Source organism: Schistocerca serialis, chromosome 1 (genome assembly GCF_023864345.2).
Source record: "Schistocerca serialis cubense isolate TAMUIC-IGC-003099 chromosome 1, iqSchSeri2.2, whole genome shotgun sequence".
In the NCBI taxonomy this organism is placed as follows: Eukaryota; Metazoa; Arthropoda; class Insecta; order Orthoptera; family Acrididae; genus Schistocerca; species Schistocerca serialis.
Window position 1 is genome coordinate 750,809,523 of NC_064638.1, and position 288,358 is coordinate 751,097,880.

Genomic DNA, 288,358 nt, shown 5'->3' on the forward strand with positions numbered 1-288,358 from the left:
AATACTGCCAACTAAATAAAAGATTCTAACTACTGAAGGCACTAACTACTGATAAGCATAGTCAGTAAATGAATGATTTTGATAGAGAACCTCAATAGTGTTCAAAAGTCATTATATATATATATATATATATATATATATATATATATATATATATATATATATCAGTTCATGACATCCAGTCTTACAAATTTACTGTCTCTGATGGACACACGTCCAGATCATCCGCTCTCAAAACTCCGCCATCTCTCTCCCCACATCCACCACTGCTGGCGGCTCTCACCTCTAACTGCGCAACGCTACGCGCTGTTCACATCCAACTGCCCACCACTACAATAGCGAATATTCTAACAATGCTAACCAGCCACAGACTGCACACAGCACAGCCAGTGATCTTCATACAGAGCGCCACGTGGCGTTACCAACATAAACAACCTAAACAGCTTACTTACAGTATCCCCACTTGAAAGTGGAGATGAAACATCTTTGGCTGTGACACTGAAATCAGCACCAGACATGTGGCATGCCAGCGAGGGGTAAGTCAGAATACCGCATGGAAAATTCTCCACAACTGCCACTATCCAAACATCTGATTTGATTCATTAGAAATGGTTCTCAAATATCCATCTCACTGACAGCGAGTGCAAGAAATACTATTATTATTATCTACGCACTTGCTACTGTTTAGCGGCCTTGCCGCAGTGGGTACACCGGTTCCCGTCAGCTCACCGAGGTTAAGCGCTGTCGGGCGTGGCCGGCACTTGGATGGGTGGCCATCCGGGTCGCTATGCGCTGTTGCCATTTTTCGGGGTGCACTCAGCCTCGTGATGCCAATTGGGGAGCTACTCGACCGACTAGTAGCGGCTCCGGTCAATGAAAACCATCGTAACGACCGGGAGTGCAGTGTGCTGACCACACGCCCCTCCTATCCGCATCCTTAGCTGAGGATGACAGCGGTCGAATGGTCCCGACGAGCCACTTATGGCCTGAAGAGTGAGTGCTTTTACTTGCTACCGCTGCGATGGTTTCGTCACTGGTTTGTTGCACAGGCCGTCACGATGCTGAGACTTTTGTCATCCATCCTGTTCACATTTGTGGCTACCTGTATGATGGGTGGTATCATCAACCTTCACAACACCCACCTGTGGGCTACAGAGACTCCCCATCGTACAGTGGCAGGGAACCACATCACACTGGTTCAACCTCAGTGTGGGCGTGGATTACTGGGCACCAGCTCGTGAGTCCAGTCACCTTTTCACAACGCGTCATACGCGGGACATATCTGCACTTACTGCGGGTGATCCAATCCCTTCTGTTGGAATAGCGAGCCTTTGGTGGTACGAGCATCAGCTTGGCTACCACTTGATAGCGCGCTTGCTCACTGCTCTCATCAGTGTGGATAATACACTAGTACAGACTTGTCTGCTGTGTTCAATCATTGAAGCAAGCTCCGCCAAAGATCTTTTATGTCTGCCTTTAGTGTGTGTCCCGCTCTCAGAACACATTTCCAGCCGCATGTCTATACGCACATCTTTACTCCTTAAACCCTGAGATCGTTGTCTCTAGTTTTTCCACATTTCGCGAAATCACCCTTAATGTTCAATAGAAAGGTAGAAAGCTAATGAAACATGTTTCATATCTTTTTGACGCAAAACGTAAGCGTTCCCTGCAAAATAGCCATTTAATTAATTCTAAATAATACTCATATTCATAAGAGTTATCTGTGTATCGTGTCACCTTGTGTCTAATTCTTACATTTCTGTGAGGGCAACGCGTATCGGAGAGTGCGAGTAGCGCCAGAAGCCGAATTAAGTACGACGTAATTTAATTATGCTCGCATATTCACGTTCTTTTGTACATGCGTGCTTACTACATATGTGCACTCAACAGTGCAACTGAGACGAGGCTCGAAGTCGTCAGTGTTGCTAAATGTAATATTTTTAAATCCCAAACATTACAAAACATAAATGTGTCGTCCTTAAGACAATAAAACAGTGGCTAAAACGTTTGTGATGACAGACTTGCCCAATCTCAATTAGAAGCTACCCTTTACTTACAATGGAGCAAGCTCTCTTCTAACATACACAATGGACAAAGTGAAAAGACGTTCTGGCGAAACTCTTACAGGAAGGAGAGGTACACCCGAAACGGCAGTCACAGGGTATATGGTGATGAAAGAAATGTTTATTTCACTCCGCTATTTGACGAATAATTTCCGGTTTGAAACTACCTAATAAGGAAAAAAACTGGTTCCTTCCACCTATTCACCTGTCAGCTAACTGACGTGCCGAAATAGATTTTTTTTCTTTTTCTTTCTTAGCAGCGATTTCGCAGGGGCAACAAAATCGTGAAGTGGTTTTAACATGTTATTTACAGCCTTCATTTTTCTGAAGTGACAGTTGTCGTAAATTATCATGTGTGCCTGAGGAACAGTGCAAAAACAGTCTTGCGTAAGAGATAGCAGGAAATGTTTTAGTCCAGCTTCACTTCAGTCGACTGCCGACATTAATCGAACGTGTGTGATATGCCGTTACCACATCTCATATGACTTGAACTGCAGGAAATTTAAATAAGAGATATCATCCAAAAGCGGTTATGATTTCTGTCTTTGTAAATGAATAGGTTAGTAGTGGGTTTCCGATACATAAAAGAAAGCAAACGAAACCATAAGAAACGTATGCGCTACATGTGACTGCCAGGGCACCATAAACAGAGTAGGTACGATTTCAAATTATACTACGGTGTTAGCATTATTACTTATACCCAGTGTTTGGTTTGTTAATTTCGAGTTTTACTCAATGTAGAACGTACTGAAAACACAGTTTCCCGTCAAACTTTGGAGTGAATATCACACTACTAACAAAACCGAACGTGCAGAAAATATTGGATATAATTTTACATGTAGTTTGATTGCCAATAAAATGCCAAGTTTTTAACAATATATTTGAAAAGATAAAAGACTGCGAGCATTTGAAGAAATTATAGAAACATAGTGAGAGAACAGAAACATCTACGTTGTCGGAGGACGTTTCTTTTCGGGTGTAAAATAGACAAGACACAGAACTGTCAAATTAATTGGACTAGACACGAAAAAGAAAATAACAGTAACTTCGGCAAAAGTAATCAGCCTACAACATAATAAGAAATATATTATTTTAGCTATATTTTTTGTAAACCGTACTATATGAGACCTACGTGATCAATCTGTAGGCCGGAGAATGTGAATTTCTAAGTAAGATTCTAGAGATTCAAAAACGCTGAACAACCGGATAAATGAACTGACATATGACGTAGAGTTGGAAGCTCAAAGTGCAGGAAGAAATATTGATGAGCACGTCTGAAAACGTCTTCACACCTACCCGCTGCACCGTACTCTGACATGCACCAACACACCTCTGCGTATGTGGACTGCTGCCAGCGCCACCGTGCAACAATCGCAGGTGAAATGCACCGCACGGTCATACCGCTAGGTGATTTAAACACGCAAGCCGCCCACTAGAGTGTTGTTTCAACGTGTATCAGCATTATTCTTTATTTATGAGCATGTGTGTAATTCTCATCTGTTTGTGATACGATACAATAATTATGTCTGAAATGTTACCAAAAATAATATTGTAGTTTTCTTAAAAAATTTCCCGCGGGAAGGTTCTTTGCAGGCCTACAGAACGAAAATTCATCAGCAACTGCATTTTTCGCTACGCAGTCGGCACAGTTTCACATCTCTTATAATATTTTATTATTTATCTCAGAATACTTTTATGTTTCCGAAATAAAAGACGCAGCATATCCATCTGCAAACTTTTAGGATGTTCATGACTTTTTTTCAGTCCAGTTACATTAGTGATTATGTTAATAACATAGTTTGAAGTAAAAAATTATTTTCCTCCAAAATTTCTTGTAACCTTAGTTTTAATTTTTTACTAGCTGCTAGAGAGAATGGTTCAAATGGCTCTGAGCACTATGGGACTTAACATCTCAGGTCATCAGTCCCCTAGAACTTAGAACTACTTAAACCTAACTAACCTAAAAACGTCACACACATCCATGCCCGACGCAGGATTCGAACCTGCGACCGTAGCGGTCGCGCGGTTCCAGACTGAAGCGCCTAGAACCGCTCGGCCACCAGCGGCCGGCGCTAGAGAGAATTTTCTTTTGGAAAGCACCCCATCATATTCTATACTAAAAATATTTTTTTGAATTTTTACGAATATTTCAAATTACCGCTATACAGAAACAGAATTCACAATTATATTTCAGAATACATAATCTAATGTCAAAATTTCATAAATTCAATCCTTTCGGCAAATGTAAGTCAATTAATCACGTTCTCTCCGATAAATTTCAACGCGTTAAATTCACATCCTCTTGTGGGCAGAAAAACCAAATTTCCCGTTATATCGTGCACAGACACTCAGTTACGACGTTTGAGAACTGAATGATGTAAAAATATTCTAAGTATTTCTTTTAATTCACCAGAAATGGCCGAGGATAGACGAGGTGATTGAAGGAATTAATAATTAGGAACTTAGTTATTTTCAAAATAAGAAGGCAGAGAAAAATCAAGTAACTGCAATATAGTAGGAAATATCTTGATAAGTGCATTATAACGCCTGTAATGTACGCAACAAACGTGAAACTTCACTGCAATAAAGTGTGAACTTCACTGGTTGGTTTGAATTTTATTTTCAGATAGTCTGCAACCCAAAATTATTTACCACACACTGTTGCTGTATGAAAAAGAAGTGAGAAGTTCATAATAATAGACCCGTATTTGAGTAGTTTTATTTGAAGCTCGTCGTCTTTCTAACCTGTGTTAAAGGTCTTCTCTCTAATACATACTGTGTTTTTAAACGTACTCATCAGATATTCATAGCATGGAAAACAAGGTAATTCAGGCTTAAGTATTTCAAGCCAGTGTCGAACTCACATGGGACTCCCAACAAATATGACACCTGGAATTCCCTTCGTGTTTTTTGGTGCTAATAGGGTTCGCGATTGCGACATTCAGTTCTGCAGTGACTTTTACAGCTGTGGCCCTCCTTATTTTTCGTCACAGTTCTCTTCAATGATCGTCCGTCACAATTGCTCAGCACATATTTTCCCACGCGTAGTGACTTAGCGGATGATGTTCTTCCGCTCTCCCTGTAGGGCGTATAAATCTTCGAGACGGTGCCTCTTGAAATATCAACCACTTCGGCCACCCCGGTTACAGAAGCATCCACCATAATAGTACTAAAAATTTGCACACGTTCGAATTCACTTGGTTCCAACATAATACAATCACAACTACATGGAACACAGTTCTGACCTTGCTTGAAATTTGGAAGGTATTGCCGTTTGTATGTTACGAGTTACATTCTTTGCTTGTAGGTACCCTGTGGCAGTGCTTGTTGCTGATCCAAGAAGTCAACCTGCCATCACTGAAAGTTTATCTTTCTGCTCGGGAATTGCAGAGTGACCTGTAAATCCCTTCTTCTCTCTCTGTTATGTTAGCACCTGACATTCTGTGTAATTTTAAAGTGTTAAAAGAAACAATATCTGAATACGCTAAGACGTGTGTGCATCGAGCGCGCTGCAACAGACACGTTCTGCCTATTAGCGGTACATGGAAGGAAGAGTTACCCTGTGCAGATCTGTGGATCCAATGAGTTCATTCACCACTAGATGGCAGTGACATCGTTATCAGAGCAGCGATAGACTACTACTTCATAGTTACACTAATCTGCCACAAAATATTTATAATTTACATACACAAATATTCCTCATAAATCATTCTACCTATTAATAAAAATTGTATCAAAATCTCTACAGTAGTTCCTGAGATCCACCCGAACATACGAAAACATGCAATCAAAGCACTTCAATTTATATACGCAGAGAAGAGCGTTAGCATTTTACGTTTGGGAGGCTGGCTGAGTGGACCAAGCCCGTAGGCACCAAACAAAATAAAAAGGAAAAAAAAAAACACGTCGCAGATGTGACGTAGTGCTGTTGTAAGGCTTTGTATGCAGAGATTCATTGTTGAGACTCATTGCCACAATTTTGTGTCGCGGTTTCACGGACCCTCTGAGGTAGACTTTTCCGCCCACTGCGCAAAAAATCGTGTTTCATTCAAGGAAAGCATAAAGCTGAAAGGCGAGTCACATCATTGATAGTTGGCTGCGAGGTTTAAAGAAAGAGTTACAACAGGAGGCCCAGCTGGATTCCAACCAACAAACTTACGGTTTCCATCCACACACTACCATTCATCCTTTTTTAGCTATACAAGAGACAGATTTTTAATTCATTACATCAGCAACTTAATACAAAGTTCATCAATGGGGAATATTTGTAAAAAAATTTTATCAAAAATACCTGATTATACTTTATAAAAGAGCTTATAAATGACAAAAAGATTTTAAAAGTTGTGTAGTTACTACCGATAGATAACACATTAATTTATTTCAGGTTAGAAACTAGAGGTTTCAAAAAAATAACTTTGAGACAAGAGGAGGGAGGAGGATACCACGGAAGTCATATAATTCCTTAAAAAGTGCGGAATGAAGTAAGTATGGGATATTTGTATGAAATGTGTCTTAGTGCATTATGAATGTGCAGCTAACGACTGCACAGTTGTAAGAAAATATAAATAATACTCTTCAACTGATATTTCATGTACTGAAAATTGTAACTGATGTAGTAATACATTTACACACACAAAAATTTTTTGAATTATGAAAAGCCAACTGTGTATCAGATTACATAGAATTCTGAATTGCCTTCAAGATGGTTAATTACACATTCCTTAGAAGATCAGAATGAGCCGTTTCCATGCAAACTACACAAACTATTTCACTGCAAATATATCGTAATTACCGGTGCAGTGATAGCCTTAACACAGTATGGTAGTACCGTATTCAATCAGTGACTTGCATATGAAGCACAACCGATTTTTTGTGTAGAATGAGTAACACTTCCATCAAGGATTATTATTAGCAGTAATTTCAGTGTTCTTCGCAAGGTCAAATGTTACATTCATCTGTCAAAGAATCCCTGCTACGACCCGTCTTTCAACATACTGCATTTGTGACCTCCTTTGGTACCATATGGTCACATGCGTGCAAGAGCATTGGCCAAACGGAAGGGACAAGTGAATCATGTATCTGTATAGAGCTAGAAGCATCATATGACTAGAATTCGCACTTTGTTACACGCGAAAACAAATAAATGATTGAGTCAACACATTTCTTTGGAGATTTCTGAGAATGCCACCACATGAAAGCCATAGTTGAAGAGCTCTCCATCGAAGAAGTGATTTATTGGGCATAATGGGCCAATTATACAAGTATTTACCAGCCACAAGGTTCCACAAACCCAGTATTTCATTGCGTACATGTCGTGTCTCTTGATACTCAGTTCTTCTTCATCATCGTTCTTCTTCATACTTTTGGTCTTGGCATAGTCCACGATTTAAACCCATGATCACTGTTCTTAACAGTTCTCCTTCGATGCTGTACCATATTCACTTCGACGTATAGCATAACATAGCTTGAAAGAAAAATACGAAACACATCTATTTTAGTTAGTGTAATCTTCTTTGCATCTCCGTCGCTGAAGTCATTTGCGACTTCTGGATGTGCCACTTTACTGTCTACTTCTCTCAGGAAAGCATGAGGGATCGTAAAAGATTATGTAATCCAACGATACATGTTTACTGGTAATCCAGTTACAGTGCTGTTTATAGGGTTGTCAACATAATACGTGGTCGTATTGATGAGAGAACATGTCCGTAACGAAACTATAGTGAACAGGTATTGAAGCCTAAAAATGGCATTCTCAGTTACTATGTCATGCCACTTCAGGTTTTCTTTCAGTCCTCCCAATAATTAAACATGTTAACAGCACACGATCAAGATAGCGTAAGAAAACAACCACTGACTTAATTTCCTCGCAGCAGTTCCTGATAATGCACAAAATTTTTAGCATTTCCGATGGTCTGCAGAACGGTAACAAGCTCTTTTTCCCGAGCGGGCGATATTTACATCCGTAAATGCTGTTCACCACAAGCGATAATGCACATACTGCCACCACACTTTGAAATCACTAGACCACCAAGCAGTTCATATTTAGTTCCGCTTGTTGCTCTCTCGATATATGGCGTCTATTTGCTAGGTGGCAGAGGCATTGGCATCGTTTTCATACTGGTGGGGAACTTGAATTTATCATGATTCAGATAATTTCTATGAAAAATTCATATGGACAAAAACCTTGGTCCTAAATCTAATAAGACAAAACAACATCTGAATCCCTGCAGCAGTTCCTGAGATTAGCCTGTCCATAAGACAGATGCGAGCAGGCGACTTAAATTCACGTACAGTTGGGTCAGAAGCAATTGGAAAAGCTTGTATGTGTGTTGCATGGCAGGTTGTCCCTTCTGCACACGTAGCTTAAATTTATCACATCCGAAAAATACACAGTTTAACTGACATTGGTCATCTGAACATGTGGTAACTCACGGACTTACAAATGTCAGAGCATTACCGCATTTTAGCTCTTGCAGCTTCTTGAATTTGTGCCCGCAGCCACTTTGTTTGGCTAACTTCAATGCTAAGTAACTGGGAAACGGCACAACGTATCGAATTTTTTTCTTAACTATTATTTTTGAGCACAACATTCCCTGGAATACTCTTACTAGCTTCTCAGACTTTTTCTGACCGCCCCGAATATAGAGATCCTGCATCGTTGGTGTGTTTAAGGATTTTTTATGAGATTATTCCAGCTCGCAAAGCTAAACGGTACCACCGACTGATTTGATACTAAAATATATAACAGCCCTCATTAAGATCCTCGGTTCAAGATATCGCATGATTCTGTAGCTTCATGCCATTAACAGCTGTTGCTCTTAGTAGCTAATTGGCTCTTGTCTTTCTAATTAGATACGCCGCAGCTTTTATATTTTTTATGCTAAAACAAATGGCTTGTATCTCTAAATTTGTCTGTCAGAGGCGTATCTTTTGGCTTCAAGGAGATTGAATGTAGGGTAAAACGTAGCAGAGGCCGCGATTTTAAAACGTGACTACTGAACGCGTGTCTTGTGCGATCACGAGGCAGCCAGAAGCTCGCGCTAACCGTCTTCGACCTGTTGCTATGGAGAGGACACCAACGAACAACTCAGTTCCTCGCCGCCTTCCGATATTTCACAACATCTGACGTCACTCGAACACATATACGTGTGCAGCCATTTAAAACATGTAGCCCCACCAAACTCTCATTTTGTACCGGCATTTTCGACCCCGTAGCTCAGCCCCATTTGTGTAACAGATGTGTACGAAATTTGTTTCTATTAACAAAGCAAAATTTTTCATGCATTGGATTAAAGTAATGTATTCGCAGTTGCGAATATGGACTACCGTCAACCGTTTAATGGAATGACGACAGTGAAAATTTGTGCCGAAGCGGGGCTCGAAGCCGGATTTCCTGCTACTCGCGAGCGGTCAACTTACCATTACTATCTGATTTTTTAAGGTGGAGACTCGAGTTTAAGCATTAATTGCAATCAAATCAATAGGCCTGTCACAAAAAGAGTTATACCAATGTTTTTCTTGCTTTATTCTACTTTGGCTACATGGAGCAATTTGGTTTTAAAGTTCAATGTATATATTTGTATTTCAGATTGTAGTAAACACTATCTGGTTTTAGGCGTCGTTGCTAAAACCTACTCACTTCAAAACTACATAGATTGAAATGTTTTTGTCCGATGATGTATCGTAGTGGAATACTCAAGTTACAGAATATGTCGATCACCAGCAAAAAAAGATCTTTTGATTTTTTTCTGAAGTAACATTTTCTCAGCACGGTCAAAATATATAACAGAAGGCATTGGTTTGTTTCTAAGGTCTCTTTTGTGATTGTAAAATGCTTCCACCGCTGTAACCGTGCACTGTGCTACGGATTTTATGTAGACTGATACTTCCGAATCCGGTCCCGAGAACTGACAACGGCCAGGAGAGAGGTGCACTGACTACATGCTGCTCCGTATTCGCACCCATTGACGACTGCGGTCTAAGGATGATACGGCGCCATTCGATACCGCTGGGCCTTCAAGGCCTGTTCGGACTTAGCTAGGTATTTAATACTCGTGATTTCGGCTATGAAAATGAATTTGTCGTTGCTCTGAACTCCCCAGCTGTTGGAAAACGGTTTGTCTGCTACTGGCAACGTAGCATGTGATTCACCCAGTGCACCTATTGTTATTCCCACGATCCAGTATGCACAGTCTAAGTAGGCTGTTTAAGTTTTTATGTTAGTAACGTCACGTAGCGTTCTGTATGAAAATCACTGACTGTACTGTGTGCAGTCTGTGGCTGGTTGGCATTGTTGGAATATTCGCTATTGTAGTGTTGGGCAGTTGGATGTGAACAGCGCGTAGCTTTGCGCAGTTGGAGGTGAGCCGCCAGCAGTGGTGGATGTGGGAAGAGAGATGGCGGAGTTTTGAGAGAAAGTAAATTTGTAAGACTGGATGTCATGACTTTTGAACACTATTAAGGTAAATACATTGTTTGTTCTCTATCAAAATCTTTCATTTGCTAACTGTGCCTATCAGTAGCTAGTGCCTTCAGTAGTTTGAATCTATTATTTAGCTGGCAGTATTGGCGCTCGCTGTATTGCAGTAGTTCGAGTAACGAAGATTTTTGTGAGGTAAGTGATTCATGAAAGGTATACGTTGTCGTTAGTCACGGCCATTCTTTTGTAGGGATTTTTGAAAGTCAGATTGCGCGCAGTCCGGAACCGCGCGACTGCTACGGTCGCAGGTTCGAATTCTGCCTCGGGCATGGTGTGTGTGATGTCCTTAGGTTAGTTAGGTTTAAGTAGTTCTAAGTTCTAGGGGACTGATGACCACAGCTGTTAAGTCCCATAGTGCTCAGAGCCATTTGAACCAGCCAAAGTCAGATTGCGTTGCGCTAAAAATAGTGTTTGTCAGTTTAGTGATGATCAGAATAAGTAAAGAGAGAAATGTCTTAGTACATTCAGTTTTGCTCAGCTGTTTGAAAATCAAATAACGTAAGAGGTTTATCAGCACAGTAATTCCTAGATTTTTCTAAGGGGACGTTTCAACAGAATCAGTTTTAAATATCACAATTTACAAAATTCGTATCACATTGTACGTATGGGGGTTGTATCTTCTTACATCTACAAAAGAGACATTCAAAGCAAACCACCTCTTTCTGTTATTTGTTTATCCTGATCTGAGGAAACGTTATTTCAGAAAAATCGTATTACGTTTCTGGGAGGGTGATCCATAGCTCAGAGACGTTATGAATAACAAGAACAACCTTCAACACTCGATATGCATGCAAATTGTCTTAAAAATTACAACAGTTAAAAAGTCAAGAATGATGAGATGTTTCGAAGAGCTGCATAGATGTATGAAAGTGCTTTATTCGCAACCGGCGGTTTCACGTTAGTACAGTCGCATGCTCAGATTTATCCGTCAAGAACACAAATCACCGTGTGGAATTTTTGAAATGGTAGAAATACAGAATCGTAATGTTTGCATTAAACGAAAAACAATGACGAATACTCAGAATGAGTGTATATCCGTGATATATAAGTATACGGACAGTTATGGAGTCCCAGCTTTCGGTAAGTTATCCACGTTAAGAGTGAAACCACTATTGTGGGTTGTCATAAAGAAATTGAGTACGCCGAACAGGTGCTTGTCAGAATGTACAAACCATGACTTCTGAGTGAGCCAGGCTTAGAAAAAAGCGATGGGAAAAACTAGTAGTGAAAGGAACTCTATTGCGAACAGGGATAAAAAGCCTAAAAGTTAACTAACGTATAGGGAAAGTACTATAGGTAAACGTGAAACATCATCGAAAAAATAATACGGTGGAATACGCACATTACAGGGGATTGTAAGTTTTACTTCTTTACTTTTATACTGCTGGTATTTACTGGATCTTATGCTATATCCTACAGAGTGCTATCTGGTAACCTATTTTTCAGGTTTCACCCATTCTCGACGTTTTGTTCCCATACTAGAGTATTGTTTTTTTTATGATATTTCCCTTCTACTTACAGTAATTTCCCTAGACGTTAATTTCTAGGCTTTTTATTACCATTCATTATTCAATATTCTTTTTGTTGACAGTTATGCTTTGTACGTTTTGACAAATATCTCTTTGGTACAGTAAATTTTATTATGACAGTCCATTGCTGCGATTTGACTTTTAACATGGATAACTTCTAGAAATGTGCGACTCCTTAACCGTCCATCTACGTTATGGAAATATAACCACGGTGAGTACTTGTTGCTTTTTGTTGAATGCCAACATTATGGTGCTGTATCCACTCCATTTAAAAATTTCACACAATGATTTGTATTCTTGACAGATAAACCTGAAATGCGTCTATACCGACATGAAGCCAGTAGTTGTGATTTCTTACAACTATGAGGTTTTTGAAAACACCTCATCATTCTCGACTTTTTAATTCTTATAATTTTTATGATAATTAAATGGTTATCGAGCGTTGAGTGTTGTTACTGTTATTCATAAATTACAGCTACGTCAAACATTTGGTTCTGATTTCATCAGCTTCTGGAGAATGGTGTTCGATGGGTCTGTTTTCTGAAAGGCTCACAGAGTCGCAGAGCGAGACTGGACGTGCGCCAGCTCGCGGCCTTAATTGCGCTGGTTGCTGCCTTACACGCCTGGTCGTCGCTCTGCACTGGGCCCCGCCTACCGACACGCATCGTGGCTGGTGGAGCTGCCGGCCCCCCGGGGCTGACTGTAGAGGCACAAATAACCTCCCCTCCCCCTCCACCCTCCCCCACTCGCTACCACACAACGTGGGCCGCCACGCGTTTCGTGTACCTCGCATCACAGGCTGCCTGGTGACCGCACAGGCACTCCGATATGAGCGGCGACGTGCTGTTTCCAATTATTGTATACCTATAGTAAATAGGGGAGAAATTAACGTTTTAATCTGTGCTGTGGCGAACAATGTTAAAATTTACCGATGAGGCTGTGATAGTGAACGTTGAATTCTAAGCGACAATTTGCTGCCTCTCCCATCGAATCCATTAAATCCTCAGAGCTTATTGTACCGTTCACTGGTCATTTTGTAACCTTGCATTGCCGCCCCCTCCTGGGGATCATGATTGTTGCTGTCTTCGCTCCTTCTCCTATGCACCCTCCTCCCCTTCTCTTCGGGTTCTTACTTATGTCGGCCTGACTATCCACCTGATTTCTTGTATTGGTCTTCCTTTGGAGTTTGACTTTGACTTACAAACTTTCTCTCTGTAGCGTGAACCATTTGGGAAAGAACACTCTACTACTCTCCTCCCTTCTTCCCCTCTTCCATCCCCTCTTTGCGCCCCCCCCCCCCCTCCCGCTTCACTAGGTCACCAGATGTGTAGATGTGTAGCCAGTCCACGTGGTGGGGCTGTCATGCACCCATCTGGCTGATCGCCTTGACAACACAGGTATCACACTTCTGATGAGCTGTTGCCTCCCCATGTATGTCTAGGAGTGGTTGCTTGTCATTATGGAGCATCAGAACTCAGAGCAATGGCCTCTGTGCGAGACAGTCCTTGCTCTGGCTGGGTGGCGCCCAAGGGAAGAGCCCCTGATCAAAATGGGTGGTATCAGGGTGGATGCTTTGCACATGGAACGTATCAAGAACTGCTGATTCTTCTATGGACATCTTTTCGTTTGTAATGGAGCACTTAATGCTGCTTCTTATGACCCTGTGGCCCTCCCTTCCCTGGCTACATCGTGGGTGGAAGGTGGGGGTCTCCAGCTTGTTGTTACATACTTTCCCGGCTACCTGATGTGCACTAGGACTGACAAGGACACTTCCATCACTACCAAGCAGTTACTTTTTGTGCAAAATATCGGAGACAAGTTTGGCAAAGTGGGGTCTCTCAGTAAGATGCAGTTTGGTTTGTTGTTGATGAAACTTCTCCCTCCACCAAATGTGTAGCACTTCATGCTTGTGGCCATGTTGGCGAGGTCGTGATGTCCATTACTCCTCACCAGCCCTTGAATATGGTTCAAGGAATAATTTTTCGTAGGGATGTCATCCCTCAAATTGATGATCAACTCTGGGCCATCTTGAACAACAGGTCGCTCAATGAACTTGGCATGTTCAGAAATGTCGTAAGGGCAATTGTACTGATACTGGTGCCTTTTTTCTGACATTTGAGGGAGGTACCCTCCTGTAGAAGGTCAAAGTTATGTGTTATTAGCATGACGTGAAGCCACACACATTGCCACCCATGAGGCTTTTTCTTTGTTTGCGTTTTTGGTGCATTTCTTCCCGCTTTATAATGCAGTATCTAGGTGGTGAATGTGGACACCCACTCTATGATGGAAGTCCCTGTGCTCCCCCACCTACATGTTTTAACAACCATCACTCTACATGCTCGCCAGATTGCCTGGCTTATAAGAAGTAAAAGAAGATGCAGGAGTATAAGTCCCTTGATATAGTATTTTACACTGATGCTCATCAGAAACGTGACTGACTTCACACCATGTTAGTGAAATCTAACTTTACTTCTGAAACTTCCTGGCAGATTAAAACTGTGTCCCCGGCCGAGACTCGAACTCGGGACCTTTGCCTTTCGCGGGCAAGTGCTCTACCATCTGAGCTACCGAAGCACGACTCACGCCCGGCAGAAGTAAAGCTGTGAGTACCGTGCGTGAGTCGTGCTTCGGTAGCTCAGATGGTAGAGCACTTGCCCGCAAAAGGCAAAGGTCCCGAGTTCGAGTCTCGGTCGGGCACACAGGTTTAATCTGCCAGGAAGTTTCATATCAGCGCACACTTCGCTGCAGAGTGAAAATCTCATTCTGGTAACTTTACTTCTGTTACATCCTTTCCCCTTCCTCCCTCCTCCTTGCTCCAGTTACACCCCCTCCACTATGGTTCCCATGTCCTCCCATCTGGGTGCCATCCCCCTCTCCAGCTGGATAACTGTTCCTCTTCTTGAGCACCAACCAGTGATAGGATCTCTCTCCCAGGGCCCCTTCCCCAGTATCTCTTATGCTGGAGGCCTGCTGCTACATCTCAGCCACAGGACCCACTGTCCCACTGTCCACATGCCACAAGATCTTGCAGCAGCCTGCTCTCCCTCCTCCCTTCATCCTACGAAATAAAACAAGAAACGTAAGTCCCAGGACAAGACCTCCTTGTGAGCCAAGATGTGCCATCTCCCCCCTCGCAACATCATTCTAATAATGGATGGTGACCTGGTGGTTCCAGCCTATTGCCCTCCCATTTCGATTATTCAGTGGAACTATAGTGCATACTACTGTCCCAGAAATGTTATTTTGCTGAAGCTCACTTCATGGGTTTCAAGATTTCTGCCAGAACCTGACCAGCCCTCGAGGGCTTCTGGTGGCATTTGCATGTTGGTCCACACAGATGTTGTTAGTATATGAATCTATATTTGTACAACATTGCAAGCAGTTGCTATCGGGGTCCACTTGGACTCTGCAGTCATATCTCTCTCCTGACAAGCCACCTACACCCATGTTCCAACAGCCTTCCTTCAGCAACTCCCCCCTTCCTTACACCTCCTTGGGAATTCTTATGTCCATCACCCTTTATGGGACAGCACTTTTTCATTTCTTCAGGGGCTCCTCATTGATCAACCTCTTGAAGTCCACGACCTGTGCCTTATTAATGATGGTTGATCTCCTCATTTTAGTGCCGCATTTCGCACTTTCTCTGCCACTGACCTGTAGCTCACGTCCCCACCACTTCTTCCTTCCTTGCACTGGTCGCCATACGGGACCTCTGTGATAGTGATCACTTTCCATTGGATATCTTGCTCCTTTCCCACCTGCTGATGGCTACATAACTCTGCTGGTCCTTTGTGACGAGTGCTTCTTTATACCTTCCAGGTCATGTTTACATGTTCTTTGTCAGATTCTACTGATGAAGTCATTCATGACTTGTCTGATAAGATAATTCACATTGCCAGTATTGCCTGCATTTCCTTTCCCCATTTGATGGGCTCCATTTGCTGCCAGCCGGTCCCATGGTAGTGTATGTCCATTGCCACCATCATCTGTGATCGTCGTAATGTCTTGCAACATTTTAAGTGGCACCTGTACTTTGCCAGTCTTACTACCTTTAAACATCTCCACGCCATAACCCATTATTTGACCAAACGGAGCAAGTGGGGAACACTTCATCTTCTCACTAGTTTCTTGTGCCCCTTTGTCATAAGCATGGGCCACATTTTGCACATTCTAGGTTTGTCAGCGATAGACTTCTGTTCTGGGCCTTGCCCTTCTAGGTGACCTTTGCATGGATCCATCACTTCTAGCAGAATACCTTGTGACACATTTTGCGATGGCATCAGTGTCAACCACCTATTCAGTTACCTTCCTCATCTGAAAACAGGCTTACCCCTTGTTAGGTGGAATCCTACAAAGAACTTTTGCTAAATGGGATCTTATTCTGGCTCTCTCTGCTTCCCACAATCCAGCCCTTGGTTCTTATTCCATCCATTACCAAATGCTTCAAGACTTCAGTCCTCCACAATGCCAATATCTCCTCCAAGTGGTTAACATATTTGGCTCTAAGGCATTTTCTCCTCTCAGTGGAGAGACAGTACTGTGATTCCTGTCCTTAAGCCTGGCAATGATCTGTCGTCAATTGATAGTTACTGACCCATTAGTCCAACCAATCTCCACTGCAGTTTATTTGAGTGGATGGTGGCTCATTGGCTGAGTGGGATTCTTGACTTCAAACACCTTTTACCTCCTCATCAGTGTGACTTTCAGGAGGGATGGTATCTGATCAGTCATCTGCTTTGACAGGAAACTGCAGTTCACCAGGTCTTTTCTCAGCACCACTACCTTGTCACAGTTTTCTTTGATCTTTGTAAGGTCTACTGCACGGCTTGGCACCATCATATCCCACTTACACTCCATGGATGAGGTTTCCAGAGGCCCCTCCCGAATTTTATCCAGCAGTTCCTAACCAACTAGTCGTTCAGGTTGACACCGTTCTCAGCTCTTCACATACAAGGGTTCTGTATTATGTGTCTACCTTTTTCTCATTTCTCCACCTGACCACTGGTAACCCCTGCTCTGTATATGGATGATTTCTGGGTTTGAGTTTGCGCCCATTCAGAAGTCACTGTGGGGCAAAATCTTCAGGGTGCCAACTGGAGCACTTCTGCATGGGCACACTGGAACAGTCTTCAGTTCTCTCCCATTAAGTCGTTGCACTATTGTCCATGCAGATCTGGAGCTCTATCTCAACGTCCAACACCTGACCATCGTCTCCCAGTTTCTTTTCTTGGGTCTTCATTTTGAGAACAAGCTTACTTCATTTCCCCATATCCACCACTTGAAGATTGGCTGGTTTTCTGGCCTATGCTTCCTTGCACACACCCCTTGGGGTGCAGATCGTTCAACCATTCTCCTCCTCTATCTATTCTTGACTAGAGTTGTCAAGTTTATGGATCAGCTGGTCCTTATGCACTACTCCTTTTGGAAATAGTTCAGGGTTTAAATTTACACACAGTGCTTTCATACTAGTGCCCATAGTCTGGTGAGTGATGCTTTCAGTTCCAGTTTAGCAGTCCTAGTTCTTGGTATCCAATTCCATCTTTATTTGCTCCTCCCCTGCTCACCCCTCCTGTTCGACTCTTTTCGCTCACCCACTGTCCACCCTTTAGTGGGTTTAGTGGTTGGACTCTCCTTCACTTCTCTCGGAACTGAGTTCCATATCCCCTCCTTGTCCTCTTCCTCATGTTCCCTTCTGACCATTCTCCTTCATTAGTTCCTTGGCCCCAGATTCAGAAGGATCTCTTGTGGCCTCTGAAAGCCTCCATCACTCCAATAGTGATCCAATGTTCGTTCCACCTGCTCTTATGGGACTTCCAGGATGCCACTGTTCTTTCGCTGACAGCTCTAAATCTGCTGATCATGTGGGAGATGACTTCATGTGTTCTGTTGCCATGGAACACCATCTCTCGCCTGCTATGTGTGTGGTGTTTACTGTGGAATTCATAGCCATGTATTGGGCACTCTGCTTTATTAAATGGTCTACCCCCACCTGAGTTGTGTTATGTATGGATTCAATGAGGGGTCTTCAGGCTATCACTCAGTGCTTTGTCTCTGTCATCCACCACTATCTCCCTGATGTTCGTGATGCTATTAGTTTGGTTAATTTCCTTTGGGTTCCTGGCCATGCTGGTATCCTAGTAATGAGCTTGCTGATTGTTGGCTGGGGGGACAGGGGGCCGGCGGCCACATACGAACAGTTCTCCATGATCACTCGAGCGGTAGATTTGTGGCTTTATGTCAAATCCCTTTCTGCACTGAGTGGGTTAACTTTTTGGAGCTACCCCATAACAAATAAACTTTGTACAAGTACAATCAAGGAGACTCCCACCACGTGAATTTCTTCCTTGTGGGAATCTGTTATACTGTCATCTTTGTATCAGCCACACTAGGTTGACCCATTGTTTTCAGTCCCCCCCCATGAAACAGGGACTTTGGCGTTGGTGGGGAGGCTTGGGTGGATCAGCGATACAGATTGCCATACTGTAGGTGCACAATGGAGGGGTATCTGTTGAGAGGCCACACAAACCTGTGGTTCCTGAAGAGGGGCAGCAGACTTTTCAGTAATTGCAGGGGCAACAGTCTGGATGATTGACTGATCTGGCCTTGTAACAATAACCAAAACGGACTTGCTGTGCTGGTACTGCAAATGGCTGAAAGCAAGCGAAAACTACAGCCATAATTTTTCCCAAGGGCATGCAGATTTACTGTATGGTCAAATGATGATGGCATCCTCTTGGGTAAAATATTCCGGTGGTAAAATAGTCCCCCATTCGGATACCTAGGCGGGGAGTAATCACGAGGACATCATTATCAGGAGAAAGAAAACTGGCGTTCTACGGATCGGAGCATGGAAAGTCAGATCCCTTAATCAGGCAGGTAGGTTAGAAAATTTAAAAACGGAAATGGATAGGCTAAAGTTAGATATAGTGGGAATTAGTGAAGTACAGTGGCAGGAGGAACAAGACTTCTGGTCAGGTGAATACAGGGTTACAAATACAAAATCAAATAGGGGTAATGCCGGAGTAGGTTTCATAATGAAGAAAAAAATAGGAACGCGGGTAAGCTACTACAAACAGCATAGCGAACACACCATTGTGGCCAAAATAGGCACGAAGCCCACGCCTACCACATTAGTACAAGTTTATATGCCAACTAGCTCCGCAGATGACGAAGAGATTGATGGAATGTATAATGAGATAAAAGAAATTATTCAGACAGCGAAGGGAGACGAAAATTTAATAGTCATGGGTGACTGGAATTCGATAGTAGGAAAAGGAAGAGAAGGAAACATAGTAGGTGAATATGGAATGGGGGTAAGGAATGAAAGAAGAATTTTGCACAGAGCATAACTTCATCATAGTTAACACTTGGTTCAAGAATCATGAAAGAAGGTTGTATACTTGGAAGACGCCTGGAGATACTGGAAGGTTTCAGATTGATTACATAATGGTAAGACAGAGATTTAGGAACCAGGTTTTAAATTTTAAGACATTTCCAGGGGCAGATGTGGACTCTGACCACAATCTAGTGATTATGAGCTGTAGATTAAAACTGAAGACACTGCAAAAAGGTGGGAATTTAAGGAGGTGGGATCTGGATAAACTGACAGAACCAGAGGTTGTAGAGAGTTTCAGGGAGAGCATAAGGGAACGATTAACAGGAATGCGGGAAAGAAATACAGTAGAAGAAGAATGGATAGCTTTGAGGGATGAAATAAAGAAGGCAGCAGACGATCAAATAGGTAAAAAGACAAGGGCTAGTAGAAGTCCTTGTGTAACATAAGATCTATTGAATTTAATTGATGAAAGGAGAAAATATAAAAATGCAGTAAATGAAGAAGGCAAAAAGGAATCAAACGTCTCAAAAATGAGATCGACAGGAAGTACAAAATGGCTAAGCAGGGATGGCTAGAGGACAAATGTAAGGATGTAGAGGCATATCTCACTAGGGGTAAGATAGATACTGCCTACAGGAGAATTAAAGAGACCTTTGGAGTAAAGGAACCACTTGTATGAATATCAAGAGATCAGATGGTAACGCAGTTCGAAGCAAAGAAGGGAAAGCAGAAAGGTGGAAGAAGGGAGATGTACTTTAGGACAATATTATGGAAACGGAAGAGAATGTAGATGAAGCTGAAATGGGAAATATGATACTGCGTGAAGATTTTAACAGAGCACTGAAAGACCTAAGTCGAAACAAGGCCCTCGGAGTAAACAACATGGCATTAGAATTACTGACAGCCATGACAAAACTCTACCATCTGGTGAGCAAGATGTATGAGACAGGCGAAATACCCTCAGACTTCAAGAAGAATATAACAATTCCAATCCCAAAGAAACCAGGTGTTGACAGACGTGAAAATTTCCGAATTATCGGTTTAATAAGCCACGGCTGCAAAATACTAACGCGAATTCCTTACAGACGAATGGAAAAACTGTAGAAGCTGACCTCAGTGAAGATCATTTTGGATTCCGTAGAAATATTGGAACACATGAGGCAATGCTGACCCTACGATTTAACTTAAAAGATAGATTAAGGAAAGGCAAACCTACGTTTCTACCATTTGTAGACTTAGAGAAAGCTTTTGACAATATTGACTCGAATTGTCTCTTTCAAATTCTGAAGGTGGCAGTGATAAATTAATGGGACCTAAAGGCTATTTACAATTTGTACAGAAACCAGATGGCAGTCATAAGAGTCGAGGCTCATGAAAGGGCAGCAGTGGTTGGGAAGGTAGTGAGACAGGGTTGTAGCCTATCCCAAATGTTATTCAATCTGTATGTTGAGCAAGGAGTAAAGTAAACAAAAGAAAAATTTGAAGTAGGAATTAAAATCCATGGAGAAGAAATAAACTTTGATGTTCGCCAATGAAACTGTAATTCTGTCAGAGACATAAAAGGACCTGGAAGAGTAGTTGGACGGAATGGACAGTGTCTTGAAAGGAGGATATAAGATGAACATCAACAAAAGCAAAACGAGAGTAATGGAATATAGTTGAATCAAGTCGGGTGTTGGTGCGAGGATTAGATTCGGAACTCAGACACTTAAAGTAGTAAATGAGTTTTGCTATTTGGGGAGCAAAATAACTGATGATGGTCGAAGTAGAGAGGATATAAAATGTAGTCTGGCAATGGCAAGGAAAGCGTTTCTGAAGAAGAGAAATTTGTTAACGTCGAGTATAGATTTAAGTGTCAGGAAGTCGTTTCTGAAAGTATTTGTATGGAGTGTAGTCATGTATTGTAGTGAAACATGGACGATAAATAGTTTCGACAGGAAGAGAATAGAAGCTTTCGAAATGCGGTGCTACAGAAGAATGCTGAAGATTAAAGGGGTAGATCACATAACTAATGAGGGGGTATTGAATAGAATTGGGGAGAAGAGGAGTTTGTGAACAACTTGACTAGAAGAAGGTATCAGTTGGTAGGACATGTTCTGAAGCATCAAGTGATCGCGAATTTAGTATTGGAGTGCAGCGTGAAGGGTAAAAATCGTAGAGGGAGACCAAGAGATGAATACACTAAACAGATTCAGAAGGATGTAGGTCGCAGTACGTACTGGGAGATGAAGCAGCTTGCACAGGATAGAGTAGCATGGACAGCTGCATCAAACCAGTCTCAGGACTAAAGACCACAACAACAAGAACAACAAGAACAGCATGAGCTGTCCCCCCACCCCCCATCCAGTTTGTAGTTGTGATCCATCATTTGCTGAACTGCTCTCACCTTTTGGCCTTTTGTACTAAAATAAGCTCTCCCCCCTCTCCTTGTAATGGCTGTTAGCGTATGACCTTCACATGGTTAGATGTGTCCTCAGTTTTATTTGTGAAAATGATCTACCGGCCAGATTTAAGTACCTGAACTTCTTGCCGGAATTTTGAGTCCCTTGGTTTAGCATTGACGGTAGCTATATGAGCGTTCGTCTTGCTACCATACTAGCTGGTTTCCCCCTTCTTTTTCATACATTGTGTCTGGTCAAAAATGGTTCAAATGGATCTGAGCACTATTGGACTTAACATCTTAGGTCATCAGTCCCCTAGAACTTAGAACTACTTAAACCTAACTAACCTAAGGACGTCAGACACACCCATGCCCGAGGCAGGATTCGAATCTGCGACCGTAGAAGTTCGCGCGGTTCCGGACTGAAGCGCCTAGAACCGCACGGCCACACCGGCCGGCGTGTCTGGTCATTTGTGCCGTTTTCTTTCCTCTATTTTAGTGTCTTCTTCCCATGCTCTGTCCCCATTGTGTCATTATCATAGTATGGTGGGGGATCAGGTGGATTGGGGAGGTTCAGTGGCTGAGCTGTTGCGCCCGCCCACCCTTCATTTTCACTCTTCCTGTTGCCCAGCTGTTCCTTTCACTTCTTTGTTTGCCAGTTTTCCCTTCCATTGACCGGGCTGTGCTGTTTGTATTGTTCTCCTCTTGGTTTATGCCACCTTAGATCATGACTGACCACCTCACTATTTGATCTCCTCCCCCAATAGCACCGCATGAAATGCTGTAGTTCAAAACAGTTACTGTTAACACTAGACATACTGTTCGTTCTGTAGACCCTTAATGGGGAGATATTTAAGAATGTAGAAGTAAAAATATTGTAACATGTATTTACACAAGGAAGGTATGTTAATGGTCTTTTACAGATCCTAAGTGAAATGGTCCTCATGAACTCGGAATGCACGAAAACTATTTTCATTTATGAGATAATAACAAAGTTGTGACAACGCACATAAATGTAATACTCAGAGGTGTATGCGATAACAGAGAACCACTTTACAACACACATTTACACTGATGGCATTATTGCAGTGAAGAGGCGCTGAAAGATCTTATGTAACACTACTCACATTGTTTGATGTTATTAAGAACATACACATCAGTTGATTCTATTAAGAAATTCGTCACTGGAGTTAGAGGATTTAACCATGCTTAAATCATCAAGGATCTGCGATGAGAAACGTAAATGATAGTTAAACTTTTTTATAACCATTGAAAAGACAAAAATTGATGTTCGTGTATATGGGACACCGTTTGGACCAAAGTAAGTGACTTATGATTTTTGTATATTATTCAAATTCCTAGTAGTGGTTACATGAGTAGAGCAGTTAGTGTGTTTGTCCAGAAAAATAATTACGATTTTTCATCAACTAATTACCTATAATATTCTTAAAGACAGAACTGCATCAAAATGCAATGTATCCATTCAGTATAAAACGTTTCCATCTTTTGAGGTAGTACATTGCACTGAGTAAGTACCAAGTTCTAGTAGCATAGAATTGATATAATCTGATAACGAGTTTGTCCTCTGAAACGTGGGATGCAAAAAGTTATTGTTGGAATCTTCAAAATGTTGCAACAGATCTGAGAGATTTGGGGCAAATAATGCTGTATGCGTGTTGTCCAACAAGAGTATAGAGGAAACAGTCGTAAAATACCCAGAATAACAAGTAATTTGAGAAAAAAAAAGTTCAAGTTACTACGAACATGAACCACAAGGTTTATCTCAATATTCTCGGTACCAAAATTTGCCCTTCCTTCTAGATTTTCGTAATGAATATTTATTTATGTTTTTGAAATGGGAACAATAACAATAATAATGAGTACACTGTTCACACATCCAGATTTCGAGACCATAACACTTACGTTGACACGGATGTGCACACATGTTCCTGTAGCTTTGTAGACTGAAAAGATGCACAAAACTTCTGGGAATGAATACTCTCAAATGAACTTGTGTTAACAGACGAAAAGATACTTACAAACAGAATGTCATCACCTGAGTGTGCCACGGATTAACAGGGTTCTCTTTGCTTTACACTTGGATGTTGGTCTTAAAGACCAGTATTGACAGCAAGCAGTAGCAGTTTCTCCATTCATTTGGTTGTGGGAACGCTCCTGGATTAAGAAATCTGTCAATTTTCACCAATGTCTGCACAAAATTCTCGACTTGGGATCAGAAGTTTACAACCGATTTGATACTCGAATGTCTCTAAAGTGGAATATAAAATGACTGCGTGTTACTGAAAAAAGAGATTTCACCAGTTTCATATAGTGATCGACGAACAACGTAATGTTAGGCAACAATAAATAGAAATGGTACCTTTTATTTTCTGCTCGCTTCTTTGCATTACCTTTTAATAACGACTGGTGTGCTTATTGTATGTATAATTTACAAGCAATAACACGGAACCACTGATAAATTGCACCAGTGCACAGTGGTTAGCCTGCCATTACCTGTGACACTCTGGTCTGAACACTTTTTTTTACCCTTTCGGGGTCAAAACTCATTTCATGTATGTTTCAAAAATAAAAGGATCAAAATCTGTTTTCCATTTTGACCAACATTACACTTTTACCAGAAAAAGATTTTTCGGTTGACGATTTTGAAAATCAGTATGGTGGGATACTTGTGGCCCACAAAGCGAAATAGGTCGATGTTTACAAATGAACCTAAAATTTTCGATGTTAAATTTTTGTTTGCAGACAAATTTTACCAGGCTGATAAATATGGAAAAGGTATAACAAATCATTACGAATACTCATTTATTCCCATGAGAAAGAAAAATATAAAATATTGCATTTTCAAACCATTGTCTATTATACATAAGGAAACAGTGTTACTGGCTTCACACATTCTTGGAACGGAGAAGATGGTGATTTCACCGAAGTCACGCGAAAGAGATGTATTCTGCTTGCTACAAACGGTTGATGCCTGCACTTTATCGCTCCCAGCCTTTGAAAGTTGTCGGCTGTATTTGCATACTTGCGAATTTCCATATATTCTGTTTATTACGGGTTGGTCATTCGTAAGTAACTTTTGCTGTTAACTTTGAACCCACACTCGCTGCAGCGTCTGCTATAGTAGATTCTTTGCTGAAGTTCTTTGAGACTTCCCCAGCCACTGAGGGGCGGGGCCCGCAGGTGTTAGGCACGCTTTTGCAAGTTTCGGAAGAGAACAAAACGGATGTCTCCTTTCCATTCTGTTCGAAGCTTTACAGAGAAAATGTGTTCTTTCTTACAGTGTGAAATGGTATGCTATTGAAAATGGCTGCATGTGTACATGATGAGAAAGAGAGAGAGCAGTATGTGAAAACAGAAATGGGTCTGTATGTGTTAAGTGGTTGAGTGAAATAGAAAGCACCTCTCATACGACTATTGTGGATCAAAAGTTAATGTTTTCTGTTAATAAGTGTTTGTTGAACCATTTTATCTTATCGAAATTTATCCGGGTCAGACATTGAATGCTTGGCAGAGTTGCTTCCAAGATTACGATTCGGTGTGACAGGTTCAGTTCTCTTTACGAACAGTATATAATTTCCAGTCGGGATTAGCTAGTCGGTATTTGAATTCACCAGAGAGGTTATGCAACTTCCATGCTTTTCAATCATAAGTTAAAGAACTGGTCTTTCTACAACTGCGCTGATGGCAGCATGTGTTGTAAGTAACCATGTAGGCCTATATGAAACTTCTGTATTCTTGAGGTACAATAATAACTAAAAATCCATTTCAAATCTCACATCTTTACGTCAAACTCTAGCCCTACATAAATTCAGTTAAATGAAGTACGAATTTTGTAAGACAGCACAAATGCCTAATTCAGTTGGTTTGTCCAATGGAAACCACTTCTGCTCGTAGTAGATTTTCATACACGAACTGCTCTTCTTATTAGTGAATTATTGTCAGATAGCAGATTGCCTCGGGATTGTCGAGAGGACAGCTACTCGACATTCTGTTTACATATTTTTGTCACCCTGTGGTATTAACAGGTCGCCACAACGAAATACCACAACATGAGACATAAATGTACAAATTTGGGTTTATGTTTTCCTAATAATGCAAAAAATAAATGTTATTAGGAGGATTAAATTTGGTTTCAGCAAAAGAAAAGTTATTCAGTGGATAGTGCTATAATATTTCAGATATTAAACAAAATGTTCTGTTAAGCTTGTAAGTTGAAAAGAACCACAACTGAAAATAGTCATATTGCATTGTATTATATTAATTGGACCTTATCCAATTTTGAAGGAATCGGCAACCTTAATGTGGAACTTAGTGAGCGCCAAGTTTTGCAAATTAGAACATGAGTAACCCTGATTCATATACAGACATCACACACCTTCTACGTATGTATTCAGCCCATGGTTGGTCGTACATATTTGTCCCTGTTCCGAAATATTCTCGCTAGATGCTAGCACTAGATAGGTTCGAGAAGCAGGCATCCCAACGCTCAAACCTGTGTAGGTATATGGCCCATCAACCATCAAAGTACTGGGTCTACAAGACAGTACGTTTCTTTCTGCCTCCCCCCCCCCTTCCCCCTCAACCCCATCAAAATTAAACTTTCTGTAGTGTACCCCTACGTTTTACGACGTTGTAAGAGAGTAACAGCCGGGATGATAATACCATGAAGTAATACAAATAATACAGATATCAGCTCTCTTAACGTTTCGGAGATCTAATCTCAATCCGAGAAAATATGTGGCAAACTGGAAATCAGCTCCTGAGAATTCAACAAGTAGCGTGTGAAAGACCCATGTCAAGCACATGTTATGGTTGTTAATGAGCTTTACATGGTCCTGGCAGGCAAAGTCTACCTAATTTAATTCCATATTGACAGTATAATTAGAGTTATTGACGATTAACTAAACAAAATTGACCACCTGTGGCAAAAATTGAGTACTCTAGAGCTTTAATTACTTTGTACTTTATTATTCCATTTAGTTTATTATACTTATTTCAGCTCTGTTCTGTCTGCTTGGCTTCTGAGCACACTGAAGTGACACAACTCATGGGATATCTCCTAATATCATGCCAGACCTGCTTTTGCTCGGCGTCGTGTACAAGCTCGACGTGGTATGGACTCAACAAGTCGCTGGAAGTCCCCTGAAGAAATACTGACCCACGCAGTCTCTATAGCCTCCCATAATTGCGGAAATGTTAATGAAGCAGGATTTTGTGCAGGAATTAAGCTTCGATTATGCCCCATAAATGTTTGATGGGATTCATGTCAGGCAATCTGGGTGGCGAGACCATGTGGGGCGGCAGATGAGTTTGCAAAAATAATTTGCTGCATAAATGCTTGCATGTTGGATTATTTCTGGCTTTTAGAATGTTGTTAATGCTGTCTTTCGCCGTTCTCAACACTGGCTCTCTATTTACTTTTTGGCACCCAGAAAGTGATTTAATAAAACATGGAACCAGTAATTAGAGATCCTAGTGCCCACTTTATCTGAGAATGTTATTATAGCTGCAGCTTATAGCTCTGAGGAATTAGGAGATTGTCCGGGATTTATAATCAAAAACGGTTTTCCAAAATAGTTGAGTATATTCTGAAATTCACTGATAAAAAACACAAGTATCCCTACAACCTAACTAACAGAGCAGTTCAGAGTCTAATGCGCTGATGCAACTATAAATGTCCGAATTAAATGTTAAAAAGAATGCTCGCCATAATTTGATGAAAATATTTCATCAAACGCCACGCTAAATATTTGGTAGAATGTCTGTCCCGCGACGGCGCGTGAAAATACGACAATACGCAAACTGAAACTAGATAATGAAAATCATCCCAGAATTAACACTTCACATGAAATGTTTTCATGGTTCCGCGTATCTCTAGTAACTTAATACGGCACCCGAGGCTGTTTGTAGCAGTGACACTGATGCGACGCGGCTCCCGACACAGATGGCGTGTCATTCAGCGTCTGGAGAGAACTGGGGCCTTTCTTCCTCGCGCAGCGTTCTTATATATAAAGCCGCGGTGCGGATGGCTAAGGGAACGCCCGATCTTTTCGGCTCTCCCGACTAGCCGCTGGGCTAGTAACGCACCACTTCAGGTTACATAATAATTTATAGCTTCTTTTGCTGATGGCCGAAGAAGCTCTTAATTTAAACGTGCATTCAGCACGCAGGTAAGTATTGATAATAAAATTTTGACGTGGCTAAGTTAAATATTTTGGGCGAGAGAATTAATTTAATTACACTGCACGCAGTAGATGAGCTCTGAACTGGCCCTTTTGAGATCCGCTATCGCTATAATTTTATAGGTATTCAAAAGAAACTTTACACATCTTCATAGTCATAGCGGACCTCCAACCTGTTTAAATCTAAACATCCTAGCCTTATTTATTAGCCTACTTAATCTATCTTGCTTCCTTCAGTTTTGAGACGAAAACCAGAAAATCATGAATTTCCACTAAAATCTTAATTTGTGAAATCCAAAGTACTATTTTTATTAAATCATTATGAAAGATAAATCTAAATATAAATTTTGAAGTCTCTAGCTCTTTTCTGTTGCGCCAATGATTTTTTCGGAAAAACGTCCAAATTTCGAAAATGGCTGAAGTTATCGAACTGATATTTAACACACATTAATTTAGTATTATTCCTGACATGCTAGAAAAGTTTTAGGTCATTTGCTTGATTTTTAAGGTATTGCGCAACATTTACGACGTCAGAGCTAGTTACAGCAGACTGGCTGGCACACAATGGAAACTGATGTGAATTTACTACATCGTGAGTAGGCTGCTGCCCTACATCACCCTCTACTTAAATTTTTTTGTTTATGAATGTTAATGAATGAAAAAAAATTTAATTACAAAGAGGGAAGCAAGAGTATAGTTTAACTCCCTATGAAAATCAAAATTGAAATATAAACCTGTAGAAACATTAAAGAAAACTGATTACCTACATTAATTATTTAAATTGTAGGCATGTTCACTGCCTTTTTAAACAATGTCATTACTCTAAATTTTAAGCAAAGTCAATGAAATATTTTGGCATACATATTGCCTTAGACAAACAAACACATACAAATTGAAAAAATTATGAAAATCTTAGATCCATTAAATACATTAAATACATTTTTACATACACAAATTCAAAGAAAATAACATGATACATAAACAGATGAATATCTCTTAGCAGTCTTTTCTAAACCTGAAAGAAAAGTTCACAAATAATTTTTACACACGTGGTTGTAGCCGCTTTGGCTGGCATCCTACACTTCCATTCACAAGGGTAGAGGAGGGGAAGTTGCTATGGTGTGCGTCCTTCACGTTCTCTCTAAATTACATGGGGGAAAGGGGAGCGGTCACTGTGAGTTGTGTCCAAGTCACTCCACGCTTTCACGCAGCTACCAGGCTGCCATTATCTGGTTTGTCCTGTAGAACAAACAAAAAGAGTGCCTCAGACTCTGTTCACTTAATATCTATGGGTGGGTCACAATGAAATGGGGATATATACATTTTCTCTTCCAATATGTTACTGGAACAAAGTTAACAGAACTTTTTCAGTATTACTCTCGCGGTTACTTAACTGTCATAAAATCGTTAAACAAATGGCTCAAAACGCTGTTACTCACGTACTAGAGAAAATCTATGCTCAAGGCATACAATCATAAATCATATTTAATCTGAATTTATTATTTCTGGGCCGGAACACTGAACCAATGCTCGGTACATTCCTGATACGTTTGCATTTTAAGCACTTAACTGACTCATCTTTGATTACTTTATTCTTAGAGATAGTATGAGTATGATTAGTGGTTGTTTTCTCAGCTTCTTTGAACATGTGAGTAACTTTTGGTAATAGTACAGTTGTGAGTGTTCAAAACACACTACGTTTAGTTCACTACTAAATCCACTTATTGGTCCTCTGCTGTTGTCAGTTCCACATCTCCAATTAGGTACTTACTTACTTTGAAGTGTATTTATGCTGAGCTAAAATAATGTTTCACGTCTGTCAGTATGTTATTTATTTATTTTGCTAATGTATGTACTTATTTAAAACTCACTCTATTAATATTTAAAGCATAGGATAGCACATTTATTTCATATTCATAGTGTATTGCAGCTGATTAGTTTGCTCACGTGGCAATCCATTTCCACTCGATCGGACGCTGAAACCTCAGGCAGTCTCTCTCAGACCTACCACTAAACTGCATCAAGTAATTATGGACGAACGTAATGCTAAATTCCTTAAACCTAAAGGACACCATGAGCTGCTCTGTCTCATCTAACATAAGGGTACCTATGGTCGCATTCACGCCTCCAACTCATAACCTCAATACGTGTAGGTGTATCCTGTCACACACTACACTAACATAATGGCCAGCTCCAACCTTATAAATACTTCAGGGACGTGTCCCTCACGTGTCAACCACAAACACTGCTCAATTCTATTACACTGCCATTCCTTGCTACACAAGGTGATTTTATTCTTACAACTTGTCTGCATATTTTTTTTTCATAACACTAAGCAAACTCTTTTATTATTAATTAGTTAGCTCTACAGCATACACTAGGTTTCACTACCACTTCAGATCCTGCTTGCACATGAATTCATATATCTTTTTAAATTACTGTTGGTGGACCATTTCCAATAAAACAACACTTTGTACTTACTATATTACCAGGGTACTATACATAATTGTTACTCAAATACATTTGTATCTTAATTACGTCATACTTCTCTATTGTTTGTCACTATTAGGTTTGTCACATTAGGTTTTTTTTGTCACTAATCGGTAGATAGAATGGTTACATAACTCATGGCTTGATAGCCATGACAGAAAATTTTCATGTCTGGAAAGAAGAGGTCGAAATTTTTGAGGACAGGAAAGAGGAAGAGTGAGTGAGACCTGAAAGGGAAAGAAGATCTCACACAGCTGGGACTGCACAGCTGCCACACTGTGTAGAGGTTACAGAACAACCTCCTCCCTACAGCATTCATTAGCTTAATGCTGTTTTGATAGTCATAACGGAAAATTTTATGTGTTGGAAGAAGATGTCGAAATTCTTGAGGATAGGAAAGATGAAGAGTGAGTGAGACCTGAAATGGAAAGAAGATCTCACACAGCTGGGACTGCACAGCTGCCACACTGTGTAGAGGTTACAGAACAACCTCCTCCCTACAGCATTCATCGGTTTAATGCTGTAAAGAAGAGTTAGAAATTTTAGGTGGATAGAAAAGATGAAGAGTGAGTGAGACCTGAAAAGGAAAGAAGATCTCACACAGCTGGGACTGCACAGCTGCCACACTGTGTAGAGGTTACAGAACAACCTCCTCCCTACAGCATTCATTCATAACCTTAGACCACGCCACATCGATCTGAAAATACTTTATGATGCCTTTTTAAAACCTGTCTCAGTTCTTCCTTTTGATTTTCTGAAATCTTATTGATGTCCTGCAATTTAGCTTCTATTTTATCTAAAATAATTGCTTCTTCTACCTCTTCTTCTGTGTTTAGCTTACTTGCACTAAGATTAACACCTTCGTCCCAATACCTCCTATTTTTCAGAACTCGTATAGGCAGCTCCCAAGTTCCATCATCAGTTACTACATGTTTACCACTAAAAGGGACTGTAATTACTCCGGTTATTGGCAAAAGCATTTTTAACTGGCTTCTTTCAAAGTCAACAACACTCTGATGTTTTGACAAGAAATCTATGCCAATTAAAACCTCAATACTGAGATTGTTTACAATTAAACATGGATGATCAATTAAATTACCATTAATGTTAAAGGGCAGCAAAGCTTCTTGCTTTACCGTTTTTAACACCTTGCCAGTAGCACCAATTATTCTTAGTCCTGATACCCTCATTACTGTAAGCTTGTCTTTACCAGGTAATGCATCAAAGAAGGACTGAGATATTGCACTCACCTCACTTCCACTGTCTAAGAGACAACGTACATTGATACCCAACATATTCACTATTATTATAGGGTGGCTTATTCTAGGTTGTACAGGTGGTTCCTCAAATTCATCTAATAGTTCCTTTTGGATTTGTCTCCAACTAAAGTGATCAACATCTGTCTTCATTACATTTAGGTCACAGTGTGTAGGGGTTTCCTGAATTACATTTTCAGCTGTCTTTTCCAGTCGGTCTATTAATTTTAAATCGAAACACCGCACGACTTCATTACATTTAGTTTGCTGAACATAACCCAAATTACTATAGTCTGAGCGATTCTGCGCCTCCAGACCGGGCATAACACTAGTTACAGCTAAACAACTTCCACCATTATCGTCTGTTTCCTTCTCAAGTGACAACTGGTCACAGCTACTGGGTTCATCGACCCTCAACAGCCTACCCTCTACATTCTCACTTATCTCCTGTCCTAAATCTATTAGTACATTATCCACATTCTGCACAGGCACTTTAGATAAGAGCACATCATCCTCATCGCAAATATAAGCATGAATTTCTTCTGCTTCTTCACCTGTCAATTCAGTATTTTGTAGCTCGTCCCTATCGTTACACTGCTGCGCCTTCTCTTTCTCTTCCCACTTAGAAAGCGTCTCTAACACGGTATCTATCAAATACTGTGAGTGATCTAATATTTCTGCTGTATTCTTAGGTGCTACGGACTCTTCATCCACCTGTTCAGTTTGAGTATTCTGATCTGTCTTACCAGTTCCCTTAACTACTGGCTTAGGAAAAGTAACCGCCTGGTGAGCGCCAGTGTCCTCATAGACGGGAACTAGTTTTCCTGCCTCGGCCTACTGCTGTTTCCTTTAGTTTCATTATAGTTGACTCGCACAGCATTACTTTCCGTACTGTTGTTTACATGCATATTTCTGTTCGGAACAAAATTATTATCATTTGAATGCCATTGTTGGTTCTGATAATTATTTCCCCAATTCCTACCTCTCTTAGGACGGCGAACACCTACTGTTCTGATGTTTACATTGCCACTTTGCTCGTTCCTAAAATTACTATTATTGTTATTGGCATTTCGGTTATTACGTGCTTGCTCCTCATTGGCAGCAACACGCTCTACACGTTCCAAATACTCAATGAAACGATCCAGATTGTCTCTAGGGGCAGATATAATTCTAGTTTGCCAGTACCATGGCAGTTTGGCTTCAAGGCCTAGTATAATCATTTCTGGTTTTAGCTTTTCCGCCAAATGTGACAAACGTGAGATCCATGACCTAGCAAACTCTTTAATTGATTCCTTGCCTGCATTGAAGCGTTTTCAACTCCAAAATTCTCTCAACACTTCATTTTGCTTATTGCTAGACCAATACTCATTAATGAAAGCTGTTTTAAACTCCGCTAATGTTTTACACTTCAACATAACATCAGCTGACCAACGCATGGCGTCACCTGCTAAATGGCTTCTAATAAATGAGATTTTCTCTCGTTCAGACCAAGTCGGTGGAATCACATCTTCAAAATCGTTCCAGAAATCTAGCGGGTGGATATTTTTATCTGGATCAAACCGCAAGAACTGCCGACACCCGATAAAAGCGGCGTTTGCAGCTACAACTTGTTGTATACTACCATTACCAGAAGTTACTGAAGCTACTTTACTCTCAATGTTAGCAATGTTAGTACTGATATTTTCTACTTTCATTTCAACATTATCTACTCTTTGCACAATATGAGTAGTATCACTTTTGATTGCATCTACGTCTGCTTGACATATGTTTACTTTTATATTAACATCTTTAAATCTATCTGAGCACAGTTCAGATTCCGCCTCGATCTTTTCTGTTAACTTGTGCTCCAGCTTCGCATCTTCCATTTGGAAGTCCTTGCGAACCTCAGCAACTTCGGATTTTACTGTTTTATACATTTCAGAAAATTGTTGAGCAACCTTTTTCTTAATATCCTCATGGTTGTAATCAATTTTATAATTCAAACTGTCTAGATCCTCTTTCAACTTATTGCAACCAGCCTTGAAGGTATCGTCCATTACCTCCAATCGCTTATTAAAATTTGTTTGGCTGGCCACAATCTCAGACTTTAATTCAGCTGTCATTCTAGCATTACTGGCTGACATTTTTGCATTACTGGCAGCTATTGCTTGTAATATAACATTTAGATCAACAGCCCCAGCATCTTTGGTTTGCTCACTAGCTGGCTTTTTATCACACTCAGGTGACGAAAAACTAGCTCCAACACCAGAATCATCAAAACTAAATGAAACTTCTGATTGATTAGTCATATCTAACTGCTCCTTCTTAAACTCTACCATCTCTGATGACTGTTTCATTTTTAATTCATCAGAGAAACTATCATCCAATAAATTTACAACTTCTATTTTCTGCTTTACTACAGGGGTCTCTATTATTGAATCATTGCCCCTTCCCACACTACTGTCAGGAGACAATACTTCATTTTTCACTTTAACATTACTACTTTCATGCATATTTACACTTGAACCGTTGTCTGGATTTACAGTTCCCTCAACAGACATAGGTTCTGATTTAAGTTTAACCTCAGCTTCTTTTGACGGTTCCATCGCCGACAGTTTTTTAGTGCAGGTTAGTAAAATTTTTAACAGCTTTTCACTTAACTTAGTTCCTTCTGCACGACGTAAGGCGTTGCCGGCGCGGCGTACCAGGATTCCTGATGCGACGTGGCACGTTGAACTGCAGACGGCTCTCCGACGGCTGTTGTGTGTTTGCGTGGCCCGCAATTGCAGGCGCTGCGCCGGCTGCTCCAGCGGACGACTGCGGTGCGGCGAGACTGGCTTCTTTCAATGCCGGCAGCACAACTAGACTCAGTGCCAGATCCGTCAATCCAGATGCGTTGTTAATCCAATTGCGTCGTCCACATGCACACGTAACACATTCACTGTTCTATACTCAGTTGCGTGTCGCATTTCACTCGCGAATCCGAATAGTTAAAAATCACTTTCACTTAGTTGATTTCCCGGCCGATGCACCATATGTGGGGCGGCGGATGAGTTTGTAAAAATGAACTAATTTCCTGGATAAATGCTTGCATGTTGGATTAGTTTCTGGCTTTTAGAATGTTGTTAATGCTGTCTTTCGCCGTTCTCAACACTGGCTCTCTATTTACTTTTTGGCACCCAGAAAGTGATTTAATAAAACATGGAACCAGTAATTAGAGATCCTAGTGCCCACTTTATCTGAGAATGTTATTATAGCTGCAGCTTATAGCTATGAGGAATTAGGAGATTGTCCGGGATTTCTAATCAAAAACGGTTTTCCAAAATAGTTGAGTATATTCTGAAATTCACTGATAAAAAACACAAGTATCCCTACAACCTAACTAACAGAGCAGTTCAGAGTCTAATGCGCTGATGCAACTATAAATGTCCGAATTAAATGTTAAAAAGAATGCTCGCCATAATTTGATGAAAATATTTCATCAAACGCCACGCTAAATATTTGGTAGAATGTCTGTCCCGCGACGGCGCGTGAAAATACGACAATACGCAAACTGAAACTAGATAATGAAAATCATCCCAGAATTAACACTTCACATGAAATGTTTTCATGGTTCTGCGTATCTCTAGTAACTTAATACGGCACCCGAGGCTGTTTGTAGCAGTGACACTGATGCGACGCGGCTCCCGACACAGATGGCGTGTCATTCAGCGTCTGGAGAGAACTGGGGCCTTTCTTCCTCGCGCAGCGTTCTTATATATAAAGCCGCGGTGCGGACGGCTAAGGGAACGCCTGATCTTTTCGGCTCTCCCGACTAGCCGCTGGGCTAGCAACACACCACTTCAAGTTACATAATAATTTATAGCTTCTTTTGCTGATGGCCGAAGAAGCTCTTAATTTAAACGTGCATTCAGCACGCAGGTAAGTATTGATAATAAAATTTTGACGTGGCTAAGTTAAATATTTTGGGCGAGAGAATTAATTTAATTACACTGCACGCAGTAGATGAGCTCTGAACTGGCCCTTTTGAGATCCGCTATCGCTATAATTTTATAGGTATTCAAAAGAAACTTTACACATCTTCATAGTCATAGCGGACCTCCAACCTATTTAAATCTAAACATCCTAGCCTTATTTATTAGCCTACTCAATCTATCTTGCTTCCTTCAGTTTTGAGACGAAAACCAGAAAATCATGAATTTCCACTAAAATCTTAATTTGTGAAATCCAAAGTACTATTTTTATTAAATCATTATGAAAGATAAATCTAAATATAAATTTTGAAGTCTCTAGCTCTTTTCTGTTGCGCCAATGATTTTTTCGGAAAAACGTCCAAATTTCGAAAATGGCTGAAGTTATCGAACTGATATTTAACACACATTAATTTAGTATTATTCCTGACATGCTAGAAAAGTTTTAGGTCATTTGCTTGATTTTTAAGGTATTGCGCAACATTTACGACGTCAGAGCTAGTTACAGCAGACTGGCTGGCACACAATGGAAACTGATGTGAATTTACTACATCGTGAGTAGGCTGCTTCCCTACAACCAGTCACTCGAATTTTCCAGAATGTTCTTCAAACCCATCGCGTACACTTGCAGCCTGTTGACATGGCGTATTGTCATCCACAAAAATTCCATCTTTGTTTGAGAACATGAAGTCCATGAATGACGGTCTCCGAGTATTCGAACATAACCATTTCCAGTCAATGATAGGTTCAGCTGGACCAAAGGACCCATTCCATTCCATATAAACACAGCCCAAACGACTTTAGAGCTACCAAAAGCTTGCAGAGTGATTTCGTGGGATCTGCGGCATACTCGAACCCTACTACCAGTTCTTGCCAATTGAAATCGGGACTCATCTGATAAGGCCATATTTTTTTACAGTCGCCTAGGGTCCAGCCAATACGGCCGCGAGCCCAGCAGAGGCGTTGCATGCTATGTCCTGCTTTTGGCGAAGGCACTCGCATCAGTCATCTGCTGCCATAGCCCGTTAACACTTAGCCGCACTGTCCTAACGGAGAGGTTCGTCGTACGTTCCTCATTGATTACTGCGGTTATTTCACGCAGTGCTGCTTGTCTGTTAGCACTGACAATTCTACGCAAACGTCGCTGCTGCCGGTAGTTACTTGGAGGCCGTCGGCCACTGCGATGTCCGTGGTGAGAGGAAAAGCCTGAAATGTGATATTCTCTTACACTCTTGATAATGTGGATCTATGAATCCTGAATTCCCTATCGGTTTCCGAAATGGAATGTCCCATGCGCCTAGCACCAGCTACCATTCCGCGTTCAAAAAACGTCTCCCGTCGTGCGGCCATAATCACGGCAGAAACCTTTCACCTGAATCGTCCGAGTAAAAATGACAGCTCTGCCGATGCACTGCCCTTTTATACGAGGGTGAGTCAAATGAAAACCTTAAAGATTTCTTTAAATATTATTCATTGTGCAGAGGTGGTACAAAGCTTATCACTTTTCAACATAATCTCCCCCAAGTTCAATGCAAGTCCTCCAGCGCTTACAAAGTGCATAATTTCCTTTAGAAAAAAAAATCTTTTGGTAGTCCGCGCAACCACTCATGCACCGCGTGGCGTACCTCTTTATCAGAAAGGAAATTCTTTCCTCCCAATGCGTCTTTGACTAGTCCAAACATATGGAAATCAATTGGGGCAAGGTCAGGTGAGTATGGTGGATGAGGAAGACACTCAAAATGCAGGTCTATGATTGTTGCAACTGCTGGTACAGGCAGTGTGGGGCCTTGCATTGTCATGCTGCAAAAGGACACTTGGTGACAGAAATCCACGTCGCTTTAATTTGATTGCAGGCCGCAGATGAGTTTTTAGGAGATCTGTGTATGATGCACTGGTGACAGTGGTCCCTCTAGGCACGTAATGCTCCAAAATGATGCCTTTTTCGTCCCAAAAGAGAGTCAGCATAACCTTCCCTGCTGATGGTCCTGTTCGCAACTTCCTTGGTTTTGGTAATAATGAATCGCGCCATTCCTTGCTCGCTCTCTTCGTTTCCGGTTGGTGCAAGTGAACCCAGGTTTCGTCCCCAGTAACGATTTTTGCAAGGAAGCCATCACCTTCTCGTTCAAAGCCGAAGAAGTTCTTCAGAAACATCAACACGTCGTTCTCTCATTTGAGGAGTCAGCTGCGGTCTCACCCATCTTTGTGAAACTGGAGCACATCATGCACAATGTGGTGTGCTGACCCATGACTAATCTGTAAACATGCTGCAATGTCATTCGGTGTCAGTCGGCGGTTTTCGCTCACTATGGCTTCAACTGCTGCAATGTTCTGTGGAGTCACAACTCGTTGTGCCTGACCTGGACGAGGAGCATCTTCCACTGAAGTCACACCATTTGCGAACTTCCTACTCTATTCGTAGACTTGCTGCTGTGCCAGACATGCATCACCGTACTGAACCTTCATTCGTCCATGAATTTCAATAGGTTTTACACCTTCACTACGCGAAAACGGAATAACAGAACGCTGTTCTTCCTTGGTTTAAGTCGCAAGTGGGGCAGCCATCTTTATACTGATACTGCGACGGTAAGTGTGCATCTGCACTATGCTGCCACCTACAGGCCATTCTGCACGCTGTTTGTAGTACGCTTACCAACTTACAGGATAACGGCGCAAAATTTCGATTTGTTATTGCAAATTTAAGGTTTCATTTTACTCACCCTCGTACTTTGTGTGTGCGATACTACAGCAATCGGTACATGTGCATATCGCTATCCAGTGACTTGTCGCCTCATTACGAACTGGGAAGTATTTTACGCTTAAAACGAAAAGCATAATTTGACTCTACTCGCAGCATATACGTGTTACACATTTGATGTCTTATCTGCAATTACATCTGAAACGCATCTCATGTTCTACCCATGATTAGTCGTTGGTTCTAATAAGTGAAAGAATGTAAAAGAGGAAAGCGATTACCAGCAGTTTATTAAAAGAGCCTTTATGGCTAACACTTGTTTGCCAACGTGGGGAACTTGCGGAGCTACAAGTCGTAAAATTTTTATTGGGCGGCGAACTCCGTGCGCGATAGGATAAACATGGGCGCTCTGGTCGTAGCAGTCACTATAAATGTCATGAAAGCTTCACGCTGCGTGAATACTGGGAAGTTACAGCTCGTACACCGTGGCACGACGTACACTGCGGCGATGTGTGTAGCGAAGAGGAACAGCGCCTTGCCATGCAATCTCACGCGTGCCTAGTGACCCATACTGTCCTAAATAGGAGTTATCGACTCACAAAGATGTACTCTGTTGCCTAGTATGTTTGAGAATGGCTTTTTCCTGTAATGAAATATAAGACATTGTGACTTACAAATAAAATCTAATGTCCATACAATGGATCGGATTTTACGATTCACGATTACGTCATACGTACTTCTCATGCTAATGCAAAACGTTGTACAAGAACCATAGACACTAAATGAATTAAGTTTGTTAGGAACTTGAAAGAAAGGGATTGAATCCTTCCATCATCTTATACATCATGCAAATACTGATCTTATTCGTCCAGTCGCAAGCAAATGTGGTCTGGACTTCCAATCCCTCTACATTTTTTCACCTTCTTCAACTCCATGAGATCCTTCCACACTGTCTACCCTCCTCTACAAGAAACATCCAGCAGACTTTTCATCTCCCTGTCCACGCTCAACAGCTACGTGTATCTTACACACATCCCAAACTCATCTACAACGACCGTATTGTACCACGCCTGTCTTTAAAAAAATTGCTCTGAGTACTATGGGACTTAACATCTGAGGTCATCAGTCCCGTAGAACTTAGAACTACTTAAACCTAACAAACCTAAGGACATCACACACATCCATGCCCGGGGCAGGATTCGAACCACGCCTGTCTTAGTTTAACTACAACAAACCATTCCATATTATATCACCCCTATACTCTAACTTAACAGCTTCGTTGCTGTCTCACGCCGCATATCCGCTCTACCTACCCCGTTCCTAATTATCCATCCCTGCCATGGTCCTTTCGATTCAGTGGAATGTGTTGTTTAATATCAGCTTGTATTTAAGATACCAGTGTTTAACCACATCTTAAAAATTTCAAAAATATTTCTTTGTGTCATTTTCCTCGCAGTTTTGCCCAGCAATCTGCGCTGGTTCCAAACCGTCATCACTCATCAGAAATGAGGAAAGTAAATAATAAGAAAGAAAAGGAAAAAAATTATGAGGAGAAAACAATACTGGAAAACTATTCTACTGAGATGCTGATGTAGTCCTGTTTTTATCTTAGCAGCCCCTTACAAGTCTTTAATCTCATTATTCCTTAATTGCATAAGACTTTAAACCCAACTTCCAAACCAAATACAGCCTCTCTTCAAGCACTGGTTTTAAGGTGATTCCGCTGTTCTTGCGAACATTCGTCATCATAAAACAATGAGCCACGAAAGATGGCCGCTGTGGCACAATTATCTTTCATAAATCGCGCAACAGAATGTCACGCATAATTCATTTGTTAAATCCATCACTAGCTGACGCTGTATCTGTGCAACAGGAACGGGCAGGTGTCTCTTGCAGAGACGCTAAGTGTTTGTCTGGTGTCGGCCAGTCAGCGCGATGGGGGCGTATTATTCAGATGGACGACTTGTAATCACAAAGCATTCTCTTCCTGCACGGCACATCGAGCAGAAGTGATTTAGACACTTGCATATTGTGTACTGGCGCCTTCGACCAGCAATCTGCGAACATTCAGGTTGTATTCACGTAACTGGAAATGAGAAGTACGTCGTGGTTTCGTAAACTCGTGTCCATTTCCCTTTACATATTCCATTCGGATTTTCCGGGGAATAGAAGACTTGGTGATCGTTATCTGTTTCTTGGTTAACGATCCATAAATTTTAGTCATTTACAAACAGAATCACTCGCCAAGTCATTTTACAGTAAATTGTTAATTTGTTTTTGAGGAATGTTGTGCTACGATGTTCTGAAGGGATGCTGAACGGTTTAATCCGATGTTTCTGCTTATTCATGATGATTAATTGTGTATACTTAGTTTGCTCAGACATTTCATCAAGTGTATGTATTATCACGGACGGTTTATCTCTGTTCACAAATTCCACCACGCGTACCTTACATCTACATCTACACTTCGTAAGCCACCTTACGAAGTGTGGAGGAGGCTACATTGTGTACCAGTGTTACTTCCGCCTTTTCCCATTCCAGTCGCGTGTGGTTCACAGGAATAACAATTGCTGGTAGGCCTCCGTGTGAACTCGTATCTCTCTAGTATTACCTTCAGGATCTTTTCGCGATACTTACGTAGGAGGAAGCAATACAGTAGTTTACTCTTTTAGGGACGCACGCCCACGGTACTTTTGACAGTAGATCATACTGTTACGCAGTGTCTATTACTGGAGCTAGCTGAGCACCTCGCTGACGCTACCGCGCTTACTAAATGAACCAATAACGAAACGTGCTGCTCTGCTTTCTGTCTTCTCTACTTCCTCTATCTGTTCTATCCGGTACGGATCTCACAAGACGCGCAATATTCAACAATTACTCTAACGATTGTTCTATAAGTTACTTTTATGCCGTCTCATTGTCTCTATAGGTTTGTATCAAGGGAGTAAGAAGAGGACCTTGTTTGGTGGCCGCTATCCTCTTTCAATAACATAAACTGCAAATATATATTAACTGGGTTCTTTATTCATAAGAACAAAGAATTACTTAATCTAGATAGTCGTTTCGGTACAAACTCTTCCATTTTAGTCCACGTTAGCCTCACTGTCGCTGAAGTATACAGTCTGCTATATATACACTACTGGCCGTTAAAATTGCTACACATCGAAGATGACGTGCTACAGACGCGAAATTTAACCGACAGGAAGAAGATGCTGTGATATGCAAATGATTTACTTTTCAGAACATTCACACAAGTTTGTCGCCGGTGGCAACAACTACAACGTGCTGACATGAAGAAAGTTTCCAACCGATTTCTCATACACTAATAGCAGTTGACCGGCGTTGCCTGGTCAAACGTTGTTGTTGTTGTTGTTGTGATGCTACGTGTGAGGAGGAGAAATACGTACCATCACGTTTCCGACTTTGATAAACGTCGGATTGTAGCCTATCGCGATTGCGTTTTATCGTATCGCGACATGGCTGCTCCCTTTGGTCGAGATCCAATAATTGTTAGCAGAATATGGAATTGGTAGGTTCAGGAGGGTAATACGGAACGCCGTGCTGGATCCAAATGGCCTCGTGCCACTAGCAGTCGAGATGACAGGCATCTTATCCGCATGGCTGTAACGGATCGTGCAGCTACGTCTGGATCCCTGAGTCAACAGATGGGGACGTTTGCAAGACTACAACCATCTGCACGACGACGTTTGCGGCAGCATGGACTATCAGCACGGAGACCTTGACGCTGCATCACCTACAGGAGCGCCTGCGATGGTGTACTCAACGACGAACCTGTGTGCACGAATGGCAAAAAGTCATTCGGATGAACGCAGGTTCTGTTTACAGCATCATGATGGTCGCGTCCGTGTTTGGAGACATCGCTGTAAACGCACATTGGAAGCGTGTATTCGTCATCGCCATACTGACGTGTCACCCGGCGTGATGGTATGAGGTGCAATTGGTTATACGTCTCTGTCACCTCCTGTTCGCATTGACGGCACTTTGAACAGTGGACGTTACATTTCAGATGTGTTACGACTCGTGGCTCTACCCTTCGTTCGGTCCCAGTGAAACCCTACATTTCAGCAGGATAATGCACGACCGCATGTTGCAGGTCCTGTACAGGCCTTTATGGATACAGAAAATTTTCGACTGCTGCCCTGGCCAGCACATTCTCCAGATCTCTCACCGATTGAAAACGTCAGTTCAATGGTGGCCATGCAACTGGCTCGCCACAATACGCCAGTCACTACTCTTTATGAACTGTGGTATCATGTTGAAGCTGCATGGGCAGCTGTAACTGTGCACGCCATCCAAGCACTGATTGACTCAATGCCCAGGTGTATCAAGGCCGTTATTACGACCAGAGGTGGTTGTTCTGGGTACTGATTTCTCAGGATCTATGCACCGAAATTACGTGAAAATGTAATCACATGTCAGTTCTAGTATAATATATTTGTCCAATGAATACCCTTGCTATGTGCTGCCTGATTCTGAGCTACTGGCGAACTACTACTCCAAATCCCACTGGGCTGTGACTGATGGCAGACTGGAACACTCGGTGTGACAGTCTGGTCCTCTGGTCCGTGGCGGCGATTTAAGTACTGGCGGATAAGAGGGCGTTGCGGTGCGTTTCCTGCGAGTCTGTCGTTGGCCTCTGTCGATCTTCTCGCAACCTCTTTGCATCTTGTCACGGTCCGTGCGGCTCTGTCGGAGGTTTGAGTCCTCACTCGGGCATGCGTGTGAATGTTGTCCATAGCGTAAGTCAGTTTAAGTTGGATTAAGTAGCGTGTAAGCTTAGGTACCGATGACCTAAGCAGCTTGATGCCATAATATCTTACCACAAATTTACAATTTTTTACACCAGCGCATTTCTCCTCCCCCAAAATGCCGCACTGTTGTTGTGTAGTGAGGTTGCAAACGACAAGGGGGCGGGAGGCAGGATGCTGGGCATAGAGATGGGCTGAAAGCCGTGACTGTGAAAGATCTTCTGACTGTAGCCCGCCCTCCAGTTTGCAAGTCAACAGGAACATTCTTCAGAAAACTGTTGCCAGGACACACATCCAGGCCTGAGGGTGTGTGCTGGTGCGAAAAAGGATTGTAGGTGGAGGGTTTTATCCTTAATGGCACTGGAATTCTAATTTAAAATTCGAAAGGGTCTTCATCTATTAAGGTCCATCGGCGAATACTATTATCATTAACTTGGTATATCTATCTCGTTCCTCTCGGACGTTTTCCATTGTTTCTTTGGCTTTTTGCACAAGTGTGCACGTCATCGGGACAGTTTTTGTGATGCCGCAATGGGACACCGCTTGATGCTTAGTTCCCACCTCCATAATTAAATGGCAGGTATCCACATCAGAGCCACCCCTATATCTCAGTAAACTCGGGTCACCGTACTGTGCAGTGGGTCCTGGCTTGCCAATTCCTTAAAGCCTGAGAGGAGCGAGGAGGGTGCCTCACGGCGGCAAGAAAAGAAACACGCGCGGCAAAAACAGCGCCAACCGAACACCTCTGTACCGAAATACCCTCCCGCAGCCTCCGTCCCCGCCAGTAAACCAGCGGACGGTAATCGAGTAAGCGGTAAAATAACACCCCTAGTCACCCCTAGTTCACGCCCGCAGCCTCCGCGTTCGCCAGAACACCGGCGAACGGTAACACTACTTTCGCGAAGTGCTGTCCTGTTAGACCTCATCACAACTTCGCTCCAGAGCAGCACGATGACACGAAAATTTTGTTAGAATCCTCCCTCCAGAGGAGAGAGGTCCCCAAGGCCGCAAGTACGATAGTCAGCGAGCTCCGTAGCGTGTCTGCTCAGCTTGACGGTCGTTCTGCGCCTGGCGGTTCGGGCCCTCCGTTCCGCCACAGCTATTTAAATGCTGGCGGCCGAGAGGGTGTTGACGGTGAATTAATTGCGAGTCTGTCGTTGGCCTCTATAGGTGTTTTTGCAACTTCTTTGCCGCCTGGTGTGCTGGCGCCAGCTTACGTCATCACAGTTACTCCCTTTGTTGATGGACTACATTTCCTGAGGAACCTTTACTGAATCTGTCTAACATCTGCCTTAACAGCGATTAATTTTACGCGGTCGTTCAACTTCAGATCACTCCATACACCTACCTCTAGATATTTTATGCAACTAACTGCTTCCAGTGACTCTTCTGTAACTGTGTAATTTTGCAGTAGAATACGTTGCTTTCTATGTATTCACAGTATCTTACATTTGGTTTATGATGAATACCAGTGGGCGCTCCCTGCGCAAGCATCGACACGATGCAGGTCTTCTTGCATTTCGCTACAATTTTCTAGTGTTGCGACTTTTGTGTATACAACAGAGCCATCTGTGAAAAACCTCAGGGAACTTCCAATGTTATCTACTAGGTCATTTATACATATTGTCAAATGTAATAGCCCTCTAACACTTCCTTAGGGTACAGCACAAGTTACTTTTACGTGTGAGACCACTGTCCATTCAGAACGCCATACTGTGTTCTGTTTGCTAAAAACTCTCCAATTCAATCTCACAGTTTGATCCAATCTTCCAGTTCGTTTGATATTCCGTATGCTCGGGTTTTGTTCATTAGGCGGCACTGTGGAACTTTTAGAGCTCTTTTTGGAAGTCGATAACTTTCTGGGCGCTTGTGCTTCCAGCTTTCTGGATCTGTTGGACAAATAAAGAAGTTGAGTTTCACATGATCATTGTTACCAGAATGATCACTGTTGCTGGAACACATGTTGATTTCTACAGAGGAGATTTTTGGTTACCAGAAATGTCACAATGAGCAAGTATGTTCCAAACATCTACAACAGACCGTTCGAAGAGAAACAGGTTATAGTACTGTGTGTCTTTTCGAGACCCTTCTTGCCTTCTTGAAAACGGAATGATCTGTGCTTTTTTGGGATGCTTCCCTGCTATACAGGGTGAAAAGTATTTAAACCAACAAACTCTGGGAGGTTGTAGGGGACATCAAAACAAATATTTTTCCCTAAAGTCATTTTTTCCTGTGAGGAGTATTTAAAAGGGTAGAGTAAGATTTCTCTGGTGACAAATTAATTAAACCAACAAACACTTTTCCATTTTTTATGACCAAGAGACAACAACTAGCTCGCAGGTACGGCCCAATTAAACAGTCCCCAACAACACCGACCCATGCATTAACGAAGAACCGCACTTGATGAGCACTAGTAACTATGGCATGTGGGTTATCCTCACCCCCAAAGTTGCTTCATCGGTAAACAACACAGAGGATGGAAATGTAGAATGCATTTCACACTGTTCCAGGTACCACTGCGAAAACTGTGCTCTGGGTGGATAATCAACTGGTTCCAGGTTGTGGACACGCTGTAAGTGAAATGGACGAAACAATAGCTCTCGAAGGACTGTTCTTACATTCGTCTGTTTCGCCCCCATGTTACGCGCAATTTCACGAGTACTGATTGAAGGATCCAGCTCCACACGGTGCAAGACAGCTTCCTCAACTTGCAGCTTTCTTACCGTGCGACGCCGTCCCTGTCCAGATAATCTGCTAAATGGCCCGGTCTCATGCAGATGTTGGTACACAGCAGCAAAGGTCGTATGATGTGGGATACGCCGATTAGGATATTGTTGTTGATAAACCCGATGTGCAGCTCGTCCGTTGTGGTGCGCTACTTAGTACGATCCAACCATATCAGTGTACTCACCCCAGGCGTATCGCTACATTAGTAAACAGAGACAATGCACTGCTCCACTGCTGGACAGCACTTGCCTACAACTGAAGAGCGTAATACGCCCTCTAACAACTGAAGATCATAGTACGGCCTCTAACAACTGAAGAGCGTAATACGGCCCCCACCGTTTTAAATAACCCTCATAGGAATAAATGGCATTAGGGAAAAATATTTGTTTTAATGTACCCTACAACCTCCCAGAGTTTGTCGGTTAAATACTTTTAACCCTGTAGAGACCAACGGTATGCCGTTGCTAGAATAGTATCACGTTCGTTCACATATTCTGTGTAGAATCGAGCTGGTATCCTACAAGGTTCAGTGGCCTTTCCTGTGTTGAGCGATTTCAGTTGAATTTGTATGCCTTGGTCATTTATTTCGATATCTCTAATTTTTTCGTTCGGGCGACCATTTTAAGGAGGAAATACAGTGGGATATTTCCCTGTGAATCAATTTTGAAAAAAGATGCTTAGTATTATGGCCTTTTCTCTGTCTGATACCCGCCCATCACCACCTGTCTCTCAAGTAAACTACCTTGAGTCAAATCAGTAAACTTTTGAATTCACATTCAATTTCGGCAGTTTTATGGACCTTTAGTTTCCGTTCAGTCCATTTACACAAGTCACTGTACTACGCAGGGTAGCTCTTGTACAGTCCTTCCTCTTAGGCCGCTGCAATTAACAATCCGGAACTTTCCAAATTACTGTAACTGCTCCCTTCCCTACTACCTTAATAACTACGTCAAGATGACCAGCACAATCATCAATATGTCTTTCAGGAACGACCAGACAGCTAAGTGAGTCCACCTTCAGAGGTGTCTGGTTCTCTCGCCAACCCATTTCCGGCAACTACAAAAGGGACGACGTTAGCCTCATCCGAACAATCTCCAAGTCATTATGCTAACCCTTAATTTTAACAAATCAACGCACTTCCTGTCATCCTCAAATAATCACACCTGCCGTTCTTCTCAGCATCACCAAATGAACAGAATAAAAAGATCAAGTTAATGAAATATACATAAATGAGAGACCAAACCACATACCCACTCTTGTTTCCTACACTTGCTCTAAGTGGTGCCCCTGGAAATCCTAGATATTTAGCCGACAGTCTAAGGGAAGCCGGCACGGTAGCTCAGCGTGTTCGGTCAGAGAGCCGGTTGGCCTCTGTAATAAAAAACTGAGTGGAACGATCAACCACCGAACTTGAACAAGCTGTCTTGCGACGTCCGCAACGACCAAACACAACGATCAATGACGAACAAAATGAAAAAAAAGGGGTAGCGTCTTTGATTCATAATCAAAACGTCTTTGGTCTCGGGTTCGATCCCCGCCACTGCCTAAATTTTGATAAATAATCAGCATTGGCGGCTGAAGACTTCCGGCATAAGAAGTCAGCCTCATTCTGCCAACGGCCTCGTCAAAGAGGGCGGAGGAGCGGATAGAGGTTCAGGGCACTCTCTTGTCCTAGGGGTGGAAAATTGCCCCTAAAGGCGGAAGAATCAGCAATGATCAACGACATGAGGATGCAGAAGGCAATGGAAACCACTGCATTAAAGACACGTAACGTGTATCCACAGGACATGTGGCCTGTAATTGAAGAAGTGTCATGATGATCTCTCCATTGGCAAAAGATTCCGGAATAGTCCCCCATTCGGATCTCCGGAAGGGGACTGCCAAGGGGGAGGTTACCATGAGAAAAAGATTGAATAATCTACGAAAGAATAACGTTCTACGAGTCGGGGCGTGGAATGTAAGAAGCTTGAACGTGGTAGGGAAACTAGAAAATCTGAGAAGGGAAATGCAAATGCTCAATCTAGATATAGTAGGGGTCAGTGAAGTGGAAGGAAGACAAGGATTTCTGGTCAGATGAGTATCGGGTAATATCAACAGCAGCAGAAAATGGTATAACAGGTGTAGGATTCGTTATGAATAGGAAGGTAGGGCAGAGGGTGTGTTACTGTGAACAGTTCAGTGACCAGGTTGTTCTAATCAGAATCGACAGCAGACCAACACCGACAACGATAGTTCACGTATACATGCCGACGTCGCAAGCTGAAGATGAACATATAGAGAAAGTGTATGAGGATATTGAAAGGGTAATGCAGTATGTAAAGGGGGACGAAAATCTAATAGTCATAGGCGACTGGAATGCAATTGTAGGGGAAGAAGTAGATGAAAAGATTACAGGAGAATATGGGCTTGGGACAAGGAATGAAAGAGGAGAAAGACTAATTGAGTTCTGTAACAAGTTTCAGCTAGTAATAGCGAATACCCTGTTCAAGAATCACAAGAAGAGGAGGTATACTTCGAAAAGGCCGGGAGATACAGGAAGATTTCAATTAGATTACATCATGGTCAGACAGAGATTCCGAAATCAGAGACTGGATTGTAAGGCGTACCCAGGAGCAGATATAGACTCAGATCACAATATGGTAGTGATGAAGAGTAGGCTGAAGTTCAAGACATTAGTCAGGAAGAATCAATACGCAAAGAAGTGGAATACGGAAGTACTAAGGAATGACGAGATACGTTTGAAGTTCTCTAACGCTATAGATACAGCAATAAGGAATAGCGCAGTAGGCAGTACAGTTGAAGAGGAATGGACATCTCTAAAAAAGGCCATCACAGAAGTTGGGAAGGAAAACATAGGTACAAAGAAGGTAGCTGCGAAGAAACCATGGGTAACAGAAGAAATACTTCTGTTGATTGATGAAAGGAGGAAGTACAAATATATTCCGGGAAAATCAGGAATACAGAAATACAAGTCGCTGAGGAATGAAATAAATAGGAAGTCAGGGAAGCTAAGACGAAATGGCTGCAGGAAAAATGTGAAGACATCGAGAAAGATATGATTGTCGGAAGGACAGACTCAGCAACAGGAAAGTCAAAACAACCTTTGGTGACATTAAAAGCAACGGTGGTAACATTAAGAGCGCAACGGGAATTCCGCTGTTAAATGCAGAGGAGAGAGCAGATAGGTGGAAAAAATACATTGAAAGCCTCTATGAGGGTGAAGATTTGTCTGATGTGATAGAATAAGAAACAGGAGTCGATTTAGAAGAGATAGGGGATCCAGTATTAGAATCGGAATTTAAAAGAGCTTTGGAGGACTTACGGTCAAATAAGGCAGAAGGGATAGATAACATTCCATCAGAATTTCTGAAATCATTGGGGGAAGTGGCAACAAAACGACTATTCACGTTGGTGTGTGGCGACATACCATCTGACTTTCGGAAAAGCATCATCCACACAATTCCGCAGACGGCAAGAGCTGACAAGTGCGAGAACTATCGCACGATCAGCTTAACAGCTCATGCATCGAAGCTGCTTACAAGAATAATACACAGAAGAATGGAAAAGAAAATTGGAGAATGCGCTAAGTGACGATCAGTTTGGCTTTAGGAAAAGTAAAGGGACGAGAGAGGCAATTCTGACGTTACGGCTAATAATGGAAGCAAGGCTAAAGAAAAATCAAGACACTCTCATAGGATTTGTCGACCTGGAAAAAGCGTTCGACAACATAAATTGGTGCAAGCTGTTCGAGATTCTGAAAAAAGTAGGGGTAAGCTATAGGGAGAGACGGGTCTTATACAATATGTACAACAACCAAGAGGGAATAATAAGTGTGGACGATCAAGAACGGTGCTCGTATTAAGAAGGGTGTAAGACAAGGCTGTAGCCTTTCGCCCCTACTCTTCAATCTGTACATCGCGGAAGCAATGATGGAAATAAAAGAAAGGTTCAGGAGTGGAATTAAAATACAAGGTGAAAGGATATAAATGATACGATTCGCTGATGACATTGCTATCCTGAGTGAAAGTGAAGAAGAATTAAATGATCTGCTGAACGGAATGAACAGTCTAATGAGTACACAGTATGGTTTGAGAGTAAATCGGAGAAAGACGAAGGTAATGAGAAGTAGTAAAAAATGAGAACAGCGAGAAACTTAACATCAGGGTTGATGGTCACGAAGTCAATGAAGTTAAGGAATTCTGCTACCTAGGCAGTAAAATAACCTATGACGGACGGAGCAAGGAGGACATCAAAAGCAGACTGGCTATGGCAAAAAAGGCATTTCTGGCCAAGAGAAGTCTACTAATATCAAATACCGGCCTTAATTTGAGGAAGAAATTTCTGAGGATATACGTCTGGAGTACAGCATTGTATGGTAGTGAAACATGGACTGTGGAAAAAGCGGAACAGAAGAGAATCGAAGCATTTGAGATGTGGTGCTACAGACGAATGTTGAAAAGTAGGTGGACTGATAAGGTAAGGAATGAGGAGGTTCTACGCAGAATCGGAGAGGAAAGGAATATGTGGAAAACACTGATAAGGAGAAGGGACAGGATGATTGGACATCTGCTAAGACATGAGGGAATGACTACCATGGTACTAGAGGGAGCTGCAGAGGGCAAAAACCGTAGAGGAAGACAGAGATTGGAATACGTCAAGCAAATAATTGAGGACGTAGGTTGCAAGTGCTACTTTGAGATGAAGAGGTTAGCACAGGAAAGGAATTCGTGGCGGGCCGTATCAAACCAGTCAGTAGACTGATGACAAAAAAAAGAGTTACTTATTCGTAATTGCTCTTAGGAAGAAATTAAAATTTAAAAAAAATCTTCACATCATGATTTCCGGTTACATCTATCTTCAGCCCACGCACTTTTCTTGAACTCGTCATAACTGACGAGTGTGACGGATTATGGGCGTAATTAGCTTTACGCCCTTTTTCTGCCAAAGTGGTAAATCGGTATCTCCACATTTGAATTACCCGATCTAAAAATTTCAGCTCGATATCTTTCGTGTAGTCTAAGCAGTTATCTTAAGAAAGTTGTGGACGACAGGCAGTTGTCACCTTGTTTACCTCATATCTGCTGTGTGTCGACTGTGAATTGCGTTGTGTGTTTTGTGATATAATCAGTGAAGTGAGTGGTAATGAATTTGAAAATGACTTTACAGACAAAATTAAGAGGAGACACAGTTAGGAAAGTTATAGAAACAAGGAAGGAATAGTTGTGGGCGCAAAGAAATTTAGCCTGTAGATCGACGTTGTCCAAAAGACTTAGTGCAATAGTCAGATGAAATCCAAGAAATAATATTCAATCTCTTTTATCATTGTGGTGATAAATCTCAACAGAATGCATTTCTCTCAGAGTGTGTGGAGAGAAAGGATGTTAAAAAAATAAAGAAGATGCCCAAAACAAAGAATATAGGAAATGTTTGGGTGTATTCATTTTCTGACCAAGGTTGTAAAGTGCCTGTCAGCAGAAATTTGCTCCTTCGTGTGCTGAACTTTTCTGAAAAACGCTTAAGAACTGTGCAGAAGAAGGTTCTGCAATGTGACACTCTGGAAAAGACAAGGGGTAAGTATGAAAATAGACCCCATAAAATAGGTAAGGAGATCTGGGAGTATATTAAGGAGCATTTAGTAACTATTCCTCACGCAGGTTCACATTATGCAGTATCAGAATCAAGCAAGTTGTATTTTGAGAACCAAAATTTAAATATCAGGATGTCATTCACTCTCTTTAAAGAGTACTATCTGGGAAAATATGATAGCCAAGTTAGTAGGAAGTATCATGCGTATCGTAAGTTCTTCAAAATGTTGAACTTTGCATTCAGACAACCTAGGTGAGATATTCTGAAACTGCCAGCCGTTGCGACCGAGCGGTTCTAGGCGCTACAGTCTGGAGCCGCGCGACCGCTACGGTCGCAGGTTCGAATCCTGCCTCGGGCATGGATGTGTGTGATGTCTTTCGGTTAGTTAGGTTTAAGTAGTTCTAAGTCCTAGGGGACTGATGACCTCAGAAGTTAAGTCCCATAGTGTTCAGAGCCATATTCTGAAACTACTAAAAGGCTTAAATGTGAAGGAAACAAGGAGCTCGAATGTTGATTAGAGTTCCACAAATAGTCTGTTGATGCCTATTATGCAGAAAAAAGCAGGATATTGCACATTGTAAATCACAGTATGCTGTGCTTGGAATCCAATTATACACATAACCATCCATTACCAAAACTGGTAATGTATCCACAATTTTACAAACGACTCCTCTGGATGCATGTTTTTAATGTAAACTGACATAATGATGGTTCAAGTGCTGTTTATTACTTTCTGGAGTCCTGACGTATGAAGAATTCAAACTCTTTTTGCTCATTCCTCCATGGCTTTATATTAGACTAGCATGAAGACTTCAAGAATATTAGAAAAATATTTTTTTCTGATGCTGCAGGAGGGCAAAACAAAAACTTTGGTATGATTACTTTTTGCACATGGTTAGCAAAAACACTTGGAAAATGAGTACCACAGATTTTCCCAGAACACGCCCATTCAAATAGTTAATGTGACTGGAATTTTGGTATTTATGGAAAAAAAGTTGGAGAGGGAAACTGTACAGTCAAAGGAAGAGTCTGCCCGAGTCCTTAAACTATGCAGGGAGAAACCAAACTCATTTCAATTCACTGACGGACGTGAGCTTATTAAAGATTGGAAAGAAAGATTAATGGACTTCTTCTCGTCAAAGCCACAGGGGAAATTTCCTTTCCAGTTGTAATTATTAGTGAGGATGCACTTTGGCAGTGATGGCACAGTCGAAGCTTCGAAAACATATTTTAAGGTTCATTAAGAAATTAACAACGCTCCTTGAAGATATTTCGTTTTTGTCACTAATAGAGAAACCAACTGCAGCAGCAGAAAAGTTGTGGGACGTTCAAGACCTGTTGCGTTTCCTACCTGATAAAATAAAAGTCTGGTATGGAGAACTTCTAGAGAGAGTAAACAGTGAAGAAGCTACTCATCCTAAACAGGAACATAAACTATAATAGTCATGAACATATATTTTTTGTTAATGTACAATTTAACAGGATAATAAAATAATAAAAGCAATATCTCAACTCAATTTTCGTGATATGTTGTAGAGGTATCATGGTTTGATGGAAAAAGGGCGTAAGCCGCTCGTTATATTTTGGATAATTATTACAAATAGAAGATACATCTTAAGTTGTAAGGAATGATTCTGTATATTAAAAGTGTGGGCTAGGACAGAATTATTACATCTTAGAAATTCGAAGATCTGTGACCGACGCCCGAGCAACAGGGACGTACATGCATTGAGAATAGAAAACAGTGCATTGAGAATGGCTAGCCACTAGCCGAAATCTGGATGTGCGTAATAAAATCTAAAAAAGGACAACTGATTGCTGCACTCTATTATTTATAAGTCACATAACACTCGCTGAGTGCACCCACTTTCCGAGTGGAAGGTAACCTGACATCATTGAAATATCATTGTTTTCAATAAGATATAAATACACAAATCTTCAACTCACTTTTACCGGAAATATATTTTTCCGACTTACGCCCACAGTCCACCAGACTCCTCAATTATGACTATATGTAACAAATTAGCTTATAACTACGCAAGCTACTTGCGAAAATTGCTACTGTAAAAGACCACTAGGTAGAAACCACAACTCTTATCTTCCAGCGATGCACCGAAAGCATATTTCTGCCATTTAATGAATATATTTATGACTGCCAAAAAGAAAAGAAATTCTTGAAGTGAACTCTTTGGGCAGGTAATATTTCCAGCCTTTCGGCCATACATTCTACCACGAGTGCAGATATATATTAGCTCTCACCATGCGTGAACATTCTGAAACAATGCTCCTAGGAGATAGTAAAGTGCGGCCCAAATGTTCCCTGTCTCCGTAAAGAATAATGGAAGATATCGAGCACTGAACAATTATCACTGTTAAAACATCTCTTCGTTGCACGGAATCCATTCTCAGATAGCCCTTGCCGCCGCTGTCTCATGGATTTCAGTCAAGCATGTTTAGTCTTCAAACGAGTCAACTGTGTTACCACTCAGTTCCTCTCCATGTCCTTCCTAAGCTCTTTATTAAGTCTGATAGCACACTGCTGACTACCCAACTACACACCACCACTCATATTTCTTACGCAGCTGTAGAAACCATCTGCCATGTACGAGGGCGTGCTGAAAGGATTGAAGGCGGAAGAAAATGTTCGCTCGCTCAATCACTTTGCTTACGCTGTTGCTTCGTTATCATACTGTTATTTTCCTTTAACCACTGCAGTTCAATTTATGAGCTATTCTGTTTCTTGTTAACATTTGGAGTATTGCTTACAAGTGTGTAGGGCACAAACAACTTTCATACTGTGGCAAACAATACCATAAAACACACTGATAATTCTGTTATCCATCAATTTTGTCGTCTTTGAAAATCGCTAACTTTCAGGATTCCTTCATACATTACCAAATTATGGAAATATTATTTTATGGTTTCTCCAATTCGTAATGTGTTCATTCTGTAATTTGATTGGTCATATGATTGGAAAGAGGAAAAAAAAGACTCCCTATAAAATAAACGAAAGGTTTCTTCAGAATTTGCATGTAAAAAGGATGAGTGAGTAATGGAAAAATGGGGTATCAGATTCACCAGCGTTAAGTCTAGTTTTGCAAAAAATATTTAATAAATTTAAAATAATCACGATAATAGAAAAAACTAAATTACTAAGAACACAATGAATTTCAGACTAATTTTCATAGCCAAAAAAAGAGTGGGAAATGGGAAAATTGGGTATCAAATTGGACAGCGAGAGGTCTAGTTTATGTATAGTGAGGTCTACTTTACAAAAAAAATATGTGTCTACTTGCAAATAATCAGTGTAATTAAGAAAAAATTAGTGACATGAAGGAAAATTGAACAGTTGATGTACATGAAGTGGTCAAAACCCTATTTTCAAGGTCTATTTTACGTATAAAAAGTTACTTTGATGTTGTATTTGACTGTCAAAAAGGCTTCTTTCGAATCAAGTACTAACTTTAGAACTTTTCGAGAACGGAAGACGCCAGGAAGGCAACTTAAGGGTCACAGAGTTCATATCGTTGTGTTGTAGCTATTTTCTCACAAAATCTTCAACTGTCTGATATTTGATTTTTAAAATAGCTTCCTTCGAATGAAGTACTAAATTTAGGACATTTTGAGAACATCAGACAGCGGGAAGACAAATGGGGTACCAAAAAGCTATATTTTCAAGCCAAGTAATTTTGGACTTAAAAATTACATTGGTGTGGTATTTAACTCTCAAAATGGTTTCTTTAAATTAAGTACCAGTACTAAATTGAGGACATTTTGGAAAACGGAAGAGGCTAGGAAAGCAAAAGAGTTGTCAATAAGATGATGCTTTCTGAAGAACTTGCAAAAAAAAAAAAACTGAAAAAAGCCAGTAAAATATTTTGTGAAATGACTTGTCTAAAAGTAAGAAATAAAATAGATTTGAGAATCATTTCAAGCACCTTTGAATAGTGCTCGAAATCACGTGCATTATTTTTTACTTTTCGACAATTTATTTCAGATAACATTTCACCGACTCTTTTTTTTCTATTTCACTTCTGAACAAAGCAGTGAAAATTCGCTAACTGCGAACATAGTGACCTAATTACACAGTGCAAGGAAAACACGCACATTTAAATACGAGACAAATAGCGGCCCGTCAGTTATATTTAAATAATGCCGTTTTCTGTGATGATGTAACGTCCTCCGCAACAGTCATTGCTTTTGATGCGATTAACGCCTCGTGTTGTGGCTTATGTAAGTCTTTTTCAGTATTCGTTAAATAAATGTAGGGTTACGCAACGCGGAGTCGCGGCGCCATGACGGCTGTCAGGATATCCTTGGCTGAGAATTCGATAGGCCGCTCGCACGGGGCGCCGTTGTGTAACTAACTCGTTCCGTGAGGGTGGCCGGGTGGCCGCGACCACGGCCGCGGCGTAACGTCCACCGAGGCCCTCCTCAGCCACCTCCGTGATCGTAACGAGCTCCGCAGCTGCACCGATCTCACTTCCTCGGCCGGCTAACTTATATTTATCCCGGAATCGGAAAAAATTCACATACGAGCGCTCTCTCAATAGCCCTGAGAGTAAATTATTTCCCGATCTACAGCTTATTACTGCAGCAGTCGTTTTAACTCCTCTCACCAACAGCTTTGGTCCTACTTGGAACGTGTAAAACGTGCAGGGAATCCGAGGACATTTTTTGTCTATTAGAGGCTACTGAAACCGCAAGACAACCTTCTGCCCTTCTGTAACTACCAGCGTTCTCTACCAGTACACGTGTTCCATAGGGATCTATACTGGGTCTGCAGTTGTTCCAGTTATTTGCAGATGATGTGACGGTCGGTGGCAATGGGGATGGGGCTGCAAATGCTTCTGCTCGTTGGCTTCCGTCGTCTAACTCGAGGATGATCTGCTATCCTTTCCGCAGGCAGAAACTTGCGCTTTGGATAAATAAAATACTCTCGATGCTGCTGACCGACAAGCACAAATGTTACCCAAGGTGCAGCCTAGGAGACTGAGGTCGAGTGACGAATCGAACTCATGTGTTAAGTTCCTTAAAATACTGGTGGTATCTTCCAAACAGCTACGTGGCATATTAATTATTGCTAGGGCCCCCAGCAGCAGTATTGTAATCGCTATAAATTTTAATAAAAGTTGCTGAATGCTGAAGAACATCGATTGAAATTTAGAAAATCAACCAGTTCGCTAAAACAGGGTCTAATTACGATGTTAGAAAGTCCACTCGACGCAAGTGCGAATTCCTAACTGTTAGTTGCTACAAAATATTCGATGTGCCTACCGGTTTAAACACAGTTAAAGTCCAGTGGCACTGTTTCAGAATGAATTACCTAAACCTGGTGAAAAGAATTAGTCATACTTAGAAACTAAGTCCCATTGGTGTCCCAAAATACAGTTCGGAATGCTGAAAAATAAGTACGCTTCAGCAGCTGCATGAAAAACACATGTCCCTACTGTGCTCCATTCCGAAAGTATCCTAAGTCCGGATTCTTCGCTAAAAATTGTTCCGTTTGCGCGTACACGCGAAATTCGGCTAAGTTCAACACTTCTGGAAACGAAAAAACTAGCACCAAAGTGTCGCATCGAGCGATACAGGTCTGGCGTCGGCAACGGCGCGCTGAACTCTGACCCCCAGTTTTGTGTCAGCTCTGCTTAAATGCCCTCCATGCCAAATTCTCCAAGTTACGTCACGTATCTGCTTTCCATTGATCACCACTTCTTTGCGTAATCTTTTACATAGAAGAGCAATCTTAATTCTCTTTGCACTATTATTTTAGCACTCAAATTCTCATCAAGAAACATACATTACACACATATGTAGCTGCAACAGTTTGCTCAGATTTAATGTTTTGCAATTATCTTTACAGAGTGTGAAAATATTTTCTGTACGTTTGCGCCACTAAATAACATTACAGATTTTTATAGGGCACCACTTTCCACACGGATTTGAAGCGCTCTTTCTTGTGTACTGATCAGAATATACGTGTATATAAAGGATAACTAATATGGGCAAAACCATACAAAAATTATTAATAAATAAAGACAATATATCATAATAATTGCAGATATCACAGAGTAATCATACTGAAATGTGTATAACGACAAACGCTCTCACACACGGCCTTGCTTGTATTTCCGTCTAGTATTATTTGTTTTTATTAATTTTTAGCGAGTAATTAATAAAATTGCTGTTTTACCTGTGAAATATTAATGCTGCAAATTATATAAGTATGTCAGTCGTTGCATTTCGAAGAGACCTTTAAAATGAGCAGTCGCTCTACTCTGTACCTACATTGATTCAAAAGTAATAAATTATCCACTAAATTGCAGATGTTGCAGATTTGTTTATTTAATATCTTTTGATGTAAAATTCGTATAAATCCTATCAGCGTCTCGGCTGATTCGTCTCAAACTCCTCTTTCATTTGCCATATCGTACTTCGTTGTAGCAATTTGCTTATGCGCGTAGTCAGCGCAAATGTGGTTAAGCATTGTCTTAAAAGCCATGCGCTGGAACGGTGTAAGACCGCGTGACGTCATGTAACCGCCAGCCGTTTGAAACTGGCAGGTCGACGTGGAGCGATCTGCCGCTGACCACTCGCTCGCCTCCGACTTCCATTCCACTCTGGCCCGCCGCCTGGTTGAGCCAGCCTCACCGGTCGCCGTGCGCGCACCCTTTATGCGCGACCCGCGATCAAACTTCTCTCTCCAACATGACTGTCCTGACACTATGAACTATCACATATGTTCAAGATGCACAAATAGTTTGCTTTGCTGGTGATGCAAGTGTAATAATACTCGTATAATGCTTTAAAACTTGAAACTGTGACTAATTTTTTTTAAAATGTTGGTGACTGCTTCCCTGAACTATAATAAAACACAATACATGAAAGTCTATACTACAAATGGCACGACCACACCATCGGAAATAACGCTTGAGGTTAAATCAATAAACGAATTACAATATTCTAAATTATTGCATGTTTATATCGATAAGAACCTGAACTGAAAGTGATATGTTACAAATATTCTTAATCATCTACACTCTCTAACTTTAGTGTTTCCGATACGAGACTTATGAGACGAAAAGTAAAACAGTTTTTTGTTTTTATTCACTAATGTCTTATGACATAATTTTCTGGTGTAGCTCAACATCCAGGAAAAAAGGTTTCTTTCACAGAAACGTGTAACAAGAAAAACATATTGTGCCCAAAGTAAAACCTATTGTAGACAGATCTACTCACAAAAACTTCACAGCATACGACCCTCTTATGGAGGTTGTTGTCAACAGTAACAGTTTGATAACAGTACCAATCAGAAATATAATAATAATAATAGGAGAAATGACCTGACGTGTCAAGCACCCAACCTTAAATGTGGCTCAGAATTGAGTGAGGTATTATGCCATAAGTATTTTTGGTCACAACTCACTACATGCGAATTTAATTCTCAGTTAACAACCTATACAGATCGAAATCATATGTGCTTGTCGACTCATGATACTCTATTGAAAAATTTCTCATTTTGTAATTAAATGGTGTGTGTGTGTTTGTTTATTTGTGTGTCTCAAACAAACACACACACACACACACACACACACACACACACACACACACAGAGAGAGAGAGAGAGAGAGAGAGAGAGAGAGAGGAAATAGTTAAATATAAACCACTGCATGCAAAAAAGTAACAGGTAAAGTACCTTTGGAGAATTATATAAATTGTCAGCATACTCTTCACCTAATTTTCAACGTACTTTTGCAGTCCCACATGTGAAACTCGTCCATTCTCTTGTTCCTAGGTTTCCCGCAGTCTACGATTCACTTCAGTACGACACCGTGGTCCCGACTTACATTCTCAGAAATTTCTTCCTGAAATTAAGACCGATATTTGGTAGACCTCTTTCGAGAACGAATACTCTGTCTGTGCTAGTCTGTTCTTTATGTTCTCCTTGTTTCGTCTGACATTCGTTAATTTGCTCCTATGCTGGCAAAATATCCTTATGTCATGTACTTCGTGGCACCCATTTTGATATTACTGCTACAGTTCCTCAGTACTTTCATCGTTCTTCGCCGGCCGCGGTGGTCTAGCGGTTCTGGCGCTGCAGTCCGGAACCGCGGGACTGCTACGGTCGCAGGTTCGAATCCTGCCTCGGACATGGGTGTGTGTGCTGTCCTTAGGTTAGTTAGGTTTAAGTAGTTCTAAGTTCTAGGGGACTTATGATCTAAGATGTTGAGTCCCATAGTGCTCAGAGCCATTTTTCATCGTTCTTCGCTGTACCCTCAAGCCATTTTATGTGTTCAGCAGTGTTCATTCCATTCAGTGCGTCCTGTAATTCATCCTCAATTACACTCAGAGTAGCAATGTTATCGGCGAAGATTATCATCGATATTCTTTTACCCTGAATTTTAATACCAATCCTGAACACATTTTTATTTCCGCCGTTGTTTCTTCCATTTTCAGATCCAACAGTAGGGAAGAAAGGTTGCATCCCTGGCTCATACCCTTTTTAAACACAGGACTTACTCCTCTCCTTACATTCCTGTTGTTCCCCCTTATCATATGTTACCCTTCGCATGTGGCTTACAAATCCGTCTTGCTTCCATCATCAAGGGCAACGTCAGAACTCTCCTTCCAGTGCTTACTGATCGTTACGTAAGAGCTTCTCAACTCCCATTCCGATTCCGCTATACTGGTGCCCAATATTAAAGCAACAAATCGCTATTTCCCCGCCCTGTCTCTAATTCACGTCATAATCATACAAAATGTCAACAGACGTCCGTACCAACGTGTTTTGCAGGGAGATTGCATTCCCATGATCGGACAACCACACCAACGATGATGTTATTTGCTGGCGAGATGAGTGGATGTTGCTGTGTCGCCTTCGTGATCATCACTCATCACCGTTACGGTCGGAGGAAGGCAATAGCAAACCACCTCCGCTAGGACCTTGCCTAGTCGGCGATGCGGGTCTCCCGCATCGTACCCTACGCTCCTCGGAGTATGGAACCTCATCATCATCATTAAGGAACAGAGAAGACGCCTGCCGGACCTTCTGCGGTGGAAGGCCACAGGGAGAACAGAAGCAGGACAGTCGCAAACTGATGTGATCCGATGGCTTAATGAGAATCGTTCAAGGCGCTTCAGTCTGGAGCCGCGCGACCGCTACGGTCGAAGGTTCGAATCCTGCCTCGGGCATGGATGTGTGTGATGTCCCTAGGTTAGTTAGGTTTAAGTAGTTCTAAGTTCTAGGGGACTGATGACCTCAGAAGTTAAGTCCCATATTGCTCAGAGCCATTTGAACCATTTGAGAATCGTTCTATTGTTTCTCGGATTTGGCTACAGTTTATAGAGACCGAAACTGTATCCCGAAGACCAGGACAGGACCGACCACGTGTGACGTCAGAAAGAGTGGACCGTTATTCGGTTATAAGGGCACGACGGTACCGCCTTAGTACTGCACGGAATCTGGCATTTGGCCTCGCAGCATCCACTGGACGTGTCGTATCGAGGCAAACGGCATGCAGAAGGCTTCGGCAGAGTGGCCTTTATTATTGGAGGTCAGCTGTGCGTGTACCTGCGACACGTATTCGCAGAAGGGAGCGTCTAGAGTGGGCTCGTCAACATACCACTTGGACGGTCGAACAGTGGGCCAATGTTCTTTTCACAGATGAGTCAGGATTTGTTCTGGAGTGTGAATCTCGGCGGATTCGCATCTGGCTGGAACGTGGAACACGATTTCGGTACCCAAACATTATAAAGAGACAGATATCGAGAAGGATCCCTAATGGTGTAAGTGGGTATCATGTTGAGCACTCGAACACCTCTTCATGAAATTTTAAGTGTGAATCGGAAAAAGCAGGTATCTTGGGACCTCATGTGCAGTTGTTGCAAGATACTGTGTGCCCAGATTTCGAATTATGGACGATAATGCTCATAGAGTACGGGCGGTTGACGTTTTCTTGGAAACGGAAGGTATTGCTAGCTCTCCCATTTTGAATCACACAGAGCATGTCTGGAATGCACTGGGGAGACGGTTTGCACCACGTCAGCATCCACCAAGATGAAATTGTTGACATCATTAACAGCATTCCCAGTCGTTGTCAGGCCTGTATTGATGCCATAGGTGGTCACATCCCATACTTAGCACATTAACTAGCTGTCGGAAAGTGTGTGCAAATCCATTTATTTGGAAAAAATGAAAAAAAATGTTTGTTTACCGTTACCCATTTTTCAGTTGTTTACGTCTGTATTCATTAGTTTGTTTCTACTTTACTATGACCTGTTTATACGTTTTTGTGCCAAAATAAACGCAACTTTACAAAATTTTCGTTTGTTGCTTTAATTTTGGACACCAGTGTGTTATTATTCTTTTCAGCAACTTAGATACATGAACTGTTGAACTGAGTGTACGATGGTTCTTGCACTTATCTGCTCTTGCTTTCTTCAGAATTGAGCGGATGATATTTTTCAGAAAGTTTGATGGTAGGCACCAAGTTGAATAGCCATTTGATCGCCATCCCCCCACCTCCAGGGATTTTAGAAATTCTCAAGTAATGTTATGTATGTCTTCTGCCTTAATGACTGAATGTATTTCATCTCCATGTATCCATGAATACACAATTTAAACTATTGAACAGTCGCACAAACAAATATCAGTATGTACAGATGTATAAGCACAGCTGATTCGCGCGTTAACAACGCGATTTTGAAAACGTTCCAATGACAACGCCTGTTCAAAGCTCTATAGGCGGCTATTGTTTTCGCCAACAGCCATTTGCGCCTCCCAGGTGGAAACTGTCAAAAGGGCTGCTAGGCGTCAGGGATTTGCTTCTGTTGCCTCGAATGTAGAAGTGTCTTAGTAGTAAATAAGAAATGTATTAACACTTGATGCATGACAAAGCATTTTTACGCATCTCATTGTTTATGGCGTCATCTATCTTGAACTATACGTCGTATAATGACATATTTATGCAGGTACGTTCAGCGGAATGTGTGAATATTGTCTACGAAATACGTTGCGAATATAGTTAGTACCAAAGAAGTAAGAAATTTGAACGTCATTCACGATGCGGCAATTTTTCAAGCATCTTAGTGTTTATGACATCTTATTTTCTGAACTATGACGGGTAGGTGTTTATGGCCTCCACATCGATTGTTGCCTGACAATAAGGAAAACAATGAGGTGACGAAAGTCGTGGGATAGCGATATATAAATATAGATATGGCGTTAGTATTGCGTACACAAGGTATAAACGGGCAGTGCATTGGTGGAGCTATCATTTGCACCCAGGTGATTCTGGTGGAATGGTTTCTGACGTGATTATGGTCGCACGATGGGAATTAACAGGCTTTGAACGTCGCATGATATTTGGAGGTTGACGTATGGGACACTCCATTTCGGAAATCGTTAGTAAATTCAATAATCAGAGATCCACATTGTCAAGAGTGTGCTGAGAATATCAGATTTCAGACATAACCTGTTACCGCGAACAACGTTTCACTTAACGACGGAGAGTAGCTGCGTTTGCGTGTCAGCGCTATCATACGAGCAACACTGCTTGAAATAACCGTGGATACTAATGTGGGCAGCACGACGAACGTAACCAGTGCAGTGAAATCTGGCGTTAATGGGCAATGGTAACCGTCGACCGACGCGAGTGTGATTTCACTTGCTAAGAGCTGGTGGCAGTGTTCGAATATGGATCAGACCCCACGAAGTCATGGATCCAAGTTGTCAACAAGGCATTGTGCAAGCTGTTGGTGGCTCCATAGTGGTGTGGGCGGGCTGTGTTTACATGGAACAGAATGAACTAATCATTGACTGGAAAAGGCTACTTGGAGACAGTTGGCAACCATTCATGGATTTCACGTTCCCAGACACGGAAGGAATTTTTACGGATGACAGTGTTCCATGTCACCGGCCCGCTATTGTTCGTGATTAGTTTAAGGAACATTCTGGACAGTTTGAGCGAATGATTTGTTTACTCATCTGACATCTATCGAATACAATCGAGGGGGCAGTTCTTGCACAAAATCCTGTACCTTCAACGCTTTCGCATTTACGGACGGCTATAGAGGCGCATCAGTCAATACTTCTCTGGGGGCCAACCACTGTTAAAATCAAAAATGTTTTATTTGCAGCAGTTAGCTAGACCTTCCAGCCACTTCTCTATGTAGTCACCGATCGGACTTAGACATCAGTCATAGCGTTGTATGAACTTTTCATACCCTTATCATAACAAGTAGCCGCATTTGCTTTTCGAAAATTCTCTACACTGATCTACAACTCGTTGTCTGTGCCAAAACGTTGTCCTCATAGCCAGAAGTTCATGTGAGTAGAGATGAAACTCAGTGGGAGTCAATTACGGGCTGTATTGTGGGTGATCAAATACTTCCATGGAAAACGCTGCAGGGGCATTTTCATTGCCCCTATTGAGAATTGTCACGAAGAAGGAACCGTATGACAGTTACGTTACGTGGGCTGATAACATCAGGCGAAATCTCTCACCAGGTCCTTATACTTGGCAGGAGACACTATTTTCTAACCTTCTTTATGTGCTCACCATGCGCCCAGAACTGAAAAGAGTGACGTGATGCGATCGACGGGCATAATAGGGACATTTTCCATAATGTATGTGCAGAGCTTCATCGGATTTTTGGACTGGTTTACATTTCGTGACCGATTGGAACTTAATTCCCGAATAGCGCTCTTATAAATGTACATACACATACATTTTTATAATATGTGTGGATTTCTTCTATTACCCAATTTTACATTTCAAGTTTCCCCAAAACGGTCATGCAACAAATTTCATTATCTTATGTGCTCACACCCTTGATCAAGGTAGTCGGTCTTTTACTCTGATTCATAACTGCAGACAATATACAGTAGTACCAGTGACTGGCCAGCTAACTGCTTCTTCTCTTTCCTTCTTTTATGATGGTGAGTGCCTTCCTATTTTTATGCAGAGTTTAAAGCTTCCAAGCTGGCTGGGGCCGACTTAGGGTTTACATAAAAGGGACAGAAGAAGCCATAAATGTGTTCAGTGCTGAGCGTTTCCGTCAGAGCACGTAACTGAAAGCAGAATTCACCTCGCCCATCCCCTTTTTGCTGGTGGTACAGAGGATCCACTATCTGCCAGAAATCTGTATTGTTTGAGACACGAGGAAAAAGCCTCTTAGAAAAGATAAAATTATGTCAGGTGCCGGCATTCAGAGGAACTGCAGGCAGCATGACAACCCTCGTTTGCCTCGGCAGCCACTCCGTGGAAGAGGGCCTTTCAGGTTTTTGTAATGGGCTTTCTCATTGGTTTAAAGTGTTTATTTCTGTAAACCGTGTGCTTTCTTGTGCGTGTCTGTGTGTAAGCCTTCCTATTTTTGTCAGCCTCAGAATCGTGGTATGGAGTGGGAGAGGTTTTCTGTTGACCTCCCCAGACCAGCAACAAAATCCGCAGGAGTAGGAGTTTTTTAATCTCTTTACAGTATTATTACTGGACGGAACTTACATTCTCTGCTGCTGTTGCCTGATAAGATTCCTGGTCGGCCAGCGGCCGAAACAGCCAAGTGTCAGACTGTTAATATGGAGAGCACTTCCTGCTAGGCGATCAGAGAGAACTCATGAGGGCCGACGAATGAAGAGTAAAGACTTGCTGCCGTACAAGACTTGGTGTGGAGTAAAATTATGTCTCAATTTTAGTACTGAGTACAGAGAACAAGCTACCGAGCCAATATTTCCCGTATCACCTTGAATTTCTTCCGCTACAACAACGTTCAGATAACTCCTGATCATTATCATCTCCCTTTACATACGGAGCTACTCGTTCTGTGCGTTATATAGTCTACCTCTTCATATACTGTTTGTGATGTCGGGATGTATACTATAACTTTGGTTGTTAGCATTCATTTGATGTCGATTCTGATGAGAATAATCTCATTGCCTCAACCGTTCAAAGTAATGCTCTTTGTGACCTACATTCCTATTCACAATGACTCCTTCTGTTATGCCACTTCCTGGTGCTCTTCTTACCATCCTATATTCGTCTGACTAGTACTTTCGCACCTTACCAAGTGTCCTTACCACATTCAGGCTTCTCATACTCCACGTTCTGAATTGCGAAATGTTATCCTTTAGTTGGTTATTCAGTCTTTCTCTCTTGATTACCTTTTTTGCCAATGAAGAAACCGTCATGATACTTTCTCTTACAGGTTACATGTCATGTGTATGCAAATTGTGTGTCTTTAAAGGGGTTGTTTCCATTGCCTTCGGCATTCTTGTGCCGTTGAGCATTGCTGACTTTTCCACCTTGAAATTTCCCACCACTGTGGGCCAGATGATGTCTTGAACCTCGTTCTCTTCCTCCGCTCTCTTTGGCAAAGTCGTCGGTAAAAGGAGATTGGCTTCTAATGCCATCATCGCAGGTTATTTTTATTCAACATTTGGGTAATGCTGGAAGCCAACACGGGACCAAGGCCGTTTTGATTACTGAAAGAAGCTATCATTAAACCACAATGACTGTCACTGCGCTACAGCTGTAAAATTGACTCATTGCACATCATAGTGAATGGTAGTAATCATAATCGATCGACTTGCAAATAAACGAAACTTAACTGAAACCTGGCTTTGAAACTCAGGTCTTAGAGAACAAAGCTTACTTGCACCTCAGGATTCCTGCCGTCTGCATCTTCTACCATGTTGTAGGTGGACAAAAGGTTTCGATCTCTCTGTATGCGATAAAGCAATATTTATTTCCAGTTACGAACCTTATGTCATTGACCGTAAGAGTGGGTTGAAGGGGCGGAACTATCAGGTTAGCACAAGGCTGCAATGCTACATTGCAATAATTTCATCCTTTACATAATTTACGAATTTTACGGTTGTCCAACAGATTTTTACCAACAAACGATAACAGAAATTGTAGTGTTCGATGAAATGCTTCGTGTAATTTGTATCTTTAATTTATTTATTCAGCAGAAAAGGTGGCTATCATGTGCAGCAGTAATTTCTAAATGAACGATCTGTCATCAATTACTTGGAACTCACCCTTTATCCAACAGCCTACGATAATCTGCCGTCAGAAAGGACACAAGTTCTCTTGTGTAATCTATGGACACTGGCGGAAGTGCAAAATACTATACCATGAACACCTTTATCGAACGGTACCAAACTAATACTCCATGCTTGGAGGATGTACTGACCAAAATTTTATCTTTTTGCTATCTTTTTTCAGTGCGAAAAACAGCTACTCGTACAGGTGAAGAACGGTATGTGTACATAACGGCTGTTAGGAATATCTAACGTTATTGGACGTTTCAGGTGGAGATTGCAACACACCTTGTAACGTGCAGCTTATTGCCATTTTTCAGATTTCGTGGAAGGTAGAATAATTACCATGAGGGACATGGGCTCAGAAAACGTCAGATCGCACCGACTGTTGGCTGTTGTGAAAGGACCTTAGATCAAGTGGTGACGAGATGGACGCAGGGCAACAGTTTGGCAAGAAGAGATACCATACCACACAGAGCAGAGTGTTGCATGATGCATGGGTAGATCCGCTGTGACACTGTTCTGTAGTGTTCACTGAAGAGTCCCGCTTCTGTTTGTGGCGGTTTGATTGATATCAACGTGTTTATAGATGACCTGATTTGGTAATTGCTAAAGAGAGACTGAACGGACACTAATACGTGGCTTGTGTGGTAAACGCTTTTGAACTATTCTTCATGAGCCAAGTACCAGATGACATATTCCAGCAGAATAATGCAAGACCCCGAACTGCTGATCGCTCGACAAACAAAACGAGGAATGTGCAGATCCTTGAATGAAGTGTCCAGTCCCCACATTTGTCACCCATAGGACATATCTGTGGTATCATAGGAAGAGGTTGTAACATAACACATATGCTCGACAAATCAGCCAGAGATAATTTTTAAAATGCACCATACGAGTGCGGTCTGGCTGCAGAGACGTTCCGGATGGTCCCTGTGCGTCTACGAAAGACTGGCCAGCAATCGACTATAGTAGCGAGTTTCCCCATTAGTGGGTAACAAGAGGTGAACCTCCAACGTGGGCTACAGTTCGCTTCTGGTACAATGGCGGCTTTCGTTACAGTATAAAAGACGACCATGTTGAAATACTTAGTAATTCTATAATAATTCGATATTTCACAGTACGACAAAGTCAAACACAAAAGCGTAATTGTGGCACTGAAGCGCATTTATTAAGACTTTCATATTACAAATATCATAAAAGCTGTAAAAGTTTTTTGAATACAGTTAACAAATGTACTTCAAATAGTCACTACAAATTTAGAACTGCTGACTGCATAATGCGATGTTTATAAACGAAGTGTTGGCTGATATCTCAGGACTCACGCTGTCATCCTTGAAAATCACACATGGATACATATTTTAGTTATTGAATTATTGCGTTTTATGTCTTTTATCATATAACGTGTCAGTTCATAGTATCCTCCACATATACACAGCGACGGAAAGCAGTATGGAAATTCTCAGGTGTAGGCATACGTGACCATGTGAAGTTTATCTCAATCATTAACTGTTTCGGAATGATTACTCAGAATTATGTTGGCAAGTATTAAAACCATTGTAACTTAAGAACCGGTAAGTTATCCGTAATACTTAATACCATATATAGATTAGGCGTGAAAAGACGCATCAGTTTAGCAGGCCAAACTTACATTTCGTGTATTTTAATGTCTATTCCTTATTACGTGTCATGTTTATGCTTTTACAATAGTCTCTACAAAGGTGTGAGAAAATGTTCTTCAATTTAACTCATATATTTAATCTATAACATTATTAGCATGAAAACCGTGGTCCATTTTATAGATTTTAGTAAATCATACTATTTGGTGAAGGAGCGGATGTTTCTTATTATCGCGAGAGGTGGGGCCCTCGGACAGTCTGATTCGTGGAATATCTCTTGGGAGCAAGGTGGGATTTCTGGGAGAGGTGGAGAGTTAAAGTCTTGATGAAGAGTGGAAGATTTGGTGTGAACATGTGAGACAGCGAATTTCGCGTCGAGACGAGACAGGGGTACAGCTGGATGCGGCAAAGTTGTCAGTGACGTAAAATGATGGATTAGGAGCGACTGTAGGTCGCGAATTCATTAAAATTTTCTAATACTTAGTGAAATTGTGGAATTTCGTGACAAGTGGGACTTCGACTCTGTCAACTAGTATGGACTTTAATTGTGAACGATCATCATATGATGCGCTTCAAGAAACTTCGACGTGATTACTTGCGCTCTGGGATTATTTGTACCTAGTTCAACGCATGGAACATCGTTGTTTTAGCGAACTAGTGATTTACTGATTATGTGGAGGGTCTACTACCCCTCTGATTATTCACATTTAGCTGCGATTGAATATCAACGTTTTAAACTGATTTATTCTAAGATTGTCATTTCTAGAGATTCTTTCAGATCATTAACTGAATAAATTATCGCTATATTCAACACAGAGTTGTTGTGTCGTCTACATCAGTTTATTATCAGGAAAAATAACCTTTTATTGCCATTTATTATTATTCATTTTATTGCAGTTTGTGTTTATTTAAAATGTTGCTTAACTTGCCAGTGCATTAGCTATTTGACCGGTGGGAAATAATCTGTAGCTGTTACTTCAACTATCTTAGCTGGCATGAAAACAGACGTAAAATGCTCGATCTTATGACAACATCGAGGCACATTTTTGAACAGACATGCGTATAGCCCAAATACCAACCGACCACAAATGCCTAAATTTTGGTACGTCATTAACATGGTTTCTCGTCAGGGAATCTGATTAAAAACATCTGTCCAAATTCCTTAAAAGTCGGCATGTCTCCATGTGTACTTTCACAGCAGAATTCGGCTAGTAATCTTCATGAACTGATACGTCATGTGTTCCTGGGATGGCAACCAAGTCCTCAGTACGACTTTCGGCATCTGCTTGCTTCTGTGTCAAAAGGAATACAATAGCGTATTAGTTTCTTTGTGCTCCTATCTTATACCGAGGTCGATGATAGATCTCAGTTGTGGGTGGATGAAAGTTTGATGTTTCAATAGCCAATATGTGTTGAACGTCTCCATGAAGTTTAACAGATTTCAGGAAAATAGGGGTAATGCAGGAATAGGTTTAATAATGAAGAAAAAAATTAGGAGTGCGGGTAAGATACTATAAAGAGCATAGTGAAGGTATTATTGTAGCCAAGATAGACACGAAGCCCACTCCTACCACCGTAGTACAAGTTTATATGCCAACTAGCTCCGCAGATGACGATGACATTGTTGGAATGTATAATGAGATAAAAGAAATTATTCAGATAGTGAAGGGAGACGAAAATTTAATATTCATGGGTGACTGGAATTCGATAGTAGAAAAAGGAAGAGAAGGAAACGTAGCAGGTAAATATGGAATGGTATTAAGGAATGAAAGAGGAAGCCGCCTGATAGAATTTTGCACAGAGCATAACTTAATCATAGCTAACACTTGGTTCAAGAATCATGAAAGAAGGTTGTATACATCGAAGAACCCTGGAGATACAAGAAGGTTTCAGATAGATTATATAATGGTAAGACATTTAGGAACCAGGTTTCAAATTTTAAGGCATTGCCAGGGGGAGATGTAGCTCTGATCACAATTTAGTGGTTATGAACTGTAAATTAAAACTGAAGAAACTGCAAAAAGTTGGGAATTTAAGAGATGGGACCTGGATAAACTGACAGAACCAGACGTTGTAGAGAGTTTCAGGGAGAGAATTAGGGAACGAATGACAAGAATGGGGGAAAGAAATACGGTAGAAGAAGAATGGGTAGCTTTGAGAGATGAAATAGTGAAGGCAGCAGAAGATCAAGTAGGTAAAACGACGAGGGCAATTAGAAATCCTTGGGTAACAGAAGATATATTGAATCTAATTGATGAAAGGAGAAAACATAAAAATCCAGTAAATGAAACAAGCAAAAAGGATACAAACGTCTCAAAAATGAAATCGAAAGGAAGTACGAAATTGCGAAACTGCGAATCAGGGATGGCTAGAGCACAAATGTAAGGTTGCAGAAGCATATATCACTAGGGGTAAGATAGATACTGCCTACAGGAAAATTAAAGAGATCTTTGGAGAAAAGAGAACACTTGTATGAGTATCAAGAGCTCATAATGAAAGCCAGTTCCAAGCAGAAAGGTGGAAGGAGTATATAGAGGATCTATACAAGGGCGATGCACTTGAGGACAAATTTATGGAAATGGAAGAGGATGTAGATGAATATGAAATGGGAGATATGATACTGCATGAAGAGCACTGAAAGACCTGAGTCGAAGCAAGGCCTCAGGAGTAGACAACATTCCATTAGAACTACTGATAGCCTTGGAAGAGTCAACCCTGGCAGAACTCTACCATCTGGTGAGCAAGATGTATGAAACATGCGAAATACCCTCAGGCTTCAAGAAAAATATAATAATTCCAATCCCAAAGAAAGCACGTGTTGAGAGATTTGAAAATTGGCGAACTATCAATTTAATAATCACGGCTGCAAAATACTAACACAAATTCTTTACAAACAAGTGGAAAAACTGGTAGAAGCCGACCTCGGGGAAGATCAGTTTGGATTCTGTAGAAATATTGGAACACGTGAGACAATACTGACCTTACGACTTATCTTAGAAAATAGATTAAGGAAAGGCAAACCTACATATCTGGCTTTTGCAGACTTAGAGAAAGCTTTTGACAATGTTAACTGGAATACTCTCTTTCAAATTCTGAAAGTGGCAGGGGCAAATTTAGGGAGCGAAAGGTTGTTTACAATTTGTACAGAAACCAGATGGCAGTTATAAGAGTCGAGGGGCATGAAAGGGAAGTAATGGTTGAGAAGGGAGTGAGACAGGGTTGTAGCCTATCCCTGATGTTATTCAATCTGTATTTTGAGCAATCAGTACAGGAAACAAAAGAAAAATTCGGAGTAGGAATTACAATTTATGGAGAAGAAATAAAAACTTTGAGGTTCGCTGATGACATTGTAATTCTGTCAGAGACAGCCAAGGACCTGGAAGAGCAGTTGAACGGAATGGACAGTGTCTTGAAAGGAGGGTATAAGATGAACATCAACAAAATCAAAACGAGGATAATGAAATGTAGTCGAATCAAATCAGGTGATGCAGGGGGAATTAGATTAGGAAATGAGACACTTAAAGTAGTAAATGAGTTTTGCTATTTGGGGAGCAAAATAACTGATGATTGTCGAAGTAGAGAGGATATAAAATGTAGACTGGCAATGGCAAGGATAGCGTTTCTGAAGAAGAGAAATTTGTTAACATGGAGTAGAGATTTAAACGTCAGGAAGTCGTTTCTGAAAGTATTTCTGTGGAGTGTAGCCATGTACGGAAGTGAAACGTGGACGATAAATATTATATACAAGAAGAGAACAGAAGCTTTCGAAATGTGATGCTACAGAAGAATGCTGATGATGAGATGGGTAGATCACATAACTGATAAGGAGGTACTGAATGGAATTGGGGAGAAGAGAAATTTGTGGCACAACTTCACTAGAAGGAGGGATCGCCTGGCAGGACATGTTCTATGTCATCAAGGGATCACCAATTTAGTATTGGAGGGCAGCGTGGAGAGTAAAAATCGTAGAGGGAGAACAAGAGATGATTACACTAAGCAGATTCAGAAGGATATAGGTTTCAGTAGGTACTGGGAAATGAAGAAGCTTGCACAGGATAGAGTAGCATGGAGAGCTGCATCAAATCAGTCTTTGGACTGAAGATCACAACAACAACAACAGTTACAAGAAGATCTAAGGCTCTTTCTGACATGTAGGTGTTCTGCATGCTCTAAACAGTTCTCAGAAAACTCAGAACATTTTCACAGGAATCTGTCTGTGTCAAAAGTTTCCATACAAATTCTTTTACCTTCCACAATGTGTTTTTCCGTTTTTGAGTCCTCTCTACCGAAGTCGCTGTTTCTCAAGTAATATGGGAGTTATTCCGAGTTGCCGGTTCTAGGAGCTACAGTCTGGAACCGCGCGACCGCTACGATCGCAGGTTCGAATCCTGCCTCGGGCATGGATGTTTGTGGTGTCCTTAGGTTAGTTAGGTTTAAGTAGTTCTAAGTTCTAAGGGGCTGATGATCTCAGACGTTAAGTCCCATAGTGCTCAGAGCCATTTGAACCATTTATTATTCCGAGTTTTTCGACTGTATGTGTTAATTCGACCAGAGGCGTTGCAGTTTATTTAAAGCAATTTCAGTACTTTGTTTCTTGGCTCCTGTATTATTTCCATCGGTTCGTCTATACACACACGATAGATTTTTTGCACATTGTACTGCACTGAAATATAATATTTTCTCGTTTATATGTTGTTAAACATCCACATTAACCTCGAACACCTTGTGTGCTTAAATTTTGATGCCGCAGGATGCGTTCGACTTTCCAACTCGTAGTATGGTACCCTTTCGATGGTTATCTAATCTTTTTTTCTTGTTTACCTCTGTTGCCAGTAAAGAGACCATCATGATACCATTTCGCTTACAGGAAGCTCGTTCTATGGACACAATAGTTCTTGCTTTTTGGGTCATCAGCCTTCTGACACGAATTCCTCTCCTGTGCTAACCTTTTTATCTCAGAGTAGTAATTGCTACATACATCCACAACTATCTGTGGGGTGCACTACAATCTCTGTGTACAGATTTAACCCTCTGTGTCTTAACAGATGTCCTATCATCATGTCTCTTTTTCTTGTCAATTTTCCATATACTCCTTTCCTCGCCGATTCTGCAGAAAACCTCATTCCTTATCTTATGAGTTCACCTAATTTTTAACGTTCTTCTGTAGCATCACATTTCAGATGTTTCTGTTCTATTCCGCTCCGGTTTTCCCATAGTCATTTTTGAGTTCAAATGGTTCAAAAGGCTCCGAGCACTATGGGACTTAACATCTGAGGTCATCAGTCCCCTAGAACTTAGAACTACTTAAACCTAACTAACCTAAGGACATCACAGACGTCCATGCCCGAGGCAGGATTCGAACCTGCTACCGTAGCAGTCGCGCGGTTCCAGACTCGAGCGCCTAGAACCGCTCCGCCACCGCGGCCGGCAATTTTTGAGTCTGTAATGCAGTGGTTTCCATTGTCTTCTGCATTCCTCATGCCATTGATCACTGTTGATTCTTCCTTCCTGTAGGATGAGTTTCCCACCCCGGAAGCGCTGTTCAGTTCTCCACCCTCTTTGACAAAGCCATGAAGAGCGTTGTAGTATTGTATTCATGGCTTGTGTTACTTGCAAGTTAGCTTAGGCTTCGCAATATACGTGATGGTATAATCCAGAAGTTCAGCCGGAAATGCGTATCCGCTGGACAGCTGTATCGCATGATATAACAGCAATGCTGTCATGTGACACTATCGTCATACTTTGGGTAAACTGGTGCTACAGTTGGTTTCAATATCATCGTAATGCGTCAAGACAGTTTTCATCTTAGAGACGCAGAATACACGCGTTCCGTTGAGTCCTTGCCTTTAGGTTTCTGCGTCCGGAGTCCTCTTGCTGTAAATGCCGAGTCCTTCTTCCAGATACAAGAACCTGCTGCGAAGCCGGTGCTTGCACTGCACGGCGTATCCTCTGCCCACAGCTCGTGCACGGCACGGCGATGCATAGTGGCCGTCTGATCGCCAAGGCCTCTTGTCGTCTGATACATGCAGCCGTTACTAAATGGTGTACTGCTACACGGCTATGCTCAAATATCAGCCAGGGAGAAAGCTATTATTAAATGAAGATGGTATCTGTTCTTTCGGACAAGGCCCACCGGCCATTTGACCATCTTCTCCTGTGCGGACCCACAACCAGTGCCCGAACTCTTACGGGAATCGGCAAAAAGCCGCAAGTAATGAGTATAATGGGCAGGGCACTATGAATATAGCGCGGTACAATATGATGGGAATGTGGGTCTCACGGGAGGTGTGCCAGAGATAAGTCCCTGCAGTCGCACTATCCTCTGTGTCCTAGGGGGCTCAGATGGAAGCCGGCACGGTAGCTCAGTGTGTTCGGTCAGTGTGTTGGGAGCCGTCTGTAATTAAAAAAAATAACTGAGTTAACCGATCAACGACGAACTTAAACGAGTGTCTCACGACGTCCGCACGAGCAGATGCAACGAACGAAAGCGAACAAAATGAGATAAATGATATGGATAGAGCGTCTGCCATGTAAGCAGGAGATACTGGATTCGGGTCCCGGTCGGGGAACACATTTTCAACTATCCCCGTTGACGTATATACGTATATCAACGCCTGAATGCAGCTAGGGATATTCATTTCACTGTAATTTCAGAAAACTATTAGCTGACGCGTATCTGCAGTTTTTTAAGCGGTTGCTTACAGGCTAGCTCATTTGCATCTTAACCACTGTACTTGCTTGACGCACAACACTTCTAAAAGTTATGGAAATGGTTAACCTACGCGTTTCCAAGACTGGGAGAAGCGGTTTGTTTAAAGGAGAAAAAGATCCTTCAAACGTGCAAAACGCTCTTACTTCTCGGCTTATCGACCTTGAAGATCATACACCGACCTTACATGCGCCTCCTGTTACCGCAATTCTGAACTTTTTATTTCGATCTTCAGCGGTCGCAAATTTTTCCCGACGTCGTCGACTGATAACTTTCAGAGTTTGCAAGTAGATGTACTATTTGGAGTCTTTTTGTCTTCATTTTAAGGAAAATGTTAAGTATCCGCATAATTTCGCATAGTTCTTGGTCCTATCTTCTTCTGAGGCCATCGTAAAGATTCTTATCAACGGCGAAATAACACAGCTACCTGGATGCAAATAATTCTTTAAGATATTTACCTAGGACATCTTCATCATAATGAAAATTTAAAAGCCCTATAAAATGATACACAGAAAAAAAATTTGACAGAAACATTAACCAAGATAAGAACAAAACATGGAAAGGTTTCTTACGTAAAGCTAAATTCTGAGGAAGCAATAGTCAAAGTTTAGAGCATACATGCTCAAGTCAAACATTGAAAATTAAAAACGTGCCAGCCATTGGTACCTATACCTTGCAAGGAACATCAGACTGATCGACCTAATGGCTTACTTTGCTGCTACGAAAACAATTCACAAGTTGCGTTGCTTAACGAGCGCGAACAGTGACATTGGCCATTCGAGACATTGTAACAGAAATAATCGAATTAAACATTTTATTGTAAAAAAATAAAAATAAAACGAAATTCAAGGGATCAGAGCTTAATGTATTTTTGAAATTACAAAGTAGTCAGGTAAATGAAGTACCAACTAAGAGCTATCTATTAGGCTTTACGGAAATGCTCATTGCGTAAAGTACAGAGTACTGCAGAATATTTACACAAACTGCTGCACAGTCCAAAAAATGTCTGCATGAAGGAAACTGTAGTAATACACATCTATACGAGATTTAAAGAACAAGACGTTTCAGAAGTAGAGACAGGAAAACACAGTAGAAAATAAACGAATCAAAAATCCGCAAGTAGTGGATTAAAACCATTGAAAAAAATTTTGTTACGTGATTTCAACTGTTCGTTAAGGATGAGGCCATCGTTTTTGGAAATATGTTTGAAACTCTCCAGCCGTTCAAGCACGTCGAGCCTATGACCTTTCTTTTCCCTACGTAAAATGGAAATTTCTTAACACTTCTCGGTTTGTGACCGGATATTAACAAACGATCAAGTACAGTGGAATTACGTACTTTAGTGCCTGTTATCCCTATTAAATGTTCCTTGTACCTTACACTGAAAAATCTTCCAGCTTATCCTGAATAATAAACAGGACACGTATGACGAGTGATTTTATAAACTCCTGAAATAAATTTTATAAACTCCTGAAGGATTTTTGATTCCTTTATTTTTTACTATGTTTTCTTGCCTGTAGTTTCAAAACATGTTTTTCTTCAAATCCCATACAGATACAACAAAAAAGGTTTTGCCTCACCCCGGTTCCCAGAATTCCTGAAGATAAACGTTGACTGTGGATACTGTATCACAGACGCAGTCCCTTTGACTGTTCAGAGATGTCACGAAACCCGCCTGAAGATATAAACAATCAAACATGAGCAGCGCCTATTAGACGGAGGGGGTCCGACAGCCGATCAGTTCCATTCAATCCGTCAGCAAAGAGGTACACGACTTGTGTTGTCTGTAGTTCAACCATGCCTAGACGGTCAACACCGTGGTTCGACCGCTTGCGCATTATTACTTTGTGCCAGGAAGGGCTCTCAGCAAGGGAAATGGCAGGGGTCTCGGAGTGAACCAAAGCGATGTTGTTCGGACATGGAGGAGATACAGACAAACAGAAACTGTCGATGCCGTGCCTCGCTCAGGCCGCCCAAGGGCTACTACTGCAGTGGATGATCGCTACCTACGGATTATGGCCCGGAGGAACCCTGACAGCAACGCCACCATGTTGAATAAGGCTTTTCGTGCAGCCACAGGACGTCGTGTTATGACTCAAACTGTGCGCAATGGGTGCATAATGCGCAACTTCACTCCCGACGTCCAGGGCGAGGTCCATCTTTGCAACCACGACACCATGCAGCGCGGTACAGGTGGGTCCAACAACATGCCAAATGGACCACTCAGGATTGACATCACGTTCTCTTCAGCGGTGAGTGTCGTATATGCCTCCAACCACACAATCGTCGGAGACGTGTCTGGAGGCAACCCAGTCAGGCTGAGCGACTTAGACACACTGTCCAGTGAGTGCAGCAAGGTGGAGGTTAGCTGCGGGGTGGCATTATGGGGGGCCGACGCACTCCGCTGATGGTTATGGAAGGCGCTGTAACGGCTGTAAGCGAATGCCATCCTCCGACCGATAGTCCAACCATATCGGCAGCATACTGGCACGGAAATCATCTTCATGGACGGCAATTCACGCTCCCATCGTGCACATTTTTGTGAATGACTTCCTTCAGGATAATGACATCGCTCGACTAAATTGGTCAGCATGTTCTCCAGACATGATCCGTATCGAACATGCCCGGGATAGATTGAAAAGGAATGTTTATGGGCGACGTGACCGACCAACCTGCCGTTGTGGCCGTGCGGTTCTAGGCGCTTCAGTCTGGAACCGCGTGACCGCTACGGTCGCAAGTTCGAATCCTGCCTCGGGCATGGATGTGTGTGATGTCCTTAGATTAGTTAGGTTTAAGTAGTTCTAAGTTCTAGGGGACTGATGACCACAAATGTTAAGTCCCATAGTGCTCAGAGCCATTTGAACGATTTTTGAACCGACTACCACTCTGAGGGATCTTCGCCGAATCGCCGTTGAGGGATGGGACAATCTGGACCAACAGTGCCTTGATGAACTTGTGAATAGTATGCCACGACGAGTACAGGCATAGATCAATGCAAGAGGAGGTGCTATTGGGTATTAGACGTACCGGTGTAGCCGCGCAGGATTAGCCGAGCAGTCTAGGGCGCTGCAGTCATGGACTGTGCGGCTGGTCCCGGCGGAGGTTCGAGTCCTCCCTCGGGCATGGGTGTGTTTGTCCTTAGGATACTTAAGGTTAAGTAGTGTGTAAGCTTAGGGACTGATGACTTTAGCAGTTAAGTCCCATAAGATGTCACACACATTTGAACGTACCGGTGTACAGCAATCTCGATCACCACCTTTGATGGTTTCGCTGTATGATGGTACAACATGCAATGTGTGATTTTCATGAGCAATAAAAAGGGATGAAATGATGTTTATGTTGATTCCTATTCCAATTTTCTGTACAGGTTCCGGAACTTTCCGAACCGACGTGATGCAAACCTTTTTTTGGTGTGTGTAGATGTGTAGTAATGTACTAAAGTTTCCTTCATGCAGATGTTTTCTTGATTATGCAGCTGTTAGTGTAAATATTCCACAGTACTCTGTACTTTACGTAATGGACATTTCAGTAAAGCCTAATAGATGGCTCTTAGTTGGTACTTCATTTACTTGACTACTTTGTATTTTCAAAAATACGAGTACATTAAGCTCTCATCCTTTGAATTTAATTTATTTTACAATTAACTGTTGTTTAATTCAATTATTTCTTTTGTAATGTCTCAAATGGGCATATGTCATTTCCGTGCCCGATAGGTGGCCCAACTTTTGACTTGTTTTCGTAGCAGCAAAGTAAGCCACTGAGCTGTTCAGTCTGTTTCTTGCAAGGTGTCGAAACCTAGGTTAATGTATTAAACAATTACTTGCAACCGATTGGTTGTGTTATTTCTCCACTGAAACTGATAAACGGTTGCTGAAAGACAGCCATGTTCAAAACTGTGCCATCTTAAAGCTTTTATTATTCACATATCAGTAATGTCTTGTAACCTGGCTTTGTGGTTCGCGCAGTCTGTTTCTCATACAAGCACTGCAGCTTCGTCAATGGATTCTTGATCTCCACGTCTGCCCCAAAAACAGTGCTAGAAACATTGTGACCCACTGGCGCAGACGCGAAGAATACCGTGAAAGCAACAATGATTACGAGGGGCACTTACCTTTTCTAGCGTCCCTCTGATAGTTTGAAACCATTAGATGGCAATATTGGCTGTACAGCAGCTTCGCATTATGAGGATCTGACTGTCTCTCGTGGCATACTGTAGCATGTCCACCATTGCTAAACATGTGCTCTCCGGGTATTAGAAATGGCCCGTTTGGCAAGGTATGGCTACTGTTTTATTTGTATTCCTTTTATATTTGGTACATATTATTCGGGTGACATACACTGGGCAAAATTTGCAATGTTTCCGGTCTATCCCAGGATGCTGCTTTTGTAAAATGCATACATTTCGGCAGACTGTTGAAGTATTTGGTCCGGACACAGCTTCGTAATACTTGGGAATGATACGCAGTGCCTTTACTGTGTCTGGTATTCTGCGTTTGTAGTACTGAATAAGGTTTCGGAGGTGCTTCAGGCTCGTAATTCGCAGCCTACTCTTACTGAATTCATTAATAAATGTTACTCGTTAACTTTTACCTCAAAATATTGTGAATTTGGACTACGTAAAATTAACAATTTAAATCAATTTGTTTGACTCGCTTTGTAATTACGAAACTAACTGTGCTTGGAAGGGTTTACATCGAATTGTAAACGCAATTAGTTTTTTCATAAAGTTTACGAAAGTCTTTTTTGTTTCTCTGCCTTCACGGTAAAGTTTAAGTAAATAATGTTAACGTAACAGCCGACCGAACCGGCGGTGTAAGAGAGCCAGAGAATATTGAAGAATCTCGCACGGGGCTTTCGCAGGACAGTTTGACATTGCTTCCCGGCTTGATAGGCAGCAGGTGTCCTGTATCAGACCGTTCCTCTCCACTTCGTCAACACCACTGCGGTACGTTCTAAACACCGTTCACGCTCTGCATACACTTTAAATCGAGACATAAATCACGTTTTCTGCACAAATTTTCATCTGTAGTTGAAAAAGTTTTATACTGAAAATTTAAATGCAACTGAACAGCATCAGCTACAACTGAACATCATGGCCGGGGCCACTTCAAGGGAATCCAAACGGAAACTGTACATGAATAGAAATAAACGATTTCCATTAACTTTTCAGTTGTTTTAACTAAATAACGTCCAACGTTGTCGCAGTCGGTCAGGGCCGATGTCTTGTGACCGCAAACTCGTACAACGGCGACCTCCGCGGACTGCCTTTGATTTACTCAGGATGGAATCCGCTCGACTTCAGTCTCAGTCTCAAATGAAACATGAGAAAACAAAGCACGAAAGCAGTTGTTACCGTATTTTACGGACTATAAGACGCTACAGACTATAAGACGCACATTAATTTCTAGGCAATTTTGTGAAATTACATTTTTAGCATTTTTATTATTAGACTGCAAATCCAGCCTAAACAATAATTCTTAATTTACAAAACCGAACTGACGTTTAAAAATTCCGGAAAATCGTCATCTGAACTTTCTTCTTCTTCTTCTTCTTCCTCTTTGTCGCGATCGTCGTCCTCTTCACGTATAAGATGGTCTTCACTGTCCTCGAGAGCGTCACTTATGCCTCATATCTTGAAAGACCAGTCACTCAGGACGTATGCTCGAGAGACTTCCAAGCAAAAATAGTTAAAGTTTTCGTAGAATATAGGATATGCATAGAAGTGCTGCTGCTCAAAATGGGTGAATTCGATACTTAGGTATGTATACTTGCACAGTGCACATTTTTATATTACTTTCGAGTATGAGGCGCCGCAGAGTGTTGGGGGTAATTTTTCGAAGAAAAAAGTGCGTATTATAGTCCGTCAAATACGTTACGTTTTACAGAGATTAATAAAAACGTGAAATACATATCATTTGTTCGTATTACGGTGTGCTGCCAATGGCGAAGAAACACGAGTGTCGTAGTCCACATTTTGTGACACTACAAAATTTACATCGTGCCGCTGCAGCTCAGAAGACGTCGCGGCTAGAAAGAATCATTTCGCATGGATACGGAACACTTATTACGCCATGGCTGAGCTCATAATTTATCGCAAGCGGCATAGAAACGCACTATAATCACACGATACTGGTGTATTACTTGTATATTAAAAGTAGCATAGCAGTGTTAAAGAGATGCCGTTTAACAAAACGTGGGGTTTAAGCTTTGAAAACAAATCCTCCGCAAATGTCGGAAGAGGGCTTCCAGTAAACGCAGTCATTCTATGTGTCTATGCCAAGGCTCTAAGCCAGATTTCTACTACTGCTGTGATGCTTGAGTTATAAAAATTTTGCTTATAAAGAAGCCCTGCCATATAATTTGAATGCCATCAAGGTAATACAGACAGATTTCAACGTCTGTCACGTTCGATGTGTCTTATATTCGCAGACACTCGTCAACACACGTGTGCGAACAAGAGTGGACATTCACATAGGTACTTTATTGCTTGTTTCGAGGATATTTTGTTTTGTATCTGCTTAGGATTCTCATTGATCCATATTGTGACAACGACGTGTATTTTGTTCCAAAATGATTTCACTTTTCACGTATCGTCACTTTTCGATTAAATATGCATTTAATCCGAAACACGATCTAAAACACCAAGAAACCTTCACTGCTTGTTAATTAGCCACTAACGAACATAAATGCAAGTTGCGATTTGTTCTAAGTCGTTGCATGATAATTGCAAATATAATATCAACCAATAAATAAACGAGTCTGCTTTCATTACCAACGTACTGTCCGTTGTATGTGCACCAATGCACGATTAACGTTTAGATTCGCAATCTAGCCATGCGCAGTCAAAGGTTTCTATCTGATCTTTCAGTAAAGTGACAGTGAGAGACAAACTTGCAAAAGTTGTGTCTTATGATCAGCTGGAGAGAGATAAACGGACACCTGAGCAGCCTTTCAGGAAGTGGTTGTAACGAATGCGGAAGTGTATGGAGTTCAATGGGCACTACTTTGAAAGCTATCACTACGAACAGAGTATTTTTATAAGTAGAAATACTTGCTTAATAGGTTTACTTTGTGGCAGTCATCGTACCCCGAATTTTCTGATGAAACTAAACATGTCTATAGTAAACCACTACTCCACTGGTACTGACATGAACGATTTTGATGAAATTCTTAAGAGCAGAATGACGCGTTAAACGTCGAGAAAAATCACGCAATAATACGCCACGACGAATGGTTCCTTAGTAACGCAACCGGGGTCGTTTCCTTGTTAACATATCTCGTACACGAGACGAATACCCAAATATAAGAACAGGCCTTTTTACCTTCCAGCCAAAGGAATAAGAACACATTAGCTTATTTCCGGATACAGACACAGAGTTTAGAAACCATTACACTACTGCGATTATAAATTTTGCAGCCGATATTCGAAGTGGTCCAAATTCGATGCGGTGCAATAGATTGCTTCATTAAATTAGTCACGCCGTATAACGCTGTGGGCTGCATATCAGCAACTAGCTCCCCACACTCGTATATTTCCAGCCAGCTGTTATGTAAGTCTCATGAGGGGGCGGTCTATGTAACAGGTGCTTCTCATCTCATCCGTCTTCTCGGCGGGGTGTTGCAGAGATTCTACAGAACGACAGTGGTCTGGCAGTCCAAAATGCTTCAGCCTCATCGTCTGTGGTACTCTGTAGGAGCAGCGCATCTCAAACCACAAATAATGGTGTGTCTGCAGTGATTCCAGAAAAAGTTGTCCGTTATAGCGTTCTGCAAAACAGCTGCATCGTCGTCAGCAAATTCTTTCTCTGCACTAGAACGCTAAACAGTCTTTCATGGCTTTCGAATCAGAAATTCGTACTTGGTTCCTGGATGCTCAGTATTCACTGCCGGTCCTTAAAATTGCAGCATTGTGAAGAATACTAAATAAATTGTGCTTATACTTTATAGCAGGAAGAGTCCATTACTGTGTCTGCAAATAATATGGCAAGTACAGTGTCCGGTGGCTTTAACATCGAGTCGAACTGAGCTTGCATGAGAGAATGGGTACGTTATCCTATGCTGCTTCAAATATAGATGTACATCTACATGTATACTCCTCACGCCACCTTAACTCTGGAGTAATAAAGGGAGGAAAATGTTACGTTACGACAAAACCATTGTAAATTTTACAACTCCAAATTTTATTGAAAGGAAGTCATCATTTATAGTTTATGCAGTCGTTAATTACAATTATTTGATCAAAATAAGTGTGACAGTTTAAATGGTCAAAATGTTAGTGAAAGGCAGTAATAATTTATGCTATGCACTTGTTACAAATTATTATAGTAGTATTAAAAAGGAAAACACTTCCTAATGTTCTGCAAAATTACTTGAAATATAATTTTGAAAAACACTTGGAAGTGTTTTCCTATTTAATATTATTATCACGTTCTCCCAAGCAACAATGGAAAATGCAAATAAAATTATTGTAATTATTATGGCTCCAAGAGCATTTTACGAACATAAGGAGTAGAGAGTCTTCTGTTGATACTCTTCACGATTATGCAGCCAAATGTCATCGTCCTGATGATACGACGTTTCGACGGTCCAACTGGTCACCATCTTCAGGTGAAATTACAGGTGACAAATCACGCCGTAACTCCTTTATACGCCGGGTATAGTCCTCCGAGCATACGCGAGAAGCGGAGAGACGGCCGTCTGCGAAGGGAAGAAATGCAGCGCCGCCCTCGGTAGGAACTAACGAAAGCGATGAATCGCAAATTAATATGCAGCCGCTCGAAAACAAGACTGTTGTTTTAAACATGATCTGGGACTGAGAAAACCTGCTGTATATAAAATTCCTTATCATTGGCGATAGGCTTATAATCGATAATTCCTACGGTTCAGGACCTATGTGTGGAACTTCAACGACACACACAATGTTACTACAGCCTGGAAAATCTGTCATAGCTGAACATTATGTGAATGAAGGGCGTAATATGTTGTTGAAAGAGACGCAAATTATTGCTTCGGCTTTCGGTTACTGGGATTTTGTACTTAAGGTTCAAATGGTTCAAATGGCATGGATGTGTATGATGTCCTTAGGCTAGTTAGGTTTAAGTAGTTCTAAATTCTAGGGGACTGATGACCTTAGATGTTAAGTCCCACAGTGCTCAGAGCCATTTGAACCATTTTTACACACAACATTATCTTCTCGAAGAAAATCTGCCACTTCATTAAATTCTCCATTGACTGTGTTTCTATCAGCTTCTTGAAGCAAATCACCCAGCATGTTAACGCCAAAATCAAGCTCAGCACCACCGGTACCGTGCTAATTTTACTCAGCGGAAGATGACATCAGCACCCAAGACGGCCCGTGTGATATAAGCTAACACTCTTCTAATTGTGATCGCTTGATATTTCACCTATGACACCACGATGAGATGAACTGTAAGCGAAGAAACAAGTATGTCGACTATTAGAAAACAGGCACACCATTACCAAGCATACATAATATTTACGGCAAATGCACCAGTGCGACCAAATCGCTGGTGGCAGGCAATAAATAATTCATCCGTTTTTAACAACTATGTTTTCCATGAAGGAATTCAAGAGCACGTGTCAATAACCGTCCGGAAAGGCGGGAACCACGAAGAAACACCAACTGCAATCGCAAATTTTACAAGGGTTTAGTAATCTAGGGTTAATATCGGTGATAACTAAGCAGCCTGACAACATTAATAGAGAGGTTGGCTACAAACTTTCGACACCCTATCCGACGGGCCACGAGTGGTCCCGGTGTAGGAGTCTCAGTGTATTTCCGCGCACAGCAAGAAATGTCCACCAGAAGTCAAGGGCTGAACTGCAGACAGGCGCCAATTATCGACAAGCTACCAGTAGCCTCCTCCCTATCTCTCCTTCTTGTTATGGCTAGCATGTTATATTCTACGGCTAGTAAAATTCCAGAAATATGACGTGCTGACACCGATATTTTGCAATAAATAGGGGCACCTTTCCTCCAGTAAGACTAGCCTCACCTTGAGAAGGCCTGTTGTAATCAGGTCGAAATGTTGGTTTTATAGTTTCTGTACTTTAAAGTGACGCGGTACAACAGCCAGAAGAATGTTAATCCTCTTGACACCGATCTCAGACGCCTAGGTCGTTAAGACAAAAACAGCTGCGATAGAAGATATCCGTTTACGGAACCCATATTTGTTGCTATGGCGGTGAGTTCCATTCTCTACAAAGGTCATAATGCGTGAGAATAGAATATCGTCCATAATTGTGCTGCAAGTCCGTCCCGATTGGTGAGTGGTCAGCAGAGTGACGGATTGCGTCCCACGCGCCAGGGTTTGATTTCCGGGTGGTCGGGGATTTTCTCCTCTCAGGGACTGGGTGTTGTGTTGTCTTCATCATCAATCCATCTCCATCCGGCGCGCAGGTCGCCCAGTGTGGCGTCGAATGTAGTAAGACCTGCACCAAGGCGGCCTGACCTGACCTCCCGGCCGATGACGTCAAAATCTCATTTCCATTGTACTGCAAATTAGCCCCAGCAATAAATGCCTATAATTACGAGCGTCATTTCGATGCTTCTCCTTTAAGACAGGAATGACCTGTACTTTTTTTTTTAATCCGTTGGAATTCTTCGTCGTTGCAGCGACCTACGACGTAAAACTGCTAGAAGGGAAGTGAGTTGTTTCGCATAATCTCTGTACAATCCTACAGATATCTCATCTGGTCAAGATTTCATCCACTATTCAGCGTTATTGTATCCTTTTCTTTCCGCGGTCACATTTATCAATATGTGCAATGTCGGCGTTCGTGCTATGATTGAAAGAAGGTACAGCATTACAATACTTCGCTGTGAGAGTACACTGAAAAGCCAAAGAAACTGGTACACCTGCCTAATATCGTGTAGAGCCCCCGCAAGCACGCAGAACTGCCGCAGCAGAACGTGCCATGGACTCGACTAATGTCCGGAGTAGTGCTGGAGGGAACTGACACCTTGAATCCTGCAGGACTGTCCATAAATCCCAAAGAGTACGTGGGGGTAGAGGTCTCTTCAGAACAGCACGTTGCCAGGCGTCCCACGTTCATGTCTGCGAAGCAGGGTGATCAGCGGAAGCATTTAATCTCAGAAGTGTGTTCCTGGAGCCACTCTGCAGCAATTCTGAACGTCTGGGATGTCGCCTTGTCACGCTGGAAGTGTCCAAGTCCGTCGGAATGCACAATGGACGTGAATGGGTGCAGGAGATCAGACAGGATGCTTGCGTACGCATCATCTGTCAGAGTCGTATTTAGACATCCCATATCACTCCAAATGCACATGGATTCATGAGGCTGTCTCCATAGCCGTACCCCTTCATCCACTAGATACAATTTGTAACGAGACTCGTCCGACCAGGCAATATGTTTCTAGTCATCAACAGTCCAATGTCGGTGTTGACGGGCCTAGGCGAGGTGTAAAGTTTTGTGTCGTGCAGTCATCAAGGGTACACGAGTGCGCCTTCAGGTCAGAATCCCATATCGATGATGTTTCGTTGAATGGTTCGAACGCTGACACTTGTTGATGGCTCAGCACTGAAATCTGCAGCAATTTGCGGAAGTGTTGCACTTCTGTCACGTTGAACGATTGTCTTCAGTTGTCGTTGGTGCCGCTCTTGGAGACTGTTTTTCCGGCCCGCAGCGATGTCAGAGACTTGATGTTTTACCGGATTCCTGATATTCACGGTTCACCCGTGAAATGGTCGTACGGGAAAATCCCCACTTCATCGCTACGTTGGGGATACTGTGTGCTATCACTCGTGTGCCGACTATAACACCAAGTTCAAACTTACTTAAATCTCGAGAATCTGCTATTGTAGTAGCTGTAACCGACCTAAGAACTGCGCCAGACACTTGTCTTATGTATGAGTTGCGGACCACAGTGCCGCATTCTGCCTGTAACTATCTCTGTATTCAATAAGTATGCCTATACCAGTTTATTTGGCGCTTCAGTTCGGCCTTCTCTGTCTCATGTTCGGTTTCGGTGCCATTATGGTCACTGAGCGACAGAGTACATGAGTTTGATACGCTACTTGACTTTACTTAGGACCAGAACTTCCTAGTATCTTTGGTCAGATCTGAAAGTTCAATGAACTGTGGATGAAGCCCGACCAACAGACATTACATGCATTGATCAAAAATGATAGTGCATTGAGAATAGTTAATTTCTAGCTGAAATCTAGATCTGTCAATAAAATTTAAAAAGGACGACTGATAGCTGAAATCTATTATTTATAAGGCGAAATGCTTGCGTGCAAAACGTGAGGAAATCTAAAAGGAAATTATTGTTGGAAGGACTGACTCAGCACACAACTAGGACAAATGAAACGTTGTGTGAAATTAAAAGCAAGGGTGGTAAGAGTGCCATGGGAATTCCAATACTAAATGCAGAGGAAGGAGAGGATAGGTGGAAAGGGTACATTTGAAGGACAGAGTACACGTTGGGGAAGACTTGTCTGATTTCGTGGTAGAAGAAGAAACAGGAGTCGATATGAAAGAGATAGGGGAACCAATATTAGAACTAGAATTTAAAAGGGCTTTGGAACATTTAATATTGGATACCCCTGAAAGGATAGACAGCATTCCATCAGAATTCCGAAAACCATTGGGGAAAGTGGCAGCAAAACGACTATTCACGTTGGTGTGTAGGACATATGAGTCTGGCGACATAGCGTCTGACTTTCGTAAAAATACCATCGACACTATTCCTAAGATAGCAAGAGGTGACAAGTGTGAGAGTTATTGCAGAACCAGCTTAACAGCTCATCCATTCAAGTTTCTGACAAGAATAATGTACGAAGAATGGAAAAGAAAATGAGAATGTGCTAGATGACGATAAGTTTGGCCTTAGGAAAGGTAAAGAGACAGTTCTGACGTTGCGGTTGATAATGAAAGCAAGACTAAAAGGAAAACAAGATACTTCATTGGATTTATCGACCTGAAATAAGCGTTAGACAATGTCAAATGGTGCAATATGTTCGAAATTCTGACGAAAACAGGGATAAACTATATGTAGAGATGGGTAGTATATAACATATACAAGAGCCAAGAAGGAATAATAAGAGTGAAAGACCAAGAACGAAGTGCTCAGGCCGCGCGGCATAAACCGAGCGGTCTAGGGCGCTGTAGTCATGAACTGTGCGGCTGGTCCCGGCGGAGATTCGAGTCCTCCCTCGGGCATGTGTGTGTATGTTTGTCCTTAGGATAATTTAGGTTAAGTAGTGTGTAAGCTTAGGGACTGATGACCTTAGCAGTTAAGTCCCATAAGATTTCACACACATTGGACCATTTTTTTGAAGTGCTCAAGTTAAAAAGTGTGTAACAGAGGGATGGAGTCTTTCACTCCTATTTTTCAGTCTGCCCATCGAAGAAGCAATGATGGAAATAAAAGGAAGGTTCAAGAGTTGAAATAAAATCCAAGGTGAAAGGATATCAGTGATAATATTCGCAAATGATATTGGTATCCTCAGTGAAAGCGAAGAAGAATTACAGGATCTGCTGGATGGAATGAACAGTCTAATGAGTACAGAATATGGACCGAGAGTAAATCTTAGAAAGACAAAAGTAATGAGCAGTACAAGAAATGAGAACAGCGAGAAACTTAACATCAGGATTGATGGGCACGAAGTATATGAAGTTAAGGAATTCTGATACCAAGGCGGCAAAATGACCGATGAGGCATGCAGAAGGAGCACATCAAAAGGCATACCTGCCCAAGAGAAGGCTACTTGTATCAGATATAGGTCTTAATTTGAGGCAGAAATTTCTGAGAATGTACGTTTGGAGCATAGCATTTTATGGTAGGGGAACATGGACAGTGGGAAAACCAGAACAGAAGAAAATCGAAGCATTTGAGATGTGGTGCTGCAGACGAATGTTGAAAATTAATTGGAGTGATAAGGTAAAGAACGAGAACGTTCTTTGTGGAAACCGAGAGGAAAGGAATATATGGAAAACACTTACTGAAATAAGGGGCAGGATGTTAGTACATCTGCTTGGACATCAGAGAATAACTTCCAATGATGCTAAAGGCATCTGCAGAGAGTAAAAACCATAGAGGAAGGCGAAGACTCGAATACATCGAGCAAATAATTCAGGATGAAGTTTGCAAGTGCTACTCTGAGATGAAGAGGCTGGCATGAGAGGAATTCGTGGCGGGCCGCATCGAACCAATCAGGAGACTGACGGGGAAATAAAGAAAACAAAAGTCACACAAAAATGATCAAAGGTCGAAATTTGCTATAGTGGTACAGTCCATAGCGAGTATGAAGTCATTTATAAAATTCCACGAGACTGTCACCTCACAACACATGCATTTGTTTCAAGATTAGTTCTGTGCTCCACATATGGGTTTTAAGCTGTCGGTGCACGATGCCCCCTTCTGAGAAAATCGACTCAAGCCAATAAATAATTAGGCCGTGGAATGCCCAACTGATAGGGGCGCTCGTAACACGCCATACGTACCCTGCTACCCGTGTAACCGCGCTCCTGATCCACTGAGCGAGGCCCTAAAAAACCCCACTCATTTTACCCGAAGATACTCATCTAAATTCTGTAAGTACACACTTGGGTACATGCTTTGCGATAGACCTGCCCTGGGCAGTGTTACGTCCACATCGTGCAACGGAAGCGCAGCATTCAATCCGTTTGGCATAGCTTGCTTCACAGGAACACTTGCTTGCCACACTGCACATAGCTCCTGCTCGAAAGCAGACGCTCTTCTTTGTGTATTGGATAACTGCTAGTTTCCTGCTGAGCATACATGCTCCATACCTATTCATTTTCCATGCGTGCGGCTGATCCCGCCGGAGGTTCGAGTCCTCCCTCGGGCATGGGTGTGTATGTTTGTCCTTAGGATTATTTAGGTCAAATAGTGTCTAAGCTTAGGGACTGATGACCTTAGCAGTTAATTCCCATAAGATTTCACACACACACACACACACACACACACACACACACACACACACACACACACACAAATGCGTGTGGCGGTCCTCGTCATTGTGAACTTGCTTCTTCAATAATTTTGTTGAGTGAGTTATTTAGTCTCTCGTAGTTTCTACATCGTAGGACGAGATGTCCTTTTTTTGGTGAAAAGTGAAAAGCTAGATAATTTTCTGCGGTCCACTAACATCTAGTAAATGCATCTCAATATTTGAGAAAAATTGAGCATCAATGATAAAGTGATTGATGGATATTTATAACGGAACAAAAATATTAAAGTGACTGGCCTGCGACGACTGATAACAGTCGCCAGCTGAAACCTGCCTAGTGGCTCGATCGACAGTATAACTAAGACTCCTGTAACCCTTTGCTTGGCTGTTTAGAAGCGAAGGAATGCACTGCGTCTACATGTCGTTACAAGAGTCTTTCAGCACCTGGACGTATCATGGGGGCGTTTCGCAGTGCGACTGTACCGTCAGCCGAGTCCCCTCGAGATAATATTTGGATTATATTAATACCTTCAGCTCCTAACTGGGGTTGATATATACCAACGGGGATAGGTGAAAATATGTGCCCCCTCCGGGATTCTAACCCGGGATCTCCTGCTTACATGGCAGACGCTCCATGCATCTGAGCCACCCAGGGCAAAGAGGATACCGTGACTGCAGGGACTATCTCGCGCACGCCTCCCGCGAGACTCACATTCTCACCTTCTACGTCGACACACTACATTCGTAGTGTCCCACCCCTCTGTGTGGTTGCACACATGTTCTACGAACTCTTACGGGACATGGTAAGAATGTCTTCCACGAGTAATGAGTGTGTTGGGGTGGGACACTACGAATGTAGGACGTACAAGGTGAGAATGTGGGTCTGGCGGGAGGCGTGCGCCAGATAGACCCTGCAGTCGCGCTATCCTCTGTGCCCTCAGTGGCTCAGATGGACGTGTGCTCCGTGGCTCAGCTGGATAGCGCATGTGCCATGTAAGCAGGAGATAGCAGGTTGGAGCCCCGGTCGGAGCACACATTTATAACTGTCCCCATCGAGGTATATCAACAACACCTGTCAGCGGATGACGGTTTCAAGTAATTGTCATTTAAATATCATTTGTGTCATGCACATACTTTTTACCGGCACAGTAGCTCAGCGTGTTCTGTCAGAGTTCCGGTTGGCCTCTGTAACAAAAAAACTGAGTGGAAGGATCAACAAACGAACTTGAACGGATGTCATGTGACGCCCGCAACGACCAAACACAACGATTAATAACGAACAAACTGGAAAAAAAGATTTATAGAGCGCCTGCCATGTAAGCACGAGATCCCGAGTTCGAGTCCCGGTCGGGACAGACACCATATCCATCTAAGTATATAATATTTGGATTGTTGTGTCCTGCATTTCATTGGCGTCGCGGTATTCCGTCAGTACTGCAAGAAAATGTAAAATGTCACGAAACAGTTTGTAGACAGGAAACGATATACGCCAACAGATAGAAATCGCAGCTTCAACAAGGAGCCGTGTGTCACAAGCGGGAGTCGGTAGGTATTTTTCTACATCTGAAAGATAATGTCTGTTCAGATTTTGAGCCACTCGCATGAGAGGCTGTGCTAGTACCGCCACTATGAGGATGCAAATCAGGTATGATTTAAATACACGCTCCAACGGTCGTGAACGTTAGTTATCTTAGACATTAAATGTCGTGAGTTGATGTTGATCAACGATGCCTTTAAAGTGACAAAAATGCCTTATCAGTATCTCACTGAGTTTGAACGAGGTCGTGTAATAGGGCTATGAGAGGCTGGATATTCCTTCTACGATACTGCAGAAAGACTTGGCAGGAATATAGCCACTGTACATGACTAGTGACAGCGGTGGTCACGAGAATATATGGTAGCAAGAAGAGCGGTCTCCGGACGGCTACGTGGCACTACCAACAGGGAAGATCATCGTGTTCAAGATGTGTCTCTGGTGCATCGTACAGCACTTGTAACAGCAATGTGAACCATAGTTGGCACCACAGTGACATAAAGAACTGTTACAAAGCCGATTCTGCCTTGGTGCGAGTAATGGGGGTGTGTTGATTGGAAGATAGTCAATTGAGCGCCTGCAACCAACCTGTCCGAGACAGTGAACCTTCACCTGGCGTTACGTTCTGGGGTCCGATTTCGTATGACAGAATGAGCACTGTCGTGGTTATCTCACGCACCATGCCTGCAAATTTGAGTGTCAGTGTAGTGATTCCATCTGTTATCCTGCCATTCATGAATAGCATAGCAGTAGAGTGGTTTCCAACAAAATAACATTCATCCACATGCCACTATTGTAACCCAGAATGCTCTACAGATTGTCAACATGTTGCCTTGGCCTGATCAATCACCATATCTGTCTCCAACCGAGTACGTATGAGGCATCATCGAACGACAGCTCCAGCGTCATCCACAACCAGCATTAACCGCCCCTGTATTGACCGACCAAGTTCAACAGCCGTGGAACTCCATCCCACAAACTGGCATCCGGCACTTACAAAATACACTCCTGGAAATGGAAAACAGAACACATTGACACCGGTGTGTCAGACTCACCATACTTGCTCCGGACACTGCGAGAGGGCTGTACAAGCAATGATCACACGCACGGCACAGCGGACACACCAGGAACCGCGGTGTTGGCCGTCGAATGGCGCTAGCTGCGCAGCATTTGTGCACCGCCGCCGTCAGTGTCAGCCAGTTTGCCGTGGCATACGGAGCTCCATCGCAGTCTTTAACACTGGTAGCATGCCGCGACAGCGTGGACGTGAACCGTATGTGCAGTTGACGGACTTTGAGCGAGGGCGTATAGTGGGCATGCGGGAGGCCGGGTGGACGTACCGCCGAATTGCTCAACACGTGGGGCGTGAGGTCTCCACAGTACATCGATGTTGTCGCCAGTGGTCGGCGGAAGGTGCACGTGCCCGTCGACCTGGGACCGGACCGCAGCGACGCACGGATGCACGCCAAGACCGTAGGATCCTACGCAGTGCCGTAGGGGACCGCACCGCCACTTCCCAGCAAATTAGGGACACTGTTGCTCCTGGGGTATCGGCGAGGACCATTCGCAACCGTCTCCATGAAGCTGGGCTACGGTCCCGCACACCGTTAGGCCGTCTTCCGCTCACGCCCCAACATCGTGCAGCCCGCCTCCAGTGGTGTCGCGACAGGCGTGAATGGAGGGACGAATGGAGACGTGTCGTCTTCAGCGATGAGAGTCGCTTCTGCCTTGGTGCCAATGATGGTCGTATGCGTGTTTGGCACCGTGCAGGCGAGCGCCACAATCAGGACTGCATACGACCGAGGCACACAGGGCCAACACCGGGCATCATGGTGTGGGGAGCGATCTCCTACACTGGCCGTACACCACTGGTGATCGTCGAGGGGACACTGAATAGTGCACGGTACATCCAAACCGTCATCGAACCCATCGTTCTACCATTCCTAGACCGGCAAGGGAACTTGCTGTTCCAACAGGACAATGCACGTCCGCATGTATCCCGTGCCACCCAACGTGCTCTAGAAGGTGTAAGTCAACTACCCTGGCCAGCAAGGTCTCCGGATCTGTCCCCCATTGAGCATGTTTGGGACTGGATGAAGCGTCGTCTCACGCGGTCTGCACGTCCTGCACGAACGCTGGTCCAACTGAGGCGCCAGGTGGAAATGGCATGGCAAGCCGTTCCACAGGACTACATCCAGCATCTCTACGATCGTCTCCATGGGAGAATAGCAGCCTGCATTGCTGCGAAAGGTGGATATACACTGTACTAGTGCCGACATTGTGCATGCTCTGTTGCCTGTGTCTATGTGCCTGTGGTTCTGTCAGTGTGATCATGTGATGTATCTGACCCCAGGAATGTGTCAATAAAGTTTCCCCTTCCTGGGACAATGAATTCACGGTGTTCTTATTTCAATTTCCAGGAGTGTACAATGCATGCACGTGTGCATGGTTGCATTAAACATTCTGTCGGTTACAACAGTTACTAGTGCACCAGTATCTCACTTTGGCAATGGCTTATCTCACGCTTACAATAACCTGTGTATTTGTAATGTTAATCACTTAAATATGTTACCTAAACAAATGTATCCCGAAAATTTCACTACTCTACATCAATTATTTATTTGTATAGCGATTTTCTGCTGTCAGTGTATATATCCTGTTGCAAAACGAATTTTCAGTGCTTGTTTATGGACTCTCATGCCTTAAAGCGCATTGTTGTAAAAATTGAATAAAAAATTCAGAACACACATACAACGTAAATAGTAGCTATATCTATGATACTCGATATATGCAACTGGCAGCAGAATGATTCTTAGTTATACTCCGCACAGAGAAACATATGATAAGGCGATGCTGACGACAAATCTGATCAGCTACATAAGAAAGTACCACCATTTTATGTTTAGATCGTTGTTTACTTCTCAAATAAAACATGAATTTTGAGATTTATTTTTTGGGCTTAATTCTGTTTCCCTCAGAATTGTTATTAATACGAGCGTATGTTCGTTAATTATTTGTGTTTTCATGTCTGACTGATAATTTACATAACAACAACAAGAAGCAAATATATGAGGATTTGGATGTCGCGACGAAGTACATGCGCTGTATTACGTTTCTGATAACGGTCTAATCGACTAAAAACGGTTCGTTTGATTGAAGTGTAGCACGGAAGATCGCTGGTGGAAATGCCCCTAAAATATTAAAAGGATTAGATATTTTTTTTCATTTGCTAAATATTAAGACATCACGAACATGAGATAATTTCTATTATTTGCTACAAATGTGTCAGGCTTAATTACTTCATACTCCATATGAGTCACATTACTAAATACATTTCAGACTTTACTGAGGAGTGATATAAAATGTGCAATCATTTTTAAGTAATTATCCTTCAGTTTCATCGATGTCTCTCCTATGAACTGTGATACACAACGCAACTGTGTCACGCTGTTTTTAAGATTGCTATTGGCCACCTAATCGTTATAGGCATCTCGCTATTTTAACCTCATTTTTCTTAATGTTCGGAGTTATTTATTTTTCTCGAAAATTACACCAGTGTGTGCAGAAGTTTTTGGTTTCTCTTACTTCTTTATTTGAAACACATATCCTTCCCGTGTATCTTTATAAGAAGCCGAGATGATCATTGTCCACTAGTTTTTCCTTGACTTCTTTCATGTGCAATTCAGATCATCAGCAGCAGGAATAAGTCACATATAAATTTAAAATAAAAGTCTATGAAGTCAGATGAATGAATTCTACGTAGGTCGGTCGAAAAATTTGTGGTGTAGTTACAAAAATTACAGCAGAAATGAATGGCTAATAGATGTGAGGGGGGCATTGAAGTACCAAAGGTGAACTACAGGGCTATATATTTAACTCATCTATGAAAACAAGAATTTAAAAAGACATTAAATACTACGCATAAGATTTTCAGGCATTAGCATAATGTTAACAAATTCCCCGTGCGAACTGAATAGTATGTAGAAGATTTTCTTTCCATTCGTCGAAGAATGGATACCTTAAATGAAGGTTAAATCTGTAACAGTATACAAATTCAGAGTAAATGTAATCTTAAATACGTAAAGAATAGAACAAGCGAAGCACTTGTGTTAAATGGTAACGTCAGCAACGGAAATAACAGACGCAATCCAGAAATTAAGAGAACATCTTATCTTGCAAATAAAGTATATAGATAAGAAAAATCTATTTAAAAACATCAATTGGAGGGTGGAATTTAAAAAGTCTTACGTAAAACAAACGTAAGGAGCAAAAGGGAGGTAGGATGGAAGATTAGGGATTAACATCCCGTCGATAACAAGAGAATTAGAGATGGAGCACACGCTCTGTCTGAGGAAGGATTGGGAAGGAAACTGACAGTGTCGCTTAAGAGGAGCCATCCAGGAACTAACCATAAGAGATTTAGCAAAACCTCGGAAAACCTAAATCCGGACGGCAGGATCCGGAAGGAGGGATATGGACCGTCTCACTTTTTGCGTGTCTGGAGAACACTGTTTGCACCATGAATCTTGTTAAACGTTAGATATCACGAAATCACCGTTTGTGGTAGTGGTTGTGGGGGAAGGGATGAAGGGAAATGTGAACACATGATGGCAACAATAACACTTCGTAACCAACCACTGATTTATTTTTCAGTCACGAAGCCTTAGCTTAATTTTGAGATGATAACTTAGATTTTTGACTCGTCCATATAGCTTTTACGTACGCAAGACTGTTAGATACACTAAAATGGTTGAGTTTGCGGACCGTTAACATGGAGGAACAGTAAATCATCAACGAAATATGCTGCTCTTGGAATTGTGTGGCAGAAACTGCTGCAGACTCACTCTGTACCTGTCATGTCTTATCTTCAGAATATTTAATGCAGTTGGAACGAGGGAGAAGCGACAAGATAAAGTCTATTACTGATATTAAGATGTATGCAAAACTGTGGAACACATTGTGACTAATATAGAAAGGGTGTCCTAGGAGTAATCATCAATATTCAAGGATATGTCACGAGCGATCATTCGAAGAAAAAAGTCTAGTAAACAAATGGGAAGAGGTAGTGTGGACCAAAACAAGTAAAAATTGACCAGAATCAAGGGCTCTACAATAATGCCTTAAGAGCTACGAGCACTTGTTTAGTAGAAGAGAAGTGTTTTACAATAGCGAAGTTGAACATGTACTCAGAGCTCTTAAGGTATGCATTACAGACCCCTTGTTTACAAGACTTTTACCAGGCAACTATCAGAGGTCGCAGTATGGACCACAACAAGAAAATAATATCTAGAAAACCGACAGCAAACCAACACCAACAACGATAGTTCAGATACACATGCCGATGTCGCAGGCTGAAGATAAAGAGATAGAGAAAGTACATAAGGATATTGAAAGGATAATACAGTACATAAAGGAAGATAAAAATCTAATAGGCATGGGGGGCTGGAATGCAATTGTAGGTGATGGAGTAAAAGAAAAGGTTACGGGAGGATATGGGCGTGGGACAAGGAATGAGAGAGAAGAAAGCCTAATTGAGATCTGTAATAAATTTCAGCAAGTAATAGCGAAGAGGAGGAGGAAAGGGCTGGGTGATAGGGGAAGATTACAGTTAGATTACATCATGGTTAGATCGAGATTCTGAAATCAGATGCTAGATTGTAAGCGTACCAAGGAGCAGATATAGACACAGACCACAATTTAGTAATGATGAAGACTACGCTGACGTTTAAGACATTAGTCATGAAGAATCAGTATGCAAAGAAGTGGGACACGGAAGTACTACGGAATGACGAGATACGCTAGATTTTCTCTAAGGCTATAGACACAGCAATAAGGAATAGCCCTGTAGGCATTACAGTTGAAGAGAAAAATACGTCTAAAAAGGGCAGTCACAGAAGTGGGAAACAAAAACATAGGCACAGAGAAGATGACTGCGAATAAAACGTGAGTGACATAAGAAGTACTTCAGTCATTGATGAATGAAGGAAGTACATAAATGTTCAGGAAAAGTCAGGGATACAGAAATACAAGTTGCTGAGGAATGAAATAAATAGGAATGGAGGGAGGCTATGACGAAATGGCTGCATGAAAAATGTGAAGAAATCGAAAAAGGATTGTCGGAAGGGCTGACTCAACATGTAGGAAGCAAGGATGGTAAAATTAAGAGTGCAACGGGACTTCCACTGCTAAATGCAGAGAAGAGAGCGGATAGGTGGAAAGAGTTCATTAAAGGCCTCTATGGGGGGAAGATTTATCTAATGTGATAAAAGAAGAAACAGGAGTCGATTTAGAAGAGTTAGAATTTAAATGAGTTTTAAGCACTTTAGATCAAATAAGGGAAAAGGGATAGATAACACTTCATCAGAATTTCTAAAATCATTGGGGGAAGTGGCAACATAATGACTATTCACATTGGTGTGCAGAAAGTATGAGTCTGGCGATACACCATCTGACTTTCGGAAAAATATCATTCACACTATTCTGAAGGCTGCAAGAACTGACAAGTGCGGGAATCATCTCACAATCAGCTTAACATCTCATGCATCCAGGTTGCTGACAAGAATAATATACAGAAGAATGGAAAAGAAAATGAGGATATGCTTGATGATGATAAGTTTGGCCTTAGGAACGCTAAAGGGACAAGAGAGACTTCTGACGTTGCGGTTGATAATGAAAGCAAGACTAAAGAAAAATCAAGACACGTTCATTGGATTTCTCGACCTGGAAATAGCGTTCGACATTGTAAAATGACCGTGCAAGATGAGCGAAACTCTGAGAAAAAATAGGTATAAGCTGCAGGTAATATACAATATGTGTAAGAGCCAAGGTGGACGACTCAGAACGAAGCGCTCGGATTAAAAAGGGTCTAAGACAGGGATGTAATATTTCCCCCCTTACTGTTCAATCTGTGCATCGAGGAAGCAATAACGAAAATAAAAGAAAGATTCAGGAGTCGGATTAAATTTCAAGGTGAAAGGATATCAGCGATAGTATTCGCTGCCAGCATTGTTATCCTGAGTGAAAGTGAAGAAGAATTACATGTTATTCTGAATGGAATGAACAGTCTAGTGAGGACAGGATATGGATTGAGAGTAAATCGAAGAAAGCCGAAAGTAATGAGAAGTAGTAGAAATGAGAGCAGAGAAAAACGTAACAGCAAGATTGATGGTCACGAAGTAGATTAAGTTATGGAATTCTGCTACTTAGGCAGCAAAACGACTAAGGACGGAACAACAAGGCCATCAAAGGCCTGGCCAAGAGAAGTTTACTAGTATCAAACATAGATCTTAATTTGAGGAAGAAATTTCTGAGAAAGTAGGTTTGGAGCACATCAAATGGTTCAAATGGCTATGAGCACTATGGGACTCAACATCTCAGGTCATAAGTCCCCTAGAACTTAGAACTACTTAAACCTAACTAACCTAAGGACATCACACACACCTATGCCCGAGGCAGGATTCGAACCTGCGACCGTAGCAGTCCCGCGGTTCCGGACGGCAGCGCCAGAACCGCACGGCCACCGCGGCTGGCTGGAGCACATCATTGTATGGTAGTGAAACGTGGCCTGTGGGAAAACCGGAACATAAGAGAATCGTAGCATTTGATATGTGGCGCTATAGACGTATGTTGAAAATGAGGTAGACTGATTAGGTAATAAATGAGAAGGTTCTGCAGGGAATTGGAGAGGAAAGGAATATGTGGAAAACACTGACAAGGAGAAGAGACAGGATCACATGGACACCTGTTAAGACATCAGAAAACGACTTCCATGGTTCTAGAGCGAGCTGTAGAGGGGGGAAAACTATAGAGGAAGACAGAGATCGGAATAGATACAGCAAATTGAGTACGTGGGTTGCAAGTGTTACTCTGAAATGAAGAGGTTGGCACAAGAAAAGAATTCGTGGCGGTCTGCATCAAACCATTCAGAAGACTGATGAAAAAAAATTTGTGGGCCATAAAATGCATACCTTCGGAGGTAAGTGCACTCGCTCAGTAGAGGAGATTTGTTTCACAGTAGCGAAGATTAACAAGTGCTCATGACTTCACAGGTATGTATTTTAGAGCCCAAGTTTATTAGACATTATTTTCTTCTTTTGGTCCAGACTACCACCCCTGAAAGTTGCCTACCCTACAACAAGAGTACCGTTACGTGTATCCACTGTCAGAGTAACACAACGATTCGCTCGTTTCCGGACCAGGTCCCGTACCCCTGAAAGTCATCCCTGAAAGTTTGAATCAGCCTGTATGCACGCATATATTCAGGCACCGGTGTCTATAACTTTGATGTCCTGTTGGGTCGTTGGATGATATTTTCGGACACTGGTACCTATCCTCATTTCCTTCCTCTAGTCACCTTCGACATGCCCTCGAAGTTTGTGTGCGTAATTCTGAAACACGCTTAGTTGTGATCTATTATTAAATCGGTTTGCTTGTAAAAATTCAGGACCTAAGAAATATAGATTAAAATGATTAGGAGGTTTTGTCATTATAGCCTTGAATCCATATACTTTCTTTTTAAATTATCGAGACATTTTTAGATTTGGAGTTCATTTTGAAGTAATAAATCTATTTGGCTATAGTTCAGTTTCTCTACTGAATGGCGCGTTGTGAGCTACAGTCTTTTGCAATTTACCCCACTACCGTCACAGGAAAAAAGTTGGTCGCTCCCAGGAACACTGCAGTAATTCCGTATAACATCGCTTTCAACACCACGTTGACAATTCACTGCTCTATGTTGACTTGAAAACTATTAGTGACTGATTTCATGCAGCCGACTAGCACACATTACTTTCAGTTACGTCGTCAATCCAGGGTCACATACCTGCCTGGTACCAGTTGTTCACCACCTTTAAATGCCCTAAAGTAACCCCTCGGCTCTTTTAAGCGGGTGACTAGTATTTTGCCTGCCGCGAAACTGGGTAGACTAATAGGATTGACAACAGGATATCTCTTTAAAATATGTGGTGATAAGTATAACCCAAAGGAAATACACTGCTTCACTTAATTTGATGTTTCACAAAATCCCAATGATTACTCGAAAAATAGGTGAAATTAAAAATTTTCAGACAATTTGAACAATCTTTCATGAACTTTGATGTTACGATTTATACAGTGCTTTCGGACACGCGCTGCGCACTGGAATACGGACTGCGGATATAGATTATGTTGGAAGCTCGAAACAAAGTTGGCAGAACACAATTTGACTGCTTCTTTTCATAGATGGACATTCTATTAAATTCTTTCTACTGTTGCGTGACATATAATTGTTTGGTTCAGTTGATCAAAGCTACTGATTGCGGTGTGTAGTCTCTAGATTTCAGCTTTTTTTTTTTAAATTACGGTGGTTGCAACTGAGAAACGTAATTCTCTTTTGCACATGTGCTTAACAAGGCGATTAATTCACAGATTTAATGCAGGAGGCATTTGCTGAAAATTTACCGGAAAGAGTTGTACCTCACCATAAGGTGGCTCGTCGAATTTTTTTGGAAATTTGTGATAAGTTCCTATGAGGCCAAATTACTGAGGTCATCGGTCCCTATGCTTACGCACTACTTAACCTAAACTTACTGACGCTAAGGACAACACACACATCCATGCCCGAGGGAGGACTCGAACCTCAGGCAGGAGGGACCACGCAATCCGTGACATCGCCACCCCGCGAAGACTTTTTTTTCCATAAACGTAATGATACACGGATTCATTGGACAGCTAAGTGAAGACAAAGTCAGTTACTCATGGTTTCAACATGATGGTGCTACTGCGCTCACAACTAATAGTACCATGCATCTTCTGGAAGAGTGTTTTGAGAAACATGTCACCTCAAAAAACCCCATGGCCCTCTCACTCACCGTACCTCACCACCAGACTTTTTCGTTTGGGGAGCAGAAAATCTGAAGTTGATCTCAGTCGCCCACGCATGCTTTGTGACTTAAAAACTAGAATAACACCGTTCGTGAGAAGCATATAACAATCAGACGAAAAGAAAGAGTTTTCCAATAAAATTAAACGGGTTCAGAATTGTATAGCTGCCCGTGGATATCATTACCAACTTATGTTGTTACTGAGCAGTAACTTACCGAACGCCCTGCATAACAAATTCCACCCGATTCCGAACGATATGAACGTTATCGCAAATAGCCGAAGTTACATATAACTTGCCGTATATAACGACGACACGGTGAGGACCATAAGAGTTGCAGGTCCTTATGGCTCTCCGTTTATTTGTACGGGATCCCCCAATAGACTTACACAAGCGTCGCGGCGCCGCAGTGGAACTCCCGGGTTTCGTAAGCGGGTCACATCGACGTAAGGCATCCCTTCATTGTACTCGGTATGATGCGATTGTGCTTACGGCAAATATCCAAGTGAGAAAAAATAATTAGGCTCAGAGTATTACTGTACATATGGGACAGGTATCCCGTCATTCTGTTAACAACTCAATTAATCCGTCTAAAAATGAACAACTGCTTCCTGATGCGAAGTATTGTAATGTCTCCATTGCATAAAACAATACACACTACACCGTAAATTAAAAGTAGGCTTCGGAATGTGATTCACTATTATTTAGGAAGTCCTTGCGATGTCACAACGAAATTACTTAATTAAATCAATGTCTAGGGGTTGAAATTTGTAAGACAGAGTAGAGTATTACTTCACACGGTACTAAATTTCACTTTGTCCGACCCTAAACTCGCTATGGGTCTTACATGCTACCTCAGCGTCTTTCTCGTCTACACCTTATGACACTGTCACTGCACGCGTTTTGATTATAGAAATTCTTCCAATCCATATGTGGCATACACCAAACCAGTGCTTAAAAGTATTGGTTAAAAACAGTCTTGGTTGCAATTTTAGCTTTTTAGTTTCCAACTACGCGTTTCGCCTTATTCAGGCATCTTCAGGTTATCTTAATTTTGTATTTCTTAGAAGGATCCTTTAGTCAGTGTAGTCAAAGGGCATCGTCAAATGTATCAGGCCAACATCGCCTTCGTTAAATTCAGTAACTCTAGAAAAGTTTTTACTGAGTTTAACGAAGGCGATGTTGGCCTGATATATTTGACCATGCCCTTTGGCTACACTGACTAAAGGATCCTTCTAAGAAATACAAAATTAAGATAACCTGAAGATGCCTGAATAAGGCGAAACGCGTAATTGAAAAATAAAAAACGAAAATGGCAACCAAGACTGTTTTTAACCAATACCGTTTTGATTATGTTAACATATAGATAAAACCCAATTTTGGTATTTGAATACAGTATAATGTTACTATCTGGGAGGATTTAAATAAAATTGACCGTGAGTTACCTAATGGGTTTGGCTTATCAGACCTGAATATCAATGTTACTTAAGGACATAGAAAGAGACAGGTCCAATTTAGAAAATGTTTTAGCTGATCACGTTTACTCAAATGAAATAGAATACGGTCGCCAGCCAAATTAGGCATAGAAACATGAAACATTTCTGTTAAATAAACATTAAATAGTTTTGATAGAAAAACACAGCCTGTCTTCTTTCTCACAGAAGTGCAACGAACCCTTTTACAAGTAGGCAACTAGTATAGTGGATATAACCAGTTTCAATAGGAAATGCAAGTTCTCACAAACACATTTGACACTTTAGCGCTCAACAACAGTAAATACTTTACCTGGCATAAGTTATTTCATCAACAATAAAAGTGGAAATCAATATTAAACAAAAATGGACACGGACCTAGTTCTATTACATCAGATACATTCTAAATAGCACAAATTCAACTAAAAAAAAAAAGATTCAAATGGCTCTGAGCGCTATGGGTCTTAACATCTGAGGTCATCAGTCCCCTAGAACTTAGAACTACTTAAACCTAACTAAGGACAACACACACACCCATGCCCGAGGCAGGATTCGAACCGGCGACCGTAGCGGTCGCACGGTTCCAGACTGAAGCGCCTAGAACCGCTTGGCCACACTGGCCGGCCACAAATTCAACTAAAATTCACCTGCAGTAAGATTTACACATTCCTTAATAAGTACTGTTGTAACTGTTTTCATGAATAAGGGCACTCACAGTAACTTTATCTCCAGTAAGAAAAAAACAGTAAGTGGGGGCTCACAAGCTGACATTACACTTTTCCTCACACAACGTACACAAAACTCAACATTAACTTCAAATGCACTTAGTATATTCATTAATCAAGTAAATTTATGCATTTTGAGCAACTTAAAATGGGGGACCCTTTATCTTGACCGTCTCCATAAAACAATCTAAGCACACTTTTATGAACAAACTACAGAAAACAAACTTTGGAAACACTCTTTCACAGTTTCATGCACCTTGTATGAATTTTATGACAGTTAATGCAGAAGATCTTTTTAACAGGATTTTCAGCTATGACTTTAAGATCATTTACTTCTAGCTAACCTCAAAATTGTGTTGCCTATTTGTCATCAGCACAAACATTAATATTTTCAGACAGAATTAACTCAGTTATTTCTCATAATATGATCTAAAGCAATTCAATTGCTGGAGAGGCTTTCATAAAAGTAACATTTACTTCCTCCCTCAACTTCAATAAAATCCTCAGTAATTTTAGGAAACTTTTTAGCACTCAGGTTTAAGCAAAAGTAATTAAACACTTGGTTTTTCACCAGTTCTCATAATCAGAGTATTCGGAAGTCACTGTTTAAGAGAAGTGGACCCTAAGAGGTCTCATGATAGGAAACAAATCAAGGTTGATACACAAATTTAACATGAGTTACCTTATATTTACACATACTTTAGTAAATGTGCTGATCCATACACTTTACAGAGATCTGACTTCTGCTGAAGTGATTGCGCAATGTTGGTGGCGAGTACATAACAACAAGTGGACTTTCCGTTGTAAGTAATTTGCTCTGTTATTATCTTCTTGGCGATGATCATCAACTTTTTTCCAGAAACAGGGCAGTATTTTAGAGCCATTTGTCCACCCGAGGCTTTTCCATAATAGCTCCAAGTACTGAAAGCTCTCGGCACCTGCGCTGTGCACCTTCCAACTACTAGTTGCCGACTGTGTGGTTGCTAGTCTCCGACTGACTATTGTTACACCTTTTCCCTTGCACCAACCACATTTTGCGCGCGCTAACTCACTTTCGTTTCAGAGGGGAAGCACACCAAGTTTTCATTTATACAGTTCAAAAGTGTGAATCAGAATATACATAGTTGTATATTCATACCTTTCACAAAATATTTTCATTTACACACATTAGTAAATCCACAAAAAAAGCAACATATAATTGAAGTCATCCTCCTCCAAATGATGGAAAGTGTTCTAATGGTGAAGAGAAAACATAGTGCATATCTTTCTTCATATTTACAGCATATCAAAGATTACATACCGAAGAAAACATACTTTATATAGAGCATAATCAATCATTAAAAAGATTTATGATCTTAGCTACGGTGTTACAAACTTTCTCGAAAGTATTGCAGTTTTTCTATAGTATAACTGTTTATCCGAGAGTGGAACTATAAACAGCTTATTACATAAAACAAAACCCTTTTCACAGAACTGAGGAGACAAAGTCGTAGGATACCTCGTAATATCATGTTGGACATCCGTTTGCTCGGTGGAGAGCAGCAACTCAACGTTTCATGGACTCAGCAAGTCCACGCTGCCTCTATAGCCTTCCATAACTGCGGAAATGTTGCCAGTGCAGGACATTGTGCACGTACCAATCTCTCGATTACATCCCATAAATGTTCAGTGGAATTCATGTTGGGTGGTCTCGGTGGCCAAATCGTTCATTCGAATAATCCAGAACGTTCTCCACAAAAAACGCGAAGAACTGTGGCCCAATTACATGAAGTCGTCGTTTGCGAACATGAAGTCCGTGAAAGGCAGCAGATGGTCTACAAGTATCCGAATACAGCCATTTGTAGTCAATAATCGGCTCAGTTGGACCAAAGGACCCACTCCATTGTATATAAATACAGCCCACGCCATTACAGAGCCACCACCAGCTTGCACAGTGCCTTGTTGACAACTTGGGTCCATGGCTCCGTGGAGTCTTGGCCACACTTGAACTCTACTATCAGCTCTTACCAATTGAAATAGGGACTCATCTGACCAATCAATTATTCAAAATTACAGTCACAATCGCATCATTTATTTTGCCACCAACCGGTTTTTCAACCTGCGATGGGGTCATCTTCAGGGTAATTTACACCATTTGGTCGCTCGCTGGAGTCGTTACCCTGCCTGTGCACGGTTGGTAACTATAGAGTAAAAAATAAATAATGTGATTGTGACTGTCATTTTGAATAATTGATTATAAGTAAATTAATCGCTGTCTATCTCTATACAAAGCCGCGCGGGATTAGCCGAGCGGTCTAAGGCGCTGTAGTCATGCACTGTGCGGCTGGTCCCGGCGGAGGTTCGAGTTCTCCCTCGGGCATGGGTGTGTGTGTTTGTCCTTAGGATAATTTAGGTTAAGTAGTGTGTAAGCTTATTGACTGATGACCTTAGCAGTTAAGTCCCATAAGATTTCACACACATTCTCTATACAACTACGTTGTCTAAAAATTCATCTTACCAAGCCATGGGTTTTTAGTCGTCTGGCGTCCAAGCGATATGGTCACGAGCACAGGAGAGGCGTTCAGGCTGATATCGTGCTCTTAGCAATCGCACTGGCGTCGGTCGTCTGCTTCCATAACCAATTAAAGCCTAACGGATACGCTCGTAGTACGTGCCACATTGATTTCAGTGGTTATCTCACGTAGTGCTGCTTGTCTGGTAGCACTGACAACTCTAGCTGCTCGCGGTAATTAAGTGAAGGCAGTAGGCCATTCCGTTGTCCGTGGTGAAGCCGGCTGGTGTGGCCATGCGGTTCTAGGCGCTTCAGTCTGGAACCGCGTGACCGCTACGGTCGCAGGTTCGAATCCTGCCTCGGGCATGGATGTGTGTGATGTCCCCAGGTTAGTTAGGTTTAAGTTGTTCTAAGTTCTGGGGGACTGATGACAACAGATGTTAAGTCCCATAGTGCTCAGAGCCATTTGAAACATTTGTCCGTGGTGAGAGGTAATGCCTGATACTTTCTGTTCTCGGCACACTCTTGACACTGTGGACCTCGTAATACTGAATTTCCTAATGATTTCCGAAACAGAATGTCCCACGTGGCTCGCTCCAACTACCACTCCGCGTTCAAAGTCGTGCGACCATAATCACTTCGAAAACGTTTTTTACATGAATCACATGAATATACATGATAGTTCCGCCAATGTACTGCTCTTTTATACCTTGTATACGCGATACTACCGCCATGTTTATATCACTTTCCCATGACTTCTGTCACCTCAATGTAATGTTATTAGGACGACAACAGCCTAGTTCAGCTCCATCTTACTCCTTCCCAGCCCCGCCACACCATCCCCTTAATGGGGTGTGGTAGTTTACCTATGATTAGGTCGGACCTAGTGGAAAATAAAGTGCCTGAAAACCGAGAGATGGTGGGTCAAATCCCGGACCACGGAAATTTTCTGTTCGCCTTCAATATAACCTTCACCTCGAAACGCTGTGAGGAGTCGTCAGGAACAAACGTGGTTCTGTGTCCATTTTAAACTGTAGGTCCCTTTTTCCCCAGTTGGATAACGGGGGTAGGTTAGGGACATGTAAGTCACCGAAGCAGCGTCCAACTGGAATACTTGAACTCAGTCGTTGAACCACACACAGATTATTATTTCCGTAGCGGGAATCAGTAAACAGGTACAGAACGGTTCACTACGTATTTAGGCGTAAATGATCTCCGTACATTACTTTACTCATGCCAGAAATCTGCGACCTAGCTTCACGTAATACACTGAAGAGCCGAAAAAACTGGTACACCTGCCTAATATCCTATAGGGCCCCGCGAGCATGCACAGAAGCCGCAACGCGACGTGGCATGGACTCGACTAATGTCTGTAGTAGTGCTGGAGGGAACTGACACCATGAATAATGCAGAGCTATCCATAAATCCGTAAGAGTACGAAAGAGGGGATGCGGGGTGGGGATCTCTTCTGATCAGCACGTTGCAAGAATTTCCATATATGCTCAATAATATTCATGTCTGGGGAGTTTGGTGGGCAGCGGAAGTGTTTTAACTCAGAAGAGTGTTCCTGGAGCCACTCTGAAGCAATTATGGACGCATGAGGTGTCGCATTGTCCTCCTGCACTTGCCCAAGTCCGTCGGAATGTACAACGGACATGAATGGATGCAGGTGCTCGGATAGGATGCTTACGTACGTGTCACCTGTCAGGGATCGCATCTACGCGTGTCAGGGGTCCCGTATCACTCCAACTGCACACGCCCCACACCACTACAGAGCCTCCACCAGCTTGAACAGTCCCCTGCTCACATGCAGGTTCCACGGATTCATGAGGTTGTCTCCATACCAGTACACGTCTATACAATTTTAAACGAGACTCGTCCGATCAGGCAACATGTGTCCAGTCGTCAAGAGTCCAGTGTCGGTTTTGACGGACCCAGGCGAGGCGTAAAGCTTTGCGCCGTGCAGTCATCAAGGGTACGCGAGTGTACCCTCGGCTCCGAAAGCCCATATCGATGACGTTTCGTTGAATGGTTCGCACGCTGACACTTGTTGATTGCCCAGCATTGAAATCTGCAGCAATTTTCGGAAGAGGTGCTCTTCTGTCACGTTGAACCATTATCTTCAGTCGTCGTTGGTCCCGCTCTTGCACGATGTTCTTCCGGCCGCAGCGATGTTGAAGATTTGATGTTTTACTGGAGTCCTGATATTCACGGTACACTCGTGAAATGGTCGTCCGGGAAAATACCCACTTCATCGCTATCTCGGAGATGCTGCACCCCGTCGCTTGTGCGCCGACTGTAGTTCCACGTTGACTCACTTAAATCGTCATTGTAGCAGCAGTAACCGATCTAACAACTGCGCCAGACGCTTGTGTTGTATAGGCGTTGCCGACGGCAGCGCCGTAATCTGCCTGTTTACATATCTAAAAAAGATATCAAATAAGCGTAAAACCTGCTGTTACCCCACTTGGATTGATTACACACAGAAAGATGCCATTTATCTTCCAGTCATTTTCAAAACTCTCATTCCCTGCTTGTTAAATTATTGGAATTGCGTGGTCATGTCTCAATACATTGGAGGTTGCCATCGGAAACTTTACTTTCATGAACCTGTTCCTTACGTTTCTCATTTTTTTTATGTGTTGTGATAACATTTAGGCAATAAAAGATAAGAGGAAGAATCATACTGCACCACATGTTAACTGTGTTTAATGTTTTATGAAATTTTAATGTGGTCGAATGTGTAGTACCACCTCTTTTCTTGGGCAACAGAATATATACCAAAATGTTTTGGAAAGGTACAAGTACGAATTACTAATAACAAATGCATGTAAAAAAGTCTTCATGTTGTGAGTACAGAAGAAATACTGAATAACGAAACAAAAAATCAGTAGAAAGGTTTACTTCTTTCCCTGATAAGCTATATCTGGAAAGCAGGTTCTTTCCCCTTCCCGCTGAAGGGAACTATATTAATCCTTCTTTTAAAACGGAGAAACGCTACACTTGCCCAAATTGTCGTAATGACGCCATTAAGACGAGTGCAGGAAAGTCTTTGCAGTATTTGGCACATCAGCATAAAGACTGGGGTATCTATACAGACTTTATTAATCGCCTACAGTGGCCGAGCTTCAGTCTTGAACCGCGAGACTGCTACGGTCTCAGGTTCGAATCCTGCCTGGGTATGGATGTGTGTGATGTCCTTAGGTTAGTTAGGTTTAAGTAGTTCTAAGTTCTAGGGGACTGATGACCTCAGATGCTAACCCCCATAGTGCTCGGAGCCATTTGAACCATTTTAAATCGCCTACAGTGCAGGTTCAGGAGATATCACTAGTATTGGTAACTGCGACCTACTGATGACATTCGGACGTAGAAGCAACTGTTACTGTCGTTTTCGAAGCATAGTCAGACAGGTGTGCCGATGGAAAATATGAGTTTTTGTCTCCATCCGCATTAGGTCTTTCCAATATCGGCGCATTTAGTCATGGAGTCGGGGAAGTGCTACGAGACAGATCTGAATAATAAAATTATCTGCCACAAGCAAGCTTTCTAATATTGGAAACGTTTGTTCTGACGATTCAGGACATAGTTTTTAAGCAAAAGGTAACAATGTTTCCTGGGCCTCGTATTTGATAGCGAAATAATGTGATTAACCGTACATAAGGTACAAAGAAATAATATGTCTTAAGGCAAATGAGGCAAGGAATTGCGTTAGTCGTAAGGTCTTTGTAACGTTTCTGTGGCCGATGGAGTAAGATGGAAGACAAAGGCAATTTGCGATAGTCCTGTTTCACCAGTCGCATGAAACTTCGCTGGCCGCGGTGGCCGAGCGGTTCTAGGCGCTTCAGTGAGGAAACACGCGGCTGGAACCGCGTGACCGCTACGGCCGCAGGTTCGAGTCCTGCCTCGGGCATGGATGTGTGTGATGTCCTTAGTTAGATTTAAGTAGTTCCAAGTCTAGGGGACTGATGACCAGAGATGTTAAGTCCCAGGCCGGCCGGAGTGGCCGTGCGGTTCTACGCGCTACAGTCTGGAACCGAGCGACGCTACGTCGCAGGTTCGAATCCTGCCTCTGGCATGGATGTGTGTGATGTCCTTAGGTTAGTTAGGTTTAATTAGTTCAGTTCTAGGCGACTGATGACCTCAGAAGTTAAGTCACATAGTGCTCAAAGCCATTTTTTTTATTAAGTCCCATAGTGCTTAGAGCCATTTGAACCATTTGAACCATGAAACTTCGACGTCGTTTCATAACCACAAACGTCACAGAGACGCCTGTTACATGCTAGGGAAAGTGTACGAACGTCAGCGACTGACGCGTTCCATGCCCAAGCACTGTGGCTCGAAATTTTGTTGTGTGTGGTATAAATCTAACTAGAAAAAGATGCTGGGGTTTTCCTTCAATTAAGAAAAGATAATCGAAATGTGTTAGCGCATTACGGCCCAAAAGAAAGAAAGTCTTTAATTAAAAGATACACGAAGCTGGCTAAGGGTAGGGAGCCAAAAGAGAAGTTCTATGGCGTCAAAGGCAGGGAACTGCGTAGAAGGAAGGCAGCCAGGAGGGAGTAAAGTAAACGTAGTGACGCCAACAGTCGGTGGTATAGGCCTGAAGAGAGACTATGTTGCTCAGGCGCCACCATTATTACTAAAAGCGCGATCGCGCGATCGCATTCGGTAAGTAATGCGACACATTTTCTTTCTCGACCTCTTTCGGTTGTGGAACATAGTGGAAAATTCCCGCTTCAATAAGTTTCGACAGATGGCGATGCTACAAATAGGCTTGGCCTCTTTAACAAAGGTGTTTCCGAGCAGTGAGTTATCATTGGGTTTCTTTTGGGGGAAAACCAGAGCGTCGCCGATATTCGAAGGCGCTATAAGAATGTCTACGGAGACCTGAAAGTGAACAAAAGCACGGCGAGACGTAGAGCGAGACGCCTGTCATCATCGCAGCAGGATCGCGCAAATCTGTCCGATCTCCCGCCTGCAGGTTGGTCGCACACACCAGTGACTTCTGCAGTGTTCGAACGTGCGTACACTCTCATTCTAGGTGAACGTTAGATCACAAACATCTCATTGCTCAACCGGACGTCTCTGTTGGTAGTGCTGACATACACGTGCACCAGTTGGCTCACTCAAAGCTGTGTGGCCACTCGTTTCCTCGCCACCTATCATGCCATGAAAAGCAACGAAAGACCATTTGTGCGGAATTACTTGAGCGTTACGCGGTCGATCGTGACAATTTTTGTCCAAATTCGTCACAGGCGGTGAAACAAGGGTTCATCGCTTCGAACCGGAAACAGAAACGACATTCCATGGACTGACACCACGTAATCTCTCCTCCGAGAAAAAGTTGGAAGCCGCATTTTCAGTTGGTAAAGTCATGGCGAGGGTCTTTTCGAACTCTGAAGGGCTGTTTTGTTTGATGTCCTCTCTCATGGTGCAACGATCAACTGTGAAGCGTGTTGTACTACTCTCAGGAAATCGAAGAAACAGCGGATCGTTGCCACAAAAATGGAAACGAACTTCTCCTCCTCCACGACAACACAAGGCCTCACGCAACTCTGCGGACCCGAGAGGAGCTAACGGAACTTCATTGGGCTGTTCTTCCTCATCCAACCTACAGCCGGATCTCGCACCTTCCGACTTCCATCTGTTTGGACCAGTGAAGGATGCTCTCTGCGGGAAGCATTACGTGGGTTATAGGGAGGTTAGTAACGCAGCCAGACGTTGGCTCAGACGTCGACCTGTAGAGTCGCACCATGCGGCATACAAGCCCTCAAAGTAAGGTGGTGCAGGGCTGTTGCATTGAACGGACATTACTTTGAAAAATAGAGTTATGTAGCCAAAGGAGTGGGGAATAATACGACGTATTGTAATCCTGAATAAAACCAGTCTGCTTTCAGAAAACTTCTTGAACACCCTTCGTGTAGTTTTGTCTGTGTACGTGTGCTGCAGAACGACTTACTGTAAAGTATGGAAGTCACTCTACCACTTTCGTTATATACTGCTGTGCTGTGCTTCAAGAACGAGTGCGTCTGTATTGTGTTAATTGCCCGTCAGTAGCTTCTAAGCACTGGTTAACGATAAACGCAGCTGGGATTCCCTACATGACAACATATCAGTTGCTAGCTGCCTGCAAAGCAGATACAAATATTAGTACCAGTGGTATTTAAATAAGCAGTTGGGAGCACAGAGGTTATGGAAATTGAAGTGTCCGAATATCTTGAATAGTCAGTCAGACCTCACATAGGCTGCAAAATATCCAAAGCTCTTAATTAGTGTGGGCAGTAATTTAGTAAAATTTTTGAGAAAATGGGAATCATTCTAAAGGATAACGTTTGGTTACAGTTGCCCACGTGATTCCGTAGAATACTTATGCAAAAAGCGTATTGGAATAAGTTCTACGAATGCTAAGAGTCAAGAAAACAACTAAGAAAGCTGTATATTTCGAAAACAGTGTCAGTGTTATGAAAGTAAAGTCACTGCTTTTGCCAACCAGTTATGGTTTTGAGTGAAACCGCGCGTACTTTGATTTTCAAACAGTTAGATCGTTGACTTATCGTACCATTAAACATAAAGGCAATAACAGTGCAAATGTTGCAATTTCAAAACGACCAGTAGAAGTTTTTACTCCACGTATAATTTAAATATTTTGCCCTGGGCATTTCATGTAGAGTTACGAAGCGTTGAGTGCTAATGACTAATTTCAGATCGATTCCGTATTTCTGGATTTCCGGAAGGCTTTTGACACGGTACCACAAAAGCGGCTCGAAATTGCGTGCTTCTGGAATATCGTCTCAGTTATGTGACTGGATTTGTGACTTCCTGTCAGAGAGGTCACAGTTCGTAGTAATTGACGGAAAGTCATCGAGTAAAAATAAGTGAATTCTGGCGTTCTCCAAGGTAGTGTTATAGGATGGATGGATATTAGTGTTTAACGTCCCGTCGACAACGAGGTCATTAGAGACGGAGCGCAAGCTCGGGTGAGGGAAGGATGGGGAAGGAAATCGGCCGTGCCCTTTCAAAGGAACCATCCCGGCATTAGCCTGAAGCGGGTGTTATAGGCCCTTTGCTGTTCCTTATCTATATAAACGATTTGGGAGACAATCTGAGCATCCGCCTTCGGTTGTTTGCAGATGACGCAGTCGTTTACCGACTAATTAAGTCATCAGAAGTTCAAAACAAACTGCAAAACGACTTAGAAAAGATATCTGAATGGTGCGAAAAGTGGCAGTTGACCCTAAATAACGAAAAGTGTGAGATCATCCACATGAGTGCTAAAAGGAACTCGTTAAACTTCGGTTACACGATAAATCAGTCTAATCTAAAAGCCGTAAATTTAACTAAATACCTTGGTATTACAATTACAAACAACTAAAATTGGAAGGAACACATGAAAATGTTGTGGAGAAGGCTAACCAAAGACTCCATTTTATAGGCAGGACACTTAGAAAATGCAACACACCTTCTAAGGAGACTGCGTACACTACGCTTGTCCATCCTCTTTTGAGTACTGCTGCGCGGTATGGTATCTTTACCAGATATAACAGACGGAGTACATCGAAAAAGTTCAAAGAAAGGCAGCACGTTCTGTATTATCGCGAAATATTGGAGAGAGTCTCACAGAAATGATACAGGATTTGGGCTGGACATCATTAAAGGAAAGGCGTTTTTCGTTGTGATGGAATTCGAATCACCAACTTTCTCCTCCGAATGCGAAAATATTTTGTTGACACCGACCTACACTGGGAGGAACGATCACTGCGATAAATAATGGAAATCAGAGGTCGTTTGGAGAGATATAGATGTTCATTCTTTCCGCTCGCTATACGAGATTGGAATAATAGAGAATTGTGAATGTGGTTCGATGAATCCTCTGCCAGGCACTTAAATGTGATTTGCAGAGTATCCATGTAGATGTAGATGAGTAATAGGTATCTTTCTGTAATGCACAGGAGATAGACAAAGATGTGGACATGTAAAAACACACTATCATACATAATACTACCGAGGAAACACGCTGGCATTCAAAACAGCTTCCATTCGTCTCGAAACTGGTAAATACTGGTCCTGCATGATTTTGGAGGGAGTCTTATATCCTGCTTCCTGCATAATATTGGAAGTTGTGGCGATGATGGCAGTGTATAGCAATCACGCACCCATCTCTCCAAAGCAGACCATTAGCGCTCGATAATATTCAGATGTGGTGTGTGTGGGGGCCAGGGGAAAGGCGACAATTCATCCCCGTGTTCACAAAACGAGACCTGGACTGTGCGAGCTGCGTGGACAGTGGCTCTGTCGTCTTGGAATACAGTGTCACGATTGTGGAACACAGTTGTTCCATGGGATGGTCCAGACCAGCCAAAACGGTCACGTAGTCATTGACAATAATGTGATCTTGCCCACGGAAAGCAATGATATGACCGTCTAAATCATCACCGAGCCCTACCATGTTTTATTCATGGGACATAAACTCGGCCAGAAGTTGAAAACAGTGTGAAACAAACTGTTTCGGCCAAAGAATATTCTTCCATTGCTCCATAGTCCAGTTTTAATCTTCGCCACCGCATTATCCTGTTAGGGACAACTGTATCTCTGTTAAGGGAATTCCATTTCGCCTTTCAATTCCCAGCTTATGGGATTCCCTTAGTGTTGTTTTGGTGCTGACAAGGTTCACGAGTGGTATATTTAGTACTGTAATGACTTTTCCAGTTGTAATCCCCTTATCTTTTGTTGCAACACAAATGGCCGCCCGTCACGATCACTCAGCACACAATTTCGTCAGCGTTGTGAGTTAGTGCGTGATGTTTTCAGGCTTTCTCAGTGTGCGGTATTAATCTTCAGTACGCTGCTTCATGAAACACTAAATGTTTTGACTATCTCGTTCAGGCCTACGGAAGCACCCATCTTACGAACACCAACAGTCTGCCCACTCTCGAACACACCTGGCACCGACATTATACACTCAAAACTACACAGAACATAGTTCTGACTATGACTGCCACTTGCTACGTATTGAAAACACTGCAAATGTGCCGTTCTTGATCAGATGCAACAGCGCTTTTATGTTGAAGCATTCATTTCTCGTGGTGTTTCCGTATTTTTGTCCAGCAAGAGCATGAGTGGGGTGATGATTATGACCAGACAGGCACTGGTACAAAGACATGGCATTTCAAGGAACCATTAAATCGTGAAGACAGCCAAGAGGTTCAAATCGCTCTGAGCACTATGGGATTTAGCTTCTGAGGTCATCAGTCCCCTAGAACTTAGAACTACTTAAACCTAACTAAGCTAAGGACATCACACACATCAATGCCTGAGGCAGGATTCGAACCTGCGACCGCAGCGGTCGCGCAGGTCCAGACTGTAGCGCCTAGAACCGCTCGACCAATCCGGTCGGCCAGCCAAGAGGGAAAGGTGAGATCTGTTCCAGAGAAAATCGAAGCTGACCAAGATATAAATCTGCAGTGTCCCTGAATGGATGAAAATGGGATTACATTGAGAAGCCTAAAAACTTTAGAGGCTCCATTGTGTCCGATAAAGCAGCCCAGCACTCTCCACGAAGGGTGATGTGCTGCCAGAAGCGTGTCTATAGAATCCATTATCGGTAGAAAACCACTCGCTGAAGATCATTAGGTCGAGCGGGCCAATCTAAGCAGTCGGGTGATGGAGGGGAATGAGCAGTTCGCAGAACTCGGACAACGACCCGGCCCATCGCTATAGAAAGCCAGAAGCACGCCTGGAATAATGTACGACATGGCTGCCGCACAGCCCCCAGAAGGTAAATGAACGCGACGTTCTTTCTTTTCAAGGTGACTTCAAAGCTTCGGATGCCGCTGCAACGTCTTGACATTGTCGGAGGGTCAATCGCTCTAAAAATTTAGTTCAGCCAATTGTATTGCATCGCTCTGGACATAGTTCTAGCGGCATAAGGTTGACGAATCATAAAGACACTACTTCAGTCGGGTATCAACTTCGCAGTAAACAATGTATCTCGTGTGATTCTTGAAATTCTCCCGAACTAAAGAGTGTTCCACGAATTTCGGGATGACAGCCGGATTACGTCGGCTTCTTGCCACGATATTTCGGCTGACAACCATTCAGCTATCGTCAGCGAGGGGGGAGGGGGGGGGGCTGGCAGCAGCACAATACGCTGCTATGCAGCCTTCAGAAAAGTTAAAAAACAGAATCAGGAGATAAGAGAACAATAAAAGTAGGCGATGAAACGGTGGCTGTTAAACACTGAAACATGAAGAGAAAGATGGGAAGAAAATATAAAAACAAACGGTCGGTGATGCTGATTAAAACACATAGTAAATAGACAGGCACAATTAAAAAAACACGGCAAAGTCTGGTTTCTGTTCAAACGAGATAAGAAACACATCTAGCGACAATATGGTTGCTGTTCGCAACACTGACAGGGGACGTACAACTCTGAACACTCACTTAAAACAGCATCATAGAGGTGACACGGTGGCAGTTGGGGGGGGGGGGGCAGAGCTAATTTTAGACCAAAAATTTGCACAGGGACGCACGCGCAAAGGCAGCCGCTACATGAGCGACCTGTCGAGTTTCGCGCCCTCTTTAAATACTGCTGTACGTCGCGCATGCGTGAGCATGATACCACATGCGCACACTCTGTCGCAATGCGCACTCGCGAAGTTAAAATTTAGATACCCCAATTAATAAAATTAGCTGACGCTAGACGTGTCATTAGTCACAAAACATTTTCTCTCTGAAGAAATGAAAGAAATCGCCGGGTCCCAGGATCCTCCCGTACGTCGGCAATATTTAGTCTAAATTAGGCAGACTCTTGAGGAAATATTTTGGCAAAGCAATTTTCGGCCCACACACAAAGACTCGTGCTATTCTCGGTTCGGTAAATGACAGTCTGGGATTGCATCTACAGAGTATCTTGCCAGTGTGGCAGACCCTATAGTGATCAGACAACGATCACAGTGTGTGAAAGATGCGTTGAACATGATTGCCACGCTCACCTTTCGCAGCCTAGTAAGTCGACCGAAGCCGAGCTTCGTATCTCCACAGGACATTCCACGATTTATCAGCTACGGAAGTCTTGACCTCGACGAGGTACTTCTGGGATTCAGTTATTAATGAATCAGTGTAAATATGTTGAATCTAAATAGCAGCTTTTAACTGCATATGCCTGTGGCCCGGAGGTTTCTTTAATTTCTTCAGAAAGAAAATAATTTGTGAGTGATGACGTGACTAGTGGCAGTTAATTTTATCAATTGGTTTATCTGAATTTTAACTCCCTGAGTGTGCATGTAGTGTCATCATTACGCATGCGCCTGCGCGCCACAGGTGGACCAATATTCGACGAGTGTGGGGGACCCGATAGCGGTCGTTCACGTGGCGGCTGCCTTTGTGCATGCTTCTCTCCGTCAATGTTTGGTGTAAAGTTAGCGATGTTAACTTACAATCTCCATCCGCAGGAACCACAGCATTACCCTACTTCTAGGTCGCCATAAGCCAACTTACAAGTCAGGTCCCGCCATCTCCCACCCATACAAGATTCTACAGGAATAGCATTCGCTTCCCTGTCCTACACCTCCGCCAAAACACTCACCTGAAGGTGGATGAAAGCTTCTTTGTCAGTTGAAATACAGAGGAAAGAAGTCGACGTAATCTGGCTGCAATCCTGATACTTCACGGAAGACGCGAGTGGAGGGAAGTTACGTTCACTTGCACCTGCTTTTTCATGATCTTATCAACAATTCTCACCCGTCCCACTGGCAACAGCATCCTGCCCATGTAGAGGTAGTCTTAGAGAGTAGAGAGCTGAGGGCCTTGAACTGGGATGCTGGACACTCTGTTCCGGAGAGAGCGTTCTGCCCCAGGCTGACAGAGAGAGCGTCATCCCAGTCCGTCGCTTAATGCTGGTCAGCAAATGCTAGCCCTTTCAGCTAATGGATGTAGTGCTGCTGCTGTATCGTAATCCACACTGTGTGCAGCTCCTTACTTGCTTACTTTTCCATGCTATTTGTGTTGCTTATTTTGGCTATAATTGTTGCTTCTTGCTGTAATGCTGACTTTGATTAAGCAAGTTGCCCAGATAAGCAGATTTAGTTGCGCTAGTTCCATGCAATCTTCCACAGATTTTTTGATACCCCACCCCCTGTCTTAGCGTCATTTCGTAATTTATTTCGAAGTATACAGAACTTTGCTCACTTAATTTCGTCGTCATTCATGTCAGTCGCGAGAGAAAATAAATAACTCTTAATTGGATTTCAAGACCCTCGAACTTGTTCTACAGCTGGTCCTGGGTAGGCGACTCATTAAAAACAAATATAACCGGTCGTACTTCCAATTTGTTCGCTTCATCTGTGTTGACGATGTCCCGGGGGACAGTGGCCCATATCGGGGGTAACTTACTTATTACTTTCTGAAACCAGAGAGCATTGCATCCGCTCGTCTTATTTTGTATGACTTGGTTCCTCCTGATATTGCGTGTCAAAGCAAGGAGCATCGCACTCGTTCGTCCTGCATCACTACTCCGTACTCCTCAGTGTTCGAACATAGTACGAGCTCGGCATGCAACGCTCAACACGTCTAACGACGGTTCAGTCCCTATTATGAAAGTAACTGCGAAGAAACCATGGGTAATAGACTAAATACTCCGATTGATCGACGAAAGAACGAAGTATAAAAATAGTCAGGGAAAGACAGGAATACAGCAACACAAATCGCTCACGATGAAATAAATATGAAGTGTAGGAAAAATGTGTAGAAATACAAAATGAAATGAATGTCGGAAGAACTGATCTCCATACAGAGAAATCAATCCAATCTTACCTCAAATAAAAGCAAGGGCGGCAACATTAAGAGCGCAATGGGAATTCCACTGTAAAACGCACAGGACAGAGCGGATAGGGGGAAAAATACACTGAAGGCTTCTATGAGGGGGAAGAATTGTCTGATGACGTGATGCAAGAAGAAATATGAGTCATTATGGAAGAAATAGGGTATTCGTTACAGAATTTAAAGGCGCTTAGGAAAATTTAAGATCAAATAGGCAGAAGAGGAGCATAACTTTCCATCGAATTTTCTAAGATCATTGAAAAAAGTGGCAACCAAACGACTGTTCAAGCTGGCGCCTAGATTCTACGAGACTGGAGACATACCATGTCATCCATTCAGTTGCGAAGATAGCAAGAGCAGGTACATACCAGAATCATCGCACAGTCTGATTAACAGCCTCCAAATTGGAGACAAGCATAGTATACAGAGGAAATGAAAATAAAATTGAGGATGTGTTAGATGACGATCAGTTTGGCTTTAGGAAAGCTGACAGCACCAGAGAGACGGTCTTGACGTTGCGCTTGATAATGAAAGCAAGACTGAAGAAAAATCAAGATACTTTCACAGGATCTTTTGATCTGGAAAAAGCGCTCGACACTGTAAAACTGCGCAAGATGATCGAAATTCTGAGGAAAATAGAGGGAAGGTAAATGAAAAGACGGGTAATATACAATTATGTACAAGAATCAAGTGGGAACGTTAAGACTGACGTGCTAAGAACGAAGTGCTCGGATTAACAAGAACGTAGGACAGTGATACAGTCTTTCGGCACTACCGTTCAATTTATACATCGAAGAAGCAGCTATGGGAAGGTTCAAGAGTCGGATTGGAATTCAGGGTGAAAGGACATCAATAATAGTATTCGCTGATGGCATTGCTATCGCCAATAAGGGTGAAGAAGAACTGCAGGTTCTGCTGAATGGAATGAATAGTCTATTGAGTACAGAACATGGATTGAGAGTAAATCGAAAAAAGACGAAAGCAAAGAGAATTAGTACATATGGGGACAGTGAGAAATTTAACATAAAAAATGATGATCACGAATAGGCAACGTTAAGGAATTCATCCCATGACGGACGGATTAAGGACATACGAGACAGACTAGTACGAGTACAGGCGATAAGCGCATTCCTGCCGAGAGAGGTCTACTAGTATCAAACATAGGCCACAATTTGAGGAATAAATTTCTAAGGATGTATATCTGGAGCATAGCATTGGGTGGTAGTGAATCATGGAGTATGGCGAAAACGGAACACAAAACAATCGAAGCACTTCAAATGTGGTGCTACAAAAGATTGTTGAAAATTAGGTGGACTGTTAAGGTAAGGAGTGAGGAGGATTTTCGCATAATAGTCGGAGAAAGAAGCTTATAGAAGCTACTGACAAAAGTGAGGGACGGGATAACTGGATATGTTTTAAGACATCAGGGAATAACTTCCATGGTAATAGAGGGAGCTGTAGAGGGCAGAAACTGCGTGGGAATACAGAGATTGGAATAAAGCCAACAAATAATTGATGACGCAAGTTGTAAGTGCAAGTCAATAGGACGAAAAACCAGTCGCTAATATTGTATTTTCCATTCGACGAGTAGTTTCGGGCCGAGACTCATTTTCAAATCGACCTACAGGGCAGAAAACCAAATTTACACTCATGCATGATACAGTTATTACCAAATTCTTAAGCATATGCCAGACATACGGAACGTATCGTTTTAAACTTACATAACAAAGTCGAAAATGGCATTTCCGAAAATATCAAAATAAAAAATGTGTTTCGTACATTTAGACTGCATACAGATAACTGGCAGATTACGCCTTCCTCTGTCGTAAGGAAACGTCATCAAGGGGGGCGCCTACCAGGATATAGGAAGCCTTTTCATTCATTAAAATGTTCTCCAGCCATCAAGAATACAACAGTTCGTACATTAACCGTACAATTCCACAATAAAATTAATACTTTTTAACATATTTAACAAAAAGAGACAGATACTTAATATCACGGACTAGTAGCACATAGCAGCGCCACATACGGCGCGTACTACAAAACAGTATGCCATATTGGCACATAAAGATCATTAAGTGTGAAACCGTGAAAGTTGACAATAAAATTATTACCTTTTTAAGTCGTCTACCAAAAAGAGTCAACTATTTAAAACCACGAACAGTAAAACACAACACTACCACATACGACGTGTATTACATAGTTGCCACGTAGGCAATCAATGAAAGTGAACACCAACAACAGTATTTAAATACAACACAATATGAGAACTTTTTAAATATTTACCTACAAATAATTGAGGATGTAGGTTTCAAGTGCAAGTATTTCACTTTGTACCATCCATGTACCCTAAAACGCTTTCCGTTGTTTTAAACACTGCTTGGTTTTACCGTTTATAAACATGGGATAGTAAATATCACAAGGTACACTACTGGCCATTAAAATTGCTACACCAAGAAGACATGCAGATGATAAATGAGTATTCATTGGACAAATGTATTATACTAGAACTGACATGTGATTACATTTTCACGCAATTTGGGTGCATATATCTTGAGAAATCAGTACCCAGAACAACCACCTCTGGCCATAATAACGGCCTTGATACGCCTGGGCATTGAGTCAAACAGAGCTTGGATGGCTTGTACAGGTACAACTGCCCATGCAGCTTCAACACGATACTACAGTTCATCAAGAGTAGTGGCTGGCGTATTGTGACGAGCGAGTTGCTCGGCCGCCATTTACCACACGTTTTCGATTGGTGAAAGATCTGGCGAATGTGCTGGCCAGGGCAGCAGTCGAACATTTTCTCTATCCAGAAAAGCCCGTACAGGACCTGCAACATGCGGTCGTGCATTATCCTGCTGAAATGTAGGGTTTTGCAGGGATCGAACTAATGGTAGAGCCACGGGTCGTAACACATCTGAAATGTATCGTCCACTATTCAAAGTGCCGTCAATGCGAAAAAGAGGTGACCGAGACGTGTAATCAATACACGCTTCCAATGTGCGTTCACCGCGATGTCGCCAAACATGGACGCGACCATTAAGATGCTGTAAACAGAACCTGGATTCATCCAAAAAAATGACATTTTGCCATTCGTGCACCCAGGTTCGTCGCTGAGTACACCATTGCAGGCGCTCCTGTCTGTGATGCAGCGTGAAGGGTAACCGCAGCCATAGTCTCCGAGCTGATAGTCGATGCTGGTGCAAACGTCGTCGAACTGTTCGTGCACATGGTTGTTGTCTTGCAAACGTCCCCATCTGTTGACTCAGGGATCGAGACGTGGCTGCACTATCCCTTACAGCCATGCGGGTAAGATGCCTGTCATCTCGACTGATAGTGATACGAGGCCGTTGGGATCCAGCACGGCGTTCCGTATTACCCTCCTGAACCCACCGGTTCCATATTTTGCTAACAGTCATTGGATATAGACCAACGCTAGCAGCATTGTCGCGATACGATAAACCGCAATCGCGATAGGCTACAATCCGACGTTTATCAATGTCAGAGACGTGATGGTAGGCATTTCTCCTCCTTACACGAGTCATCAGAACAACGTTTCACCAGGCAACGCAGGTCAGCTAGTGTTTGTGTATGAGAAATCGGTTGGAATCTTTCCTCATGTCAGCACGTCGTAGGTGTCGCCACCGGCGCCAACCTTGTGTGAATGCTCTGGAAAGCTAATCATTTGCATATCACAGTATCTTCTTCCTGTCGGTTAAATTTCGCGTCTGTAGCACGTCATCTTCGTGGTGTAGCAATTTTAATGGCCAGTAGTGTAATTGTTTCCACATTCTGGACTGCTCGTATACTTACCAATTACATGAAAATGGGAAAATAAATGTCATGGCTTCATGGAGTTAGTGTTACAATTGAGCTGCTGGTACATGTACAAGACTTGAACGCCAGCGTTTTGTAATTCCACCGTTATATGTTTACTACAATGAATGTGTTAAGACTTTGCACCGTACAATCAGCAGTTCACCATGCATACAGGACGTAATTAAAATGCACGGCACAAGCTGCAGGAGACATTCCTCAACCGTAAACGAAGAAATTATGTTATATGAACATGGGTCTGGATACACCTTTTCTCCATGTTACAACTCATTTTTTCCAACTCACGAGCAGAACACACCAGCATAGCACATGCAACTGTTTCTCACAGGACATTTTCAATATGCCCTCCGTGGGGGTGCATTAACCCACCGTCATGGTGAATCTCAGATGCTCTGATGAATACATGGTGTATTGCGTATGGTTTCGCAGCCCTCCATAATACGGTCACTGAGACTCTAAACATCTTTTACTGGGGTTCCACTCACAAGAGCTTGATATGGATACAGCTGGTCCTCATGTAACACTCGCCAGTCATGTGGTCCACATTCAGTGTTGCAGCTACACGTCTAGTACTGACACTAGGTTCCTCGTATAGCGCGTGAAGAATTGCCGCCTTCCGTTGCGTTATTCTTGCCCTTCTTGGCCCCCCTCTGGCTTAAATGCCCCATGTTCCCTAAGACGACGATCAATGGCCTCAAACGTTTCCTGTCAGAGTACCTTCGTTCTGGAAATGTCTTCCGGTACAAAAGCTGAGCTTGAACGCCATTGCCGTTAGCTAATCCAGACATCAAATGGGCATCTACTATCTCTGCATTTGTCTACACAGCCATCGCAAGACCCAAGTCTGTGATCAACTCCAAGTAGCAACCAGTGTGCTTGCAACGGTCGTACTGATCGCTGGAACAGGTGATGTTACATGAAAACAAGCAATGACGTACGTGGCAAAGCAACTAGGACATGTAAATAAAACACTGGCTGTGCGCAGCGTAACTAGAGTGCATGTCCTCCATGATCCTAACGTTCTGTTCTTGTGTGTTTCCCGTGATTAATTAGTTGTAGAAAATGAGTTGTAACAAGGAAACCCAGACCCATGTTCATATAGCACAATCTCTGCGCCTACGTGTGAGCAAAGTGTCCTGCAATTTGTGACTCACATTTTTGTTACATCCTGTACACAGCAACACAAATCAGCACACAGAGGTTGTTAAGAGCGAAACTCGATGGAAGAGAGTGACCTGTTAACTAACTGATTTAATGCGTGTGGTTAATTACTCTACCATCGAGTGCTAATTTGCGTTTTCACGATGGTTTGCGCATCCCATCTGCTGGAAATTCACAGTTACGTCGTTTAATACCGCGTGCGTCACACAGACTTCTTTATTTTCCTTGGTTATACTGTCATACGCTGCTGTACACCAGGGACCGAGGAAATCACTTTGCGAAAATTACATCTGCAGTACACTTTACAGAAATTTACCCATAGGTGATATAGCTAAATACACACTAGCACGTAGGAAGCTCCGGTGGTTAAGACTGGAAAATAATCCTTAATGAACAACCTCTTAAGATATACTACTGCAGATTCATTTAGACTGGTAGCTGAGTGGTCAATGCGACGGAATGTCATACCTAATTGCCTGGGTTCGATTCCCGGCTGGGTCAGAGATTTTCTCCGCTCAGGCACTGGGTGTTGTGTTTTCCTTATATCACCTTTCACACCCATCGACACGCAAGTCACCGAAGTGGCGTCAACTCGAAAGACTTCTACCAGGCGAACCGTCTACCCGACGGGAGACCCTAGCCACACGGCATTTCATTTAGACTTAACAATAAAAGCTGGTAGTTTGATAGACACTGACAGAGCCAAATATGCAAAACAAATATAACTTTTGCTTGTGCATTGAAAATTAAGTTAGCATTTATAATTTTGTTTTACAGTTGGCTGCATAAATTCCTTGTTTGTACACATTAAAAATACTAAATTTTAGTATATGTCGTATTCATCAGTTTTTCTGTTAGACAGTTAGTAGTTTGTGGAGATATCAGTGGAGATTTCTTAAATGATACGGCCAAGACAAATGGACTAGAATCATTACTTAGTGTTTCAATCTAATTTCAGTAGTCAGTTTGCCAACCAGTGTGCGGCAAGGTAGTAGAACACTGACTGATAAAATTTTTTTATAGATAGTGTTCAGGCTGAAGCAATTAATATATACCCCACTGTTAATATATTATCTGATCATTATGCACAATCAACTGAAATAAACAATGCGGCAACTAAAAGCTCTGCCGCGCGTTAATATAAAACATTGAGGCTCTTTAATTAGAGCGGGATACATCGTTTTAAGAGTGAATTCAAAGAGGTGGTAGGGGTTGAGGCAATATAGAAAGAGATGCTATGGTCAAACTCAGTATATTTCATAGTAAATTCTTGTCTACATTTAAAAGGTACTGTCCTAAAAAGTTGTCAGAAGATCCATTAAAAAAAGAGAGAATGCTGTGGGTAACTAAGAGAATTAAAATCTCATGTAAGAGAAAGAGGGAAACTTATATAATGGCCGGCGTAAGTTAACATCCGACAGCACTTACATACTATTAAAACCGCTGTAACATTTTAAGAGTATTCAGTAAATTACCCACAAGCATGCATGTCCTGACAGAACTAATTAAGATTAAAACTATATTGGATGTTGTCAAATAGATGACAGGACAGCCAGTCAGTGTAAAAGCTACAATAACAATTAAAACAAATAAAAATGTTATGTCTGACAATTCACAAGTTGCCAGTGCTTTTAACAATCCCTTTATAAATGCATCAGCAAAAATAGGATTAAACGCTTCATTTGAGGAATCAAGAGAATATATCGAAATGTCATTCTACTAAATTATAATCAAAGAGAAGTATCACCAACATTCTTCACTGAAATTAATATAATTATAAAAATTATAAAACCCAAAACTCTCTGTGGTGATGATGGAGTTTGAAACAGAAGTCCAGAAAGCCTTTTCTTCATTGAAATACGTAATGCGTTACTGGCACGGGTTATTTTTCCAAACAGGTTAAGTATGCAGCTGTTAAACCTCTTCATAAGGAGGTAAAAAGACTCTAACGGTTATCGACCAGTTTCCGTACTGAACATGTTTTTCCAAAATATTCGGAAAAGTAATATACTCAAGAGTAATCTCACACTCAACTGGAAATAATTTACTTAGCTTATCCCAGTTTGAATCCCAGGAGGGTTGCTCGACTGAGAAAACCATTTATACATTCACTCGTCAAATAGCGCAAGCCTTAAACAATAAAATATCGCCGGATCGTATTTTTTGCTGTCTTTCCAAGACGTTTGATTGTGTGGATCATATTACTCTTTCAGAATCACTGACGTTTTGTGGAAGTGATGGTTTTACACACAGCTTATTTGAATCATACTTGGCAAACAGAACGTAAAAAGTTGTGACGAATAATTCAAACAATTGTTGGTAAGGTGGAAAATTTTAGTGACTGGGGAGAAATCACAAACGGAGTCTCACAGAGTTCTGTTTTGGGTCCATTCTTATTCCTTATAAATGTGAAGGACGTTCCACTTAATAGCCAACAAGCAGAATTAGTATTTTTTACGAAGAGCAAGGGATTCTTAAATAACCATCATACATACATTCGCTAATGAAATTCATCATAAATAATCCATCTCAATGTTAGCAGAACAGCGATGTCCATGCCTACAACACCAAAGGGAAAAATGACCTCTAGTAACCATTATTAAGGCTGTAAGTGGCTCAGAATGAAATTTAATGTACAGCAACAATACCATAAAATGAGAAGTAGCAAGTAAGTTTTAGATCTAACTTAAAATCATTTCTCCTGGCCAACTCCTATTTCATTGACGAATTTCTGTTTAAACGTTGGTAGCTAATGAAAAGAAAACTTTTTTTTAAGATGCATGAGTAAAACTATTAAAATAACTTCTTTGTTAACATTATCAACACTAATCACGTATACACATCCTGTAAACTAAATAGTTCCACATCGTTTCGATAAAAGAATCGTTCACATGATCTGGGGATCATGTAACTAACTAACTGAATTTATTTTCTGTACAATTTTATACATCTTGGGTTTTGTGTGGTTTTCTCTGTTGCCATTCTTGATAATGAGAGAATGACTGGCCGAATTTTAAAATCGTGGGGGCTTACTGAAAAGTAATGCCTCCAGATTTTTTTTTCTGATCCTAACATCGATGTAGGTATTTTACTTGCTCGGCTTTCCTGCTTCGCTGACGCAAGTTGCAACCCTCTACTGCTATAGGGCTCGGAATTGCAGCATGTAAGATGGCTGTGTGTAACGTAACTACGTCGATGAGTAGGAACAGTGTGATAAATCGAGTTTCGAAATCGATGAGCTCTACCACTCCTGGAGCACCACCTCCTTCAATTCCGGACCACAAACTAGCGCTGCGACGTCTGCAACAATCCGACACCTTTGGTTCCCTGTCATCGATCATCCTCCACACCACAGATGGCCACAGCACGCTAGATTTCACACGGGCTGTGCGTGTGGGCCGCGTATGGGACAAGACTCGGTCTACTTCGGCTTTACTCCTCTCTTTCCGTAAGTACGATATACAGTGAGACATTTCATTTGGTATTGCTGTGTAGCAATTTTTTGTTGGCGCAACTCTCTTCAGTTTGGCAGAATAGTAGTGTCAGCGCTATTTAGCCTTCGCTATCTCTTCGTGGCATGAAGGACGTTCACAGGTTCATAGGCTACTTACACAAAAAGGGACAGTCTATAGAGCTACCATCACAAGTCATTAAAAAGAAATGGGAATGACATAATACAGAAATGCGAAATCTCAGTATATATTATGCAGTCGCGTAAGCGACTTGTGCTGCAAATATATTGTTGTTGTTGTTGTGGTCTTCAGTCCTGAGACTGGTTTGATGCAGTTCTCCATGCTACTCTATCCTGTGCAAGTTTCTTCATCTCCCAGTACCTACTGCAGCCTACATCCTTCTGAATCTGCTTAGTGTATTCATCTCTTGGTCTCCCTCTACGATTTTTACCCTCCACGCTGCCCTCCAGTACCAAATTGGTGATCCCTTGATGCCTCAGAACATGTCCTACCAACCGATCCCTTCTTCTAGTCAAATTGTGCCACAAACTCCTCTTCTCCCCAATTCTATTCAATACCCCCTCATTAGTTATGTGATCTACCCATCTAATCTTCAGGATTCTTCTGTAGCACCATCTTTCGAAAGCTTCTATTCTCTTCTTGTCCAAACTATTTATCGTCCATGTTTCACTTCCATACATGGCTACACTCCATACAAATACTTTCAGAAAAATCAATACTCGATGTTAACAAATTTCTCTTCTTTAGAAACGCTTTCCTTGCCATTGCCAGTCTACATTTTATATCCTCTCTACTTCGACCATCGTCAGTTATTTTGCTCCCCAAATAGCAAAACTCCTTTACTACTTTAAGTGTCTCATTTCCTAATCTAATTCCTTCAGCATCACCCGATTTAATTCGACTACGAGGTGCATTCAAGTTCTAAGGCCTCCGATTTTTTTTTCTAATTAACTACTCACCCGAAATCGATAAAACTGGCGTTACTTCTCGACGTAATCGCCCTGCAGACGTACACATTTTTCACAACGCTGATGCCATGATTCCATGGCAGCGGCGAAGGCTTCTTTAGGAGTCTGTTTTGACCACTGGAAAATCGCTGAGGCAATAGCAGCACGGCTGCTGAATGAGCGGCCACGGAGAGTGTCTTTCATTGTTGGAAAAAGCCAAAAGTCACTAGGAGCCAGGTCAGGTGAGTAGGGAGCATGAGGAATCACTTCAAAGTTGTTATCACGAAGAAACCGCTGCGTAACGTAAGCTCGATGTGAGAGTGCGTTGTCTTGGTGAAACAGCACACGCGCAGCCCTTCCCGGACGTTTTTGTTGCAGTGCAGGTAGGAATTTGTTCTTCAAAACATTTTCGTAGGATGCACCTGTTTCCGTAGTGCCCTTTGGAACGCAATGGGTAAGGATTACGCCCTCGCTGTCCCAGAACATGGACACCATCATTTTTTTAGCACTGGCAGTTACCCGAAATATTTTTGGTGGCGGTGAATCTGTGTGCTTCCATTGAGCTGACTGGCGCTTTGTTTCTGGATTGAAAAATGGCATCCACGTCTTATCCATTGTCACAACTGACGAAAAGAAAGTCGCATTCATGCTGTCGTTGCGTGTCACCATTGCTTGGCAACATGCCACACGGGCAGCCATGTGGTCGTCTGTCAGCATTCGTGGCACCCACCTGGATGACACTTTTCGCATTTTCAGGTCGTCATGCAGGATTGTGTGCACAGAACCCACAGAAATGCCAACTCTGGAGGTGATCTGTTCAACAGTCATTCGGCGATCCCCCAAAACAGTTCTCTCCACTTTCTCAATCATGTCGTCAGACCGGCTTGTGCGAGCCCGAGGTTGTTTCGGTTTGTTGTCACACGATGTTCTGCCATCATTAAACTGTCGCACCCACGGACGCACTTTCGACACATCCATAACTCCATCACCACATGTCTCCTTCAACTGTCGATGAATTTCAATTAGTTTCGCACCACGCAAATTCAGAAAACGAATGATTGCACGCTGTTCAAGTAAGGAAAACGTCGCCATTTTAAGTATTTAAAACAGTTCTCATTCTCGCCGATGGCGGTATAATTCCATCTGCCGTACGGTGCTGCCATCTCTGGGACGTATTGACAATGAACGCGGCCGCATTTTAAAACAATGCGCATGTTTCTATCTCTTTCCAGTCCCAAGAAAAAAAATTAGAGGCCTTAGAACTTGAATGCACCACGTACATTCCATTATCCTCGTTTTGCTTTTGTTGATGTTCATCTTATACCCTCCTTTCAAGACACTGTCCATTCCGTTCAATTGCTCTTCCAAGTCCTTTGCTGTCACTGACATAATTGCAATGTCATCGGTGAACCTCGAAGTTTTTATTTCTTCTCCATGGATTTTAATACCTACTCCGAACTTTTCTTTTGTTTCCTTTACTGCTTGCTCAATATACAGATTGAATAGCATTGGGGAGAGGCTACAACCCTGTGCACTCCCTTCCCAACCACTGCTTCCCGTTCATGTCCCTCGACTCTTATAACTACCATCTGGTTTCTGAACAAACTGTAAATAGCCTTTCGCTCCCTGTATTTTACCCCTGCCACCTTCAGAATTTGAAATAGACTATTCCAGTCAACATTGTCAAAAGCTTTCTCTAAGTCTATAAATGATAGAAACGTAGGTTTGCCTTTCCTTAATCTTTCTTCTAAGGTAAGTCGTAGGGTCAGTATTGCCTCACGTGTTCCAACATTTCTATGGAATCCAAACTGATCTTCCCGAGGTCATCTTCTACCAGTTTTTCCATTTGTCTGTAAAGAAGTCGCGTTAGTATTTCGCAGCTGTGACTTATTAAACTGATAGTTCGGTAATTTTCACATCTGTCAACGCCTGCTTTCTTTAGGATTGGAATTATTATATTCTGCTTGAAGTCTGAGGGAATTTCTCCCGTCTCATACATCTTGCTCACCAGATGGTAGAGTTTTGTTAGGCCTGGCTTTCCCAAGGCTGTCAGTAGTTTTAATGGAATGTTGTCTACTCCCGGGGCCTTGTTTCGACTTAGGTCTTTCAGTGCTCTGTCAAACTCTTAAAGCAGTATCATATCTCCCATTTCATCTTCATCTACTTCCTCTTCCATTTCCATAACATTGTCCTCAAGAAAATCGCCCCTGTATAGACCCTCTATATACTCCTTCCACCTTTCTGCTTTCCCTTCTTTGCTTAGAACTGGGTTTCCATCTGAGCTCTTGATATTCATGCAAGTGGTTCTCTTTTCTCCAAAGGTCTCTTTAATTTTCCTGTAGGCAATGTCTATCTTACCCCTCGTGAGATAAGCCTCTACTTCCTTACATTTTGTCCTCTAGCCATCCCTGCTTAGCCATTTTGCACTTCCTGTCGATCTCATTTTTGAGACATTTGTATTCCTTTTTGCATGCTTCACTTACTGCATTTATGTATTTTCTCCTTTCATCAATTAAATTCAGTATCTCTTCTGTTAACCAAGGATTTCTACTAGCGCTCGTCTTTTTACCTACTTGATCCTCTGCTGTCTTCCTCAAAGCTACCCATTCTACTGTATTTCTTTCCCCCATTCCTGTCAATTGTTCTCTTATGCTCTCCTTGATACTCTGTACAACCTCTGGTTCTTTCAGTTTTTCCAGATCCCATCTCCTTAAATTCCCACCTTTTTGCAGTTTATTCGGTTTTAATCTACAGTTCATAACCAATAGATTGTGGTCAGAGTCCACATCTGCCCCTGGAAATGTCTTACAATTTAAAATCTGGTTCCTGAATCTCTGTCTTACCATTGTATAATCTATCTGATACCTTAAGAAATGATATTATAGTACCATGCAGAAGCCCTCCCGGCTAGCTGCGCGGTCAAACGTGCTGCTTCCCGAGCGAGAAGGCGTGCCAGTCCCTCGCACCAATCCGCCTGGCGGATTAGTATCGAGGTCGGTGTGCCAGCCACCCTGTGGATGGTTTTTAAGGCGGTTTTCCATCTGCCTCGGCAAAGCAGGCTGGTTCCCCTTATTCCGGCTCAGTTACACTATGACGGCGACTGCTGCGCAAACACTGTCTCCACGTACGCGTGCACCATCATTACTTTACCACGCAAACATCTGGGGTTACGTTCCTCTGGTATGAGACGTTCCTGGTGGTGGTGGCGGGGGCGAATCGCACAATAACCCTGGGTTCGGAGTGGAGGGGAGGAGGCGGGGGAGTGGATGAACTGCTGTGGTCTGTTGTGGGGTTGTGAACTACTGAGAGTTACGGCGGGACGAAGCCCCTTCGTCATTTATAGGTCCCTGGTTCAATAAACACACAATACACCATGCAGAAAGCATTTAAAGATTTGGTTGACGATGAAAGAGCAAAAAATTACAGCGATCGACAACCTGGATTCATTGTGCTGTACTTCAAGAAGAACATTCGGCATGGACTGCAGACCTCACATTTTAAGTGGACTTCACTGCACAGTGTCAGTTGACAAATAACTTCTTTCTGATTTTATGGAGTGTATTTAAAAAGAAAACCGTTTTTTGGAAGGGACGCATTTTGACAAACATAGTCTTGTTCCCTAAAGTCACTGCCGTTTAAGAAAACTCAGGTCTTAAGAGTTCAGTATGACCTCCAATGAATTACAAGGATCATTTCCTAAAAGCTGTCAATTTTACTCCGCTTTCTAGACTGTTTGATGTTTCATTTTAAAGCGCCCCTATGAATGTCCAGATGAAACTGATTAACCTGCATGGTAATTCCCATTTTAATGACAAATACTTTTACGTTAAAACTGTCCAGGACGTCTACATTGCTTCCCTCGGGTAGAGTTTCTATGTCTCCATGATGGCGTAGCGAAAGTGCCAAAATATTTTCATTGATGTATTTATGTGAAATACCTTTTCTTTGTGTAGCAAACTAAAGAAGTCTCGATTATAAAGCAACCTGAGTGAAACTGTCTGGCCCGCCGCTGTGACCGAGCGGTTTTAGGTGCTTCAGCGTGGAACCGCACTGCTGCTACGGTCGCAGGTTCGAATCCTGCCTAGGGCATGGACGTGTGTGATGTCCTTAGGTTAGTTACGTTTAAGTGGTTCTAAGTCTAGGGGACTGATGAACTCAGATGTTAGGTACCATGGTGCTTAGAACAATTTGAACCATTTCTGAAACTGTCTGCATCTGTCCGTACGCCGACAATTTGTACCAGATAAACAAATTATGTGTTCGGTGCGCCAAAAATAATTAAATAATGCTGAAGTTTTGTTTAATTTGTTATCAATGTTGTTCAGAAATGTGAAATATAAAACTAAGTCCCACGCAGTACGATTGCACTGCTATCTAAATGTGGCACATTCGCAGCTTGCCCCGCTCTCCCTTCTAATGCTCGAACAGTGCGACCAGGCTGCGGGGAAGTGTGCATCGAGGCTGAGCACTAGGCTGTCGTGCCAGGGCATGGCTCACGAGCTAAATTCTTTTCTGTCCCTGAGCCACACAGTCTTGACTTGACGCTAAGAGATTTTCATCTGTTTTTAAAACTTAAACCCTTCGAGTATTTCAGTTTGACAACGGTGATGCAGTGAGGTGGAGATGAAGTTGTGGCTCCATCAATTAAGCCAAACATTTTAATATCAGCAAACTAGTCTCTCGTTGGGAAAAAATGTGTTCACTGCCTGGATGAGTATGTTGAGAAATACATACGTAGACATGAAGAATAACGATGCAGAATGTTAATAAAATTTGTTATATTTAAAAAATTCAGGAAAATTATTTTTCAGCACGCCCTCGTAATAATTACAGAGTTCGATTTTCAATATTCTGATGGCATTTTATTGTCCTACAAATATTTTAGTGTACGTTTGTTAAGTAATATTTTTATGAATTTTGAAATTTCAATAATTCATTATCATGCCTTATGATTTTATAGCGTATAAAAGCCGCTTTGTAGTGTATAATGGAGCACAATTACTTCCAATGTTAATATACTAATATCAAATTTACAGTTACACAGTTGCATTTTCTAGAAAGAACCAGATGGGAATCTTGATGGTAATGAATAAAACAGGAACGATTTATGCAACATCACCACCACTATATCTTGAAGCCTTCTGATTTATGTCACTTTGGGTCTAGTTTATGTCATTCCCAGTTACCGATAGCGAGATAAAGGATTCGATAGCATGCAACAACTCTCCTACTCCTGAATGGGAAACGTCTGGAATGAGGTCTACTCATCGAATTTGATGTTACACTATGTGATCAAAAGTACCCGGACACCCCCAAAAACATACGTTTTTCATATAAGGTGCATTGTGCTGCCACCAACTGCCAGGTACTCCGTATCAGCGACCTCAGTAGTCCTTAGACATCGTGAGAGAGCAGAATAGGGTGTTCCGCGGAACTCACGGTAAGGTGATTGTGTTTCATGCGTCTCCACGTGAGATTTCCACACACCTAAACATCCCTAGGTCCATTCTTTCTGAAGTGGAAACGCGAAGGGACACGTACAGCACAAAAGCGTACAGGCTGATCTCGTCTGTTGACTGACAGAGACCGCCGCAGTTGAAGACGGTCGTAATGTGTAATAGGCAGACATCTGTACAGACCATCAAAAAGAAATTCCAAACTGCATCAGGAACCACTGAACGAACTGTGACAATTAGGTAGGAGATGAGAAAACTTGGATTTCGTGGTCGAGCGACTTCTCATAACCCACACATCACGCCGGTAAATGCAAACAACGCCTTGCTTGGTGTAATGAGCGTAAACATTGGACGATTGAACAGTCGAGAAAAATTAGCAGGCGATGGTGTTACGGCGTGGTCGTGTTTTCATTGAGGGGGCTTGCACCCCTTGTAGTTTTGCGTGGACTATCACAGTACCTTCTTGCTTCCCACTGTTGAAGAGCAATTCGGGGATGGCGATTGCATCTTTCAACACGATCGAGCACCTGTTCATAGTGTACGGCCTGTGGCGGAGTGGTTACACGAAAATAACGTCCCTGTAATAGAATGGCCTGCACAGAGTCCTGACCTGAATCCTATAGAACACCTTTGGGATGTTTTGGAACGCCGACTTCGTGGCTGGCCTCATGGACTGACATCGATACCTCTCCTCAGTGCAGCACTCCGTGAAGAATCGCCGGCCATTCTCCCAAGAAACTTTCCAGCACCTGATTGAACGTATGCCTGGGAGAGTGGAAGCTTTTCTCAAGGCCAAGGGTGGGCCAAAACCGTATTGAATTCCAGCATTACCGATGGAGGGCGCCACGAACTTATAAGTCATTTTCAGCCAGGTGTCCGGATATTTTTGATCACATAGTGTACCTGGTCTGAGTGATTGAACTTATTAGCGATAACAATACTTAAAAACTTTTGTGGCGTCATACTGAGCCGCTTGGCACCTATAATGCTTAAAAATGACTTAAAACTGCCAGAAATGTTGGTTGACAGTTTCTTTCAGATTATCCGTCATGGTAATAAATGAGCGACGCTACTGCTTCTTGTACTCCTATTGACAACGTTCCTTCACCATCTTACATGTCACCCCAGCTAATGCTTTGCAATTTACTAACACAAATTATGTGTAGAATGGAAAAATTAGTAGACACCGACCTCGGGGAATAGACTAGGAGATTTGACACTGAAATTAGTAGATCAGTTTTACTATACAGGAAATTAAATAACACACGCCTAAAGAAGACAGGCAGTAAAATGAAAATTGGCTACACACAAAAAAGCATTTTTGAGAAACAGCAATGCTGAAGGTATTTCTCTAGATTGTTGCCTTGTACGGAAGTGAAACTTGGACAATAAGCAGTGCTGTAGAAGAATGTTGATTATTAGATGGGTAGATCGAATAACCAATGAAAAAGTACTGAATCGAGTATGCGAAAGAGAAAGTTATGTTCCAACTATACTAAAAGAAGAGATCGTTTATTAGAACGTATCCGGAGGCGTGAGGTAATCGCTGATTTGGTAATGGGGGGAAGTATGGGAGTGGGGTAAAAGTAGCCAGGTTCAGATGGATGCAAGTTGCATTAGCTACTCGGAGATGAAGAGGGTTTCGTTGGATAACTCGGAGAGGTGCATCTGGCCAGTCTTCAGGGGGAAGACAACAATAACAGTAAGACATTAGCACAGTGGCTGTGACACCAGTACTCATATGAGGACGAAATTAAATGCAGACCCAAGTCGTGATGCGCTAATGCAGCATGTCCAGATGTCCATGATATATTCAACATCTATGACACATTCATCAGTATGGCTGTAAGCGATTCCTTCTTCTGCGCTAACCCACAGCTTCATCTGCTATTACGTCTGTGTTAAAAATCAAATTCACTATGAAGTTTCCTTACATACACGACACAGGACTGTAAATTATGCAACCTCCTCTGCTCTGCCATAGGGGACAAACGTACAGCTTCCATAGTCTAAGAAGCGATTGCAAGAGAGCAAAGTAAAACTATGGTACTTCCCTCGTGGCCGCCACGAGGTAGGCTTGCATTGGTCTAACATATTCGTTATATATTACGGAAGTAAGAACAGTGAATGAATGAGTTTCGTAGGTTAAACAGAATTTATTTTTATACATCCTCCATCTTAGGTTTACTCACTTTGCCCCGGGTTTTACTTTTCTCCCAGTAAATACTCGTAGATTCCTTGAAGCTTGATTCCGGAAGTTCTACAAACTATTTGTCTATGCAGATATCTATATTTTCATTAAACACAGAACATTTTCAAGTCTCTAATGTCTTCAGATGTTGGAATAGCGGAAATCAGAGGGCGACATATACGGCAAATACGGTCAATGACTCCACAGTTTTACCTCAAATCAATCAATTTCACGGGGTAAAATGTACAGATGTGGACATAGGAGAAGTATTAGGTTTCTTTTTGCAATTTTATGCCTCATCACAAATTTCACAACCTTGCAAGCAGATGAAACTTTTTTCACCTTCACCTTCGCCTTCGACTGCGATCTGGCTTCGACCCACAGCTTTGACTGTTGTATACGCCCTGGCATGAACTGAAGGGCCCACACCGCATCTACAGAAAAATTTCGGTTCACAGAATCAGTTAAATTCTTTTTAAATCGGTGCAGACATGGTCGAAATATTCATTTTATGCACTCAAAAAAAGTGGCTCACACCACCTTTCACCTTACCCTCCTGCCAGACATACATCTCTTTGATTATTTTGAATGCTCCCATATTAATTGAAACCCTTGGGACAGGTTTTGATACTTACCGATCGTGTAATTAAAATCTGTGAAGTGCCTAGTGTTATTAACGGATCTCCGGGATTAAACCATCATTTAAGCCGTTCCAAATGAAAGTATTAGCAGTTTTAACTCATTTGTTCGCGCAATATTCAAAATGAAATTTTCGTTGTTGTTGCTGATACCATAGCGTAAGGTGGAGCTAAATGGTGAACAGATAATGGTTATACGTTTTGTATGATAAAAGCACATTTCTTGAAGATCTATACTTCTTCATTGTCGATAGCAAAATTTAAAATGTTGAAACAACAGAAAAATCAAAAATTTGTAGGGCTCTCTAAATCGTAAATGGGGCTACGTGAATAATTTTAAAGTGTCATAAGATTTTACGCATTATGAAAGATTACACTTTTTAACTGTTCCAATACTTGCAACAGGCATTTTCCACAGCGGAAATGGTACGACCAGGAGCCCCCTCACAAATTTCGTGGAACCAAAATTGCACTTATCACGCCAGATCCATTCCTCTTTCTTCACGTATCTACTTATACTTAACATTGCAGAAACTACAAGCTATGTTTCATTCTTCTGACTCATCTCAAGATGCTGATAAAGATGAATCATCTTCTGGATTTGAAGGTTCTCTTGTATATCCATTGCTTTTCTGTAATCCTTGACCTTCTTTCCTTGGAGTTTTCACAGTGTCTTCTCTTGCGTTTTATAAGACTAAGATAAACTGGTGAAACATGGTAAGCTGAATTTTCCTCTCTCCTCGCACATGGTTTTGGTTGGGGATGACAAAAATAAAGGAAATGAAGACGATGATGTTGCAGATCTCTGACTTTCCGAATTTGTTGGAGGATTAGAAGGAGCTGCAGGCCCTTGGTTTACTTCTGATTCTGTGCTAAGGAAGCAGTACTCACCATTCAGGAATGTCAACGAAGGATGGAATTTGTGTGATACTATTTCGTTGGGACTGAAGGGGAAAACTGCGACGCACTCAAATCTCTTGCAGGGTTTTCTACATTAGCTACACGTCTTCAGGTGACGTCGAAAATTTTACCAAAAAGAAAAAAAATTGTAATGTCGACTGAATGATCCTTCTGTATACTGAGGCTTCATAAATACTTTTACGAAAGAGAAATAATACATATTAACTCTGATTTCGAAAACCTCGCAAAGACTGACTCACATATCCACACTCTCTTATTAATTTATATGTAAGAAGTTCCTCAGATTTATAACCGATATCGCTAGTTGCTGTGTTGACTACCTAGGGGATGTTATACAACTGGAAGCAGAAAGATTTGTAACTATCATTCATCTACACTCCTGGAAATTGAAATAAGAGCACCGTGAATTCATTGTCCCAGGAAGGGGAAACTTTATTGACACATTCCTGGGGTCAGATACATCACATGATCACACTGACAGAACCACAGGCACATAGACACAGGCAGCAGAGCATGCACAATGTCGGCACTAGTACAGTGTATATCCACCTTTCGCAGCAATGCAGGCTGCTATTCTCCCATGGAGACGATCGTAGAGATGCTGGATGTAGTCCTGTGGAACGGCTTGCCATGCCATTTCCACCTGGCGCCTCAGTTGGACCAGCGTTCGTGCTGGACGTGCAGACCGCGTGAGACGACGCTTCATCCAGTCCCAAACATGCTCAATGGGGGACAGATCCGGAGATCTTGCTGGCCAGGGTAGTTGACTTACACCTTCTAGAGCACGTTGGGTGGCACGGGATACATGCGGACGTGCATTGTCCTGTTGGAACAGTAAGTTCCCTTGCCGGTCTAGGAATGGTAGAACGATGGGTTCGATGACGGTTTGGATGTACCGTGCACTATTCAGTGTCCCCTCAACGATCACCAGTGGTGTACGGCCAGTGTAGGAGATCGCTCCCCACACGATGATGCCGGGTGTTGGCCCTGTGTGCCTCGGTCGTATGCAGTCCTGATTGTGGCGCTCCCCTGCACGGCGCCAAACACGCATACGACCATCATTGGCACCAAGGCAGAAGCGACTCTCATCGCTGAAGACGACACGTCTCCATTCGTCCCTCCATTCACGCCTGTCGCGACACCACTGGAGGCGGGCTGCGCGATGTTGGGGCGCGAGCGGAAGACGGCCTAACGGTGTGCGGGATCGTAGCCCAGCTTCATGGAGACGGTTGCGAATGGTCCTCGCCGATACCCCAGGAGCAACAGTGTCCCTAATTTGCTGGGAAGTGGCGGTGCGGTCCCCTACGGCACTGCGTAGGATCCTACGGTCTTGGCGTGCATCCGTGCGTCGCTGCGGTCCGGTCCCAGGTCGACGGGCACGTGCACCTTCCGCCGACCACTGGCGACAACATCGATGTACTGTGGAGACCTCACGCCCCACGTGTTGAGCAATTCGGCGGTACGTCCACCCGGCCTCCCGCATGCCCACTCTACGCCCTCGCTCAAAGTCCGTCAATTGCACATACGGTTCACGTCCACGCTGTCGCGGCATGCTACCAGTGTTAAAGACTGCGATGGAGCTCCGTATGCCAAGGCAAACTGGCTGACACTGACGGCGGCGGTGCACAAATGCTGCGCAGCTAGCGCCATTCGACGGCCAACACCGCGGTTCCTGGTGTGTCCGCTGTGCCGTGCGTGTGACCATTGCTTGTACAGCCCTCTCGCAGTGTCCGGAGCAAGTATGGTGGGTCTGACACACCAGTGTCAATGTGTTCTTTTTTCCATTTCCAGGAGTGTATTTCAAAAACAGACATTATTTTAAACAGATTTAATATTACATGGCGATTGTTATAAGAAATACTGTCTTCCCTTCTTCTATTTCCTTTTGGGTGAAAACTCTCTTCATTAAATATATTTTGAGAAAGCTGAGGGAGACTGTCAAGAGGAAGGTGACAGGTGGCCATGAGAAAAAGTTTGAATAACTAACGAGAAGGTAACGTTCTACGAGTCGGGCGCGGATTATCAGAAGCTTGAACGTGGTGGGGAAGCTAGAAAATCTGAAAAGGCAAATGCAAAGGTTCAGTCTAGATACAGCAGGTGTCAGTGAAGTGAAATGGAAAGAAGACAAGGATTTCTCGTCAGTTGAGTAAAGGGTAATATCAAGAACAGTAGAAAATAGAATAACGTGAGTAGGATTCGTTATAAGTAGGAAGGTAGGTCAGAGAGTGTGTTACTGTTAACAGTTGAGTGATAGGGTTGTTCTTACCAGAATCGACAGGCTACCATCATCATCATCATCATTTAAGACTGATTATGCCTTTCAGCGTTCAGTCTGGAGCATAACCCCCTTATTAAATTCCTCCACGATCCCCTATTCAGTGCTAACATTGGTGCCCCCTATGATGTTAAACCTGTTACTTCAAAATCATTCTTAACCGAATCCAGGTACCTTCTCCTTGGTCTGCCCCGACTCCTCCTACCCTCTACTGCGGAACCCATGAGTCTCTTGGGTAACCTTGCTTCTCCCATGCGTGTAGCATGACCCCACCATCTAAGCCTGTTCGCCCTGACTGCTACATCTATAGAGTTCATTCCCAGTTTTTCTTTGATTTCCTCATTGTGGACACCCTCCCGCCATTGTTCCCATCTACTAGTACCTGCAATCATCCTAGCTCCTTTCATATCCGCAACCTCAACATTGTTGATAAGGTAACCTAAATCCACCCAGATTTCGCTCCCATACAACAAAGTTGGTCGAAAGATTGAACGGTGCACAGATAACTTAGTCTTGGTACTGACTTCCTTCTTGCAGTAGAGAGTAGATCGTAGCTGAGCGCTCACTGCATTAGCTTTGCTACACCTCGCTTTCAGTTCTTTCACTATGTTGCCATCCTGTGAAAATATGCATCCTAAGTACTTGAAACCGTCCGCCTGTTCTAACTTTGTTCCTCCTATTTGGCACTCAATCCGTTTATATTTCTTTCCTACTGACGTTATTTTCGTTTTGGAGATCCTAATCTTCATACCATAATCCTTACATTTCTGATCTAACTCTGAAATATTACTTTGCAAACTTTCAATCGAATCTGCCATTACAACTAAGTCATCCGCATATGCAAGACTGCTTATTTTGTGTTCACATATCTTAATCTCACCCAGCCAGTCTATTGTTTTCGACATATGATCCATAAATAATATGAACAACAGTGGAGACAGGTTGCAGCCTTGTCTTACCCCAGAAACTACTCTGAACCATGAACTCAATTTACTGTCAACTCCAACTGCTGCCTGACTATCCATGTAAAGACCTTTAATTGCTTTCAAAAGTTTGCCTCCTATTCCATAATCTCGTAGAACAGACAATAACTTCCTCCTAGGAACCCGGTCATATGCCTTTTCTAGATCTATAAAGAATAGATAAAATTCCCTGTTCCACTCATAACACTTCTCCATTATTTGCCGTAAGCTAAAGATCTGGTCCTGACAACCTCTAAGAGGCCTAAACCCACACTGATTTTCATCCAATTGGTCCTCAACTAATACTCGCACTTTCCTTTCAACAATACCTGAGAAGATTTTACCCACAACGCTGATTAAAGAGATACCTCTGTAGTTGTTACAATCTTTTCTGTTTCCATGTTTAAAGATTGGTGTGATTACTGCATTTGTCCAGTCTGATGGAACCTGTCCCGACTCCCAGGCCATTTCAATTATCCTGTGTAGCCATTTAAGACCTGACATTCCACTGTATTTGATGAGTTCCGACTTAATTTCATCCACCCCAGCTGCTTTACTGCACTGCAATCTATTGACCATTTTCTCCACTTCCTCAAATGTGATCCTATTTCCATCATCATTCCTATCCCATTCTACCTCGAAATCTCAAACATTACTGATCGTATTTTCACCTACATTGAGCAACTCTTCAAAATATTCCCTCCATCTGCCCAAGGCATCCACAGGATTCACCAGCAGTTTTCCTGACCTGTCCAAAATACTTGTCATTTCCTTCTTACCACCCTTTCGGAGACTGCTAATTACACTCCAGAATGGTTTTCCAACAGCTTGACCCATAGTCTCCAACCTGTTTCCAAAGCCTTCCCAAGATTTCTTCTTGGATGCTGCAATTATCTGTTTGGCTTTGATTCTTTCTTCAACAGAACTTTCTCTGTCTACCTGAGTTCTAGTATGTAGCCATTTTTGATACGCCTTCTTTTTCCTTTTACAGGCTGCCTTGACTGTGCCATTCCACCAAGCTGGTTGCTTCATCCTACTTTTACGCACTACTGTTCCTAGACATTCTTTAGCCACTTCTAGTACTGTGTCCCTGTACCTTGTCCATTCCTTTTCCAATGACTGTAATTGACTACATTCACATAACTGGTACCTTTCTGAGATCGCTGCTATGTATTTGTGCCTGATTCCCTTATCCTGAAGTTTCTCCACTCTTATCCTCCTACATATGGACCTGACCTCCGGCACTTTCGGCCTCACAATCTCAATTTCACTGCAGATTAAATAATGATCAGTGTCATCAAAGAATCCCCTGAATACACGTGTGTCCCTCACAGCCTTCCTGAATTCCTGATCTGTTATTATATAGTCAATGACAGATCTGGTTCCCCTGCCTTCCCAAGTATACCGGTGAATGTTCTTATGTTTAAAAAAGGAGTTTGTGATTACTAAGCCCATACTCGCACAGAAATCCAAGAGTTGTTTCCCGTTCCTGTTGGCCTCCACATCCTCTCCAAATTTACCCATAACCTTTTCATACCCTTCTGGTCGATTTCCAATCCTGGTGTTAAAATCACCCATGAGCAGAACACTGTCCTTGTCCTTTACTCTAACAACTGCATCACTGAGTGCCTCATAAAAACTATCCATCTTATCTTGATCTGTCCCTTCACAATGCGAATATACTGACACAATCCTAATTTTCTTGCTAGACACTGTCAAATCTAACCACATCAGTCGTTCGTTTACATACCTTATTGCAACTACGCTGGGTTCCATTTCTTTCCTGATGTAAAGCCCTACACCCCATTGTGCTGTTCCTGCTTTGACTTCTGACAGGTAGACCTTGTATTCTGCCACTTCCTCTCCTTTCTCACCCCTTACCCGAATGACACTAACAGCTAAAACGTCCAGCCCCATCTTACTTGCAGCCTCTGCCAATTCTACCTTCTTCCCAGAGTAGCCCCCACTGATATTAATAGCTCCCCATCTCATTACCATTTGTTTGCCAAGTCGTATCTTAGGAGTCCCTGGTTTGTCAGTTAGAGGTATAACTCCGTCACCTCCAAAGGTCCGAGGCATTTTGCTCTGATTGTTGCCAGCAACATATTTAAAGTACCAGGGAAGCAGGTTGCTAGCCTTACTTGCCCCGAGTCCCATTGGGTATTACCCCTAACGGTTGAGGGACTAACTGGTGGATTTGGTAGTCTTTGCCGTTTGAGCACAAAGGTGACCAAGACTCAGAATATGTCCGAGATGCCCTGCCTTATTCCAAAGTAACTGGTATCCCGACTGTCGGGACCACTTACTTGGCCACTCATACATTGCCCGTGGTTCATGAACTAGGACATGTCTACAGGAACCCACACCATGAACCAGTTCTCTGTGACAAGTAAAATGATCACCATTGTTGTTCATATTTACTGTTGTTACAAAGCTGGGAGAATATAAAAGGGGCACAAAGAGTGTCAGATTTTGAGTTATTGCTGAAGGACACACAGGTGCCACATACTCTTTTGAGACAGCATTATCAGCATCTGACAGAGTTTGAATGAGGCCTCATTTCTGGGTCTTCATTTCGCTAGCAGATTGAACTGTGGAGTATTCCAGTATGTGGGGCATTCGGATGTGAAAGTGGCTCATTGTTGGATTTCATGGGAATGTGAGGACAGATTTGTTCACTGTCATTGTCAAGGTTTCAGTTGACCATACTTGATCACCAGAAGGAAGGGTCACGTTATTGCACAGGAGGACGTTGTAACTCTTTTATATTTGTGCCTGCCACACGATAACAATTAATGGACTCTCTGCCATATTCTGTGTTACCCCACACCAGTGATCAGAGACTAGCAGCAGCTGGAATAGGTAATTTCCATGCCCTGGATAGGTAGCTGTTAACACCACAACACAAATGGGTGTGTTTAGTGTGGTGCCACTACCAGGAAACAGAGACTGCTGATGATTGGTATCATATTGTGTTTAGCAATGAATTATGGTTCTGCACTACCTTGGATGACCATCATTAGTGAGTGTGGTGTTGATCTGGAGAGTGGTCCCATTCTTCCAAAGTTTTGGAGAGGCATAGTGGTGTCATTCCTGGCATCATGTTGTGAGGAGTCATGGGGTACGACTTCAGTTCAAGCCTGGTGGTGACAGACAGAACTCTGATGGCACAATTGCATGTCACAGACATCCCGCATCCTCATGTTACCTATTATGCCGATACTTTTAAACAGGACAATGTTCACCCACTCATAGAATTTGGCACTACGTATTGCCTGTGTGATATTGAGCTACTCTCATGGCCAGCGCAATGCCAGATCTGTCCCCAATAGGACATGTGGGGGATAAGCTCAGATGTTAACTGCATTTCAGTGTCAATGCCCAGTACATAAGGCCTCTATTACACTAGGTTGCCAGGTGGCACAGTCTGCCATGCCAACAGTTTCGCTGCTTGTCATTGGTAATTAATTGTTAAGGATACTATTAGATTAGGGCAGCCCGTGGTGCTGCCACAAGCTGGCTGTTGACTGACTGCAGCGCTCTGCCACCATGTAGGCAGCAACTGACGGGGAGAGATGTTGCAGGGCCTACTACTCTGGGCTGCCATGTGGGGCAGGTGTCCAGCCACCACTAATCAGTTAAGCCACCATGTGGTCACCCTGCTGTCCACTATAAAAAAACTGTTGTATTCACTTTAGTGTCCAACAACCTCTGGTACTCTTTCAGAGCTTCTTTCAGCTTCGTGTTCTTCGCTTTTGTCATATCTGTGATTTCACACTGAACTGGTCCTCTGAGGATGAGTAACATTTGTTTTTGGTTGACATGAAATGTATACATAATAAAACTGTTATTCTGTGTACCGGATAATATTTATAAATATTAATTAACTCACTCTGGCGTATATGAAAAGCAGTATCAAAATTTCATTATAGTCTATATTTTGTAGTAAAGATACAAAGAACAATGAAAATAACAGAAACAGATTTTCATAATCTTTTTACTCTGGTGTGGATCTTCCTACGAGAAAGAATTGAATGGAGACGTACGTATCTTGTAATGTATCTCTGGTAAATATATGTTGTTACTGATAACAAAATCACTTATTTCAGTAGCATCAACATCCCTAAACTGTACAATTTTCCAGAGATTAATAATATGTGGTACAGCACAAATCGTAATTAGTACTGTTGCCTGCCATTTTACAACACAGCAGATTCTTTTTTTAATTACTTCAATATTATATGGTATAAACCCAAAAGGAGATGGGTTACAATCAATTTCTTGAACAAGCAGATCAAAGTCAAGTTAATTTCAGTCACTTTTGCAGAGAGTGATATAGATATTAAAAAAATTCTTGTCACTGCTGCTTCAAAGCTGTCTTCAGTTCAAGTGATGAGATTTTTCATAGTTAAGAAAATGTTCAGCTTTGAATTAATAATAAATGTACCATGAAAAAGGTGTTTCCACGCATGAACCTACAAAAGTATTATTATTCTTGTGAAAAGATATTTCTAAAATTAAAAGACTAAGGTGCTCCACATTGAGCTGTTCCTAATTTATTTTACATTTATGCAGACATTCCAAAGTGATTTATGTCGCAGGCACTTTAGAAAGCCTTAACAACATCAAAAATAAGAATACTTGCCTCTGGAATGAAGCTGTAGTAAATATGTTGTATGTAGCCTCATGTGATCTTACGATGTGTTATTAACAGCACAAGTACACTCACACTTATTGTTCAGTGACTCATATACACACACGATACACACCCATATATACACAAAAAATACAACACCTTTGCACAGTGAAAATCTACAGATCACTAGATATACTGAAGTACACGAAGCCCACGCCTACAATGGTAGTACAAGTTTGTATGCCAACTAGCTCCGCAGATGACGAAGAGATTGATGAAATGTATGATGAGATGAAAGAAATTAGTCAGATAGTGAAGGGAGATGAAAATTTGATAGTCGTTGGTGACTGGAATTTGATAGTAGGAAAAGGAAGAGAAGGAAACGTAGTAGGTGAACATGGAATGGGGGTAAGAAATGAAAGAGAAAGCTACCTGGTAGAATTTTGTGCACATCATTAACTTAATCATAGCTAACACTTGGTTCAAGAATCATAAAAGAAGGTTGTATACATGGAAGAGGCCTGGAGATACTAGAAGGTTTCAGATAGATTATATAATGGTAAGACAAGAGATTTAAGAACCAAGTTTTAAATTGTAAGACATTTCCAGAGGCTGATGTGGACTCTGACCACAACTGTAGATTAAAACTGAATAAACTGCAAAAAGGAGGGAATTTAAGGAGATGGGATCTGGATAAACTGACAGAACCAGAGGTTGTAGAGAGTTTCAGGGAGAAAATTAGGGATAGATTGACAGTAATGGGGGAAAGAAATACAGTAGAAGAAGAATGGGTTGCTTTGAGAGATCAAATAGTGAAGGCAACAGAGGATCAAGTAGGTAAAAAGACGAGGGCTAATAGAAATCCTTGGGTAACATAAGATATATTGAATTTAATTGATGAAAGGAGAAAATATAAAAATTCAGTAAATGAAGCAAGCAAAAAGGAATACAAACGCCTCAAAAATGAGATCCACAGGAAGTGCAAAATGGCTAAGCAGGGATGGTTAGAGCACAAATGTAAGGATGTAGAGGCATATCTCACTAGGGGTAAGATAGATACTGCCTATAGGAAAAAGATATTTCAGGTATACATGCCGACGTCACAAGCTGATGATGAGGAGATGAAAAACAATGTGACGACATTGAACGGGTAATTCAGTACGTAAAGGGAGACGAAAACCTAATAGTCATGGGGGAACGGAATGCCTTTGTAGGAGAAGAAGTTGAAGAAAGAATAACAAGGAAACGTGGGTTTAGTACTGAGAATGAGAGAGGACAATGACTATTTGAGTTCTCAAATATATTGGCCGAGAGACAGGAAAAATTTCAGTCAGATTACATCATGCTCAGGCAGAGATTCCGAAATCAGACACAGGATTGTGAGACGTACCCAGGAGCAGATATAGACTCAGATCGCAATGTAGTAGTTATGAAGAGTAGGCTGAAATTTATGATATTAGTCAGGAAGAATCAATACGCCACAAATAGGGGTACGGAAGCACTAAGAAATGATGATATACGCTTGAAGTTCTCTAAGGGTACAGATACAGCAGCAAGGAACAGTCCAGCAGGTATTACAGTTGAAGAGGAAAACACCTCTGAAAAGGGCAATCACAGAAGCGGGAAACAAGAACATAGGCACAAAGAAGGTAACTGCGAAAAAACCATGGGTAACAGAAAAAGTACTTCAGTTGATCGATGAAAGAAGGAAGTACAAAAACGTTCAAGGAAATTCAGGAATACAGGAATACAAATCGCTGAGGAATGAAATAAATAGAAAGTGCAGGAAGCTAAGATGAAATGGCTACATGTTACGTGTGAAGAAATCGAAAAAGAAATGATTGTCGGAAGGACTAATTCAGCATATAGGAAAGTTAAAATAACCTTCGATGAAGTCAAAAACTAAGGTGGAAAACTAAGAGTACAGTGGGAATTCCACTCCTAAATGCAGGGGAGACAGCAGATAGGTAGGAAGAGTTCATTTAAGGCTTCTATGAGGGGGAATAACTGCCTGATATCGTAGAAGAAGAAACAGGAAGTGATTTAGAAAAGATAGTGGATCTAATGCTAGAATCAGAATATAAGAGAGTTCTGGAGGACTTAGGTTCAAATAAGGCAAAAGGGATGGATAACATTCAATCCGAATTTCTAACATCGTTGGGGGAGATGACAACAGAACGATTATTCATACTGGTGTGTAAAATGTTTGAGTCTGGCGACATACCATCTGACATAGGGAAAAATATCATTCACGAAATTTCGAAGACTGCAAGAGCTGACAAGTGCGAGAATTATCGCACCATCAGCTTAGCAGTTCATGCATCAAAGTCGTTGATAAGTCTAATATACAGAAGAACGGAAAAGAAAATTGAGAATGTGTTAGATGACTATCAGTTTGGGTTTAGGAAAGGTAAAGGCACGAGAGGGGCAATTCTGACGTTGCGGGTGATAATGGAAGGAACCTCAGTGAAAGTGATGAAGAATCACATTACCTGCTGAATGGAATGAACAAAGTACATATAGACTGATAGTAAATCGAAGAAAGAGGAAAGTAATAAGGATTAGCAGAAATGAGAACATCGAGAAATTAACATAAGGATTGATGGTCTCAAAGTAGATGAAGCTAAGGAATTGTACTGCCTAGGCAGCAAGATAACCAGTGACAGATGGAGCATGGAGTACATCAAAAGCAGACTAGCACTGGCAAGAAGGGAACTGCTGGCCAAAATAAGTCTACTTGTATCTTACATAGGCCTCAAACTGAGGGAGAAATTTCTGAGAACGTGCGTTTGGAGCATTGCATTGCATGGTAGTGAACCTCTCTGAGGGACACCATTGAAGTACTGTTTGTGTAGGTGGACAGGCTTGCGTATCTGCATGAAGTTAAGTGCTATGCCGAAGGTAGAGGACCTACTGCCAGAAAAGTCTTAGCTGATGGATCAGACAAAGAGTGTCCCAAAACGTCTTCTCTTCCTTATCCATTCCTAGTCCTTACCCATTTCCCTTCCCCAACCTAAGGTGGGATGTTATCCATGCCAAGGGGTGCATGGCACGTGGGAAGATGTCACAAATGGAGCCCCAGGGATAATGGCCGACCTCCCTGAGTAAGTAGCCTTACACCACCTGTGGCTTCCATGGTGTGGACCGTGTAGATTCCCAAATCTCATGGAACCAAGATGGACACGACTAACGAAAAGGAATAAAAACAAACAGAGGGTCAAACTGAGACCTCAGACACTCAAACATCAGGGTCAGGACCGATGGAACACATTCCCACTATTGAATCAGGACCTAGACCTGAGCAAGTAGTGGGTACTGCAACTGAGAAGCTGGACCAGATCAAGATTAAAGCCTTGTCTGGGGCCCTGAGGAGGAAACTTCTCGGGAACAGAAACAAAAGGAAAGAAAAGAATGGCTTCCCAAACAAATCTGAAGGGAATTAAAAAGGCTTCAGCCCAAGACTCCCAAGAAGAATCCCACTCAGTTTGAAGGGGATAACAGACCGCCACAACGTTGAAGACAGGTAACAAGAGGAAAAGGGAGGAATCTAAGACTCCCTCATCTCAGGATAAGGAAGCCCAGAAAAAGCCAAGGCAAGAAATAAGGAAACAGACCTATAGTACTGCAGTCTCGATTTTTAAGATGGCAGTTACCCAAGAACGCTATTCACTGGTAGGCATCATCACCTCTCAGCAGGAGGAGCTTGTACAGGTGGCCCTCTTTGGACAGATTTTGGGGGGGGGGGGGGGCAAGCTGGTCGAGGACCCACTTTCAGGAGGGTCTATCTAAATCGTGGTGCCCTCACTTTTGCCTGTGAGGGGCTGCATACAGTGGAATGGCTCAAGGACAATGTGCCCATGATATCCTCATGGGAGGATGCGAAATTGCTGGGCAAGACAGCAGCTGAGCTTCTTAAGACCGCAAAGGTATCAATATGGGTACCAAAGATTCTTAAGGATGTATCTCCAAAGACTCCTTTCGAGAAAAAAGGGGTCCAGAAGCCAAAAGTCTCTATAGACGATTGGAAAGTAATCAACCAGAAGGCTGTACCAGAAGGACGAACCATGGTGGTGGAGGTCAGAGAAAGTCCCTGAAGGTGATGTGAGAGCAAGACCTGAAATTGTCTTTAGGATTTGCGCGGGTTGCTGTCAGGGTAATCAAAGACCTCAAAGGCAATGGTGGCACCAAGATGGATACTTGAGGTGCTGCAGATTAATCTGCAGCACAGTGAAGGGGTCACTGCTGCCCTGACCCGTCGCCTGGGGAGACAGGAAGTGGACGGGGCCCTGATAGAAGAACTGTATTTGCATGAAGGGGGCGCATTGGGCCTCGGTGACACTGGAGGTAAACTGATTTATACCAGAAATCTAAGAAACTCCAGAACAAGCATCTATGTGAGAAATGGAATTTCTTTCATGACAATGATGGATTTCTGTTCCAGGGACCTGGTGACCATCAGGATGCAGCAACGTGAGGAAGGTATCATGAGGGAAATTGTTTTGGCCTCAGCATACCTTCCTTACGAAGACAGCTATCCTCCTTCTTTGGACGTGAGGAGACTGACAGAAGCTTGCCATAAGCAAGGCGACCAATCTAGTGTGGGGCAGCAAGGACACCAACAGCAGAGGTGAATACCTTCTTGAATTTCTCTGTCTAACAACTTGGAGGTCCTGAATAGGGGTGACGAAGTTACATTAAGGAACAGCAGAAGGGAAGAAGCAATTGACATAACCTTTGGTTCCATGATGATGGACAGCTATGTCAAACAATGGCATGCGGCATTCGAGCCATCCTCATCACACCACATGTATATTAAATTCAAGGTTGAAATGGGAATCAGACAGACCACAGACAGGAAATCAAACTGGGACACATATAGGAGGGACCTTGACTTAAGCTTATCGGAAATTAAAACCTCGATAAGGAATCCAGTAGATTTTGAGGAAGTATCATAGGCTGTAACTTCTGCCATAGTGACCGTATACGAGGAAAACTGCTCAGTCACCAAGAAGTGCACAAATAGGAGTGTGCCCTGGTGGAACAATAACTTGGAAAGGCAAAGAAAACAGCTATGAAGACTGTCTAACCTTGTGAGATGTAAAGGAAAATAGGCAAAATATCGTGTGGCCCTTGTCAACTACAACCCTGCAATTAGACAAGCAAGGGAGGCATCCTAGATGGCATTCTGTGAGGAAGTGGAGGACATGGCTGCTCAAGCCAGACTTCACGAAATCCTCACTGGAGTACCAACTAACCCAGGAGGTACGTTGAGGAAGGAGGATGGGGAATATACAAAGACAGCACATGCGATGATGGAACTGCTCCTCAAAACTCACTTTCCTCAATATTCTCTGGCGGATAACATAGACCAGAACATTGACAATGGTTCTCAGGCACTCGAAGAGAGGACTGGCAATCAGCCAAGGAGTGTGTCGACTCCAGTAAAATCCAATAGGTGGTGGGATCATTCCAACTGTTCAAGTCACCTGGCCCAGATGGAACTTTCCAGCTCTCCTGCAACAGGCAGGAGAGATTCTTATAAGAGTCCTATGCACGTTATTCAGGGTTAGCCTAGCAGTAGGAATCATTCCAAATGCCTAGAGGGCAGTGAAGGTTGTCTTTATTCCAAAGCCAGGGAGAATTGATCATACCAAGGCCAAGAATACTGTCGAACGCTTTTTTCAGGTCAACAAGTCCTATGAACGTGTTTTGATTTTTTCTACATCTACATCCATACTGCGCAAGCCACCTGACGGTGTGTGACGGAGGATACCTTGAGTACCTCTCTCCGTTCTCCCTTCTATTCCAGTCTCGTATTGTTCGTGGAAAGAAAGATTGTCGGTATTCATCTGTGTGGGCTCTAATCTCTCTGATTTTATCCTCATGGTCTCTTCGCGAGATATACGTAGGAGGGAGTAATATACTGATTGACTCCTCGGCGAAGGTATGTTATCTAAACTTCAACAGAAGCCCGTACTTAGCTACTGAGCGTCTCTCTTGCAGAGTGTGCCACTGGAGTTTATATATCATCTCCGTAACGCTTTCGCATTTACTAAATGATCCTGTAACGAAGCGCGCTGCTCTCGGTTGGATCTTCTTTATCTTTTCTATCAACCCTACCTGGTACGGATCCCACACCGGTGAGCAGTATTCAAGCAGTGGACGAACAAGTGTACTGTAACCTAATTCATTTGTTTTCGGACTGTATTTCCTTAGGATTCTTCCAATGAATCTCAGTCTGGCATCTACTTTACCGACGATTAATTTTATATGGTCATTCCATTCTAAATCACCCCTAATGCCTACTCCCAGATAATTTATGGAATTAACTGCTTCCGTTGCTGACCTGTCGTAACTCCCGTCTGCTTCTAATCTACTGTGCAGCAAGCTACGCAAATTTAAGCATTAACTGTGTTTTTCTTGCTTGTCACTTCTTTCGCCGTGTGTTTTTGCTTTTAGGAAGCTTTAATTTTTGAGTACTAGTAATAGCCTTCCATAGATTTCATGTTTGTTTTGAATACAGTCCAGAGACAGTTAGTGCTTATTTTCATTGTTTCCATCAAGAAGTGTCTAGTAACATCAGTTCAGTCAGCTATCAGCCGCCGTTAGTGAATTAGCAGTCTAGTTAAAAGGTGATTGCTTAACTCTCTACAGTAAATTGCTGATTTCTTAGTATGGATAGGATGTGTGACTGCTGTGTACGGACGCAGGAGGAACTCGCCGCTGTCGGTCGTCCTCAGGCTATTGCCTCGGAGTGTGGCGGCAATGGGGAGTCTGGTGCGTCGCATGGTACACCCTAGGTGTTACATGCTTCACCCACGGCCCCTACTGTCGAGACATCTTCACGGGTACCGGGCGCGGATGGGCCACCCTCTCCCAAAGGGGAGTGGCGGGTTCAATGGCGTTCGCGTCGCACGAGGCGGAGGGTCAATGTGGAGGCTGGCCGTGTGGCATTGACCGCTCTGCCTGTGAGTGGACATGTGGCTGCTCCTTCAGCGAGGTCCGAGCAGGCACACGGGGTGAAGGGTTTATTAGTGATTGGGAACTCTAGTGTTAGGCGGGTGATGGAGCGCCTTAGGGAAGTATCGGAAAGGTCAGGGAAGAAGGTCAGTGTTTGTCTGCTTGCCGGGGGGTCTCATCCGAGATGTGGAGGAAGACCTGCGGCGGCGATAGAGAGCACTGGGTGCACCCGACTGGAAATTGTTGCTCATATCGGCACCAATGACTCCTGCCGTCTGGGTTCAGATGTAATCCTCAGTTCATACAGGCGGTTGGCGGAGTTGGTGAAGGCAGAAAACCCCGTTCGCGGGGTGGAATCTGAACTAACTACCTGCAGTGTCGTCCCCGGTTTGGAGCCGAGTGGAAGGCTTAAACCAGAGGCTCAGACGATTCTGCGGAGATCTGGGGCGCAAATTTCTCGACCTCCGCTATCGGGAGGAGAAATGTAGGATGCCCCTCCGCCCTCTTTGACAAGGCCGTTGGCAGAATGAGGGTCAAATGAGGATCACTTCTTATTCAAGAAGTCTTTGGCCGCCAATCCTGATTATTTATCAAAATTTAAGCAGCGGCGGGATTCGAACCCGGAACCGAAGACGTTTAGCCTATGAATCGGAGACGCAACCCCCCCCCCCTCTCCTTTTTTACATTTTTTTTCCGTATTGATCGTTTCGTTTGGTCTGGGCGGAAGTCACATGACATCAGTTCAAGTCGACCGTTGATTCCTTGACTCAGTTTTTTTAATTTTTTTTTAAGTAGACATAGTCCGCAGCCCGTGGTCTTGCGGTAGCGTTCTCGCTTCCTACGCACGGGGTCCCGGGTTCGATTCCCGGCGGGGTCAGGGATTTTCTCTACCTCGTGATGACTGGGTGTTGTGTGTTATTCATCATCATTGACTCGCAAGACGCCGAAGTGGCGTCAACTAAAAAGTACTTGCAATACGGCGGCCGAACTTCCCCGCATGGGGCCTCCCGGCCAACAACGCCATACGATCATTTCATTTCATTTTATTACAGAAGACAATCGGTCCTCTGACCGAACACGCTGAGCTACCATACCGGCAGCCCTAAACCACGGGTGTATCTACATTGACATAAATAAATTGCATGAACTTTAAGGTGTAATCTGTACATTCTGCCACACACAGTGCTGTCACGCCACGACTCTCTGAGAAGGATTTATGGAGCAGCGTAACTGAGGAGATACTCGGAATACCAGTATCAGCAAATCTCATTGATGAGAATAGGGAACTGACTCTTAGGGTATTTCGGTGCACCTGGTTAGTAGCAATAAGGATGGCGCAGCATCGTGTTGCGCCTTCTATGACAGGCCCGGGCAGCAAGCGCAGGCTGGTAGCCGCCTAAACACGGAAGCGGTGTGGCCACCAGGTTGTAGGCCTCTCAAAACGGCGCTCGCACTCTATAGATGGGCGTGGTTTACTGCAGCTGCGTTCTGCAAAACCTTCACATTCCCAGGATACAACCTGTTATGAAACCATTGGGTAAGGGCAGGCATGATGACGGAATGGTTAAGACAGTGTGATCAACTCCAGTGCTGCGAATCAGTCATTCTAAGGTCTCCCATATATCTCTAAACTAATGCTGGAACGATTTTTGTCAGTTTCTCATTTTCCTCAATTTCTAACAATCTTGACGTGTAGGATGTTCACATGCAGACTGCAGCGAAGAATGAAAATTTTAACCGAGGCCACGAGTCGAACCTGGGATCTCTGATCAGTTGGCAGATGCGCTAACCACTACACCATCATGGCACAGTGGCTTCGTACAGCTGCATCGACTAGCACGCCTCCCTCCTCAATTGAAATTCTTATTCACGACCCAGCCCACTTGGTATCACATCCAAACTAGAAAGCATAGAATTGTCATTTGTAGCTTCAGTCTGCGTATATACATGTGCATGTTTGACACTGGAAAGCCGGCCGCGGTGGTCTAGCGGTTCTAGGCGCTCAGTCAGGAACCGCGCGACTGCTACGGCCGCAGGTTCGAATCCTGCCTCGGGCATGGATGTGTGTGATGTCCTTAGGTTAGCTAGGTTTAAGTAGTTCTAAGTTCTAGGGGACTTATGACCACAGATGTTGAGTCCCATAGTGCTCAGAGCCATTTTTGACACTGGAAAGGGTCTCTGGAACAATGTAGTTTCATCTGAATCTTGACATCGACAACACATTAACATATATCCTTCCTCCACACGACACAGACCTTTGAGCAAGTTATAACTACTATTTGCGGATTGTTCCCCACAAAAAGTAAATAAATAAATAAATAAAAAATTTAAAAAAATGGTTCAAATGGCTCTAAGCACTACGAGACTTATCATCTGAGGTCATCAGTTCCCTAGACTTAGAACTACTTAAACCTAACTACCCTAAGTACATCATATACGTCCATGCCCGACGCAGGATTCGAACCTGCGACCGCTGCAGCAGTGCGGTTCCGGACCGAAGCGCCTAGAACAGCTCGCCACAGCGGCCAGCACAAAAAGTAATATTAAAATAATGGATGATATGACAGTATTTCCTAATGGCATTACTGCTGTCTCTGATGCTTTTGTGAATGTATGAACGGTTTACTGATTAGAGGATGTGGTTATTTTAGAATAAATCAAAGAAACATGAATATGTTTAAAAGTAGCAAAAATAAGATAATCGATAAATTTTGCAACAAAATTGAGGGTCAGATGGCAGACAAAGTGAAGATTACTCCTACCCTGACAGTGCGTTTCGTTATAGGTTCCTTTAGGGAGCACGAAATGTCACGAAGGTGCTGGCTGAACTCTAGTGGCAGACGCTGCATGAGAGTCTTTCCGCATCACGGTGTGGTTTCCTGTTAAAGTTCCGTTCAGAGAGATGCCAAGAAGTTCCTAGAAGAATCTACCACCGTACACTATCTTCAGGCCTTAAATGACGCTGAGCGGGTTAACATCTATGAACTGGTTGTCGCAGACTATGTGTAACAACGATGTAACCGTCTTAGATTGCTCGCAGATGATGCTGTCGTTTACCGTCTTGTAAAGACATCAGATGACGAAAAGGAATTGCAAAATGATTTACACTTCTGGAAATTGAAATAAGAACACCGTGAATTCATTGTCCCAGGAAGGGGAAACTTTATTGACACATTCCTGGGGTCAGATACATCACATGATCACACTGACAGAACCACAGGCACATAGACACAGGCAACAGAGCATGCACAATGTCGGCACTAGTACAGTGTATATCCACCTTTCGCAGCAATGCAGGCTGCTATTCTCCCATGGAGACGATCGTAGAGATGCTGGATGTAGTCCTGTGGAACGGCTTGCCATGCCATTTCCACCTGGCGCCTCAGTTGGACCGGCGTTCGTGCTGGACGTGCAGACCGCGTGAGACGACGCTTCATCCAGTCCCAAACATGCTCAATGGGGGACAGATCCGGAGATCTTGCTGGCCAGGGTAGTTGACTTACACCTTCTAGAGCACGTTGGGTGGCACGGGATACATGCGGACGTGCATTGTCCTGTTGGAACAGCAAGTTCCCTTGCCGGTCTAGGAATGGTAGAACGATGGTTTCGATGACGGTTTGGATGTACCGTGCACTATTCAGTGTCCCCTCGACGATCACCAGTGGTGTACGGCCAGTGTAGGAGATCGCTCCCCACACCATGATGCCGGGTGTTGGCCCTGTGTGCCTCGGTCGTATGCAGTCCTGATTGTGGCGCTCACCTGCACGGCGCCAAACACGCATACGACCATCATTGGCACCAAGGCAGAAGCGACTCTCATCGCTGAAGACGACACGTCTCCATTCGTCCCTCCATTCACGCCTGTCGCGACACCACTGGAGGCGGGCTGCACGATGTTGGGGCGTGAGCGGAAGACGGCCTAACGGTGTGCGGGACCGTAGCCCAGCTTCATGGAGACGGTTGCGAATGGTCCTCGCCGATACCCCAGGAGCAACAGTGTCCCTAATTTGCTGGGAAGTGGCGGTGCGGTCCCCTACGGCACTGCGTAGGATCCTACGGTCTTTGCGTGCATCCGTGCGTCGCTGCGGTCCGGTCCCAGGTCGACGGGCACGTGCACCTTCCGCCGACCACTGGCGACAACATCTATGTACTGTGGAGACCTCACGCCCCACGTGTTGAGCAATTCGGCGGTACGTCCACCCGGCCTCCCGCATGCCCACTATACGCCCTCGCTCAAAGTCCGTCAACTGCACATACGGTTCACGTCCACGCTGTCGCGGCATGCTACCAGTGTTAAAGACTGCGATGGAGCTCCGTATGCCACGGCAAACTGGCTGACACTGACGGCGGCGGTGCACAAATGCTGCGCAGCTAGCGCCATTCGACGGCCAACACCGCGGTTCCTGGTGTGTCCGCTGTGCCGTGCGTGTGATCATTGCTTGTACAGCCCTCTCGCAGTGTCCGGAGCAAGTATGGTGGGTCTCACACACCGGTGTCAATGTGTTCTTTTTTCCATTTCCAGGAGTGTATATAACATATCTGTAGGATGCGAAAAATGGCAATTGACCCTGAATAAAGACAATTGTGAAGGAATTCACAGGACTACTAAAAGAAATCCACTAAATTTCGATTATGCGGTAAGTCATACAAATCTGAAGGCTGTAAATTCAACTTAATACTTACGGATTGCAATCGCAAATAATCTAAATTGGATTTATCACATAGATCGTGTTGTGGGTAGAGTAAACCAAAGACTGCGATTCATTGGGAGAACACTTAGAAGGAACAACAGGTCTACTAAAGAGACTACTTACACTACGCTTGTTCGCCCTATTCTGGAGTATTCCTGCACGATGTGGGATCCGCATCAGGTGAGACTGACACATGACACCGAAAAAGTACAAAGAATGGCGGCTCGTTTTGTATTATCGCGAAGTAGGCGACATAGTGCCGTAGACATGATACGTGAATTGCAGGGGCAATCAAAGAAAGGTGTTTTTCGTTGCGACGGGATCTTCTCAGGAAATTTCAGTCACCAGTTTGCTTCTCCGATTGCGAAAACATTCTGTTGGCACCCACCTACATAGGGAGAAATGATCATCACGATAAAATAAGAGAAATCGGGACTCCCACAGAAAAATTTAAGTGCTCGTGTTTCCAGCGTGCCGTTCTAGAGTGGAACGGTAGAGAGACAGCTTGAAGGTGGTTCATTGAATCCTCTGCCAGGCAATTTATTGTGAATAGCAGAGTAATCAGGTACATGTAGATGGAGATGTGGTGTCACCGCCAGACACCAAACTTGCTAGGTGGTACCTTTTAAATCGGCCGCGGTCCGGTAGTATACGTCGGACCCGCGTGTCGCCACTGTCAGTGATCGCAGACCGAGCGCCCCCACACGGCAGGTCTAGAGAGACGTACTAGCACTCGCCCCAGTTGTACAGCCGGCTTTGCTAGCGACGCCACACTGACAAATACGCTCTCATTTTCCGAGACGATAGTTAGCATAGCCTTCAGCTAAGTCAATTGCTACGACCTAGCAAGGCGCCATCACCAAGTTATATTGAGATGATAATACTGTATCAACAAGACCAATGTTCACCAATTGTGGATTAAAGTTAAGTATTCCAGCAGCTACGTACTTTTCTTTATAGCATTCATTACGTATCCTGTTTCAGACCTCACGCCAGCCTGCATGAGTTAAGGCGCATGCCTTTCGGCTTCCTCTCATTGTGTCTAGGCTGTCTTGCCTAGACACAACAGGAGATATAAATGTTGTGTCTCCAATCATCAACTACCATCTGAAAGGCAGTCAGTTGGTAATTGATGGTTGGAGACACAAGGCCTGAAGATGGTGTAGTGAAACATCGAAACTGGTAGCCATATAATAAATAAAATGGTAAGGTCTATTTAGATTTTATTACATAAGTGAAAGGCTGAAGTCCCTCAAAACTTCAATCAGAAGGACGGGTATACAAAAATCTTCCACCTATATCTCGCGAAAATACCACGGAGGCAGAATTAGAGAGATTGGACTTAACACAGAGGCTCAAGACCAGTCTTTATTCCTGCAAGCCCTTCGTAAATGGAACAGAAAGGAGGACGTTGCAGTGGTACACTAAGTAAGTATCCTCTGCTTGCGGTGTAAAGGGATGTTGAGATACTACATTAGAAGGAGAACAACGCATTGCAGAGGAAGCGAGACGGACGCAAGCAGCGAACAAACGCTGGCAAAGAGGATTTCTTCTGCAGAACAAGTACACTGCTGCTCATATTACATACGGGAATGTAGCCGGGTGACGTCTTCAGCAACTGCCGATGTATCGACGGCTGCACACTCTATCATTTTCAACACAAAACAGCGGTAACTAAGAGCTGTGCTGGGGAATTTAAAACGTCGATTTACAGGGCAGTTCCGGAAAGATAACACTCTGTGGAAGCTAACGCCACTACACTACTAAAGGTGACCAACGTCAGAAGTTATCAATAGCGACAAGGGAGAGAGGTGAATTCCATGCAGAAACCTCCATCTCTATTTAGGCGGTAGCTTGCTAATTTAATTTCAACTGCTTCCTTAATAACAACTGTCACAATATCTGGACGTGCATGCTAGTGTATCCGTGTCGTTACATTCCACAGGATGACTGGTGACAAGACAATGTGCTGCGGTAGCAGATTTGTTCCATTGTCGCAAGCGTGTTTGGCGTTTATGCTCATTACACCGGTCCTCCGCGGCCTTGATAGTCTGACCAACATATGAAATGCCACAACATTAAGGAATACGATTGACACCCGCCTTACGCAATCCAAGATCGTACTTAACAGGTCCTGAATGGTGCCTGATCTTAGATGGAGGTCGAAAACCACCCTTCGAAACATATTTCTGCAAAATACGACCACCCCTCTTGAAAATGCTTCCTGTATAAGGAATGAGGTACACAAAGTGCTCCCCACTTGAGGTGTATAGGGATGCAGATGTACATTAAAAGCAAAACAACGATTTGGTGCCAAATGGGGATCATCATCACTCACCAAGAGTGCAGTTGGTCGATAGCTGAACACACATCTGTTCTATTTTTCACTATAATCATTCTGATGAAACGCGTTCTCAGGACCAGCTAACTCAGTTGACAAGCTCTCAGAGTCTGAGATGACGTGGGCCCTGTGATCAAAGTACGAAGTACCCCTTCACGCTAAGCCGAATGGTGACAACTGTCAGCCTGTAGATACAAGTCATTGTGAGTAGGCTTCCTATAAACGGTTGTTAAGGATTTCTGCGTTTAAGTCCTTGATGTGTTGGGACATGCCTCATCTAAGACCCTGAGAGTGTGTCAGCTCAGTCAGCTGATCTTGATGTCACCGTTCCATGGAATGGTTGCAGTGAAAGATAGAAGCGTGTTGTGCTATCGACCCGCAACGTGCCAGGTGATTGGGGATGATAATGTCAAGCTGGCACCAAAGTACGCTTATAACAGTAGCGATTTACTACTAAATATAATATATCGATAACGTTACTCCCACTAAAGGATCCTTATTTCACCGTGGCTCAGCTTAATGGAAAGGTATCGGGCTATTTTTGTTTCTGTAAAAATGTCTGTAGAAAGGGAGCCGTAGCACAACCTAGGTTCTATTAGCAATCAAGTAAATTGTAATTACATAAAAGGAAATGGTCGCCAGCCTAATTTGGCGAAGTTGTAACAAATACTTGGATGTTTCATAAAAAATGTTAAGTTCATAAAAAATGTTAACTGTTGGGATTGGCTTCACCTGATACTGAAATTCTGTTTTGCTGATAAGATACAAGACATTAGCGCAATTTGGCAAGCAGTGCACCAGTGTATGGCCATGAACTACACAGGAGGAGTATTAATACTTTAAGGCAACAACTGGCTCTCAATAATAGTTACTATCTGTAATATATTACTGTAGGAAGCTAATGATCATTGTAGGTAAATGACCACTAATGGTTGAGCACTACTGATTTGAACAGGAGTTTAATTATAGGAAATTACTACTATTGAAATAGATATGAATTAAATGTACTTTTTGTACTGATTACTATTTGTATTCTCAAGGCATATGCACTACTTATAGTATCTGTGTTTAGCTCGGGTGGGACATGTGATACCTCAGTCTAGTATAGTCTGAACAGTTATAGCTATCTGTTTGCTATAGTACACACACGTTCTATGAATGAAAGTTATACTTCTTGAGTGCTGCTACTGTAATATGAAATTTAAATCTGACTCAGCTATTAGCATGAGATCTCATAAACTAGTCTATCACGATACCCAGATCTAGGCTGAACCCTTTAGTCACAATCCAATACTAAAAACACTGTTAACTATACAACACATGAAATGATAAACACTATCAATAAGAAGAATTTGTAAACAGAATGATTTAAATCTTCTCTTAGTAATTGAACTTTGACAAAACGTTAACAATTCTTTTAAGGAAATTACGTTGAGTATTTCCAAAGTTATACTCAATAAATAATTATGTACTTTATAACTCCACAAAGTTTATTTTGTTAAGGATGATAATTGCTTTCAGTTCAGTAAAATAAGATACTCGGAATTATCGTAGCACTTCGGATAGGACCCTGTGTAGGTAAACGACTAAGGATAAAATACGGTGGCTAAGCACAAAGTTTACAGAAGACAAAGTTATTACTGAAAAAGAAACCACATAATTGGTCCATGCAATTGTACAGTACTCAACTAATTCTTTGAGTGGAAGATGGTGGCATTGCCAATCTCTTACTATTCGAAAAATGTGGCAAGAGTATCATCACTATTGCTGTGTAACAAGCTCCGAAAATTCTCTTCTTAGCCAATACGCGTATACGTTGTGTGTGTGTGTGTGTGTGTGTGTGTGTGTGTGTGTGTGTGTGTGTGTTTGTGTTTGTGTGTGTGTGGAAACTCAGTCTCACAAGTGTGCAACTATCACACACAGACTTTTATTTGAGATTGTAGTCTATGAGAATGGACAGCATTGTAGGGAACTGATCCATGGACTGTGAGAAAACTGGAAAAGAAGATAAATTTAAGTACTCTGGTACCCGGAAGAATCGACCGGAAAAGGAATATATGACAGATGGTATCCAAAGATGGTGAAGGATGATAGGACATCAGGGAATATCACCCATGCTACTTGATAGAGCCGTAGAGAGCAAAAACTATAATAGAAGACATAGACTGGAATATATCGTACAAATAATGGAGAACGTTTGGTTCGAGAGATACTCTGAGATGGTGAGGCTGGCAGAAGAGAGAAAACCTTGGCGGGCCGCATCGTTCCTGTCAGAATACTGACGGCAAGTCCACTAGCCCAGTAGGACAGTGCTGGTAGCGGCGTCCCGCAGTCGCAGAGCCCTGCTGCCCGGTCTCTGGAGAACCTCCTGGCAGGTCCTCTGGAGAACCTCCTGGCAGTGGCCCAGCTTGGGCGGCTGGCGTGGAGCCTCAAGTTCTCGGCCGCCGCCGGCGCTATCTGCTGCTGCTGCTGCGGCTGCGGCTGTCCTTACGCAACGTGGCGGCCGCAGTTTCGCCGCAGTTCAATTTTGCCAACTGACGGGCCTCTCTCCAGACGCCAGACGCCCGTTGCGCAAGCCGCTTGCTGGTACTACCACAACGACCAGCAGACATTACCTAACGCCTCCGCTGTCTCAAGCCGGCACCGGCGCATGGAGCAAGCACGTGAGTGGCGTGCCGACACTGTTTGCGGCACAAATATTCTACTCCTTCTTTAGAACACAATTCTAATACATCAAGGCCTCACTGGGGAAGGTGCTGTGGCGTAATGTCACAAAAAAAATGGTACCTATAGACATTAACTTGGTTCTCATAGGGATGTGAGCATTACATAGCTACTGTGACGAAATTGGAAGTTTTTCACCATCTCACTGTCTAAATCGCATGGTTGTCGTCATGCATTTGGTACCCTTTCTTCCAAATAATTGATAATGTGTCACGATGTACCTTTGTTGAATAAAAATGTTGTGTTACTAGGGCCGTTCGCTGGGTGCAAATCTTTCGATTTGACACCACTTCGGCGACTTGCGCGTCGATGGGGATGAAATGAGCGGCGAAAATCTCTGACCCCACCGGGAATCGAACCCAGGCCCTTAGGAGTGACAATCGGTCTCGCTGACCCCTCAGCTACCGGGGACGGAGACCTTTGTCGAGTCAGAGAAGCGTGGTCAGAAAGAGAGCTGCCATCACCACTGGCTGTTATCAACTATATTAAGATAAACTGCCTATTTGCTTCTGTCTCGGGTTCTTCGTCCGACGTTCGTCTGATGATTTTACTGACGTTTCGCCAGCACGAGGGGCTGGCATTGTCAAAGGTTCACCCTCCATTGTCGGTGGTGAACTGGAGCCGAGCTCGCGGCCGCAGACTATATTTACCTAGCGCGTCAACGTCCGAGGGCTTCTCCGCGGTCATTTCCGGTGCGGTTCTCCTCTTGCTACCTGCGACGGTCGCGAGCTCGGCTCCAGTTCACCACCGGCAATGGAAGGTGAAGCTTTGACAATGCCAGTCACTCTTGCTGGCGAAACATCAGTAAAATTATCAGACGAACGTCGGCCGAAGAGCTCGAGACAGAAGCAAATAGGCAGTTTGTCAACAACTGACCACTAAAGCCTTAACAGTTTTGTATATTAAGATATTCTTTTGTGGCCGGCCGATGTGGCGTTGCGGTTCTAGGCGCTTCAGTCTGGAACCGCGTGACCGCTACGTTCGCAGGTTCGAATCCTACCACTGGCAAGGATGTTTTTGATGTCCTTAGGCTAGTTAGGTTTAAGTAGTTCTAAGTTCTAGGGGACTGGATGACCACGGATGTTAAGCCCCATAGTGCTCACAGCCATTTTTTTTATTCTTTTGTTTTGGATTTTCCACTACTCAGAGAGAAGAGTGATTCCACACAACCCAGGAAGATGTGCTGTAACTCACCGCTCTGAAAATTGGTTTCGAACCGTCAGGAGACACCCTGATTCCTCAAAGTTCTTTTTAAAGCTTCTGTGGAACTCACGGAAGTCTCACTCGATTGGTAATCCTAATGTTCTATTCCATCACCTTCACCCAAGTGTGGCCTCTCAGTAGCCCCATCCATACACCACGATAAAAGGGTAGCCCTCTCCGGGGTGCCGTCCTAACGCAAGGTGAAATCATAGAGTGCATGTGACACGGGAAACCGCCTCACTGAGGCACTGGGCAACGTCTGTGCCTCCCCTTTTCCAGTGACTAGGTTTGCCGTGGTCAGTTCTAGGATAGAACCGGAAATGGCATTTTTCCGTGTCTCTGGACGCTTTGAGACATGATTCGCTTAGCCGATGGAGCCGGCAAGGGTATTTTGCTGTCTCCCTGGACACTCTGGGACGCGATTCATTCCCTACGTCCAGATGCGGTGACATCGCTTAGATCAGGATAGATAGTTCCAGACCCTCGTAGGTTAGATAGGTCAAGACCCTCGGAATTCTGAGGAATCGGTCTGTATTTCCATCTTTTCAGAGATGCTTGTGGGACTCGGATGCTCGATAGAGGATGTCAAATTAAACACCTTTCAGTCGTCAAATTTCCAACCTTATTTTATTTGGTAACCAGTTTCAGCCCCCCGACCGACGTGTAGGAAGAATCTACATCGGTTGTGATCAAAACAGGGGCCAGCTATACTGGTATTAATAGGTATCCTCTACAGTCTACAGTGATCACTTCAGTCATCGTCTTTAGTCCTTGCGGTCTGAACTCGGACTAGTAGAGGGCGAAGGGCGAGAGGTGTAGTTGCCTCCAGGACACGTTGGCCAGTGAATTTCGGGTGATATCCTCAGTGACCTGATCCTCCAAAGAGACCAGAGCGCTGCAAACGGCGTGCTGAACCTAGTAGATCTCATATACACTTAGTCCTAGGGCGAGACTGATGGGTGGGCTGCACTTACGAGGGAGCAGTCCATTCCGACCTGTCGAAATCCAACCTGACTTTTTTTGTACATAAACAACATACCGGAAGAAACACAATGTCTAAATTTTAGGTGTTAAGACACACTGCAAGTATTTTTGTTAATGTTGGAAATTGCCAAATTTGTAGTTCGTCAGGTAGCTGAAGAATTGTGAACCCCTAGCGCAACATGTGCAACATGGCAGGCACTTGTCCTTTATCGACGGAACATCGGTAAAAAGCTAACACGGCACAACGCACTCGTAATCTGTGAAACAAATTTCATTTTGAGTTGGTAGTTTCTGTGACACAGTTGTTCACAGATGCTATTTGCTCAAATTTGCAACTAATTTGGCGTCCACAATAATGACCAGTTACCTTATTGGTATCGCTAGGTGATAATAATGGAAATAAAACTGCAATAACTTTCTTTGTATTGCTAGTAGCAGCAGCCATTGTGCAGGTTTCCGAATTTCACAGAAATGTAGAATCCAGGTATTCTTTCCAACCTTATAACAACGAAATATGAAGAACTTGGTATGCAATCGAAATCACATGCTTCTCCTGAAGACTTACACATGTGTTTGTTTGATAATTTATTCTACACTGAAGCGCCAAAGAAACTGATATAGGCATGCGTACTCAAATGCAGAGATATGTAAACAGGCTGGGGTCGGCAACGCCTGTATAAGAAAACAAGTCTTTGGCTCAGTTGTTAGATCGGTTACTGCTGCTATTAGTATAATGTCAGGTTATCAATATTTAAATAAGTTTGAACATGGTGTTACTGTCGGCGAACGAGCAATGGGACACAGCGATGAAGTGGGGATTTTCCCGTACCTTCTTGTGTACACTTGCTCAATGCACGACGCTTCGCGTGGGCCCGTCAACACCGACATTGGACTGTTGACGACTGGAAACATGTTGCCTGGTCGGACGAGTCTCGTTTTAAATTGTATCTAGCGGCTGGACGTGTACGGGTATGGAGACAACCTCGTGAATCCATGGACCCTGCATGTCAGCAAGGGGACTGTTCACGCTGTTGGGGCTGTGTAATGGTGTGGGGCGAGTGCTTTTTGGAGCCCTGATACGTCTAGATACAACTCTGACAGTGAGACTTACATAAGCATCCTGTCTGATCGCCGCGTACATTCATGTCTATTGTGCATTCCGACTTCGGGGAATTCCAGCAGGACAATGTGACATCCCACACGTCCATAATTGCTACAGAGTGACTCCAGGAACATTCTTCTGAGTTTAAAGGCTTCCGCTGGCCACCAAACTCCCCAGACATGAACATTATTAAGCATATCTGGGACGCCTTGCAACGTGCTGTTCAGAAGATGTCTCCACCCTCTCTTACTCTTACGGATTTATGGACAGCCCTGCAGGTTTCATGGTTTCAGTTCTGTCAAGCACTACTTCCACATTAGTCGAGAGCATGCCACGTCGTGTTGCGGCACTTCTGCGTGCTCGCGGGGGCCCTACATGATATTAGGCAGGTGTACCAATTTCTTTGGCTCTTCAGCTTATATTCATTTTAATGTTGTCGACATTCCCTTAGAAACTGTGTCAACATTAGAAGAATCAGGAAATAGCTCAGAAAATTCTGTTAACTGTGGTTCTAACTATGATTTTATTGCTTATTAAACCCAGAACAAAAATGCAATACCTTCCCAATCCAAAGAAAACATGTAGCCTACAGTGTTGCTCTAAGTGATAAAGTAAAGGCTGCAAATTGTTTGGTTAAACGAAGGAGGCAGAAAGCGGTACAACTGAGCAATGTGCAAAGCTCGTTTCATGAATTCTGAACGTGAATTGTATAAATGGAAGAAAGATTTACACAAGGTACGAAATATATGCCAAAATGAAACTCGCAAAAATGTTAAAGAAAAATTACTGGAAAGATTGACAACGGGTGAGAGAATATGTACCGTTACCCAGGGAGATCTACGAGTAATGTCGTCTGAATTGCAAGTGAGATTAACGCTACCGATTTAGATGCTTCTTCGACCTGGTTACACAGAGTCATGTAATTACACAGAAAGGAAAGTGCGAAATTACAAAATTTATTTCATGTCATTAGTAGGTAATAGTACAGAGAAATTCTTAGTTAATATGAAGACAAAGTTTCTTGTTAACTCCTTAAAATGATGTGTATAAAGCTATTCAGCCAGGTTTCGTGCAAGAACTGCGTGCAGACTGTACTTTATCATTTCAAGCGAAACAACGACAGAGCCGCTTGTCGGTGAGTGCTATTACACATTCGTGTCACATTCCTGTGATAAGCGTCAGTGGATTACTGTTTTCACAATTTATGTCTATCTTCAGGAACTTCAGCGTAAAATTAGGATGAGAAATACGAAAAGGACGGTTTGGTTCCAATAAATCTAATAACGAACGAAGTAAACCCTGAAAAAAATGGGAGAGAATAATTTTCAATATTATGTCCTATACGTCTCCTTACCAGTAGTAGAAAATAATTAATTTCATTTGTTGGACTATTGGCCTGGACATGATGATACTTCTGTCTTTAGGAGGACGACAAGAAGACTGTTAATACAATTCGGATTCCAAACGTAACTAATAATGCGATTCAGCATATCGATTAAGAGGAGTATCTCGATCGATTGGTAGCGGTTACAATGTCAAGAAACCCCACTACGACTGGGAGACCGGTGTGCTGGCCACATGACCCTCCGCACCGCATCCAATGGCGCCAGGTCTGATTGGGCTACCTAGGGTGTGGCCGAGCTGTTCTCGGCGCTTCAGTCCGGAACTTCGCGGCTGCTACGGTCGCAGGTTCGAATTCTGCCTCGGACATGGCTGTGTGTGATGTCCTTAGGTTAGTTAGGTTTAAGTAGTTCTAAGTTCTAGGGGACTGATGACCTCCGATGTTAAGTCCCATAGTGCTCAGAGCAATTTTTGACCTATCTAGGGTCACAACGCGTGACTTTAGAGACTGTGGAAATGTCTGGCAGTGTAGCTAGTAGCTTTTTTTTAATGACCAATCCATGACCTTACCTATGAGATTTTTAAATATAGTTCTTTCCCAATAGCCAAGGATTCCATTAATCAACTATGTCTTTTCGCTTCATGAGGCTGTTTTCGCATGTATTCTACATTTTTTTACTTTTCTTGTGGTAGCGCCACCCAATGAAGAATCATTTGCCGAAAGTTCTGCCAGCGCCAGAATTATGAATGGAAGGTTTTCACACGATGTGCTAGACACTTTAATCAGTTTTCCTTTCGATGTTCTCTCAGCTACCGCCACTAATAAATGAATGCACTCTTTTAAACACCCTGACGTAGCCTTCTTCTTCTTCTTCTTCTTCTTATTTTTCAGCAGCCACGAGCTACATTCATGATTCGGCTGAAATTCAACCACACACGCAATTTAAGTTTTGCACACGCTGCACTAGAAGAGCGGCGATACATTGATCTATGTCATATCCCTTCTTGCATATATTCTCTTAGCTCTGTCAACCAAAATTCGATGTTACTTTTCCTCAACGGTAGTTATCGATAGCAGTAATATTATTCGAATGTTGATAAAGTCGTTATTATCTCAGATGCTTTTCTGAAAACTTTCATATAATTTTATACACAATATGTTATATTTCAAGCTAAAATTTATGAAAAAGAATTACTTTATTTTCGATGTTACTGAAACCTGGTGGTAGTCAAGGGAAGGCAGGTTTCGGTTACGATTGTGGACGGGACCGTAATCAGTTGCTACTGGTTGCCTTTTACAGTAACACACAATTTATTTTAAACCAGTAATTACAGACTCAACAATAAATAAAAATACCACACGTTATTAATGAAGGAATAAACAACAGTGTAAACAATAGTATTTTCAGTGAGTTACAATTTACTAAATCACCATTAAATACAGGTACAACAGATAATGTTTTTAAAGCAAGCCATTGTGATCTGGGCAGAAGGTCTTACACGCCAGGAATGGCAATAAATTAAGAATTGTTTAAAACTCGCTGCAACTTACAAATTAAAGGTATTGAAATCTTAAAGGCAAGTCGCCACAAACACAGCAGACGGCATCAAACGCCAGGAATGGCAGTAAATAATGTTTTAAGGCTTACTGCTAAAATACAAATACCAAATTTGAATTTTAAGGCAAGTGACCACAATCACTGCTGAAGGCCTTACACGCCAGGAACGGTAATAATTTTAAAAAAAAAGTTTGAAACCTGCTGTAAAACAGCAGATACAACAACAAAATTTAATTAAAAAAACAAGCAACTGATCCAGGCGGTGCTCCAGGAATCGACCTCTGAGAAGGTCCGGCAACAAACATTTTCGCGAGCGATGAGATAGGCAGCCAAGAGTTGCATTCACTTCACAAGATGGTAACTCATACTAGTAGCAGTCTAACGAATGACTAATGATAATCTTGCTGAAGCAACCTGACATCTGATACAGCAAATGCAACTATGGAACAACAGCCAAAACCGAAACCGGTGATCTGCACTAGTCCCCAGAATACTGTGCTTGGAGCGCCCGGAACGAGAAAGTAATCACTACCACCCTTCGCCTCGGTGACACTACGAGAAGCAACACGAACCTAAGTCACTGGACAATCGCGAGATATCACAGTGGTGGAGGTTTCTCTGCTTGGATTGAAATGCACTCATCTTAAAGCTTCCTGGATCCGGTTTACGATGAGGTCGTGCGCCCTCGTGATCACAGCCCTTCCATCCAAGTAAACTAGAAAGATTATTCTAATCTTCGCTCCTCTAAAATGTTTCATAAAAGAATTCGCTTATAACTGGAGTTAGGGAGGAGGGGGAGATTACAATATGCAGCGTGACATCCTTGTTGAACGTTATTTGCTATATACAGAGGCCTCGTCTAAAAGATTAATTCCTTCGCCTCCATTCACTTCTCTGACCTCATTCCCAGGACGCAGTAGTTTTAAGCATAGCCCTGAAATGATATTAAGACCTGGACTCGATTACCTTTGTGGTGAACAAATAGCTACCCGTAAAATCATGTGAATTATTAAACAAAAATTGTGCAATGGATAATTATCTGAGACACCTGAATTTGAACAGGTGTGGCGTCGGTCGCCAATGCTGTTCATGCTTATCATACTTTGCACAATCTGAGACAGAGAGTGGTTGCTGTGTTAGTTGAAAATATGAATGTGGTTTATCATCTGTGACCATGACGCTGCGTATTTGAAACAAAATGTTGTCTCCCGGAACCCAACAGGGAGTGCTCTCTCTCTGCGTCCGTGGCTAGATCTTCCCTCCTATCCTCGCTTTCCTACTATTTGTCCCAGGATGCTTTAGTTCACCAAATGGCAGCAGATCTTGCGAGTACCGGCAACTGGATCTCTCCTAGTGCGCCAGCACCATCCCTCCCACACACAATAGCGAAACGGTAAGCTCTCTAATAGATATGAATGAAAAGGCCGTGAGCAGAATCGCTGTTTGGGTGTTTGGGGGGGGGGGGGGGGGGGGGGGGAGGATGGAGGTCTTGGTACTCGGTTCCTGTCTGAACTGAGAAGTTTTTGGTTTAGCGCGGACCAGCGGTCATGTGCCTTTCTGTAAAGACGTTGCAGTATATTAATCAACGTTTGAACGACAACCCGGAGCTGATACCCAGGCAAATTTTGCAAATCGATTAGTTTCTTTTGCAAAAGGTTTTAATTGGGACTAGAGAGAGACTGATGGGTCAAAACACGTTTCTCGGGGAGGTTTCTGAAGCGCCCCACCCCCATACTTCAAACTTGCAAGAGTTGGTTCATATTTTTCCCGAAGATAGATAAATAGATTGGTCAAAACGAATTTTCTTATGCAATAATCTTTGTCCGTTGTCAAGACACGATGGTTTAAATTCGAGCTAAGTGTATCACATAAAATTCTATCTTACTTTAGTTAAAAACGGTTTAGAAAGCCAAGAAATAAAAAACGCATTCTTACGATGAAATTTGAAATTCACTTTTGAAAGCCTAGTTTCATTCGGATTAAACGCGTTTTATAGGAGCGTTTTACGGACGTCACTTCTGTGTTTCAAACTTGTGCGAATCGGCTCCAATTTCGAAAGAAAGTAGACAAACATCTGTAATTAATGGTTGTGCTGTGAAAACTTTATTCGTTGCCATGATATAAGCAATTGCATCGAGAGTCAATAAAAAAACCTTTATGGGATTGTCACCCAAAGCAATAAAAATTTACATCGGTTGCCAAGCTATGGCTGTCTAATGTAAAAATTACGGTAGAGTAAAAGTTTGGCACCAGAATGAAAAACACTCTAATCGTAGCACAAAAAAATGTGAATGTGCCCGAGACAGAGTCAGGGATGTAAAAACCAGCTTTTCGATTATGTGGCAGTTTCAGATACATTTAAATCAAAACATCTTGACATATTCGCTCTTTTCACGAATTACACTTCACCAGCACAATGAACTCTCTTAGACTCATCGCCTGTTATCCGTATGGCGAGGGTGTAAGAGCAAACAGACACAAATTTTAGGGCTTCTAGAGAGTGGAATGCATCTGCAATAGTGTCCGAGAAAGGGATGCATCTATAATAGGAAGTATCCGATAGTGGCGATGCATGCATCCTAAACTTTAATGACGCATTGTGTCATACTGCATAGCCTGACAAATGCCATACTGGATGATATGAATGGCAAGTGTCATGTTATATACTTCAGCCATACATAATATTTGACCAATCATTTCTATATTTTTCGATGAATTGTTGTTGAGTTTTGTGTTTCTTAAGAATATTAGATTCAGTAAAACAGAAGTTCATTCAAATTCCCTATTACCAATATATCTCGAATTATTAGTTCTACTTACAAATTTAGTTAACAGTACGAATGGTTTTCTCCCCCTTACTCTATATTTTCCACCTACCTGACTATTGCTGTAATGTTGAATGAAATCGTCAATAGCATCTTCTTCTACAGAGGCATTTGCCTTCGAGAGTGGTTCAATAGATTCTCTAGCAGGCCTAAACGTGTCTGTGAGTGAATAGTATGTTTCCAAATTCGCTAAGCCTAGAAACCACAGATTGTGTGCTTTTCTTTATCTACCTGTTTTTTTATATACCAAGCAGACTTTGGAACATTAAACAGCTTATACACACTCTCATTTGCCATCTATTCAATTGCATCAACCAATGCATTTTATTGACGTCACCTTATAGGCGAATGTTCTGATATTGAGAATAAGAATGAGAGCAGTTCGTTGTCCAATTCGCTGTGACTTTGCGTACTAATGCGAAGCTGCGTAAAATAATCTGCATAATACTCAATTAATACAAAAGATTGGGTTTCGACGTGGTTTCTAGAAGCTTGGTTTCATGATTGGAATACATGAAGCATTCAACGCACACAGTCTGATTCTTTTTGTACTGTTGTTGTTGTGGTCTTCAGTCCTGAGACTGGTTTGATGCAGCTCTCCATGCTACTCTATCCTGTGCAAGCTTCTTCATCTCCTAGTATCTACCGCAACCTACATCCTTCTGAATCTGCTTAGTGTATTCATCTTTTGTTCTCTCTATACGATATTTACCATCCACGCTGCCCTCCAATACTAAATTGGCGATCCCTTGATGCCTCAGAACATGTCCTACCAACCGATCCATTCTTCTAAACAAGTTGTGCCACAAACTTCTGTTCTCCCCATTCCTATTCAATACTTCCTCATTACTTCCTCATTTTTGTACTATGCTCATGTAATAACCCATCAGATATGAACTTTATGCCAAACACAGATAAGTAACTCAATATTTAGACTGTGTGTCAACTCACTTTATTTCACTGTCAGAAATGTCTTGCTATAAAAGTACACTCTTTTAACCTTCTCACCACCTTTGTGTTTTTTGTTTTAAGTGAGCTGTCTGAAATCGTATCCAACGGTAGTCCTTTTGGTAAAAGCTGTGCTGAAAACTCAATTTTATATAATTTTTTGTGTGCATGCAATTTGTTGTCGTGGTAATAAGCACACTGGTCAAGGATTTACGCTGAAATTTCTTTTTTCATTGCATCCAAAGATTGCTAAATTATGTAAACTGCTTGCGACTTAGGAAAAAAGAACTGTCGAAAAAGTAAGACCAGCAAGACGTTGACATGGTACAGTATCTCAAGAGTTTGTAATTTCATTCTCTTGCCAGCGTTAGATGTTGTTACTTAACGTGTTTACGGCGAGCATTACGTATTCACGGTGCAGACTTTCCGCTCCGCCTTGTGTGGTAATCACCCTTGCCTGTTGAAAAACTCGGCGACCTGAAGTTTCACACAACGAACCGTGTCCGCTTAAGCGTCTAGAGGATATGGGGATGCACCTTGCTTTCCTCTCCGCTCTGGGACCTCATTTCCAGGCGTTAATTCGTTGTTCCCGTCTTAGCGCCGATGTTTTTCGTCCTATGTTCGATGCAGATTGACTGTGCTATAGTTTGACTTGTAATTGACAGACCAAAATAACTTCAAGGAAACTGTGCATCTAAAGAATCCTTCGACAACTTAAAATATTTTGGATAACAATACTGATAAAACACAGAAAAGAAGAGTAATACCCACGGAAAAGGAGCAGCCCTGATAAATTAAAAATCAAGAACAACAAAATCAAGGAGTACATAAAGAGATAGTAAAAAGCATTAGAGCAGGAATTTAAGTGAAAGGCTAAGAAGACCAATGTTGTCAGCACCTTATTCATTGAAAGATTTAGAGGATGTAAAGATGTCTGATGGTAAGTTGCTATGGGAGCAAACTGCTTAGGTCGTCGGTCCCTAGGCTTACAGACTACTTAATCTAACTTTAACTAACTAACGCTAAGGACAACACACACCCATGCCCGAGGGAGGACTCGAACCTCCGACGGGGTAGCCGCGCGAACCGTGGAAGGGCGCCTTAGATCGCGTTTCTACACCCCGCGGTGCTCAAAACGCCATGTAGACCAGGACAAAAAGAATTGGAGTTATCGAGAGATAACCATAACTCAGTTAATGATAGGAGCAATTTTGTAAGATAAAAGAAGTGAGAGATATATCATAGTGGATATGCTGTTAGTGGTATATATGAAGGGCTTATTTCAATAGTGGTACAAGCCCATTTTTGTTCATTCTGAGATACAGAGTCCTAAAGCTGCAGTTGAGACACCAGAAATATTCAAGTATCTATACCTGAATATTTCTGGTATCTCAACTGCAGACTTTTCAGCGCTCATTTAACTTTAGGACTCTGTATCTCAGAATGAACAAAAATGGACTTGTACCACTATTGAAATAAGCCCTTCATATGTGATTACTCATCCTAGAGCAACGACATGGCAGTGCATCAAGCATTGGAAGGGAAAAAAATGTGTAACTTGTTGCAACGAATGAAATTCACTATCTTCAGTTGTACTCAACCAAAATTACGGTTCAGTAGTTTTGGTACACTAAATAAATGAGGTAGTAAATGGTAGGATCACCAGTAATATTGGTAGCATTGGTACGGGAACAGACTAAACGAATGCACCTTATAAGAGAAAAATTGTGACCTTACGACTTCTCTGTTTGTTTGTTTCATTGTTTGTTTTGCACATAATTAAAACCACATATCAATCAGTGTAGGTTCATCGTGTATGTTACATCTTTACAGAATATAAATTGAATTTAATAGTAATAAAAATTAGTTGATCGAATACCTTCTGTGCTTTTATGTAAACAAAGTAATTACTTTTGCTACAAGTACAGTTTACTTGCACATTCATGCATGCATGCACACCCACACCCACACACATATTCATCATGATTAAATTCAAGAGTTTCTTGCTATTATTAGTAAATGTGAAAGTTGTTTATGTATAACAGACACATTTTACATAAGTTTGACGAAATACTGAACCAATGTTCGATACACTTTTGTTCTCCTTTTTTTTTAATGTTATATGTTTGTTTAGGAAATTGCGTTTTCTAGCACTATGTGATAAATCTATATTTTTTCTTTATGTGTACTGCAAAATCCTTATGTTTCAGTTTGCAAATCAACAATTTTCGAATAAAAACTGAATTAAACATCGACAATTTCAATTTTGCGATAAACACTTGAGAGTGGACAAGTTACTCTCTCACCTATTTTCTGCATTCGGAAAATCATTAAAGACTTTATTAAACCTGATGCACCTTGAGCGAAACTCTGGAAAGTTAATAGCCTGAGCAGATGTTGATGGAGCCTGGTAGGGTGCTAAAAGCATGAAGTATGTTTACAGTTCTTGGCTCGTAGAAACGGCATGTTCGAAGTTGAAAGCAATTGGTAACGAGCGCATCCTTCAGTGAATCATGCCCGACAGGCCCATGGTCGTACAGGGCAGACAGGGCAGCCCCTCCTCGAGGCAGGTCTCCGGTAGAACAATGCTGAGCTACCTGCACCGGCGCCAGCGGGAGATGAAGAAGCTTGCACAGGATAGAGTAGCATGGAGAGCTGCATCAAACCAGTCTCAGGACTGAAGACCACAACAACAACAACAACAATGAAAATGGCCAAGATATAAGAGAAAATTTATTGCTAGAGCCTATCATACAAGTTTAAATCTGTGGATTAAATTTAGAACTACTTTGAACAATGGCAGTCAACTGAAATTGTGTAAGCAATTACGCAAGAGAGGGGGTATTCCAATATTCCATTAAATAGCGTCCGAATTATTAGTGCAGTTGGCAATAAAAGTAAGCCCATGAACACCAGATGTTTTTGAAGTTTACCATTGATGGCAGATCATACGAACTTGGCATATTTGTAATTCCATCTTTATCTCATGAGTTCTTGATTGGCACCGACTGCTTACGGAATATAACTGCAGCTTGTGAACATCAGATTAGTTATTCAGGATAGGAGAGGGGATATGATGGTACACTTTAAAGGGGACGCCCTTAAAGATGTTTGACTATCTGAGCATAAGTTTAAAATGTATTGATTTACCGATTAGAGGAATAGAAAATGAAGATGCAAATACGATTCTACGTAAATTTTTTGGGAAAATTCAGGAGTTATCTGATTTAGCGGACGAACAGAAGTAAGGGTTAACTGAGATATTAAAATACAGTTGTACGGTGTTTTCTAAGAAACCAGGGGTAATGAAGGGCTGTAAATACAAATTAAACATGAAGAATCGTGAAGCATTTACGTATAAGCAGATAATATCGTATTCCGTGAGCAAAACATGAAGCTGTTAATCAAAAAATTAAAGAACTTCTGCAACTCTTTTCCACACACTTTTGTCTTCATCATTAATGGAAACCTAATAATGCTCAATAATTAGAGAAAGATTATTTGGTGCATATTTTGGAAAACACTCGTACGCAAAGCTTCTAGGCATCGAAACAGTGACGAATAGTTTAAGTCATGACAGCACCGGTATACCACCATACACAGTTTTATTCCATCAAAAGCTACCCAGTATTTTTGAACATTATGTGACATACTCACAAACAAACCGAAATCTTACCTGATATTGCAACAAGTACAGCGTGTCTCAAAAGAAACTTTATGTCTGAGTTGTCAAAATATAATAAAGGGTGAAGTCTATCGACAAAATCTTTATTTATTATTGAAACAATCAGTGTAGGAATTTACTTCGTAAAAACTATGTCATTTAAATGCAAGGTCATCAACAACGGGCGAATCCGTGTAGAGTGAAAATCGGTCTGTTCGTGACGATCCTAATCTCTCCAATCGCAAGCGTGGAAGTTCGTTAAATTAGCATCGATCTTCACTGAACCGATTTCAGCAGAAAGACCTTAAAATACACCCTCACACTTCGCTGCGGATATTTTCTTTCAATTGCTCCAGGGAAGTAGGGTTATTAGCATACACTTTAGAAATGACGTATCCCCATAAGAAAAATCGACGGTGCTCAAATTTTCATTGAGTGGGGGCCAAATGTCATCCCTCCTGGAGATCAACTGCCAGGGAAATTTTTTTCTGGAACTGACCATGTGTGCTGTGGTTCTGTCTTACTGAAACCACGTACTTCGGTAATAACTAGAGAAGTTTCGCAATTCAGGCACCATAAGGTCACTTAACATCGTCATTTGACGATCCGAATTCACTTTAACTGCATGACTACTCTTGTCTTCGAAAAAGTACGGGCCAATTATTCCGCCAGCCAACATCGAAGCCCATATAGTAACTTTTTGCGAATGAAGGTGTTTCTCATTCTTCTGTTAAGGATCCGTTGCAGTCCCGTAGTGACAGTTTTTCTCATTGACGTGACCGTTCAGCTGAAAATGAGTCTCGTCAGAAAACGAATGTTAAATGAGGGGCGCACAGTCACATAGTTAACGAACTGCAGGCTATGTCTGGCATCCTGAGGCTTTAGTTCCTGCAACAGTTGGATTTTATAAGGGTGCATTTTAAGGTCTTTTTGCCGAATTGGACTCAGTGATGGTCGATGCTCATTTAAAGAACTTGCACGCTTGCGAATGGAGAGGTTAGGGTCGTCACGAACAGACCGATTTTAACTCTCCACGGATTCCCCCGTTGTTGATGACCTTGGCTAACCTGATTTCGGTTTGGCCAGTGTTGAACCGCTCACCTCAAACGTTCCGATTGATTTCCGGATGGGAGTTGGAGTTGGAGCCTCATCTACATTATGCAATCCATGATCACTGCAAAACTTCCTCCGAGCTGCAGTCGACGAATCATCGTTTTTGTAAAATTCTAGCGCACAGAACGCGCAGTTCGCCTCCGAGAAGCTCTCCATATCGACTGAAAAGACCAAACAAGTAATGAATGTTCCCGTCACTCTCCTCCGATTTGTTGTAGATGCCCAAAGAGCTCTCCAAACATAAATTATCTTTTGAGACACTCTGTTTTAGAGCACATGAATAAGGAAGCTAATGTTTTCAAGAAGCACATGACAAATTACTGGAGCCTTTAATATATAAAGTGAATGATTGGAAGCCGGCCGCGGTGGCCGTGCGGTTCTAGGCGCTTCAGTCCGGAACCGCGGGACTGCTACGGCCGCAGGTTCGAATCCTGCCTCGGGCATGGATGTGTGTGATGTCCTTAGGTTAGTTAGGTTTAAGTAGTTCTAAGTTCTAGGAGACTGATGACCTAAGATGTTAAGTCCCATAGTGTTGAGAGCCATTTTTTTTTTTTTTTTTTTTTTTTTGAATGATTGGATGCTCGTCAAATCTCATACGAAATCTTCTAAGGACAAGGTGAAATTAAGAAATTTAATCATTACCGTTGGGATCCTTTCAGAATCAGAAAGATTGTGCATTCTAATTGTGTTGAAGTGGAATACGTCAATTCAGGGTGAATTGAGTAGTTGACAGGAATTAGGTTGTTACTGAAATAAGTGCTTTAGCGAAAAAGAAAAAAGAAAAAAGACGCATGTAAATTATCTGACGTTATGTATTCTCTTGTGTAAACTACTGCTTGTCTCATTAATTTATTTTCATGTGTTTGAGCAAAACACACGCGTCCCGAGAAGAGACATACCAGAGATTCGACGCTGCAACTACGTTATCGCGGAGGTATGTCGTAGCTGGCGGCAGTCTTAGATTGGCACAGGTTCTCGACGTTCCATGAACAATCGACTGCGTCACTGCTGATCACTGGCAGATGCCCTTTGGCGGCGTCAGTGGTCAGCGGCTGCAAGTATCCGCCGACCTCGACCTGTCAACACTGCCACACTCCGCATATTTTGCAGGTCAGCTGTCAACGCATCGCGCCGTAAATCAACATAAATTTTGCTTGTGTCATTTAAACTCGACATATAGATTGTGCAGTGATAACCAGAGTGTGTGCCACTCACCTCAAGGTGTAGGTTGTACTGTGGTGCTGTACGGTGCTGTTCAGTGCTTCTATTGAATCAAGTGCATCTGTTAATATATGAAGGTGCTTTATAATAGTCAGCTGGTATGTATGTTTCCCTTTTCGTACCATGTATTCATATAATGAATATTGTAAACACCATGTGCAACACAAATATTTTTGAAATGATAGTTAAATGGACACCCTAGCTGCAAACAGGCGTTGATGTACTTGATGGGGGACATGTTGAAAATGTGTGCCCCGACAAGGACTCGAATCCGGGATCTCCTGCTTTACATGACAGACGCTCTATCCATCTTTTTTTTTTTTTTTTTCCTCATAACTTTAGACGGATTGTGGCAAAAAAAAAAAAAAAAATAATACAGTTGGACGCGAACAGGCGACTATAACTTCAGAACGCACGACGCTTGCCACTTTTTTTTTTTTTTTTAAATCTAATGAACCGCTGCAGGAGCAGCGACGGGTAGGGCAGGGGTCGACACCCGAAGCCTGGCCACCCCGCCGCCACGCCCAAGCAACGTGTTCGAGTTCGAGGATCGAAGGATCAGGAAGAGGATGTAGTGGGTTTATCGATGTTGTTTTATTTATTTATTTCTTTAATTTTTATAACATTTTTTTGTGTTATAGTTTTATTTTTGTTTCATTACAAAGAAAGATCCTACAACTGCCGTAGCCGAGCGTCCGAATTGTCTTCTCGTCTGTTGGGAGGGGTTCCCCCCTATTCCGTCCGTAGAGGATCAATATGCTCCAGGATTCTTCTTCATTTTCAGCGTCTCATACCCGGAACGCCCCAGTGAGCAGGAGGATCCGCAAATAATGAACCTAAATAATTTGCGAAACGAGTTCTGTACTTCGGGTGGCGGCTGAAAGCTGAATGTGTCGTCATCAATAGGGACCAAAAGTCGAGTGTGCCTTTGGGAGCATCGCAAAATAGGTAGTAAACGGCCATGCCTTTTAGCCAGTTAACGGCATTCGTTCTGGTTGATGGAAAGTATACGCCGTCGGGGCGCAATACGTCATCAGGGGAGATAGACTCCGGCAATCGCCGCAAGAGTAATGCCAGCATGCGCTGCGTCAGTAGCCAGCACTCGCTGGTCGCTCGGAAGTTCTGACCGTAAGTAGCTGAAGTCAATAAAGAACTCTCTGATGTGTGTGAGTGCCGGTGAAATGTGTCCTACAGAAACCGGGGGGTGCAGAGAGTGTGGTTCCACTTCCGCTATCAGGGTGCCATCCATCTGAGCCACCGCGGGCACAGAGGATAGTGCGTCTGCAGGGACTTATCCCTTGCACGCTCCCAGTGAGATCCACATTCCCAACATGTCCACACCACTACATTCGTAGTGCGCCTAATAGATGTTTGCCCATCATACTCATTACCCGTGGCAGACTAATCTATCAAGTCCCGTATGAGTTCGGGCATGGCGTGTGCGTTCGCACAAGAAGGTCAATGGCCGGGACGCCATATTTTAACTATATATGACGGACTTGGTAGATTAATCTGCCACGAGTAATCAGTATGATGGGCAAACATCTATTAGGCGCACTACGAATGTAGTGGTGTGGACATGTTGGGAATGTGGATCTCACGGGGAGCGTGCAAGGGATAAGTCCCTGCAGACGCGCTATCCTCTGTGCCCGCGGTGGCTCAGATGGACTTCCCGAGCACGGGGTCCCGGGTTCGATTCCCGGCGGGGTCAGGGATTTTTCCTGCCTCGAGATGACTGGGTGTTGTTGTGTCGTCTTCATCATCATCATTCATCCCCATTACGGTCGGAGGAAGGCAACGGCAAACCACCTCCATTAGGACCTTGCCTAGTAAGGCGGTACGGGTCTCCCGCATCGTTCCCCTACGCTCTGTAAAGAAGCATGGGACTTCATTTCCATTCCACTATTGTAATTAAAAACAAGAATGATGAAAATTCCTGACTTAACCACAGGGTAATTTTCCAGTCAGCCTTCGGCGGCGCAGCGGTTCGGACGGTGTTTACGTCCCTGCCGCACGTCTGCGCGAGAGGTGTTTACGTTACGTGTGTAGCGGTGTGTCGCGGTAATACATAGAACGAATCATGGCCTTGTCCTTCCGCAAATCGACACTGAAATTTAGTTTTGTTAACGAATATGCTCGACCGAAGGCTTACGAGATCGAACGTTATTTACGGGACGAGGTGAAAATCGAACCTGACGTTCTAGTTGGAATCCACTTATCTATAGTCAGCAGCGTGGTTTATGTCAAGCTTATAAATGAAGCGGCATGTGACGAACTACTACTTCGACACAGACAAGGACTTCGTTTCTGTCATTCGGACGGGAATGTTGGAGCGGTAACAGTTGAACACGCCGGCATGGGACTCAGAACGATCCGCGTCTTTGAGCTTCCATTCGAAGTGCCAGAAGAATTGGTGACAGACGCCCTGCGTCCTTACGGAACGGTCCTATCCCACGTGGCTGAAAAATGGGCGAGCTTCAAGACGTATCCTGTCCTCAATGGCGTCAGACAAATCCGGATTGAACTCCGAAAACACGTCCCGTCATACTTGTACATCGCCGGTTGTAGGGCGATTGTCATTTACGACGGACAACCAAGGACGTGCTCTGGATGTGGGAAGGAGGGACACATACGTTCTGAGTGTGCTCAGCGAAGGTTATTACAGCTGCCACGGGATGATCCACCCCTCACGCCGCATCCGACTGTGCTCCCCATGACTTACGTCGCCGCATTACGCGATGACGTGGGCCGCGAGACAGACGCGTACCAGAACACACAGACAGCGACGGATCGTGGCGAGCCACAGAAAGACGACGTTGCGCTGGACCGCCTGCAACAGTCACAGGACGCCCTCTCTTCGGTTCCGCTTGAGGCCCCTTCAGATAAGGCACTTGGCGACGTCGAAAATAGGACGGCGCACGATTCTGACGTCCCCCACGAACAACTGGAGACCATGCTGACCTCTGATTCCGAGGCCCGGCAACGTAAACAGCGCTCACCAAAACGCCGGAAGAAGCGCCGCCTCACGGTGGAGAACGATCACTCTGATCTAGTAGATAATTCTGAGAAGTTTACGGGTACAGAACAGACGACCATGGATACAGAAGAACTACCTCGCGTGGATGCAACGGTGGCCAGCGGGACGGCGGCACGACCTAATGCTGACGATGCTCCAGACACAGCGAAGGAGCTCGATAGACGGCAACAGGATACTGAGGAGGCTACGGCGCCTGCATCGCACGACAACGATGGGACACTAGGGGACTGGTCAGAAGAGCCACCCCCTTGGGGAACAGATGATGCCGGAGGAACTGCTCCCACGCACTCTCCCGGTGTAAGACCGGCAGGGTGCACGGAATAATGGCAGACTATATGAGGGGACGGCGGGGGACGTTAGTCCGACAGCAGCCTATGTACGGCAAAATTAGCGACCGTACGGTACCCTATCTACGTTGACCGCCATGCACCAAGCTTATCGGATAGGGTCTGTTAACATCAATCGCATTGGGACGCCGGTGAAAATCAAGATGCTCAGTGACATGATAAAGGCTGCGGATTTAGACATCGCACTATTACAAGAAGTTCGGGTACTTCCCCCCTCGGACTTTTACGGTTACGAAATTTACTGTTCCCCGTGTGACGAGAGAGGCGTTGGTACAGCTATACTATTAAAGGAAGGGATACGTGCAGACGAAGTAGAGTATTTGCCTTCTGCCCGTGGTACGGCCGTGACCATAGGAGGAATACGTTTGATCAACATATACGCACCGTCAGGTTCGGATAAGAGAAGGGACAGAGCAGATTTTTACGCCCATGAGGTTGCACCGTTGTTCCAGGGACGATACGATGGTTGCATACTCGGCGGAGATTTTCATTGTGTGCTTGACAGAAAGGACCATCAACCTAACTATACTACTAGCCAAGAACTTAGGGAGCTGGTCAACGGGATGGAATTAGTCGATACATGGGACCTGAAGTATCGCAACCAACCAGGATATACATTTTTTACTAGCCACTCCGCGGGCCGTTTGGATCGAATCTACGTTTCAAGGGCGTTAGCAGTGTCGGCGGTGGATGCAGAAATATGGCCGACAGCGTTTACAGACCACGAGGCATATATTTGTACAGTTAACCTTGATAGACAGCAGGTGTGGAGACGGAGGGGTAATTGGAAGATGAACGTCTCCCACCTGCGAGATGCAGAATGCCGACGCATGGTGGAGGACGCGTGGCATGGCTGCCTCCGTCGACGAAATTCTTTCGGTTCTATCCTGCAGTGGTGGATCGAGTGCTCGAAGCCAGCTTTACGGAGGACGTTAATAGGTTATGGGAAGGAGGTTTCTCAATGGCAGCGCACGACCACTGAGTTTTACTTTACGGCTCTCCGGGAACTGTTAGCTCAACCACCTACACCAGAACGCCAGACGGCCGTCCACCGAGTTAAGGCGAAGCTGGTACAACTTGCGACGCAGAGGATGGCAGGTACGATGATACGCGCGAGGTCGCAGGATTTCCTGCCCAACGAGGTTCCCTCGATCCATTACGTGATAAAGGAAAGACGAAGAAGACGCAGGAATTTAATACATGAGATCGATCTCGGCGATGGACGTCGTTATACAACACAAAGGGGCATAGCACAGGCGTTCACGGATCATTTTAGCAGATTCTATGCGAGCAACGGGGAGGGTCAGAGGGAGCTGGGGAACGTCCTGGAAGAGATCCCTGACGCGACGACTGTGAACGGGGAAGCAGACGGGTTATCCGAAATTACGTGTGAAGAGCTGGAAGAAGCGATTACACGAGGTGCTTGCAACAAGTCCCCAGGTCCAGATGGATTCCCGTTGGAATTTTACCGTGCCTTCGTGACCATTATGACACCGATGTGGCTATGTATGTTTAATGAGCTTCTGCGGCAAGAAGTACCGGTTCACATTCAGTTCACGGAAGGACTCATGATACCGATACCGAAGCCCCGTGGTGGCAAACGGCCTTGTGATTATCGCCCCTTGACCCTCCTTAATAGTGACTACAAGATCTTCATGCGCATCCTGGGAAGTCGTATCAAAAAGTCGCTGGAGCATCGAATACATGCCGATCAGACTTGTCTTGGCGGCATCAGTAATATCCACACAGCCTTGGGAGACTATCGTGACGTCGTCGCCCTCGCGGCTGCATGCCGCCTCCGAGGGGCCATGGTTGCAGTAGATTTCGATCATGCTTTTGATCGCGTGGATCATGTGTACCTCGCGGCGGTGATGAACAGGATGGGTGTCTCGCCATTATTGACCAATGCTGTGATGCGGCTGTTGCACGGCGCCAGATCAGCGATGGTGGTCAACGGAGGGAGAACTGAGTATTTTAAGATCTTAAGATCAGTGAGACAGGGTTGCCCCTCGTCGATCCTCCTTTATGCGATTGCCTTAGAACCGTGCCTCGCAGGCCTTCGCCGCCGTCTTACCGGGATCTCCCTACGGCATTTATCATTCAAATGCAGAGCATATGCGGATGATATTGTGTTCCTCGTACGGAATGAGAGGGAGACTCAAACAGCACTGGATTGGCTACAGACGTATGGGATGGCAGCTGGAAGTGTGGTCAACTACCGAAAATCACAATTCATGCATGTGGGGCGTGGCCTAGAACCAGGAACGGAAGGACCCTTACCTGCGGTGGAAACCCTTCGCTGTTTGGGTATCACCTTTCATAAAGAGACAGCGGGAACGGCTGCGGACAACTACCGAAGATTGTTACTCAGAGTCCGCACGGCAGTACGACTAAACGCCCTACGGTCGATGGATATGTTGCAGCGAGTGTTACTCGTCAACCTTTATCTCGCGCCCATGATGTGCCACCTGACACACCTTCTCCCCTTGACGCGTACGATGGCTATGAGGATTCAGGCGGCTTTTGGGTACTATGTGTGCCTGGGACAACTCTTTAAGGTACAGTACAACACGCTTACCCTCCCAGCGCGAGAGGGGGGCGTTGGTTTAGTGAACGTGCACGAGAAGGCGCGTGCCATGTTTATTAATACTATGCTCAAACGGTGGCGCAACAGGGACCACTCGCTTACGGGGACGATCATCGAAGAACTCGTACCAACATCGCATCTTCCTCCAGTCAGTGTCGGCCATATATCGCCCCCTTTAACGTATGTGCGCACGTTCATCGTGGAACACAGTTACGTTCGAGAGCGTTTACCGACGACCCGACAGTCGACATCGAAGGACGTGTACCATCTGCTCCTTCGACAGATTGCCCGGAATAGGGTGGAACGCAAACATCCAGCTGTTAATTGGCACGTGGTGTGGCGCACGGTCCACCACCCCCACCTACCTACATCAGTCAGATCAACATGGTACCTTGTCGTCAACCGAAAATACCCTACAAATGATAAAAAGTACGCAATACATTTGGCGGATTCGCCCTTGTGTCAGCAATGCGGCGTGCTGGATACGGACGACCATCGGCTGGTCTGCGGCGAGGCATTGGCTGTCTGGACTCTCGCAAGAAAGATAATAGCGTTCATGCGGCGCACTATCTATACAGCAGTCTCTTCTGACATAGTATTTTTTCCAGAGGAAACGTATTTTCCGCGTCATAAGACGAACGCGGTGGCGTGGATCACAGGTATGACGGTCCATTACATCTATAGAGACACACGTACGAACTTACTGAACGTCCTGGATTACTGGCAATACTTGCAAGATGGACACACAAAATTATTACGGCTACAAAAGTACAAGGATTGGTATGCCAATTTCCTAGTAACGGTTTTTGCGGACCCGCCATATACCTGGGGTGTGCCGGGTGCGCAAAGATGAGCGGCGGTGCTGTCTTGTGAAACCGACCAAGTTAAAGTGATCGACTAAGAACACTATGCGAGTATGCGATTTGCGAAAAACTCGCGCTTGAACAGTTATCAAATGGATGTATTTCAAATTTTGTCTTCATATCCAAAATACTTTTCTTTAGGGTGCCGGAGGTGGCCCCACTTCGATTTTGTTGTTATTTCATGCTGCATGGTAGGACGGCAGCAAGGATCCTTCCAGAACAGTTATCATGTGACAGGACGTACTATGTTTATTTTGTGAATAATAAAGGTTTATGTTTCTCCTACCTTCCTTCATATAAATAAATAAAAAAAAAAACGTCACTAAAAAAAAAGAAAAAAAAGCGGCCGTGCGGTTATTTAAAAAAAAAAAAAAAAAAAAAAAAAAAAGAGGTGGATAGAGAAAAAAAAAAAAAGATGGATAGAGCGTCTGCCATGTAAGCAGGAGATACCGGGTTCGAGTCCCGGTCGGGGCACACATTTTCAATATGTCCCCGATGAAGTACATCAACGCCTGTTTGCAGCTAGGGTGTCCATTTAATTATCGTTTCATTTCTAGCGAAGCTGCATTGTCATCCACAGTAACTGTTCTTTCGAGAACAAATACTACCGTCATATATATGAATATTTTTCTTTTGTTTGAATTGATTAACATTGAATATAAACTTCGGATTCGTCCTAAGCCCGTTTTGGGTCCTGCTCAAAATATCAACTTAATACTAACCAATACCGTACACATCAGATGACGCCTTGTAAGTTTTGTTGTGATGTACGATACTTTCCATTTTATTATCGTTTGACTGATATTTAATGCGAGGACTACACGGTACCTCTTACTTGTAGAGTAATTCTATGAGTATTTTCCTTACACTTCCAATCTTTTTTGTAAATATTTCTGTATTGTTTATTTTTAAATATATTCAATTCTTTCTTGCTGGGTTAGGTCACGTTAAAATTTTCGACCATTGATATATAACCCTTGCGATTATTTTCATTTTTGCAGATGACAATTTACTGAATCAAACCACTTTTATTAAGACTATGTTTATTAACACCCAACAGCAACAGGTTTACACCCACTACATCCCGTCTATTGTATCACTATTGGTCCGTCATGGACAGAGGACATCGGCTGGTTAAGTAACTGTCAATGTGAAGTGGAGGGAGAGGACCCTACAAAACACAAAGTAACCACCACAGCTAAGCCAAGAGCAGGCAGACTTTATGTACTGACCTGCGGCCTGCGCAGCGCTGTGGATGGTAGTTGTAAAAAATCGCATTAAATTAGCAGGAGGAATCACTCTTTGAGTTCCAGTACAGTACAGCTAATGCAGCGACCACGACAAAGGAGTTCAAAAAGAAAGACACACAATGGTCGAGTGCCAAGCGACGCTTGAGGTAGAGTAAACAGCTTCGCCACTGGGACAGTAGATCGGTCGGTTTGGGGAAGGAGACCAGACAGCGTGGTCATCGGTCTCATCGGATTAGGGAAGGATGGGGAAGGAAGTCGGCTGTGCCCTTTCAGAGGAACCATCCCGGCATTTGCCTGGACTGATTTAGGGAAATCACGGAAAACCTAAATCAGGATGGCCGGACGCGGGATTGAACCGTCGTCCTTCCGAATGCGAGTCCAGTGTCTAACCACTGCGCCACCTCGCTCGGTGGGGCAGCAGATGGCTGTAGTGATGATTGGGAGTGATGAATCACGCTACACATTGTGGCAGTCAATTGGAAGGGTTTGAACGTTACGTGCCATAATGTGTAGCGCCAACAGGAAAGTACAGAGGAGGCGGTTTTAGGTAGTGCCCTCATTCCTATTAAGAAAATGCTAAATTCGGAAGAATATGGACACATTTTAGTTAATCGTGTACTGCGTACAATAGGGAAACAGTTCGGGGGTGATGACTGTATGAGGATGAGAATGCCCATTATCATTAAACACCTTTCCTGATACAGTAGTTTCTGAACAACAGCGTTCCTAATACGGACTGGCCTCCCTACAATTCCGCCCTGAACCCAATGCAAGACCTTTGAGATGAGTTAGAACAGTAGTCGTCAAACGTTTGCGCTCAAGAGCCAATACTTACATTACAGGGTGACACCTCAGGCCGCTCATTACCGATCTGTTTCTTAATTGATTCATAAATTAATATGAGTCCCCAATAGACTAGCTAAAGTAAGGACTTTTGGCTACTTGCCCCTCAATCACTGGTCGTTAAAGGTAGGCACCATTGATAACGCATTTTTCCGGCTGCTCTCTGTTTCAATTTACTGCCATCTTCAGCGCCCCAAAAGTTGTGGCAGCGTAATTGCCTGACGAAGTGTTGTTGTATTGTCTGTGACGGCGGATGATTAATTAATAACGGTAACTGTACTAACGCATTATGCAATATGAGAAAAGTCACAACTGTTTACTAAATGTTTTGAATGTCATTATTCTTCTACACACTGCATTGTATTACAACAGGCTTTATTTAATTTCATGTTCCTTGCTACAAATATGTATAGCATTTGAAGATGTCCGTGTTTATGGTGCGTGTTAATGCATCCATACTGCATATGTGTCCAAATTTATACCACAGCAATTGATCGGTAAAGGTCATGTACGCCTCGAGTTATCAGTACTGTAAGGCAAACGAAGCACATTCCTGAGCTGCTGAAACAGTTAAGTGCAGTTACTTCCGCTCTTCCTGCAATTGCTAATCGTGGAAACAAATGAATTAATCTAATGACATACTTTGCATACTTCCGCTTAGTGTCTTATGGAATAATTTTCCAGGTTAATTCATCACTGATTGAAGAAAAGCGAGCAGTAAGAGTAATAATTTGGTGTTCACCCGCGATCGTCACGTAGGTTTCTCTTCAAAGAGTTAGGTATTTTAACTGCATCATATTCGCTATTGAAATTTGTAATAAATAATCACTCACAGTTGGAGAAAAGTAGCGACATACGCACCTACAGGACAAAATAACCTTTGATGTAATTAAAGGAGGAGCAAGGAACGGAAACGTAAGCGGTTAGCGGTAGCAACTGCATCAGGACTTTTCGCGGCATCACCGGCGACGAGTGAAAGTGTGTAGCGGAATGGGGTTCGAACCCTGGATTTCCTGTTTGCTAGGTAGTTGCGTTAACCAGTGCGCAGCCAAGGCGACAGCGCTTACCGGCAATGCGTGCATCTCGGTACGCCTCACGGCCGACTGCACTCCCACTGAGGGCCATCAATCGGCAGTCGCTGTCCATTTCTTCCACGCTTGCTGCTCTGAGATTACCGCAGGAGATCCGAAAAAAATGTTCAAATGTGTGTGAAATCTTATGGGACTCAACTGCTAAGGTCATCAGTCCCTAAGCTTACACACTACTTACCCTAAATTATCCTAAGGACAAGCACACACACACCCATGCCCGAGGGAAGACTCGAACCTCCGCTGGGATCAGCCGCTCAGTCCATGAATGCAGCGCTAAGACCGCTCGGCTAATCCCGCGCGGCTAGGAGATCTGAAAGAACTGACACCACGCATTCAGATAACTGATTCGCTTAGATGGACAATCGATCCACCTGCTTCAGTGCGGACACACAAGTACGTCCGACCTACTGCGGGAATCTGAGTAGCGATTGTGGAGGGAATGGGGAAGGGACTGTGGGTAGGTGACGCTCGGTGGAAGTCTGGGTCGGCCGTGAGGCGTACTGAGATGTTCACACATTGGCGGTAAGCGCTGTCTCCTTGGCTGCGCAGTGGTTAAAGCCCCTCTCTAGAAAATGGGAGATCCGGGGTTCGAACCCCATTCCACTACACATTTTCACTCGTCGCCGCTGATGCCGCAAAAAGCCAAGATGCAGCCGATATCACTAATTAATCCCTTCCCTTTCTGTTCCTTTTTTCTCCTTTTCCTCCAATAATGGAAATGCCGTGTGGCTAGGATCTCCCGCCGGGTAGACCGTTCGCCTGGTGCAAGTCTTTCGATTTGACGCCACTTCGGCGACTTGCGTGTCGATGGGGATGAAATGATGATGATAAGGACAACACAACACCCAGTCCCTGAGTGGAGAAAATCTCCGACCCAGCTGGGGATCGAACCCTGGCCGTTAGGGATGACATTCCGTCGCACTGACCACTCAGCTACCAGGTGTGGACTCTCCTTTAATTATACCATATGTTTCACAGCTGCAGATTCCGCGTGTTGTCAGTTCTTCAAGAACTTCAAAATCTTTATGTGGCCTACTTTGAAGACTGCCAACACCGACTCGTCGCCTTTCCCCGTGGCCCTCTCGTGCTTCGACGTCGGCTCTTCGACGCACGCCTGCAGGAAGGTGGTGTCGCACCACCAGGAACGGCCACTGGCGGTTAACAACAATGTCCGAAAGAACAGATACCACGTACTCGTATAAAATAACCTTTATCATCAATATTAAAGCTGTCAGTGGCTCAGAAAGGAGTCCAGTACGCAGAAACAAAAATTTTTTTGTTCGTTTGTCCTATAACATAAAATGTCTGACTGGTAGTAAAGCAATTTTTTAATATTACTTAAAATTGTTTATCCTGGGTAACTCCAATTCCGTGAACGGATTTTTATTTAAAAACTGTTAGTCTGTAAAACGAACCTACTGTTTATGTTTAGTTGGTTGTGTAGGTTCAAATGGCTCTGAGCACTATGGGACTTAACTTCTGAGGTCATCAGTCCCCTAGAACTTACAAGGGGAAGCCGCCAATTGTGAAATTCAGATTCGATTCATACTGCGCATAATTAAAGCTCATGGCCAGAGGTGTAATGTGGCAAAGCACCAAGATGCACTTCTCAGCCGTTGTCGAGAAAATCGACAGTTAAAAGAAACCGTTGCTGTGAAATACTCTCTACGATTAACAATTTTCTACAGCGTCGTGGCGCAGCGGTAAGCGCGCGGGTTCGTAATCCGAAGGTCGCCGGATCGAATCTCGCGCTATGCAATTTTTTTTATTATTAGTTTTTTGTAATTCAAATATATATATATATATATATATATATATATATATATATATATATATATATAAACTATTAATGAATTGCTTATGCATGTTGGTGAAGGCGGATCGCTCTCCAATTGTACCGCCTCCATTTTTCCGTTTTTTTAACAGGGTGTACCAACGCTCTCCCGTCCGCACTGATTTTCGATGATGTTATAAGTTGCGCTAGGGACCGCATCTATATTCTTTCGAAGTTAGCAGGCAACTACGCTGTTATGCGGTGGCTCGTTTCGGCCCATTCAACATCTGTCCTTCAAGTGTAACGAGCGAGTAACGGAGTTTATATTTCGTACATGCCGCAGCAAATTTGTGTTCGTGGGGTCTCTATTCTAATTCGAACGTTTGACTTACGCTACACGTATTCGTTTCGGAATACCGTTTCTACGTCTTCCGTTAACTATGCGTGGTTAACATTACGAAGACAATTAATAACATTTGTGAAATAGAACTTTGTTTGCGGAAAACATAATGATGTTCGAAGTCGCCAGTTTTTGCACGACAAACGACTTTCAACAACTTTTTATATGCATAATTGTTGCAACTGATTGCCGGGAATTATATATATATGAATTACAAAAACCAAATACAAAAAAAAAGTTGCATTGCGCGAGATTCGATCCGGCGACCTTCGGATTACGAACCCGAGCGCTTACCGATGCGCCACGATCCTGTAGAAAATTATTAATCGTAGAGAGTATTTCACGGCAACGGTTTCTTTTAACTGTCGATTTTCTCGACAACGGTTGAGAAGTGCACCTTGGTGCTTTGCCACATTACACTTCTGGCCATGAGCTTTTATTATGCGCAGTATGAATCGAATCTGAATTTCACAATTGGCGGCCTCCCCTTGTTAGAACTACTTAAACCTAACTAACCTAAGGATATCACATATATCCATGCCCGAGGCAGGATTCGAGCCTGCGACCGTAGCGGTCGCGATGTTCCAGACTGTAGCGCCTATAACCGCGTCGCATGCTAGTCGAGGGTTGCAGTTTGATGACGAGTCAGTTAAAAGAGATTTCGCTCCAGACCTCGGCGTCCAACATCACCGCCTTGTCTGGTTTCGGCTGTTGAGGAAGAATGGCCTGTCTCTCCTCCACATAAATTCAGACATCTCACTGAAAGCGTCTCAGCGGCGTCATCAAGGCGAAAGGTGGGCAAACCATTAATCTATGATCAGATACTGTTTCTGGCTTAAGCTGAGCGGGTTGATTGCAAGAGATATTGAAAGATAAAAAAATTCGCACACGAAAGAAATGACATACATGGATCATTTTGAATGATTATAAGCAAAATATCCGTTCATGTGGCAACGTCCCATGCGTACTGTCTACAATAGTATTATTAAAGAATGTCCACCCAAAGGTAACTGAAATTATATTCATTTACTTCGACAAGACACGTGTCGTTTAGTATCATCTAACTGTCGTCAGTGCTGTATCAGTTTTGTGGTGTTTGTCAGGTTCACACTCGTCTCCCCGCTTTCTGTGGTGTGCTCTGTCACTAGTATGTACGTTCTTCATCAACCAAATTGTATACACTTGTTAGCGTAAAAAGAAACTGAAAGAAATACACTCGGTCTGTAATCCAGCTGCTGGCCGTTGTGGCCGAGCGGTTCTAGGCGCTTCAGTCCGAAACCACGCTGCTGCTACGGTCGCAGGTTTGAATCCTGCCTCGGGCATGGCTGTGTGTGATGTCCTTAGGTTAGTTAGGTTTAGGTAGTTCTAAGTCTAGGGGACTGATGACCTCAGATGTTAAGTGCCATAGTGCTTAGAGCAATTTGAACCATTTGTAATCCAGCTACGCATCGTTATCAGGTGAACTGAGCTACAGTGCCTTTCTGCAGCGTCGGGACACGTGTGGTGGGACGAGCAGCCCGGAAGGTGAGCTGGCTGTTCTGCCCGGGAGCAGACAGCTGCATCGACCAGTCCCGGCCAGCTGTCTAGTCCTGCCCCCTCGTGCCACGCCTCTCCCCGCCTTAGACCGACCTGTTGCTGGCGCCCTCGCTGACTGCCGCGAGTATTGACAGCTTCGTCAAATGTCTGCCTGCTCTACGTTCACTGGCATTTCGCAATTATTTGTAGGACCTGACCTAGCTAGGTCCGTATTATTCATTAATGGTCTTGATCGCAGTATAACGTAATTACAACTCGATGGTAGCCGGTTCCGGTTGACTAGAAACCATCAGCAGATCTGTGGAAAGAAACGGAAAAATAGTCTATCAGTTAAACTGGAAAACTACTAAAAGTATTTTAAAACACGTACTTTTAATAACATTAATAAAACATTGAAAGAGTGAAAACCTACCATGCTTATACTACAGATGGTACTTAAGCACAGTGCTAACCAGAAGTACATCATGTTCTAACCGCAACTTGTCAGTATTAAAAGGATCATCAAAGCATGATTGTAACCTATATTACACAGGTCATCTCTGCTACGGAAGCTTGTACGTTTTACTGAGTACTGATATTCCAAGAATAAGACAGTTTTTGATTGACATATTGTTACAGAAAAGTATTCTGTACAAGATATTGACAACGATATGAAATTGCTGAACACCGCACCATGAAAGATTACTGTGTACCAGAAGAAATCGAAGTGTACAGAAACAAAATTCTAAAGTAATTCTCAATGGGCAACACTAGTTCGGTGAGAATATTCTTTTAATATTTTCGATGTCGTACTTTAAATAGTGCAGATATGGTGTTTTAATATCGTTAATGTCCGGATAAGTTTAAATAGTGCAGATATGGTGTTTTAATATCGTTAATGTCCGGATAGGCAAGAAATTCCAAAATCTTAATGTGATCTATTTTGAAGGCTGCCAACACCGACTCGTCGCCTTCCCCCTGACCCACTCGTGCTTCGACATCGGCTCTGCCACCCTCACATGCAGGAAGGTGGTGTCTCAGCCCCCATGGAAGACCACTGGCCATTAACAACTAATTCAAAATTAGTTTAAAGCACTGTTCTTATCAGTTTTCATTCGTTCGAAATATAAACATTACAATTCTTGGTTTACCTTTTCTTTTAACAGCTACCGCTTGATATTTATTTTCTGCTGTGTTGTGAATTTTATATTTATATTGGGATTATCAACTTCAAGTACACCTCGATTTGCGAATCCTTTTACAAGGATCCTCTACCAACTCATCAAATTTCTAACCCTCCTCGCCCACTCCGAACATTTCCACAATTCCTGTACTCTACGCAATCTAGATTCCAATAACCACATTGTTTCTCCTCCGATCACCAACCCCTATACACAGCCGCTCCTTTACAAATACTTCCAACCGTCCCTAAACATACACACACCCCAAATCCTATACTAACAAAACTTCAACCGACTCCCTCTCCCAGACAATGAAATCAGTTCCGATGTTTATCCATCCTACCAGCTACCGCATTCCACTGCTATTGCCACTCCACGTTCCTCTCCTGATACCACCAAACCACCAAACTCATCCTGCCTTTTCGTCTTCCCAATGTCCACCCTACCACCTACCTTCTCTCGACAGGTACCACGCAACTACTTAGAAATTTATACCCACACCCTTCCCGCCTACATATCATCTAACTTTCAACCTCCCCACAATTTTTTACCCAGCGCAGGTCCTTCAGCTTTTTAGCGTAATTGCAGTGCTTCTTTTTAACGAACGTAGCAGTCTTTATTAATGTTTTCAAATGTCTGTTTTGCCGTATTATCTCCAGCTGTCAGACTTTTCTGTTTCTTTTTTTTTAAACTCTTAAACAAAGAAAACATCACTATTTCTAATCATCTCTTCATTATATATCACTATACAAACGGACACTATCCACCTCTGCTGCATCATCTTCGGCACACGTTCACTCTTTCATCCTAAGCTGCCCTGATGCAAATTCCTTAATGCCAAATTTCTCACTCTCGAAATCAAGGAAAACGTCCCACATCTTGCTATTGCACAAATCATTTTCCAAATAGGCTTGGCCTTTATGAAATACACAAACTTCACCATCCACACAGCCTTCCTCATTATCACTTGCGTCACTCGCATCACACGCCTCCCTACCCCTCTCAGTACTACACCCTGAGCCTAACAATCGAAAATTCTAAAAGTTTTAAACATGGCTGTGTGACCAGTGACCGTTTACAAATTAAAGTTAAAGCAATTACAGAGCTCCGTCGCATAAATTAAGTCTTTTGATATGGTTTCCACACTTCTATTGAAAGGGTACAGTACCGCCTGACATTGAAAATAGGTACAACATACTTCATTATTTTTGTCAGAACAACACATTTTTTTTTGTAAAATAACTCAATTTCAATTAATACAGCGAAGCCGGATACCAGTGTGGGAAAGAATGACAATTTATTTATTTAATTGATCACATGTGCACTCCCACAAAGTAAATCCCTACATCCAGTTTGGTGAGATCTGTGAAATGAATGAATGTATGGTCGTCTGCTAACCACAGATAGTGAATGTGAATATATGATCATCTTTGAGACGATCCTTTGGCCACCTTTGGTGGGACCAAAGAGATGAAATTTACCTGAGCTTTGAGCGCCTGAAAAGTGGCTGACCGATATGGTAGCAAGGTGCTCCCCCACTTCGACAGAGGTGTGGGAGAACCTGGAGAACGGCCATGTTTCAGCACTCTGCCGCTGGATCTTGTGCTGTTAAGACCTGTTTTAGTTGTGCTCCGTAATGACAAAAGAGTGGAGACATGGTATGCATGTGGAATATTTAAGAGTAGTTTGAAATAATGATTTCTCTATTTCAGGAACTTTTGTGGGGAGAATTAAATGTCAGGCAGGTAATATTAATGGGATTGTAGTAATCTTCGGAAGTGACCAACGGTCACAATGAAACCACGTGTAGCAATAAGTTGAAATACTTCTGTGTGCTTAAGTTAAGCTGAATTACTAGCGTGTGTACAATAAGTTGAAATATTTAAGAAATGGCGTGTGCAGGACTTGAATTTAGAGACGAGTACTGTGTGAGTCTCAAACTGTGTATGAGACAAAAGATAAAGAGAAGCACTCGTCCAAGGTATCAGTTGAGGACTCGCGTGTGTGATGATTACGTTCTTAATATTACTTTGCGTGATATGATTCCGTGTGACGCTAGATTCAAACTCTGAGAGAGAAGCAAGGTGAGTCGGCCGTCTATCCAGCAACGCCACTTGGCTTGCATTGCACAGGAAGACGTGCATATATCTCCAGAGTTCATAGCAGGAAAGTAGAATTACGAAGTGAGGCAGTGTCGTGTGGAACTGGGATAAATATTAATTGAAGTGGGAAAGCTGAAAGTGATAGTGTTGTGACTATTTAGTGTTTTGTATTTCATATTGCAGTGTGATGTATGTCATGTAATTTGGGTGTGTGTGGTTTGCATGGGAGAGTAGCAAGGTAGTTTCAAAAGATTAGTGGGTTATGCTTGTTCCTTCTGTACTGCTCGATCTGGAGGAAAGTTTTGTGATGATGATTGTGAGAGTCGAAGTGTGAGAAATAATAAAAGATCCACCATCCTATCCAGAAAGTGCACTGTAGCGTTAAATAATTACGAGACCATAATATAGAGATTCACCAATGTAAAGCCATGCCCACTGGGCGGAATTTCTCATGTGTTATTGTTGTAGGTTATAGAATTTGTGTGTTTAGGTTATAGAATTTATCGGAATAAATAAGATAGTGAAAAGAAAAAGATTGGTGGACTTTTCCTTCGAATTGTATGTTGTCATGATGTCCCGAATTTATAATGTGTGCGCCATTCATATTCAGTGTGGTGGCCATGTGTTGATAAAAGCCGTTAAATGAAAGACAAAAAGAAAATGTGGTATTGCCAGCGCGTAGTGAACAGTCAGAGTTCTGTAAATCACTGATAGTCAGATGCGCGTTTCCGTTGCGTATTATTCATACAGGAGGATAATTTGTAACTTAATTGTGAGTACGAGAGTTCATGTTACTCGATAAATAAGAATGAATCCACTCGCTTGGCAGACGACTCATCTTGCAGGCCTGACTGCTTGATGCCTCAGTATGAGCAAGGCATGTGGGTGCCTCTCATAATTTCGACCCTGCCAGGATTTTTTGCTGTTAGGGTTTGCTGTTAAGATTTTTTTTATTTTTTGAATGAATATATTGTGATAGCGCTAAGAAGTAAAATTTTATTTTGTTTGCAATTTCTTTCTGGATTGGTGAGGATCTTTTATTTTTTTTATGTAATTAATTGCTATATCGTCCAAGGCTGGGAGATCGTTGCATAATTTTTTTTGCGTAATGTCCGTAGTAACTAGGTCGCAGTCGAAAAGTGTAGTCACCATGGAGAATAGCGATTCTGGGGTGAACGTAGCAGTGCAGCAGGAAGTAGGTGTCGACCATGGGCTAATGAGCGGGAACGGCGAACACTCGGAAGGGGCTGAATTGTTCAGTGGACCGCTGCTAGGTGATCCTTTGAGCGGCGGGCTTTGTTCACAATTGGGGGCTTTTCCCGACGACGCGGGCGAGCTGGGACTAGGTCAGGTATGCAGTGAAAGTGCAGCTACCCTTAGCGAAGCTACGGCTTCTCAGGCGAGCGAGGTGAGCGCACCGAAAGTAGCAAATGACAGTGTGCTACTGCAGTTTTACAGAGGATGGATAGAGATAATAAGGAAAGATTGGAAGCGATGAATAAAGATAATAAGGAAATATTAGAAGCGATGAATAAAGATAATAAGGAAAGATTAGAAGCGATGAATAGAGATAATAAGGAGAGAGATAGGGAAAATAAGGAAAGATTTGAAGCAACTAAGGAAAGACTGGAGGCAATGGATAAGGGAAATAAAGAGGCAATGAGGAAGCTACACACAGTTATCGATGAGCGTCTGCCCGCAGTTAATAATCGGTTAGATGAGGGGGAGAAGAATCTGGGTGCGTTGAAGCAAGCATGTGACGCCGTGAAAGAAAAAGCTAATAATTTGGAGGTACGAATATTTGCAATAGAGAGTGATACTACTGAACGTAGGGATGTGTTGCCGGACGAGCGAATCAAAGAGGTAGTGGTCAGAATGAATACTATTAGCTTCAGATGTAGAAAAGATCAGTATATGAGGCGAGACAGGTTCTGACAGTACGCAGCGAGAGATTTATGCCGACCAGGAGGAGATACAATCACTATTACAGTTTAAAGAGGCACAATTAGAAACCAATAGGAAACATAGGGAAGAACTAGCACAGTTGCAATTAGCATGCAGAAGCGAAGGTGAAACACCACCAGGTAGACTGCAGAGGGAGAGTGAGATAAATTCAAAAAACGAAAATAGGCAGAAAGAGGAAGACGAACTCAGAGAGTTAGAAGAACGGTTGTGTCGGATAAAACAGGTGGCAAACCCAACTGGGTATAGTCCAAGGTCGGAAAACATAAATGCGGAAGAAGAATGTAGGAGGCACATCGTGTCGGTACAAATGTACACTTGTTTTCCGGATCCTGATAATTACCAACATCCATGCCTGTGGTTGTCTCAGTTTCAAGATTCATTACCTTCATCGTGGGGACCGCTCCTCAAAATGAAGTTTGTGTGTAACCATTTGAGGGAAGAGGCTAGAGCGAAAATGCAGGAAGTTATTAAAGACTGTAGCAGCTATTTAAATGAATTCTGGTCGAAAAGTAAGCAGGACCAGGTTACGCAAAGCATATTGATGATGCCAAATCGTAACGAAGGTGGTATAAGAGATCCAGTGTCGTGCTATCAGGAAATGCTGAGACGAAATAGGTATTTGGATGTGCCATACGAAACTGGGGAGCTCATTAGGGTCTGTATAACGAAGTTGCCAGTGAGATTGCGCAGAGATATAGTGATAGCAGGCAGAGGCTTAGACGATTCCGCGTCATTTCAGCACTTGTTACAGGAACTGGGTAATGAGAGCAATATCGTGAACGGAAACACGACTCATAGGTCAGATAGTGTCGAGGATAGGAATGGCAGAAACTATCAGAATGACAGGAGAGCATGGAATCCTGGCATTTCTTTCTTGTCGTAATAGATTGATGGATAGGAGAAACTAATCCAACATATCAGCCCTTAGCATCTTGCCTTAAAACACATGCAGCTGGCACTGAAAATTGTCTATGTAACAGACATACTCTACTGATATGTAGGAATGCAAATACCATACTTCTGATCAGAGAATAAAACACCAGTAATGGAATCTGTTAGGCTGGTCTCTCCGAGCAAAATTTGCAAATTTTTTTTATTTGTAACACTAAAGTAAAAGGACTGTTTCCTCAAAAAATCAGTTGCTAAAAATGTTAGGTTAATGCCAATGAGCCCAGTTTAATTAGTGCAATTTGACTATTGCAGGTACTTAACACGTAATGTAAAAGGTCAACATTGTGATCGAAGTTTTTGTATTAGCCGCCACCTGATCGGTAGTATGTCATTGGCGTGGTGACAGTTATAATGAAGTGCTGTGTATGGTTGTTCAGAATCTGGTGTTAGGGAAAGAGGACACTAGCACCAAAGTTTCTAACACTTGGGCTGTCCCATCTCTCCCAGCTTGTATATTGTCTGCACACATTTAATTTTCATGTAAGCTCAGATTCCTAACTAGCAAATTCTTTACTGTGTATAGTGGAATGTGCAGATACCACTGTCTAACCCTGGCTCTCAGCTCCCCCTACTTGGACACAAACTGAACTAAATGCATTCATACAGCACACAGCAAAGAAGCACAGAAACGCAACATTTCTCATTATCACGGCAGTATTACCTATCAAAAACTAAAGGAATGCCCCTCTCCTTCCTAACAGTTCATGCAATGCTTTACAACATGATTCTCTCCGGGCTACTATCCTGAACTGTGGAAATCCTCAAAAATTCTATTTTTCCTCAAATCAACCCAACGATCTCAGCAACCTCACCTCAGTGTTTACCAAAACCTTTCAATTAGCCTCTCCTGATGCACCCAGCAACGCATGAACTCACACTATCTACTTTCTGTTAACCAGCGTGGCTTCCGTCCCAACGTCTCCTAAGATAAATAACTCACTCATCTCCTGTTTCATCAGCTCAACAATCAAAAACACGCTATAATAGTGTCCCTTGAACTGTAAAAGCCTATGACCATATAGGGCACTCTGTTATCCTTTTCAAATTCTTGACTCATGCTCTTATACTTCTCTATGTACAAATAATCGTATCCCTAGGCTCTATTCAGCCATCCACTATCACTACTAACAATACGAATTCGCAAACATTCCATCCCACTGTAGGGGTGCCCCACGGCTTGATCCTTTCTCGTCTCCTTTATCTCCCCTACACTGGCGATATGTCTAAGGAACCACCAACGGTTCTCTTCCTTCAGTACGCTGATAACACCGCTTTCCTATTCCTCTAACCTACAGTCCTAAAGTCTCGAAGATCCTCATAAATGTACCTTACTGAGTTTACCTCCAGGTGTAACAAAGGTCAACTCTTCCAAAACCTATCAATAACTATAGGAACAGCCGCAGCTTCCACATTCATGAGTTCTGCTCGCCATTTACAACCATAGTAGCCAGTGAACTAATACGCTAAAATAAAACCACTGTCTAATCTTCGAACAGCAACTTACGCCACAGGGATCTCTTACAGTTTCATCGAATTCCCAGATCTCCTCACTCACGCTGAACACCTCTGAGAAACATACTATCAGCCGCAAATTGGACTCCGATTACTCTGTTGTCTTTCTCTCTAATTTCCATTCGTAGTACACTGCCGCTCCTATATGGACACATCCCACCACCTCTACTCCCAAACACACTCCGCACCCTCTCACAACGAAATTTCAACCGTTACCCTATCCCAGACACTGAAATTCGTCCCGACGTTTGCCCTTCCCATAACGCCCACCGCCTATCCTACCTCATCAGGACTCCCCTCTTTACCTTCCCCTCGCCATCTTTCCCCCAACCCTTTTCCCATTCCCTCCCCATCTTTCCAGATACCTCTTTCCTCTCTCGTATTATGGCCTTATCGAAAGCCCCAACTCTTCCCTTCCTATCATCCACTTTTCTCCACCCATACTACTCATGAGACCTCCATGCTTATATTCACACCATCCTAATATCCACTTCTTATCTTTCCATATTACTAATCAGTCCCTCATACTTATATCCCCCTACCCTACTGAAAACCTAGCCTTTTCCTCTCCAACAACAGACCTTTTTTCTGAGGTCACAATGCAATGCTTGCATCGTGTTTTAAATGTATTCATATTGTATTAAATTTGCCTTTTAGCTTTTCTTTTTTAATTTTAAAGGAAAACGAGACTATTTTCAATGCAACCTTCAATAGGTTCATCCTTTACAAATGTGGAAAATCGTAAAGTTCTCACGTTTTTCGTCTTTATGTATATTCTATAATCTGTAGCTGAAGAGTGCATTGATTGCACCGCTATCAGCCTACATGCCGCCCAAATTGGGTGACGTTGATGAAACAACAATACAGTGAAAAAATTCGTGTACGTTTTGTACTGGTCTCAATATGTATGTATCATAATATCATGTGTTAAGAAGGTAGTGCTTCGCATGTCGTAAATATTTGAGGAACTTTATGATGTACTGCAAAGAGCTGGTGATAAAATTTCTTTATTGAGCAACCAGTTTCGCCCCACCGACCATCATCGAGTTCCTGTATACCAATGGGAAAAACATATAAAGAACATTACAAAACTGAACTGTCGCTATCGCGCTATCTGATGTACAAGCTTACGAAGAAACTCGTGTGATAAAGTGTCATATACTCAAAACATTAGCAACAACTTAATTAGCAATATAAAATCAATGATGTCAGATAATAACATCCATGATTTTCAAACTGGAAATAAATGTACGACACAGAGAGTAATGTGACAGACTGTGTCAAAACATATCACAATAAACATAGATACGTCACACTGACGCAGACTTATCTGTGCCCAAATAGTAATATAAAATACATCGTAAACATAAAAGCATGTTAATAGTGCACTTACTCATGGCATGCTAACAGTCAGCATTAACATTACGAACGGAGACATTCTACATATTGCCGTCTGCATAGCTGTTTATTCTTTACCAGGTGAACCAAATAATCTTATCGTCTGCTTATGCCCAAGAAGTTACATTTATTTATATCGAAGGTCAATTGCTAACCCCTATTCCAAGCATAGATTCTCTAGAAGTCTTGCTGCATGTCGCTACAATTTTCAATCGTTGTCTCTTCACTATGCACAACAGAATCACCCACAAACTGTCTCCTGGAGTTTTCGACATTATCCACTAGGTCATTTTCCTGTGCTTTGAACAGCACTGGTTTTATGACAGTCTTTTGCAATACGCTCGAAGCTGCTCTTTCATCTCTTCTTTAATAGCGACATTTTGCACTCTATTTACTAAGAACTCTTCTGTTAACAAAGCTGGTCCGATGCTCCACTCGTTTTGTTCATTAGGCGACAGTGTGGAATTCTATCGAACACCTTCCTGAAGTCAAAGGAGAAGGAGTAACCTAAGCGCCGGTAGCTACTGAACTTCAGGATCTTGTGGACTAAAAAAGTGAGCTGGTTTTCACAAGATCGCTATTTGCATAATCTACAGGATATTTTTCGGCCTCCAGGAAGGTCATAATACTATCTCCATAATACCATCTCAAAAATTCGACAACAGATCCCTTACAGAATTAGTTTCAGTTGAAGGTTATCCATTAAAATATTGATCTTTTTCTAACCTATTTATAAAGGAGAATTTGCGTGCACGCCTTTTGGTTTGTACAACTTATTTACTTTTTTACGATATGCAAATCTCACACAACAAGCCACTGAAACCAATTAGCATCGCTTAACTGGATTTATAGATGGTTGCCGAGCGAGATGACGCAGAAGCTAACACAGTGGACCAGAATTCTTGATGACCAAGGGCTATAATAGCCTCTTAAACATCGATGCGGGTTTACATTGTTTCCTCAAAAACTATGATCACTTGTTCATCCCCGCTGTTTGAAACACATTTCTTCTACTGAAATCGTGCTCATAGCTCTTAAGGCACGCATTTTACAACCCATGTCTACTAGACAGTTTCTTCTTGTTTTGCCCATAGTACCTCCTCCCAAAAGATTGGAAGCAAAGAGCTTGTGGTAGAAGATATTTATTTTACAGTATCGGAGATGAAGAAGTGGTCATATCTCTTCAGGTATCCACGTTAGAGCACGTAGTTTACTAATCACTTTTGCTTCGCATTATCGTCCACGACATGTCCCTGACTATTGATCATACCTCCAGAAACACCCTCTATAAAACACTGTTACAAAAATAAATTGGAACTTGGGTGCTAGTTACTGTTACACCAGTTTATCTAAAATCATGGGAACTGCTAAAGAAAAATAATACTGAATTTATAGAAAAACTAACATTCTGAGCGAAAAATGTCACACTGTGTATATACCAGTATAGCAAAAGTGCACTGTGTAAAAAGAGCTCTACGGATACTGCATCAGCAAAGAAAAATTTGATTTTTGTATTCCCCGGTGTATTTAAGATACTATACTTTTCACTCTGATACAGTTAATATGATATGTGGATTGAAATACTTGAAATCATAAAGTCATTGAGCGAAAAAATAATAGCAAAATAGTCTAACGGTATGCGCTAAAAATTTCAGCTAATGACATACAGTGTTTCTCAAAGATCGTTGATAAGATCGCTTCCAATTACTCCATACGGCCGTCCAGGGTGGCCGAGCGGTTCTAGGCGCTACAGTCTGGAACCGCGCGACCGCTACGGTCGCAGGTTCGCATCCTGCCTCGGGTATGGATGTGTGTGATGTCCTTAGGTTAGTTAGGTTTAAGTAGTTCTAAGTTCTAAGGGACTGATGACCTCAGAAGTTAAGTCCCATAGCGCTCAGACCCAATTGAACCATTTTTTACTCCATACGTGAATATTGACAGGCGAAATACCCTCAGACTTCAAGAAGAATATAATAATTCCAATCCCAAAGAAAGCAGATGTTGACAGATGTGAAAATTACCGAACTATCAGTTTAATAAGTCACAACTGCAAAATACTAACGCGAGTTCTTTACAGACGAATGGAAAAACTGGTAGAAGCCGACCTCAGGGGAGATCAGTTTGGATTCCGTAGAAATGTTGGAACACGTGAGGCAATACTGACCCTACGACTTATCTTAGAACAAAGATTATGGAAAGGCAAACATACGTTCCAAGCATTTGTAGACTTAGACAAAGCTTTTGACAATGTTGATTGGAATACTCTCTTTCAAATTCTGAAGGTGGGAGGGGTAAAATACAAGGAGTGAAAGGCTATTTACAATTTGTACAGAAAGCAGATGGTAGTTATAAGAGTCGAGGGGTACGAAGGGGAAGCAGTGGTTGGGAAGGGAGTGAGACAGGGTTGTAGCCTATCCCCGATGTTATTCAATCTGTATATTGAGCAAGCAATAAACGAAACAAAAGAAAAATTCGGAGTAGGTATTAAAATCCATGGAGAAGAAATAAAAACTTTGAGGTTCGTCGATGACATTGTAATTCTGTCAGAAACAGCAAAGGACTTGGAAGTGCTGTTGAAAGGAATGGACAGTGTCTTGAAAGGAGGGTATAAGATGAGCATCAACAAAAGCAAAACGAGGATAATGGAATTTAGTCGAATTAAGTCGGGTGATGCTGAGGGAATTAGACTAGGAAATGAGGCACTTAAAGTAGTAAATGAGTTTTGCTATTTGGGGAGCAAAATAACCGATGATGGTCGATGTAGACAGGATATAAAATGTAAACTGGCAATGGCAAGGAAAGTGTTTCTGAAGAAGAAAAATTTGTTAACGTCGAGTATAGATTTAAATATCAGGAAGTCGTTTCTGAAAGTATTTGTATGGAGTGTATCCATGTATGGAAGTGAAACGTGGACGATAAATAGTTTAGACAAGAAGAGAATAGAAGCTTTCGAAATGTGGTGCTACAGAAGAATGCTGAAGATTAGATGGGTAGATCACATAACTAATGAGGAGGTATTGAATAGAATTGCGGCGAAGAGGAGCTTGTGGCACAACTTGACTAGAAGAAGAGATCGATTGGTAGGACATGTTCTGACACATCGAGGGATCACGAATTTAGTATTGGAGGGCAGCGTGGAGGGTAAAACTCATAGAGGGAGACCAAGAGATGAATACACTAAGCAGATTCAGAAGGATGTAGGTTGCAGTAGGTACTGGGAGATGAAGAGGCTTGCACAGGATAGAGTAGCATGGAGAGCTGCATCAAACCAGTCTCAGGACTGAAGACCACAATAACAACAACGTGAATATTATGTCTTCAGTGAGAACTGACGCTTCAATTATGTATACAGGCAGCACTTCGCTCACTCAGACCGAAAAATGTAGGGATATAATCCCGGTTATCAGAATACACTGTAGGTGTTACGAAGTGTATGCACAGTGGCAAGATGCGCCCTTGAGTCAGAGCTGTCAGAGCGAACCCAGCCAGCGCTCAGTAGCCCGCAATTGTCGTGACGTATTGTTTTCTAGTTGCATTTCCGGGTGAAAACAAGGGTGGTTCACGGTAGTGTGAATTTTTATTAGTGCCTGCTGACTGAGTACGGGGCTACGCGGTAACTATCAGTGTATTGAAGGATTCTTTAGCATATGTTTTTAAGCAAAAAATAATCGCCAGTTGTGCTAACCACAGCAGACAAGTAACTAAGTTACGAGTTACGTTTTCTGTGATTCCTAAAAGCAACGAGACGAAATGAAAACGGTTAAACGCTTCTAGACAAGTAGATGTTTTCAGTTGAAAATCCTCATGTCCGCTCAATACATTTTACTGATTCGGATTATGACAGGGATTTGAAATGTGAACTGCTGAATATTCCTTGGAAGCGCAGTTGGAGACTGATGCTGCCCAAAAAAATCTACCTTCCCGAGGTCTTGATTTAGGGAATATTAATAAGCCTAATAATGAGAGAAATATTCGGGTACAAAAACGAGGCTACCGTAGAGAAGTAGAAGATATTTCACAGGTAAATATATTACCAGCTGATGCACGACTAGACAAAAGTTAACCGTGAAAACAAAGAGTTCTGTGAATGCGACAGTGCGTGCTTACGCCAACAACTAGAAAAATAAAGACCAAGGAAAAAGAATGTAGATTTGCAGGACCGTCTTTCTCGATGTAGCGCTGAGTTACTGAAATCAAAACATTTTCAAAATGCCTGCTCATGCTACATTCAAACTGTGATTAGAGCTCTTTTTCCGGCAACAGCAAGACATCATAAATGTACGGTCCTATAGGCTGCAACTTTACGTTCCCTATGTTCTGAAGCGTTATTTATTGTCAAGTGCTTCATAAGGACACGTACTTTCATCAGAATAAAAGTTATTAATAAGGCAAAAAAATAAAAAAATGCAAAAACTGAGAAATGTTGTAACATAACTTTCCAGAACAGAGAAAGAAAGGCTATTAATAAAGAATTTAAAATGGTATTATAGGGGATTTCTCCGGTACTACAGATCTATGAGGCTTAAGCCTGAGAGAGTCTCTTCCTCCAGAAAAAAAGCAGCGGCCTCCGAGATGGTGAAAGCATTTCATCACCCGCAGAAAAAGTAGTCTAACAATAATAATAATAACATTAAATACACTAAAACATGAAAAATCTGTGTTACGTTCACACCTGCATATGAGTTAAACACGTGAGCCAATAAGCAGTGCAGCGTGCCCTGAGGGTCCACGGTGACGTCATAACTGACAGCCCGCTAGAACGCGATACCTACAGTGTATTCTAGTATCCGTGGGTCTAATACTTACCATGCGAAAAGTACAACATTTAGGCGGATACATAAAATAAGAACTGCATAAACCGTCAATGTATGTTTAACGCTTGGATATACTATCCTCTATTTTTCTTTAGAACCGTAATTCCTGAGAGCTACAACCTGTTGTTGTGTGACTTGTGACGTCCACATCAACAGAATATTTCCAATGTTAGGATTACCATGTTTATAATGAGGGCAATGTCTCGAATGGTGCACATAGATATTCTGTTAAGAATGGATTACAGTCTTGTCCACTGTAGTGCGTCATGGCACGGATAAATACAGCTCACAGACAAGTAAATGGGCCTACAGAAGACGGCTATCAGATGAAAATGAAGTTTGGCTCCCAAGATATTCTTGCAGAGATAAATTTAGTGAAATGAGTGTGTTGACTGCATCTTTCCTACGTCTCTAAAACATTTACGTCGTTAAAGAGCTGTCGTGATTTATCACACACAAACATAGTATTTGCAACCCAATTTCAAGTGAAACGGCTTAAATTAACTCAAAAGAAAATCATACATATTCCGCGCAACATGGTATCATACACTCTAAGAGAATAGAAAAGATGAGCTGTTCTTAGCCTCCGTTTTGTGCAAAATAATATTGAAAATCAGTCATTACTTTAGGTCCTTTTTCTAAATTTGAATGTCTACATTAATTATAGCAAATACACATTCAAAGTGGGTAGAGAGACAGAGAGGAAATTTGAATAATTGTTCAGCATAACTGTAGTGTAAATATTTGTGTACATTTTTGTGGGCAGCTCGACGTGTCCAATTCCAGTCTAGTGAGCCAGTTCAACCACAAGTAAATAATACTGCCGCTACTATATTGCTATTCATATCAAAAGACTCATTCGCATAGAAAGAAAAATGTGGTAAAAGTGCAACTGAACCTACTTTATACACCTAATCTACCTTTACATAGCTTGAAACGTCCCCCTGGGAAAAATTATTAATGACTGTGCTGGTAAACTTCTACGTTATTTGATACAAAGACAGCTAACTGAACGTACTCAGACAGTTCTCTCTTTACTTATTCTGATCGTCACTAAACTGACACACAATACTTTTTTAGTGCAAAGCAATCTGACGTTCAAAATCCCTACAAAAGAATGGCCCTGGTTAACAATAACCCATACCTTTCATGAATCACTTACCTCAGAAAAATCTTCGTTACTCGAACTACTGCAATACAGCGAGCAGCAATACTGCCAGCTAAATAAAAGATTCTAACTAGTGAAGGCACTAACTATGATAGGCATAGTTAGCAAATGAAAGAATTTGATAGAGAACAGACAATGTATTTACCTTAATAATGTTCAAAAGTCATCATATATATATATATATATATATATATATATATATATATATAGATAAATTCATGACATCCATCTTTACAAATTGCTGGCGGACACACGTCCAGATCGTCCGCTTATAGCAACCTCTCAAAACTCTGGCATCTCTCTCTCCACATCCACCACTGTTGGCGGCTCACCTTCAACTGCACAACGCTACGCGCTGTTCACATCCAACTGTCCAACACGACACTAATGAATATTTCAACAATGAATTCAACCAGCCACAGACTGCACACAGCGCAGTCAGTGATTTTCATACAGAGCGCTACGTGACGTTACCAACATAAAAACCTAAGCAGCCTACTTACAAGCTTGTAAGACGTAAAAAAATATGAATTTAGCATTTGTTGTTAGATGTGATAACAATCAAAACAAAGGTGGAACTTGGAACGAATTGCGAGAAGAGTCCCACTGCAAACTCAAGCCAAACAGTTGCGTCACTTTGATTGTCGGTTTCGTAACAACATCCGTCAACACTGGAAGGCGCAGGCCCCTCCGTTCCACAGAGCAGGCATCAAAACCGTGGTGAATTTACTTCATGGATAGTCTGTTCTTCCTGGCTGCTTATTAAATGCTTATTAAAGAACACACTACCGTGACACGGCACAATGGAGGGTATCCGGGAAGTGGTCGACGACCACTTTCACGCCTTTCATGCGTTACTGCCAAATTTTATTGTGGCATTGACCTACGTAACAGCATCAGTTCTGCTGTGGCCCACGACACATAGCCAGTCATTTGTCACTCTCTCAGACGTGGAGCAAACGCGTTCCGCTTTAAAATTTTCATGTGCAAAAATTGTAGCTTCGCCAGTACATTATCTGTCTATTATGGCCAACTCATAATGTGTACCCTTAATTGAAAAGGTGTCATGATGATGTCTCCATTGGCAAAAGACTACAGATTAGTACCCTATTCTGATTTCCGGGGGGGGGGGGGGGGGGGGGGGGGGGGAAACTCGAATGTGAGAAGTCCCAGTGTGGCAGGGAAGATAGTAAATTTGAAAAGGAAAACGTAAGGGCTCAGTCTAGATACAGTGGGGCTCAGTAAATTAAAAGGAAAATTAAGGATTTCAGGTTAGAAGACGTAGAGTAATAGCAATAGCATCATAAAATATTATAACGGGCGTAAGGAAGACAGACTATAAAGCGAGTTACTGTGACAGGTTAAGACTCTCATCAGAGCAGTCGCCAAGCCAAAGCCAGCAACAGCTGAGGTATACATGCAGACTTATGTAAAAGTTTTTAACTACCAATACCAGTCACAAAATATGTTAACTAATGTATTATTTATTTATTGTGAGACCTCATCATCAGGCTATATGGCATTACAAAAACAATTTAACAACAAGATCATAAAGATGTTAAACAGGATCATGTTTCCAAATTACTGGTACGTTTCTGAAAATTTGTGAACAGTGATCAAGAAAGGCAAGAGAGCCACAGAAATAGAAACAACTCAGCTCATCACAACGACACTGCCAAGCCATAAGAACAAAGATAACTACAACATTTATGAAAAGACTAACATCAGTATGATCTTATTGTGAAATTGTTTCTGTGTTGTCATATAGCCTGATGATGAGGTATTCGCTCGAAACATATCGCCCAATAAATAAATAATACATTAGTTAACAAATTTTGTGATTGATAACGGTAGTTATAAAGCTTTACATATTTCTTGAGACAGTCACGGTCGAGAAATAGTTAAAATTGCTTCAAATACTTGCAGACGTCACAAGCAGAAGATTAAGAGGTAGAGCAAGTATAAAAGGATATTGAAAGGCGTACTTCAGCATGCAAAGGGAGATAAAAATCTAATAATCAAAGCAGACGTGAATGCTGTAGTAGGCGACGGAATAGAAGACAGTATTGCAGGAAAATGAGAGCTCGTTTATACGAATGAGAGAGGGGGACTATTTGAGTTCTACAGTAAATGTCAGCTGGTAACAGCGAATACTCTGTCAAAAACCACAAGACCAGGACGCATACTTTGAAAAGACCGGGAGACACGGGAAGACTGCAACTGGTTTACATCGTAACCAGACAGCGATCTCGAAATTAGGTATCGGTTCGAGGGAGTTACCCAAGAGTAAATTACTTGACCACAAAGGCCACATATCAAGTTTTGAACCCTTGTGGGAGCCGGATAACTCATTATCTCAGAAACTGAAGAAGAAAATTACAACGAAATTTATTGTGGTTTGGCGCAAAAATAATATTCAGTGAGAACCTCAGGTACAGTCTATTACCCTTCAGTAGGAAGAGTGTTGTACCCCGGAACACTTTTACGTGTTCGCCTCCAGCCAGCACCGTAACAGAAGTTAAGTATATTTTTATTCCATTTTTACATGATGCCGTTCACTTTTTATCTGCTACACTCTTTATCTGAAATCACAAAAATTATTCCGCAAAATCAAGGTTTTTTCAAACGTGAAAAAAATGTTTCGATTAACAATATGGTCATGTCCCACATAACAAACATTCTATTCAAACGTAGGAGCGTTGCAACAGAGAAAATGTTTAGTCGTCTGTCGGTTACATTATACTAAAAATCAGTAAGTAAATCAAATTCATTCAAAGTATTTTCAAAAACTAGTTATAAATTAAATACATTTTTAAAACTGGAGCTATTGCAAAGCAGCAAAAATATTCATTTCCAACACCAGTAGAACTGTTACGACCTTAACGAAATTTAGTTAATTAGGAAATATCACACGTGTATAAAATGGTGGACGACCGATGGAGTATTGGTTAATCGTCAACAAATTAGATAACTACTGTAGTTTCAAATATATAGAATTTTACAAGGCGTAACTGAAGAAGTAACAAAATATTCCAAGTAACTTAAATATATTATACAGGGCTTAAATGTGTAGTAAACGAAATATTTACAAAGGCTACACGAAACGCAATCTCAAGTAAAGCAACATCAAAAACAGTAGAAAATTGCGGAAACTATTTTGGAGATCTCTAGTGCATATTCCTTCGCCTGATTCTAATATCAGTCGCTAGACTGAGTCCTCTCTAAAGTATTGAAAGGATCTAGGAAATGCCGTAAGGTCCTAGACCCGATGAATACTTCACCGTAATGGAGAGGGCTCAATGTCACGTCACGTGACGGCTAATGTAAGCACCGAGGGATAATCGGCATAATCCGTCACCCCAACTTTTGATGATTAGGGCACCCCCTTGTCCTGGAAATGAGAAACAGTCTCCGAAGGAGGAAGAACAAATTGTCGGTCGACTGTATAACATGTGGAAGGCTAAGTGAAACCGCCACATTAAAGATCCATGGACATCCAAAGCATCAGTAGCAAACTGTGCCAGTATCTTCTGTAAAATTTTCCGGACATTGCGGAAACTATTTTGGAGATCTCTAGTGCATATTCCTCCGCCTGATTCTAATATCAGTCGCTAGACTGAGTCCTCTCTAAAGTATTGAAAGGATCTACTGGTACTCCGGGTAGCGACTGAAAAAGATACAGACAAACAGAGAAAGTGAAGAAAGCAACCCCAGTTTTAAAATAGCCACACGGAATGTGGGAACACTGCTGCAATGCGGCAACATAGAAAACCTAAAACTTGAAGTAGAACGATTTGAAACAGATATACTACGCGCATTAAAAATTAGATGGCTCCAGTGAGGAAACTCCTGAACTGGAGGAGACAGAGTCATTCACATCGATCAAGACATACCAGGAGAGGGAAGAGCTAGAGCATTTATCAAATAAAAAAAGAAAAAAAAGAGGAAACACTGGCTCACATGTCAAGGCATAATGGCAATACAGCTCTAGGATAATACTAGCCAAACTTAAACCAAGTTAAAGGACGCTGTGATAGCACAAGTCAACATGATAACGTCCAAGGAAGATGTTACAGTAGTTAACGAATATACGAAGAAATATGTGTTGTGATTAGACATCCTATGGGAGATGAAAAGCTGACTGTCATGCGAGTCTAGAACGCGAATGTGAGTGAAGAATCGGAAGAGCGGATCGTGAACAACTATGGGCTTCGAGGAACAAATGAAAGAAAAGCCCAACTAATTGAGCTCCGGTTCAAGCACAAATTAGTTGTTGCAAGGATAGTTTTCTAAGATGACAAGCGAAGATGTTACACCTTGAAGAGCTCAGGAGACTTTAAGAGACCACCGATGGATTACATTTTGGTGAAATCACGTCTTAGGAACCAAGTAAAAGATTTCAGGAGTTATCCACCTGCAGACAAAGTCAGTGACTACAACATGGTCCCCATTAAAAGTTCATTGAAATTCACACGACTGAAGAATAAGACAGTGAAACAGAAATGGGAAATAGGAATACTGTAAACTAGAGGTCTGCCAAGGCATTATGCACAGGAAACAGACGATCTGTTTAAAAATTTCCAGTATGACAGAGTAAAAGAAGACTGGGAACAAACTAAAACTTGTATATATAAAGCAGCAGAACAGATAGTTGGGAAATCTAAACCTAAAAACAAGAGGAAGTAGATTACAGCAGATGCTATTCAGCGTACCGAAAACAGAAGACTATGCAAAATGTATCTGATGAACAAGGCAAAGCTGAAAACAGAAGACTGAGGAATTTAGTTGGTAGACAAGCTAGGAAAGCAAAAAAATGTTCTACAAAATGTGAACAGAACCAAATATGAAGCCTAATACCGCATGCATCAAAAATTCTCATAAAGATAATTCGGAGGGGAACTGAGGAGAGGGTGGAAGATGTGCTGAGCAAAGATCAGTTTTAATTCTGGCACTGAGACTTCTTACGGAAAAGCAAATACAGAAAAATAAACAAACTTATATTACCATTATAGACCTGGAATAGGCATATGATAAAGTTGTCTGGCAAGAGATGTTCGGATGGGTGAAAAAAGCTGTTCTAAGTTATACACACTTTCTATAAGAACGAAGTTTCTGTGATTAAAAATTTTAATCGGGAACAAGAATCAAAAACTAGAGAAGGAGTGGTACAAGTACGTGTTTTTTCTCCTTTTACATTCAGTCGTTACAATCAGGAAGCTTAGACTTAAGTTCGAGAAACTGTGAAGGTGTGGAGCAAAATTAATGAGTAGAAGATAGACATGCTACACTACGCAGATGATATTGCTATCATCAGCACAATGGAAAGTATTCTCCTTAACCTATATTGTATGAGAATAAACAATCGAAACACTTAAGTGATGGTATGCAGTGCTGAAGAAAATTATGAATGTAAGGTGGCTATAATTTCGCACTTTACAAGCACTCATCCACATACTTTGCCGTGATCTACAACCACATTAGGTATTATCTGATAGTAGTACATCGTATATATGAATATCTAAAGGAGACTGACATTGTCACGTACGCCTTGTAAATAATTGTTAACGCTTATTGCATGAAAGGTGACGGAGTGTCTTTATTATCATACTAGTAGAGGTTGGAACGACAGTGGAAATGAAACGGCAGACTGAACTCAAGCCCTGGGTTGAGCACAATAGAGTCGCGACCGGCTGATTTTCTAGCCGAACCGGAAGGATTATACTTCGGAAACTACGAAATTTTTGGACGCAAGCACAGTAGAGTCGCGACCGGCTGATTTTGTAGCCGATCCGGAAGGATTATACTTCGGAAACTACGAAATTTTTGGACGCAGGTGAGAGAAACGAAGAAGCGGCACCTCGGAAACCACGCAGGCTGGGTTATTTCCAAGGATTTTTACTCGGAATCATACCATTGTACGAGTATAGGTTTTTCCTCGCAAACTTCCACCGCTGGACGGCAAAAGATTAAAATATGGTTGGCCGGCATTCGGAAGAATCTGTAGAGAGGGAGAATATTTCGTGATTTCGGGAATAGGATTAGTTTTCGGAATTACTATGGTGGGGAGCCAAGCTTTGCTGGGAAGCCAGCGCTGGCGAGACGTGTTTTTCCGCTGTGAGCGGCCGTGTGTGACGGTCGCTCGAACACAGCTTTGTTGAGACAGACGAACTTGCTTTCTTTCTCTCAGGAGAGTTTATAGCTAGAACAGTATGGAGCGTTCAGTAATTGAAAGCACTTCTTCTGCCTATACTTACGTTGCGTCGTTATCTGAACTCCGTCCTTGTAGTTGGGAGTTCGCGTTTCTCTTCTGTAGAACACAGAGAGAAAAATACAGTATTGAAGCGTGTTAGTCAGAGGACCTCCTTTTGCTGTCCTAGTGTTTGAAAGAGTTTTATTTTGTGGCTGGTGTTCCTCCATCGACGGAAGCGTGTACGAGAACCAGCAAGCCGACGCACCAGACGCAGTAAGTACGGTGATATCGCAAATTGCTTCGGCTTATTAGGGCTAAAAGCTAAACAGCTGTGACCACGTTAGTTTACTTCCACTGAGGTTCCACACCACTGTAGATCATCTTTGAAAGTAGTGTCTTCTAGTGTCTGGTACGTAGACAATATGACTCATTTCGCGTTATTTATGTTAGATCACGTGGCCATAAAAGGGGGCAGAGTTAGGAAGTTGATTAATAAGTTTGCTTAGGAGATGTAGACATGTCAGAAAGGGAGTTTCTTAATCTGCAATAAACATACAATATGAAACAAGTGTAAGTAGGCTGTTTAGGTTTTTATATTGGTAACGCCACGTAGCGCTCTGTATGAAAATCACTGACATAGCTGTGTGCAGTCTGAGGCTGGTCGGCATTGTTGCAATATTCGCTATTGTAGTGTTGGGCTGTTGGCTGTTAACAGCGCGTAGCGTTGCGCAGTTGGAGGTGAGCCGCCAGCAGTGATGGATGTGGGGAAGTGAGATGGCGGATTTTTGAGAGCGGATGATCTGGATGTGTATCCATCAGAAATAGTACATTTGTAAGAATGGATGTCATGAACTGCTATATATATTATGATTTTTGTACACTATTAAGGTAAATACATTGTTTGTTCTCTATCAAAATCTTTCATTTGCTAACTATGCCTATCAGTAGTTAGTGCCTTCAGTAGTTTGAATCTTTTATTTAGCTGGCAGTAGTGGCGCTCGCTGTATTGCAGTACTTCGAGTAACGAAGATTTTTGTGAGGGAAGTGATTTGTGAAAGGTATACGTTAATGTTAGTCAGGGCCATTCTTTTGTAGGGATTTTTGAAAGTCAGATTGCATTGCGCTAAAAATATTGTGTGTCAGTTTAGTGTTGATCAGAATAGGTAATGAGCGAAATGCCTTCACTGACACAGAAGAGTAAGAACAAATTAGAAAATTCAAACAAAATCAAAATCAAATCAATACACAGTACAAATGAGAAATCCAGGAAGTACAAGATCAGTTGACACAGGTAATACAAGAATTACATATTTCAGAGGAGACTCGCACTCCAACACGGGAAGAGGGACTTAGAAATACGGAAAAGCCACAAAATAATAACACGGGGCATTTCGAAAATTATGAAAGAAGTTGGCAAGGCGCACTGAATTTTGAGATTGAACCGCCGAAACGACATAACAATGACAGCCATGCGACTCGCCGATATGATGATTTTGACTATAAGCTGTTTATTACTACACGTAAATTCAAAACATTTAAGAATTCCGGCAACAACATTCATCCATCAGTTCTCTCATTGTTTTCCTCCCAACTGGTCATTAGAGCACAGATTAGAATTTATGTGTGGCTATTTAGAGAATGAACTAGCTGTAAGAATGCGATCGGTCATTCACGATTGCTACAGTAAAGGAGAATTTTACCATGCCTTCCTCTCAGCATATTGGTCTCAACCACAGAAGACTGAGTAAAACATAGCATCATAATGATGAAACATTTCGAACAATCTGAATTTTCCAGTCTTGTGAAATATTTTGAAGACATGTTGCACAAGAATCAGTACCTGTCAAACCCATACAGCCCCTCAGAACTCATCCGCATTTGCTTAATCAAATTGCCTGAACATTTACGACATATTATTTTGGCAGGACGTTGCAAAGACGACATTAAAGCTTTTCAGGGACTCTTACAAGAATTAGAAATTGACACAGACTGTCACGGGATGCGAAAACAGGAAAACAATCATTACAGGTCACATCCGTCACAATTCCGTGACGACAGAAACAATAACATTACACGACAAGGCTATTCTTACAATGTAAATCGTGACCAATACAGACACCACCCGTGTGACAACCGTTGGCAGAGTAGTAATAATTATAGAGAAAGATCGCATTTCCATGGTAATAAATGTGACAGAGACAACCATAGAAACAGACAATATGGGAACCAAAACAATTATTATCAAGGGAGACAGAATAAGGTCAGACGCAACAGTTCAGCGCACAGTTGCGATTCAGGGAGAAATTCTCCACCACGTGACCTACAAAAAAGAAACTATGTTAACTACCGACAAAACGACAGACCTGAATTTCATCGGAACTGGCGGGATTCAAACAGGGCAGGGCCCTCTTGACAAGGTGAATTTCTAGAAGTTAGATCTCCAAATCCCAATAACGACGCGTGCCAACAAAGAGACAGACAATGACTCGCACCACAGGCAGCCACGTGCGCCGGCTGGCTCAGCGAAAAATAACATAGACGCTAACCTTGAGAAAAATTTTAGCATTTCTTATCGACGTATACGACATGATAATTACTTTAAAGTTGAAACTCTGCGTACTAGAAAGGGTAAAGGTTTACACCACATTTCACATGTCAAACCGTTTATTGAGAGATAATCTGCTTTTTAACTTAGTCTTTGCAATACAATTTTTTACTTCACGTTACTGGTACTCTTTGTCACAATTAGAAACTGTTAACATGTAACTATGTTTTAAAGTTAACTATCCAGTCAAGAACCTGGGCAACTTATTTAGACAGTAATTACGAATGCATTGTTATAGTGAACAGATGACACAGTGTTACTGTGTGTGTACATTCTTGCTTGTTAGTTATACTATTACATAACAACTATAAGGCTCACATACTTAGAACGTACACCAGTGCTGCTAACGAGATTTTTATGCAACATTTTGGTTTACTTGAGAATACATTCTGGACTTAAAGTACTTTCTGTGAGATTAAAGATGACTTAGCATTTGGTTTCTTTGGCAGCTACATGATTATATCGTGACGCTACTAATGTGTGACACAATTTACATTGTTGCTTTTGTGGTGTATCTGTTTTATATCTGCACAGTTTTTCTGAATTCTTCTGGAAAGGAAAACATGTTTTAGTAGTAACATTTGTGGTATAGCTACAATGAGACAGCCTTTTCCGTAGCACAACAATACGTTACAGTACAGTACTTTCTTCATCACGGCAATAAGCATAATAACAACGATATCTATACGCAAAGCATTTCACTTTTGTTTATGATGAGGTGAGTACATTGACTTCAGCAGAAGTTTGCTTACAGAGGACGATAACTACGACACTTCCACAGAATAATCTTACAGCAAGACGCACATTTAGCGATACAGGACATGCATTTGAGTGATTAATTTTGTACTTAAAACATTTATTTTTAAAGATTTTTGAATTACATAGAAAGTTTTCCATGATACATTTCATTCCATTGTTGTAATCTGTAACACCTGAGGGTGTAATTACATTAATCCTCAGGGGGGTACACGCTTACTTTGTGTACCATGTGTTTGGCAAGCACAAGGAGCCCTAGCTAATATGGTATTTGTTTATACAACTTTACACATCGGTACCATATTTCTCTAACACATAAATTACACAGCTATCTGATCATTTAACTGAGAGAGACAAACATTTATTTTGCTACGTCAGTGACATATGTTTACGCAATTACACAGTTGGATAACTTCACACTTATTAAATTGTATTTTGTCTGTACTTTGTGAACTGTTCATATTTTTTTGGAACCATTGTGATACTATGAGAGCTTTGAATGATGTATTTGGTATGGGATCATGATTTTTAAAGTACGTTTGAGGTAGATGACACTATCGAAATAAGCAGAGAATTTTTTAGGTTTTGAAATTATTGCAGAAATCTACGACATTTTTGAGATTTGACTGAGGTGTTATGATGTTATTATGATGACGATGTGTATTATGCTGTTGAGGTATATTTATGATCAATAAGCTGATGCTATATGAGGAATTTGATTATGCTATGTATTTATTATGATGAAATATTGAAGAATTGTCGACAAATATGTATATGTGTAATAAGATAAGGAATAATGAGTAGCGGCTAGGAACTCTGATTTGTGAAAAAGGATGTTGGAAACCAAGAATCGTAATTTAAGAGTTATGAAATATGTGTAAATGCGTGAATGTATCACAATGCCGACGGAAATATTTTGGACACTGCTATATTTATAGGATTTTGTTTCTACACATTTGTAACGTAAATTCTCGACCTGTGAAATTTTTATATGAGACTGTCACTGTAGTGCAAACTGCTGTCGTAAATATTTCGGTAAGAAAGCCAAGTGACCTTGATGTAATGCGTCGTGAGCGGCCAACTGTGCCAGCCGCCTGGAGAAACAGCCATTAGGTGGAGAAAAAAGAGGCCATTAACCTCGCTATTGACATTCCTTTGTAGAAAGCATCGCAAATACGACACACTCATTACTTGGAAACATATGATTACTCATACTTTGTGCTACTTACTGAAATGCTTATGAATTGGTGGGAAATATCTGTACATCTGCACACCTGATTATGACAAGTGTCTTTCTATGAGAATTGAGAGAATTTCTAGTAACTTATGAAATGCCGCATGACTACTGAATGATATTTTTGTGCTTTACTTTGTACATAGTTGCTTATTTTATTTGATACCTGTTTTCTAGGTGTGTTGCATCATTGGTTTTATAAAATAAAATTAAATGCATTTGCTAATGTGAACACTTTCTGTCAACAGATCTGTTAGATAATAATTTTATGATCCACATTCTTCAAAAAAAGGGGCACTTGGAAAGGAAAGAACAATAAGAAGGAACTAGTAACAGTAACTGCATACATAATTTTCTTTTCAAGTACTTGGTAATTTTTATGTTAGAATAAGTTGTGGTGCACCACTTTAATGACATAGACATTAAAATGTGAATAGACATTTTCCTTATCTGCATTGTTGTCTTTAGTGTACTATTTTTTCAGCTTGAGCTTTGTCATATTTAGATATTAGTTATTGCATTTGCTGCTGCTGTTTGCCAGGCATAGTGCTACTGCATTTCACTTTGTATTACTCTGTTAAGCCAGTTTTACTATAGATTTATTTTTCTTCTTGCTACACATTGGCTCATATTAGTTGTAATGTTGCATTTGCTTTGCTAATTTATATATTTGCTGCTTACTTTGCCAATTTGCATTTTTTTGTCATTGTTGTTTGTGTTAATTGTTTTGTGCTGCTGCATTGCCTCGTCCCTTAGTTTATGCATCTGAGCTCAGTAGATTTAAGTTAGCTTAAGATGGGGTAGGCTATATAAGAGAACGAGTTGTGATGAATTGGAAGAAATGCATTGAGAAGCTATAAGAAAATGATTTGGCCAAAAAAGGATTTTGAAAGAGGATATGAATAAAAAAGTAGGGTTTAGGGACAACAGGTTTAGGTAGTATTTTCTTGGAAATGATGAGGTAAGATAATGGAAAATAAATAATGAGGTAAGAAAAATGTGAACATATAAATACAGAAAGCATGCTTGGATAGGATTTTTTTGGTGGAAACAAATGTTGAAATAAGAGGAAAGATCCATGGAATGAAATTTTGGGTTGGACTGCAGTACCAAACGTCACACTGAAAACAAACCCTGTCCTGTCCTTTTGTATCATTCCGCTATGTATTTGTGTACCCTTGTGTATTTGTGTTCTTCTTGTCTTTATGTGTTTATCTGATAAGACAGGAGTACTGTTACCCTCAAATATAATTTGCATTAATAATGTGTCATTTTCTTTGTAAAGATGTTTACACATTATTAATTCTGTTCTGTTTCAATTCTCATGTGTGAAATTAATGTTTCAAAAACTATTTCCATTATTTTATTTATTTACTTATGTCATAATTCCGATTACACTGATGTATATATCTATTTCTTTTGTAAAGCCTGTATTACTACAAATGTTATCTGTACTATTATGTCCTTTAATGATGTATTTTGTGCCTTTGTAATTGTATTCTTATGTTATAAAATTGTAATTGTCACCAGTTCATCAAATTAAGTAACTTGTAAGTTACATTTCACTGCACACGTTTCTGTTGGTCATAGTATACGGACAATATGTGAGAAGTAGGGACTGATAGTGTTTGCACGTGTGTTAATAATTCAGCAAGGGACTGGTTAACAGAATTGCTGGTTCTAAGGACAATTAAAAAAAAAACTTTGTGAGTGCACAAGTGGTGGTTTATGGACTTGCTATATTCTCCGCAAGAATCTTTGATGGTGATTGTGCACCTGCACAGTCACAACAGATTGCTGCTAGCCATCTTTACAAGGACTACAGTGGGTCTACACCTTTGATGACTCACCAGTACCATTATTTCTACAAGGACTGCAGTGGGTCTGCACCTCTGGTGGCCCACCAATACCATAATCTCTACCAGGAATACGGTGGGTCTGCTCTGTGATGACCTACCTACCAATATTCTTCAAAACTTCGACTGACTCTGCTGTGGGTGTGCTCTGTTGTGGCCCATTACCTGTCTGCATGTCAAGAGTCAGCACTGTCTTTCTGTTGGAAGGACAACACTACTTGTTCAAGACTACATGGAAATCCACTACTTCTGTGTGCATTTTCTTTTATTGCTCAGACTTTGAAAAAAAAAACACTGCAATTTTACTGTGATGAATGAATGATCAGGACTGTCTTTATGGACTGTGAGAAAATTTTAGCTTTTGACAAACATTGTATCAATAAGTGTGTGCATTTGATTTCTTTGTTATTGTAATTATGAAAATTTTTTTCAAATCTGTATTGGTCACTGCCCAAAACAATTAGGTTTTTATATTGGTAACGCCACGTAGCGCTCTGTATGAAAATCACTGATTGTGCTGCGTACAGTCTGAGGTTGGTTGGCATTGTTGCAATGTTTTCTATTGTAGTGTTGGGCTGTTGGCTGTTAACAGCGCGTAGCGTTCCGCAGTTGGAGGTGAGCCCCCAGCAGTGGTGGATATGGAGAAGTGAGATAGCGGATTTTTGAGAGCGGATGATCTGGACCTGTGTCCATCACAAACAGTACATTTGTAAGAATGGATGTCATGAACTGCTATATATATTATGATTTTTGAACACTATTAAGGTAAATACATTGTTTGTCCTCTATCAAAATCTTTCATTTGCTATACCTATCAGTAGTTACTGCCTTCAGTAGTTTGAATCTTTTATTTAGCTGGCAGTAGTGGCGCTCGCTGTATTGCAGTAGTTCGAGTAACGAAGATTTTTGTGAGGGAAGTGATTTGTGAAAGGTATAGGTTAGTGTTAGTCAGGGCCATTCTTTTGTAGGGATTTTTGAACGTCAGATTGCGTTGCGCTAAAAATATTGTGTGTCAGTTTAGTGTTGATCGGAATAGGTAAAGAGCAAAATGTCTGAGTACGTTCAGTTCTGCTCAGCTGTTTGAAAATGAAATAATGTAAGAGATTTATCAGCACAGTAATTCAATAATTTTTCTGAGGGGACGTTTCGCAACGTTTATCTTTTACTGGTATTAGTTGCCTTCATCATTCATTTATGTTTAGATTGTAATTTATGACATTAAGAGATCCTAAGATCTGCTTCAGGGTATAGTCAGACAGGGCCAAATCAGCATTTTAGCGTTTATTATTTTCCGCTGTGCACATTCATTTCTACACTCGCCTGGAGTGGCATCTTGGAAGAACCTTTAAGAATTAGAACTGGAAGATAGAGCAATTTACCTCAGTAGTTATGTCCCATAGTGCTGAGAGCCATTTGAACCATTTGATAATAGAAGACGGAAAGACATTGTAGACAGAATACAGAAGGTCAGAATTGCATTTAACTTAAGAAAGAACTTACCAACCAGCAAGAGCGTCTGTCGGGAAATAAGGAAACGGATTATGAAAGCATTTGTTTTGGGTGTGGCGCTATACTGGTGTAAAACATGGGCAATAGGAAAAGAAGTGAGAAGACGGCTGGAAGCTCTGTAGACTTGGTGCTAGGAAGGATTATGAAGATCGGCAGAAGAGACAGGGTACCAATGAAGAGGTGCTGAGAAGAGAACAGGAAACCACATTTCTGTGGAGGTACGTCCAAACAAGAAGAGACAACCTCTTAAGACACATTTTAAGACACTATAACATCATTGGAACAAAAGAGGAAAGAGATAAAGGATCGTCGGGGACGACGAAGGACGATATACACGCAACAGATTATACGGGATGCCCTACGTATGTGGAAATAAAGAGGGAGGCAGACAGAAGAGGAGAATTAAACACTAAAGAAAGAAAGAGAGCTAAGTATCGAAAAAAACCGTCGTGTGTTCCTAGGTACACCCCCATTCATGTAGTGGGAGGAATGAAATTTATCATTTGTATTCAAAATTTTCTCTAACTGTGGCTCGGTCTTAGTCTATTGTATAAGTAAAATATCTCGAAAATCTTCGTCTCTCATATTGGTTTTGTAGTTAGATTTCGTAAATTTTAGCAAAGAAAGCGTTTGTTCACACCTTAGGTAGTGCCACATCCGGATAAGAGCATCTCATGAAAGTCTTTGATCTTCGGTTAGCTATCTTCTGAAAGAAACTTATAAAACTGAACGAGCTTCCTTCTTTAAATTTGTCCTCCGCAGTGGCATTAGCTTGCAGGTGAATGATGTCCATTTGTAGTGAGTGCGCGGCATATTTTCCACATCACAAGAAAAGGGGTTCTGGAAAATTTGGTTCTCAATGGAATGAGTTTTTAATCCGGAAGAGAATTCTTTCTTCAGATCACGAAGACATTCCGTTGGAAACAAAAGAGCAACACTTGACTCCTATTCACACTATCAGTTGGCGGAGTGTGGGAAAATCAGTTTTTGTCTGAAAGCTTTAACGTAAGTTTAAAGGTCACAAATAATATTGCCCTCTCCTTGAAGTTCTTTTAAATTCATTTCAGTACTTTAAACATAGCTGCGCTACAGCAATGGTTCCACGTAAATCAGACTAAGAACAGCCGACCAGTTGCAAGGGATAAAGCAATCTTTACCTAGGTTTCAATAGATATAAATCTATCTTCTTCAGAAGATGCAGTATTATAACAACATGAAGTGATATGTCCTTATCGTTTAGGCAAACATCTGCATAGTTACATTAATCATATAAAATATAGCCCTGACAACAGGGTTTGTCAAACAAATAAAATAGGTACATAGAAGTTGCAGAGCGCCTAAGCGACTGAGTCGCTTAGGCGCTCTGCAACTTCTATGTACCTATTTTATTTGTTTGACAAACCCTGTTGTCAGGGCTATATTTTATATGATTAATGTAACTATGCAGATGTTTGCCTAAACGATAAGGACATATCACTTCATGTTGTTATAATACTGCATCTTCTGAAGAAGATAGATTTATATCTATTGAAACCTAGGTAAAGATTGCTTTATCCTTTGCAACTGGTCGGCTGTTCTTAGTCTGATTTAAATTCATTTCATTCAAACAGAGAGGAACATCAGCTAAGAAAACTGGTTTCGGTAGCCATACAAGTTCGACAGAACTTTCAAAGAATTGTATCTCTCACGCAGAAATATTTCAGTCTTTGTTGTTAAGAAAATAAGCTTTGTAAAATTTTGCCACGGGTTACCTGCCTCCCTATCGTGTCGATGAGAGATTCTACCACTAGGAAACACTTGAACTGTCGATTTTCAAGTCCTGACGAAGAATGAAATTGACAACAGAAATTGGGGGCTTCATGACACAGGACATATCTGCAGCTTTTGCATAAAGTGCTTTGTGATGTAAAACACAGCGTATATTCAAGATTTTGGTAACACCGCTGGCATCGAATTCCAAATTTAATATTCCAACGAAACTCAAATCTTTCGCCTCCCATCTGTATCCTGCAAGGAAATCAGATCAGTTAATTGAATTCTGTGTTCGTACCTCTAAAAAAACAACATGACTTGAACAGTATCAGTGTTGTCTGAGATTTTTCCAGGGATATTGGGTAACAAGCAAAGTTAGATGCCTCTTCTTATAACTGACTGGACAAATTTCAAACTGCGACAGATTAACTGAGTGGAAGAACTGAGCCCAGGTGCATGTGACACACGTGTCTGAAATTGCATTTCAATGTTATTACATCAAAGACTCCTATGAAAAGCTCAACAATATTCGTAACAGAAACCCTCTTTCAATCACGAAGATATCACTGTTTAAGACTACATGTAAGTTTAACCAGTTAAGTGGATACGCTGGCACAATTTCTCAACAAATACGAGAACGAAAGCTACAATAATTTTAAAAAGGCCTGCAAATAAAAAAATATTCTGAAAATTCGTGATTTATAGTCCCCTGTTATTCACACATGGAATTATGGTATCATTCAAAGATCGCAGTGCCGTATAAAGTCGGCGCTTCCCATCGACTCCACAGACGTTAAAGATGTCTCGCTACATTCCGCAACGACGAATGGGAGGGGCTGGAGAAGCCACGCCCTTTCTGGCAGCGCCACATTGGCAGTGCACTGAGGCCGATATACAGCCGAAAGGAGGACGGCTCAGCCCGGTTCATAACTCCGATTAAGCAGACAACATCGTCTAGCTAAGACACAAGTGCTGCTCATGCCTTAGACTGAACAGCGGCTCTGAACGTTGTGAATTTTTTACTTCAAGAGAAGAGCTTAGTAAATGTGTGCATCAACTGATGCTTTATATTCGAAGACAGTTGTAAATATGCGGCACATTCATTTGCCAGTGGAGTGTATAAAGTTAAGTAAATCTTTTTATCATTCTAGTAATAAAACGAATTAATGTTTCATATGTTGTAGTTCCACTCCGCCAACTACCAGAGCAATCAGAGAACCGACAGTTACGCCAGACAATGTATTTTCGTCAGGTCATAACAGCAAATATTGCAGTGACATGAAATGCATTAAAACTCTGTAAAATAGATTTTTACGTAGAAAAAATGACCATACAGTGAAAATTTCCTTCCAAATAATTATTATCGTTTAATTTTGAACTCATACCTGCTTGGCTGGTTCGTTGTAACTTTGCTGCTGTTTAGCTTTGGGTGACTGTGCATTTCCAACTGCAAGAGAAACCAAATAAATCTGCCTGCGAGAATACAACTTGAATTTGACCCTGTTTTCTAATCTTTATAAAAATGTGTAAACTGATTAAATCCTGAACTTTTACAGCCCGAAATTTACTATTAATCTCTTTAATTAAACAAGTGGTCCCTGTGCGTTAATATTGTCCTTAATAATGCTGTTCATGAAATGGTCCCTGTGCGTTGAAAAGTTTATTAGCAAAGTGATCTAGAAATGCAAATATCTTACATCGTAATGTGACTGCTCCTCAACGCGATACTCTCTGTTCTCTGTGCGGCTGCTGCCAATTTCTAACTTGATGAGAGGTTAGTGGAATGCGGCGGACAACAAATACACTGTTTAATGCACATCACTGACTGAGACACTGTTTAAATAAAACTGATCTTGATCGAGGATGTGGGCAATGCCCTGAGGTGAAACATTTGCTTGACTAATTGTTTTTAAAGTACCTGATTTTTTAATTCCTGTAAAAAAATCATCTTACAACACTAATAAGCATTGACAAAGGGCAACGCTGACAGCAAACACCCACTACCACAAAAGTTAGATAAATCATTGATTCACTTGAAAAATAGCTTACAGTGAAAATTACTCAATCCTTAGTGAAAAATCTAAAGTTCTCTGATACCGATGCCTCATTCGGCAATGGCTCCAAATCACGCGTGGCGGCGGTGCAGTTAAATAAGAAATATTATGTACGTTCCTCTTAACATGATTTTCTAATCTCATTACATCTAATTTCATTCTAAATCACTAGTCTAATCTTTCTCCTCTGTTTCCCAGTATTCAGACACAAATCAGTTTACTTAAACAAAAGAGATGTACTTAACTTTACGTCTACATTGCAATGAGTCCTCTGCTCAGCGTCTGCCTCTCTACGCTGGCACAATTTCTCAACAAATACGAGAACGAAAGCTACAATAATTTTAAAAAGGTCTGCAAATAAAAAAATATTCTGAAAATTCGTGATTTATAATCCCCTGTTATTCACACATGGAATTATGGTATCATTCAAAGATCGCAGTGCCGTATAAAGTCGGCACCTCCCATCAACTCCACAGACGTTAAAGATGTCTCGCTACATTCCGCAACGACGAATGGGAGGGGCTGGAGAAGCCACGCCCTTTCTGGCAGCGCCACATTGGCAGTGCACTGAGGCCGATATACAGCCGAATGGAGGAAGGCTCAGCCCGTTTCATTACCTCCGATTAAGCAGACAACATCGTCTAGCTAAGACGCAAGTGCTGCTCATGCCTCTGCTCGGCGTCTGCGTCTCTACGCCACCAACGATAAAACTCCCGCGCTCCTCGCTGCTGCGCAGCGATAACAAAACAAGCACATCTTCAGGCTACACAGCTTCTCTGATCAAAGACTGCACACGAATAATAAGCAATTCAAAATTGTCGCTTACCATTTGAAACTTGCGAAGTAAGTACAAATTCCAGAAATGCAAGTAACGAATTGCCAATAAACCCGTTTCAACAATTAATGAAAGTTATGCTATGTAGCTCATGAACCATGCAACTGGGCTCTGATTACATACAGCGAAGTAGCAAGACCGGAGCCACTGCGTTCATAAATTCTTGAGACAGTCAAATTGCGTTACGCCAGCAACATCAACTGTTTCATTATCACGACCAGAGCTTTACTGGATAATAACTAAGGCCACACAGTACTTTGGCGCATCCAACGAAGTACATATGTTGGGACTTAAATACTGGTAACACTGATGTGGAGATATTAGGCAATGGAATCTACTCTTGTCGCTAACAGCACACGTTGTTAAACATACCTACCTTACCTCTGAGCAAATGGACTCGACCGTCCCACGTCACCGGCGTGCGCACAATCGAGGGAAACACAGTCACGTGTGAGCGAGCGGTGTAACGTAACGATGTCACTACGTTTTCTAAACTGGAACAACGGAGTTGGATCAAGATTGAATGTGCCATAGGTCGTACAGCACGACAGTGTCATCAAGTTATTCAAGAGGCGTGCATTGCCCTACAGAACAGTGGCACGTTGTGTAAAAGCCTTCAACGAATGTCGGCAAACTGTGACAAACATGCACCGGGCAGGTCGTCCTAGCGTCTCTGAAGAAGAAGTGCATGCTTTTGCCTCGTTAGTGAACAGAGATCGACGCCATACGATTCGTGAGCTCGCCCACAAAACCGCATTAGCGCGCACGACTGTGCTTCGCATCCTGAAGGAACCCCTGGGCATGCGAAAAATTGTATCACGATGGGTTCCGCATGACCTGACGGAAATGCAGAAATGGATGCGTTACGACGCTGCTCAGGCGCACTTGGAGCACTATGAGCGTGAAGGAGAGGCTTTCTTACGCCGTATCGTAACACTGGATGAGACATGGGACCACATCGTAAGAGCCAAAACTGAAAAGCCAATCCAACGAAAAGCGTCATTATGGGTCGCCGCGAAAGTCGAAAGTGCGTCACAGCCCCACTACGGTGAAAGTTAAGGTGATTCTTTTGTACTACTTTGATGGTGTCATCGTAACGCATTACGTTCCTCCACGGCAGACCGTCAAAGCACAGTATTACTGTTCGTTTTTGGAGCATCGCCTGCGACCAGCTTTGCGAAAGAAGCGGCGACACTTTCTGCGCAACCCACCCATCATTTTGCACGACAATGCGCGGGTGCATACAACGCAAGGTGTGGCTGCTCTGTTCGGTCGATGGGACTGGTAAGTACTGTACCATCCACCATACTCCCCGGACTTCTTTTGAGTTTGATTTGATTCCGAAGATGAAGGAACCACTTCGTGGCATTCGCTTCAGAACTGTTCCGGAGATTCGACAGGCAGTAGACTGCTCCATTCGCACTATCAACAGAACAGGATATGCTAACGGTAAACTATGCCTTCCACATCACCGGCAACGGTTTCTACACAACGATGGTGACTACTTTGAAGGACAGTAACAGGTGCAAAAATGTAACTCTTATGTATCGATTGTTAATAAATAGTTCCCACTATTTAATTTCCAGCCCTCGTATACAGTCCCGAGCAAGCAATCTTAACACATTGCATCACTGGATAGTAGCCAAACAGTGTACTATGCTTTTTTTCGAAGTTGCGACGTGTACTGTATTCCTTACCAATAGCAATAACTTGATTACAGATAACACACATTGTTTTGTTGTATTTCTGTATACCGAAATATGTTGTTCTGAAAATACGATACTCACTATCCACTTTTCTGTTTTTAGTTTGCAACTAAGTGTTTCACATGTACGTGAAGGAAAGAGTACCTGAAGTAGCAACAGAGTTCAACGAATGGGAAGGCTCGAACGTTATTTCAAGGGGGGTAGGGCATCAAACGGGCCGACTTGGAGCAGGCGAGACACCACACGACATTTTAATTTCCACTGTTTATACTTTTAAAAATAAATTCATAAAACTTTGTCAGCATGACCAGGAAGGATTCGGGATTCACACTCATAGCAGTGTAAGTTCAAAAACATAACAAGGTAAATTTTTTTACGTGTTAAATTTCATCGTTTTTTCGCTTACTATTGGCTGCATTTGTTGCTATAGGTACATTTTTCTTCACAAGTAAGAGAGATTCTTTGATGAATTTTGCACATCATACAAACCATACTTACATGTGTATGAAACTCTAGAATTTTCCAAATCAAAAACTGTGGTAAAAATTGAGATAATTAACTACAAAATTTGATTTTCTTTCTAAACACAAAATTTAAAACGTAACAGCTCATTCTTTTTTTCATAAATTACATAGATTCTAGAGTTTCAGACACCTGTAAGTATGCAGAATGAGATTTTCACTATGGAGCGGAGTGTGCGCTAATATGAAACTTCCTGTCAGATTAAAACTGTGTGCCGGACTGAGACTCGAACTTGGGACCTATATAAAGGTCCCAAGTTCGAGTCTCGGTCCGGCACACAGTTTTAATCTGACAGGAAGTTTCACCTGTAAGTATGGTTTGTATGCTGTGCAAAATTCATTGAACAGTCCCTATTACTTATGAAGAAAAGTGTATCTATAGCAACAAATGCAGCCAATAGTAAATGAAAAAATGATGAAATTTCACATGTAAAAAAAATTATTTTGTTATGTTTTTGAACTTATGCTGCTACGAGTGTGAATCCTGAATCCTTCCGGGTCATGCTGACAAAGTTTTTTATGAATTTACTTGTAAAAGTATACAGCAGAAATTAAAATGTCCTGTGGTGCCTCTCCTGCTCCAAGTCGGCCCGTTTGACGTCCTACCCCCCTTAAAAACTTCGGCTCAAGTGTGGGCCGGATTAAATTCCTTCGCAGTTCGGATGCGGCACTCAGACCGTATTTTGGAGACCCCTGGTCTAGAAGAATCGATGTGGAAAGAGGTGGGATAGTCAAGATGATGAAAGATGGGAAATGTTTTAAGTTATCTAACTTGTAAACACTGGGACAATGAATACCAAAATAGGCAGTACAGTTGAGAAGCAATGGACATCGCTGAAAAGGGACATCACAGGAGGTATAAAGACAAGGAAAGTAGCTGAGACGATGCCTTGAATAACAAAAAAATACTACAGCATATCGACGAAAGTAGAAAGTACAAAAATGTTCATAAATGGGTAGGAATACAGTAATATAAGTCACTTAGAACTGAAATAGACAAAACGTCCAGGGAAACTATGGCGAAGCAGCTCCACGAACAATGAGAAAAATGGAAAAGAAAAAGAAAATCTCCAATGAGATTAAACGCAAATGTGTCAATGTTAACAGCACAAGAGGGATTCCACGCAGACGAAGAAGCGGATAGGTGGCAAGAGTACGTGAAGGCCACTAAAAAGGTGAGGAACTCTCTAACGAAGTGATAGAATATGAAATTCGAGTCGATATGGAAGACATTTGGTAACCGGTATTAGAGGAAGAGGTCAACAGAAGTTTGATAGAACTGTGATCAAATACGCAGGGAGGCACAGATAACATCCCTTCGGAATTTATAAAAGTGACAACCAAATGATTATTCAAATTGATGTGTAGAATCTATTCGTATTCAGACGTATCATTAAACTTTCTGAAAAATATCATCCACGCAATACCGAAGATTACAAGGACAGATAAGTGTGACAACCATCGGACAATCAACATAACAGTTCATGGATCCGAGCTGCTGACAACAATAAATACAGTAGTATGGGAATTAAAACCTATGATCTTTTAGATGACGTTCTTTTCGTGTTAAGTTAAGGCAAATTTATCAGAGAGGCACTTCTGATATTCCGTTTAATTTTGGAAACAACATTTAAGGAAACTCAAGACACTGTGATAGGATTTGTCGAGGCAGAAAAAAGCTTTCCATAATGTACAACGGGGAAAATGTTCGAAATCCTCAGCAAAGTAGATGAAAGCTACATACGAGTGACGCACAAGAATCAAGAGGGGAAAATGAGAAACGGACGACCTAGAACGAAATGCTCGGATCAAAAAGGATGGAACACAGGGACGTAGTTTTTCCCCCCTACCGTTCAGCCTATACATCGAAGAAGCAACGACGGAAATGAAGGAAAGGTTCAAGAGTGGGATTTAAATACATGGTACAAGGACGTCAATGGCAAGATTTGCTGACGACATTTCCACTTTCGGTAAAAGCGAGAAAAAATTGCAGTCTTATGATATCGTATGAGCAGTCTTATGGCACACATCATCGATTGAGGTAAACAGTAGAAGACGAAAATAATGAACATTAGCAGGTATGAGGTTAACGATTAACTTTAACAGCAAAACCTGGCGAACACTCCTTATATACATAGATGATCTGACGGATATGATGAGTAGAAATCTATGAAGTCGCTGTGGTGTACGGGAAAGTAATTTCGTTGAGTGTCGGTAGAACGATGATACAGAATGCGATGAAAGGCAGCTTGCCCTAAATGCAGAAAAATGTAAGTTAATGCAACCGACTATGAAAAAAAGTACTGTATTCGAATAAAGTATCAGAGGTGTGCTGCTTGACGCTCTCGTCGATTAAATATACTGAAAGATATTTTGAAGTTTTCCATCTCGGCTGTTTTTGACAAGTATTTCTTTACTACATCTTACATGAATGGCCAATTTCTGCCTTATAGGCCATTTTCAAGCGCTGTAGGTGTCAATGTATTGTGCAATCATCCGACTGTAAAACGGCGGAGAATTTTACTATACATTGGCACCTACTGCACTTGTTCTACAGGTAGAAGCGCTGGACCTGGTGCACTCCTGGCCACCCAAGTTACAACACCCTCAAGGAGGCATCAAAATCAGGAGAAATTTGCAACAAGCGCTTGCGGCGACTAGAGATGCACATGATTAGCATACCTGCGCAGACGCACATCACGGGCGCCAGTGGCAGGAACAGACGGCCGTGTGGACGTAGTAGAATTGTTCTTTCGGGCGGTTATTTTGCGTAAGCAGTTTCAGTAAGCTTCGTAGAAGACAGCGAGCGTCTTTCAAGCACGTTTTGGAGTACGACCGAGGATGAATAGTGGCCCAGGGAAATCAGTGATCGTGTCGGCCAGAAGAAAGGAACTGTGATGCGGATCTGTAATCGCTGGTTGCAGGAGGGAACGAGATACCGAGGGGAACGATTGTACCCACCTCGTTTCACCACTACACGAGATGACAGGCATACTGCGGGCATGGCAGTGATAGGATCGCTCTGCCACGTCACATACCGTACCACAACAAATTCGGCATGACCGCGCGCAGCATTCGATGTCGTTTGCAGCAGAGTGAGCTGTCCGGAAGGCGTCCAGTACTGCGTTTACCGCTGAGTCAGCGCCACAGGCGTTTGCGTCGGCAATGGTGAGATGAACGACGGACATGGACAACCGAACGGAATGACACTGATTTTTACCTCATTTGAGGCTGAAGACACTGTGGTAAGAGGCTGTTGAATTGTTGCCTTATGCATCACTATACTGGTGCTGCACCCGGTATGATGGTCGGGGTGGTATTGGATTCTACTCCCGCACGCCCCTAGTACGCATTGCCGGTACACTAACCAGCCAGCGTTACATCTCTGAAGTGTTGGATCGTGTTGTCCTCTCGTACCTTCGGAGCTTGCCAACGGTCACATTGCCGCGTGGGATTAGCCGATCGGTTTAAGGCGCTGCAGTCATAGACTGTGCTGCTGGTCCCGGCGGAGGTTCGAGTCCTCCCTCGGGCATGGGGGTGTGTGTGTGTGTGTTTGTCCTTAGGATAATTTAGGTTAAATAGTGTGTAAGCTTAGGGACTGATGACCTTAGCAGTTAAGTCCCATAAGATTTCACACACATTTGAACATTTTGAACGGTCACATTGTAACAGCATAATGTGCGACCGACTTCTTCCTCGCCCATCGGATTGCGTAGCTGCCTTCGCCTACCTTTTCTCCTGATCTCTCACACCTATCGAAAACGTCCGGTCGGTCACTGCAGAATGACTGGCCTGGGATACACCACCCGCTACTACATCAGATCAACTTTGGCAGTAAGTGGAAGCATCATGGACTGCTATACCACAACAACACATCCAGAGCGTCTTTGACTCAATGCCGAGGCACGTAGCAGCGGTTATAGCCAATAATGGCGGCAACACTCAACATTGATTTTAACATCTTCTTCACTTCACACGGGGCTGTATTTTCAATCATGTGATCTCTGTATAGCGCGTTATCTTCCAAATCAATTCGGCTTTGGTATCTGCGTTACTTCATGGTGTTGCATTTTGGATGGCCAGCAGTGTGTTCGCGATGTAACTGATGGAAGACTATTGTGCTTCTTTTAACGTAGGGTGTTCACCGGCACCAGGGAGGTGAGTCGCGAGCTAACAGTAGCACGGCGTCCTGTGTGTTAATGCAGTGTATTCCGCGGAAAAACTATTTTCTGGGAACCGTTGGCCACAGGGCGGTACAAAGATATCGGTAAGGTGTAATGTGATGAGACCATCCAGCTCTTTCGTGCTTGAGAGCGTGGTAGCCGCAGCCGTCAGGCTGGCACCAACCTAACTGAACTGTTGTTACCTTTGCTAAAGAAGCAATAAGAGAAGCTACCGTTGGTTGATGTGAGTAAATTCTGCAGTGTGTATGTGATAAAGACGCTATTGGCAGAAACGCGGAATAGGACATATTGTGGGAGTCATAGGTTACTTGTTTCTGAGCCCCAGCACTGTACAATTATCCTACTGAACTTGAAAATGGAAGGGGGATTGGTCGGCAAACGGTTGCCACTGGAGTTCAGAATCATGCACAAGGCTCGCACTCAAAAAGTGAGAGTAAAAATTCAGCTTCTCGCTAGGAGCGCTCTGTAGACTCACTTCCAACCGAGACTCGACAGAGGATGTTTCAGCCACAAGAGAAACTTCGATTTCGGGCTCTGAGGGACAGAGGCCTTCAGTGAAGACCAGATGACTCTGAATTTTGCATCCATCACAACAGCCACTCGGGGTGTAACGCTAAGTATCGTGAACGACAGCACCAGTTGCAAATCGAGTTCTAGGAGACTTCAGACTGACGTTAGGACTTTCACATTTTTAATTCAAGTACGTTTGTTAGTCATTGCGAGCTCAATATGTGCTCCATCTAGATAGCAGGTGCCTTTATGATTCTTTCCGTACTTTTCTCTCTGATTAATATTTGCCAATCACTGCGTAACATCTGTGAACTTAACTCTTCCTCCAAGTGTTGTATTAACTTAAACGTATTCACCTCAGATCCATTATCCGACCTTTGCCATTGCACTGATGTTTTAATTCCACTGTACCCTGTGTTCATATTTAATGAAGGTAATGGTTCCCTCTCTTTTTGCACTTGTGTTTAACTTTACATTTGCAAGGACTTGCAGTAAAGAGTGTTTTACAGTAACCATTGTTTCATTCAGCAGATTCATTAACCCTCTATTTTGATCATCTTGTGAGTAACAGCACCCATGTTTAATTAAAATCGCGTGATTCTATGGGGGTAATATGTTTATTAATAAGGACACCATTTTTCAGTGGAATTCTGCTGATGTGGTCAGTAACCCCAGAAATGAACGGTAACCTAAGAGAATGAGATAACGATTCCTTGTCCTTCTTATTAGCGTGATTAATATTTTGTTCGCCTGCCGCTGTGGCCGAGCGATTCTAGGCGCTTCAGTACGGAACCGCGCTACTGCTACGGTCACTGGTTCGAATCCTGTCTCGGGCATGGATGTGTGTGATGTCCTTACGTAAGTTAGGTTTAAGTAGTTCTAAGTCTATAGGACTGATGACCTTAGATTTTATGTCCCATAGTGCTTATAGCCATTTGAACCATTTGAATATTTCGTTCAAAAGCTCTGAAACATGTCATGACAATATATCTGAAGAAATATTATTCTCAGAAGTATTGGTGTATTTGGGAAAGTTCGACTGTGTCTATGGGATATAGCCATTGGGCTGCATGATTCGGGATTAATCTGCACGTTATTGATACGAAAGGGATGGATTCAAAGAAAAATAAGTAGATAAATAATCGGCTAGTATTCACCAAGAAAGAATTTAAAAATACTGTTTTAGACAAATAGAAGAAACGAAACGAAACCTGTCAAACGAATTGTAGACTCCAAGAAGGGAGTGGGTAAACAATCTCTCCACTCGTTCCCTTCCGACAAGCAGCCGTCCGTGTATGAGTTACTGGTCGTTCGAAAAAAGTTGACCTACCATTGTCATCATTATTGTGTTCAACTTGTCACCGGTTATGGTGTACCAGTAACTTCTCTTTTTCTTTTTTAACTTACAGTGCCGGGAGAAAAGGGAATTTATCATGAAACATGCACGCAGATATCACAAGCACATTACGAGCAAGAAAGTGACAACTAAATCCTACCATTGACGTCGCTTTAACCGAATAAAATGAAGAGTGTTTAGTAACAAAAAACGCATTTCACAAGTTGAGAAGTAAGCAGTTATAATTTCGGAAGTATGAGTATACTGAAGACATGTAACAACTTAATATGAAGCATTCTTGAGACTCGAACCTCTTCAAGTCAGTCACAATTACAATGTTGACATAACTTCACGTTTATAAACAATGTCAGCCTTATTCTTGTCGCGCACATTCTTCTCTTCTTCTACGGAAAGTATCTAAGAAAGGTCACTATGACTTTTTAAGGCAGTGAAATGAAATACTGCGCAATGAATGATGGTAACGGGAAGTTTTATGCTAGCTACTTGCATCCAATGGCCACACAACTTTGTTCAGTGAAGGAGCACAAATGGAAGAATTCCGACTAGTGTCCTGCAGCCACATGTCCACCTCGGTATCTGCGGGACAGAGCGGCAGATTGCTGACTGAAGCGGCCCGGGTTCGATTCCCGGCCGGGTCGGAGAATTTGTCCGCTCAGGGAATGGGCATTGTGTAGTTATCTTCACATCGTAATTTTTTTTTTTTTTTGCTCATCAGTCTACTGACTGGTTTGATGCGGCCCGCCACGAATTCCTTGCCTGTGGTAACCTCTTCATCTCAGAGTAGCGCTTGCAACCTCCGTCCTCAATTATTTGCTTGACGTATTCCAATCTCTGTCTTCCTCTACAGTTTTTGCCCTCTACAGCTCCCACTAGTACCATGGAAGTCATTCCCTCATGTCTTAGCAGATGTCCTATCATCCTGTCCCTTCACCTAATCAGTGTTTTCCACGTATTCCTTTCCTCTCCGATTCTGCGTAGAACCTCCTCATTCCTTACCTTATCAGTCCACTTAATTTTCAATATTCGTCTATAGCACCACATCTCAAATGCTTCGATTCTCTTCTGTTCCGGTTTTCCCACAGTCCATGTTTCACTACATCTACATCTACATCTACATTAGTACTCCACAAGCCACCCAACGGTGTGTGGCGGAGGGCACTTTACGTGCCACTGTCATTACCTCCCTTTCCTGTTCCAGTCGCGTATGGTTCGCGGGAAGAACGACTGTCTGAAAGCCTCCGTGCGCGCTCTAATCTCTCTAATTTTACATTCGTGATCTCCTCGGGAAGTATAAGTAGGGGGAAGCAATATATTCGATACCTCATCCAGAAACGCACCCTCTCGAAACCTGGCGAGCAAGCTACACCGCGATGCAGAGCGCCTCTCTTGCAGAGTCTGCCACTTGAGTTTATTAAACATCTCCGTAACGCTATCACGGTTACCAAATAACCCAGTGACGAAACGCGCCGCTCTTCTTTGGATCTTCTCTATCTCCTCCGTCAACCCGACCTGGTACGGATCCCAATGCTCTACTCCAGACGTACATCCTCAGAAATTTCTTCCTCAAATTAAGGTCGGTATTTGATATTAGTAGACCTCTCTTAGCCAGAAATGTCTTTTTTGCCATAGCGAGTCTGCCTTTGATGTCCTACTTACTCCTTCCATCATTGGTTAGTTTACTGCCTAGGTAGCAGAATTCCTTAACTTCATTGACTTCGTGACCATCAATCATGATGTTAAGTTTCTCGCTGTTCTCATTTCTACTACTTCTCATTACCTTCGTCTTTCTCCGATTTACTCTCAAACCATACTGTGTACTCATTAGACTGTTCATTCCGTTCAGCAGATCATTTAATTCTTCTTCACTTTCACTCAGGTTAGCAATGTCATCAGCGAATCGTATCATTGATGTCCTTTCACCTTGTATTTTAATTCCACTCCTGGACCTTTCTTTTATTTCCATCATTGCTTCCTCGATGTACAGATTGAGCAGTAGGGGCGAAAGGCTACAGCCTTCTCTTATATCCTTCTTAATACGAGCACTTCGTTCTTGATCGTCCACTCTTATTTTTCCCTCTTGGTTGTTGTAAATATTGTATATGACCCGTCTCTCCCTATAGCTTACCCCTACTTTTTTCAGAATCTCGAACAGCTTGCACCATTTTATACTGTCGAACGCTTTTTCCAGGTCGACAAATCCTTTGAAAGTGTCTTGATTTTTCTTTAGCCTTGCTTCCATTATTAGCCGTAACGTCAGAATTGCCTCTCTCGTCCCTTTACTTTTCCTAAAGCCAAACTGATCGTCACCTAGCGCATTCTCAATTTTTTTTTCCATTCTTCTGTATATTATTCTTGTAAGCAGCTTCGATGCATGAGCTGTTAAGCAGATTGTGCGATAATTCTCGCACTTGTCAGCTCTTGCCGTCTTCGGAATTGTGTGGATGATGCTTTTCCGAAAGTCAGATGGTATATCGCCAGACTCATATATTCTACACACCAACGTGAATAGTCGTTTTGTTGCCACTTCCCCCAATGATTTTAGAAATTCTGATGGAATGTTATCTATCCCTTCTGCCTTATTTGACCGTAAGTCCTGCAAAGCTCTTTTAAATTCCGAGTCTAATACTGGATCCCCTATCTCTTCTAAATCGACTCCTGTTTCTTCTTCTATCACATCAGACAAATCTTCACCCTCATAGAGGCTTTCAATGTATTCTTTCCACCTATCTGCCCTCTCCTCTGCATTTAACAGTGGAATTCCCGTTGCGCTCTTAATGTTACCACCGTTGCTTTTAATGTCACCAAAGGTTGTTTTGACTTTCCTGTATGCTGAGTCTGTCCTTCCGACAATGATATCTTTTTCGATGTCTTCACATTTTTCCTGGAGCCATTTCGTCTTAGCTTCCCTGCACTTCCTATTTATTTCATTCCCCAGCGACTTGTATTTCTGTATTCCTGATTTTCCCGGAACATGTTTGCACTTCCTCCTTTCATCAGTCAACTGAAGTATTTCTTCTGTTACCCATGGTTTCTTCGCAGCTACCTTCTTTGTACCTATGTTTTCCTTCCCAACTTCTGTGATGGCCCTTTTTAGAGATGTACATTCCTTTTCAACTGTACTGCCTACTGCGCTATTCCATATTGCTGTATCTATAGCGTTAAAGAACTTCAAACGTATCTCGTCATTCCTAAGTACATTCGTATCCCACTTCTTTGCGTATTGATTCTTCCTGACTAATGTCTTGAACTTCAGCCTACTTTTCATCACTACTATATTGTGATCTGAGTCTATATCTGCTCCTGGGTACGCCTTACAATCCAGTATCTGATTTCGGAATCTCTGTCTGACCATGATGTAATCTAATTGAAACCTTCCCGTATCTCCCGGCCTTTTCCAAGTATACCTCCTCCTCTTGTGATTCTTGAACAGGGTATTCGCTATTACTAGCTGAAACATGTTACAGAACTCAATTAGTCTTTCTCCTCTTTCATTCCTTGTCCCAAGCCCATATTCTCCTGTAACCTTTTCTTCTACTCCTTCCCCTACAACTGCCTTCCAGTCGCCCATGACTATTAGATTTTCGTCCCCCTTTACATACTGCATTACCCTTTCAATATCCTCATACACTTTCTCTATCTGCTCATCTTCAGCTTGCGACGTCGGCATGTATACCTGAACTATCGTTGTCGGTGTTGGTCTGCTGTCGATTCTGATTAGAACAACCCGGTCACTGAACTGTTCACAGTAACACACCCTCTGCCCTACCTTCCTATTCATAACGAATCCTACACCTGTTATACCATTTTCTGCTGCTGTTGATATTACCCGATACTCATCTGACCAGAAATCCTTGTCTTCCTTCCGCTTCACTTCACTGACCCCTACTATATCTAGATTGAGCCTTTGCATTTCCCTTTTCAGATTTTCTAGTTTCCCTACCACTTTCAAGCTTCTGACATTCCACGTCCCGACTCGTAGAACGTTATCCTTTCGTTGATTGATCAATCTTTTTCTCATGGTAACCTCCCCCTTGGCAGTCTCCTCCCGGAGATCCGAATGGGGGACTATTCCGGAATCTTTTGCCAATGGAGAGGTCATCATGACACTTCTTCAATTACAGGCCACATGTCCTGTGGATACACGTTACGTGTCTTTAATGCAGTGGTTTCTATTGCCTTCTGCATCCTCATGTCGTTGATCATTGCTGATTCTTCCGCCTTTAGGGGCAACTTCCCACCCCTAGGGCAAGAGAGTGCCCTGAACCTCTATCCGCTCCTCCGCCCTCTTTGACAAGGCCGTTGGCAGAATGAGTCTGACTTCTTATGCCGGAAGTCTTCGGCCGCCAATGCTGATTATTTATCAAATTTAGAGAGTGGCGGGGTCGAACTCGGGACCGAAGACGTTTTGATTATGAATCAAAGACGCTACCCCTAGACCACGGGTACGGGATTCATAACAGACACCAAAATTTTCGGCATTGTGTCACATGGCAAATCTAAGCCCATATCCTTGGGTAAATGTGTACGTCTTGGCCCTAATGAATGTTCCGGATTTTCGCAACACACTGTCGTATCATCCAATGTTGCGATGAGCAACTTTATAAGATGATAGTCACTTTATAAGTCATCCTGATAGCCACTTTATAAGACGAAAAACAAAAAAAAGAAAAATCATGGAGCTACCAGAGATGAATTTGATCCGACTACTGTTATGATCTGGGGCCAAGAGTCTCTGTTTTCACACACGATATCACGGTGGTAGCAGCGGATGCTTAAGTAATCATTGTTCGAATTTTGTAGCTTCTAGTAACTTTAGGTTGGTGGTGTGTTTTGGTTTAGATGTCGTTGTGATCATCACTCAGAAGACAGGTTTGATACAGCTCTCCATACGCAAGCCTTTTCATCGCTGCATAGCTAGCGCAAACTACATACGTTTGAAGTTGCTTACCGTATTCAAGACCGGATATCCGTTTACAATTTTAGCCCCCCCTCTCTGTCCAAAAGTGCTTTTATAACCAATTTCTTGAGCGGTTACTGATGAAACATAACATTATGTGAAGTTGAACATTGTAGAGATGTTACATTATGCACATCTTACTTAGATGGTGACGGGCTTCATGTAATAGAGGCATTAAATGAAATATAATGACGTTTCTTTGTGTGTTAAGCATATGCAGGTATAACAATATGGGATGTGTGATGTGTGGAGCATTCCGTTTTCATAGGAAAAATAATAAACTAAATAAAAAGAGGTCCTTGAGGAAATAACAATTATATTTCGGAATACGTAAGACGTCACCTTGTCTCTGTATAATGTGAAAAAAATTCATAAGTTATTCGTATGCAGAATGTGTTTGCACGGTGTTTGAAATAGGCTTTTGTAAAAGGATGTCTCTGTGCAGTTTTTAAGTGTTTCAGAATCGTTGGATGTAGCCCAAGACACTGAATTGAGCCGTGTGGTTTCAAATGGAATTAGATATGTCATATCATACGGATATGAGTGATTAATGCTATTGATCAACACTTCTGAAATTGTATTTGCACTTCATACCAACTTGTAGTCTCTCTTTTATTGTGGGACGTCTTATTCCTTTGTACAAATTGCACCTAAGAGAATGAGCAGTAATAGACTTACTAACGAAGAGGCTGGGGAAAGAGTTACTTCTATAGTCATCTGATACTTAATAAGTATACGTGGAAGATATACTGATATCACCAGCACAAGTACATACACCAGAAAAGTTCACTCTTTTCAGTATAATGTGATCTTCAGGTGAGGAAGGACATCTTTAGAATGTGAATTTAAGGCAGTTACTTTCCATTTGCTAAAATGTACATTTACAACTGTTGTAATGCTCATGACAGCTTCAGAATTCATTTAAAGGTTGTTTTATTTTTTGTGTCACAGCGGAAAAATATATCTGATGTGTCACCCCAAAATATATAAAAAACAAGTTATCAACAAATAGATTTTTGATCTCTTTAACTTCGTGCTTTTGCAACGCTATGATGATAAAAAGTTAACGTTTTACTTAGGACGCTCTAATTAGAATAGTTTAGTTTCTGTCACCAGGCCCGACGAGAGGGGGGGGGGGGATGGGGGGGGGGGGGGACAGCAGGGGGAACAAAATCCTCGGAGCCCTGGCCTCATGGGCGGCCCTAGTTTCAAGGGGGAATAGATTCCGCCAACTCGACACACTCCACTTGTTGCTGTTCGTCTCACGGCGACCCTGCTTTCCATTTTTCAATTTCATGGTTCTTTCAGGACAGCTGCGTAAATTCTGTTTCGTGTTTAGTCCTGAATGCACAATTTTTTCTGTAGAAATTGTGCACTGAACCATCTAGCAACGGAGTCTGACATGCGCTTTCTTTAAATGTTTTGGAAAACCTACCAAAATATTTCCCTAATGATGGAAACATTTGTGAAACGTCGTTATAATTTGGTAGCATTGCTAGCAACATGTAAAAGATAAGGCACTTTTGATCCCATTACAATGTCATTTTATACGAAATATGCGGAAAATATTTTGCACTGAAGACTAAACATAAAATAAAATATATCTACGTGTTTATAGTTCTTTTGGAAGAATCGTAAAAGTGAAGAAATGAAATGACATGAAAGAGCACAGCGACCATGCTGATGGGGTAGTAAAAAGGTAATGTTATTTTTTTCGTTAGCAGAATAGCTAACTTACATGAGAACACAAATGATACTTGAAGTGACACTATTTCTTGGTCAAAAATGCTTGGCCTTCAGAGGTTCACCGCAGAAAATTGTAGATCCAAATAACGGAAATTCCCTCACAATATTAGAGCTCTTGAGTCATTTTGATCCAGTTCTCGCGAAATACAGGGTGATTCAAAAAGAATGCCACAACTTTAGGAATTCAAAACTCTGCAACGACAAAAGGCAGAGCTAAGCACTATCTGTCGGCGAATTAAGGGAGCTATAAAGTTTCATTTAGTTGTACATTTGTTCGCTTGAGGCGCTGTTGACTAGCCGTCAGCGTCAGTTGATTCTAAGATGGCGACCGGTCAACAGAAAGCTTTTTGTGTTATTGAGTACGGCAGAAGTGAATCGACGACAGTTGTTCAGCGTGCATTTCGAACGAAGTATGGTGTTAAACCTCCTGATAGGTGGTGTATTAAACGTTGGTATAAACAGTTTACAGAGAATGGGTGTTTGTGCAAAGGGAAAAGTTCTGGACGGCCGAGAACGAGTGATGAAAATGTAGCACGCATCCAGCAAGCATTTGTTCGCAGCCCAGGAAAATCGACTCGCAGAGCTAGCAGAGAGCTGCAAATTCCACAATCAACTGTATGGAGAGTCCTACGAAAAAGGTTAGTTATGAAACCTTATCGTCTGAAATTGGTTCAAGCACTGTCTGCAGTTGATAAGATTAAACGAATCGATTTCTGTGATTGTATCCTTGCTCAAATGGAAACAGATGAATCTTTCGTTTCAAAGATTGTGTTTAGTGATGAAGCAACTTTCCACACTAACGGGAAAGTCAACCGTCACAATGTCTGTATATGGGGCACTGAGAATCCGCGGGAAACAACTCAGTGTGAACGTGACTCGCCTAAGGTGAACGTTTTCTGTGCCATTTCAGCCAATAAAGTTTTTGGTCCCTTTTTCTTCGAAGGTGCTACTGTAACTGGACTACAGTATCTGGAGATGTTAGAGAATTGGCTGTTCCCTCAGCTCGAACAAGAAGCACAACAATTCATATTTCAGCAGGATGGAGCGCCACCACACTGGCACTTATCTGTCCGTAACTACCTGAACGTCAACTACCCGAGGCGATGGATCAGCCGTCAGGCAGCCCGTGACAGAGCACTTCATCACTGACCTCCAAGAAGCCCTGATCTTACCCCCTGCGATTTTTTCTTATGGGGGTATGTTAAGGATATGGTGTTTCGGCCACCTCTCCCAGCCACCATTGATGATTTGAAACGAGAAATAACAGCAGCTATCCAAACTGTTACGCCTGATATGCTACAGAGAGTGTGGAACGAGTTGGAGTATCGGGTTGATATCGCTCGAGTGTCTGGAGGGGGCCATATTGAACATCTCTGAACTTGTTTTTGAGTGAAAAAAAGAACCTTTTTAAATACTCTTTGTAATGATGTATAACAGAAGGTTATATAATGTTTCTTTCATTAAATACACATTTTTAAAGTTGTGGTATTCTTTTTGAATCACCCTGTACATTAGCAAGATCAGAGACGGATCAGAATCTGGAAAGCGTTTACAAGTGCTTTGTCTGTCAAGCGATACTCAGTATGAATTTATTTCTAGCCGTCTCCATTACGTCAGGAGTGCCAGCTTGTAACAGAGAGAAAATGCATTACATTTAATTGATAAACAACAAATAACTGAACGGCTTTGGAATTCGTAGATTGTAATCAGTACACTGGAGTTAGTATTGCATGGTACTTGTGAAACAATAAATTCGTATCGGTGAATGCCGCGGAGAAGGTTATAATAATGTAAGTAATATGAGACAGTGTTGTAAAGGATGTCAGACACATTTTCTGCAGTGGTAGTCCAGGGTATGGGCGCTGATGACCACGAATTTGAGCTCCCTCCAGATGCAGCAGCAGCAGCAGTAACAACAACAACAACAACAGTTTAGTGGTAGCCTCTCGTAAAACTGCGTGTGTGTGTCTCATGGCCTTATGTGGTGTACATGCAGCTGAGAGTTGTCTTGAAGCAGATACTTTATTTTGAGTGATTCAACTTTTTTACAAGCTGCTCAGCAGCAGACCGTAACGAAGGGAAATTCTGAAATAGTGCGGCGTAAGTTCTTTACACGTCTGATACCGGTTGGTGTGCTCGGGTTGACTTGTTAGATGGGTTGCAGGTCGCTTGGATACGGCTGCCATTGCTGTTGACACTCTCAGTAAGTTACGTTTGTCAGCTGAAACATAGTCTTTGCTACAGTTTCGGTTTTTTAAATTTTTTTGTAATAGAGTTTTCGAGTTTTAATGGTGGCATCGCCATGTTGAGGTAAGATAGATTCAGAGCTTATTAAATAACTTAAAATATCTCCGCGAACATTTCCCTGAATCCAAAGTTGTTGGTAGTACAATTAATACCGAACCTAAATTTCTGGGTGTGCGCGCTAAGAAAAGGAAATCATTTCACTATGAAACCTAGAAAGAAGTGACACGTGTAAAATGAGACGATTACAGATGAAACATTTGGGTTTTTCTAGAAATCAAAGATGACTAATGATCAGCTTGCTGAGGCATGTGTGTTGTTCATCAACTACTGTCATACCATAATGACGCCACAAGAAATTAAATATTTGAAAACTATTCATTGTTTAGTTTTTGAATACATTCCTTGGAAACAATTAGACCACTTTAATAAGATGCACGAGCATGTATGTGTAAGTATGCGCATCCTTTACACTCTTCCATGGTTGTAGCTGAAGAAGGAAAGTCACTCAACACTGTGGCTTGCGTTGAAAACTGTCTCAGATCAACTATGCATCATCAACGTCTCAGGGATTTGGGGGCCTTGCCAACTGAATATAATGTGGCAAGGCAACTAGACTTCGACGCTGTGATTCAAACATTTGCAGAACGAAAGGCTCGCACCGATAATGTTATAGGCAAGTAGGTTATGGTATACTACCCCTTGCTCCATTCACTGCGTTTTAGATACCGGTGTGCCGACGTCTGTTAGTGAAGTATGTGGCATGCTAGAGAACGAGCGGGAATAGAATCCTCCGTATCGCAGTGTTCCTGACATCTGACATTCGTCAGTATACAAAACACTATAATACTTAGCCTTTTGTTTTAAAGCGAAATGAAAATCGATTAAACCAATATAAAAATAAAATTAAGTAGAGCATACATACGTTTTACAATTTAGTACCATCTGAAGTCAAACTCATAAGTTCGTTAGCCGTATTAGTTTTCTCTCTTACCATGCAGGTATCGTCGAGCTATCATCCAGTTCCTTAGCTGTGGTGGTCTTGGGTTTTGATAGCTGTCTTCATCACTGCTTTTCAAACCAATAATTATTACTATGCTTTCAGTCTCCTACTCCACGAAAGCGTCATGACGCTGGTATTCCATAACGGTGTATTCATCTACATCTACATGGATACTCTGCAAATCACACTTAAGTGCCTGGCTGAGGGTTCATCGAACCACCTTCACAATTCTCTATTATTCCAATCTCGTATAGCTCGCGGAAAGAATGAACACCTATATCTTTCCGTACAAGCTCTGAGTTCCCTTATTTTATCGTGGTGGTCGTTCCGCCCTATGTAGGTCGGTGTCAACAAAATATTTTCGCATTCGGAGGAGAAAGTTGGTGATTGGAACTTCGTGAGAAGATTCCGTCGGAACGGAAAGCGCCTTTCTTTTAATGATATCCAGTCCAAATCCTGTATCATTTCTGTGCACTTCATATTTAACCTTTGTACATTCATTCATTCATCTCATTTGTTTTTCCAAAACGCAGTGGGAAATTGGATACATGGTCTACAACTATTTTCTATATCACTACATTCCAAATGATTTTGATTATCATAGAACATTATATAAAGTGTTGCGTAACAGCTATTTCTAACTTTCTGAAATAATAGAGGGCATGCAATTAAACATTTTTCTTAATAAACCATGTTCAGTCGTTTTGAACTTGTACTGGGTTGAAGAAAACTGTATATTGTAATAAAAGTGCTGGAAGGACTTATAGGAAAATGGTATGGAATTTAGAGCATGATCTTAGCAATGGCACATTATACTTTCTACGAAAGTTTTATTGTAATTAAATATAATTAAAATTAAAAACACATTTATAAATGCTATTTATATTTGTAGCTACCGCTATCTATTTTGATTCTCATTGAAAACGTCCGCGGAAATCAGAAATGTGAACGCAGTAAATGGGCTCGGAAAAAATTGCGTACTGGAGACTGGAAATTTAAGTGTCAGTTCTGTCAATAGAAAACCTGTCTTTCCGCACTTTCTTAGTAAAACAATGTTATGAATTTTAATACCCAAAACTTAGTAAATAATTTCACAGCAGGCATTCTGTGACCTGAATAACAAAGTAATTCATTGATTCCATAGTAAGAATAAGAGCTGAAACAGAAGCACAAAAAATTTTGGTGATGAGCTCTGGCTTCTGTACAAAAAATGAAGCGTTGGGAAGCAATGTATTATTGATAAGTAATGTTTATGCATATGTGCTCTAGGACATCAGAAAATTAGGCATTTCCTCGAATGTTCACAGGTTGTCTAATACAGATAACACTCCAAACAACAAGCAACCGAACTTCGTGCTGTTGATTGTGACTCGACGATACTTGTGTGTATATTACCGCGCGCTATTGTTCAACCTAGTGCTCCAAGAACGGTTGTTAATTAGCTGCAATTCCGCCAGCAATATCTCGTGTAACGTGTAGTTCCGCTGTATATAACACATTTGTAAACATATGCTTAGTGTTTAATAAGAAATTATGTTTATTGCATATTTCATCCCAACGAATATTTTTTTGCGTGTTTCCAGCATTCCCTGTGTTACGTTCAAATCATGTCAGACCTTCATCAAAAGAACAATAAAACTGGACTGCTATATTTGAAGTTGGGGCCCAATTACATATCCTGCCCTGGTCCTGTCCTAACTCTCAGCGGCCCCGTCTGGCACAGAACACTTTCAAATAAATAATAACCCAAATAAAATTAATAAACTATTGCCAAGTAGTGCCATCGATTACCTGCACATTGGCGATTTTCAGTACACAGTAATTTCTTACGTTCTTTGTGTGCATCAGTCTTGTACATACTCCTGTCGATAAACTGGTTAACCCTTAAGTAGTATTGCCGCTTATTGTTCCTTTATTGCTGGTGTTGTGTACTGTGTACACCGCCCTCCTGATTCTCAGCTTAGAGCCTAAAATTTTGCAGTTACGGCTAAAAAAATGTTCAGCAGAAGGAAAGGTTCAGCAGTTAAACGGAACAAAACACAAAGCAATAATAAATCTAAACTCTCCCATACCAGGCAAGTCTGCAGACTTAAGTGATACGATAGGTGAACGGCCCAGATTGAGCAACACAGTTTCTTCAAAGAATGAGCAAAATTGGAGAAGTGGTGTATGCAGCACACCTGTGGGATTATTTAAGGGTTAAGCCATGAAATAGGTAACAATGGACTGTTAGGCAGTTTTCCTTTCTATTGATGGTCAAGTCGTGATACTGCGATGTTTAGGTTGTGTTGCTTCCCATTAGCCTAGCAAGTTCCCTCTCGAACTGCTGGGTATACCAGGTGTTCAGTATTCATTTATGGCAAGTAGTTTCCATATAATTCAATGGCAAAGAGATCTGAGAACCCGTAACAATTGACTGTTTGTTTGTACGCAGCGACAATATAAACTGAATAATAAATAATTACTGTCACATACTGTAATGTGTATACGTGTCCGTGTCACTGCCATCACGCCAGATGTTTACACTAGTTCCTAGAAGCGTGTCCCTGGTTACGAAATACATTATCGGATAGCTTTTTCAGTACAGCAAGCACAATGCGACCGGGAACGTGAGGTGTTAGGCGTTGTCAAGCGCCAGAATAGTAAACACGCCCTACTTTGGAGGCCTGCAGTTCGCGGAAGGATCGATATAGGACTCTGCATGGAAAAAACAGCATAGCTCGTATCGTCTATCTTGCTAGTAAATACTGAATGCTTCTTTGATTTCTATCGTAGCAAATTTTACTTTTGTTTAATAAATATTCTCATTAATGTAAATCAGTGTACTCTGCGCAATCAACGTATTCAAAATTAGTTTGAAAGATGGAACATGAAAACAAGTTAAATGAGTAGGGAAGGGACTATATCGCTATTAGATTCCCGGTTGGGCACGCAAATCTCATATGGGAGACAGTGTCATTGCAGAGTACACTCCAGAGCAGAGTGCAGAGAGTACATTCATTCATTTACGGTCATTTCTAACAAAAAAGAAATACCGCCCATATTGTTTTAATTATACAGTTATCCCATTATTAATTTTAACTTCACTTAAAATACGCTTTATGATTCGTTTTCTCGTAACACGGGTTTACATAATAATATTGTGTAACAAGTGAACGTTCGTTTTTTCCGTTTAAGATCATCAATGTATGAAGAGCCCAATATTCAAATATATAAAAGCGCATCATTAATGTATGCAGTCACATCTCACCTCATCTCATCCTCGTCGTCTTCTACTTATCTGTCCTTACGGCGTACGTGTCCTTTCCTTAAACGGAGAACAATATACGCTGAAAGAGACTTGTTGATTCGCAATTAGAAGATACGCTAATGTTCTGGAGCAGTCAGTATTCGTCGAACCCTGTACATAGGAGAATAATAAAGTGTTCTTATTTGTCTTTTGTCAAGTGAAATGAAATGTCGTGTGACGAGGGCCTTCCGTCGGGTAGACCGTTCGCCTGGTGCAAGTCTTTCGATTTGACGCCACTTCGGCGACTTGCGCCTCGATAAGGATGAAATGATGATGATTAGGACAACAGAACACCCAGTCCCTGAGCAGAGAAAATCTCCGACCCAGCCGGGAATCGAACCCGGGCCCTTTGGATTGACAGTCTGTCGCGCTGACCACTCAGCTACCGGGGCGGACCTTTTATCAAGTGATCGTCAATTAATTATATTAAAATGAAGATTAGAATAAACAGTCATACATCGCTTTGAGCGCTCCAAAACCGTGAGAACAAGGAAGTAGAAATATTATTTGATTGGTTGTACCGGCAGCCAAATGTCGACAGGTGGTGGATGGATATACAATGTAAATAAATCATAAGCTAACTAAGATATGCGTGGTGTTAGTATAGAAACACTCACTATAACATCCCTTCAATAGACTCCCATTTTCATGTTTAATGTATCTAACATAAATTCGTTGCACTGCGCGCTTGAAAATTCACTTTCTTGCACTCATAGTTCCGTCTGTCTGTTCGGAAATTTGGTCAGTCCTCCTTCACTCGTTTATGTATATAATGTTTTCTTGGAATCATTCAGCTTTTTCTTTGTTTCACTTTGTTGTCAGTGGTTCAAAGCAGACGGCTGCTACCAGCAGTGATGGTTTGCAAATAATTATATCGTGAACCAACTACTAAGCAAGCAGTACGGTGTGATTAGGACGATTTTATCAGGTTGTTGAAAGTGTAGCTTAAGAGCTGCATGTACTGCATCTACTCGAAAGACTAAGTACTAGTGCTCAAAATAATATTCTACATTGATCTATACCTTCTCATGATAGTGCATTTCTCCATTAAGACTGATGTATTTTTACTTCAATTTGTGTTCTTTTTGTTTTGAACTGTCCATATTGCTAAACTGTGAGAGAGGGGGGGGGGGGGGGAGGGAGAGAGGGAGGGATACAGAGAGGGAGAAAGCGCAAGAGAGAAAGAATCAGTAATGCTTGATGTAAGCGACTGTTACTCGGCCGACTGGTAGCGTGGGAGAAGTGCAAACATTGTGCTGTCTTCAGAGCAATAACGATAATTACACTCCTGGAAATTGAAATAAGAACACCGTGAATTCATTGTCCCAGGAAGGGGAAACTTTATTGACACATTCCTGGGGTCAGATACATCACATGATCACACTGACAGAACCACAGGCACATAGACACAGGCAACAGAGCATGCACAATGTCGGCACTAGTACAGTGTATATCCACCTTTCGCAGCAATGCAGGCTGCTATTCTCCCATGGAGACGATCGTAAAGATGCTGGATGTAGTCCTGTCGAACGGCTTGCCATGCCATTTCCACCTGGCGCCTCAGTTGGACCAGCGTTCGTGCTGGACGTGCAGACCGCGTGAGACGAAGCTTCATCCAGTCACAAACATGCTCAATGGGGGACAGATCCGGAGATCTTGCTGGCCAGGGTAGTTGACTTACACCTTCTAGAGCACGTTGGGTGGCACGGGATACATGCGGACGTGCATTGTCCTGTTGGAACAGCAAGTTCCCTTGCCGGTCTAGGAATGGTAGAACGATGGGTTCGATGACGGTTTGGATGTACCGTGCACTATTCAGTGTCCCCTCGACGATCACCAGTGGTGTACGGCCAGTGTAGGAGATCGCTCCCCACACCATGATGCCGGGTGTTGGCCCTGTGTGCCTCGGTCATATGCAGTCCTGATTGTGGCGCTCACCTGCACGGCGCCAAACACGCATACGACCATCATTGGCACCAAGGCAGAAGCGACTCTCATCGCTGAAGACGACACGTCTCCATTCGTCCCTCCATTCACGCCTGTCGCGACACCACTGGAGGTGGGCTGCACGATGTTGGGGCGTGAGCGGAAGACGGCCTAACGGTGTGCGGGACCGTAGCCCAGCTTCATGGAGACGGTTGCGAATGGTCCTCGCCGATACCCCAGGAGCAACAGTGTCCCTAATTTGCTGGGAAGTGGCGGTGCGGTCCCCTACGGCACTGCGTAGGATCCTACGGTCTTGGCGTGCATCCGTGCGTCGCTGCGGTCCGGTCCCAGGTCGACGGGCACGTGCACCTTCCGCCGACCACTGGCGACAACATCGATGTACTGTGATGACCTCACGCCCCACGTGTTGAGCAATTCGGCGGTACGTCCACCCGGCCTCCCGCATGCCCACTATACGCCCTCGCTCAAAGTCCGTCAACTGCACATACGGTTCACGTCCACGCTGTCGCGGCATGCTACCAGTGTTAAAGACTGCGATGGAGCTCCGTATGCCACGGCAAACTGGCTGACACTGACGGCGGCGGTGCACAAATGCTGCGCAGCTACCGCCATTCGACGGCCAACACCGCGGTTCCTGGTGTGTCCGCTGTGCCGTGCGTGTGGTCATTGCTTGTACAGCCCTCTCGCAGTGTCCGGAGCAAGTATGGTGGGTCTGACACACCGGTGTCAATGTGTTCTTTTTTCCATTTCCAGGAGTGTAGTTTCGGTGTAGCCTTAGATACGAACATACAATTCATACGGCGCAGTGCTTAAGGGGAGACTACACCAAAAAAATTATTTTCTTCTACTTTAATGATAACAAACAAATTTTAAAATCGCGTCTATTACGAAAATACGTAGCAATACCCAAGTTTTGAAGTCCATAACTTCAAGGTTTTCCAGTTTTGAATTTTTAATGTTATTTAAATGCTGTTCTCGAAAACCAAGTTTTGGTACCCACTGCACAAATTTCACATGCCAGATTTTGGAGGTACATTTACAAGACCTAGTTCAACGGTTCTGTACCTGAGCTCATAAGAAATATTGATCAGCCCTAACTTTTCTTTAATTATTGTTACATAAATCAGAATTTAAAAGAAACTTAACGGACTTAACGTCAAATAAAGCAGAAGGGATAGGTAACATTCCATCAGAATTTCTAAAATCATTGGGGGAAGTGGCAACAAAACGACTATTCACGTTGATGTGTAGAATGTGTGAGTCTACTAGCGACATTCCATCAGACTTTCGGGAAAGCATCTTGCACACAATTCCGAAGACGGCAAGAGCTGTCAAGCGCGAGAATTATCGCACAATCAGCTTAACAGCTCATGCATCCAAGTTGCTTGTATATTACAGAAGAATGGAAAAGAAAGTTGAGGATGCGCTAGGTGACGATCAGTTTGGGTTTAGGAAAAGTAAAGGCACGAGAGAGGCAAATCTGACGTTGCGGTTTATAATGGAAGCAAGACTAAACAAAAATAAAGACACGTTCATAGGAATTGTCGACCTGGGAAAAGCGTTCGACAGTATAAAATGGTGCAAGATGTTCGAAATTCTGAAAGAAAATATGGAAGCTATAGGGAGAGACGAGTCATATACAATATGTACAACAGCCAAGAGGGAATAATAAGAGTGGACGATTAAGAACGAAGTGCTCGTATTAAGAAGGGTGTAAGAGAAGGCTGTAGCCTTTCGCCCCTACTCTTCAATCTGTACATCGAGGAAGCAATGATGGAAATAAAAGAAAGGTTCAGGAGTGGAATTAAAATACAAGGTGAAAGGATATCAATGATACGATTCGCTGATGACATTGCTATCCTGAGTGAAAGTGAAGAAGAATTAAATGATCTGTTAAACGGAATGAACAGTCTAATGAGTGCACAGTATGGTTTGAGAGTAAATCGGAGAAAGACGAAGGTAATGAGAAGTAGTAGAAATGAGAACAGCGAGAAACTTAACATCAGGATTGATGGTCACGAAGTCAATGAAGTTAAGGAATTCTGCTACATAGGCAGTGAAATAACCAATGACGGACGGAGAAAGGAGGACATCAAAAGCAGAATAGCTATGGCAAAAAAGGCATTCCTAGCCAAAAGAAGTCTACTAATACCAAATATCGGCCTTAATTTGAGGAAGAAATTTCTGAGGATGTACGTCTGGAGTACAGCATTGTATGGTAGTGAAACATGGACTGTGGGAAAACCGGAACTGAAGAGAATCGAAGCATTTGAGATGTGGTGCTACAGACGAATGTTGAAAATTAGGTGGACTGATAAGGTAAGGAATGAGAAAGTTCTACGCAGAAACGGAGAGGAAGGGAATATTTGGGAAACACTGATAAGGAGAAGGGACAGGATGATGGGACATCTCATCTGTTAAGACATCAGGGGTTGTCTTCCATAGTAGTAGAGGGAGGTGTAGAGGACAAAAACTACAGAGGAAGACAGAGATTAGAATACATCCAGCAAATAATTGAGAACGTAGGTTGCAAGTGCTACTCTGAGATGAAGAGGTTGGCACAGGAGAGGAATTCGTGGCGGGCCGCATCAAACTAGGCAGGAGACTGATGACACAAAAAAAGTTGTGATAAAATAAACAAATAACATTTTCGGTAATATTAATGCATAGAAGTATGCAAACACTTCAAGTCTACGTCCTGCAAAAATTTCATTCAGACTGGTTAATATTTATGACAAAAAAGTTGGCACTGAACTTAGTAAAACAAACTTATGGTAAAATAGATTTTAACATTTTATAAAAAATATGAATGTTAGTGCAAGACACGCACCCATTAAAATTCACCGGCACTTAACGTTTCCCCATCCTGCTTATAAGACACTTCTTCTGTAATTTGAATATCAGGGTAGCCTTTTCCTTGAATTTTTTGAATAATATTCTACTTACAGTTTTCTTGAGGCCGTGAATTGTAGGGATATCTGATTGTGAGCCATTGCCTGTTTCCTTGGAGCTTGTTGATTGTACTGAACAGGACTTCAGTATATTCCTTAATTTATATTTCCGTTAGCAGACAGAGTAATTGATTTCCAACGACTGGCTGCCAATTGTTTCGCTTCAGTTTTCGTGGTAATTTTCAACTTGTTTCACCCGGTTTGAGTTCATGCCAAGTTCGGAGTAAAGATGGTTCTGTTTGATGATGATAGACATCATAAATTGTCTTTGGCTGCTTCGGTGTACTGCAGCCCCTTACTCATTCCGTATTTCAAAAATTTCTTAGACGTACTCGTAATTCGAGCACAGCCAAATCATTTTGGAATATAAGAGTGAACGCTCCAGAGACGTGATATAGCCATTAAATTAAAAGAGATCGAAGTTTCTAGGTTGGAGAGGAGCTGTTTTTAAAGGGATGAAAAGTAGCATGACGGTTGGGTTAGGAACTTCAAATGGTCAGACACATCAACATATCAATGCAGGATGCCTAGTCTATGCGTTTATTGCATGCGATAGTCTCTTGATATGCTTAGTGTTCTTTTGACGTACTTCAAAACTTTGAACACAACAAAAAAATTCAGTTTGCAAGGATACTACAACAGGTTCTGTGAAAAAGATTATAGACTCTCGGAAGACGAACAGCGAGAAGCATATGTTCAAAAATTAAAAAAAGAAAAAAAAAACACTTTTAAGTGCTTTAACTAAAGAAAGTATTCATCATGAGCGAGAAGAGAGATAAACGTCTCAATAATTTTCCCTACATTTTCATTATGAAAATCATTTGTGTTTTCAGGATGAACACTGAACGAATGAATCTGCAGTTAGATTACGTTACCATACTACTTTTAGCATGCAAAGAGTTACGGAGTTTCACTGATATTCGGGTTATGTTGACATTGTGGAAACTCGGCAACAGCTAAAGCCTACACACCTACAGTACGACGTTTGTGTGACTAGTTTCATGGCAAAATTTGTCTCGTAGACTTCTGCTTACTCAGTTTAAGTATTCACAACTTTACAAGATTGGAGCTACGATTTTGTTGATGTTTAGACTAACGTGTACATGCTGCTTTTTCACACAATGAAGAGAGCGAAATCCACCCGCAGAAGCTCACTGGTAGATTTGAGTTTAATAGCTTGTCTTCGAATTAGCATTACTCCAAATATGGTACCACTCATTGATCCTTTAGTGAAAAGCAAAATAAGTAATATTCATTGACATTCTGTGCTTTATGTTTAACGTTTACGTAAAATGATAGCGAAACAAATTTCTCAATTTAAATTTCTTCCTGTAACAGTTATCATAAGGCTGCAACAGACGTAAGAAGTACTATGTTTCTTACTTAGCTGCTCCCGTTCTTCGCATCATCAAAAATATTAAACGAGATGTTGAATTTCATTATCAGTTCTCATTAATACAACAGTCTTAAAAATAAATTTGCAGTGAAACATGTTAACGAACCACCCTGAAGCGACACATGTTTGCTCACTTCTGTGGTGTGAACGCGAGCCAGCTTACCAGTAGCTGCGCTGATCTGCTAGACTTCTTACTATGTGTATGCCTGCCAAACGCCGGTTAGCCTGGCAAGGGCCCCAGGCTCTGTGCAAGTGTTACTTCATGTATATGTCACTCCGTTAAGTATTCCAATCCCAAAAGTAGTACGTTAGTATTACCGACACCTGAAACAAAAACTTTTTTATTGGATCATTTATGACATATGGAACGTTCTTAGCCGGCCGCTGTGACCGAGAGGTTCTGGCGCTTCAGTCCGGAACCGCGCTGCTGCTACGGTCGCAGGTTCGAATCCTGCCTTGGGCATGGATGTGTGTGATATCCTTAGATTAGTTAGGTGTAAGTAGCTCTAAGTCTATTGGAGTGATGACCTCAGATGTTAAGTCCCATAGTGCTTAGAGCCATTTGAACCATTTTTTGAACGTTCTTAATAAATTATTTTGTAATTTGTCTCCTTATCTTTGCAGTGACGAAGTGAGCAGCATAATTCTATGGTGTCATAATAGTAAATTATGTACAAATGAGATACGCGTACATTGTTTTTGATTCTCCTGACAAATGTGTTAGAAGCTTTAGCTCTCCACCTGTTATTGCAGCATAGGAATACAGAACACGCTCATATTCAGGTTTTCGTCTTTCATGTTGAAGCTACTGTCATGTCTATGGGTTTCTATGGCTTCCTTGAATAGGGGAGTGTCGGTGGCTCATCTCCACGGCGAGAGAGGCCCTGTCTACGAGTTTTATTATGCGGACGGTCTCACACAGCACGTGCTCCGCTACAGCCGATGTCTCAATCTGCCCCAACTCGCAACACCATTTACTTTCGGTAATCCTGGTAGTGATGGATTGTCTCGTTACTCAAAATTAAAATTGGTCTCATGCAGACATTATGAGGTAAGTTTCGGACATTACAAGATAGACCGTTTTCTTCTTTGTCGATCTGTGTCACTTTTTGATCTTCTTGGCAGGTTTCTAAACAGTATTTACACAGTGTTTGAGCAATACACGCCAGTTTCTGTTCGTAATTCTGTCCATGTGTGGCTGAAAGGCCATACCCGACACTGCTTCTTCCGACGTGTTACATCTCCGAGTTTCGTGACACTTCTAATGCAACTCCAATACATCTAATCGCAATTGTGAGTATGTGCGACCACTAGCTGTAGAATGGAATGACTACAAGGAAACTCTGTGTCCGACCTGCACTCGAACAGGAATTTCCCGCTTATAGCGAGCGGTCGCCTTACGGTCTGGTTATCCGTGCACGATTCACGGCCAGACACAAACTTTCACATATCGTCAACCATGTGTCTACAACCATTACTCGTACGTTCACTATGTATATTCCCTTACAGTTGAGATATTTCATTTCAGAGTCGCTTCCCCGGCGTTGGTGGATAAATACGATATTGCAGTGCCTGTGTTATTATGAATTACGAAGCGATCTACCTCTCGAGATACCTGTATGTCCAAAGTTGCATTGCTTCGTAATTCAGAATAACACAGGCACTGCAATATTGTTTTTGCAACTGGTGGAGTACATTCTGTTTTGTCAGAAGGTGTTGCATCTGGCGTGCTAGGTGCTGCGCCTCACATATTGCATTTTGCACGTGTGACGAGCATATTAGTCACTCGTCTTTTGTGACTCGAGTGATGATTTGACAGCCTGTGAACGTATCGGTTTTCGATCCGCATTGTGTCCTAGGTTCTCACTGTCTCTTGTAACCGGCTTCTACATCGATTTATACCTTTTCACGACAGTGAATTTCTTCGGTACGAATAATTTCTCTTTACTCCAACTTGTATTCTATTAATTTTTAACCGTAGCAAAGGGAGGCGCAGTGTGTGTATGCGGCTGGTCCCGGCGGAGGTTCGAGTCCTCCCTCTGGCATGAGGTGTGTGTTTGTCCTTAAGGGGCTCCGGAACGCCCTATACTTGCAATGTTAAAATAACGCTTACAAATTACATCTTTCCTCACAAAGTATTTGAGGTAGGAAGATGATTTTTTTTCAATTGTAATGAAAATTCACAACATTTTTTTGCAATGTTTTATTTATATATTCAAAAATATACAGTTTTTTGGAAAAAGGCTGTGTTAAATTATGCAGAAGGTACTGTGTAACATTTACTGAAAGTTTGAAACAAATATGTTTGGAAGATCCTTAGAAAACATGTAATTAGTATGAGAAAATAAAAGTTTTGGGAATCGAGCGACAAAGATTGGATTAACTTTTTAGTGCATTCCAGGTCCATAGGATGGATTATCTTCATCCTCTGCAAACTCCTCCTCCAGCTTCCTCTTGTTCCTCCTCCTGTTTACTCTTGCTTGTATTTCTAGACTCTTTACAGCCCTGTCTGCAGCCCGAAGGCGTTCCTTGTCTAAAGCAAGCATCGCTCGTTGTTGTGTTAGTAGATTTTGCTACCATTTTCTTCAGTTGCAGTTACTGCAACACTGTTCCAAAAGGTGGTCATGTATGAATACTTATCACATTTCAGTTGTATTTCACTAGCAAGTCCTACGTGCTTTATTATGGAGAGTTCCAGACCAACTTCACTACAATGAATACATCTTACACAGTTTGAAAAAATTCCTTTGAGAACCGACATATCAAATATTTCATTCACATCCGATTCGCTCATAAAACATTCATAGTTTTCACTCATTGAACCAAGCTTCTTCTGTGAAGTATTTTCTTTCCCACTTTGACTGCTATGGGCAGGTGTACTTGAGAGGTTAGGTTCACTCACTTGGTTATCGTCTTTATTGTTTACAGTAATAACACATACCTTTGGCTTTCCAACATTTCTCCTTTTCTTAAAAGCCTTCAGAGCATTTCTAATAACTTTACTTTTACTCATTATTATACTTCAACAAAACAGAGACTCAAGAAACAGAATTAATTACGAATATTTTCGAGATAACGACAGAGTAAATAAACATGAAACAATCGACAATCACACCAGCGATATATATTGAACCATCACAGGTTAGCCACAACACATACTTTATCTCACATCACTAAAATGTACCTGATGAACAGGGACGTTAATAATAACACCATTTGACAGCAGTTTAACAGTGCCACAGTGGGTCACGCCCATGTAGAACACATTTCAAAAATTTTTTAAAAATAGTTGTAGTCTTCGGAATTGAATAAATTATATATCTATTAAAAGGTAATAGTCTGCAGATTCAGAAAACGCAAAAAAGTAAAAATTGAACTTTTCATGATTTTGAGCCTTTCCGGAGCCCCTTAAGATAATTTAGGTTAAGTAGTGTGTAAGCTTAGGGACTGATGACCTTAGAAGTTAAGTCCCATAGGATTTCACACACATTTGGACAGTTGAGTGAGTGTGTGTGTGTGTGTGTCTGTGTGTGTGTGTGTGTGTGTCTGTCTGTGCGTGTGTTTGTGTGTGTCAGAGAGTGAGAGAGAGAGAAAGAGAGAGAGAGAGAGAGAGAGATAGGGCGATTAATGGGCGATTTAAGCAGCTGCTACTCGGCTCAAAGCAAGGACAAGCCACTGTGTCAAGATCTCAGCATAGAAGCTGCGTTCCCTCGTGCTCGAGTTTTCATTTACACTGGTTACATATGCAGATAAAAAATTTAATCCATGCTGACTGCTCCTTAATTAATTGAGCAGATTAATCTTCATTTGTCTCCTTTGTCTTGAAAGGCCCGCCTTTTTATCAGCAGGCAACACCTCTGACACACACGGTATCGAAGTAAAGAAAAAAAAAGAATATATAATGGTTGTTGCCTTCTGTACTCGGTTCTTCGGCTGACGTTTGCGTAACGACTTTTCACGAGTTGCTGACTGCAGATAGTAATTCGAGATAAACTAAAACTACTTCTGAATACAGTCCATAGCACACCTGCTCCTTTTTGGGTTTCGTTTCAAAATATTTTAGAGGACGGGAGAGACGAGGGAGGTGAACAGAAACATCTCGAAGACTAGATTAGATCCACAGAAGACAGTCTCTGCGAAAGTAGGCATCCAGCAGGCGGCTGATCACAGCAGCACCCGTGTCGATGTCTCCATGGCAAGCGATTATGCGTATTTCGATCTTAATCTGAGATCTTGACGCAGTGGCTTGTCCTTGGTTTGAGCCGTCTGACCTCCCCATTTTACCGTGAGCTCTCACAACCCAGGCGACGGGCGGGCGTGAGCGCTCTTGCTCGCCTACCTGGAAGCTCAACAGGCCTGCTGTAGCCTACGACATGTGTTACTAGAAATTAGGTGTAACGTATGTTCAAACTGCGACCAGTAACTTTATTATGGTAATTTATTTTGTCTTTATCAGTTTCATGCTTGTTTTCTCATCCTCTAACGGATAGAGAAAGTATTGATTTAATTGCAAGTCATTTGCATGCTTTTCTGCTGCAAAGATTTTGTATTCGGTGTCCGGAAAAACAGATTTTGAGTCTAAGAACATCTCAAGGCGATTGCCTGGCCTTTGAGATATCTTGACAGTCTTCACTATGGAATATTTTCCAAATATCAAGAAATATTTAGCCGACTTTGCATCGTTTCCAGGGAACACTTCGAGGAGGAAGTCTCTTTCCATCCTCCATTAAATTTATTTACAATACTTATTTACAATATTCACAAGATTTCTATTATCTTAATCAATACTTTTCAGTATTTACTAATTTTTCAATGATTCCGACGTGTTGTTCGTGACTGTAACTTCTGTGCGTAGGTCAGACAAGTCCGAAATGATTTAAGTTCCTATGAGTTTGGAGTTTCTTTAAAGTCTTCTCAGTTGTTTCATCAGCTCAATTTCTTCTTTTCGCACTAAGTTGGTGCCCGATGCACTCTGCATCAGCTCAAAGATGTTTCACAAAGGAGCAAACATTCGGATGAACTTTCGATATTAATCTAATTACTTTTCGGGTCTATCGTTCTGAGACGTTATTAGTGCTACGGCGCCTTCCATTGAAATATTACATATCTTAGCACATGCCCGTTATCCAGCCACTGGTCTACAAAATAACACTAAAAGTACCAAAGCTTTTGGTGTTCTGGTGTGTTGTGCTAAATACACAGTGAATGATACCCCATGCTACACAAAACGGGTCAGATCGCTGTTGTAGAAGCAACAGAAAAAGCATGCCAAATTTAAAATAACGCAAAATCCCAAGATCGGCAAAGTTTTGCAGAAGTTCGAAATATAGCGCGTACTTCAATGCGAGATACTTTTATTAAATTTCCACAGCGAAACTCTGTCTCGAAATTTGACAGAAAACCCAAAGAGATTCTGGTCATACACAAAGCACATCAGTGGAAAGACGCACCAATACCTTCACTGCGCGGTAACAACGGTGAAGTCATTGATGACAGTAACTCTAAAGTAAAGTTATTAAACACGGTTTTCCGAAACGCCTTCACCAAAGAACACGAAGTAAATATTCCTGAATTCCAATCAAGAACAATTGCCAAGATGAGAAACATAGAAGTAGATATCCTCGGTGCAGCAAATCAATTTAAATCACTTAATAAAGGTAAGGCCTCCTGTCCAGATTGTATTCCTTTCAGAGTATGCTGATGCTGATATAATAGCTCCATATTTAGCGATTTTATATATCTTACTTTGAGGGAGCGGTTATATATATATATATATATATATATATATATATATATATATATATATATAACCGCTCGCTCAAAGTAAGATCCGTACCTAAAGACTGGAAAATTGCTCAAGTCACACCAATACCCAAAAAGCGAAGTAGGAGTATTCTTCTGAATTACAGGCCCATGTCACTAACGTCGATTTGCAGTAGGGTTTTAGAACATATACTGTATTCGAACACTGTGAAGTACCTCGAAGAAAACGATTTATTGACGCATAGTCAGCACGGATTCAGAAAATATCGTTCTTGTGAAACACAACTAGCTCTTTATACTCATGAAGTAATGAGTCCAATCGACAGGGGATGTCAGATTGAGCACATATTTTTAGATTTCCAGAAGGCTTTCGACACCGTTCCTCACAAGCGTCTTCTAACCAAACTGCGTGCCTACGGAGTATCGCCTCAGTTGTGCGACTGGATTCGTGATTTCCTGCCAGGAATGTCACAGTTCGTAGCAATAGACGGAAAGTCATCTAGTAAAACAGAAGTAATATTCGTTCCCCAAGGTAGTGTTACAGGCCCTCTTTTGTTCCTGATCTATATTAACGACATAGGAGTCAATCTGAGTAGCCGTCTTAGATTGTTTGTAGAAGATTGTGTCATTTACCGTCTTCTAAAGTCGTCAGATAACCAAAACGAATTGCAAAATGATTTAGCTAAGATATCTGCATGGTGCGAAAAGTGGAAATTGACCCTGCATAAAGAAAAGTGTGAAGTTATTCACATGAGTATTAAAAGAATTCCGCTAAATTTCGATTACGCGATAAGTCACACATATCTGAAGGCTGTAAATTCCACTAAATACTTAGGGATTAAAGTTACAAATAACCTAAACTGGGACGATCACATAGGTAATGTTGTGGGTAGAGCAAACCAAAGACTGCGATTCACTGGGAGAACACTTAGAAGGTTCGTCTACTAAAGAGACTGCTTACACCACGCTTGTCCGCCCTATTCTGGGGTATTGCTGTGCGGTGTGGCATCCTCATCAGGTGGGACTGACGGATGACATAGAAAAAGTACAAAGAAGGGCAGCTCGTTTTGTATTATCGCGAAATAGGGGAGATGGTGCCACAGACATGCTACGTGAATTGGAGTGGAAATCATTAAAACAAAGGCGTTTTTCGTTGCGTCGGGGTCTTCTCATGAAATTTCAATCACTAATTTTCTCCTCCGATTGCGAAAACTTTCTTTAGCACCCACCTACATAGGCAGAAATGATGATCACTATAAGAGAAATCAGGGCTCGCACAGAAAAATATAAGTGCTCGTTTTTTCCCGCGCGCCGTTCGAGAGTGGAACGGTAGAGAGACAGCTCGAAGGTTGTTCATTGAACCCTGTACCAGGCACTTTATTGTGAATAGCAGAGTAATCACGTAGATTTAGATGTCGATGAACTGTCATCCAACATTTCCAGGGGAAGATGTGCTGGAGCAGAACACATTCTTATGTGACAGTGTATTTCCTCGTTCTCCTTATAGGCTGGAACGAGGCCGAAACAGTGAACTTGTGTCCACAATATTGATTAAAATGATAACTGTTCCGGGAAACAAACTTTTAGCTGCTTCGACGATCGCAATTTAGAAATCAATCATCAGAAATGCATAGTTTCATCCAGGAAGGTGAGTTTTAGTAGCTTTAAAGAAAGCGTTCATATGCTTCTTGCTTTTTATTTGTCAGCAAAGCGTAAACAATTGGAATGGTTATTGTTTCCTGTCAAGAACTGTTAAGGTCGGCGTGAAGTATTAACAACTGCCCAAATTGCTTGCGCGCTCTCTTGAACGTTCCATCCACAAAAAAACGATTCCTTATTTGATAAACACGCATTTCCCTTTTTGCTGACAAACATCAGAATTTTGTCATTCAGTCCACTGTTATCATCTGTAAGAAAAAAACTGCTACCATTATTCATCAGTAAAATATTTTCTCGGAAGAATATTCCTCCAGAATCGGTGGGATTTTGTGTAGTTCCCATATATTTTCACCTAATGCAATGTAACGAATTTTTCGCACTTCTGTGTGATGGTAAGTTGTAGCCTCGATTGAAGAGCTGCGCTAGTCCTTCAACTTAAACTGTAGCGTCTGTTTCTTTTGCCCGCTTCTTTGTGCTGATAAAATATTTTCACACTCCATTTGATGCTTCATCTGGAATACAAACATGGATATCTTCCCCTAAAACTATGTTATTTTTTTGCGGATGGTCTTCGTCTGCATTTCTACTTTTAAAAGTTTACATAACGCCATTTGTATGTTTGTATCTTCCACTGTATACTGGTGCCGGTTGTAAACCAGTGAAGGCTTCCCTTTGGTGGTCTCGGTGAACATTGCGACCGCAGAAATTGGACTGTTGGAACTTTGAATGTTATGGCAAAATGGCCAACACTTACTGAGAGAAATGACTGGGTGGAAGTTACACTTCTTAGAGATTAATCAGTGTACTGGAAAGAGGACAAGAATTTCTGATGAGACGTATGAAAAGTGAGAACTTTAGCATCTCCAAGTAGTATGGCATGTGTTGGCATTATTGTAAAAAGCAAAGTAGGAGAGTGAGTTGGTATGAGCACTGCAGTGGCCAATCTTTTGAGAACCGAAACTAAACTAATGTCAACGGCTATTATACAGTGTTCTGGGGAGAGGCAGAATAAGGAAATTAAGGTACTAGTGCAGTTCATGGTGAACGATTAAAATTGGTGATTGTACAGCTGTTGTAGGGGAGAGACGTAAAGACGACAATACTGGAAAACTGAGTGGTGAACATAACTTGGAGAAAATTACTGCCATACGTTCCAGTTAATTGGACAGAATATTGTCTTTTAAAATTACAAGAAGCACTGACATTAGAAAAGACTCCGTTCTCCCTGTCCAGCTAATGTTAAGGACTCGTCAGACAGAAAGATACACTGATGCAAAAAAAATCGCTACTTTAAAAAATAACTAATGTAGAATAATCAAATTTTGGGAATACATTTGTATAGGTAACATATTTAAGTGAATAACATTGCAAGATCACAGATTAATGTAAGCCCGAGATAAGCCATTGCAAATGTGACATGAGGGTACATTAATAACCGGATAACCGCCACCATGTTGAGTGCAAATATTTCAACGTGCATGCATAGTGTTCTACAGATGCCGATTCTCAGTTTGTGGGATGGAGTTCCATGCCTGTTGCTCTTGGTCGATTAATACAGGGATGATGAATGCCGTTTGTGGATGAAGAATTGTCGTCCAAAGTCCCATATGTGCACGATTTAAGACAGATCTGGTGATCAGGCAAGTCAAGACAACATACCGACATTCTGTAGAGCGTGCTGAGTTGCAATAGCGGTGAATGGGCGAGCGTTATCGTGTTGGAAAACAGCCCCTGGAATGCTGTCCACGATTGGCAGTACAATAGGTCGAATCACCGGAGTCATGTACAGTTTTACAGTCAGAGTGCATATGATAACCACGAGAGTGCTCCTGCTGTCATTCAAAATCACACCTCAGACCTCAGTGCGTCTAGCATGCAGACAGGTTGGTTGCAGGTCGTCAACTGGCCTCCTAACCAACACGCGGCCGTTACTGGCACCGAGGCAGAACCAGCTTTCATCAGAAAAGACAAGAGGCTTCCACCCTGCCCTCGCATGAGCTCTCGCTTGACAGCACTTCAAAATGGTTCAAATGGCTCTGAGCACTATGGGACTTAACATCTATGGTCATTAGTCCCCTAGAACTTAGAACTACTTAAACCTAACTAACCTAAGGACATCACACAACACCCAGCCATCACGAGGCAGAGAAAATCCCTGACCCCGCCGGGAATCGAACCCGGGCGTGGGAAGCGAGAACGCTACCGCACGACCACGAGATGCGGGCTTGACAGCACTGAGGTCACATATGGCGGTGGTTTGGGGACAGTGGAATGCACGCTACAGGGCGTCTGGTTCGGAGCTTACCTTGAAGTAACGAATTTGTAACAGGTGGTTGTGTCACTGTGGTACCACGTGCTGCTGCAATACGATGCGCAAGAGTCATGCGCCGAAAATTATGATCCTTCCTCTCGGTAGTGTAACGTAACCGTCCGGAGACCAGTAATACTGCGACTGTACATTCTCGTGACCACCGCTGCCAGCAGTCAAATGCTCAAAGGGCTCTGAGCACTATGGGACTTAACTTCTGAAGTCATCAGTCCCCTGGAACTTAGAACTGCTTAAACCTAACTAACCTGAGGACATCACACACATCCATGCCCGAGGCAGGATTCGAACCTGAGACCGTAGCGGTCGCGCGGTTCCAGACTGTAGCGCCTAGAACCGCTCGGCCACTTCGGCCGGCCCAGCAGTCACGTGCAGTGGTTATATTCCTGCCAAGTCTTTCTGCAGTATCGCAGAACGAACATCCAGCTTCTTGTGCCCCTATAACGCGACCTCGTTCAAAGTCAGTGAGCCGTTGATTATGGCGTCTTTGTCGCCATAAAGGTGTTCTTGACTAACACGTTCACCACGTCCAATCTCACAGGTGGTTAACGCTCACAACTGTTACAACTTGCATTTAAATGAAACCTGATATGTAGCCTCATAGCGCAGTTACGACTGCCACGCTTAAGGGACTAGCGCGAAATTTGAATAGACATCATCTTTCAGATCTACAAACACGCCTACCACCTTTCGTTTCTGCCGCACTGCTCCTTCTCGAAGCTGCGATTTTTTTACTTTCAGTCATATATTATAATTAGGCAGATACTTAGAAACCAGACTTTGGGTTATAAGTACAAATGCAGCAGTGAACATAAATTCAAATTATTATTAGTATTGAATAACACGTATAAATTGAATTTCATTTTTCCTGAATACGACAATTGGCCATTACGCCACCTTGCCAAATGTACATCTTGTAAACGGTTATGATTTATGTTCGGGAACCACTTTGCCAATTAAATCATAAAGAAACTGTAAATTGGACACACAGGGGAAAATGAGAGAGAGTACATACAAAGTAATAAGAAGTATTTTGGTTTTGTCATAACTGACAACTGAGGAATGAAATAACTGTTGTATAAGATTGGTAAAATTTAGTAACAACACTAAAGAACACAAAAACTTAAAGGTAAAGATCGTATTCCGACAGTTTACAGAGCCTTCGGACGGGCTGTAGACAAATTTCGAGGAAGTTATCTCCATAAAGTAATTAACTCCCTAGTTTTATGATGGTTATTTAGATTTATAACGTATAATTGAGCCATTATACGAGCAATCTCACCCGGGTTCCAAGAGCGTGCCTTCCGCTGGCTGAAGAGACGATCAAATAACACACGCTCAACATCCATATAAAACGTCACAATTGTAGAGAGAGCTGGACAGTTCTTTCAAAGTAAACGAGAAAGAGGGCAGCGTTCTATGTTATTTTGTTAACAATAGCTGTTGTTCCTAGCTGAAGTGTTTTATTTAACACTATGATGTCTGTGCAATATGATGAATCGTTTTCCTTTCTTTATTCATTTTACCCACATTCTATATGCTTATTTTATTTATTGTTGCAGTCTTTTGTCTTTTAAAATGCTTTATGATCTTCGTAAATTTGTGTGATGTCCATTAAGACTACTCTGCGTTTACCTGCAAGTAAGCATTAATTGTCAGAATAATCCTTTTTGTAACGCTGAATTTCACGTCTTCCAAAACTAACTCGAGGTAACGACGGTGGATAGAAGTGCCAGAAAGTTTAGACAGCAGAACAGTAATGAAGATGTAACTAAATTAAACTTAACAAAACTTTGTTTCTTTAGAACTGAGCGAGAAGGCGGAGTAGTCTTCCCGCCAAGCACTTCCATAAACGTTAATCCATTATCAAATTATCTCTGTGAGACAGGTGTTACGATTAATCAAGGAAAACTCCCAGTTGGGAAACGGAGCCAAAATTAGTTGGTTACTGTCGAGTTGCCATTTACAGTTTCATTATTGATTACTTCAACCATTCAGAGTCATTTCTTTACCACTTGACCAGGAACAGATCCAAAAAAGCTAGCAGGCATGAGTGCCTTTTCAAAACAATTTACTGTACAGTTAACGGCCAACCCATTTTACTTAAAACCGGCTTTGATAAGACATTTGATAACAAATCAAAATTTTCCAAGTAATGAAATTAAAAACTTTACTTTACCGTTAATAGCCAAGCCATTTTACTTAAAACAGACTTTGATAAAGCATTTAATAACAAAATTAAAACTTTCCAAGTAATGAAACGAAACACCAACTTGCGTACAATTTCGCTACCGGTCATGTAGGGAGCCACTTCTTTTAAATTTTGGCACAACAAGATATTAAATTACACGGACTCGTTAACAGGGAGGCAGAATTAGCATTTTCAAAGGATGCCAAGAAGATTAAAACAATCAGAGTAAAGATACAGTCATCCACCTTTCACGATAACAATTTTAAGGCAGGTAATTAAAAAAAAAAACATGCAAGGCAAACTTAACCTTTTTAAACAGTGGCCAAAAACAATCAGAGTAAGATACAACCATTTAACATTTTGCCATAACTAATAACTTTAGTACCATGTCCTGCCACCAAAATGTCCTGGGACAGAAATAATTAACCGACTGGGTGTAAGGGCGGCCACAATTGTCTCCCGAAGGATGCTCAGGCTATAAGCGAACTAACAGACCCACAACGCCTCACATTCAGCAATCACATCGACCTCACGTGAGGCCAGGGGAGGAGGGAGAATCAAATCAGGAACCATAATCCCTGCCCAAAAATGCACTTCCTCCCAGGTAGTACTAATAAGAAGTCAAAAGATCGCTGTCTATAATTACACCGGCGACAGGGACAGGAAATCCGAACGCAGGAGGCCACAAGGCAGAAAAGACGCTGGTTGCACAAACCAAAATTCTTCAGTTAACATCTAAACCTTTAACCAACTTAACTTGCAGTTTATCAGAGAAACAGCAGGTGAACTCCGATGCAAAGGTTCCTCACACCCGACCGTGTCCACGTCGCCAGCGTGCCCAACTGGGCACAGTCACGCAGCCACGCGCTCTGTCACCGGAGCCCTCGTCTTCTCTGAACCCACGGCGGCGAAATACCACTCCTCAGGTTAGACGAGTTACTAGTCCATCATTTCCGCCTCCAGACGGACAATTTAAAGACATCCGTTGCCGCTCCCACCAAGTAGTGACTCGGAACCACAGCCGTGGCCCCCGGGTGCTCACAGCAAGAGCTTACAGCCTTGTCCCGTCAACTCGGCCCACACGTCTCGCACCGCCAGGATAGACCACGCGGCTTCTCGGAACAACAGCCAACTCTCCACCGCCACGCCGCGCCGCGGTCTCATCGAACAACATTCTCTAATTCCCCATTTTAAAAACCGACCGACCGACTCGTCACCGGTAGTCAACCAACCGGCCATCCCCCCCAAAGATCTTATTCCCTTACACAAGGCTAACAGGAAGCAATGACTCGAAGATCGATAAGACCAGACACGCCGCCAGAGGGGAATCTCAACAGAATCGTACGCAGCATAACGATAAATATGAAAGAATCAATTAACGATGGAATGAAAGGACTCAGAACAATCTTAACAGCACGATATATGTTGAGAGCCGACACACGGCTCATTCTGTATATGAATTATCTGTTCGTCTACGTCTGGGAGTGAGCCCTAATTGTGCAGGCTGTTTTCACTCAAGATACAATGGTGGTGGTGGTAAGTTCTATGGGACCAAACTGCTGAGGTCATCGGTCCCTAGGCTTACACACTACATAATCTAACTTAGCCTAACTAAGGACGACACACACATCCAGGCCCAAGGGAGGACTCGAACCTCCGGCGGGGGAAGCCGCGCGAACCGTGGAAATGGGCCACAGACCGCACGGCTAGCCCTCGCGGCAAACATACAATGGCTTGTCATTCTTAACAAAGAGTGGATGCACTTAGTGCAGTCATAAAGCAGTACAAAAAAAGTCACAGTCGAACGTAATGGACTCTGTGGGTGGTGAACTGCAAGCCGCTCGTACTTACACATGTAAATACATACCTGTAGGTTGGAAACTAACTTGTGGGTGAGAACTTTGAATTAGTTTCGAAATCTCTTAAAACACTCATTATTCTCACGGTCACGGTGTCAGTTACGTATTGTAGCGCTACGTTGGTGGCGTTAGCTGCTACAATCGTCTTCAGTCCACTCCACTGTTCTGATGACCTGATCAGCAGCTGCAAACAATATTTTTTCATCTTGCTGGAAAAACATATCTCCTCCATAGGAATCAAAATGTAATGCCCATTCAGTTAGGTTTGTATTCTTACCTGAAGTCGAATCGTCCGTTACGGGGACATAAAGTCTACAAATGTATTGGTCTGAAGACGGGACGCGGTAATGGTAGTTGTGTGCCAGAAAGCGGAGTGGGAGGTATAAATATCATTTGCAGTTTGTTGGCAGACCTCAGTTTTTAGTTAGAACTAAAAACCTTACGCAGAACTCTGTACATAACACAACTACCATTATACTGTAAAATTACGCCGAAGTTTGGTTTGATATCCACGCATGTGAACCGTCAAGTAAAAGAAACTGTTGATATATATGCTTGATACTGCAGACCTGGCCTCTGTTACTGTACTTCTTATTTAAGCTGTGTCAGTCTGATAGTTGTGATTACAGGGCAGACAGTGTATTATTATACGGATTACACTGTTGCGTCAGTCGTACGACCTTCCAGATAAATATAAAATAGCATCTGCAGTTGTTTATTTATGATCAAGAAATAACTAACACAAGAAAACCAAGAACCTGTTTGAAGAAATTAAGCAGCTGTCAGCATTTCCCTTAGAGAATAAATAATTTGTACCTTATGACCTGTTTAGTCTTTGAATTTCTCCCTCACTGAATTTATGTTGGGTGCCTACGGGTTTAGATTTCTGTAGATATTTGGAGATCATTAAATCTATAATCTGCATGTTGACTGTCTCGTTGTATTATGCATACAGTGTAAACATAGCAGGTCTATGTTATCAGACAGAGCCGGCCGGAGTGGATGAGCGTTTCTAGGCGCTACAGTCTGGAACCGCGCGACCGCTACGGTCGCAGGTTCGAATCCTGCCTCGCGCATGTATGTGTGTGGTGTCCTTAGGTTAGTTAGGTTTAAGTAGTTCTAAGATATAGGCGACTGATGACCTTAGAAGCTAAGTCCCATAGTGCTCAGAGCCATTTGAACCATTTTTTATCAGACTGACGGTGTGGATTACCATTCCCTACACATAGCGTGTTTATTAGCCATTCAGTCAAAAAAGAGTTCGCTAGATATTCATTTGGCACTTAAGTAATGACGATGCATGTGAAATTAACAGTGGAAACGCCGTATGAATCGAGGTAGCCATGAAACTTTGCGTGAAATATCTGTGTTACCTGATGTGTCAGCATAGCATGGAATGCAACCTTTTATACAACGACTCAAGCTCAGCACAATAGGCTGTGGGGTGGTAGGACTGGACCAAGTGACACATCAGGCAATCACCATCGATAGTTGCACTCAACATTTGCTTGGCAAATTTAAATTAGACAAATAATAAATAAAACCATCAACACATTTTTAAAATTACCATTTAGGTGAGAGCAAGTTACTTCTAAAGTTAAACATTCTTAAACAACGGCACATATGGCCTATTACACATTTAGTGAAATGAGTTAAAAATTATTTACTCAGAAACTATGATGAACCTGCAGAACAATTTACTAAATTTACAATACTACAAATTTAACGAGGGGATGTAGTCTTTCGTTACTGCAGTGATTGATATTACCAAAATAATTCAGAGTGCGGGCAACAACAAATCAGAATTAAATACCATATCCACATACTGTCATTCAAGGAATTCTTGTACTTTCATTAATAGAATCAGTTTCAAACTATTTAAACAGACAATAACAACTGGCCTCTCAGTAATTTGTAAGAATTTTTGAAACTACACATTTAGAATTAGACACGTGTCTCTCAGACACGCTATCACCTCAGATATTAACGTAAGAGTGATGTTATTGCAATTCGCAGCAAAATATATCCAGGGAAAATTTTATACATGTATATCTGTAGCAACAGGCCAGGTTAACTCCGTCTTGTGATATAAATACAATAACCAGGCGGCACTTAGGCAAGGACCAGCCAAACTGTTTTGAATGACGGTTAACGCTGACAGTAGCAATCTACAAACAAAATGTATCAGCACTCCAGGCCCTAGTAAATGTTGATCGTCACATCACATACGGCTCTCACTAGAACCTTGCGTACTAAGCAAGTTGAAATTAACACATTCGAGGACAGACTCAGTAGGAGTAGCAATGGCTGGCCAAGAAAATGAAGTCAACAGCACTGAACCCAGTAGTCGATTCCGGCCACAATTCACAACACAAGCGAGGCCCTCACCCTCTTGCTTGTTTGACGAAGCCAGCCGCCGCATATCCTGGTGACCGGAGATATATAGCAAGCGAAATACACCAACGGATTCCCTGTAACGTGACTGCTTCCACACCGGCGATATTTACTGCGGCGCCGTCACCCGGGTAAACAGCCCCTTTTAGATGTACTCTTCCTGCTGCCTCGCACGGCCCTGTACTTTCCGCCGGACTTCCCAAACGACGTTACTGCTAGGCAAAATCCCCCGCTACTTCCTAGAGCTTACCGCTCGCACCCCGATCGGCCCGGTATGTGACGCCACCGCGCGCACACCACCGGAAACATGACCCAACCGGCGGCGGGAATATCGCTGATCGAGCCACACTGATGAAGGAATTGGATTAGGAAAAGGATTAAGATACATGGCCCTAGAAGTTGTGCTATTTCGGTCGAAATGGAGATGATATAAATTGTAGACTGAGAATGGCAGAAAAACTTTTCTGAAGAAGAGGATTTTGTTTAATGAATATGGATTTAAGAGTTTGAAAGTATTTTGTGGAGCTATTTGTTTGGAATGTATGCCTGTATGGAACTGCACCGCCTACGATATACAGTTTAGACGAGAAGTGAATAAATGTTTTTGAAATGTGGTGCTGTAGGAGAACACCGAGGATGAGATGGGTAGATAACATAACCAGTGAGGAGGTACTGGAGGTAAGCAAGGAGAAGAGAAATTTGTGGCACAATTTGACTACAAAAAGTGATCGGTTGATATGACACGTTCTGAGACATCAAGGGGTCACAGGTTTAATATCAGAGGGAAATGTGGGAGGTTAAAAAATATATTCGGAGGCCAAAAGATGAATATAGTAAGGTGTTTCGAAAGGATGTAAGTTGCAGTAGCTATTCGCAGCTGAAGATACTTGCAGAGCTTAGAGTAGCTTGAGACAATGCACCAAACCAGTCTTTGGGCTGAAGGCCACGACCATCACCACCACCACCACCACCACCACTACCACCACCACCACCACCACCACCAACGACAACAACAACATATTAGACAATCTTAAGCTCAGTTGGGGTATGCGACAAGGTAAGCTATATAATTTTCAAGTTCCCTGTGTTCTTCACTGTTTTGTTAGCCGTTTAACTGTTGAGTTCCTCTTGTGGCGATCAAATACCTGTCAGTATTCCTCAACTTTAGTGCGAGTACTAACACGTTCGGCAGCTCAGATGTGTAAATCCAAATATTTTCACTCTCATGCGTGGCATCAGGTACTATAACATGTGTCTGACCGAAAACCACGTTGCATTTAAGTGAAGACTATAGCTTTTTGGATTATCATTGCAGTTTGTCCCCTTTCAGTAATTTTTATGTTCCTTCTTGTCCAATAGTGAGCGAATACATTTCTCGTTATCAATAGTCTTCAACCTTTCCTTATCTCTTCCTCTTTCTTTTTCTTTTCGAATGATTTCGTTAGCTCTCACTCTGAGTTTTTCCTGTTGTTTTAGAGTTTGCCTTCGTTTTCAGATTTGGTTCTTCCCGTACAGGTCCGAAATCTATCTTTTTTATTTTTATTTTCATCCTAACCTCTGCCCTACAGCAAAAGAAAGTTTATTATGCAGTATCTACTTATCTCCATATTAACAGCTCAGTAAAGCATAAAATTTCACAGCTAGAAATGCCAGACGTATTACAATATTTGTTGAAAAAACTCAGTGTTTCGCCCGCTCTGCGGAAGTTTTCTTCAGCGATAGAAGTTGATAGCATTCGAGAACAAAAGCAACCGCCAGCAACCAGTTGCGTTCGAATTTGGAAAACATGTGACGTCGCGCCTATGTGTGGAAACGTGCGAAAACGAACTTTAACACCATTTAGTACTGAGCCAGTCTCTGAACTGGACCTTTATAGAAGCTACATCCACCTTGAAGAAGTCCTACTAAGATGAGGATTAAACGTTGAACTCATTCCTGAAATTCAACAAGGGTACAAAATACTGAAATATTTTAATAAGTAAGATTAACTGTTTCACATTATTGTAATAATTATGTTCATTACTATAGACTCTACGACAAAGAAACCAACTGGACGTTTTATTCAAGAGAAAGAGCTTCAAAAATCGCGCAAGCCAGCAACGTATTGGTCCACCTCTGATCCTTATGCAAGCAATTATTTGGCTGGGCATTGATTGATGGAGTGGTTGGATGTCCTCGTGAGAGATATCATGTTCAATTCTGTCCAATTGGCGCATTAGATCGTCAAAATCCTGAGCTGTTTGGAGCACTCTGCCCATAATGCTCCATACGTTCTCAAAAAGTGACAGATCCGGCTACTTCGCTGGCCAAGGTACGGTTTGGCAAGCTCGAAGACGAAAGTAGAAGGTCTCACCGTGTGTGAGCGGCTATTATCTTGCGGAAATGTAAGCTCAGGATGGCATTCAGTGAAGGGCAACAAAAAGAGGCGTAAAGTATCGTCGACGTATCGCTGTGCTGCAATGCTGCAGCGGATGCCAACCAAAGAGGCCCTGCTATGAAGAGAAATGGCAGCCCAAACGACCACTCCTGTTTGCAGGGATGCACGGCGGGCGCAATAAGGTTGCTGTACGGGGCGTCTCCAGACACGTCTTCGGCATGGACTCATTAACTTAAGAAGAATTGTCTTCAATGGCGAGTGCCCTTTCTAACTGAGTCCTGAACACCAGTGGAGACGTCTCTGGATATGCCGCTGGCGGAAGTGGAAAAAAAAAAGTGATTGTCGCCCTCCGTAGAGCCCGACAGCCAGGACTGATTTCTGGGGTGTTATTTCCTCTCATAGCAGGACCCCTTTGGTTGTCATCTGCGGCAGCCTTACAGCACAGCGATACTTCAACGATATTCTACGCCCCAATTTTTCGTCCTTCATGGCAAGCCATCCTGGGCTTACATTTCAGCAAGATAATGCCCGCCCACAAGCGGCGAGAGTTTGTACTGCTTGTCTTCGTGCTTGCCAAACCCTACCGTGGCCAGCAAAGTCGCTGGATCCGTCCAAAACCGAGGTCGTTTGGTGCATTACGGGCAGAGCCCTACAACCAGCTCGTAATTTTGACGCTCCAATCGGACAGAATTTGGCACGACATCCCTCACGATGACACCCAAGAAGTCTGACTATCAATGCTAAGCCGAATAACTGCTTGCATAAGAGCCTGAGGTGGACCAACGTGTTGTTGATTGTTCAGTTTGAGAAGCTCTTTCTCTTGAATAAAACAACTATTATTTCTGAAACTGTAATCATTTGTTTGTGCACATGTATATCACATTTGTCGACTTCCGTTGTATTCGAATAATTCGTGCTGCGTAGTTTTTTGTCATAGAGTGTATTATTATTATTGTGTATAATATTAACAACAAAGAGGATCTGTGAAGATGTCTGTTTGAATGTAATGGAAGGATCTTAAGGTCTTAACTAGCGAAGTAAATAAATAAATATGTACCTAAATAGAAAATACTGTTGTGAAAAGCTTCTATGATATTAGGCTCAGGAGATTCTAAATAGATTGTTATCCCTCGTATAGAACATTTACGCAGGTATACGCAATTGAATTAATAAAAAATTATGTAACATCCTTGAATTTCCAGAGTGTTCAGTTTCTTGCGCCATCAGGGAGATTTCCATCGCAGCTGTCATTCAGATGCCATTGAGCTCACTGATATTCACGAGTCGGCAACACAGACATTCGCGCCTCAAGGGTTTAAAAGTTGTGGCAGTTCTTGTTTCAGCGTCAGATTTTGTACATAATGTGAGCACGCCTTTTACCGATCAGCCAGCAGCTCCGTCCGCTACGTGTGTAGCGAGTGGCGCATACTGGCTTTTGTTCTCGAATGCTATCAACTTCTATCGCTGAAGAAAACTTCCGCAGAGCGGGCGAAACACTGAGTTTTTTCAACAAATATTGTAATACGTCTGGCATTTCTAGCTGTGAAATTTTATGCTTTACTGAGCTGTTAATATGGAGATAAGTAGATACTGCATAATAAACTTTCTTTTGCTGTAGGGCAGAGGTTAGGATGAAAATAAAAATAAAAAAGATAGATTTCGGACCTGTACGGGAAGAACCAAATCTGAAAACGAAGGCAAACTCTAAAACAACAGGAAAAACTCAGAGTGAGAGCTAACGAAATCATTCGAAAAGAAAAAGAAAGAGGAAGAGATAAGGAAAGGTTGAAGACTATTGATAACGAGAAATGTATTCGCTCACTATTGGACAAGAAGGAACATAAAAATTACTGAAAGGGGACAAACTGCAATGATAATCCAAAAAGCTATAGTCTTCACTTAAATGCAACGTGGTTTTCGGTCAGACACATGTTATAGTACCTGATGCCACGCATGTGAGTGAAAATATTTGGATTTACACATCTGAGCTGCCGAACGTGTTAGTACTCGCACTAAAGTTGAGGAATACTGACAGGTATTTGATCGCCACAAGAGGAACTCAACAGTTAAACGGCTAACAAAACAGTGAAGAACACAGGGAACTTGAAAATTATATAGCTTACCTTGTCGCATACCCCAACTGAGCTTAAGATTGTCTAATATGTTGTTGTTGTCGTTGGTGGTGGTGGTGGTGGTGGTGGTAGTGGTGGTGGTGGTGGTGGTGGTGATGGTCGTGGCCTTCAGCCCAAAGACTGGTTTGGTGCATTGTCTCAAGCTACTCTAAGCTCTGCAAGTATCTTCAGCTGCGAATAGCTACTGCAACTTACATCCTTTCGAAACACCTTACTATATTCATCTTTTGGCCTCCGAATATATTTTTTAACCCCCCACATTTCCCTCTGATATTAAACCTGTGACCCCTTGATGTCTCAGAACGTGTCATATCAACCGATCACTTTTTGTAGTCAAATTGTGCCACAAATTTCTCTTCTCCTTGCTTACCTCCAGTACCTCCTCACTGGTTATGTTATCTACCCATCTCATCCTCGGTGTTCTCCTACGGCACCACATTTCAAAAACATTTATTCACTTCTCGTCTAAACTGTATATCGTAGGCTGTGCAGTTCCATACAGGCATACATTCCAAACAAATAGCTCCACAAAATACTTTCAAACTCTTAAATCCATATTCATTAAACAAAATTCTCTTCTTCAGAAAAGTTTTTCTGCCATTCTCAGTCTACAATTTATATCATCTCCATTTCGACCGAAATAGCACAACTTCTAGGGCCATGTATCTTAATCCTTTTCCTAATCCAATTCCTTCATCAGTGTGGCTCGATCAGCGATATTCCCGCCGCCGGTTGGGTCATGTTTCCGGTGGTGTGCGCGCGGTGGCGTCACATACCGGGCCGATCGGGGTGCGAGCGGTAAGCTCTAGGAAGTAGCGGGGGATTTTGCCTAGCAGTAACGTCGTTTGGGAAGTCCGGCGGAAAGTACAGGGCCGTGCGAGGCAGCAGGAAGAGTACATCTAAAAGGGGCTGTTTACCCGGGTGACGGCGCCGCAGTAAATATCGCCGGTGTGGAAGCAGTCACGTTACAGGGAATCCGTTGGTGTATTTCGCTTGCTATATATCTCCGGTCACCAGGATATGCGGCGGCTGGCTTCGTCGAACAAGCAAGAGGGTGAGAGCCTCGCTTGTGTTGTGAATTGTGGCCGGAATCGACTACTGGGTTCAGTGCTGTTGACTTCATTTTCTTGGCCAGCCATTGCTACTCCTACTGAGTCTGTCCTCGAATGTGTTAATTTCAACTTGCTTAGTACGCAAGGTTCTAGTGAGAGCTGTATGTGATGTGACGATCCACATTTACTAGGGCCTCTCGATCAGGCTGGCGCTGCTCCGAAGTAAACCACCTATCTTACGACATAAACGTACACACGGTGTCAAAGTATTTGTGCCAAACCAGAAAAATTTCCAATAGGTCATACTCTGCCGTTAGTATTGTATAAGGGGCGACGAAAATGTTTCAGTTCGAAGGTCATGCAGTCCAGATTCGAATGACAATCAGGGATAATCGCGGTGAGCATTGAGGCAATCATCCCACAGATGCATCAGACTGAAGATACCCGTTTGGTGAAGCACCGTGTCCTGGCGTGTTAAGAAGTCCGTAACTGCCTGCTGAACATCCTCGTCTGACAGGAATCGTCGAAACATAAAAGCCTTTTTTAAGGCTTTTTTAGCAAAAAGGTGAATGGCCTTTCAGATCATGATGCACAAATTTTAACTCTAAAAGATTTTTGTGCTGCAACACGTGTTAAATATAGTCATCAGCTGTTTAGGAAAGCTGATCCAGTTGCTGTAGACACCTTTGTAAACCTTATCAAGGAACAAGAGTGGCAAGATGTTTATAGCGGTGATACAGTAGACGATAAATGTAATGCTTTTCTCAAGACTTTTCTCGTGCTCTTTGAAAGTTGCTACCCGTTGGAACGTTCAAAACAGGGTACTGGCACAAACAGGCAGCCTGGGATAAGAATATCTTGTAGAACAAAGTGGCAATTATGTCAAAACGTTAGAAACAGTCAGAATCTAAATGCAGCAGCCCATTACAAACAGTATAGTAAGGTGCTTAAAAAAGTTATTAGAAAGGCAAAAAGTAAGTGGTATGCAGATAGAATAGCTAAGTCTCAGGACAAAATTAAAACCATATGGTCAGTCGTAAAGGAAGTGGCTGGTCTGCAGAGACAGGTCGAGGATATACACTCCTGGAAATTGAAATACGAACACCGTGAATTCATTGTACCAGGAAGGGGAAACTTTATTGACACATTCCTGGGGTCAGATACATCACATGATCACACTGACAGAACCACAGGCACATAGACACAGGCAACAGAGCATGCACAATGTCGGCACTAGTACAGTGTATATCCACCTTTCGCAGCAATGCAGGCTGCTATTCTCCCATGGAGACGATCGTAGAGATGCTGGATGTAGTCCTGTGGAACGGCTTGCCATGCCATTTCCACCTGGCGCCTCAGATGGACCAGCGTTCGTGCTGGACGTGCAGACCGCGTGAGACGACGCTTCATCCAGTCCCAAACATGCTCAATGGGGGACAGATCCGGAGATCTTGCTGGCCAGGGTAGTTGACTTACACCTTCTAGAGCACGTTGGGTGGCACGGGATACATGCGGACGTGCATTGTCCTGTTGGAACAGCAAGTTCCCTTGCCGGTCTAGGAATGGTAGAACGATGGGTTCGATGACGGTTTGGATGTACCGTGCACTATTCAGTGTCCCCTCGACGATCACCAGTGGTGTACGGCCAGTGTAGGAGATCGCTCCCCACACCATGATGCCGGGTGTTGGCCCTGTGTGCCTCAGTCGTATGCAGTCCTGATTGTGGCGCTCACCTGCACGGCGCCAAACACGCATACGACCATCATTGGCACCAAGGCAGAAGCGACTCTCATCGCTGAAGACGACACGTCTCCATTCGTCCCTCCATTCACGCCTGTCGCGACACCACTGGAGGCGGGCTGCACGATGTTGGGGCGTGAGCAGAAGACGGCCTAACGGTGTGCGGGACCGTAGCCCAGCTTCATGGAGACGGTTTCGAATGGTCCTCGCCGATACCCCAGGAGCAACAGTGTCCCTAATTTGCTGGGAAGTGGCGGTGCGGTCCCCTACGGCACTGCGTAGTATCCTACGGTCTTGGCGTGCATCCGTGCGTCGCTGCGGTCCGGTTCCAGGTCGACGGGCACGTGCACCTTCCGCCGACCACTGGCGACAACATCGATGTACTGTGGAGACGTCACGCCCCACGTGTTGAGCAATTCGGCGGTACGTCCAGCCGGCCTCCCGCATGCCCACTATACGCCCTCGCTCAAAGTCCGTCAACTGCACATACGGTTCACGTCCACGCTGTCGCGGCATGCTACCAGTGTTAAAGACTGCGATGGAGCTCCGTATGCCACGGCAAACTGGCTGACACTGACGGCGGCGGTGCACAAATGCTGCGCAGCTAGCGCCATTCGACGGCCAACACCGCGGTTCCTGGTGTGTCCGCTGTGCCGTGCGTGTGATCATTGCTTGTACAGCCCTCTCGCAGTGTCCGGAGCAAGTATGGTGGGTCTGACACACCGGTGTCAATGTGTTCTTTTTTCCATTTCCAGGAGTGTAGAATCAGTGCGTAGTGGGAATGTCCGTGTTACTGATAAGTCGCATATATGTACAGTATTTAACAATCACTTTCTGAATATAGCAGGTGAACTAAATAGAAACCTAGTCCCAACAGGGAATCATATAGCGCTCTTAGAAAAAAGTGTTTCGAGACTGTTACCTGAAATGCTCCTCCATGATACTAACAAGAGGGAGATTGAGTTAATAATTAAATCACTAAAGACCAAGAACTCTCATGGATATGACGGGGTATCTAGCAGAATACTGAAGTACTGTTCTATGTATGTTAGTCCAGTACTTAGCCATATCTGTAACTTTTCCTTTAGGAGTGGTCGGTTTCCTGACCGATTAAAGTACTCGGTAGTGAAGCCACTTTATAAAAGGGGAGACAGGGATAATATTGACAATTATAAACCTATTTCTATGCCATCGGTGTTTGCTAAAGTTATCGAGAAGGTTGTATATACAAGGTTAGTGGAGCACTTAAATTCACATAATTTGCTGTCAAATGTTCAGTTTGGTTTTAGAAATGGTTTAACAACCGAAAATACTATATTCTCTTTCCTCTGTGAGTTTTTGGACGGATTAAATAAAAGGTTGCCAACGCTAGGTGTTTTCTTTGATTTAACGAAGGCTTTTGACTGTGTTGACCACAAAATATTACTGCAGAAGTTGGACCATTATGGAGTAAGGGGAGTAGCTTACAATTGGTTCGCCTCTTACTTTAAGAACAGAAAGCAGAAGGTAATTCTCCGCAATATTGACAGTGGTAGTGATGTTCAGTCCCAATGGGGCACTGTTAAGTGGGGCGTTCCCCAAGGGTCGATGCTGGGGCCACTGCTGTTTCTTATTTATATAAATGATATGCCTTCTAGTATTACAGGTGATTCAAAACCTTTTCTGTTTGCTGATGACACCAGCTTGGTAGTAAAGGATCTTGTGTGTAATATTGAAACGGTATCAAATAATGTAGTTCATGAAATAAGTTCATGGCTTGTGGAAAACAATTTGGTGCTAAATCACAGTAAGACTCAGTTTTTACAGTTTCTAACTCACAATTCAACAAGAACCGATATTTTGATCAGACAGAATGGGCATATTATAAGCGAGGCGGAACAGTTCAAGTTCCTAGGCGTTCGGATAGATAGTAAGCTGTTGTGGAAAGCCCATGTCCAGGATCTTGTTCAGAAACTAAATGCTACTTTATTTACCATTAGAACAGTATCTGAAATAAGTGACACTTCAACACGAAAAGTAGTGTATTTCACATATTTTCATACGCTTATGTAGTATGGTATTATTTTTTGGGGTAATTCTTCTGATTCAAAAAGGGTATTTTTGGCTCAAAAACGGGCTGTTCGAGCTATATGTGATGTAAGTTCGAGAACCTCTTGTCGACCCCTATTCAATAGTCTGGGAATTCTGACATTGCCCTCACAGTACATATTTTCTTTAATGTCGTTTGTTGTTAGCAATATTAGCCTATTCCCAAGAGTTAGCAGCTTTCACTCAGTTAATACTAGGCAGAAATCCAATCTGCATGTGGAATGCACTTCCTTGACTCTTGTGCAGAAAGGAGTGCAGTATTCTGCTGCATTCATTTTCAATAAGCTACCACAAGAACTCAAAAATCTTAGCAGTAGCCCAAACTCTTTTAAGTCTAAACTGAAGAGTTTCCTCATGGCTCACTCCTTCTATTCTGTCGAGGAGCTCCTGGAAGAGCTAAAAAATCAAGCAAATTTCAGTGTTACATTGTTGATTTTCTTTATTTAAACTTACGACTTGTCATCTGAATATGTTTTTTTATGTTTCATTTTATCTGTTTCTAATATCGTGTTATAATTTTATGTATTGACTCGTTCCATGACCATGGAGACTTCTCCTTAATTTGGTCCCACGGAACAATAAATAAATAAATAAGGCACCGAAGTGCGATAATCGTGTGTGGAGTGATCAAGACTATAGGGCGGATGCTCGTGTGTCTCTCAATTGGGTTGCCGTAGCTTCTGCGTTAGGTCACTTACCATACAAGGACGTGCGCTTTCATGAAGCAGCAGCATCCCTTAGTGCACCATCGACAACGCTGGTTTCCGACAGACATGCGGAAGAGACCTCAAAGTGCGCCGAATCTGGGTTCACAGCTGTTTCAAAGTGAATATCTTTTTTTTCCGGCAACTTCTTTTTGATGTAAGACCATACATTTTCAATAGTATTAGCGTCAGGGGACTGTGAAGGCCAACCAAGTACCTGCACGTCTCCTTTTTCCCAGTCGCTGCAAAGCTTACTGCGGTGCGTCAAATCATTGTCCTCGTACAGTATCCAGTCTTCATTTTTGACGATAAACCGGTTTGGCTGTCGACATCAAACATATTTGACAAATTTGTAACATCTTCTGTGCATTTAAATTGTTGGCTAATACGTGAAAAAACTTAGACGATATCTTTTAAAACCTGTATGTAATGCCGACCACGCTCTTGCTTAACATACAGTATACTCACGCAAGAGAAATCATTCTTGTCATTAGTGCGCCACGAGACGCATCATTTCCACACTGAAAACAGAAAGTATATTGACGTAGATTTATGAAGTTTTACTGCCTGTATAACGTAAACGAACTAAAGAAATGGAAATGTAACTTATTTATACAACCAATAAGCTGCAGCAGGACATAAAACATTCAAAATGTTGTCCTGACAGTTGTTGATTTATGAACAAAGTGATAGTGGTATGCAAACAAATTATACACGGACAGCAATTATTTAATATTAACTCCTGTCATGAGTGCACACGAAATTGGATCCCTCGTGATTGAGGTTGGTCAGGAGGATTATAGATGGTGTAATGGAACTGGTTGGACAAATACATTAAATGCAAAAGGGACGGCAGCAGGTGATTTAATTTTCATTTCATATTGAACAGCCGAAATCCCTGTAACCATTTACTATAAGGATGGACATAAAAAGATATACGAATGAAATACATCAAAAACGGTGGAAGGCTGGGATTTAACGACCTGTCGCTAATGAGGTCATTGACGATGCCACACAACTCAGATTCGGGGGGCAAATCTATCGATTCCTTGCAAATCAATGATCGCATCATTGACATTAAGCGATTTAGGGAAATCGCGGAAATTTGGATTGCTGGACTGGGGACTTAGCACAGCTGTCCTCTCGAGTAGGAGTCCTATGTCCTAATCACTGCACCAAATAGTTCACTACTAATTCTGCGATGAAGACCACGGGACGCAAAGATGCTTACCGTTGATTTATGTTCTGCTATCCGATCTTCAGCACGTCTCGTAGGCTGTTCTCAGGAATGTAAGTAGATAAACGGCTGTCCTCCTGCCAAGCAAACAACCTTGGTAGTACGGGGAATCGAAACCCCGTTCTGCGAGCGGCAGCTGGACCTGTTGACCTCCGAGATACGTAGGTGGAATGTTAAAGCACGACATGAAAATCATACGACTGTGATGACTTGACAAAACGTTTTAAAAACGTGATTTCGCAAAAGGTAATAAGTAATATCTCCTACTAACTGACTGTGTAGCAGAATTCATAATGAAACTTCCCCTTAGAAAAAATTATGAATGACAGTGCTGGAAAAACTCTTAAGTTATTTGATTTACAAACAGCTGAGCAAAACTCAACGTACTCAAACAGAATAAGTATTCTGATCATCACTGAACTGACACACAATATTTTTAGCGGAACGCAATCTGGCTTTCAATAATCCCTATAAAAGATTGGCCCTGACTAACAATAACCAATACCTTTCATGAATCACTTACCTCACAAAAATCTTCGTTACTCGAACTACTGTAATACAGCGAGCGCCAATACTGCCAGCTAAATAAAAGACTCTAACTACTGAAGGCACTAACAACTGATAGGCATAGTTAGCAAATGAAAGATTTTGATAGAGAACAAACAATGTATTCACCTTAATAATGTTCAAAAGTCATCATATATATCTATCGATTCACGACAGCCATCTTTACAAATTTGCTTTTTCTGGCGGACACACGTCCAGATCGTCCGCTTATAGTAACCTCTCAAAACTCTGGCACCTCTCTCTCGTCATCCACCACTGCTGGCGGCTAACCTCCAACTGCGCAACGCTACGCGCTGTTCCCATCCAACTGCCCAACACCACACTAGCGAATATTCCAACAATGAGTCCAACCAGCCACAGACTGCACATAGCACAGTCAGTGATTTTCATACAGAGCGCTACGTGCCGTTGCCAACATAAAAACGTAAACAGCCTACTTTCAATGAATACAGGCAGTTTCAGTAGGATTCAGCCGTGTAGAAGACATAGTCTTGTGAAGCTGGATGACACTTCGAGACACCCTGTATTATGCGGACGACTAAAATATATGTAAGAATTTTAACCCGACTATTGTCTACATTTGCTTAATTAGTTTCGGTTTATCAGTCTACCACGATCAGCTAATTTTGGCCACTACGGCCACTGCCATCAGATCAAATTATACATATAACATAAAAACTTCGTGTACAGAGTAAATTACACCTATGAGTTTACAGACACGTGTCGGCTGCCCACGCATTACCACATTATCTGAACGCCGCCTCTCCAACATGGGTGTTGTATGTGTTTAGATTACTGTTTATTCATAAGTGAATTTCAGAGGATGTGCAGGCAGCTGATACATCTCTATACAGTTACTGCTTTAACGCCAACTGCTTTGCCCCGTTGAACACACCGGTCCCCGTCAGATCGACGGCTTTAAGCAACGTCGGACGTGGGCGGCACTTGGGTAGGTGACCGCCCTCGCACGTCACGCGCTGTTGGTAGTTTTCTCTTTGGCTTTCCAGTCAAGGGAAGGAGAGGTGTTGGCGTAATACTCTGATAACCTGACTTTGCATCAATAACACTCCGTCTTCAGGCCATAAGTGGCCCATCGGGACCGTCCGACCGCCGTGTCGTTCTCAGTTGAGGATGCAGATAGGAGGGGCGTTATGATGGTTTTCTTTTACCGGAGCCGCTACTATTCGGTCGAGTAGCTTCTCAATTGGCATGACGAGGCTTAGTGCACCCCGAAAAATAGCAGCAGTGCATGACGGCTGGATGGTCACCCACCCAAGTGTCGTCCACGCCGGCCACCGCTTAACTTCGGTGATCTCACGGGAACCGGTGTATACACTGCGGCAAGGCCGTTGCCTCTTTGCATCAATGCCCTGGATTAAATCCCAAATTTCACCGCAATGTCTCCTGAAGTGAGGACATGCGACACTGTTGATGGCGATATGTCCATCGCATGGGGACGTTAAGATCGACGGCCCCGTCGGTGCCATACGAAAGGAGCAGACTACGTGCTGGCATCAGGTTTCACCCACTCCCGTCCCTCATAATCACACACCACAGACATGAGACCACATTACACTCTTATCCATTACAGTCGTTTACACGTATAGGATACGCTTAAGACACCAACCTGACACTTCCCGATGGAAAGGCACCTATGTACTACAGAGAACAGGAAATACTTTCCAATTAGGCAGATGAGTCTGCCCATCGTACTCTCCCAGTCAACCATGCCATACCATGTTACTTTTTTACTACTTTAATGTGAAATACCCACTCATTTCAGTAAGTGAACTGTGCACACTTCGTGATCGCTACACAGGCCTAAATCAGCCACCCATGTCTGATAAATGCAAGCTGACATAGTGAAAATAACGTCACTTGATAATTTCATGTGGGCTTTGAACTCTAGTTCTTTTTTTAGTTTTGAGACAATCAATAAGAGCTGAAGGTCGACTGGTAGGCTGCAGTCTTGGACGTAAAGCTGTGCGAGCAAAGAAAGAACCAAGAGCGCTCGGGAGCCTGGATGCAGAACGAGTTAATCTGCCCAGCGCCCCTCTGCATCTCACACCGGCAGCCACACGTCTGAACAACCCGTCCAACACAGCGCGCTCATATGTGCCTCACAGCCCGCTAACTATGCAGTGGTGGCTATGCCAGTCTCCATAATTTAGGATAAAAAGCGTTATGGAAAACATGATGAAAGTGACGCAAATGCGAATATGCCAACGTCTGCCACATGAAACTCAAGGGTTCTGCAGTCACTTGCGTCATCGCTGGCATGTGACAGTAGAGCACCAGTAGTTTCCTTTGGAAGAGGCCTTGTGTAGCCAACTAGACAGAATGGTGGCAAGGCAATATTTATCGAACAAACTACGATGGGAGGTTATAGGTGCATCAAACTCATAAATCGCCAAGTAATCAAACTTTCAGACTATTGATGATCGTAGAACTTAAGGAAGGGTGGACAAAAGTAAAACAAATATTTATTGTCATGGAGCTGTCGGAATAAGACTTTGAGCCCGTACTACCTACGCTCTGTCATTGGTGAAGCTATAGGCTGGGTGGTATCACCGACCATTGTTCCGTGGAGGTAGTCGCGCCTGTCACCGAGAGCGCGAACGCACGCCTTTGCTGTGTCACTAGACTCAGAGATATAAAATCAAAATTCTGATGCTGGATTAAATTTTCACCATCAGTATATGGCATGAAATGGAAGGAGAGGTTATAGCGTAAAATTACTGTACAGCTCGACCCCCCCTAACCCCCTCCCCCACAACACACACACACACACACACACACACACACACACACACCGCGCGAGGTAGAGCAGTGGTGAGCCCACTGGACTCGTTTTCGGGAGGACGATGGTTCAGATCACCATCCGGCCATCCAATTTTCATAAAATGCTCCAGGCAAACGCGGAGATGGTTCTTTTGAAAAGCGCAAGGCCGATTTCCTTCCCCAGCCTTTCCTAAACCGAGCTTATGATGCGTCTCTAATGACCGCGCTGTAGACGTAATTAAACTTTAAACTTCCATTTTTATGCATACACCCATTACAGTCATCTACCTTCAAAAGATAAACTTGGATGAATAATTGTGCTAGGAGGAAGATAGCACTTTTCGATTACGTGACTGAGCAAAACCTCGGTGTCTGTTTCTTTAGTGAAGATGGTGCGGTTTAAAAAGGTGAAAGGTAAGGAATAAGCCAGATGTGGTCCAGGTGATAGGATAGGAAATGATTCATTTTCTAATGACACTGCTGAATGAATCTCTTGTATAGGAGACAACACCAATCATATGGAGACAGCTAGTAGGCGTGATTTTATTAGTAAATGTTTGTGCAAAATCGTACATGTCAATCAATTCAGTGAACACTTTGGAGAAAGCACTAGAAAAATACCTCTGAGACAAACAAACTGCGACATTATTTTGATTAGCCATAAGTATCGTAAGAAGCTGTAGTGAGCAATATGTACTTGGTGTGGTAACTGAAAGAGCCTGTAAAATAATAGTTCCGTGTGGATGAATCCTCTTTGCAACCCTTTCAATTGGTTGCCACTTCGGTGATGTGTTTGTCCCTAACCTATCTCAGTAATGCTACCGAGGCAAGGGGACCTACAGTTTAACGTGAACCACGTGGCAAATATTCAGATGAGACGCGTTTGATAATCTTTGTTTGCCTTCTCCTGTTGCACTACTGAAAAACCTTAAAGTTACAAGATTTCCTGCAACTTGACGGTATGCCAGGTACCTACAATCTTGACAAATCAGGATTTCCTTGAATATCTGAACCAGATAAATCAATGTGAACACATTTCAAAGTAAGCTGTAAACATAAAATTTGAGATAGGATCGAAATAAGGCTCAAAACGGAAACGTTAAGTCAATACAATCGAGGTTACACAGGAGTTTTCCATATATTACTACAGGGAGGGAGAGAGTTTACATACAGTTTGAACCACTGAGCATTTAAGATCTTTTACCTATGCAGAAATGCTTCAGCTGGCGGGCATAGGTGATTACCCAGAACGTTGCGACAAGGAAAAGGTCTGTAGCAAGTGTGCAAAGCCAGCTTACAGGTGAAATGGTAGTATGGGAAAATCCCCACTTCACCGCTATCTCGGAGATGCTGTGTCCCATCGTTCATGAGCCAACTATATATATACTAACTGGAAAATGTTCGACAATGACACATACAATAAGACAGTAAGAACAATACAATCGTCATACAAAGAGCCGCGCACAGAAACACACACTCAGCAACACCAATCAGTGCTGCTAGGCGGGGCTAACTCACAAATGTTAGGAGACGCGATTGAAGACTTCTTATTACGTATTACCGAAAACTTCCCATTACGTACAACCCATGGTAGTACTGAATAAGGAGTACAAGTAATAAAGGACTCAAACGTCTGCGATCGCAGGTTCGAATCCTGCCTCGGGCATGGATGTGTGTGATGTCCTTAGGTTAGTTAGGTTTAAGTAGTTCTAAGTTCTAGGGGACTGATGACCACAGCTGTTAAGTTCCATAGTGCTCAGAGCCATTTGAACCATTCAAACGTCTGCAATCCCACAAACAAGAGACGAAAACAAAAAACTACGGTTCCCTACAGCGCTGATGAGACTAAAAAAGGACTCTCATGAGGCGACACCATCAGAGAGGAAATAGACAGCGTAAGAAAAAGAACTCAGACTGCAACTGCGTCGCGACACCAAACAACGATCCAAAAATGAACTAAGCAAGACAAGGAATGGCCATTGGGACAATTTAGTTGGAGCATAACTTATCGTGTGTGCCTTTTAAATTACAATGGACAGAATTAAGACACCAATGGTATTATCGACACTAAAGTGACCACACGGTGTGGAGATGCTAAGCTGAGCGTCTGTTAAACGACCTCCTTCCGGATGTTGACCTCACAAACGATCAACATCATCACGCCGACCTTCGTAGAATAACGGACAATATTTATGGAAAGACGCAGTCACTATCCTTTACGCCAAAGGAGAGTTTGCGCTGGCAATGATGAATCTTAAAAACAGGAAAGCTCTTGGCCCACATGGAGTACACTCTGTAACCACAAAAAATGGCGCACCACTGACTATCATTTTTTGGAGGACTTATTTACCGACGCATTGAAACAAGGAAGACTGCCCGCCATATGGAAATCAGCAAACGCCGTGGTTATTAAAAAGTCCGAGGACAGGTATCCGACGAACAGCAAGGCATATAGTCCCATCTGCGTTCTAAACAAGCTGGCTAACGTGCAAGAGAAGCTAATATGTAACAGACTACAGTCACACAGGTAGGTCTTCGGCCTCAGTCTACACCAGTATGGTTTCAGGTGACTAAATTCAACAGACGACACGGTCAGTCGAGCGTTAGAGATAATCCAAAACCCAAAGAGACTGCGGTAACCACACTAGTTAACACCACTGGCGCTTTCGACAATCATCGTTTGCCGGCGCTATTCGGAAGAGTAAGCACGTTCCAACTACCCTAAAAAAACACCCTACTTCATTATTGTAAACATATAGTTGTAGCTTGGTGAACAGACTACCAAACTACGATATTGCACTTAAAAAAATGGCTCTGAGCACTATGCGACTTAACTTCGTAGGTCATCAGTCGCCTAGAACTTAGAACTATACTCCTGGAAATGGAAAAAAGAACACATTGACACCGGTGTGTCAGACCCACCATACTTGCCCCGGACACTGCGAGAGGGCTGTACAAGCAATGATCACACGCACGGCACAGCGGACACACCAGGAACCGCGGTGTTAGCCGTCGAATGGCGCTAGCTGCGCAGCATTTGTGCACCGCTGCCGTCAGTGTCAGCCAGTTTGCCGTGGCATACGGAGCTCCATCGCAGTCTTTAACACTGGTAGCATGCCGCGACAGCGTGGACGTGAACCGTATGTGCAGTTGACGGACTTTGAGCGAGGGCGTATAGTGGGCATGCGGGAGGCCGGGTGGACGTACCGCCGAATTTCTCAACACGTGGGGCGTGAGGTCTCCACAGTACATCGATGTTGTCGCCAGTGGTCGGCGGAAGGTGCACGTGCCCGTCGACCTGGGATCGGACCGCAGCGACGCACGGATGCACGCCAAGACCGTAGGATCCTACGCAGTGCCGTAGGGGACCGCACCGCCACTTCCCAGCAAATTAGGGACACTGTTGCTCCTGGGGTTTCGGCGAGGACCATTCGCAACCGTCTCCATGAAGCTGGGCTACGGTCCCGCACACCGTTAGGCCGTCTTCCGCTCACGCCCCAACATCGTGCAGCCCGCCTCCAGTGGTGTCGCGACAGGCGTGAATGGAGGGACGAATGGAGACGTGTCGTCTTCAGCGATGAGAGTCGCTTCTGCCTTGGTGCGAATGATGGTCGTATGCGTGTTTGGCACCGTGCAGGTGAGCGCCACAATCAGGACTGCATACGACCGAGGCACACAGGGCCAACACCCGGCATCATGGTGTGGGGAGCGATCTCCTACACTGGCCGTACACCACTGGTGATCGTCGAGGGGACACTGAATAGTGCACGGTACATCCAAACCGTCATCGAACCCATCGTTCTACCATTCCTAGACCGGCAAGGGAACTTGCTGTTCCAACAGGACAATGCACGTCCGCATGTATCCCGCGCCACCCAACGTGCTCTAGAAGGTGTAAGTCAGCTACCCTGGCCAGCAAGATCTCCGGATCTGTCCCCCATTGAGCATGTTTGGGACTGGATAAAGCGTCGTCTCAGGCGGTCTGCACGTCCAGCACGAACGCTGGTCCAACTGAGGCGCCAGGTGGAAATGGCATGGCAAGCCGTTCCACAGGACTACATCCAGCATCTCTACGATCGTCTCCATGGGAGAATAGCAGCCTGCATTGCTGCGAAAGGTGGATATACACTGTACTAGTGCCGACATTGTGCATGCTCTGTTGCCTGTGTCTATGTGCCTGTGGTTCTGTCAGTGTGATCATGTGATGTATCTGACCCCAGGAATGTG